Below are 288358 nucleotides of genomic sequence, written 5' to 3'. Positions count from 1 at the left end.
AAAAATATTACAAGTTTGAGAAATTATTTCTTAAAAACATTTTATATGATTAAAGAAAACAAAAATTTTTGATTTCATTTTCTAAGTAGAAAAATATTACAAGTTTGAAAAAATACTGTTTTGAATCAAAAATCTGTTTTTGAAAGAAATATTCTTACAAGCTGGAAATTTTTTTTTATAAGTTTGAAATGAAAAAGAAATTAATTCGAAACTACGAATTAAAATCTAAAATTTTGTTTGGAAAACCTGACATCAGACTATTGTCGATCTATGTGCTTGATATTTGAGAAACGTGAACTAATTTTAATTGGTCAGAAACAGTGACATCACTTACAAGACGTACTTGCTAAGGGGTGAATCATACTCGCACGTGGGGTTTGTTATCTGTTATCGGTAAAGGGTAGATAGAAATATTGATAAAGTCATTTCCTCAATTCGCACCGTTGTGTGTGGACCATCCGAAGTGCTGTAGGATTACGGTAGTTTTTTTCAACAGCCGAGTTGATTTGCGATTTTACGGCATGCCTTCTGCAAATCGACGATGGGCAAACAGCCGTATGCAGCGATTTCAAATAAAACATGCGTGTAGTTGTAATTTGTGAGATTGAGTTATAATTAACAATCCACTTATTACAATTTCATTCACTGTTTTTAAATAACTTCGCGATAGCTGGTACTTGAGAGATTTCACCCCAAAAAGGTTAGTCTTTTGTACTTAATTTTAGTCAGTATTTAGCTTTAACTTAATTTGTCAAATTTTAGATTAAGTTTCTTAATCTAACGTATAGCTGTCCATTTGAATGTATCGTTCGAAAAGGATAAAGACTAAAATAAATGATATCGATTTTGTTAAAGAAATTAGTTGTTAAAGTAAAATATTATTGGGAAAATGAAATATTCAAAGTGATTCTAATTCATGAAGGTTGAAAATTTTGTTTTATTCTAACAAGAGTGCTTGTATGAAAAAAAAAATAATAATAAAGTAAACCACTATGCGATAAAATGACTAAGTTAAATACTAATCAAAAAATAATTAATAGAGTTGATTAAATAAAATGTGATAAATTAAATGAAACTCTTGAAAAGCATATAAAGTGATGAAATGTAACTTGAGTGCGAAATTTGCTTACTGGAAAAAAATTAAATAAGTTGATTTTTTTAAAATCGTGAAAATTTGATAATGATAAGTGTTAATTACTACTAAGAGTAAATTGATTGCAAGTTTTTAAATTAACTTAGTTGGATGAAAATTGTAGACTTGATAATGTTTCGAAAAATTTGTGTGTTCGATTCCTGTTAATAATTGTGAAAAATTTCTAAGTTTAAAAATAACGGGGAAAAAAAACGATAAAGTAAAAACAAGCAAGAAAATGATTAAGTTAAATACTAAGCGATAAAATGACTAAGTTTAATACTAATCAAAAAATAATTAAATAAAATGTGATAAAATGTAACTTGAGTGCGAAATTTGCTTACTGGAAAAAAATTAAATAAGTTGATTTTTAAAATCCATGAAAATTTCTTAATGATAAGTGTTTATTAATGCTAAGAGTAAATTGATTCCAAGTTTTGAAATGAATTTCAGTAGAAGTTATTTTTCGGTAAGTCTATTTTTAAAATTTGCTGACATGAAGTTTTGATACTCGACTTATAATTTTAACATTTCTTGGGTACTTCATTGATGTTTAACATTTTTGTGTTATGTGTTTTATTTTACCGTAGGTAAAAATAATTAAATAAAAGTGAAATTTATAAATTGTAATGAAAATTCTGTTAATGAAATTGGTTGGTTGTAAAGTAATATTTTGGAAAAGCTGTAATGAATGATAAATAGTAAAACGCAGTAAGTAAAATAGTAAAGTATGGTAAAGTAAAATAAAATATTCAGAGGGGATTTAATTCATGAAAGTTGAAAATTTTGTTTTATTCCATCAAGAGTGTTTGCATGAAAAAAAAAATAATAAAGAAAGGAAAATATGATTAACTTAAATATCGATGATAAAAAAATAATTATTAGAGTTAATTAAATGAAATGCGATAAATTAAGTGAAACTCATGAAAAGCATATGTAGTGATAAAATATAACTTGAGTGGGAAATTTGGTTACAGTAAAAAATTATTTAAGAAGATAATTTTTAAAATTCATGAAAATATTTGATAGTGATAAGTGTTAATTAATACGAAAAGTAAATTGATTGTAGATTTTGGAAAATTAAATGGATAAATGTATAAAAATAATAACGTATGTGATAATTTAAAATATTAACAATGAAAAAGAATCAAAGACGATTAAATGAATCTAAATCGTAAATGAGTTGCTATTTTAGTAAACTCAAACTAGAGTGAAAAGCATTTTAGTAGGAACATGTTAAAATCTCTTGTGCTAAGAAAAATAAATAACTTTTAAGCATAATTTTGTAACTGGAATAAATGTATGATAAAATGATTAAGTTAAGTATTAATGAAAAAGTAATTATTAGAGTTAATTAAATGGAATGTGATAAATTCAATGAAACTCTTGAAACGTATATGCAGTGTTGGAATGTAACTTGAGTGCGCAATTTGCTTACTGGAAAAAATTAATTAAGTTGATTTTTTAAAATCTGAGAAAATTTGTTAATGATAAGTGTTAATTACTACTACGAGTAAATTGATTGCAAGTTTGACATGATTGCAAAAATTGAAGACATGATAACGTTTTGAAAAATTTGAAGGTTCGATTCCTGTCACTACTTGTGAAAAATTTCTAAGTTTAAAAATATCGGAAAAAAACGATAAAGTAAAAACAAGCGAGAAAATGATCAAACTCTAAAATATACTAAAAAAAATCGAAATCACGAAAAAATAATCTAAGTCTGAAATGCTTGAAATTAGTTAAAGACTAAAAAGTTAAGAAAATAGTTAAAGACTGAAAATAATTGAAAAACGCTAAAATAGTGAAAAAAAAAATCAAAGTGCTAAATGACAGGAAAAAACGTTAAAGTTCAAAATGTGTGAAAGAATATTTAAGTTAATTATTTCTTCGAAAATTTAACAAGTAAGAAAAAATATTTTGTTGTATGAAAGTCAAAAAAAAAAAAATTAGTTAAGAAAATTATTTCTTCGAAATTTTTACAAGTTAGAAAAAATATTTGTCAATTTGACAAAGAAAAAAGAAATTAGTTAAGAAAATTTAACAAGTTAGAAAAAATAAAAATGATAAAGTTTGAAATGCATGAAAAAGAAAATCAAAGTTTAAAATATATTTCAAGTCCACAAAGCATTGAACCAAATCTAAAATCTCGAATGGGTTGTATTTAAATAAATCTTTACTTAAGTGAAAACTTTGTTATTATGAAAAATAATAATAATGATGATAGTTTCAATTATGAGCTGAAATACAGTTAATGATATGCCATGATTAGTACTAAAGAGTGAATTAACTGATGGTTTTAAAATTAATTTAATTGTAATATTCGTTGTCATGGTACAGATTCACATTAAGACTGAAAGTGTAACGGGAAATATAGCATAGTGGTTAGCATACGTTTTTGCTAACTCAAAGTTTGGGTGTTCGATTCCCGACACTCTGTAAAATAAAAATAATTAAATTCGCGAAACTTTGGTTGTCTTGACAACCATTCGTCGAAATTATTCAAAGTCCGAAAAAAAAAAAAAAAGAATCACCGAAAGAATGATAAATATAACAGAGTTGGGATTTATTTTTACAAGTATAATAAATGCATGAAAATAATAAAATGACAGTGTAAACGATTAATAACGCGATTAAAACATAACTCATGAAAATGTATAAATCATATTGAATATTAAAGCTGATTGGTACTATGAAAAAAAAAAAAAGTTTTGTGAAAAATATTTAAAGTTTGAAAACGCTCGAAAATAATCAAAAGAACGAAAGACGTCGAATTAGTCTAAGACCTGAATGTAAAAAATATTCGAACTCTAAAATGAATAATCAAATTCATGAAAAATAATCCAAGTTCATAAAGCATTGAAATAATCAAATTCGCGAAAAATATTCAAAAAATAATTAAATTCGCGAAACTTTGGTTGTCTTGACAACCATTCGTCGAAATTATTCAAAGTCCGAAAAAAAAAAAAGAATCACCGAAAGAATGATAAATATAACAGAGTTGGGATTTATTTTTACAAGTATAATAAATGCATGAAAATAATAAAATGACAGTGTAAACGATTAATAACGCGATTAAAACATAACTCATGAAAATGTATAAATCATATTGAATATTAAAGCTGATTGATCTAACTTGTGAAAAATCTTCAAAATTGATCTGCATTTGTATGCAAATTGCATTGGCAGATGAAAAGAAGTTGATGGGGTGTATTTAATACACCGGGCTGGTTGGTGGGACCGTCAACTTAAAACATAAATTTATTTTGTAACAAAGTTCAGAAACGTAGGGAAAATCTTTCACGGTAAAAAAAAAAAAAACGACAAAGTCCAGTATGTTTGTAAAAAAAAAAAAAAAACACTGGAAATAGCTCTGTACAACTTCATGAGGATGGCATGACAAAAAGTATCACACATTCTTATGACAACAATTGTGACGTTTTGTCATACCCTAAACAGGTTGCCACTCGAAAACCATCGTATAAGGTTACGGAAAAATATTCTAAGTCCAAAAACGCGGGAAAAATCTTCAAAGTCTCAACAGATGGCACCATGTGCATTTACCTCATGTGAAAATTATATTGGGATGACAATTAGTGTACTCATATGTAGGTCTTCGTAGCCGAGTGGTTAGCGCGTGTGCTCAATATCCCTCGACTACGAAGACCTTTTGGTGGACGCGTGTTCGATTCCCAACTTCAACACTCTGTAAAAATAAAAATAATTAAATTCGTAGAAATAAAAAAAATAAAAATCAACCTCTCAATAGATGGCGCCATGAACGTTAAACACCGCATAAGTTAAAGCTTAGCAACAGGTGTTGCCAACCGAAAACTAAAAACTCTGGTTGTCATGACAACAAGTGTTGCCAACCGAAAACCGAAACTAAAAAAGCGCGTTAAAAAAATACCTTCATAACCTTTCACGGTGCGAAAACGCGAGCGGAAGCGAGGAAGAGCGAAAACGTAGCCGAGCAAAAGCGAGGAAGAGCGAAAACGAGGAAGAGCGAAATCACGGGAAAAAAAACCCTCGTCAACTTCTTCAAGTTCGAGGTGCAATCGTCAGGGGGTGGGAGGAAGTGTTAGGAGGAAGAGGAAGAGTGGGAGGGGGTGGGGAGGAAGTGGTTCCACTTCACACTTCCTCCTGGCGTTGAACTCTCATTTTTTACCTACTTATCTGAGTTAATAGCATTCATAAAGAGAGAAGTTGAGTGCAGAGAAAGCGCATTGAATGTGTTTGGAAGAGGCCCGAGCGAGGTGTCTGTTGTTGACAGGAAACAGAGCAGCTCAAACGATAAATTCAATCCTAAGAGGTATAACACTCCGTCCGCTGCTGCTTTAAACATAAGTTCCGCGTCAAATAAATTCTGTATATTCTGCCGCAGTAATCAACATTACGGATCGCAATGTAAGAATTTATCGGATGATAATAAACGCGCTAAGTTGAAGAAAGAAGGCAGATGCTATAAATGTTTCAGGCGTCATTTATCAAAAGACTGTAAGATTAAACTTAAATGCGATATTTGTAATAGTCAGTCACATATCCGATTATTTTGCAAGAAAGAAAAAGAAACCGAATTAAGAGCGGATCCACCTGAAATCGAAACTGTTGTAAGTACGTCTCACTCAGAACATACATCAGTTTTATTACAAACTTGTAGCGCTCAAGCTTCGTCTGAAGATAAAATAGTAGACATAAATATTCTTTTTGACACAGCATCACAAAGAAGTGTTTTGCTACGAGAAGTAGCTGAAGCACTTGATTTAAAGCCATTAAGAAGAGAAAAATTACTAATTTATTCATTTAGGAAAAGAATTCCCGAACCTTCAGAGTTTGATCTCGTTAAATTGAATGTTAAAAGCTTACGAAACCCAGATATGACCTTCCAGATAGAAGCTTTTGTTACTAATCACATTTCAGGGGCAAGTTTAGAAAATAAAAATATTCCATCCCTTAAAATAAAAGAAATTGTGAAATTACATAACCTTGACCTCGCGGAATGCTCACGAGGGAAAATCCAGCTACTCATAGGAATGGATTACATTTTCGACATTGTAAAGGGAGCCCCCATAAAATTATCTAAACATCTATTCGCTCAGAAGAGTGTATTTGGGGATATTATTTCGGGTAAGATACCAACAACCTTCAATAAATCATCGGCTTGCTTTAGCGTTTCCGTTGAAGATGATTTGAATCAGCAATTAAAAGCGTTATGGGAAATAGAAGCGATTGGATATGATACAGAAAAAGAATCCGTACATGATATAGAGTTTCTTAAAGAATTTGAAAATAACGTTTGATAACGGCAGATATGAAACAAAATTATTGTGGAAGTTACCGAAAACTCAACTGAATAATAATTATGAAGTCGCTAAGAAAAGTTTCAATCGTCTGTCAAAACAATTAATGAACGATAAATTTTTACTTGAAAGTTATAATCAAATTTTGCGGGAGCAATTGCGTGATAAGGTTATAGAAGAGTGCCAGGATCAGTCTATTTTAGAAAATTCATATTACATACCGCACAGACCGGTAATAAAAGAGGACTATGTAAAGACTAAAGTTCGGATTGTTTACAATGCTTCTTCGAAGGGAAAAAACTGTCTTTCGCTCAATGAGTGCTTATGTCAAGGACCGTCACTATTACCTTCCATTGCAGATTTAATTCTTAAGTTTCGTAGACATAAAATTGCGTTCTCCGCGAACTGTGAAAAAGCATTTTTACAGATAAAAATTCACGAATGTGACAGAGATTATCTGAGGTTCTTGTATTATAAAGATTGTGATTTTGAAAAGAATGTGGTTTCCTACCAAATAAATCGTCTGGCCTTCGGTCTAACATGTTCGCCATTTATTTTAAATTTTGTAATAAAGCATCATGTAGCCAAATATAGCGAGACAAATCCCTCGACATTTGAGATGTTGAATACGTCATTTTATGTTGATGACTTATTTTATGGATCTGACTCTGTCTCTGAAGCATATGAACTAACAGCAGAAGCTGTAACAATTATGAAAGAAGGCGGGTTAAATTTAAGGAAATTTGAAACGAATTCCCTCGAACTTAAAGAAAATTGGGAAACCAATAATGACATTTTCGGGGAGAATGCATACCCCACGGCTGCGTTAAAGGTTCTTGGACTAAAATGGTTCAATGTTGAGGACAATTTCGGAATTGAATTAAAATCATTACTTTCCTACATAGACGGGAATCTTCCTTGTACTAAACGATCAGTTCTTAAGACAGCAGCTCAAGTTTTTGATCCCATTGGATTTATTTCACCCTTTGTTATACGCATTAAGTGCCTTTTGCAACAACTATGGATTAAAGGGGTTGGATGGGATGAAGAACTACCAAATGAAGTGCAGCAAAAATGGTTGCAGTGGTGCAAAGAAATTCCAATATTATCTGATTTTAAGATCCCTAGGCATTACTTTTCAAACAAGGAACTAGATTTTGAATGTGTTCAACTTCATGTGTTTGGAGATGCAAATCAGGCTTGCTATGGAGCTGTAGCCTATTTTAGGTTCCAGAGTAACGCACAAGAACCAAACACCTCATTTATTATGTCCAAATCTAGAGTCGCACCTTTGAAACCATTGACTCTCCCTCGGTTAGAACTAATGGCAGCTTTTATTGCATCAAGACTAGCGAATTACATTAAACAACTTTTCCCGAAGATCAAAACAGTTTTCCTTTGGTCTGACTCTACCATTGTTCTGCATTGGATTAAAGGATCAGCTCGAAACTGGAAGCCTTTTGTAGCGAATCGAGTAACAGAAATTCAGAGCCATACTGATCCGCTGGACTGGAAACATTGTGAGAGCAAATTAAATCCTTCAGATATAATTACAAAAGGAAGCCATGCTGAAGATCTACTGCATTCAGAAAAATGGGTTCATGGTCCTGCGTTCCTTAAGTTACCTGAAGAAAATTGGCCAGTAGGGAAAATGCCATCTTCGAAGTTTGAAGAAATTAAAAATGAAAGAAGAACGAAAATTGAATTTTCCTTACATTGTGCAATCAGAAAGGATGAGAGCCAAAAGGAACCTTTGTTAAAACTTGAAAATTGTAACTCCTGGAAGAAATTAAAACGATTAACGGCATGGATCCAGAGATTTTGCAGCAATATCAGAAAAAGGAAGGAAGATCGCGATTTAGGAGAACTGAAAGCAGAAGAGATGGAAGAAGCAGAAATTTATTGGATTAAGAACGTTCAAGAAGAATGTTATCCGGAAGAAACCCACGCTCTCAGAGCAAATAACAAGCTTTCTACTCAGTCAAAATTACTGAAGTTGAATCCGTTTCTTTCGGAAAGTGGACTGCTTCTACTAGGTGGAAGACTGCAAAACGCAAATTTCTCTTCAACTCTCAAGCATCCAGTTGTGTTACCATCCAATCATAGCCTTGTGCAGATGATCATTTATGATGCTCATGAAAACGTGTTCCATTCGGGAGTGTCGGACACTCTAGTACAAGTCCGAGAAAAGTTTTGGATAATCAAGGGTCGCCAGGCCATCAAGTCCGCTTTGAGCAGGTGTATTGTCTGCAAAAGATTTAATGCTCTACCTGGAAAACAGGTAGTCGCGCCACTTCCATTATCGAGGATTGAACAGTCATGTCCTTTTCATGTTATAGGCATTGATTACGCTGGCCCTCTTTACGTCTAGGATAAGGAGGACAAACATTACATTTTGCTTATAACCTGTGCCACCACACGTGCAGTGCACTTGGAACTTGTGAATGATTTAACTGCAGAGACCTTTTTGTTGGCATTTAGAAAGTTTGTGTCTCGAAGAGGAATACCTTCTGTAATTTATTCAGACAATGTCAAAACTTTCAAACGATCAAATTTGGACTTGAAGACAATTTTTTCACTAATAAAACACCCAGAAGTTGAACGTTACTTTGCTGGGAAGAACATTAAATGGGTATTTAATGTGGAGAAGGCCCCTTGGTGGGGAGGTTTTTATGAGAGACTAGTGAGAAACGTAAAAACTTCTCTACGGAAAATTTTAGGTAAATCCTCCCTCACTACGGATCAACGTGAAACGACAATTGTAGAAATAGAAAGTGTTATAAACTCCAGACCGTTGACTTATTTGTACAACGAACAGAATGAACCATACCCGTTAACACCAGCTCATTTATTAGTAGGAAAGAGACTTCTAAGTTTACCATCAGTAAAATTACTTTGCAAGTCTCAAATCTCTACTAGGAGGCTGCTAATTAAACAATTTAACTATCGAGAGAAACTTATGGAATCATTTTGGAAAAGATGGTTAAGGGAATATTTGTTAGATTTAAATTCAGCACATTTTTCTCTAAACAAGGGAAAAGTAAAGGAATTTAAGGTAGATGATATAGTTTTGATTCGAGATGATTTTTTACCAAGAAATTTTTGGAAGCTAGGAAGAATTATTGCAACCTTCCCTGGTAGGGACGGGAAAATAAGAAGTTGTGAAGTAAAAACAGGCACGACAATTCTTAAAAGACCAGTGCAATTACTGTATAATATGGAACTGCAAGATTATGACTAGATATTTTTCAACGTATTTTTTAAAAGTATTTGTTGTATAGTTAAAATTTATTATATTTGCGTAAAAGTGTTCTAAATTATTGGTTTAAATATTAACTGTTTTGATTTTGGTTCAAATTTCAATCATGTATATATTGTAAATAAGAAGTATTTGTTAAAGTTATGTTTTCGTTATTGTATTTGTAAATATTGTATATTTATCTTATTCTTCAAACTGTTAGATTTTTGTATAGATTATTGATACATATTTTTTCTTTTTTAGTCCTCCAATTGAAACGGTACCTCTGGGGGTGCTAGTACCTGGTAGCTATTAGCTCCTGGACTAGTTCTAAATTCTCATTAACTGTTCGATCCGGTGATGGTGCTGCCATCTATCGGTATATAAAATAATGGAGGCAAGGCACTTAGTATGCAGTCCTCGACATAAATACAGTTGTAGTCAGTTGTGACTCTGAATAGGAATAGGAATAGGATGTTGAATTTACGAAGGGAGCCGCTGGCCCTATAATACCAGCAAGAACCATTCTGATGGTTATAATTCTATTTGTTTTATGTTAATAAATGTTAGTTTTGTTTAATTGATAGTTGTAGTGTTGTTACTTGTCTAAAATTGTGACCAAAGGAACATACTTACGAACCTGCAAAAATTGGAGCTGCTGAGTTCCTTTAGCAGGGTTTTTTTTAGCATGGGAGGGGCAATGACGGAAATCCCCTCCCCCGTAGCATGAAAGGGTGCTTTCTAAAGGCCACTAATGCTCATCCCCAGCCTCCCAAGCTTTTATTGACCTTTAACAATGAAGACATACATATTTTATGTTAAAAAAAAAAAAAAAATATGCTGATAGGATACTCTCGCAAGTATTTCAAACAACAAATTCTATGTTCATGCGTGGAGTCTGGAGAGACAATGGAAAATTGCGACTCCCCTGAGAGTCAAACATATATAATCAACGAACTAAAATTTTTAATTTTCCCCCTTTACAGCATTTTTTTAAAATTAAAATCACGAATGAACTGCTCGGTTTCATATCAGGTAGGAGGACAGGGCCCCTGCCCCGGGTTACAAATTTTAAGTGTGGCTCCAAAACGAAGATCCAAAGGGATGCCTTGACCTTTTTGACAAGACTAAAGAAGGCTTCAAACTGCGTTTTTAGGACTTCAATTTCGGAAAATTTTGCTGGTTGAACCACCGATCTTAACGATCCAATTAAGTCTCTTATTCACTCTTTCTAGGGACTTAAGTTGAGCCATTCCCTATCCATTAAAAAAAGAATCACCAAAATCAGTTCACTAGGTGAGACGCTATGAGTGGACAAACAAAAAAAAAAAAAAACTTACATAGGGTATGAACTGATAACCGCCTCCTTTTTGAAGTCGGTTAAAAATACTGTTTAAGTAACAATTGGTTACGTTACAGGGAGGGTCAAGAGTCAGCTCTCCCCAAAAACGCTTTTACAGAAAAAGTTAGAAACACAGCTTTGTGTGTTCGGACATGAGAAAGTTTACCTAGAGCTTTTTTTTACTTCAAGCCAAAAGGCAATGGAGACCGTGTCAAGCATATAAAACGGTAGTTGGGCCAAGAATTCCGAATAGTCTTTCAACCTAGGCGTTAATGATGGTGAAACATTTGGGGATGGGTGGGTGTTTTCCTTTGAAAGTTTTCCGAAATTGAAGGACTAAAATTCACTTTTAGGCTTATATTTAGTAAAGTAAGGGTAGGGAAAGGTTTGAGTTCCCCTGAAAATTTCAGACATCGAAGCTCTGAAAACGTAATTTTAAGCTATTTTTGGTCACGTTTGGAAAAGAGATGGGAGGTTCGGGAGTCCTCCCTCATAAAAACACATTGCAAAGCTATCTTTGTGATCTTTCTAAATAGACGGGGGGGGGGGGGGGAGGGGGATTCTCGGCAATTAATAGTTCGAAATTTAAGTCCCAAAAACGCCATCCCAGCATTGGATAGACTTGCCTAGTTATTATTTTAACTTCCTTCGAAAAGAAAAAAAGTCTTTAAATGGTTGTGTTTTCTCAAAAGAAAAGAAAATATTTCAAATATCCTGTCTACTTTTTTTTTCTTTCTGAAAATGATGTCTATTTACGAAACACGTTTTGTTTACTTAAAACTGTCGCAGCAACAAATTCAAAAGTTCTAAGACTAATAATAGGTAATGATCTCTCTTTCTAAAGAAGAGTTTGAGGAAAACCTCATATTTACTAGTAGAAATGATAAATAGCATGGGGATCACATTGAACGTTCCTTTTAGATGTTGTTCTTTTTCCTTAAGACCATAAACATATTATTTCGTTGAATAAATTCAAGTGAGCTCAAGTGTGAATACTCTGTAATATAAAGTTTGAATACTTGACTTTTTCATTTATTAAGCTCTTTTTAAGAATATGAAGAGCATTTACCGATTAGTATTAATCCTAATATTTTTCCTAATATTTTTCCTTCTCTTTTAACTTTTTTTTTTGTTATAAAGTATGGTGAAATGACGCAAAAGTTGAGAAAATAGATCTTAAATGACTAAGAAAAAAGTCAATTTCTATCCAAATAAGCATTTTTATAATAAATAACGCACGAACTTTTAAGATTTTATTTGACTTGAAACTTGCTTTAGTTATGTATAAACCGAGGATAAGAAACTAGAATCAAAAAGTCATCAAAGATAATATAATAATTCAGTTTTTTAGAAATGGCAAGCTGCTATGTTAGAATGAAACTGACACCACAAAGCAAATTTACCAGTTAACAGTCCGTGTTATTTTAAAGGCACCAGATAAAACCAATTTTTTCACTGAAGAGTAGAACACTTGGCATTACTATCACACAAAATCTTATGCAGATCAAAATAAAAGCAATTTAATGCAAAGGTGATCGATTTTTAATAGAGGACGCGAGAGCATCACCAGATGAGTGCAGTTGAAATTTAAGGTGTGTATAAAGAATATATATATAAAAATAACAACAAAAAGCTGTTGTGACTACATGTATCGTAATGGACAGAAAAGCACCGTTTATACACCTCCCTCTCCTAGAGACTGTCTAAATAAGACGTATTGCAATAATTAAGTCCAGCATAATAATGTTCAACATGTACCAACACAGGAATACTGAGGAGATTGCGTTCCAATAATTTGAAGCATTTATTAGTGGTAGACAGCATAGGTCAAATAACTTTCGTTTGTTTCTGACTGCAATGCTAATATCGATAATCTGCTCAATCAGTAGGGTAAAGTAATATCTCTATTTTAAACTGTCCCATTTAATGTTTTAGTGTGTTAGTTTTATTACACTATTGTTGTTTCATTGTATTATTGTTGTAGTTGATCTGCAGCACTAAGATCGGTAATCTGCTCAATCAGTTTAGTTCTTGAGGGTAACTTTTAGCAGAAATTTCTCCATTTAAAACTGCACCGCTTAATGTGTTAGTTTTATTACAGTAATGTTTTTTATTGTATTATTGTATTTGTTGATTCAAAACGGAAGAAATACTCCTAAACTATTGCACAAGTACACTTAAAAATTTAGGAAAATTTTCGGGTAGATATTATTGCAAAATGGAATATTTGCAGTACAGAAAAAAATTACGGTAAATTGAAAAGGAAAAAGTAAGCGCCAAATTTTAGAAAAAATGATGATTGGATGCATTTAAAGTGAAGGGGTAACTTTGAGCCCCGTCAGAAAAGGGTTGAAAAATAAATAATTTTAGTAAACGTGTTGCAACTTTAATACAGCAAAATAAAATTTCTAAACGTTTAAAAACTCCCCCATTATATTTCACAACGTCATAAGATTTCTAGCATTTATAATATTGTAAATAATGTTTCAATGTAGGAAATGCAGTTGCAACTACTTCAAAAATAACTTCAGAATTATTGAATGATGCAACGATCTGTGTACAATATTTACAAGGTTTTTTTTTTGTGTGTGTGTGTGTGCAATAAAGAGTAAAAAACGTATTTCGTATCCTTGATGGGAGAGTGCAGCACTGGTATAATTTAAGTACCTTATAAAATTTATTTTAAAGATTAGCTCGCTTCCTTTTTGGGAGCATTAAGCTTGCTTCCCACATTTAACCCTTAAATGGTGATTTGCATTTTTTTTGCAACATACATTATGAGATGGGGTGAGTGTAACCCACAAGTATTTCTTGTGCACTACACAAAATTTAGCAAATTAAAGGGGGAAATTTTCCAATGGTTTTTGAATTCTTTATTACAACTAAATCATTACCATAAGTTAAATGTACATACTATAGGAAACTAGAATGCTACTGCAGTATATATGTAAACATTACATAAAACTTTTGAATGAAGTCAAATTCATCTAGTGTATAATGTAAAACATCCCACCTCACCAGTTAAAGGTAAAGGATTTGTGTGGTATGGTAAATATTCTTCCGACAGCCTTTAGAAGTGTAGGCTCTAGTGGGGGAAAGTGGTCAAAGGGGTAAAGTGGTCATAAATCAAATAAAGAGCTGTATGGATGCCTTAGTTGCCAAATCGATTAACTCCACTTTTTTTTAAAAAAATCCTCATTTCTGCTTTAATAGGGCTAAATCAATGCTTAGAATGTGAATTTATATTAAACTTTCGATTCAGTACATTTCTGATCCTGCGATGGCAGAAAATGTAACACGAGGGCCTATTCACTCCTATGGATAACACTATAGTCTTCACCACTTTTCTCGACTTTTTCTTTTATGGAGTTAATCGATTTAGCAAGTGAAGCATTCATATATTGCAAATAAAAAAACGAATAAGGGTATTTTTTTAATTTTAGATTTTAACAAATAGGGTTTTAAATTAAAATTTTTGAAACTGACAGAATTTTATTTCGTGAAAAATAAATTATTTTTGTGTCTCATGAAACATTTTAAAATCTGAACACCTCTTTTAACTTCTTTGTAAAATTGTTTATTAAAATTTTTAGTAGTTTGGTTTTGCAGGAGCTTCCAGGATGTCTCTAGAACAGGTCTGCATAAACAGTTGAGCTGTATTCATTTCATATTATATTTTGGAACAACTTAAGTAAGATGGGGTAAAGTGGTCACAGGTTAAGCTTAACATATATCCTTCAACCAAAATGATTTAATCTTTACTTATAAGGCAAATATCAGTTAAATATTATGTTTACTAACCATTTACTGTTTTTAGGGTAAATTGAATTAAATACAACTGATTTAAAATTTGATATAGCATATCGAATGAGTTACAACAGGATTGTAATCCTATAATATTAATCCTATAATATAGATTTTTTTTTCTGCAACCATTACTTTTAATTCTTACCACCCTCTCCCCCCCCCTTCTCCTCTACAAAAAAGCCATCTGTTAAATATCAGTAAAAATTAGAAACTTAGAACTAAAATCATTTCTGATACATAGAATAAATAGATAAAACTTGATAATTTTTCCTCTTTTGTTTTTTAATTAAGTTTTTTTTTAATAACTCTATATTCAGCATAATATTTTTATTATGTAATTTATGTAGTTTATACATTATTCAGCCGCTATTTTTAATATATTCCTAAAGTAATAAAACATTGCAAATTATTACATCTTTACTGATAATATTGATGAAATCCAGGAGTGAAATATCATTAAAATTCTTGGTAAACCAACTTTTTACCATTGTTGACGATCAAAAACTTATTAAATAAAATTAATTTCTTTAAAAGAACTAGGTGTGTTGAGCAATAAAAAATATTGCAGTTATTTATGACGGTTTTTGATCAATTTTTCAACTATGACCCCTTTACCCCACCGCAAGGCATTAACACACTTGAAAAAGAAAATGCCATTAAGCTATTTAATAGACCGGGATCTGAAGGGGGTTGAGCTGAGCATGCATGAAAAGGCTGACGCAATATTATTTCTGATTATTGTTACAGGCACGATGGTGATTATGAAACCACATGTCGTCGCCCCCCTGGGTGGTCGACAACCCCAGGGGAGGGGGGAAAGCAGTGGGGGGGGGAAACCGTTTGCTAAAACACTCATAACTCGCGAACTATTTGAGATAAAACACTGGAAAAAGTGGCAATCGACGCAACAAAACAACGGCTTCATAAAAGCTAAATATGATTATGAACTTATCTTTGTTGGTTTCCTGAGTAAAATTCCATTTTTCGCAAACAAGCAAAATTTTTTAGTAAAATGCTCAAAACAAACTTTTTTTGATCAAAATAAATTCCAAATCAAAATTATTTGATTTTTTTTTCAAATAAAGTCCTGAATATCATTATTCAGTTTGTTGAAACTATTTAAGTACTGTTAACGCGTTGAAAAACAAAATGACAGTAGCAAGCTCGAACACGATTTGCAGTATAGTTCAGGATCTGAAGGGGGGTTTTGAGCATGCATGGAAGACCTGACGCAAAATTATTTCTGATTAATGTCACAGGCACTATAGTGATTATGAAACCACGTGTCGTCGCCTCCCTGGATGGTCGACAACCCCGGGGGAGGTGGGAAAGCAGTGGGGGGGGGGGGGGGGGGAGCCGTTTGCTAAAACACTCATAACTCGCGAACTGTTTGAAATAAAGCACTGAAAAAAGTGGCAATCGACGCAACAAAACAAGGGCTTCGTAAAAGCTATATATGATTATGGACCTATCTTTGTTGGTTTCTGAGTAAAATTCCTTTTTTCGCAAACAAGCAAAATTTTTGAATAAAATACGCATTTTTTTTTTCAAATTATCAAAATTATTTAACTGTTTAAGGAACCAATAAAATCTGAAATATCATTATCCAGTTCGGTTAAAATTGCTTAATTATTATCAAAGCGTTGAAAAGTGAAATAAAAGCAAGCTCAAAAAGCATTTGAGGTAATTCACAAAAAAAAAAAAAGTTTGCGGAATGTACCTTGAAGACTCGACATAAACCAAAGTAAATTTTGTGGCTCTCCTGTTTCGGCGGTTTTATTTCGTAATATTATCAAAACAATGTCCCAGTTAAGTAATTACTTAATTATTTAACCTTTAACGCATTATAGCTGCTTAGTATGGGTCACAATGGCACTTTTAAAAAAATTAAAATATGCAAGTTTGCAAGTACGAAGTAATTACGGAAAGGATAAGCTATCAGGATAACCCTTTTGCAGATTTTTACACCTGGGTTTTGAAACATAGTGAGCTCGGCTATTACCACATATGCAGCATCAAAATTTCAGTGGAACGTTAAAGAAAATGAATAGTCTCTTATCCAGAGAAGTCCTGCAATGGCAATGTCTTCAATAGCGACTGCAAAACAGCAAAAGAAAACCAAAAAAAAAAAAAACATTTAACCTGGGAAACGTTAGCTCAAAAGTGATGTTAGTACATCTAAAAATCATTCCCATACAATAAGCTCAATGCTAGGTTAGGTTCATCAGAATGGTTCACTGAAGCAAAGCGAGAGGTCGGATTTCGTGAATGTAATTGAAAATGATACTTCTTGCAGCAAAACTCTAGAAGAAGCACCCTATTTTAAGAACAAAGTTCAAGTTATCGATAAAATGACTCTGGTCCATAATGTCCCAAACACTACTTTCTAATGCAGCAAAGATTTTGAAGGTCTCCAAATAAAAAATAATAAAATTTTCTCTCCAATAGTCAAACTACACGAGTGGACCTTAAACACGATTGGTACATTTCACTGTCGTTTTCATTACTTGAAAACTAGAAGTTCAGGAAAGTCTCCTTCACTTAAAAAAATCACTAGGTACCAAACCTGTGGTTTCGTATCATAGCCATTAGTGAAAATAAAAAGAACCTTTAAAAGTACATTTCAGAGTATGTAATATGTAACATATCCGTTCCTGCATCCAATCAGCTTCTGGTGTCTGGTAACTCTGAAAACGAAAATGAATATTATTTAAAATCTGAGAGCCAAGTAATAAATTTCTCTTAAATGCCCGAGTCCAACCAGGACGAAGTACGCAACAGAATCTATCTTCCTGCATATGATTCAGTGCAAAATAGGGGAGAAAGTAACTAATAGTTTATAGATCAGAAACTAATTAATTCTTATTGGCAATCTTTGTTCAAGGACAGAGGTTGAAATTTCATGTGCTGGTGTTTTGGAAAGGAAAAGAGCTTTAGGATGGCATCTATCTTCAAGAACACTTAAGGAAAAAACATCTAAAATTTTACAAGCTTTTGATACATTTTCCAACTGCGATTCAACAAGTAAAATAGGAACAAAAAAGTATGCTTTCTCTTTACCAGAAAAGTCGGAAACTGTTTTTTGTACACTAGAGTTATCATTAAAACAATATCTGAGTGCTTCAGAATTTCAACTGTTAGAAGCTGTATTATAAAAAAAAATTGTCAAGAAAATAGGTATTTCTTGCGAATGCAACTATTACATACAACAATTTCTTGTCATTTCCATCAGAAATAAATATAATATCAGCTCTCTACCATGCTCCTACATTTCTTTCCAACATATGCTAAGAAGTATTGCTCAACTGTACTATTGAATCAATTCCCTTGTACCTTAGCAGTGCCTTTAGATATAACAAAGTTTGGGTTTTACTTGAATGAAAATAAAACAATAAAACCCCACATCTTATGATGCAGTCAGTGTTACCAGAGAGTTTAATTTTACACTGCGCAGGTAAGAACTGAAAATAATCTTGTAAATGTTTTATTAATAATTCATCTTGCTGTAAATACTGTGCTATTAAGACTAAAGCAAAACCCCATAAACTACAAAATACTCGGAAGAGAACGATTCAACAGAACAATTACAAGTCAACAAAAAAGTGTATGATCCAGCTTTCAGAATTCCTGAATGCTTTGTGTATGCATATTGATATTCTGCAATTACTTTTTAATACGCTTTATTTTACTAATTTTATTTAATTAGTTTTTTTTTTAGAACTCTAGTGTATAATTTTATATTTATATTCGTTTTCATAAAAGCTCAAAGATGCTTCTCATTTTTTATATTTATTTAGAACATACTATTTCTTGTATCATTGTTCTTTGTTGGGTAAATTATAAAAAACAATATCGCAAAACAATACCCGCAATATTCTTTTGTGCACATTGAAAATATAAATTAATAGAAATAAATAAAAATTATATTTGAATTGAAACTACTGTGTGCCTGGTTCTCTAATTCCTCTCAAATTTAAAGCAGTATATAACAGAATTAAAGCCATAATTGAATGCTTTGCAATTAGAATAAGTTTGTAAACGGAAGAGTGAATAGTTCGTCATAAGGATAATAAGGCTATTTTTTTCTCCTTAGCATACTGCCATTTTATTCAATGCGCTAATTTAGGCAGTGTTTGCATTTTCTATTTCGCTTTTTAACGCTCACGTTGGTAATAATTAAGTAGTTTTAAACAAACTGAATGATGAAGTTTCAGATTTTATTGATTCCCTAAAGGGTTAAATAATTTTTAAAAAGAACTTATATTTGGAAAATAAGCTTTTCGTATTTTATTCAAAATTTTTGCATGGCTGCTAAAAAAGGAATTTTACTTATAAACCAACAAAGATAGAACTATAAACATATTTAGGTTTTTCAAACCCTTGTTCTGTTGCATCTTTTGCCACATTTTTAGTGCTTTACCTCCTACGGTTCGCGAGTTATGAGTGTTTTAGTGAACGGCGTCCTCCCTACTGCTTTCCCCCTCCCCCGGGGATGTCGACCGCCGAGGAGGGGGGGGGGGAGATCGGCATGTGTTTTCATAATCACTATAGCGCCTGTAACAATAATCAAAAATAATTTTGCGTCAGGCATGCCCAAAACCTCCCTTTAGATCCTGAACTAGACTACGAATAGTGTTCGAGCTTGCTACTGTCATTTTGTTTTTCAATGCGTTAACAGTACTTAAATAGTTTTAACAAACTGAATAATGATATTTAGGACTTAATTTGAAAAAAAAATCAAACAATTTTGATTTGGAATTTATTTTGCTCAAAAAAAGTTTGTTTTGCGCATTTTATTCAAAAATTTTGCTTTTTTGCGAAAAATGGAATTTTACTCAGAAACCAACAAAGATAGACCCATAATCATATTTAGCTTTTATGAAGCCCTTGTTTTGTTGCGTCGTTTGCCACTTTTTTCAGTGTTTTATTTCAAATAGTTCGCGAGTTATGAGTATTTTAGCAAACGGCTCCCCCACTGCTTTCCCTCTCCCCCAGGGTTGTCGACCACCCAGGGGGGGCGACCACATGTGGTTTCATGATCACCATCGTGCCAGTAACAATAATCAGAAATAATAATGCGTCAGCCTTTCCATGCATGCTCAATCCCCTTCAGATCTTGGACTATAAATCAATTTCTTTCTTCGGAAAATTTAGTGCAGCGTGTTCTTTATTAATGTAATATAAAATAACGACAAAAAAAATTAAAGTTTAAAAATTTCTTGTATTTATCATTTACCTAAGTTGAAAAACCTGTATTTTATGACCACTTTACCCCACCAGACCCTATCAAATATTCATGCATGGTAAGGTAGTTCATTATGGGCAGTAACATTTGATGAATTTAGTGGTAACTAATTTTTCAGTCTTACAAGAGGTTGATAGACAATGAAAGAAAACGAAAAAGTAAGATTTTTTGAAGTTTTAAGATTTTTTTAAACTTCCATTCTATTGTTTCGGAGTAGATTAATCCAAATAAGAAAAACCATAGTTTCTTAAGTTTTGGGACAGAAAATGCTTATGATTGTTCTCTGAAAATCATAACGTTATTAGAAAACATATTGACTGCAGTCTTTACTTTAACTTGCGCTTGAAGATACTGTGCGAGAACTAATGTAATAGTTGATGATACAAACATACATTCCTATTAAAAAACAATGCTGCAACACGCAGCAGTTAGAAAATTCAAATGTTTCGTGTACAAAAATTATGCGAGAAAATATACAGAAGCAAAATTTTATAATTGGTATTCACAAGTTGTATATGCTTTTTTTTTTTTTTTTTTTAGCAATCACGATTGCTTACTGTTCTCACTTGACCGTCCTTGGCGTTGTGGTTTCTTTTTCAGCTTGGACCAAGAGCCTCTGCAGCTCCACCGCCACCGTCTTCTGCAGGTGTGACTCCTCTGGTCTTGAGCACTATCCCCCGGGACCCGCTTCTCCTGGTCGGCGGCGTCCATGTCCTACACACACGCACGCTTGCACTTGCACACACGCTTTCACGTACATACACACATGCCTTCACACACATACACACATGTCTACGCACACGCACAACTATACACAAGTAACCGCCCAAGAGAAGGAGCAGGCATGGACGCACAGGAGTCGTTTCTAGAAACAATAACTCCAATGAGTCCGGTCGCAACTCGTGATTGCGAAACACATAATATGAATTCAAAATTTCAGAATTCAAATTAATTTCTTTTTTTATTTATTTCAATAATACGAGTACACAATAAAAAAAAGTTGCAGTCTTTATTACCTATAGGTGACGGATATTAAAACATTTATTCAGTCATACTTTGCTATTAAACATTAGAAAACAGAAAGTACTCACTCACCCTGAAGTTTTTAATGTTCTGATGTCTTTTAGGTAAAAAGCAAAATTTAAGAAGAGCAAACGTCCACAATGGTTCGAAATACTGAGTAGGGACCCACGATTCATCCAGCGGCACAGCCAGGGGAGGAAGTTTAGGGATTAAAACCCTCCCCTGAATTCTTGATTTTAACTCATTATGCCAACTCTAATACAATAGTTTGTATACATACAAGAGTGGTTATAACAAAAATCTCCAACTAGAAGGTTCCTTCCGCGAAGGTTGCGCTACTGGACTCACCGTCTTCCTAATTTATTTAACGATTTGCTTGCAGTAGATATATTTTAAAAGCAATCAATAAACAATCATCAGAACATTTTTATTTTAGCCACTTTGAACGCTGGCATGCACAAATTACACCAAGTGCGCGAGTAATTCTCAAACAAATATTTCTCAAGAAAATTATAGTAATTCTCGTTTACTATTCCCGCACATCCTACCAAAGGTGCAAACAAACCGTACTTATGCGTATTATGTTTTCGAAGTTACAAGAGTTGTTTTTGTACGCATTCAGCTGAGTTCAAACCATTTGTTGTTCTTTTGATAGTTCTAACACTGTCGTGTTGGCGAAAAGTAAAGTGTTTGGTTTAGCTTTTTTTAGCAAAAGGAGCAAAAGTAACAATTGAAATATACCAAATGTTGGTTTAAGAATTTGGCGACAAAACTTTTCGCAATGTTGAGTGTTGTAGAAGTTTTAAAGATTTCCAAGAACTTGGTACAGACCATCAGTGGATTAGGTAAGCCATCAACAGATACTGTTTTTTAACAAACTTTATCACAGTTTGTGAATTCATACATGACAGATGATAAATTATCTACGCGTATATGAAGTTGTAGGAATGTCGTATGAGACTACGAACCATGCGCTTTATCTTCCCTATATAGGGTAGGTGGGGGTAAAGCCCCGCGTGGGGTAAAAACCCGCACCGATATTTTAACTTGATCACATTGGAGTAAGAAATTTACCTCTAGGTGGTGGGTTTGTCCTATGGAAACCTATTGATCAATGAAATTTTGTCCTGACTAGGCACTCCAGAGACGAGAAAGGGGGATGAGTCTGTTTCTTACTACTTTGATCTAACTTTTCTAATATATTATTCGAACATTGTAAAATGTAGAATTTGAAAAGAAGAATCAATGAATTACATGTTAATACTGGTACATTAAAGCTTCACCTTCGCGTGAAAACAGTTATTCTAGTGGTTGATTAAAAGCAACATGAGGCGTTTTTCAGAAAGTGACAAAATGGGGAAAATCCCTTCAGTTGTTTTGGGGTAAAACCCCGCATCTCCAAAAAGTCAAGGATTCTCTCCACTTGGCTTAAAATTGTCTCTTTTTTGAAATATTATTAATATCTTTGTTTAGCATGTGTTTTGTGCAGCTTATTCATCTTAAAAAATTAATTGTTGATGAACATTTACTCATGAAGTTTTAATTTGGATAAGATTTGTTAGGTAAAATCTTACATTCATTTCAATTCAAACGTGCTTTCTTTAATGTAATAATTTCTTCTTTTTTTTTTTTTTTTTTGAACATTTACGTACGTTTAATTTTTTGTTCTAGTACCTTCAGAAGAAAAACAATTCAGAACCATGATAAATGTCGAGCCTAATGAAACACGTACCTTAATTGCAGGCTTCTCTTCGTTCTGTATGATAGACATTAAAGTTAGGTAAAAAAAATATCGATTGAAGACATCTCTGAAAAATGGAACAAAAGCTTGGGACTTCAAAGAAGAAACAAATTTCCCTATAATTTCGAGTGAAACTGTAGAGAATAACTCGAAACTTATCCCTGCACAATGTGGCCAAGATAACTTCAACATGACTAGAAGGAGGAGGTTATGTAGAGGGTTTTTCTAACATAAAACACCTAGAAGCCTGCAAATGTACTGAGCACAGGAAGAGTCATTGGAAATGAAGACGTTATAAATAAATTGTCGTAACCTCAGCAAAACACGGTTCCATCCACGATGCAATAACATTTTTAAAAAACTCAACCTAGTGTACTGTTAACTTAAAGCACCGGGTACTAGATATTCAATTAAATTATAGCTTCAGGCATTTAAATTATTTTTTATAATGCGACTGTCCTTTTTCCCCGGGTAATTAATCCTCCTTTTGTGGAGAAGAAAATATTTTCGTGATAAAGTAAAAAAAAAGATAAAATGTGTGAGATAGTTAAGTTCGGTACTGCTGAATAACAATAAACCAATGGTTCAAGGAGGTTTTTCAAGTATTTTTATCAAACAGTCACCCTTTTCATTCACATTCATATTGAATGGGGTAAAGATCCGCATTGCGGGGTTTTACCCCATTTTGTGGGGCAAAACCCCGCAATTTTGTTTCCCCGCTAAATTGTAATTTTCTCAATTATTACTAATCAGACGTAGCTAAAATTTGGAAGGATTATAGGTAACAACTCACGCAATGACTCTAATTTGAAAAAATGGGAATATATGCCATTTATTGACCATGGTGGTATAAAAACTGAAAATCGCGGGGCTTTACCCTCACCTACCATATGATTTTTATAACATTTCTGATACAATTATACATGTTGCATAAGACAAATACAGATCGACAGGAAATACTACCAACACAAGAGGGAAACTACATCAATAGATGAAAAATACATGCCTGTTTTTTTCAGAATCAGCTACCCTTAACGACAAATCTTCAACAAGCGAGACTTAATTTCTAGTACTGAGTCTCAGATTTACGATTTTCAAAATCACCTATTCTAAATTATGTGTAGATTTCATTTTAATGATTGTAGATTATATTCGTAGTTTAAATGGGCACTGAAAGCTGTTTCTATGCATTGTTCTATTTTATTCTTTGTTTAATGCGTTGTGATGTATGTTATAGATACATATGAATATTGCTGAATCAATACAGAACATGTGTCAAATTTAAATTATTTTGAAAGACCTTTTTTAAGTCTCTGCAATAGAAGGACAAAAGCAATTGCATCAGAATATTAATTCATTTTAAATACGTTTTAGGTCATAGTTTAAAGCTTTTTTACTTTGTATGTTGCTACTTTAAAAAAAAATGTATTTTCAGGAATAATTTTCAAAAAAAAAAAAAGCTGCTCCTCGTTTCATTTTTCGTGACATTTTTACTGCTATTCAAAAACCTGAATTCGACGAATATTTTTGTTTCTAAATTTGACAGCTTCATGGCTAATATTTTTAAAAGAGTGCGTAATATTTTAAGATGCTTAAAATGTTTAACTATTTGCAAAACTTCATCTTCTTTATATAGGTACCTTAAATATGATATCAGTTAAGTGTTTAGCTGAACAACTAACTTACCTGAGAAATCGCGTCAGTCAAAAAAGGAAAGGAAAAAAAAAAAAAAAAAACGTAGCTGGTTAACTCTCAAGAAAGAACTACCACTCAAAATTAAGTTGCTCAGAAAATGCTAATACCTTATGCGTTACAGCATTTGCATCTTCGTACATTACGTGTACGAAAGCAAACGCCTTCATAGGAGGTTTGCGATCCCTTTCAATAACTTAGCGCCTACTCTTGTTTACATTCTTTTCTATTTCCTCGAATTCCCTTTTTGTTCTTTAGTTAATTACTAGCTTCGGAAATTATTTCCTAACTTTTTCCCCTGATGACCTTTGTCATTACTTTTCTTTTTTTCACTAGCTGCAGGCTGTTCGCATTCTCTTATGTTCTTTTTCACTCGGGTTCACTTTTTAATAACTGACAAACTCGTTTCCCTTCTGTTGGAAATCAGTAACATATGTAATGACTGAATAGGAAGCTCTATTATTCCAAAGATCTTTGTTTCATATAGGTTATACCATTAAGGTGTCCTAACACCAGAAGATGGAAAAACTTTACAAAGCCTGTCAAGAGGCTTCGAGAACCTTGATTAATAAACTTCACGTGTCATTTTTGGCATGAAAATAGTTTTTTCTAATGTTATCACAGTGCATCAATTAGGCAATTTTCGTTTGGGGAAACTTGGGGTACTTCCCAGTTTTGTGTAAGGATTTGTGAGTTGGCTAATCTAGGCACTAATAATTTAAATGCATGACCAATGTTTGCACATACAGGGTTAGCACAAAAGAATAAAAACTTTATATTTTTTAATCTATTAAGCGCATTAAAATAATTACTATACAAAATTAAAGGAAAATATACTACAGTCAAACCTGTGTAAGCTGCTCACTTGCGGTATACTAAAAATTTACTAAAGTTTACTAAAAATATGTCTTAATTATTAAAGAATGTCTGTACTTTAATATTACATATCGTTATTGTTTTTAAATTGCATTTAACGGATAATGTAAACTTCGGAATACTTTCATAAAAAAAGTTTCTGTTGTCACAATCAGACGATCATTTCTTGAGCTAAAACAAAATGGCTGAAAAAAAAAACCCAAAATGTTGCCAGTTTTTATGTACAAGTATAACTTTAATATAATTGTCAGGTTTCAAATCTCTACTTAATGATTTTGGTACATTTTTGGCTATGGGATCATGTATCCCTCGGGATCAAGTATCCCTAGTCTCCCCTATATAAATTATCAAAATTCTTTCACTGTTTTGTGAAACCCAGAACAATAATGTAGTGCTGCACATGAATAGTTCTTTGTCATTTAATTTCACTCTTTACTACATTGAAAACCTGTAATTTTGGAAATAACTTACATTTGTAGCAACGGAATCAGAAGCTATATAATTCCTCTGATAATGCTATCGTATAAGTTGTGCTAGTATTCTGTCCCAACGCTACAAACATAATGACACTGCTCTGCATGTCTGAAACGCAATTCAAGAATCTCGTTAAATAAATTTTACGAGTCATTTCTGGTATAAAAATACTTTCTGTTAATGTTATTCCCAAGCATTATTTGACCAATATTTGTTGGGGGAAAGCCCCCAAGTCGGAAGTTCAGACTTCGAGCATTTTTATTCATTTATTTTCTTGCACGTAGTCTTACGCCTATAAGTCAGTAATCTGACACTTAGACATTTTAAGTCTAGCATATGATCTTTCCATTATTTATATCACTATATTTTAAGGCGAAAAGTTTTATATTAATATTTCAAGTATGGTAAATGAGCTTTAGATGATCAAGAAATGTTTCTAGAAAAAAATTAAGAGAAGCCTTTGCTTAGTACACAAAACACCTTCCCCTAAGCTAAATCGAAAAATGTCGTGAAAGAAGTTACATTTTGAGTGTAGCCTGATAAAACCCAAGGGCTGTTAAACCAATCCAAAAAGCTATCAGCTTTTTTTTTTTTTTCGGAAATCCTTAATGTACGCAATTAAAAAAAAACTTCAAAATTACACAATTTGAAGATGGAAATGGTGTTTTTTTTTTCATTTAAGTAAATAAAGAAATAAAAATTAAAATTGTTAAGTCTAACCAACATCAAACTGCTGAGGCACTGTGTCTTACACCTCAGAAGATTAGGACTTTTGCATTTAAACTTTTTGTAATACATTTACATGAATGGTTTTTTATGTATATGTACATCACTTACGGAACCGTTTCAACTGCATTTATTTAAATAAACAATAGAGTCAAGTCACATGGGACAGTTTTGAACTTTTATCGTTAATTGCATATTAATCATACAGTGCCGGCAAAAAAATCTTCATATTTGCTTGGCAGTTAAAAACATAACATACAAATTTCTTTTCATGATTTTACTTGGCATGCTCCCTAGTGATTTGCCCGAATACCGAATATTCGGCTAAATAAAGTTTTTTTTTTTTTTTTTTTTTTGTGCTGCACTATATGTTTTCCATTCGAACGAAGTATTCTATTTTTAGGAATAGCCATAGTACTTCACTTGGAAACAAGGTATAGATGTCTAGATAGTATATTTTAAAAATAAAACAAAAGAATGTTCATCGTCTCTAGTTTGGGATCCTCCCTTACGAGCTAGGTGCACCAGCTCTCAAAACGAAATTCGGCAAAATGTCCCAAGTTGGGGTATTGTCCCAAGTATGGACACTTGACTGCACAAAAATTGTTAGAAATTTTCCTTTCATAATTTTACGAAACTTTCTAGAGAGCACGTGAAATATAATGTTATGGTTACATAAACCAAAAGTTACTACTCCCGTTGCAAACAAAATCCCCTCTCCAGTTAAGGTTTAAGAAAAATGTATTTTACATTGATCGTTAAAGGAAGAACAAATTATTATCAAAACATTAAAATTACCTTTTTGATTCATAGCGTTTTCAATCTTTTAAGTAAGCAAGGATGGCAAAAATAGGAAGGACACAATGCAGTTTCTTCAAACTAATGTGAAATTCACTGATTGATATACCTTTAAAACCTTATTTTTTCATTCAATCCATTTTATTTGCACAATCTATACATTATTAAAATTAGTTTTGTTTTCTTTGTACTCTTTGAACTGCAGTGCCTCTCCCTTTACAGGCATGCCTTCCATTAACTTTTGCACGTAACGCAATCAAACAGTCTCACGACTTCCGACTAGCAACTTTTTCTTCCAGGTAATATTTCATTACCTTGAAGATAAGTTCGAGTAGTCAAAAAAAAAAAAAGGATTCTGGCAGTATTTACATCTTAGTGGCAAAAATAAACAAATAAACTTGAACTGTGTTGGAATTTTAATTTTATTCTGTCGTAATGTATTAACTGTTTCATTTGTTTAACCGTATGCAAATTTCTGTAGCTTAAGAAGGTATTTAAGCAGTCGACTGTATCCATGTGGGGGTGATTCTATGTGTTGATTTTGTCTGTTTAACATGTTCTGTAAATACTTTTATTTTACGTTAATTCTTGAGTATAAGAATAAATATATTTTAACTTAATATGCTAGTTCTCAGTCTCTAACTGCACCAGGCAATGGCACTGCGTGCACAAACTCTGCTACTTATCGGAATATTGGTCATGGGCCTTCTTCATGCGTTAAAAGGTCCAATAGTTGCAAACTGGTGTAGTATTTGAAAACTATTGAACTGTTTGAAAAACTGAAATGGCTCAAGTGCAAGAACTTTCGTATACATTTCCAAAGCTGTCAGACTATAATTATGCGTCCTGGAAACTTGACATAAAGTGTGTTTTGATTGATAGAAATTGTTAAGAGTTTGTTACAAACGCTGAAGAAGTCAAATGTGATGACGCTGCGTCTGAACGAGATAAAAGAGACTTTGAATGGCGTAAACGAAGGGCTTATACCACCATTTATCAGTCCGTAGAAAGGAAATTTCAAATTCTCATCGCACAGACTGAAAGTGGAAAGGAAGCCTGGGAAATTCTGAAGTTAAATTTCGAACCGACATCCCGAGCACGTTTAGCTGGATTACTGGATGAATTCTTTGAACTGAAATTTAACCCGAGAGAAGAAACTGTTGGTTTGTTTTGCAAGAAAGTGGAAGAAAAAACGCTACAAATAAGAGATGCTGGTTTTGACATGCCAGAGTTGTTACTGTGTTTCCAACTTATACGCCGTTTACCCGAAGAATATGATAACTTAGTTCAAATACTGTACAGATTAGAAGATAAAGATTTTACGCTGGAAAATGTATCAAAGCAACTTATCACCGAGTATGGAAGAATTTGTTTGAAACGCAAAGATGAAGGAAAAATTATAGCTGATGCATACACGACAAAATTTAAGTCTCCTGACGAGAAACCTCCAATGCAAAAGAATTTCGGAAATAGAAAGCCATCGTCTTCAAGCAGTGGAAGCGACCTGGATCCTCGAAAAAATTGGAATTCTTCACGACTTAATCGTATGGGGCCGAAATTTAGCTGCAATTACTGCGGGAAACTAAATCATTTGGAAGAAAAAGGCTTCAAAAAAGCCAGAGATCTCGAGAGAAAACAAGCTTTATATTGCGAGTCTACAAAACAGACTGAATTAGCTTTCAACACTTCATCCATTGATAAAAAGATAGTAGAATTTCTGATACTCTACGTCGACTTCACATTTTGTAAATGACAAAGAACTCTTTAGTACTTACCGAGATATTCCTCATCAAAAAGTACTGATTGGTGACAAAGTCAGTTCCTCCGAAGTCCACGGAATTGGCGATATAGACTTTACTATCCAAGACACGAAAGGTAATATAGACATTATTTTGAAAAATGTACTTTATGCACCGAACATGAGAAATTTAATTGGTGGGGCTAATGTAGACATTGCAGGATGTAAAATTCTATGGGGAAATAATAGAATGGTTCTGTATGATAAATTTGACAAATATTGGGTTGTTCGGAAAGTCATTTCGTTTTTTTTGGGGGGAACATGAAAGACAGTTTTCGTATAATGAATAAATATTTTATTAAATTATATATTGGCCATTCTGGTCCAACACCTTTTGCCATCTTTCTGGCAGTAACATAATTCCCCTCTCATAAAAGTTTTGGTCCTTGCTGGCAAAAAACTGGTTCAGGTGGTTTTTGACATCTTCATTTGAGGTAAAGATTTTGCCATCCAAAAAATTTTGCAGGGACGGGAACAAATAGTAGTCGGAAGGCGCCAGATCTGGAGAATATGGTGGATGTTGCAGTACGTCCCATTCAAGCTGTAAAAGTTTTTGGCGAGTGACCAAACTTGTGTGAGGCTCCGTAAGGACATGGGGCACCCACACATCGAGCTTCGAGGTTAAGCCCATGCCTTTCAAATGGCCATAAACAGTCGAATTCGACAAATTTAATCTCTCACCGATCTCTCGTGTGGTTATTCGCCGATTTGCATCAACTAATGCCTTCATCGCATCTTTGTCAGCTTCGACCGGCCTTCCAGACCGTGGTGCATCTTCGACATCAAAATTGCCGGATCGAAATTTTGCAAACCAGTTCTGGCACTGGCGTACTGTTAACACGCCTTCTCCATACACATCCGTCAATTTTTTTCTCGCTTGGACAGCATTTTTACCTTTTCTGAAGTAAAAAAGTAAAATATGACGAAAATGCTGCTTATTGCTCTCCATATTTAAAAGGGCACCAACCAAAAACTACTGCGTAGAATTAATAGAACTTTTTCACACACAAGCCTTGCAATATCAGCTCTCAAGACATATAATGGTTATGCGGCTTAAGTGTGAAGTTGGTTTCGAAAAAACGTAATTAAGTCCTCTGACGGGAAAAAACGAAATTACTTTCCGAACAACCCAATATTTGTTTACTGTACCCCGCGTAGATAAATTGTATGTAGTTAAAGGTTACGCTACAAATTGTAAGAATTTTGCTTTTTCTACTAGCTTAAGTTCTGAAATTGTTCACCGTAGATTCTGTCATACTAATTTACCTTTATTAGTTAATATGAGTAAAAATAATTGTGTAAAAGGAATTGAAAATATTAATAGTAAAAACGTAAATAAGGTATGTGAAACTTGTGTAGTAGCAAAATCTGAAAGAATGTCGTTCAAGAGAGGTTACCAGTATAAACGTAAATCTAATCAAGTTCTCGAAAGAGTGTACATGGATTTATGGGGTGCTTCTCCAGTTGACTCTTTAGCAGGGGGGAGATATTTTTTGTCAATCGTCGATGATTATTCTAGGAAAACTGAAGTTTATATAATAAAAGACAAAACTGAAGTTTTTGAATGCTTTAAAAAGTATTTAGTAAAAGCTGAAAGGCAGACGGGTAAAAAACTAAAGTGCGTGCGAACAGATAACGGTCTTGAATTTACGCATAAACAATTCGAGAAATTTTTGACCGAGTTAGGAATAAAAATTGAAAGATCTTCAATTTATACCCCGGAGCAAGTAGGAGTTGCGGAAAATTTCAATAAAGTAGCTATGAATGCAGTTCGAGCAATGCTACAGGACAGTGGATTGAAACCTGAATTTTGGGGGGAAGCTCTTTTAATGTATGTTCACACAAAAAATGGAACTGAGCACAGTTTAACGGAAGGTTTAACGCCACAGGAAATATGGACGGGATTCAAACCTTCGGTAAGACATTTAAGAATTTTTGGATCTTTAGCATATGTTCACGTTCCTAAAGTTAAACGACATAAACTTCAACCTAAAGCTTTGATAGGAATTTTAGTTGGATATGCGAATAAAACTAAAGGGTATAGGATTTATGTTCCAAAAGAAAGGAGAGTTGTAGAAACTATACATGTGCGTATAAATGAAAGTAGAAATGGTGTAAATGCATTATTTGGGAAAAATAATTCTTATAAGTACACGAATTCAAACTTAAATCAATGCCCAATTGAAACTAACAATTTTAAAAACGCGACACTTGATCTCAATCATGAAATTGCGGGTAAAAACTTTAGTGACGAGGAAGACGAAAAACCTAATGAACGTAAAACTTTTAAGTTCCATAGATATTTCAGAATGTAATAGAGTTGAAAAGCCTAGAACAAAAAGTACAAGAATTGATGTTTATTATTATACCCCAATCACAAATGTAAGATTAAGGTCTTTAAATGACGTAAGAAAGTATTGTAGGAAAAATAAAATAGCTTATGAACCTGAGAAATTTAATTTTGTTCCAAAAACTATACACCCTAAAGCGGAAAATTTGAAAGAATCTTCTAGTGATTCTGACCTTGATTTAAATGAAATTTTTCAAAATGAAATTTATAACGTTGAAATTCCTAAATCGTTTGAGGATGTACAAATTAATCCAGACAGGGAGAAATGGAATGCCGCGATGCAGCAAGAATATGACATGATGCAAAAGAGGAAAGTTTGGCGGTTGGTTGATCCTCCAAAAGATGCTACAATATTAGGTTGTAGGTGGGTTTATAATATAAAAAATACTGAGAAAAATGGCAAGAAATATAAGGCAAGACTCTGTGCGAAAGGGTATGAAATGAAATATGGAATTCATTTTCATGATTATTTTTCGCCAGTTATCAATTTCTCTATTATAAAACTAATGTTGATTTTATTAGTATCAATGTTAAAATGGTATCATGTGCAATTAGATGTGAAATCTGCCTATTTATATGGTACGTTAAAAGAAACTATTTTCATGAAGCAGCCACCTGGGTTTGTTGTAAGTGGTGCTGAAAATAAGGTTTGTTTATTAGAAAAATCTATTTATGGTTTGAAACAAAGTGGAAGAGAATGGAATTCTGAATTGGACAGTATATTGCAAAATATTAGTTTTCACAAGTTAAAATGGTGTAACTGTTTGTATAAAATGAATGATAATGCTGTTTTAGTTGTCTATGTAGATGATTTTGTTCTATTCGCTAAAGATGAAAAAGTACTAAAATTAGTAACTGGAATGTTGGAAAAATAATTTAGAAATAACTGAAATAGGATTAACTAAATATTTGCTTGGTGTTAATTTTGAAAGTATTGATGGTATGTTATTCATTCATCAAAAAACCTACATTGAAAAACTAGAGTTAAAATTTAAAGATTTGCCTAAAAGTTACGTTAAACTACCATTCAAAACTGGTTATGTTTTACCAGGTAAAGTCAACGAAAGTGAGATAGTAGAAACTGAAATTATGAGGAAATTTCCGTACCGAACTTTAATCGGTTGTTTGTCATTTTTGGCTTCCAGATCAAGGCCAGTCTTTCTGTAAATGTAATGTCACAATTTTGTAATGGATATACATATCAACATTGGTTACTAGTAGTAGACATTTTAAATTATGTTTTAGCTACCAAAAGTTACAAGATAAATTTTTCAAATGTAGAATCCTTAAACTTATGTGCATATTCAGATGCCAATTGGGGGTGTCATCTGACTAAAAGACATTCAAGTAGTGGCTTTATAATTTATTTTTGTAACGTTCCGTTTGCATGGAAATCATCAAAGCAAAAATGCGTAGCACTCAGTTCAATGGAGTCTGAATTCATTTCCTTGACTGAAAGTGTAAAAGAGTTAACTTGGTATTCCAGAGTTTTAAATGAACTAAATTTATGTGGTGTAATTAAACCTATTCAGTATTGTGATAATGAATCTGCAATTTATTTTTCGAAAAATAGCCAGGAAAATTTTAAAACTAAACATATTGATATAAGGTGTCAATTTATTAGACAAATGATAGATGAAAATGGTTTTTGATTTGAAATTTGTGAACTCTAAAAGTAATAGAGCGGACTTTTTGACAAAACCTCTTTTGCTTGCAAAGTTTCAACTTGCTATTAGTAAGATTTTTGAATAATTGTTTTTGTATTGAAAAAAAAATCCACATTTACGACAGATGGGGCCGTTTGTTGGAATTTTAATTTTATTCTGTCGTAATGTATTAACTGTTTCATTTGTTTAACCGTATGCAAATTTCTGTAGCTTAAGAAGGTATTTAAGCAGTCGACTGTATCCATGTGGGGGTGATTCTATGTGTTGATTTTGTCTGTTTAACATGTTCTGTAAATACTTTTATTTTACGTTAATTCTTGAGTATAAGAATAAATATATTTTAACTTAATATGCTAGTTCTCAGTCTCTAACTGCACCAGGCAATGGCACTGCGTGCACAAACTCTGCTACTTATCGGAATAAACTGTACTTTTAATGTGTTTGACAAAGAGTTCGTTCACAGTCAATTTTTTCTCATGCAATAAAAAAAAAATCTGACAAAATTTTATTTCCCGCAAAGTCAACCCTGAGTCATTCCATGTCAAGTGATCCTAAGTTTTTTCATCACATTTTTGTATTTCTTTGAAATTTGACTCATAGATTTTACCCTTCAAAGTAATCAAAAGTCCATTTTTTTAAGATTTTTATCTCTTTTATTTTTTATTTATGAGACTTTGATTTTTGGAAAAACCCTCTTTTTTTTCATGGACCCTTGAAAATAAAATGGACGATAACTCGGCACCAAATATGGACAGAAAGATTTGGTAAAAAGAATTTTGAAGTACATTATTTGCTGTTTAATATGATATGCAATATGACTAATTTTGTAAAAAGTTTTATTTTAAAAAAATTTAATTTAAGATTTAAGTTTCTCAGAAAACATATACATAATGAATGATTTAAAAAAAATTCCAAAAAAATGTTGTGTGTTTTATGTTTGTATGTGCAAGATCTCAATGGGAACATATTTTTATGAATTTTTCTATAAAATTTGACATAAGAAATGATATTTTCCAGATTCTATTTAGTCAAATATGGGGTTCTCTTACTAGTAATGGTCTAGTGAGTAGTAAGTAAACATGGCTATGCTTGATATGAGCTGGGATGAACGTGTGGATTGGTAAGTCCCCCCCCCCCCCCACGGCAACACCACCACTTTTTATCTTTTTTTTTTTTCAAAACTGTTTTCAAAATTAAAAAAATATAAATAAATAAATAAAAAGGTGGTACGTAAGAGTAATAATCAAAACAAATGCTGCCAATCAGCAAGTGGCTGATGCTCATAAATGGGGGAGGGAGCTCATAAACATTAAAAATTGGGAAAACTTTAACAGACAAAAAGAACCAGGGGTATACTCTAGATACGCCGTATGCTCTCAAACATTTTTTAGACATATTATGTATATGATGCATATACATATTGTGCATAATGGATTACTGGGAGTATACCCTCAGAAAAATTGATGGGAACATCATTGAATAGAACAACACTCATTTGCACCTTTTTTTTCGGGAAGTGGGATGGTAGAGTGAGGGGGTGAGCAATCACACACATGGAAGGTTACACTCAAATAGGGGTGCGACATGAATGTCGATGTTTTGGAAACATCGATGTTTTTGTCAAAACATCGATGTTTTTGGACCATCGATGTTTTGGTTTCCATGTTGATGTTTTTGCATTTCAATAAAAATTATCATAAAATTTGCTCCAATTTTCTCGCTAGGTAATTAAATTTACTTATGGAGTATTAAAAAAAAATTTTTTTTTTTCTTTTGCACCCATTTTATAAGATCAATTTTTCTGTGCAGAGGATAATTTTTGGGAAGGCTACAAGATAGTAGAAGATTACTAGAGAGTGAGGAGAGGTCGAAGCTATTGGGAGAACCTGACACTGGTAGTCTGGTGCCAGAACTTGCAGTCTATTTCAAGGCTCCAATTCTTAAACTAAAGGAAAATCTTATACGTTACTACGGTGAAAATTATAATTTTAAAAATTCAGAGCTGGTAAAAGTTGCTTTAAAGTATTTGATAGTGATGGCTACTTCTGTTCCATCGGAAAGAGATGTTTCTCTGACTGACGGGATAGTCTGCGAAAAGAGAAATGCGCTTCTGGGAGCAAAGTAAACAAACTTCGTTTTCTCCAAACTGTCAACACCAATATTTGGGATTACTTATCGATTTCCCCCACCAAGCCGTCCCTCTATTACTTACAATTTGTGTTTAATTATTAACTAACAGTACAACACATATTTCTTGCTCTTAAAAATAATTGTTATAACTAATTTTTTCATTTTAAAATAATTAGCACAACTTTTTCTCATCACTCAACTGACGGTAAGTGCTATGATACATTTTTTCTTAGATTCTTTTTTGATGTAAATTTACTTTTAGTTTCATTCAGTTTGAAAATATTTCCTTATTACTATAACTAATTTGTATTAATCGGTGCTTGTCTTATCAATTTTTGTCCTACTATAATACGAAGACGTTGCGAAATTATTCTTATTACATTATGTTCATTATTTGAGGTTCAGTAATTTTAATATATTCGTCGGGTACGTATTTTTTTTGTATTGCTTAAATTAGTGTTCAAAAATGAATGTTATACATTGATAAAAAGATCGATGTTTTAAAACATCGATGTTTGGAACGTTAAAACGTCTATGATAACAATATCATAGACGTTTTAATTTCTAACATCGATGTTTTGCCATCGATGTCGCACCTCTACACTCAAAAGAGCAACATTGAAGGTCATATTCAAGAGAGCAAAGTTTGTTTGACCTATAACTGCTTTTAATATATGTATAGATAGATCTGGTTGCATTACTCTCCTTCACAACAGAAATCAAAAAGAAAACAAGCAATAAAGAAAAGAAAACACAGCTGCACTCCAGATGTTGTAGAAAGTTATGTGTAGACAGTTATATGATCTGATATTTTGATTTATTTGTAGTTTTGTGTGAAAAGAATGAGAAAATATTAAAACATCATGGGGAAAACACTATTTTGTTACGATCTTGGGGCAAACTTCCTTTCCTCCTTCAGAAATTGAGGGTTAGTGCTGGAGTAGGGAATGAAATGAATCATAACTTTCCTTATCAGATATTGAATTAATAAAGTACACTTTGTGAAGTAATGATCTAAAAAGAAACAATTGGTCTGAAAAAAAAAAGAAAACATATGGGATAAAAATAATTCTCAATTCTATCCCCAGGTAAGGCGTGATACCAGTATAGTGTTAATCGTATGTGTGGGTGTTGGGGGAGGGGGGATATACTTCGTCTTGTTTTAAAGAAGAACATTTACCACATTTAAATAAGTTTACTATTCATTTTGTTTTATTTTACTTTATTTTATTTTTTTACATTTTGAAAATTAAAAAAAAAAGATTAAAAGTGGTGGTGCCGGGGGGTGGGGGTGGGGGAGGGGCTTACCAATCTACAAGTTCATGTCAGTTCATTTCAAGCATAGTCATGTTTACTTACTACTCATTTGACCATCAGCAGTAAGAGAATCCCATATTTAACTAAATAAAACCTGAAAAATATCATTATTTCTTAAGTCAAATTTTACTCAAAAATTCATAAAAATATGATCCCATTGAGATCCCAACTTGAAATTTTTCACAAATAAAGATAAAATACACAAAAATTTTGGGAATTTTAAAAAAAAATCCATTACATGTTTTCTGAGAAATTTAAATTTTTAAAAATGAAAATTTTTACGAAATTAGTCATGTTGCATATTATATTAAACAACAACTAATGTATTTTAAAATCTTTTTACCAAATCTTAGTATCCATGTTGGGTGCCGAGTTATCGTCCATTTTATTTACAAGCATCCATGAAAAAAAGAGGGTTTTTCCAAAAATCAAAGTCTCATAAATAAAAAAACTAAAAGAGATAAAAATTTAAATTTCGATTTTTGATTACCTTGAAGGGTACAGTCGATGAGCCAAATTTCAAAGAAATACAAAAATGTGAGTGAAAAAATTTCTGAAATTTTGGATCACTTGACATTGAAGGACTCCTCTATAATTTAACAGAAGACTCAGCCTTTCAGAGTAAATTTCAGATACAATTTCTCTATTTTAAAATGCCCGATTCAAATTCTGATAATTTTGTTATACTTGACGGCATAAGACGGAAAAAATACCCCTAACGTGTTGTATACTATTCAAAAATAAGAAACAGTAATTATTAATTGCATTTGAAATGAATTATTTCTCTGGTTCAAAGCTATCCAGCCATTTAGAGTAACTTTGAGCCCGTCAAAAATTATTTTAATGAGAGTAGTGCAACTTTAATACCGCAAAATAAACTTTCTAGATGTTTAAACACATCGCATTTCTACTTCATAAGACAACAGGATTTCTATAATTTTTAATATTACATAGAATATTACAATGTAGAAAGAGCACTTTCAACAACTTCAAAACTAACTTCCAAACAGTAACTTCAGAATTTTTGAGTGATTTCAATTATTTGTATGCAATATTGACACTATTTTTTCATTTAGTTAAAAGAGTAGAAAACTTATTTCATATACTGGCTGGAAGAATACACCACTGAACCTTCAAGTCTTCAAAAAAAAAAAAAAAACTTTTAGCCAAATTTACTAAAAAAATCGACGAGATGCAAAGATTTTTTTTTTCTTTCTAATGTGACAACGTTAGAGGCACAACCTTTCGCAGACTTCGCGCGATCTCCCGACATAGCATCTATTCTTTCACATGGCACCACTATCAGCAGATACTTTTGCCGTGAGAATTTTAACGTTCAGTTTCCCTACCAGATGGAAGCAAATGGGCTCTATTCGATGCGAAACTGCATTAGAATTTCAATTAGTAGCGTAAAGAGACCAGCGTCTAGCACCGAGTGTGCTATCCGGCATGTTCAAAGTTACCTTGAATGACTGTACTCAATCGAGCTATTCGAAATACATAAGAACAACATTGTGTGGTTCCGTGATATACTGGTGAGCTACCAAACATTTTGTGAAAAATAAGCTCTACATATTCCAAAAATTTAAAGACCATGCGATTCTAATGTTCATGATATCGGACAAATATATAGGGCTCTCTGTAGTACTTAACGTAAAACATAGATTTTATCTTCACTATTAAATAAATCAGAATCTGAGCAAAAGGATTTTTTTTTAAAAACTTTTACACAACAAGTTTTTTTTTCTATTAATAATATGTTAAAAGTATTGGATGACGTAGATGCAATTCATCGTGTCATCATTTCTTCTTTTGAAGTTAAACATGATTTTTCAATTATAAATTTTTCAAAATCTGTTCAACCTGCTAATAAGTCTAAACGAAGGTAGCTAATAAAGGCTCTAAAATAAGATTAATTTAAATTTGACCTTATCCCGCCTTTACTACTAATTATTGCTTTTCCACGAAACTAAGTTCAAGATTCCTTGAACTTTATTGACCTAAAATATTCTATAAATTCAGGTGCTTCATGTAAACTCACAAAAATTCAAGTAATTTAAACTTATTTTCAACTCAGCTTCAATGGATTACTGTTTAAACTAAACTCCATCTTTTTAAAGATTTTAGCTGTTTCACCTATCGGATAGTCATAGTTGCAGTAGTTACTGTGTTTAGACCTGTATAGAGCTCATTCTAACATACGTATGTAATTGAAATTTAGTGATTATGTTTGATGACTTTAAATGTTTATGCCAATTTTGGTACGTATGTTATATCTACCTTCACATATACCCACACTGATATTTATGCCGTTTGTTAGCACAGCCCATCAGCAGTAGCACTCAGAACGAAAAAACTGTTAAAAACGAAAAAAAAAATCTTCTAAATAAAGCAGAATCTTTAGGTATTGAGAAAACTACTGGGTGATCAGAAAATGAGTACACATTTGAATATGTGACACTTAAACCTGTTTTTGTGCGATTTTTTTTTTTTTTTTTTTTAACGAAATATGAAAATTTCAATCAAATTGGAGCTCCATTACTAACTTATCTTTAAAACAAGTGGTTAATAGGATAAATTTGAGCGATTTTTTTTTTTTTTTTTTGCAGTTCCTATCGGCCGCACAAAAACAGGTTTGAATGTACTACACTAAATAATGTACGTAGGTAGGTAAAAATTGACATGCATGCTTGAAATGACACGGGGTTTTATTGTAAAAACGAGAAAAAAAAATATTATACTCAGTATTTTTATGCAGGATGGCGCCCCATCCCATACTCCTAGACGTGTGAAAGATCTCTTGCTAGCGTGGTTTGGTGATGATCGTGTGCTGCGCCGCCACTTTCGTCGTACTTGACTTCAGGTCCCCAGAACTCACTCCGTGTCATTGTTGGCTCTGGGGATACCTGAAGTCAACAGTCTACCGCTATTGACCGACTTCAATACGGATGCTAAAAGATACAGTCCAACGCCAATGTCTCAACATTTTTTTTCCCCGTGGTTACAATAAATTCCATGTGATTTCAAGAATATGTGTCATTTTTTACCTATCTACATACATTATTCCATGTATTATTAAATTTTCAAATGCATACACATTTTCTGATCACCCGGTACAGCAAATTCATTCCCTCAATTTTTGAAAGTTGCATATTTTAGTAATTTGAACTATATGAAAGTTCTTTAAGCATAAATTTAGTAGATATAGCACAATGATTCAGTTATTATACACTCATTTACGTTTTAGCCTTAGCTAACTAAATTTATTTATTTCAGATTTATAATTTTTATTTTCAATAATATTTTTAAGGTACGTTTGGTTTTCTTCTTATGCCTTTATTTATCTATGTAATTTTATTGCATAATATTTTTTTGTTTGTGTGTTTCTTTTATTTCCATTAGAAAGTGGAGTAAAAAATGAATAAAACTTGATCAAAATGATCGTTTTGTGCATTTAAAAAAGCATTTATATATGTCTCTTCCGTGATGAAATATTTTAGCATTCGTTCATAATTTTAATATGAAAAGCATTTAATGAAATATTTTAATCCAGCAATTGAAAAATTTCGATAACAATATTTCATAAAATTTAACTAATTTAAATGTTTTCACTAAACTCAAAGCCAGCTCTGAGAATGAGTTGCTTTAATCGGGTTAAAAAATCAATCATTTTTATTGCGAAACAAAGAACGATTTTTATTGCTGATGTTATGTATCAAGTCTGTGTAAAATTAAAACATTGTTAAGAGTTCAGAAATTAATTTTTAGATTTGATTGATTGCAGATCGGAAATAGCTTTTCGTGAAGTAATTGTTCTCAAAGAAGCTCCTTAGAATTAGTTGCTGCCCTTTTTTTACATTCAATGAGTTTTTCACGCTGGTAGCAGATAAACGATAAACTTGATATCTTCTTACAGCTTTATTTTATTCACGCTGAATAAATTGATAAAGGATTTGAATCAGGAAGTTCCTGAACAAAGTTCACAAAGGATTTAATAATTAATAAATGATGTATCGTAGGACCATTCATTTTTCAGGGGGTAAAATATTACGATAAATCATGATGTTTTTAACTTACTTTTTACAATAAACCGAACACCCTTTGTTATTTTTAAAAAAGAAAGCCCTGCAAATACGTTATTCAGGCATGCACGCATTAAATAAAATATTTGAGTTTAATTTATGACAAATAAAAACAGTTGAATTTCTTATGAATATAATATAAAATATTAAATATTTTTATGAATTATTTTCATAAATTATTAAGAACCCAGAGGGGTGATTCGAGAACATTCGCAAATAAACAGAACTTTCAGACAATATTTTCTTGAACTGAAAAAAAAAAAAAAAAAACCTTAAAATTAATATTAGGCACTAATTTAGATATTATATGGGGAAAAAAATCAAAAAATTCCTCAACATTTGGAGTGGACATTTTCTCAGTTATATTGTATAGAAACTGTTGAATCAAAGTACAGAAAAATGGGAACACAACGTTAAATTTCAGTGTTTTTTACCGATTTGTGATAAGAAAAGAGGATTGTCTTTGAAATTTTACAAATGATGTTCATTTTAATATGAAGACACCCCTAACAGAACTTAGCAACTGCCTCTCCGTACTGCATATTTCTGATACGTTGACAATATCTCAGGAATATCTAATGCAAATATTGCTTAAATTTAAACAAGTAGGGAAGAGTGGTAATGAATGGATCATTATATTTCTCCTTTAAGTTTTCCTGATAATCAGATCTTTTTTTAATGCTCGGGTTAATTTTATAACACATTTGACGCTATAAAAAATTACAAAACGTAAAAGAAAATTACCTGCAATAAGCAGTAATAAAGGAACTAAAGAAATTCTCTCATATCTTCCATTCGTTGGGTTGAATGGGTCACCGTTGGTAATGAATGGGACACTATTTTAAAGTGAAAAAAAAAAAGTCTTCGAAACAATTATTCTCATTTAAATGGTATATTCTGACATGAATAATCGCCAAATAACATTATGCTGATAGCTTGATGAGGAAAAGGTTAAAAGCATATAAAACAAAAAATTCTCTCAATGCAAAATTTGTTGACTGAAATGCCAAAGATGAAACTCATAACTGTCATTTTTAAGGAACAGTTTCGGTTCAGGGAGAACTTTCTCCACTTTGCAGTCATTAATATCAGCAGTGTCATCTACAACAGATCATTTATAAGTATAATCAGTAGTTTTTTGAGTACACTTAACCCTTAATTCTCCAGGTGTTTTCAACAGAACTTAAGAAACAAAACAAAAATTTGCATGTCGCAGCAAGCTCAAAAGAACTGGCTTTCATAGGAAATTAATATCCAGCTACTAAGATTTATTTTGATTTTTCTCTTTTTAAGACTTAAGGGAACTGAGCATTTTTGTTGATATTTGTCAGACGCTTCAATGTTTTTACTGTGTTTATTTCGTATTCGTTTCATGAAATTTGTTGTGTAAAACATTTTTTGCTTCTTGTACTTGCGTGGCTTTTCCCTCGAAATTGTTGCTGCATTTTCATTTCCATTTCGTCTTCAGGTGTGTACGTAAGTATTTTTGGTAATAGGCTTCAGTGTTAATATCGAATAAATACTAATAATCTTTAATCACTAATCTATTTTAATCACTAATAAATAAGGCTCCCATCCACAAAGCAAATAAAAAGCCAATAGATAAAGTAGTCTATGTTCATAACAAATTTCAAACGTTCTTTTGAAGTAATGTTTAAATCGACTACAATTTATTATTTTCTAATCATATTAAGTTTTATAAGTCAACCTAAAACATTTCTTAAAATGAAATCCAAACTTTTTGCTTTCTCCGAGAACTTATTCAATTATTTACAGTTGTAAAAAAAAGTAATTGAATATCGACAAAAAAAAAAAAAATAAATAAATAAATAAATAAAATAAAATTAAAAAAAAAAAAAAACTCATTATATAGTATTAGTGCTTGAAAAAAAGTGACTTAAAATACTTATATACAGAAACTTACTAAAAAAATTTGCTTTAAAGCAAATTTTAATTTAATCTCTTACATTGAAATCGATGTTAACTGCTTCAAAGAGCTTAAAATACACAACTCAAAATAACTAGATATCAAGACATAATTTTTGTACTCTAACAAGAACTCGTAATGTTAAATAAAAGTGCTACGAATTCCGGTAATTACTTTCATAATAAAAATTACTTGAGCAAGTATTTTAGAACAGATATATCAACTCTAACATTCAAATTTATAACATTTATAAACATAATGTGACTTTGTCATTTCATACGGCATATGAGGCAGTGAGAACCAAAGGGATGTCAGTGGCAAAATTAAAAATTTGGGGATAGCCAGTACACATGGTAGGTGAACCTCTCCGCTGTCTTTGGGCAAGACATGGTACTAGTAGCCCTGGTAGGTGCTGCTGTACAGCATGATTTAGAAAAAAATTTCAATGAAAGCCTGTCTAGGATGTTATCTTTAAACGCGTTTTACTCAAAACTTGAAAAGGTGCACTTACATCCCTTCGCTTCTCACTGCCTCATATGATGCAAAAATGCCGTAGAATAGGGGGGAAAATTGGCCTTCTATTTAAGTCTTTCATTGACTATTTTATGCTGGAAATGGTGAAACAGGCACTTTTTGAACCACGATTTAACCTCAAAAAGCTTTCTTTTTATGCACAAATAAAAGTTAATTCTTTCAGCCTTCTTTGACTTTCCTTCTAAACTAAACAAATTTCCTGGAGCTCTTGAAAAAAGAGACAAAAGTGTATCTTCCGTGGAGTGAAGAAATGACGAGGGGAGACTGGGGATACTTGATCCACACTTTAGTTTTAAATTTTTTTAACTGATGCAAATTATCAGTTTTTTTTTTTTTTTTAGTACGTGAACAAAGGTAATTTTTTCCTCTATCTGACAGTATTTTTTTAAGTTGAAATGAAACAGATAATTTTGGTAAAATAATTTTTTCAAAAATTTCATAAAGGGATCATGTATCCCAACATCCCAACTTCAAGGGATACATGATCCTTTCATGGGAGATACTTGATCCCACTGAGAAAATACATGGACTTTTCATTAGATGGGCACTTTATTTATGGATTTTAGTTTTCTACATAATATTTCTTTAAAAAAAAACACACAATTTCTAATTTTCTTTATTAAATAATAATAATGTGAACAAAAAATATCATAGTATCAAATTTAACTAGACGTTTGTAAAAAAAAAAGAAATGTACACAACTTTCAAGAAATCATGATGCTTTTGATCAGTTACTTATTATCCAATACAGCTGTGAACAAAATATACTATATTTTATTAAAAAAAACTAACAATTTTTTTAAAGTAACGTAATGAAGCTAAAATTACAATAAGTAAAAAAAAAAAATAAGATGACAAGCACGAAAATCATCTTATTTGCTTCTTGTCTTGCAATAATAAAATTAAGAGTTTCATCATTTGAATTAATTTTTAAAAAGAGAGAAGAAAAATGTAAGTATCAGTGTACTCATAAAAAGAAAAGCCTAGCTTATCCCAAGTAGCATCAACTCATCGGATTTTGCTCAGCCGATCATCGACTCCTCCTAAACTCATCGCGTAATGCACGCTGATATCGTTGCGATCAGAATCCGAGAACGGTTTTCGATGAGCTGTTTTTTATCGGAAAACTATATCCTTACGATCAAATTTTCCGATGAAAATTTGCCGAGCTGCATTTCATCGGAAAAAGAGATTGTAACGATCAAATTTTCCGATGAAAATTTGCCGAGCTGCATTTCATCGGAAAAAGAGATCGTAACGATCAAATTTTCCGATGAAAATTTGCCGAGCTGCATTTCATCGGAAAAAGAGATCGTAACGATCAAATTTTCCGATGAAAATTTGCCGAGCTACATTTCATCGGAAAAAGAGATCGTAACGATCAAATTTTCCGATGAAAATTTGCCGAGTTACATTTCATCGGAAAAAAAGTAGGTCGTTTAAATTTTCCCAATCTAAAATTTTTGGAAATCTCCTAACCTAAAATAGGATAAGTTTTATTATTCGAATAATCCGACTATTGATCAAACGTTAGGCTATACGAATCAACATTCAGGGTTGAGAATCGGAGGAAAAATGACTGACTGACTCCGATTCCGACTTCTGGATTTTGTAAGGGTTTACTCCGATTTGCTGCAAAATCAATTCAACTTTCTCCACGATTCCAACCCCGATTACCTCACTGGAATTGCGATCAAAATGAGACTCCCACTCTTGAATGATTTCTCTCTATCTCCAAAACAATTCCACTCCGTTCAATTTGACTTCCAAAATTACCGACTCCAACTCGGTTTGCGGGCAAAATGATCGACTCCGACTCTAGCTGGCGCCACAAGTATATTCACTGAATAAAATTCTCACTTTCCGTTCAGAAATCTGTCATGGCCGTGCCCCCAGATAGATGGCGCCACAAATGATTTTCCATTTAAGACATTACTTTCCTCCTTGGAACGAGCATTGCTTGTCTAGTGGTTAGCATATGAATCTCTTATTCCAGAGGTCCAGGGTTCGATTCCCGGCGAAATCGACTTAGATTGAACTCATTAATCACGTTCATCAAAAGTAAGAATTAGAAAATAAATAAACAAGGAATTGAAAAAAAATAAAAAATATATTAAATAATTGTTCCAAATGACTTCAACCGAAATTACCCCTCCTGAATGTTTTCAAGATGGCGGAAGGATCACGTGATCATCCAAGATGGCGAATCCCCCTTTCCACTGTTATTTTTTTTTTCCTCCTGCCTGTCCCTATATCGCGGTTGTTACTACTTCTCAACGTATTTTCATCCTAAATTCATCGCCTCGAAACAGCACTGCTCGTATATTGCTCCAAATCTCATCGTATTTTCATCCAAAATTCATCGCCTAGGAACAGCACTGCTCGTATATTGCTCCAAATCTCATCATATTTTCATCTAAAATTCATCGTCTCGGAACAGCACTGCTCGTATATTGCTCCAAATCTCATCGGTATAGGGAGCAAAATTCATCGGATTCTACTATTGCCGATGAGACATATTGGAGCAATTTCCGATGAAAACTCATCGGAATCCGATCATCGGCCGATCAAAGTTTGATCGGATTCCGATAAACGGCCGATGATCGACCGATGAGTTGATGCTACTCGGGATATGTTTTCAAAACCTGAAATGTCAAATGCAAACAATTCGTTTGTTGTAGTTCTTTAAGTTCCGCTCAACTCAACTGGATGCGTGCAGCTTAACACATTTTGTCATTTTTTTCAGGAAAAATAGATTGATTAAGCATATTGCCTTTTTATTTTAGAAAATTTATTTCAAACTCTAGAAATTCAACTTAGCATTCTTTCCGCTAATGGGTCTACATAATGGGCAACTCACTTTTTTATTGTAAATCAAACTATTGTAAAATCATTTATGTTTTCTTTCAAACAAAGATTTGGCATCTACTTCAACTTGTTCAAGCTCATTTGGCTGATCAGAACATAATTTATCAGTAGAGTTAGGTTACGTTTAGATGTTTGAAGTGTTATGTGGGTTACAAGTGTGAACTGATAATTCAATTGTTAGCATATTTACAGTAGTGATTGTTTAAATCTATCATTCAAACTATGATAAATTTTAATATGTTTAACATGGTTTTGAATGTTTAAAGTTAATGTGAACTAAGTAAACAACATTTATATTGTTTTCATTGTGTTTATATTGTCATGTGGATACTTGATCCGTGGGATCATGTATCCCTCTAAACGAAGGGATCAAGTATCCATAATATGCGATTTTTACAAACATACTTGTTCTATTATTAACAATCAGTGGCAATTTACTAAAAATATGTCTCAATTATTAAAAACTGTCCATACTTTAACATTATACTTCGGATTTTTTTAAAGTTGTATTTAACGGACAATGTAAACTTCCGAATGCTTTCCTAAAAAAAAGTTCCTCTTGTCACAATCAGACGAGAATTTCTGAAGCTAAAACAAAGTGGCTGAGAAAAACGAAATGTTGCCAGTTTTTATGTACAAGTATTACTTTAATATAATTGCCAGGTTTCAAATCTCTACTTAATGATTTTGGTACATTTTTTGCTATTGGATCATGTTTCCCTAGGGATCAAGTATCTCTAGTCTCCCCTATACGTCAGAAACAAAAACAATTTCTGGAATAAAATAAAAGTTTTGGAGTGCAAAATATTGGTACATATTACTTCTCAAAATTTCATCAAAATCAAAAATATTGCGGCACGAAAATTTCTGATTTTTTTTTTATTTTACATAAAAAATTACCCATATATACACTCCTGTTCGTGAAAATTGCAATACCACGAAGGAAGCATCGTAGTTGAATGAAATTTAATACACAGTTGAGTGGTAACAGTACAAATAAATGATTACATTTTCAAACCAAACAAACAATAAAAAGAGATAGAAATTAGTATTTTGTGGGGCCACCACAAACCGCAATAAGAGCTGCTACACAACTCGGCATAGAGTGAAACAAAGTTTGAGTATCTGATGCGGAATAGTATTCCATATTGTTTGTATGCGTAACCAAAGTTCGTCTGTCGAAGCAACAGGACAAGGATCACGAGCGAGACGCCGCCCAACGAAACCCAACACACATTCTCAATTGGTGACATATTAGGGGAATATGCAGGCCAAGGAAGAAGCTGGAACTTGCTGCGAATCAAGGTAGGATTTGACACTCCTGGCGACATGTGGACGGGCATTATATTGGTGGAATACAGCCCCTGGCAATCCTTGCAGGAAAGGAATAGCTTGGGGCTGTAAAACTTCGTTTATGTATCGGATACTGTTCAAATTGCCCACAATTCGTAGCAATTGTGATCGTCCATGATATACTGTGGCACCCCAGACCATAACTCCGGGTGTTCGTCCGGCATAGCGCCTGACACGAATTCGGCCATCATGGTACCACAAATTGAAGCGAAATTCGTCAAAAAAGACGATCTGCTGCTAATTAGCACGTCAGCTCCCATGCACATTGGCCCAATGTAGCCGCCGGCGACGATGGTTTTGCGTGAGAGAATCCTGTATAAAGGAATCCTTGTGCGCAGCCCACGCTGCAGCATACGTCTCCGTATTGATGAAGCACACAATGAAACACCTGTAGCTGTTGACCACTGTGCTACCAATTGTCTAGAAGAAGCTGTGCGGTACATCTGCACCATACGCAAGGTGTATGTCATCGCGAGCTGACGTCACATTTCGGGATCCACTCCCGGATTTCCGAGCTGTCAGACCCTCGTCCGTCCACTGCTTCCAAACACACATGATTGTGCTGCTGTTACGCTGCACACGAGCGGCTACTGCAAGATAAGACAATCCACAATCCAGCTTCACGAAGGCCGATGATTCTGCCCCTTTCAAACTCCGAAATTTGCTCAAATTTCGCTTTCTTTCGTTGAAGAGGCATAGTAAAGATTCAGTTAACGTTTACTCTAGCATATAACCACCGATAATCATACACGCCTCGCTACAGCCGTTTATTAATACAGTGAAACCTGTGTAAGTTGACCACTTGTGGTGCATTACTTTGGTGGTCAACTTAGACAGGTGGTCAACTTATAAAGGGGGTAATGTTTTTTTTTTTTTTTTTTTTGTAATTCTTGCACCATGTATTCATTTTTTTGACTAATTGACACTTACTCTTTTTGTTCAACTCACTTTCATTGTTTAATATTACTTGAAACAATAATTTAAAATGTTATTCAAATATTTTTAGAGATTATTTTCCCAGAATGACGTATAACGTGTCATGAAAATGTAAAATTTCAGTAAATTGATCAAAAAAAAAAGTTTTATTGTTTATGAAAAGTTACTCATTTTACATTAATAGTTCCTAAAAATTTATAGCTAATCAAAAATTACAAATTTTTCGCTTAAAAACAAAAGCAAAACAAGTTTGGAGAATAAAAGGGTTCTTAGTAGTTTTCCTATGTGTCAAAAGGAGGTTTCGTTATGCTGCTGTTTCATTTAGTTGGTAAAATGCTGGTCTCGCATCAAAAATATTCTTGGCAAGCTATAAAAAAATAATAATAATAAAAAAAAAAATTGCTAAATAAAATTTTAAAAAATAAACCCAGTGGTCAACTTACAAAGGGTTTTTTACGATACTCCAAACCAAATGTGGTGTACATTACTGGTCAAGATAGACAGGTGGTCAAGATAGAGAGGTGGTCAAGTTACAGAGGTTTTCCTTCATTATATAGGATAGGACTAATTCCGTTCCTGACAAAAGCGGTCAACATAGACAGGTGGTCAACTTACAAAGGTGGTCAACTTTACAGGTTTTACTGTATTTGGTTCGATCCGCCGTTCAGAGGGCGCTGCTGATCTGCTGATCAACGCATGCGCTACAATTCTAATCATTTGCATATCGTGCCCTACTTTACATTTCCTGCAATTTTCAGCTCACTAGCGTCAGTCCTTCGTGGTGCTGCAATTTTCACAAACAGGAGTGTATATTTTTTACTATCAAGACAATTTCTTGCGAAAATGTATCTTTAACCCCTTCAGTAGGAACTATGAAATAGTTGATTTTTTTTTTTTTTTTTTTTTTTTGTACACAGAATGCAATGGCAAAAAGTATCTTATGAACAAATTTCTAAGATTGTCGATGAAAAATTAAAAGAGTTATGATAAGCCCAATATACCGGACATACATTTAAAACAAATATCTCAGCTAGAAATCCATGAAATATTATACACACTTCATTGTAAATTGTTCTCCAAATAATAATCATATAAGCATTGAAATGATGAGTAAAAAGTTATATATATATATATATATATATATATATATATATATATATATATATATATATATATATATATATATATATATATATATATATATAATATATATAAAATCAGAAGAAAAAAAAACTCTCGCCTTTCCGGCGAGAATCCGGGCTGAAAAAAGTTCCAATCATAATCTTTCGATCTCTATTTGGGGGTATTGCCAATCCCAAAACGAAAAATTCTTGCATAGCCAATAATAAGCAGAGTGGAACGTGTGAACCACGAAAAAAATCAAGCAATTCAATTCAATCATTAAATGATTAGCTGCTCTTCAAAGCTCATGTCCGGTATACCGGAAACCAGGTCTGAAGGGGTTAAACTTTTTCAAACTTCTGTGAACCGTAATTAGCTATAATTTAGCACAATTTTTTTTAGTTCAAATTAGTTTTTAAGAATATTCTTCTTAACAACTTCATTGAAACCTAAATTGTATTTAAATGCACCTAGAGTTGTTCCTGAAGACAATTTACTCTTGTATTATTTTTGGATCTGGGGCAATTACTTTTACGTTAATGCTCTTATTCTGAAAACTGTTCAGATTCATTAAGACATTTTTATGTATTTATATATTGGGGGCTGTGGAGTTATATATATTCATTCTTTTTTAAACTGTTATTATTATTGTACTAGAAAATAACCCGTCAATGTATGACGGGGGCGAATTGTCTCTTTATAAGTGAGATGGACCGTCAAATTTGACGTGCTTCAAAAAAATATCTGTACTTTAAAGCCTGACAAACGTAAGTCATATTTTCACTACTTTTCAAGAGAGCGAAAAAGCGTTTGCTTACTGCATACCAAGGTTAGAACTCTCTCTCTCTCTCTTATAACACTAATAAAAAATATATATAAAGTTTTTACTTCCTTTTACAAAAAAGGAAGTATTGTATTCGCGAAAAAATTTTCACCCAAAAATCAGCCTTAATTGCCATTTTGCTCACCCCCAAATGAAAGTTGAGTTTTTTTTCAACCCGACCACACGTGGATATGTGCTTAGGAACGTACAGACACCCGAAACATCCATTTTGACCATCCCCGAGTTAATTACAGCGAGTTTTCTCGTGACGTCTGTATGTACGTATGTATGTGCGTATGTGTGTATGTGTGTATGTGTGCATGTATGTCGCATAACTCAAGAACGGAATGTCCTAGAAAGTTGAAATTTGGTACCTAGACTTCTAGTGGAGTCTAGTTGTGCACCTTCCTTTTTGGTTGCATTCGGATGCTTGAAAGGGGGTCTTTTGCCCCTTTTTGGGGGAAATCATTGTTAATTTCGATGTAATCTCAAGTGATGTTATAATTTGGCGGACACTTGGCGATATATCGCCAGTCTTTTGGTCGCCAAGTTTTGTCGCCAACTTGGCGACGAATTTGGCGATTTTTTTTTTTTTTTAATTTTTAAATCTGGTTTCAATTTGGCCATTGTTGGTGATATTTAGAGAGTAAACTGTTGAATCATATTAAAACTGCCAATAATGAGAAAATGACATTAAGTTGGAGTAAAAGGAAGTCATGTGATGCACACATCAGCTCGTTTTTTGACAAAATTACGTTGTTATGGCTTAATACGGAATAGGGATCTATTCATAAAACCATGAAATAAGCCACTCATCGAACGTTTTAAATTTCAAAGGATTCCTTTTTCGAAATGCTAATCTTAAGAGAGCGGCTGTTTTTTTTTTATTTTTTTTTTTTTTATTTTTTTTTTTTCACGAACTCTGGAATTCTGTCCAGCGACTCGATGACTTTGTCTCGCTATTCATCTTGATTTCCTTCGTCATCCATCGTCTTTTCACATGGGATCTTCGTTGGCACTCATGAGACAATATTGTAAAATGTAAACTATTTCCTGTTTGAGAAGTGAAAGTTGAATGAAATTACAGAAAAAAATGCAGAATTCTGTGTACGATGTAAAATAACCATTCTGTTCATAAGTCATAACCCATGAAATAAGCAACTCATCAAACGTTTTCAATTTCTAAGGATTTACTTTTCGAAATTATAATCAGCATAAAGCTGTTCTCAGCTCGTCAACGTTGCCAAAAATATTGCTTAAGTATATCATCGCAATTGCAATAAATAATCCAAGGCTGAGCTGTATCTTAACCGTTTCTGTTTCAGTAACAGGAAAGTTACTGGATCTACTTCAGCCCTGCGTAGTCAGATGTATCATATAGCGGGCAACTTATGTCTCGCGTGTGATATACAACTGATTTGATTTACTACTTTTTGTTAAAAACAGAAATGATTTTGAAATACATACGGTTAATAATGTTTAAAATTTCTCCGGAACTACTGATCCCAACAAGACTAATTTTGTACGAACCGATGGCAAATTTTATTTTTCCATTTTACAGCAATTGAAGTTGAAGAAAAGTCGTGAGACCACTACCATTTAAATGTAATTACCGAATATTTGGGGGCCTAAACAACGAAATAATGCCCGCGTGCATTGGCGCGAGTTTCACTGCTCGTGATGTCAGAGCGTTAGCGTTACTCGATAAGGGATTTTGACTATTATCCTATATGAGAATAAGGATAATTTTTAAGAGAATAATCTCAATATTCCACTTTATGAAAACATTATTCAAAAAGAATGTTACCGAGAACATCGCAACTCTAAAAAAAGTTTTAAAAAAAATAAAAATAAATAAATAATGAAAAAGTTGAATGAACAAAAAATAATCCTTAACTATAATGGCTTTTGCCAGTTTGTAATTTCAACGTTTCTTCTGGTTTAAATTTGCTGTAAAAATTGTATTTTCTGCGTCAGGAACAAACAAAGAGTATCCTTTCTTCTGCGCACGAATGCGAGCTAAACGAGAAAAGTGGCAAACCCGTTACATATATCCAAATTATCTAAATATAGTACTGATAAAAAATAAATAAATAAATAAATAAAAATAAAAAAACGAAAAAAAAAGCTGGTAGGATAGAGCAAGGACTGACCTAGCTTCTGGTTTTGGAGGGGATCATATCAGTAAGGCGGTAGGGGAAGGGTTGAAAGTGCAATTTTCGGAACCAAGGGGAGGGGGGGAGGCAAACCTTTGGACACAAAGATGTCCCCAAAATACAGTTTTAGGCTACATTTGGTGATCTACTGGGGGAGTCATGATCCCCCCCCCCCACCCCTCCTGGATCCGCGCATGCGGTAGAGCATGTTTGTAAGAGACAAGAGTAAATACTTTTTCATCCAGCAAAGAGAAATTGTTGATGTTTTTGATTATTATACTATAATATGCCTCAGTTAGAAAGATGAGATCTTACTGAATGCTGGAAAAATTCTGTAGCTAAAAAAATCACAAACGTACGAGTGAATTCTTAAGCAAAAAGTTGTTCATTACCTTTCAAAATTATTACTTTTTAATGAAATATATAAACTGTCACGTGTGGGACAAATTGGCAGTTTTTTCGTTTAATGGCCTTATACATAAGTTTTTTCGGTAGTTTAAATTGTTATTTCCCAACAAATGAGATATGTTTCCTTTACATTGTAACCCTAGCTTCCAAAACCTACAATTTGTTTCCTCATTGCTACATTAATCAAAAACATTAGCTAATTCATACAGAAAGTTACAAGAGATTGACATCAGATGTCCCGCACTTGACATATGCAAATAAATTAAAATTTAAATAACAAAATTATCAATTGAAAATATAACTGTGTCAGGATTATTCTTGTATCAAATGTAAAGATTAAAAATTATTCCTACTGCTGTTTGATTAAAAGATTAAGATCTATAGCAAAATGTTGGTGAAATTATAGAGGATTATCCGCACGTGCAGCAATATGTGCTTATTGAGGAAAATGTCTGCATTATTAAAACCTGTGCGCGACTGTGTGTGTGTGTCCGTGTGTTTGTAATACTATCGTCTCCGGACTGCCAGTGTCTATCAGGTCAATACTGGTACCGATAGGACAACCACAGGAAACCATTCCACCTTTTTTCAACCCTTAAAACCTTATGTTACCGGAGATATGGGGTTGGACATCCTGGAGTAAAAGCATTAAAATCATCAGTTGTCACCTATCGTGGGAAAAATTGAGTAACCACAGATGACGAACCGGGGGAGGGGGGGTTAACGAGTGTAATGAGTAGGGGGCAGAGCCCCCGAGCAGTTCATTAAAGACTAGACTTATAGCCAATAAAAAAAAATAATGTCACTTTTTTTTTGACAAATTAAGATAACACTAGTCGACCCGAGCGGAACTCCGCACTGTGCTTCGAAGCGTTTCATAACGCATTTCGCTCTTTAAAAATTTCAAAGAAAGAACATTATGAAGAAGAACCGAAAAAAGTAAGCGCACAAGAGAAGGCATGTAATTTGAAGACATCAGTAGCAAAACCTCATTAAATACAACGTTGCGATAATTTGATCATCGCTCACCTTTAGGTTGTACGTATTTTCAATGCAAACATAAATTTCATTAAAAGTGTGGCTGAGTGACTCGTGAAAAAGCAGTAATTTTGCATGTGAAAAAAACAGGTTTTGGCAAATACAGTCCTGGCCATGTGAGCATCTGACGGAAAAAAAAAGAAACATTAAAGAAATATTTATTGGCACGGACTCGAATCGGCGCCATTCTGATTAACAGCACGACATTCCACCAAACCTAGCAATTGCGCCTTCCTTTTCGAATGCTATTCATTGAAGGAATGCGCAATAAAAAACAGAAAAAAAAAGCTTTTTGCCGAAAAAAATCATGCGTCTATGTTTTGCCATTAGCCAGCATGGTACGATTTAAAATTATTCGTAAAACATGGAATTTGATTAAAGAATGAGGAAGATCTCACTTAGCGATTGAAACAGACATTCCAGAGAAGTAATAAATTCGATTGAAATTAAGTGTTTTTTTTGAATATTGAACAATTTCCTATAGCAGGCAGCTTTAACCGTTACGGCTTAAATGTCCACACATGTTTTTCTTTTAATCGAACACTTAAAATTCAAAACCAAAATCAGTTGAACTGAGTCCGTTTTTTAAAAGAAATTTTTCAAACGTGACAAAATGTATTTTTTTTTTCTTTCAGCCGAAAGCAGAGGAGTAGAGGAGTTTCTTACTAATGAAGTTGATAATAATTTTAATGTTTTATATCGTATTCGAATAAATAATTAAAGGTTTACCTGGGTGAAACTCGTAGCTTCAATTTGGCATAGTATTTTTTCTTTTGTACAAAAGGTCGAACACTGCTATTAGAAAAATCTACATTTCAGCAGACAATGAAAATGTTTTTTGCACAAAAAGGATTTCCTTGAGGTAAATCTAATACTTTTTTATGCTTACATTATGCTTAGTGATCTGGACGGAGAAAAAGCTTTTTTTAAAAAAAGGAAGAACACCCTTCGGTTAACAGTCAACTTATCTGAATGATAACTGTAGCCTGCATAAAGTATTCGAAACACCAAGTAGCATTCCCACTGCATTTATTTTATGACGTGTGTTATCTGTTGTATGTTATGAGTATATGTAATGCGTAATATTAATGTAAATTTACTATTATGTCGGACAGCCCGTGCTTGCCCGAAGTTCAGATAGTTTATAGCCGCACGCTCTACGGAAAAAAAATATCATTTTAACCGAACAACTAAGTCTAGTGCTTTTAAGCTTTATTAAAAAAAAAAAAATAAATAAACACACACACACACACACACACACACACAGCTTAATTTTATTTATTTTTCTTGCCGAAAGCGGCGCAAAAAAATGGAAAATTGTATTAAACTTTGCTTTAAAAAAATGCATAAGAACAGGCTGCATCAAGGTTTTGCAACAGCAAGGGGCGTTTCCGAAAACTTGATTTTTAGACCGTAAGTCTATTTTTTGTAATTAGTCGGCCTAATAAGTTTTAAAATGAGGGGGGGAATTTCTTCAAGAGATATGAAAGATCTCGCATACTGACAGAAAAATAATCCACAGAAATAATATATAAAATAAGATATTGTAGAGAAGTGTTTTTATTTTTGAAAATTTTTACAATTTGTTATCGCAGGCTGCTTGAACCCCGTTATGGCTTAGATGACAGCACGTGTTCATCATTTAACAGCACGGTTAAAATACAAAATAATCTGAACTAAGTTCTTTTTTAAGCGTAGCTTTTCAAATGTAGCAAAAATGTGATAGGCTATTTGTTTTGTTTTGTTTTTTTTTTTTTTTTTTGCAAAAAGAAGAAAGCACATATATATTACCCTTCAAATTGAGGTAGTATTTTTTTATTTGTACAAAGAGTCAAAAACTCATTTGAAGAATCTATATTTTAATATACGATTTAATATATTTTTCTGAACAAAAAACAATTCCATTGCAGTCTGAAATCTTAAACCTGATACTTATCTTTTCACTTACATTATGCTTGAATTTTCTTACCGGAGCCAAAGCTTTAAAAACAAAAAAAAAGCCTTACAATTTAGAATCAATTTAGCTCCATGTCGCATCAAGTTTTCATAACAGCAAGGAGCGTTTCCATCTCATTTGTTCTATTCCCTCATATTTGTTATTCATTGTTATTAAGTGTTCATGTATACGATATTTCTCTAATTTTTTGATGCAGATTGTCCGGACATGGGCCCGAACACGCAATCTCCTGATTACCAGTGGAACGCTCTGCCAATCGAGCTGTTCAGCTCTGTCGTTCACACTGCAAGTTAAAGTTATAAATTTAACCAAAAACCTCATTCTGGTTCTTTAAAACAGGTTTTTTTAACATAAAAAAACAATTTTTAGATCGTGGGTCTATTTTTCGTCAGTAGCCTGCACGATAAGCTTTAAAATAAGATGTAAATCAAAGAAATCGATCAAGAATTGAGGAAGATCTCGCGTAGAAACCAAAAACAGGCTACAGAAATAATATATAAGGATTTCGAAGAAAGTGATTACACATGTCGTAGAAGCTAGCCAAATCATAAAATCTATAGAGCATGCTTTCAGAAGTCACTTTTTGCTAGGCATTCATTCTTGCGTTCAAGTTTTAAAAAAAGATATCTTACCCGTAAATGATGAAGCAAAATGTTAATAACGGATTGATTCAAAGTAAAAATAAATCTGAAGCAATGAAGAATAAACCCGCTCGAATTTCCTTAATGAAAACTCTTGACTGCAGTGATAAATCAAAGGCAATAACTTATCTGAACTGAATGACAAAGAAGCAAAGCTAGGACGGTAGCGTTGTTTTCTGTAAATAATTGATTTGTTGTTTTGAGATTGATAAAGACTTTTAGTTTTGTTTCGCTGACATACATTCATACGCTTCTGACAACAGCTATTATATCAATGATGAATGCATGCTGTAGAAAATTACTTTATTTGTTTTTAATGTTTGAAAATAAGCTTTTTATTTTTAAACTTTCCAATGTAATTATTGTATTGCAGAAAAGCTACTGTTTCTCAGTTAAATATCACCCACTCGGCATCAGCCAAGCTTTTTTACAAATAGTGTTATGTCTTTCTCAAAAGAATTTAATTGTTTAAAATGCAGTCTGTTTTATCCTTGAGTAACAGTGAAAAATATTAATGACTAATTACTTCAAAACAAAAGTAAATCTAAAAGCACTTACTAAACGATGAGATCAAATTTCACTTATGAAAACGATTTACTTCATTGATAAACTGTCCCAATAAATCTATTCTGAATGACTAAGAAGTGAGCAAAGTAAGAAAAAACAACATCAAAAAAGCTCTACTTTACTGTTCAGCACAAAGGTATTTATTTATCTTAAGTGAGCCTCACAAATAGTGTTTTCTATGAATAATTAATTTGTTGCAAGTAACAATTGTTATGATTGATACAGATTTAGTGCTTGTCACGTTGATTTACATGCGTGTTAGAAACAAAAGGGATGTATTAATGTCAATATTTACTGTTTAAATATGGTTACTAATTGCTTTTTAAAAATAAATCAGTTATTTGTTTTATTTTCCCAGCTACACTGTCTAACACTGTTAGTGTCAGACGAAGCTGCTGCTCCAAACTTGAAAATCACTTATCAGCTGCAGAATTTTTTCTCCTTCAGGAATGCAATTGTCTGCCTAAAAATGCGCTTAATAGACATTTAGTTGTAGTATTTAGAAATAGAAAGGATTGTTGAAAATATTGAGCGTAAAAGCCGTGATAAAACTAGTTAAACTTATCCTCTATTTTCTTTATTTTCGAGACATTACATTCTAGACAAGACACTTACAATCGGAATTCTAGAAGAATTTGTTTGAAATGTCTCTGAGGATTTTTCGCAATGGTTACATAAAAATTCATCTCCTCTAGGGAGAGGGGAGTCATATACGAGTCTTTACGTGTATTTAAAACTACTATCTTAAATTTCGCAACATGGCTTAAAACCAAGGGATCTTTTCCCTTTACACCCCCCCCCCCTTGATTTTGTTTTTTGTTGTGGTTGTAATGCTTATTATACTTAATTCCTTTTTCTTCTTTTGGGAAGAGCAGGGTTTTCGTTTTGTTCCAATTGCAATGGGGATTTTAGTTAAATAATTTGTTTTTTTGTTTTTTTTTTTTTTTGAATGGGAAGGGATTTTAGAGGGACAGTTTTTGCTATTACAATAGGGATATTTTCTTACTACGCGGAAAACGCTTGGAACATAGGGTAAATTATGTATGCACATTTATGTCTGTAGCATTTTTCGAGGAGAGGGGGAGGAAAATCAATTTCTGGGACTTCTCTGAAACTCTTCGCATTGTCATAGCGGTGTGGGTACAGCTAATAAATAAGTAAATAAATATATAATGTCACATAAAATCAAACTTATCAGAAACAAAAAATGTATTCAGAGAATCGAAGAAAAATTGTTCAAGCCATCAAATTTTTCATATAATGACCACAGCTATCCCCAACGTTTTCGTAAGCTTAAACAATCCACAATGCATTTGAAAATGCTAAGCGTTGTAGCGATCTAGCTGTAAAGGAGGCCACAAACGATCATCAATCACATCTAGCTCAAGTTTTCTTGGTTTTCTTCTAACCTGGAGGGGGATTCAGAACTGTCATAATGGATGTTCTCTAGCTGACAACATATTTTCCTGGAATAAGGATAAAGTCGTGTTACAACTTTGGAGATCTTTCGTCACTTCCACAGCCGTCTGGACTTTCAACACACTCCTTCACTTTCTTCGCACACGTGTAACAGCTACAAATAATCCATTTATCAAGTAAAATTCAAAACAGAAGTCAACAGGTAAACATCACACAAAAACTGTTAAAAATTTTACAGTATGTATGTCTCTTTTAATTTAAATGCGATTGCCTTAGGAAACATCTAACAAAATTTGATGCATGCCCTAAAGTTGAAGATTCCACAGTATGGCTCCACCCTTAATGTAAACTCATCTGATTTGTGTTATACGCACTATAGAAATGTCTAATTACATTTAATACTTTCATATATGCGGTTTCTCCCTTATCATCAGTTGCGCTATCGTATCTTTCTTCCTCACTGATTGTCCCATCCGTCATTTTCCTCTGCAGATACAGCATCTCCTTTGGCATTGACGCTGTCTGGAAAGTAAAGTTTCACCCCCATTTATTTCTACGAAATCGGTGTGTTACTTATTTATTTTTTTACAGTCTTAAAAATATTCTGTCATTTTAATAATAAACCCAAGGCTCAAGTTTAGATGCATCAATTACGCGCTCATGAGGTTATCCCCGGGAAATACTTTCATCAATCGAAGCATCAGCACGTATATACTCTCCTCCAGAAATGCATTGCCCATACTTTTGATACATGCTACATCATATAGTTTGAATTATTCATACTTTTTCTCATGAAAACAAGAGAAATAAGCCACCAACTTTGACTCATAATATTAAAATATCTTTTTGTTCCGACTTATTGTGGAGCTTGAACTAGGTAGGTAACATTTGTATAAATATAGTCTAACTGAAAGGCTAATTTGAATCCTCCGTTACGATAATACTTAATTTTTTAAGGGAGGTTTGCAACCATGTGATTGCATTACATTTAGAAGAAGCAGGAAGAAAAATAGCTTTCTAATTTCAGTAAGCAGGGTGAAGATAATAATGAATTACTGTAGTTAAGGATTTTGTAGCTTTTCAATGCATAATTCAACGTACGAATTTGCCCATCGTTTAGCTCAGCAAACACATAACTTCTCAAACATATGTAAATAATTTACAGCTTATATAAAATTCATTCCTTCTATAAGTATATTATTACTGAATTATAAGTTATTAGCTTTTAGTTGGTAATAGCATAATGAGAAGAATTATGAGGGAAAAGAAGAGCAATTGCGCTCTCTCAAACAGATAGAATTGAAAACGCGCAATCGCGCTGAGGTTCAGTGAATAGTACATGCACTACACAGTTAAAAACCATGTTCTTAAAAATGAGAGCATGTAGCTACGACTTATTTTTTCCGAGAAATGTTGAATTAAAAATGAGTACACGAAGATTTCAAATCTGAGAATTTGGAACGGTTAAAATAATTACGTAGTTAGGAGAATAGGAGGAATTATAGAAAAGGCAAATATTTCTCGATTGTATTCGAAAATAAAGATCTTGCAGTAAAACAGAGTATATATATATATATATATATATATATATATATATATATATATATATATATATATATATATATATATATATATATATATATATATATATATATATATATATATATATATATATATATATATGCACTTGTGTGTGTGTGTGCTATCATAATTTATGTAAATTACAAAACAAGATTCCGTGTTCTACCGAAAAAATTCGCTTATTCCAAATAATCAAACACTGATAAATATAAACTAGTGCACAGAACTATCTGCGAAAAATTCCATTTCATCTAATAATAACTTCGTCTAGATTCTTCCCTCCTTTTTATTATTTCTTCAGCATTATCTTCTACCTTTTCCCCAGCATAAATATCTTGTCTGAGACGTACTTTAGTTTCAATAAACGAGGCTTTTATCTAACCGTCTAAATGAAATCGAAATAAAAAAAAAACGGAAGGCAAATAGCCCTCCTGTGTAAATGACGCAAGAATGGCAATTTCGTTGTTTTCCGAGCTTTGGGAATAAGTACTTCCCTGCAGCTTTCAGATGTATTTTAGAATTAGGTGCTTGTAGTTGTTTAGCAGTTTTAAGAGTGTAAGTAAGGAATGAAGGAAAACGGGAATATTATTCATTCATAAAAAAAAAAATTTCTCTTTAAATTTCTCTTTGCTTTTATAACCACGCAGTACATCTACAAGCGTTGAGTAAATTGTTTGAAATTATTTTAGTACGACAAAAATTACGGAAACAGAGAGTAAAGAAGGAGTCATACTTGAATGAATGAGTCTATTTCGTTATTACACTAGTTTTTTTTTTCTTTTGCGATAGGTCTTTGGATCTGAAGTTTAACTTTTTGTTGATGATTAATGTTACAGGTACTCCTGAGAAAATTAACTACGAAACTTGTTTTAGAATGAAATTTGTGAATGAAGTGTTTCTTAACAGCTTTTAAAAGCAGCTTTTGCGAAAAGATAGAATAATGGATTTTTTGCCGTCCTTCTTTATGAAAAAAAAAATAATAATAAGATTATGAAAGCAACTTCATGGCGTAATTAAATTTATAAAGCTACAGTTGAACGTGCAATTTATTCATCCCCTTTTCTTTTGAAAAGCGAAAGAATCTTGCGACACCTGCTTCTTAATATCCTTCATTCATGCTAATATCATAGTAAAATTTCCATTATATTTAAAGTTATTGCTGATGCAGGGCAACAGCGATAATTCCCTGAAGTTTCTAAAAGTTTATTTTGTTATTTTTTCATTAGCAAAGCATGAGCCTACGCCATTTCTTTACACCAGATGAAAACACATCATGATGTGCGTCTTCTTCTACTTCTTCCTCGTTAACTTTTTCTTATTTATTAATTATTATTATTATTATTTTGTCTTCTTAAGAACGTGAAATGTTATTTCAGCTTAGGGAATTTCTATAAATGATGTCGAACGTTTTCTCAACATTTATCCCCCCTCCCCCTTTGTCAAAAAGTGTCACACCTTACTTTACTTCCACCCTCTTTGTCATACGTCACACTATTCTTCCTAAGTACATTCTTACGTAAAATGTATGGTGTCACACTTCTTGTTACCCCATACCTCCCCCTTGTCACAAACTCACAATTTCAAGAGCGCCCCTCCCTCCCAAAGCGTGACATCATTTGTAGACAGCCCCTTCGAAAACTGATTAAATGTACAGGGTGGCGCAAAAGTAATGTCATTATTTGAATTGACCGCCATTTTCGCAGATAGCGCCAAATGTCACTATGCTTTGATATTTATGATGTAGATATTGTGAATTAGTTGCCAACAAGGCACATGGAGCGATACACTCCTCAAGAACGTGAATTTATTGTTACTGCTTATTTGACAAATTTTAAGTTTAGTGTTTTAACGCAACGTGAATTTCGTCGTTTTCAATGTCGTTGTGTTCCATGTGCTCGAGCTCGAACAATTAAGGGGTTTACCACAACAAACCACGAACCTTGGAAGTCTCGAAAGCTAACATTGAAGAAGAAATCGTCAATTTGGAGCTAGATGTTTTGCGAGCAACAATTAAAAATGCCGTAAAACGAGCGCAATTATGCATAAACTCGGGAGGTAGCCAATTGAGCGATATAATTTTTTCCAAGTAATGTCAACAATTTTACACTTTAAAATAAACTTTAGGTGAAAAAAGAACTCTTTTTTTTTAATTTATAACAAAATGGCATTCAATTCAAATTATGACATTACTTTTGAGCAACCTTGTATAAGGTCGCCAGTGAGCTGGCTATTTATTTTACGTTTTTTTTTTTTTTTTTTCAGTATTATAAAAACTGCCAATTGAAATTAAGGACTATAATACCAATACCAGTTCTTTTAGTTGTACGAAAAAAAAATCTATTGACCCTTATTTTGAACTTAACCATAAGCATTGTAAACTCGATCGCAAATTATGTCATCATGTATCAACTTTATGTCAGTAAAACTCGTTAATAATAAACAATTCCACTAGGAAAAACTATATCAATTTTAGTGTGGAGTTTTAAACTAAACTCGGAAACTACGCATACCAGCTCATGTTTGCATTAATTACTAGTAAGCAACGTGTAAAATAGAAAGTTATATAGAGAGAAGTAATAATCATATTTTAAAAAAATATATGCAAAAAAAAAGTAATAATAATAATAAGAAAAAGTAAATTGAATTTATTATTTAAAAAAATTATAAGAAAATTGCAAATAATTATTTTCGACCATTGCACATGACTCATGCACAAAACTACTTATAAATAAATTGTTGCGTTGATTAGAGAATGATTTGTTATACAATATATATAGAGATATAGATCACTTTCAAAAAAGCTCTAGTGTCAATAGCAATATATTATTATTCAATTCCCACAATAGTCTCATATTCAATGCACGTGGACGTATTCATTTAGTTCGAGAGTTAACTCCGAAAAAAAGACAAGGTAGAAACATTCAATTTTGTAGTAACATCTAAAAGCATCTAGCAATGGGTGTGTTAAAACTTACTGTATTTAATTTCTTAAAATGTGAAAGAAAAATCTTCTATCCAACCACTCAAAATTAAATGACTTACCAATACAGTGACTGTGCATATCAATTTAAAATAATTATTCAGGAAATAAGAAACAATTTTATCATCCTTTTGCATGTTATTCATTACCAAACTCAAATAAAACCTGTAAAGTCTTAGGCGCCAGGAAACGTTCTTTGGCTCCATATGGTGTAGTAGCGCAGCCAGGAGCTTCCTTCTTGGTGATCTTTTTGGTCACAACCGTCCCTATACACGCACAAACTACTGTATTAGGTTTAGCAATATATGTGACAACCAAAATTTCTTGAGGGGGGGGGGACCACAAAACCTTCCACCCGGTTGCGCCACTGCGCACATGACTTATTTTTCAGAACTTATCGCTTTTAAAGGAAATTTCGGTATGACGTCGTGACTGCTTTGCATCATTTTGCGCTAAACAGAAACAAACGATAGCTTTTCAGTAAAAAATATAATTAAATAAAATTAAAAACTAAAGCAGAAAATCTTTTGCTTGAAATATTCATAACATTCATTCCTTCTGAAATCTCAAAATCTCAAACACTAAAATAAAAGTACTGAATTAAAACTTGAAGGAATTTGTTTTTGTTCAACTTAGAATGCTTTGAAAGGTATTAGATATACTACAGCTGTATATGTGTTAAGACTTTCTTGTAAACTTAAACTTTGGAAATTAATTGTTGACTAAACGGCTAAAATTTTCCGTTTCAAATTAAATTTTGAAACACTAGGTTATTTAGCCTTCTTTCATTAGTTCATTTATAATGTATCTTCTGATATTTTTTTTTTACTCTCCAGAGGAATATTAAAATAGGATGATTCTTGAAAAATCTACGTTTTTTCAAGTGTAAATATTATTTGTCTTATATAATGTCACTTTGGAGTTTTAAAGATCAAAGAAATAGTGGAAATACGTTAGATTGGAAACTACTGTAATTTTCAGAAGAGACACTACGGCCGGCGTTTGCGTGTTTAAAATTAAAATTTCGGAAGTGCGGCCTTTCTGCTGATGCGGTGCTTATATGATCGAATTTCCTAGTCCCGAGTCCCGATTTTAGCGCAATTTTTTTAAATAAACAATAAATACATTGATGCTGGCACCTTCTGATATGATAATGTATTATCATATCAGAACTACGTGTTTTAATTACAGTAAAAAGTAGACTTCAAAAAATACGAAAAAATCCTTATTCACAAATTTTATTCAATTGATTGCGAGTAACTTGGTATTGTTTTTAAGAAAAGAATGTAATATGGAAACAAAACATGAAAAACCCGTATTTTATTGGTGTAAGTTCAGAAAAAAAGCAATAATCAATAAAAATCGTATTCGTGAAAACGGACCCTTTACAAAAATTTCGATTGCGAAAACGAACTTTCTTCTTGCACAAATATGAACATAGTACAACCTGGAGCGTAAACGTGCGAATAAAATTTCATTTTCTTTCTAGTAAAAGAGCTTATTTAGAAGAAAAAAAAAGCGGCACTCCCGATTTTTTTTTAAATATTGGGGATCGATTTGAACGCGGGTTTTCGTTTTTGTTTTTCCTTTAAGATTAGGGAGATTGACCCATACGGGAGTATATTCAGTGAAGTCCATCTAATTTTTCCTTTTAATGTGTCTTTGATACCCTGATATACGATGGTTGAGCTAATCATTGTTTTCAATCGTGGCGATGTGGCATTCCTGAGCATTTGTTTATGTATACATTTTTTACGAACTTTTTTGGGAGTGAGAAGATTGCACCGGATGCGGCGTTTCAACCGGTACATTCCTAATGGTTTTTTCCTCACTCGTTTGGAAAAAACAAACTAGTCGCCAAGGTATTTTTTAGTCACTTGGGTGACCTAGTGACCTGAATTCTTCGACTCTGCTAGTTACTTAAAATATAAAGTCTTTAACTTTTTAACGATCTTATTGTTTTCAAGAAAATGGGCATTAAAGTAAAGTGCTTTATTTTTTTCTATTCAAGAAAATTATATAAATAAAGATGTTTGTACAATATACGTGCTAATTTTTTATTTATTTATTTATTTATTTCTAGCTTGAATTTGACGTTCTAGCTCGGTGAAATCACTGGCACGAGAAATAGGAGATGAAATTTCAGCAGGGAGCTAGCGAGAAGGGGTAAAAAGGATAAATATATTCTGATTGATCTAAAGAGATTCGTGATTAATGAGAAAAGACTCGCAAAAATTTCAGATAACAAATTATATTGTGAATCAGATAGTTTTGTCAAACTTTCTGATTTCAACAAAGAATATTTTTGCTACATTTCATACATATCCATTACCTAGTTTGTGAATAAGAACTTGATGAAAAAAAAATATTTCTATATATATTTTTCCGCTGAGGCTGCATTAGATGATTTAAAAATTGGATAATGACGGTCTCAAGTTTCAAAACAGAATGATTGTATTCGGAAATGGATATCCCCAAATAATCATAGGATTTTCTCATGCAGAGTGTCATCATTGTTATTTTGCTTCTAAAAGCCTTAGCTGGAGACAAAATGTAAAGAGCCGTACGTTTTACACTGACACTTTCTTGTCATAAGTTCCTGAAACGAGAAGATAGATCGGAACTTAGGTTATTTGAAATGTCAACCCTATTGTTCTACTTTGTTTTTATGTTCAAGCAGACTGAAGAAAAAACCAGCTTCGACAAGGTTCGCAGAAGAAAATGATATGGCGACACACAGAATCTTCTCTATCTCGAAAAATGAGGGGAAAATGAAGTCATATTTTCTTCAGTCTTCAAAATGACTGAGATTTTTCTTTTTAATCCTCTTGACCTGAGTTGTTAAATTTCTTCCCCGGTGTTTAAAAAAGAGGTAGCTGGTTGACCTGAGCCAAAACTCCATAAAAAATTAATTAAATCTCATTCAGACGTCAGACTCATCGTTTCATTTCAACGCTAACAGAGTTCGATCTTTAGATCATTAGAAAAATTTTCCACAGAGCTTACATTTAGTATTTCTCTTCTCTTTTTAAGATCTTTTACTGCACGCATGCATTAGGTATATCACAAAAAAGGTGAACTTATGAACTGAGCTTAAGAAAATTAAAAATCAGCAAATATATTCATAGTTGCTTAAATACGATTACATATTTATCAAATGAAACAAAAAAGGTCTTATATTACAATTATAATAATAATTCTTAATGATAGTCAGTCTTTTGATGATATCGAAATGTGTTCGGGCAACTGGTGTACCAAGACCATAGTGCGTCTTGAAGCATTTGTAATAGTTTTGAGAAGTACAGTTATGCAAAGAAATCTTGAGAATTACACTGCATTCAAAAAGGGAGCACTGCGATGAGTTTAAAGCTGATGTGATTTAATATCTATCATTCTCATTTCGTTTTAGTTCCGACAAAATATTTATTTAAAGGGGTCCGGGACACATTTTGAAAAAAAAAAAAAAAAATTAAGCAGTTTAGAGTTTTTAAATTTTTTGCACTGATTCACCATTTTTTTAATAAGAAAAACCACAACATAAATATTTAAAAAAAATCTTTAAATTTCATTTGTTTAAAAAAATGGAGTTGCTTTAAATTGCTAAAACTCAAAATATTCTTGGTCAATTTTAAAATTTTTTTCAAAAAATTATGTAAATATCTAAGTTTTAATTTTTATTCGGCGATTTAAAAAATATTAATGCAATTCAAAAAGAAAATATTTGAAGGAAAAATTTCAAAAAATTCGAAGATACTTCTTTAAAAAAAATCATATTTTTTTTGCAGAACAGGATTTAAACGTCCTTTTAAGCGCGAAAAAACAGAGAAAGTTTTTAAATGATTTTTAAAAAAAATTCAAAATTTGACGATTTTTGTGTCCCGGACCCCCTTAATTATTTCTATATTTTTTCTATGATATTGTATGCAACTCAATGATTAATTTTAAGGCCCTTTTGAATTCAGAGCAACTAACCACAGCATTCATGTTTCTCTACTGTAGAATTTTACAGTAAAATTGAATTTCATAGTAAAACGTTCTGGTAACTTGGATGACAATACTTTTTACCGTAACATTTCAAGATTTTTTTTTTGTATATACCTACTCAATTGCAAAAAAATAATAAGCGATAATGATGGAATTACCACCATTCATTCGTCATGCAAGGCTCCCATGTATCTAAAACATTGTCGAACTTGTTCCTAGATATTGCCTTTTTCTTTTATAATTTTGAAAATTCTTAATTAATATTGATCTTCTCCGAAAAAAAAAAAGAGTCAGTGTTCTAATATTGTTTAACGTTCAGTTCATTTAGCATATTCCCCTTACTCTTTTAACAGAGTTTCAAGTTTGGTAAATTTCGTAGAATTTTGTGCCCTACTTATTACTCGTTGTTTCAAAAATATTTCCTGTGTGCTAAACTTAGGAACAAAAATGCAATAAATAGTAAACTCATTCTTCATTGTAGCTAATTAAAAAAAAAAAAAAAACTTTATATTTCAGGATATACGTGCACTCATCTAATCCACAAGGTACAGAATTTAGTTACTCTAAATACACTCAGGAACATTGAAAATAGCGCCCCAAGAAGGAAGCTTTAGATTGAAGTGAAATTTAATGAACAGAATAAAACAGGTGAGAGATTTAATTTTTGGTTTTGGAAGGACCATTATTATTGACATAATGAACACAAAAATCATAATAGGAAAAGAGAACGGTCATAAAAGTAATATTCAGCTACTAGGTACTTTTGAGCTTTTCCCCAGTAGTTTTTCGACATTGAAGTGTGAAAAATGTATTTTAAATCAATCTTTGGTCGCGCTAAGGAGGCGGTTGTTATGACGCATATGTCCCATCCGCTAAATTTGCTCTTACGAGAAAGAAGACAGATGGCTGACATCACACGATAGATATGCAATAGGAAGGAAACCATGAACATTTGACATTTATTTCACATTATAAAGTCCGAAAATGCTTAATATTTGTACTTGTAGTTACTGACAGGGCCTTATTAACATCTATTTACGCCCTAGGCTAAACTTAGAGATTACACCACACCTCAGATATCCGAACTCTATCGAAATCGTATTCCCCCCCTCCCCCCACTGCCATTACCAGAGGCGTAGTAACGTCCAGTCACAGTTGAAGATTTCGTGCTTTCCCTCTATTTGACACTTAGACCAATGAGCTAAATGATCGTCTCAATGATTTAAGGTTTGACAAAATGAGGGATGGGTTTCTTTCTTTGTTTTTCTTCAATGATGTTCAAAAGAAGGGGGTTTAGGGTGCTCCCCCGGGAATTTTGTAAAATTGAAGCGTTAGAAATGCAATTTTAGGTCATCTAAGGCTCTTTAACAGGAAGTAATGGCATTCGGAACTCGCCCAATAAAGTTTTCGTAATTGAAGTCTTATATACGTAATTGTATGTTATCTTTGATGATGTAAAGAAAGGGATGAGTTCGGGAACTCTCACCCCTTCCCCCCGTAGAAATTAGTTTTTAAAACGAAATTTTACTAATGATACTGAGAAATGGTGGGAGACGAGAGAACCCTCCTGAATTTTTTTTGAAATTGAGGTCCTGCATGCAACTTTTAAACATTTTTTTTTTTTTTTTTGATGCAGGGCGATTGGTGACTCTTGCGAGGAAACTTTCGAAAATGAAAAACAAAAAAATGTAGGACATCTTTTATTACGTCCGGACATAGATGAGTTCAACCGTTCTTCCCCAGAAATGTTTCGAAATTGAAAACTTAAATACGCAATTAGAAACCATTATTGCTTTAAAGCTAGGGGTTGAAAGTACACACTCTTGTACATACACCCTGACCAGCACTCGTGCGCATAGGTTCGAGGGCGAAAACAAACAGAAAAGTGAACTGCACAGAGAAGGCGACCAGGTTCAAAAATAATTAAAAAAAATGAAGTCACGCAGTTTTGAAGGTGCAAAAAAAAAAAAAAAAAAAAAAAAAAAAAAAAAAAAAAGAGAAGAAAAGAAACTAGTATGTTGTGGCTATCGCAAAGCTTTCTTCTATATTTTTCTTTTGATTCTATCAATCCCCATGCTTGACGGGGAAGCAATATTCCCAACAAAAACAAAAAAACAAAATTACACACGCCAAAACTTGACGACCATCCCTATTCCCGATTTACCTCAAAAGCAAAACAAAGAACGAAAATTGAAAATTATTCTAAAAGCCTTGCTTAAAATAATTACAAACATTTATTTGTTAACAAACACAAGGTGGCAACAGTTAAAAAGTTTATTTCATCGCGATTATTAGGTCATTTTACAAACAGTTAAAATCATGCGAAAAACGCAGACGACAGTCTATTACGATTTACCTTTCTTATTTGTTGCATTTATAAAGCTATTTTTGTTCACACAAAAAAAAAAAGTCACCCCCCCCCATTGAGCAATGAGCGCCAAAATAGAACCAACGCCTGTTTAGACCAAGTTTTGTTTGATTCCGTCTTTTTCGGGAATAGAAGTAATGCATAACTCAAAAAAACGTCCCATTGCTCGACCCCCCTTTGGAGGAATTCACGCTAAAAACCAATGGGCACAAGTTCACATTGGGGCACATAAGTGTACCAAATTTCGTTCGATTTCATGCGATTGCTGTAGAGCGGCCACAAAAAACTGGTCACACACATCATACGTGACACATAGACAACACACAGAGAGACAGACATTTTCCAAAAATGGTCGAAATGGACTCTGCACACCTCAAAACGTTCGAATCCCGTCAAAATTCGAAAATTTTGCACTTATCCAATACTTTTTTCTATATATTAGATGTAGAAGAAAGTAAAAAAATGAAGAGGCACAGGTTTGAAGGGACACATGTTCGAGGGCGCACAGGAGGGAGGGTGTTTAGGATGAACAGGGAAGGTCCAGCCCATGCACCCGCCCGCGGGCCAATGGCGCGCAGAGCTAGTCCACCACTGATCGTGATGTACGTTCTTACGTGATTGCAATTTGTCTTTTGCTTAACATGAATTGATTTCTTTTCTATTTTCTTAAAACATTATTTTAAATTTATTTTAAATGTGTTGAAAAGTTTTAAACAAAAATGTATTAAAGTAAAACCCCTCCCCCTCCTCCAAAACCAGGGGGAGCAAAGCCACACCCTTAAACCATGAAACGGGAAGATTGGGCGACGCAGATTGGGCACAGCTAGAGTCTAGGCACAGCGGGAACATTGGACGCCGTCGATTGGGCGACGCAGATTGTGCACCGGAAACATTGGGCGCCTATGGGTGCCCCACGCCCAAAATGCTCGGCGGCCAAAGTTCCCGGCACCCAAAATGCTCTGCGCCCAATCTTCCTAGACCGTCGGGAGTCAAGGTTGACCCAGTCCCTCTTGGAGGTCGTCGCACCCGGTGGAACCTAAGGCTTACAGCTCAGTGGTGGGGTGTGTGCGAAGAAGTCCCTCTTGGAGGACTCAGTCCGCCCCTGGGCAAAGCTATATTTTTACGAAATTATTGTTAAAATCAAAGACATTGAAAATTATTTGCTTTGCCAGAAAAGGAACTTGACTCAATCATTACGCCCCATCCCTATCCTCCAATTGCTTTTATTTCTGCCTAATGGGCTCGTTGCAATCTATTATAGTTGAACTTTGTTTCTTCATATATACGAGAGCGCCACATTTTTTTTTCAACAAACTGTTTATTATTATTTTTTTACAGTAATGTGCGTCCTTTTCGGCTGGCGCCTCTAGGGCTGCTTTCGGAAACGATCTACCGGTTACACCGCGTGGTTAGTCCGGTGTGGTTATGACGTATTTGGAATTTCTCTAGGAATTCCGGTAGAACAGCTGTGTTTCCGAACGCTCATGGTTAAACCGCGGTAGTTCTAGTTCAGCAGCAAACGACACTCCAATCAACGCGTAATTTTCATGATAGGCAAGTCACGTGCGTTCTGATCAAAACATGAAACACGACCGGATTGGCCAACACAGACTTTGTGACGTTTGTGATCTCGCTAACCGCTTCCAGACAGCGCTGCCACAGGTTGCTACCAAGTCGACCGCCAGAAAACAACCGCAGTGTTTCCGAACGCTTGCGGTTGCACCGAGGCGACCGATCCGCGTTTCCGAATGCACCCTAGGCCAGAGCCTAGGGTGGTCTATTGGTTAATTCGGGCCTGGTTACTGGGACTCCTAAGTTATCGGTTTGTTTTACTAAGCTCTACTTTTTTTCCCGAAAAAAAATATGGGCTCTATTTAAGTTTTTAATGTTTTATTTATAGCTAAATATTTGAAGGCAATAATAATTAACAAATTTTGTGGCCAATATTTTTGTGACTACAATATTTTGTGATTTTGTGACACTTTGGTTGTGTTCGATGAGTGACCGAGGCTCGCCAGTTGTAATAATGACGTCAAATAATGAAGTCATCTCCAATCTTTAGCATTACGTGACGTCACTAGCTGCACGTAATCAATCGACCGGTCGCTACTGGTTGAGCTCGTCAAACATAAGCTTTAAATGCATATATATGTCAATACTTTGTTTTTAACTGTAACTGATACAACAAACTGTGCATTCTGCTTGAAGAAGTAAAAGTCGTATATATATGGTATAAAATCGTGCCAGCGGTATGTTTTTATTAGCTAGTATAATTACGTAGTAATGCCGTTATGTCAAAGAGCAGCAAAACAGGTAATTAGAGATTTTATCACTTTTCATTAATAAACGATCTTCTCAAGTCAGTCTGCTCTTGTAAATTATGTGCTAGTTCTGATAGTCAAAGTTTCCGTATTAAGTAACATTGTATGATCTAGATTTTATAATTTATCTTGATTGCTACCTAGATGTGATCATACAAGACACTTATATCGAATGTATCTTCTCTTATTTTTTGTTTGCTATGGCCTTAAAATATTAAATAACTGTATAATTTTGTTCTCTGCTGTAAAATGTAACTTTACAAACAGTCAATTTATCAGTATTTTTATTTTGTAAGTCTTTGGTTGTCATTTTATATTTATTTGTTAACTGGAGTATTTTATACACAGTATGGTGCTGTTTACTTTGGTTTTGGTCATTCAAATTTAAATGCGGAAAACATAGTGGACTCCTAAGGGGGACAACTATCCCCTCTCTTCCAAAACTACAGCCCCTCCACTTTTTTAAATTCAAAACTACCAATCGATCACAAAATGATAGTGTGTACCGATTCATGTGTTTTAAAAAAGAAGCATTGGCTTTATAAGTGTTTTATCTTTGTTCATGTTATTATTATTTCATAACATTTTAAATGGAACTTTGAATTGGAAGAAATCCAGCCTTGCGTCCGGATTTTTGAGGCCACTTTCTGAAAATTTTCAAAAGTCACTTAATAATGACATTAAAATCCAATAATAGGCCCAGTTTTCTTTAAAAAATATCTGCTTCAGTGGTACTGCCCATCTACCCCTCTCCCCCCTGTGACTTTTATCCCCCCACTTTTATGTTTCACCAACCGCGTATATGACATTAAATGTTGATTATGCTCCGGTACCTGTTACACCTTGCATCTCTTATATTATTGCTTTTAAAAATATATTTATAAGTTTATAAATACATTTTCACTGATAATGTTTACACTATCAGTGCTAAAATTCTAAAATTAAAATGGATGTGTAAATAATATCAAAACAATTGGTTGTGCATTTTTGACAACATTGCTAAGTTTGTTCGGTGATGTTAAGGAAAGAAGAGATTCAGTGTCTGACTATGAACAATTTTCTAATTTGTACGGTTTTAAAAAGGCATTCTAGAGCGTAGACAATATTTGCTAATATTTCAGGGAAAAGAGGTTTGGGATCATTTTCCGGCCCCTTTTGGAAGATAAATCTGTAAGGTAACTGTAGATCATTTCGAGTTACGTTAGGAAATGGGGGTAATACGGGGAAGGGGAAGCAGAGAGAGAGAAACGCTCTCTCTCAATTTTTTTTCGACATTGTATCTGTAAAAACATAGATTCAGACCATTTTTTGTGAGGTTATAGGTATAAAAGATTCAGGAGCCAACTCCCTTAAACTTTTTGAAAATGAAATCTTAAAAACATGCTTGTAAGCCATCTTTGGTATCATTAAGGAGACCATCCATTGTGTTATCAGTGAGGTTGTGGGCTCTTATCGGCAATATTTTTGGAAGTGAAACCCTAAAAACAATTTTTGACATTCTGTAGTGATATTAATGGGAGGGTAGGTCTCAAGAACGGCAAACATTTTTCAAATTGAAGTCCTAAAAACCAAATTTTAGTTTTTGATGATCTTTTATGATAGAGGCATTTTTTCTGGATCTGGGTTGGGCAGGGGCATAGCTAAGGGGGGGGGGTTTGGGGACAAACCCCCCCCCCCGAAACATTAGTCTCAAAAAAAAAAAAAAGAGAGAAAAAGTGAGAGAAGAGAAAGAAAAAAAAAAGAAGAAAAGGAAAAAATTCCAAGCGATTATATATATATATATATATATATATATATATATATATATACACATATATTATATATATAAAAGAAGTAACCCCCCCCTGAAAGTCGGGTCTAGCTACGCCACTGGGGTTGGGGACGCTCTCCTGAAAGTTTTACAAATTGAAGTCCAAAATACTTAATCGTAGGCTATCCTTGATGACAATAAACAACAGAAAAAGGCGTAAGGAATGGGGTTTGACAACTTTTCCATAATCAAAGTTTAGAAATCGTACTTCTAGGCTAGATTTGGTAGCTTAAATTGAAATGGTAAGGTTGAGGGTTCTCCCTCTCTTCCCCTTTCTTGGCTACGTCCATATCTTTTATTTGAACACATTATTGACAAAAATGTTGTGGAAAACCCTCCCCTGATTTTTCTTTTCCAAAACTATTTTAATACTTTATGGTTTTTCCAATAATGAAATCTCATTTTCCAGCCTTATACTTTTATAAGTTTGAAATACAAGCTTTTGTGGACCGAGTCAGAAAGTTTTACATTTTGAACGGAAGTTGTATTTTTAGTGATACCTTAGTTTTTTTTTCATTTTTTTGAAAAATTTATATACATCATGCCTCCTGAATCTCATGATAAAGCTATGGTTTAATTTAAGTTTTGATCTTATCTTTTTTTCACTTTTATTCCAATTGTTCATTTATTGTTGTAACTTTTTCAGACAGTGAAGGTTTTCTCCCTTATTTTCCTCATCAATGAAGTGAAATTAGTGCCCCCCCCCATCCCATATTTTTTAAAAAACTTGGAAGGGGTGTAGCACCCCTTCCCCTTGCCTTGGTGATGGCCTTGCCCTCGAAGCTATAGTTTTCCATAAGGAGAGATAACTTTGGCAACAACATGATCTCCCCGTATAAACATGTTGGAAACAGTTGTTCACCCTCGCTTTGAAATTAGATATTGGATTTATGTATTTGCTATTTTAAACAAGGACAGTAATTTAAAAGCAAATCAATTATTTTCAGCTTTGAATTTTTTTCTGTACTTTTTTTATATTTTTTATTTTGTAATTGCTACAGCTGAAAATAAATAAAAGTTTAGTTCTGATCTGGAGGTGGCTGCAGTCTCACAGCCGCTCCCCTAGATTCCCCACTGACTTCATAACATATCAAATCTCATACACATATGAATGTAATTGCTTCTGAATTAACCAAATGTCATGGGATGCATAGGATAGTACCATAATAAGATGACCAGGTTATAGCCCTGTTAAGTATGCATTTTATCCTAAGTTTGTTTTGTATTAACCTTCCATACATTATTTCCCGACTTTTTCACTCTTACAGAATCGTTTTTACAACTACCAATTTCCAGAGATCGTTAATGTCTGTGAACTAATATTTCGTCAAAAAAGTCACCAATTTTTACTTGTGTAAGAGTTTTGAAGATAAAATGATGTTAAAGCTCAGGAAAATATTGAAGTTCAACTCTTTCCTGCAAAATCTAGTTACTTTGTAGAAAATTGCTTAAATAATTATCAGAACTCAATATGAATATAATATGGTATTAAAAATTAAACAGCACATTGATTGTTGCAAAATGGTCTTAAAATCTGAATAAATTGGGTCTCATTCCAAGGTCATTAGCAGTTGCCACTCCTCAGATGGAGTCTAAATAAAAAAAAGTGGCTATTAAAAATATTACTATTATTTGCATGGGCCCCCATATGCAAAATTTTAAGGGTGGGGGCGAGATATTTTCCCCATAGGAACCAATTTCAGTAGATTACGAATTATTAAAATTTGACATCTTTAATAACTTATTCATTAATGGCTGGAAAAAATAAATGTTTTGACATTTTTGCGAGGAAAAAAATACTATAGTCCACTCCGACATTTTTACATACTCATTGTATTTTACATACATAAATCGAAAACGGTTAATCACCAAAGCAGTGTCTGTGTACCCTGTGGTAACTGAGGCTTGAAGTTCAGAAATATTGTGTAATAGTTTTGCTTCTGGTGCATTACAGCTAACATGAAACCAGGAGGTGAGAAAATCAATTTGAACAAATCCCTAAGAGTTATATATCATTAGAAAGCTTATAACCCATAGAACAAGAATCTAGTGTTGCTTTTTTTTCCTCATATTAGGTTTATCTAATTCAAATTATGCTTCTAAATTTAAGTAGAGTAAATTTAATATTGGTATAAAAACTAAAAAAGTAAAATAAAACCATGTTTGGGCTTGTTTCGAGCATAAATAGTTTAATTAGGGGTATAATTACAACATGTATTATATGTAACGTCCGTTACAAAAAGGTAAATAAATTCTCTTCACATTGTTAAACATTTTTTAAAAAGTTTTGTTCTTAATTATTTTCTTTATTTTAAGGCTAAAGAAACTATAATTCCAAAAATTTATATGATTAATAAAAACCATGCAGAAATAGGCATGTAACGGACTTTACATAAGTTTGTAACGGACGTTTCAACTTGAATGTAACATCGGTTACACATTTTTAAATGCAATTATAAAAATGTATTCAACACATCAAATAATTCATCAAGTCCATGGTTAGCAACATGTAGCCAGGGTTGGACTGGGTCCTGAAAAAGGCACATGCCATTGGAAGGGAGGGGGGATTATAGACCATTAATTTCGGGTAGCGAATGGCTAATGGGCGTTATATAGAGAAGTGTCAAATTAAAATAAAACAAAATATATACATAGAAATGAGGTAGGCCTATTTTTAAATTGTTATTAAAGGAGTTTGAATTAAAAATATTTCAAGTATAAAGAATGGCAGGGGTGCCCCCCTCCCCAAGCTCAATGGCACAAATCCCCCCCCAAAAAAAATTCTCGCTTTCGAATTGGGTTAAACATAACAGATTCATGGGGGGGGGGGGGGGAGCGCTAACAAATACCATTTGAACTGAAATTCTGTTGGATTGTTGACCCGCCTTGCTTTCCCAAATTTTACAATGTGGAGCTTGAGTAAACAAGTTTTGGGTACCCCTGAGTTTTGCTACACCTTATTTTTTTTTTCAAACTTATGAATAATTACAGGGAGTGGGGATTCAACTTTCTGGCTTGGGATGGTGTCATTACTAGAATTATACAATATGAATTTATTTTATTGCCACTTAAATAGGGGGGCCAGGGGTTTCTCCCCGGAAAATTTTCGAAATTGTAGTTTTAAAACCACAGTTTTAGACGATCTCTGGTGATGTTTGGGGGATAAAAGGTTTGGTGACCCCTTAACGGTAATTTTCCAGTCTTGAAACTTTAAAAGCGCAGTTTCAAAGTTGTAGTTCCAAAAATGCAGTTTTAGACTATATGTGGTAATGTTAGGGAAAGAAGAGATCCTATAGGGCTCGCCCCAGGAAAATTTTCAAAATTAAAGTCTTAAAACCGTTATCTATGGTTGAGACAAAAGCAGTTTTCTAAAATTGAAGTTCTAAAATCGTAATTTGTTGACGTTGAGAAAAATAGTTTTCGGAAGCTCTCCCGAATTTTCTCGAAATTGAAGGCCTGAAAACCAAATTTAAGACGATTGTTTAATAATTTTGACGAGAGTGGGGGGGGGGGGGGAGGGGGTAGAGGGGCGCTCTATTTAAAATTTCAAACTTGTAGCTTTAAAAACGCAGTTTTAATAGATCTTGATAAATGATAATGTTAGTGAAAGGTGAATTTTGGTGCCTTTCCCCCGGCAATTTTTCGAAATTGATATTCCAAAAACGCAATTCTAGGCTTGTCTTTGATCGTCTTAAGGAAATGGGAATCAGGGGCTCTCTCCTATAAATTTTTCAAAATTGCTGTACTAGAAACGCAGTTTTAGATGACTCGTTGATAAAGAGGATGTTATTCTGGCGTTTCAGTGGGGGCGCTCTTCTGGAAGTTTGTCACATGCCAAAAAAGATGGATCACACACACCGTGACAGATATTTTTCGGAAATCCTCAAAAATGGATTCAGCTATTCAGCAACATCGAAAATCAGAACTCGAGAACTTTAGCAAATCAAATATAATTCTATATATATCAGACATAGAAGAAAGTAAATATGATTTACAAAAAATAATTTAAACACCTTAAGAACAGACTGTTCTACAGTGAAAACCAACATTGCTGAAAGTTTTAATAAAAACCATCTAATGATAAATAGAAACAATCAGTTTAAAAAAGGTAGAGAAGATGGGAATAAAGTGAAATAAAAAATTCTTCATAAGCTTGAGTTAGTTAATGGAGAAAATATATAAATTGTCGATTGGAGGGATAAAAAATATATAATTCACAAACTTCGAAACTAGTTCTTATCGATTGTCAATGTGCAAATGAATCAATGAAAGACTAGAGCATACCGGTCAGAATTGCTAAAATTTAGTGCACCGTCAGTTTCTTGAAATTAAAGCTCCGAGAAAGTAATTTAAGCAAACCTTTGATAGGGGGGGGGGGGGAGTTTTGAAGGGATTCGCGACCAGAAATGTTTTGTAATTGAAGCACTAAAAGCGAGATTTAAAACATTTTTGATGATGTTGGTGAGAGAGAGGGGGGAGGGGCATGGGGGGGGGGGGGGGGGGGGGGCTTTGGAAAAAAATTCGATCTGTTAAAACCACAGTTTTAGAAGATTTTTGGTAATGTTAAGGAGTGGAGAGATTTGGAGTCCTCCCCTAAAAAATTTTCAAAATTGAAATTCAATTAACGCAATTGTAGATGATTTTAAATAATGTTAGAGGAATAGAAGGTTTTGGAGATCTCCCCCGAAAAATTTTCTGAATTGAAGCCTTAACAATGAAATTTTTGAGGATCTTCGGTAATATTTGGAGGACGACAGTTTCTGGACATCTCGGAGCTGTTTTTTAAAGTACAAAAGACGAAATTTATTCGGCTTTGAATGATGATGAATGATTAATTGCGAAGGCTTTTCTCCGAGGTTACGTTGGGAGCACTCCCACGGTTTTTTGAAATTGCAGTCCTAAATACTCGGGTGTAAACCATCTTTAATGACGTTAGGGTGAGGGATGGGTTTGAGAATGTTTTCCCGGGCTTTTTTCAAAACCTAAGTTTTAAAAACTCCAGTTCAGCTTTGGGGATGTAAAAAGAAGGGTTTGGAGTTCCCTACTCTTCTTTTCAGTTTGGCTACGTCCCTCCTATTTTTATTGTAAATTTTAATTATTGATAAACATATTGTGGCCGTATTTTTTTCCAATTTTCCTTTGCCAAGCGTGATTACTTGCTTGGATTTTCCATAATACAGTTTTCAATTTTCAGCCTAATATTTTTGTTTTCTTGCAATACAAGGGTTTATGGCCTTAGAAAAAGGACTTTTAACATTTTGAACGGATGTGGTAATGTTCTGCGTTACCTTAGGTCTCTATTCCACTTCATTTTAATTTAAATATGCCAAATGCATCTCTTGATCAAGCTTTGATTTACTTACGATTTTTACATTCATTTAGAATTTTTGTTGTGAGTATTCATTACAATACTTTGTATCTCTCTTTTCATTTAACTGTTTTGTTTTTTTTTCTCCCTCTCTCTATTTCAAATTTATTTCGACGACCCATACATTTTTTTCCCCCTCTTAGCAATGATTTTCAGGACATTTTTCATCAAAAAAAAAAAAAAAAACATATGGGAATGTTTCGGCGACTCCTATCCTATGGGCTGTCCTATTTATTTATGTTTTTTTTTTACTGAAGAACCATGAAGCACGGTTTTGTATAAACCAGGGCCGCCGAGAGACAAGGCGTGCACCATGTTAGTTTGGGGCCAGTCCTCCCTCCCTTTATGCTGATTTTACTCTATGCACAATTTTTTGAGCCGAGCCCATAGTTTCCGACTACGCAGACATACCAACTCTGCGGCCTAGTGAAGAGTGCGCTGTACTGAATACTTTATTTTTTGCGTCAAAAAATGTTTGAAGCGTACATTTCTGCGGCCTTTATTTAGATGCTCTTAATAAAAGAGAATCACGGATGTTCCTAAATTATATTTTAATATTACATTTTCTATTAAAATTTTACAGAAAAAATACTTTTTGTCACTATTATTTCAATTGTTCATTTATAATTACTATTTTAATTTTTCAAAACAACAGAGCGTTTTCCCCTTTTCTTTGTTAGTTGCGTCGCCAAACTGATATTAGCGGCCCCATTTCTGAAAAACTGGGGGGAGGGGAGGGCTACGGCCCTGAGGGGTACGTGAAAAAAGTATTATTAATGCATCTATTTCTTGTTGAATGAGTTTAAATATTTTTTCTTTCCAAAATTCAAAAATTTCATGTTCCAAAGAAAAAAAAAACCTTCTGGAAAAAAAAATCCCCCCCAAAAATTTTGGTGGCGCAACTTGCGCCATAATCCCCCCTTGTGTGCACTCCTGAAGAATGGGGAAAAAAAGAATTTTTACCAGTATTTTGGTTCTACTCTAATTGTTCATTGATTGATTCCTTTGTGGACTCAAGAACTATTTCTAATAGTCATTTAGATTCTCAATGGTACTTTTTTTTCTTGTAAGAAAATATGCAATGTAGAGATGGCATCTCTTTTTACCAGTTTTTGTATCAAATGTGATGAAATAAGCAGAGAGAAAGATCATTACAAACGTTAAAATTGTAAATAGTTTGAAGATAAGTAGTGACGTACTCGTCATTTAATTAAGCGGTTTAATTTTCTTTCATAAATAGGGTGTTAAGGGGCTCTAAGCCTTAGCTAAATTTTGCAAAATGTTAATTCTGAAAACACAACTTGCGATGATCTTTGATGATATTAGGCCAGGAAAGGGAATAACGAAGGCTCTTATCCGAAATTTTTTTAAACTGTAGTCTTTCAAATCATGATTGTTGGCTATCTTTGGTAGTCATAGGCGGATTTCAGCTGTGAATTCTGGGGGTGCAACAATATAGCAGTGGCGTAGCTAGGGAGGGGCGGGGAGGGTGGTCCGCCCAGGCCGGCGTACTTTTCGGGGCGGCGATTCAGCACTTTTGGTGTGAAAAAAAATCAAATTAATGAATCATACTTTAAATCTAATACTGGAGGCAAAGGAAAAAAATATAACCTTTGAAATGTAAGGTTTTGGTATGACTGAACGGTCATTTCAGTGTTCAAAGTTGAAATATTTCCGTAGTGAGCCCTTGAACCTTCCTCATTCACTTAATGTCCTTAAATTGTAATTCAGCACTTAAATTGTATTTTTAAAACTTAAATTTCGGAAAATATTCAAATATGTAATATCAAATATATTTCTGAAATATAACATCTGTTAATGTATATAAATATCAAATATATTTCTGTAAAAGTTGTTTCTTTGCCAGTGCTGAATTAATGCAGGGAAAACGAGTTTATTGGAACCTAGTTACGGAATAAAAGCTCACTCTCCATCGTCCCTTAAACTGACTTCGTTTTGATAAAGATTCAGTAGAGAACCCCATTCCCCCAAAAGTTACTTTTAACTGCAATCTTTGATGTAAATTCAGAGTATTTCTCCGAGATAAGCGCCTGACCCCGCCCCCTTTATTTTTGTAGGAAGAATACGGATTAAATTAGTTTCCCTTTGCTACCTTAAATGAAGTTTTATATTTTGAGCAATAATTTTCAATGCTTTAATGTATTAGATATGTCTCAATGAAAAGGTGGCAAATACAGGAACCGCCCCGGGCGAGAGAAACTGTTGCTACGCCATTGCAATGCGGGGAGGGGGGATACAGCACTACAAATGGCGACTAAAGCTGCTATTTTGACGGCAAAGGCGACTATTTTGATGACAAAAGAGAGTATTTTGCAATCAGTTGTAAAATACTGCGACTATTTTAGTACGTGTAACTAAAATTCGTAAAAAAGTTAGTTTTTTTTCTCCTAGGAGAAAAATTAAAAAAAAAAAAAACATTAAAAAATCGCTTTTAAGTTACTCCCTAGTTACCACGGAAAAAAGGAAAATTTTTACCGCGTTTAATTTTGAAAACAATCGTTTTAAAAAGTGGGAAAATGAAATGTAATAAAACATTCATGACCAGAAAAAATGAAATTTATTTATTTTTTTTGTATAAAAAAAGCTTCGTAAGGTTTCGTCGCGATCGTAAAAGATCGCAATTTTCGTTACGGTATCATTTTCGTGTTAAAGGATTAGTTTTTGCATTCGCGATTTCTGTTTCTCAACTATGTACTTCTTTTTTTTTTTTTTTTACTGTTTTTTGGTTCTTAACTTCTTTTATTCGTACTATACATTCATTTTTTTTTATTTTAACGAAAGCTAATTTTCTTTCGATTGGAAATATGAATGTGACGCTTCGAGCTCTTTTTATACAGTCAGTCTTTTATTGTTGTCTTTAATATTAACAGTCAGACAGTGAGAAAAATATACTAGAATGTGCCAGTGCTGGTTTATCTAGTGTTTATTTAGGGTTGGGCTAAAATTTGGAAAATATTTTTTGAAGTTTTCTTTTTATAGGTTGTTTGGAGAAAATTTACCCCACGTAGGTCTGTCCCACTTCATGACATCAAAATGATATAAATGCTTTTCTTTTTTTAAATAGGAGACTATTCCAGAAATTATTTTCTGTACCTGGTAACTATTTTGGAAACTATTATACATATTAAAGGCAACAAAAGCAACTAATTTTAGTAGCGGAACTCAGTGATAGCACTGCCGTGCCCCGTTCAGAAAATTTTGAAATTTTACAGTGGAAATGTTGGTTTTTATTTTATTTCAGAGTGATTGTACTGTTCACTGGAATGATGTGTAAGGACTTTATATCGTTTTTGAGGAAGTACATCACAATAGCCATATTTTTTGGCTTTATTAGCCACGGTTGTTTCAAAGAAAAAGAAAATTTTAATGTTACACCAATAAATACCAAATTGCAGAGCATAAAATTATCATATAATACAGTACTGAAAAATAATTAAAGGAATGTTTTTATTTGATTAATGTAATTATTTATCATCTTTCTTTTCTTAATGGAGAAATACTTCTTTTTAATTCGTGTAGCACAATTTATCTCGCAATGGCGATGTGTGGTGACCGGGTCTCACAATAAGCTGCCTATTATTGTATTTTTGGGTTTGCTTTCAAGGAAATTAACTTGCATTTAGCTGTAGAAAAATATAAGTTGTTTCACAAAATTCCTGAGAAAAAATATATATTTTCTCCTGATAAAATATATTTCATTTAAATTTTCTTTGAAAATCCAACAAAAATTGTTGGGGGTGCGGCGCACCCCCTGGCACCCCCGTAAATCCGCCTATGTTGGTAGTGTCAAGGAGACGGATTCATGATCTCTTCCTTAAGCACTTCTTGATATTAAAACAACAAAAACAAGATTTTAGACAATTTTAAATATGATGCCATGGAAAGGGAGGTGTGAGAGCTCTCCCCAATCACATTTCCAGAATTGAAGCTTTAAAAATGCAATTGTAGAGACCATATTTGAGGTAGGAAAAGGACACATTCAAAATTCTCTCTCCCTGGAAATGTTTTTACATTGAAATTCTGACAACTTTAGACGATTTTTTTGTGATGTTGTTTGTTAATGCTTAAAAACTCTGGTGACAGGGCTTGAAGAGTAGTGAAGCTTTGTACTGTCTATGAATCTAATCACATTGACTCAAGTTTGAAGGTTAGGAGATTGTTCAGTCCCTTTTAAGGATGGAGAAACTCAAAACTACTTACCAACAGGGACAGATTAAAAGGGGGTCCATGCCCTCCTCCCTCCAAACCTTATGAGTTTTGGAATTTTTTTTCGGAGAGGTATAAAAAATATATTGCGAAAAATGACGAAAAGTAAAAAAAAAAAAAAAAGCGAATCTTAATCACATGTATTTTACTTTGAATAAATTTAACTCCTAGTCAGAGCAGAATTATTTCTTTTCCCTTGAAACAGAAAAAATTATCTTTATTTTTAAAATGTTCCTACATTTTTTCATGATATCAATTGAGAGGGTCATTCAACTCAATAGACTTCTGACCGGATGTAACTCGGGCCATGCATGGGGGATAGATCAATGGTGCAGATTGTGCCTTTGATTTTTTTGGGGGAGGGTATTAATTATAAATTTTGGTTTGGGCTCTCTTGGGAGGATGGACATCTGTGAGAATTGAGCTAATTTGAGAATGACCCCCCCCCCCCCTAAATGATCCGGCAGAATCCGCCACTGTCTGCCAAACATCGGAAACATTGATATTAGGAATTATATTAATAACAATTGTTTTTAATGGTGAGATACATCCTGACCAAGTCCAAGAAATAATTGAAGGTACAGTCCAGGAACTTTTCTACGCTGATCTGAAAAGAACTTCAAATGAGCAGGAAAAAACAGATGCAGAATGGTACAAGGTTAATTAAGGATTTAGTAAAATCAGCGCTCCAATGAGGCTAGTTTCAGCTCAAAAGTTATTTTCATTTAATGTGAATAAAATGCAAATGTTTTTAAATTCATCTCATGTAAACATTCTTTTTAGTGAAGTAAATGTCAGAAAAATATCATTGTGTTTGTTGAAGGTATTTTTTTTTAATATTAGAATTAAGTAATCTGGGTTTAACTTTTTACAATTATATGAAATGATTGACTATGACTTTGTGATTTCATTATATAGTCTATAAGAAGTTAAGGTATTACCTTTCAACTATTAATTTATCATTCAGTACATACAGACAACCTGTCTGTGTCATACAGTAACATCCGTTACAGAGATTTAAAAAATTTTTATTACAAAAGAGAATAACTGAAATTTAATACCAAGGTACCGATAAATTAGAGTCATGTCTTGTGATGTTAAATTAAAACAATTTGAACAAATTTACATAATAGATTCACAGACTTTTTAATCTTATCATGCCATAACACAAATGATGTTCCACTTTATGCAACGTCTATTACAGTTAAATATTATTTATTTTCTGCAGTTTAAATACAAAAATAAATTTTGAAGCCTGGTCAAAGGATCTTCATTGTCTTGGTTTTATCAAGAGAAAATAACTTCCTAATATTTGAAAGCATTTATATGCATATCATAATCTTTTTATAATTGATTTTGTGTGTGAATGTATGATTTTGTTGGCCCTTGCAGTTGAAACATTGATGATATACTGAAAACGTCTCTGCTTAACATTGAAGCAGAATGCATGTAATTTAAGCAGTAATATCACCCCATGACAAAGTAAACTTTTCTCTCATTAATAAGTGGGAAAAAAGGTGAAAATTTCCAACCTTTGTACATTCTAAATTAAATAGACATTTAATTTAGTCTAAACATAAACATAACCATAAAAAAAATAACTAAACATAAACATAACTAACATAACTAACATAACAAAACATAACTAAACATAAACATAAAATGTCTAATTAAATAGACATTTAATTTAGTCTTTGTACATTCTAAATTAAATAGACATTTAATTTAGAATGTACAAAGAGCCTCAGACATTTGAGGCTCTGATTTTTGAGTCTCCACTATTCAGTAAAGACAGTTAACAATGTCTTGTTAACTTAAGAGCTCTTCTGAACCCTTTTTGGTAGATACTGCATTAATGTGTTTTTTAATTTTAGATTCCAACCAAAGCCGGGGAGGACGACTGGCTCGTCGTGCTCGGTCTTTCAAGGATGACTTTTTGGGTCGGTTAAATCAGATGAGGAGTCCTGCTGGAACAAGGGCAGCTTCCCCATCTAAAACCACCAAAAGTAAAGTTAAAGTTCCACCAGAAACTCGAGAAGAATCTCCTTCAAATCGTCCAGGAAAAGTATTGCTGTTTTATCACTTTTAGTATAAGTTATTTAAAAAATCTAGGTTTATGACCAAAGCTGTTTGCAAGCGATGTAAAATACCTAGTTACAATTTATTTTTTAAGGTATGCATAGCTGGGATTGAAATTTAAGAAAATAAGCCATTGCTTCAAGAGACCAGTGAGCCCCTTTCCCCCAAAGCAAAGTACTTTGATGTTCTGCAACATCAAATTATTTGACCAAAATTATTCTGCAAGTACTTCAAGCACTCACACAGGGAAACAAGACCTTATCCAAAAACCGTGATTCCAAAATCAAAACCATTTCATACAGGAGTATGAAAGGAACACACTTATTATTTTACTTATTTGTTCAGTACTCAGTCTTACTGCAAAACAAATCATGAAAATTGAATTTTAGGTGCATGTTCTTGAAAGAAAAATTTAAAATCCTGCACTACGTCTCCATTCTCCGCATGTAAAAGTACCCCCTCTGTTCCTCCAAATATCAAAGAGTTCCGAGCACTTTGTCATCTTTCTAAGTATATCACTGCTTTGGTAGGGTGCTTTCCCTCAGAATAACAGCACATATTCAATAGTGTGATCAAGAGATGGCTACATAAATAAAGTGAAAATGTTTTGCCTTATATAGCCAATCGGTTACGTGTAGATCTTCCAGGCAGGAATGAGAGCAAGGCCGTCGTAGCGGGGGGGGGGGGGGATAAGACCCCGCCCCCCGAAACTTTTTAAACCTTACATGCTATAGGAAAGGCTACTCAGAAAGAAACAAAGAGCTTCCTGAACCCTCCATCCCCCTCATTTTCCTAAAGATCCTCTCCGCTTTCATTTTCAGGGCTGCAATTCCAAGAAAGATTCCGGGAGAGCGTCCCCGAAAATTGCCTTAAGAAGGGCCCCAAACCTCTCCTCCCACAAACATTACTGCAGATCTTCTAAAACCAACATTTTCAAAGCTATCATCCAATTTTTTTCGGGAAATTATCTCTCCGACAATCCCCCCCCCCCTCTTGTCAAGATCATTAAAGATTGTCTTAAATTTGGTGTTCAAGGCTTGAATTTCGAGAAGTTTTTGGGGGAGAGCTCCCGATAACTCCTTTTCCTAACATCATTGAAAGTCAACCAAAATTACCTTTTTGGAGCTTCAACTGGGAAAGATTGCCAGTAGCTTTAACGTTACCAAAGGTAGTCTACAATCGTGTTTCGTGTCTTGAAAATTTCAATTTCAAAAAATTTCCCAGGGATTGGCCCTGAATCTCTCTTTTTGGTAATATTGCCAAAAATCCTCTAAAACTGCGTTTTTGCAACTGTTTGAAATTGTTGGATATAATTTGAGGTTATAGAGCTAATAGCCTACAGCTAAGCTGAAAATTAGGCAACTCATTTCCAACTGAAAATTTGAGGGAGTGGTCTGCCCGAAGAAAATAAAACATGAATCATTCTTTACACTGAAAAACATTTATTTAACATATATTAAGAAAATGATTACAATACAATAATTTGGTTCTCCAAAGAAAAATTAAATTATATTAAAAGCTCTTACAATGAGTCCATGCAGGTATCAAAAGTCCTGTCGATGTTCCATAGTGAGTCCCCACAGGTAGATGGACGGCATCGCAATCTCCACCAGAATTGCAAGCTGGTCAGTTCACACCTTATGAGCCAAGTTCACTATATCAGGGAAAAATATCGAAGATGGACACGATCCTTTTTCCTCGGAGACCAAACGACCCACATAGATTTAATTATAACTTTTCACTTTTATATACGTCATGGCAGCACACGCTTTCAAAACTGAAGACATCAGCAGTGAATCATTCAGAAAAGATCAGACCTCACCTGAGAGGCCAGTAGCAAAAAACTTATGATGACATGGACGAACACATTTACAAACACAAACAACACAAGACGAGGAGACAAGTGAAAGAAAAGTAGCAGTGCGATCGAGCTATGGCCGGTCTGCGTATTTATAGCCAGATTCGAACTTGCTCGTAACAATGTGACGTTACATTACTTGCATATTGCAAGAACAACACAACTCGGAAAACACACAGCTTGCAGGTTGCACAATTCTTGTTTAATTTGACATTCAGCACTCAACACGGTTTCCTCATGTGATCGACATGTGCTCTGTCGGAAGTTTACCGACGTCTGCCGAATGACAGCAACCAATCATAGCATGCCACATATTTTTCCGAACACTTCCGATTCAAACTCGGACATTTGAGTGTCGGTGGCAGGTGGATGGGATTTCCCGCGTAAGGTTTTTCTCCGGAATGGCAAAAGGTAAGTTACAATTTTTTTTTAAAAACAATATTGGTGAAATCCTTCAAGAAACAAAAATAAAGGCATTTAGCCCAACAGAAATATTTCGGAGGAGAACCCCCGAACCCTCTCCATACTGTAACATGTAATAATCAACAAATGCATTTTGGAAGATTCAATTGAAAAAATGGAGTAGAGGAATGCCCATGACCTCTCCCCCCCCTTTACATTACCAAAAATTGTCTAAAAAGCATCTTTAAAATTACAAATTAAGAAAATTTCCGGCGTTGAGCCCTTAAATTTCTTTTCTCCTCAACATCACCAAAAATCTTCCGAAACTGCAATTTTAGGACTATAATATGAAAAAAATATGTTGGCGAGCTCTCGAACCGTCCTTAACAAATGCGGTTTTTTAATTGCAGTTTCAAAAAATGAACGGGTGAGCACCTTCAGACCTCTTAACCCTCTAACATTACCAAAGATCGTCAAGAATACATTTTCAGGACTACAAATCCTTAAACTTTCTGGGGGAGAAGCCCCCGTATTTAAGACACAAATGATAGAAAAAAGGAGGCTTTCAATTTTATGCAAATCCTATTAATTTTTTGACCTTGGAATGACCCTGAGAGTCAGATAATCCCGTTGCTGCAACTTCTGACTAAGGGCAGCCACTTTAATTGTTGCAATAAAAACCCTTACCAATGATCCAAAGGAGGGTTTTAACCCCTTTGACAAGACTAAAGAGGGTCCAAACTTTCCTTAAACCTTAACTTTGGAAAATGTTGGGATCAGAGTCCCCTATCCCTACCATCCTCCCTAGTATCACTAAAGGTAACTTTAAATTGCATTTTCAGAATTTTAATTGCAAAAATTAACGGGAGGACAGCAGCCGATAACCCACTCCTTATAATGTTGTACCAAACATAATCTTTAACCATGTTTCTTAAGACTTCGATTGCAAACAATTTTTCCTGGGGAACCTCTTTCATTGTGTAACGTTGCCGAACAGAACTTTGAAATGTTTTGCGGAGGGAAAGCGTAGGTCTTATAACTTCAAAAAAGTTCCAAGTTAGATCAACCATCTCCTCCCCTAATCTGTCAACATGTACCCCAAAATTGAGTTTTTAAAACTTCAATAACAAAATTTTCTGGTGAACAGTCCCAAATGCGTTTTTAGTGCTTCAAAAATTTCCAGTAGAGCATCCGCAAAATCAAACCCTTTCCTAAGTAATACTGCCAATTATGGCCTGAAATTGCATTAAAAAAAAAAAATTCTTTTGAAATTGAGTCTGAAATGAGATACCAAACCCAGTGTCAGTTTGGCATCCATTTCAAAATATTAAAAATGCTCCTATGTCTGCTCCTCCCTTACAAACAATCATTTGGCTCGCTCCTGACCCTCAGAGTTCAATAAAAGCAATTGGTGGTACACGTTACTATAGGTCCAACTTGAGGGCCAATTAAAAGTCCTTATGTCATTAGTATCTTTCGCAATTGCGACATTTTACGACACCACATATAATTTTCTGAACCAACAAAACTTGTACATTATTGAATTTTGATTAAATGATATTATAATAATAAATTTAAATTATCTGAGAAAACAGTTGCTCACATATTGATAAAGGAACTTTAACTTTTGGTAATTTAGTACAATTACTGTTCAAAAGAAAAAAATAAAGCAACCAATAGTACCCGCTTCTTCCTAAATTTTTTCTGTTTTGCCCCCCCCCTATTGCCATATGTCTACCAATGCTTCAAAAATCATAGCAACAGGCGACTTTTTCGTCTTTCTGTCGAAAATTTGTGAAGCCCCCCCCCCCTCCAGAGACAAAATCCTTGCTACAGCCTTGAACAAGAGTGATCAGAGAGGTTCGAGGACCTCTAGACCTTTTCCAAATATGGTGACCTTTAGTGCTGAGGTAGAAGCGTCTTTCCAGGATTTGGGTGGGGACACTCCCCTGGAAATTTTCCTATATTGAAGTTCAAAATACGAATTGTAGGCCGTTTTTAATGACAGTAGTCAATGAGGGAAGGGGTTCCACTTTGGGAACTCTTCCGTAGAAATCTTTCAAAGTAAAAATTTTAAAACTAGCTTCTGGGCCATATTAATGGTGTAAAATAAAGGGATAAGGTTCAAGGACCTGCTCCCCTTTCTTTTTCTTTCACAATTCCCCATCTTTTATTTGATTAAGTTATAGATAAAAATGTTATGGAAAATCCCCCCCCCCCTCCTCAGTTTTTCCTTTTGTGTTCTCTGGTTTTTCCATAGTGAAACTTTCAATTTCCAGCCTGATGTTTACATTTTCTTGAAATTAAAGCATTTGGAGTTCATTAATTTTTTTTAAACATTTTGAACTGATGCAGTACTTTCAGTGACCCCCCCCCCCCCTTCATGCTTCATATCATGCATCCAGAATCTCTTAATAAAGTTTTGGTTTATTTTCGTTTCTTCTTATTTAAGTTTCAGCCACTAAAAACTACTGGTGTAACTCTTAATTCTCGTTTACTTCATTTGACTTTTTTTCTATTTCAAACATACTTACATACCTAAGCAGCCAATATGTTTTTCTCCACTTAACTGACCCCTGTATTTTTCTCCTCCTGACTGTAATTTTCATGCTGATTATTACAAAAAACACTAGAAATGTAAGAATATTGGTGGCCCCTATGAAGCTATCATATTCAATTTTCTTATTATTATTTAACTGAAGCTTGTCATGAGTTTGTACAATCATGGGTGCAAGACCTTCCGTCTCAGGACGGATTTCCGTCTTGGACAAAATTTCCAAGACGGAGGGCGGGACGGAAAGAAATTCGATGAATTTTCTTTCAGTTTTTACTAAAAAAGAAAAATTGAGTGTTTGAGAAATATGCTTTAACCACTAGATCATTCCGTAACCACGAATTTACATCGACATTCTCTCGATTTTCCGCCATGAGCTTGTTTTGTTTGCAACGTGCTTTTGGAGGAGTGGCTTTTTAAACTCGCGCCGTTTGACTTTTTTTTTAATGTGTAAACTCTGTTATTTCTAACTCACTGCATTGCAGACAGCGGAGTTGCTCGCTATTCTCCCTGATTTTTCGAAGTAATCGTCTCTAATTGAAATTTTAGCCTTTTCTCTCGCTATTTTTGATTATCCTTTCGTTTTTTTTCATTAGTGGTTTTTTTTTGCAAACTTTACACGCATAAGTGATAATTATCTGCGCTCTTAAAATGTCTTCAAGTTGAATCTGAATCATCGATTTAGAGTGATTGCTGATGATACGAAATGTTTACACCACAACAAAGGGCATCCAGAGGGAATTTTAGAAAGAATCGGGGTGAAATTTCAAGCTGGTTTGAAACATCGATGGGCAACCGTTCCTGCAGTTTTAACAATAGACTTGAGGAATTACAAAATTCCAATGTCATTCAATACAACATTCGCTAGAATGGAAATAGGGTTGGGGAGGGGGGGAGAGAAAGAGAAAGGAAACGAGAAAAATAACGGCAGCACGAGTTTGCGAAAAACCGTGCTATTGCAAAGAGGGTAAGTTCGCAAATTAACGCACAATATTGAGGTCTTAAAACGTTTATATCTTGGACAATCTAAGAGAGGGGGGGGGGGGGCTGCTACTCAAGGGCTGCAGTATAAAATATTGAAAAACTGAATTGAAAGCCATTTTTGAAGCTAGGAGTGCTTTAGGATTTCTCCTCCGCAAACTCTTAAAAATTTAAAAGTCAAAATGGTTTGGGCTGTCTTTAATGATGTAAAGGTGGTGAGGGGGAGGTTTAAAAAAATATAAAACTGGAGTATTAAAAACACTAATTTAGGCAATTTTTGGTGAATTTATGAGAGATGGTTTTGGTGTTCTAACATGAAAATGTTGTAGCTGATGTATTAAAAACTCTTTGAGACTATACTTAAATGGACCTAAGAGAAAGGGAATTTGGGACCCTCTCCCGAAAAGTGTTTGTAATTGAAGTCATAAAACGTTTAGGTTGTCTTTAGTAATGTCAAGAGGGGGGGGGGGGGATCTCTTTAGGCAAAATTCTGAAAGTGGAGTCTTAAAAGTGCAACTTTAGACCGTCTTGGGGTTCGGGGTTCCCCTTCCCCGAAAATTATTCAAAGCTGAAGTATTCAGAACCATGGCGCCCATATGCAAAATTTAAAGGGGGCTCAGATATTTTATCCATGGTTTAGCAGGATATTTTCCCCGTAGAGACCGATTTCAGTGCAGATAAGAGTTATTTAAATTTGATATTTTTAACAACCTATTCAATATAGGCTAGAGAAAAAATGTTTTTCAGTTTTGCAAAGAAAAAAGTACTAAAAGCAAGGAAGTTCTAATTTTAAAGGGGGGGCTTGAGCCCCCACTTGCCCCCTGTTTGGGTGCCCTTGTTCGGAACTCAGCTTTAGATCATCTTTGGAAGCCTTAATGAGGGGGAATTCGAAGGCTTTCTCTCAATAAATTTTGGACCTTAAATTCTTAAAACTTCTGTGATGAAAAGGGGGAACCGCAAATTTAAGTCAAATTTAGTGAACTTAGGGGAAGGAGTTCGGGTGCTCTCTCCCCCGAAAATTTCTCCATGCCGAAGTATTGAAAGGCTATTTTTGAGTGGAATTCAGGGGGGGGGGGGGTCTTTCTCAAAATTGAAGTCTTAAAATTTTGGGGAGTTGCTCTTTCAATAGAAAAATAAATCTCAAACACAAACTTACATTGCCTTTATTAAACACAATGAGAGGAGGAGGGGCGGGGGGGGGGGGGGGGTATTCCGTCGCCTAACCCGAAATATTTCCGTTTCTAAAATTTTAAGAACTTTGTTTTGGGTTATCTTTGTATGATTTAAGGGGTAGGGTATAGGAAGCTTCTTTCAAAAAGTTTCAGAAATTTAAGTATTAAAACTTTCTCATAAGTCATGTTTTAGGTAAAGAAGGGTACTATTCCTAGAAAAAAATTTAGAAACTGCATCCTTAAAAATTCAAATTTAGGACACTAGTGGTGAACTCAGAGGAAGGGGTTCGGGAGTTCTCTTTCAAAAATTTTTTGATGCTGAAATATTTAGAATGCCACTTTAGGCTATATTTGAGTGCCTTAAGAGGGATGTGATTCGGGTGCCCTGCCTGGGATAAGGATTCAGTTACCCTATTTCTTTTTTTAATTAATGAATATGGGAAAGTGTACCTCGTTTAAAAAATATATCTACTTTACTGAAGCGGTTTTTTTATTGCTAATTTCACCACCTGCTATCTAAAAAAGAATTCTTTTTTCAAGTGAATACTGTATGGGGGAATGGTGCCAGTCCATTATCATTAGTCACCCATACCCTTCCCCCACATTTCCTTCTTTTCTGGCGCTACCTTGGGAAACTTTCCGATCAGAACTGATTTATGTTGCAAAAATGAAAATCTTTATGTCCCAAGCGATCTTATTGCTTGCAATAAAAATATTTACGATCGGCAAAAAACTAATGGTGGGGAGCTGCGAACGCTTTTACCCCTTCCTTTTAAAACATCGCCTAAAATTGCGTTTTTAGAACTTCAATTTCGAAATATTGCTGAAGTAGGGTTCCTGAACTCCAGCCCTTCGATAATGCATTCAAAAAGCATATAAACATATTAAAAAAGGAGTGCAATTTCGTTTTTAAAGCTTCAATTTCGGGAAGAGCCCAGAGCGCCCCCCCCCCCCCCCCCCCGTCTTTCTCTATTATTTTTGAGGGTCGCCCAATATTGATTTTGGGACTATCAGTTTGAAATAATTGATGTAAGAGTCCCTAAGCCTCCTTTCCCTGAACGTTACCAAAATGGTCTACCATTGCGTTTTTGGACTTCAATTTAAAAAAAATTCTGGGGGAGAGTTCCCAGACTCCCCGTTATTGGCGGTTTTTAGGTTTTTGAAATTACGATATCAAAACGCTTAAATATTACTATTTAAAGACTTAAAATTCAAATTAATTAGATTCAAAAACTGGCATTGTTAAAATCTACAACATTTATACACATAAATTTTTCCTTTAGCACGTATGCCGGAGGGGGGGGGGGGAGGGGCTGAAAATATTTTCCGTCTTGAGCACATTACCAAACTTGCACCCATGTGTACAATGCACTGAATTCTTTTCCTTAATAACTTTCAAAAATTACATTTTCTTTTAAAATTTTGCAGAGAAAATACTTTTTGTCACGTGAATTTCATTTGTTGCTTTATCATTACTATTTCAATTTTTTTTATTCTGAGAACATTTCCTTTACTTTTTTTTCATCTTAAATTGAAATTAGCTGACACAGCTCCGAGAAACTAAGGGAGAGGTTTTGTAGTCCCTCCTGGTGGCGACGGCCCTGCCTTCACATATTCAGTGCTTCTTGAAGTTATCTCATCAGCTGAAGGATTTACCAACACACAAAAAACATCTTATTACGAGTTTGCAAAGTTTTTTAAAAATCTTTTTAGCCATTACTTCTGCCTCAGTAAGTTTCTTAAGGCTCCATCCAGGACTTTACTGGATCGTTATAAAATTGCCATAAATATTTAAATAATAAAAAAAAGAAGAAAAAAAACCATGGATTAATTTTTTTCTATTTAATTGTAAAATTCAATGTGGCTGATGTAGAAGCGGTCCACCGGGCAAATGCCCAGCTGCATGCAGGCCCCTTCCGCAACTGGTTTTAACTCTCACAGTAATTTATTTCCTTGATTATTTATTTACGTCAAAGGTCCTTTTACTTGTAGTATTTTTTTAGTAATTATGCATTTGCAAACCATGTTTCCCTTGTAGAAAGCTCGATTCACCAGGAAATGCATTTACAAGATTTCACTCTTTATTATTAGGTTAACCAAGAAATTAGGTACAATTGTTAATATTAAACATTCTAAACAGTTAATTCATATAACTTTCATGACTTTCCCAAAATAAAATTGTTCTTATAAAATGTTTCAACCAAAAAAAAAAAAGGTGTAAATTGAAAAAAAAGTGATTTTCAAGATGATAGTATCACTGAAAAGTAAAAAACAAAAATGCGTCAAAGCCGGACTGTCTAGCTGTCATATTTATTTATGGTCATGTTTTTTTAAAAATGACTTGCCGTTAGTTTCTACAACATACTGAATGCTTTTTTGTTCCTTAAAAAATGTTGGAAACCAACATTTTGGTGGTCTTTGATTAGTTGTTTCAGCCATGGACCATTTGAAACAAAAAATAATTGGCCGTCTTTGAACAATCAACCAACAATTGACTTCGGCACATCGACTGAAATATGCCACCATACGAACCCTATTAAAGATTGATTTTGAAGCTTTTATAGTTGGGTTCAATAAGTTTTGTCTAATGCTAAAATTTTTGTTTGAACAAGAACGATATCAGTGTTTATTATTTTATTATTGTAAAAAAGTTCACGCTTTTAAACAGTCCTGATTAGTCCTTGAAAAAACTCATTTTATCCTCAAATAGTCCTTTAAAAAAATTTTGAATTTCGTGCACACACAAACCATGTGTCAGCTTGATGTCTTTGTTGTAAAAAAAATGTAATGTTTATAGTAAGCATTTTCATTGTATTTGTGTTTTCTGTAGTTTTTATTTCTGTTATTTCTACTTTTAGGAAATAGATACTATTTTACGATCAGTTCGTCTATTGTCAACAGATTTAAGATATTTTCAAGATGTCGTTGAAAAAAACATTCTTGAAATGCTTCCAGGTTCAGCTACTGTTGTTCTAGAAACAGTTTTAACTATTCATTCTGTTCTTAGAGAATCTTTGGTGAATGAGCAAAGGTAATAAAGTTTAGTTTTGTTTATTTCTTGACTTTAACACTAGAAAGGCGGATGGGCCTTTGTGGCCCCTCGCGTAGTTTGTTGTTTAATAACTCGGATAATATCTAACGAACTTAATGGAAATTTCTGACTTTTCATTATATGACACTAATTGAATGCTTGTTTAACCATTTAATCCTATTTGTCCCATGTTGCTTTATAGTACTTTTAATATTGATCCTTATACCTTGAAAGATGGGAGGGGCCACAGTGGCCCCTAAGCATTTTGACAATTAAAAAATTTATTTTTTCCTTTATCCTAAATGTTGTAGCATAAAAAAAAATGCCATTCACTCTAGTTTAAACTGTAACTTCCTCTTTATGCAGCCGATTGGATATCCAAGTGCTATAAACAGTACTGACTGCTTACCATCCTAACAGTGGCCATTACTCTTAGAAAGGAAAACTAATTCAACCTTTTAACCAGCATAGAGAGAAAAACTAAAAATAATTAAGTACTAAGTTTTTATTTAGTCATGAAAGAAGGTGTATCAGGCATGTGGACTCTCTCAGGAAGAATTTTTAAAAGAATTCACTCCAAAAATGGGTAGGGGTCACAATGGCCCCTTCAGTCTTTCTAGGTATACAGAAAATGTCAGTCGTTCTAGTGTTAAGGCAATGCTTTATTTGCATATTGAAACATTATTTCAACTTTCGTCTTTAAAGAAGGGCATAAAATAACATAGTAAGATGGCAGTACTAATGTTGCCTTGTGTACCTAGCCAATGTCACTCAGTTGCTAAAACTGCAAAAAAGAAAAGAGGGGGAGGAGAAAAAAAAAACGTTTATAGATAATAAGGATAAGAATTGTCCTAATTTTCCTAAAATACCTAATTTTTTAAGGATTGTCCTACAATATCTTAAATTCAGTAAGTTACCGCCCATTAGCCAGGGCTAAAGCAGAAATACATAAAATACACCGCCAGCTCAGTCATTTCCAGCCGAGAACTGCAGTTTCGTGCTTATTAGCACTAATACAAAATTTGTGTTAGTGCTAATAATATACAAAATTTGAGGTTTTACAAAATAAAAGCCATTTCTTAAAATTGCCTTAAAAATGAACCCATTTCGAACAGATATCGGTTCGGAGCCGTTTCTCCCTTCAAACTGAGCACCCCCTTATTTAATTTAGTACCCGATAACAAATTTTGACGCAAGTTTGGAGAGTACGTTACATCTTTTAAAACAATGATAGTATCATCAAACTTTAATTTCACTGTTCCCATCCCCAGTGTGGGGAAAGTTTCATTTCTAATGGCCACAGCCATTTCCTTATTTCGCAATGGTTTGAAGTCATCAAAAGCATGTTGAATATTTCAGAAATGATGGGTGGAACCAGTATCGAAAATAAATTCATCTGGGTCTTCAGATACTTCACTTGCATGTACTTTGGAAATGAGAAAGTTCTGGTACTTACATGCTTCCTTTGCCACTGATGGGGAACTGCATCTTGCAGTTTTCTTGCTCGCTTTCCTCCAGGGCCGTCGAGAAGGGGGGCAAGCCTATGCATTGCATAGGGGCCTGTGAGAGATTTGGGGGCCCGCGAAGTGGGCCTTTGAAAAAGAAAAAATCCCTCCCACCACTTTTTCCATTCTTTAAAAAAGAAAAAAAAGAAAAGAAAAGAAAAAACTTTTTAGTTTGAAGAAACTCTTTCTCCTAGAGATTACAAGTTTTCAAACTTGCAAGTTCGAAGTGAGAATTTTTTTTGGTCCTTACCTTCAGAGCCCACTATCGACTCTATCAACCAAAAATAAATATGATTTTTTTTTCTTTTGTGTAAATTACAAGGCTAAAAAAAACAAAAAAACCACTTATTTCTGAATGATTACCAGAATTGTAGTGAAATAGACAAGGGGTAAAAAATGAAAAAAAAAAAAAAAAAGCGCTTGCATTTTTAGCGTTCGAGACTTAAAACATTGGCAAACAACTCAGTTTGATGAAATATTTTAAAATAGTATTGATTTGAGTTTTAAATTCAGTGATACAAAATGAAACTAATTCTAGCGTTGTTTTAAAAGTAAAAATGGTTGCCTAATTTGGGAAAACATTTTGGACGAAGCACTTCTCATCAAATGTCTAAAAAGGAAAGGGGCACTGTTATGTCACTCAAGGGTGCCCACCTAGGGGGGGGGGGGGAGCAGGGCCATTAAATTTCTTTTGGGGAGGGGGTGCCCTTTCTCTTGGGGGGGGGGAAGGCTCACCTGTGTCACTGTATTAATTAGAATCAGTGTTGAATTTACCAATAAGCTAAACAAGCTATAGCTTTAGGTGAACTTTCTGAATGGTAAGAGGGTGCTACTTTCTCATTAATATCTTTTTTTTTTAAATATTTCCACCATTTCTTTTAAAGAATTTTATGCATTGTTTAATCTAGATAATTTTTCAATTGATTCAGCATTGTGTTTGTCGGTGGGTAAAAGGGATAATCAAAACTAACGGGGTCGAAACATAAAATATGTAACCGAAAGTCGATGTGAGCAAGTGATAGACTTTGTGTCATATCGTTCTCTCTCGCTTTTCCTCTCTGTCAATAAATATCGACGATTTGTTGAACCAAGGGCAATTTTTCTTTTGTATTGCCTTAATTTGCAAAAGAGTGCATAAGTTTAAAACATTTCTGTGTTTTGTTCTTCTATTTTTGCTGATGTTTTTGTAGTTCGAATTACCTCTTAAAAGACCTCAAAATGCAGAATTTTCTTAATGCATTTTTCAAAAACATTTATGGGGGAGAAACGACCAGACCCCCTCAAATTTGAGGTTTTCTACCTTCAACTCAAAGGAGGTCCCTGTATAACTGTCCTGAAAACCCTCCTCGTCCAAGGTAAAAAAAAAAAAATAATAATAATAAAAAGACAGTATAACAAAACATTTTTTAAAAACACATTCATGGCTATATCGCAATATGTGCCAGAGGAAAAGACACATAGTTGGGAAAAAAGCTTAAAAAATAGCCTGTTTTGCTACTAATATAATGTTGTCCGAGCTACGAAAAAGGTCCCCCATACTTAAACTACCCTAGGGCCCACTAAGTCAAAATCCAGCCCTGTATACAAGAATCTCTTTTTAATAACATTACAAAGTTTGATTAAGAAAAAGCACAGCAAAGCAATTTTAATTGAGAAAAAAAAACTTTCAGTTAAAAAAAAGAACAAAAAAACCTTTTTATTAGACCTAGACCCATTGACAATATTTAGGATATTTATGTAAAAGCAGAGCGAAGAAAGAGGAGATTCAAGTAAAAAGTTAGGGGCCCTGAAGAAAGTTGCATAGGGGCCCATAAATCCTGTCGACGGCCCTGCTTTCCTCTTATTCCAGATTGGAGATCTTAGCTTTCTGTCTTGTCTACCAGGAACCTCGTCATTTACTTTGTTTTTACAATAGTTTGCTTTATGGCCAAAGGCATTACACTTCAAACAAATTAGTTTCCCTTTTGCCCCTTTTTTGTGAAAATTACCCGGTTTTCTTGCAAAGTTAGCCCTGCCGATAATTTTATCATCTTCATCTTTTAGTCTAACTCACAATTCCTTTTCAATAAATTAAGACAACTTTATTGAATATGAATTCTTGTGCAGTAGTGCTAAGACTAACTTGACAAATATTATCAAATTCTGAGGGCAAATGACCCAAAATTTGAAAAATCAAATAATTTTCAGAAAAATTCATATCATAGCCTTTATTCTTTCGAAAATTTGCCCAGCACGAGCAGCGAAAAGATTTATCGACTTTCCTTCTTTTATACAACATTGGGACAACTCAAAAAAACAGGTCATATGCTGACAATGATTGTCAGGGAAAAAATTTTCTTTTAAAGCCTTCCAGGCATCAGTAGCATTGACATGATTTTCGATGATCTTTTTGAAATTTTTCTCCAATTTTAAATAAATTATGGATAAGACCACATTTTGTCAATTGTGAAAATTTCAAATCTCTTGCTCAGTTACTTTTTACTCATCATTAGGAAAAGGCCCCTTTTTGTTGCCGTTATCTATATTCCACAGACCTTGTTCCATTAGAACAAACTTTATGTCAGATGACCAACTGATATAGTTATCCGACCTTAATTTTTGTATTGAAACACTCTGGGATGCCATGATTGATAAGAAGATGAAAACCCCGCCAAAAAAAGAAAAAAAAAACCTAATTTCACAATTAAAAAAGACAACCAGCAAAATCTCAAAAAACCCCTAAATAGTGCAACTGTTACAGCACCCCCCTGGAACAAGTCCAGGTCTTCCGCTGAATTTAGCAGCCACTATTCTGCCTAACACAACACAACTATATCCCCCCCCATAAAATGCAAACGAAACTTTTAAGAAAAACTTCTATCTTCACTGTTTTTAATCATTGCCGATGCCGGGAAAATAATTTCGAAAGATTTACAAACCATGTCATCTACCAATTCAGCAAAAGGAAAAGTTTATTACGATGTTCCATTTCATCACAAAAACAGGAAGTTTAATACTCTGCTCTGCTGAAAATTCAAAAACATCTTGATGCATTTCTAATACTTATGTTACTGAGCTCGTAGTTATTATGATACAATTGGGTAGGGCTGTTCCCATAACCCTAATGATAACTTTAGTTGTTTAAACAGAAAGCCGAAAGGCTAAGTTCCGTAAGTCAGTCAGCAATAATATGTGCTTATACAAGCAGAGATGGTACCACGCAGTAGAACATACAGAGTCAATGTCATTGTGAATAAATGAACATTGGAAACTTGTTTAAAACCTTACCAAAAATTTATTGATCCATCAAAACTAAAATAAATAAATGCACAAAATAAATTAATAAAAATAAAAAATAAAACCCTGACCATAAGCGGAGGCGGAGTTCACAGCCCACCAACACCTACTGGATCTAATACCTAAGAGGCTGACAAAATAAAAAGAGAAAGAACGATTGGAATTCTTCACTATTTATACTTGCATTCCTCGTTTGCATATGATTGGGCATCAAAAGATGCCAATCTGAAATTGAAACTTTATACGAGCCGAAAGAGTTGAGAAGTTAATCTAATTTGAATAAAGACGATTTTACATTACATTAGGAATGAGAATGCGGTTGAATTTCGTTTACCTATGTCTATCAGATTTCTAAAATCCATCAAATCGTCAATTTTGAAGATATCTGGGTGAAAAAAAATTGTAAAATGTTCAGTCACAATGAAAATTTATTGAGGTAAACAAATTTTGTTCATTACGAAAGATAATGTTCTTTAAATCTCTTCCTTATCTTGGGAGTCAAGACGTCCAAAGCGCTTGAGCTCTACGTCTGGTTGAGCAATGAGGGCTTGCGATAACATCAACTCTGACACATTCCACGTTCTCTGGTGTTCTTGCTGTTCGTGGTTTGTTCCTGTTTCAAGTTGTAACACATGAACCCGTTGCACGGAAACAAGACACTCCAATATCGTGTCTTGTTTAGGAACAACACCATGAGGAGGAATGTTAAAATGACGGCAGAAGGCGCGTGACCGCAACAATAGACTCGTTATTTCAAAAAAACTGCAACTTCAAAAAACAAGATGCTCAACCGACCAGGTCGCCATGCTGACTAAAACTTCCAATCCTCTCCGCCAAAGGGATGAAGTTGGTGGCATTGCAGCCCCCTCCGTTTGGCCGTATTTTCCGTTTGAAAAACACCCCATCCTTGAGCGCCACCCTGTACATCCCACATCAGTAAACCAGATTGGAGTTTTTCTCTAAACCATTGCATCAATGCCGCACCAACTACGAAGAAAATTTTCTGGATTTCGGGATTCCGGAATTGGGGTCCCATGATGTATTTGGTACTTAAATAAAGTTCTCTCTGTTTTACAACAGCTGGCGTTGTCAGAGCTGATAGTTTATGGTAGTGATGCATCTGTAAACCACAGCTTGAAAAAAGTAGTGACACAACTCAAAATATAGCTACTTCTTTTGGGAGACAATTTTTTAAATTGTTGTGATTTATTTGTAATTTATTTTTGTTTCATTGATAACAATTCCTAGTTATTGTAATACCCCTTAAAAATGGTTAGTACTAATCCAGGGTAGCCACTTACTCTGGAAAACAGAGAACTGTCGGGAATTTTAAAATACCTATGGAAAACGGGGAAAACTCGGGGTAAATTTGGGATTGACTCTGGAAATTACAACAGGTAGTGTATCAACTTTTACTGTGAACGTGGTCACATGATTTTCCACCTATTGGCTTTTGTGTGCTGCACTTTGAAAGTTTGTTTTATACTTTAATATCAGTGTACTCGCCTGAAAGTTCAATCCTTTTATTTTCAGAGAAAAAAAAATTAAATTTGCGGAAATCCACTCCTTACTTGGAAATACCAAAAAAAATCGAAATGATTAGTTGCGTTTTTCTTGAAAATCACACAACTCAAAAAGATTTTTAATTGATAATACTTTTTAAAATATTGATCTTTTATGTGGAATAAAGACACAAGTCAAAGGTAGCAAAGTTGCCGGTAGATGGCAACTTTGATTAAAACATAGTTTGACCTAAATTTAATTAACATTTCTGGGAACAGAGCATAAAAACTGTATGAAATAAACAAAACATTGAATAACAATATTGACAGGGCAAAATTTCAACCAAAAAGGAAAAAAAAAAAAAACAATAATAGTGTAATCTCTCTAAAACTCTCTCTAAAAAATGGATCTTTCTCCAATTTTACTTTAAAAAAAACCATTAAATGCCGGACTCGTAAATGTTATGTATCATCAACCATATGGAAATTGGAGCTTGCTGAAAAATTAGTAACCACAGTAAGGCTAAAAAAAATGAAAAGCAAAATCTCCTTGATATCAAATAAGAGTAAAACTTGTAAATACAGGGTTGCCAACATTTCAAGAATGGCAAGAGGAGCACTAAAAAGATTTGAGAGGAGCATTTGGCCACTTTAGTGGAGCATTTTTAAATTGTCTTAAAAGGCATTCAAAATTGTACCAACAAAATATTTAACATAGTCGCTAACTAAGTTTTAACATACATACGCGTGAATTGTTGCACTTAACTGAAGAAAAAACTCAGAAATAACTAGAAAATAGTTGGTATGGTAATGATGAAATTTTTTATATTTTTAATAACAGATGGGTAGCCTTTTTGGCTTTTTTCAATTCCTCATCACCAAACATAGAATTGTAGCAAAACTTATCCCCTGCCGGAGAAGCACATTTTTCAAAAAGCAACGCTTGTAATGTGTCATGGCTTAGGTTGCAACGATAATCAGTAACATTTTGATGAACAATACTGAAGACACGCTCACAAGGCACATTACTATGATTATTTAACAGAACTTTCAACATTAAATTAGCTAGATTTTTATATTTAATGCAGCCATTGTGATCTTGTAATTCTTTAATTTTTGACCAAGCAACATCAGCTCTGTTTGAGATAATATCATCGCTAAATGTATCTACCTGATACAAGTTAAATTCAGCTTCTACAGCATCTTTTGTTTCATCTGTACATCCAAGCAAATCTAAAAAGAGAATGCGGAGAAAATGAAACACTTGGCGGAGCAGGCAAAGTTTTAAGATTTAGCGGAGCAACTCTGCTCAAAGAGGAGAGGTTAACAACCCTGTAAATAACAAAAATCATGACTGCAAACATGAGCCATTAACCAAAATGCTTCATTGAAAAACGAAACCTACAAAAGATGGAGGAGGAAACCCGCATTTTCTACTGTAAATGTTCATTACTTTTCCCTTTTATTAATTTTTGTAGCATTGATTTTCAAGAAAAACGCAACTAATCATTTCGATTTTTTGGTATTTCCAAGTATGGATTGGATTTCCGCAAATTTAATTTTTTTTCTCTGAAAATAAAAGGATTGAACTTTTATGCGAGTACACTGATATTAAAGTATAAAACAAACTTTCAAAGTGCAGCACACAAAAACCAATAGGTGGAAAATCATGTGACCACGTTCACGGTAAAAGCTGATACACTACCTGTTGTAATTTCCAGAGTTAATCCCGAATTTCCCCCGAGTTTTCCCTGTTTTCTAGGTTTCCATAGTAAGTGGTTATCCTGGATTAGTACTAACCATTTTTAAGCAACGATACAAGCACTATGAGGTATGATCAAAAATTACGGTGAATGAATTTTTATAGCAGCAACTGCTGAAGCTCCATCCATGTGATGTGATTTGTCCAGTAGCGTGATCATCTGAGACTAAGAGGGATAAGTTGTAACACATTCGAAGTTGTCAGTCAGCTGCCAGAGTGAGGTTGAGTTTATTGTGTTTGTTGCGCAACATGGATTTCGAACAATGCATTAACATTAAGCTTTGTTTTAAGTTGCAAAAGAGCTCAGGGAATGTTAAAATTTTGGTGCACAGCGATAATGTGGTAACTGTGAAAGGGTGTACAAGTGGTATGACCGATTTAAAAATGGAAATCGGTGCGGAAAAAAAATGCGCAAAAAGTGGAAACAATGATTTGCTGAAACAGACGATTGACTATTTAAGAACTACCAAAAAGACCTTAACATCTAATACGGTTGTGTTCAAAGCATTTTATCTGATGAGTTGTAAATGAGACGAGGGAGGGCAAAACTTGTTCCCAGATTTTTGAGCGAAGAACCGAAGGAAGATAGTTTCACAAGTTTTGGGCTGGAAAAAGTGTTCCTGTCTGTCCATAAGCACCATACTCACCGGATTTAGGACCATGCAACTTCTGACTCTTCCCACAAATTAAAGCTGTGCTTAAAAGAAAATGTTTTGACATTTCCTTGACATTAAGAGGTCACGACAGACCAGCCGATTGCCCTTCCGAAAGACGCCTTCCAGAAATGCTTCCAATCATGAAGACAGCGTTTGGATTAGTGTATTGCTCACTAAGCACACTACTTTCGAGAAGATTAAATCAAATTTTGTGTAAGCTTATTACTTTTTTTAATAAAAAAAAATATTTACCCTATTTTTTGATCACACCTCGTATAAGAGAGCTTGAAATGCAGCATATGTTATTTCACCAAATTGCAAACTTTATTTTTCACAGCTTAAATGTGTTGAATTTTGGGCCAAAAAATATTTGCAGGGAATTTCACTATTATTTCCATCAAAAAATAAATAAATAAATAAAATAAAATAATAATGCAGTTAAAGCTCATAGAATTCTTGTAGAGACTAACGGAGATTGTGCTCAGTTGAAACAATCTGCTGAGATTGGTTTAGATGCTTTAAAAATAATGATTTTGATTTTACAAGAAGACTTCAGTGGCTCTCTTTAGAGGTCTCACTGGACGTGACTGTTTACGAGATTGTCTCTATAGAATCAGAGTGGTGGATTCCTCAGAATGTCCTTTGTGTCACTCCAAACAACCAATGCCTTTTGAACATTTATAAAGTTGTATTGCATCATCTCAAAATGAGGACATTATCTAAAAATATTGGAGAGCTTTTCAACTAGTAGCTTAGGCGCCTATGATCGGCATTTTTAAAATAAAATGAAATCTTGTAAGAGAAAAAAAATGCTCTGACTCACCTAAAACATTTGAAGACGGATAATTGTCATCAAAAGTGAAGCTGTATGAAGACTCTGTCAGTCATTGGGAGTTGATCACACAACCGTTTCAAAATGTTTGAAATCAGGGGGGGGGGGGGATGATTCAAAAGCAAGATCATGGGGTGCCAAGCTAGTTGAAGCTGAGAGTTGTTAAACGGTATCTTTACACATACATCAACTGCTTTAATGGCAGAAATGGAAAGGATTTTCACACTGTATAATAACTGTCCATGCATCAGTAGATAATTAATCATGTACTATGCAAAGTGATGGAAAGAAAAGTTACTGATATCAAGGATTGCTCATCCGGAACAGTATTATTATTTTTCATCACCTAAAGAAATCTATGTTATAAGATTAGAAGTCATGAACCTTTTCAAATTATACCCTGTTGGCCACACAAAATGCAACACCTTGAAGTGAGCATGCAAACCATGTGAAATTTACATTTTGCATTTGGGGCAATGAAATATACAAAACACTAGCACAGACGCACATCACGGGTGACCGTAGCATCCCCAAGTGTTATATAAGGGGATAAGGGGAGAACAAACAGATTGGCAATTTGCTGCACAGCAAATATTTTTTTCGTGCATTATTTTTGCGTAAAGGTTGTTTACCTATACCCCCATGGAAGGCATCAAGTGTCTTCTGACCAAGTTTCTAAATCCGTAGTAGCCTATACAGACTGCAGATTATCCTTTAGAGAAATCAGTCAACATGTTGGATGAAACCAAGCAACTGTGATACGGATCAGTAATCTCTGGATGCAAAGGGGAACAACAGGCCAATTGAGCTAATTGTACCCACCACATTGCACCACTGCCCATAATGAAAAGCAGATTGTGTGCATGTCAGTAATGGATCGTGCAGCCACATCACCCACTATTAGGGCAACAGATTCAGCCTGTTTTGCATCATTCCATGTCCACTCTTACCATTTGACTCCTTTGCTGCAGAGTGGAATGTGTAAGACTTCTATTGCTTTGTTAACCATTGACAGGAAACCTCAGTTGTTTGCGCTGCCAATGGTGGGATGAACGGTGAACATGGAACAATGGAATGGATAGCCATTGTATCTTGCTGTCCAGGGATCTCCTTTCTGCCTGTAACATCAGGATGGTCAAATTCAAGTTTGGAGACACTGTGGTAAGAGGCTGCTGAACTGTTGCATTATGCGTTGTCACACTGGTTCTGCACTCGGTATTCGAGTTTGGAGCGGTGTTGAATTTGACTGCCGCACACTTCTAGTATGCATTGCCAGTACACTGAACAGCCAGCCCTGCATCTCCGAGTTGTTGGAGTCCGTGGTCCTCTCATATACATTTAGAGCTTGCCATCAGCCATATTACAGTAATATAATGTGCCACCACACATGGCAGAAGTTCTTTATTACCCATCAGATTGAATTACTTCCTCAGCCTGATTGTTCTCTCAATCAATCGCCAATCAAAAACTTGTGGTCTATGCTTGCACAATGACTGGCCCATGATACATCTGCTGCTACAAGAAATCAACTTTGGCAATATATGGAAGCTACATGAACTGCTATACCCCAAGGATACATCCAAAGCCTTTTTGATTCTATGCCAAGGCGTGTGGCAAACGTTGGGATAAATCTGCAACGGTCTACCACTAATGTCACAGCTACATTGACTTCTGATGTCATCGGAATGGGTGGAGCTACGTTTTTTTCTGTCTTCTCTGAATAGGTGGATTTACATTGCGTTTCATCTCGCTATTTTTTTTTATTCATTCTTTTCCTTCCTTTTCATTTACTTTTGTAAATCATACGACAATGATATGACACCTATAACTTCCACAGGAAATAAGAGCATGTGCACATGGGTGATGGCAGGGAGGTGGAAAGAGGTGTTCTTTTCTTATACCTCACAGCTTTTGAAAAAAAAAAAAAAATTTCAAATGACATTTTTTTACATTAATTTTTTTACTAGTTATTTACAAGAAATTTTTAAAGAATGAAAAAGTTTTCTTTTATATTTGGGTGTTTATATTATTTTTAGGGGCATTCTTACAACCCTTGACTTATAAAAATTAAATTAGATTAGTTAAAAATATTGAAAAATTGCAAAATACCTTAAAGAAACAGCAAAATACATCACGATAAGTATTATTCCCTCGCTTATGTCTACTCCAATCGTCAAGAAGGTGCACCACCTTCCCCTCCCCCCTCGATTAAAAAAAATAAAAGTACATCAATTTTAGAAACAAAAATTATTTAATACAGTAAAACCTGTAAAGTTGACCACCCTTGTAAGTTGACCACCTGTCTACGTTGACCACTTTTGTCGAGAACGGAATTTGTCCTATCTCATATAATGAAGGAAAACCTCTGTAACTTGACCACCTCTCTATCTTGACCACCTGTCTATGTTGACCACTAATGTAACGCAAATTTGGTTTGGAGTATTGTAAAAAACCCTTTGTAAGTTGACCACTTGGTTTATTTTTTAAAAACTTTCTTCAGAAAATTACTTTATTTTATTATTTATTTATTATTATTATTTGATAACTTCCTAAGAATGTTTTTAATGTTTTGATGACAGACTAGCATTTTACTAACTAAACCAGCAGCATAAAGCTTATGCTGCTCTTTATTCTCCAAACTTGTTTTTCATTTGTTGTTCTATTTGAGATAGCTTTTTGTATTCTGTTCAATGAAAGTAGATGTCAGTAGAAAAGTTCAAAATCTTTTCTTTCAGTTGCAATATGTTGTGGCAACACAGGAATTGTGCAAAAAGAGCTGACCCGGATCTATATATTTTGCCCTCCCCCCCTGCAACAAAATATGTAGGACCCCTCCCTAGTGGCCAGCAGTGTCTATTTGTAAAGTGCACAAGTCTTAGTGCTAGTTTTTTTCTATTTTTTCTTCAATTTCTAGGGCCGTTAGCCCCTTTAAGGACGCGGGTCCCTCGCACTGCGGGTACACAGATCTGGGCCTGCTAATGAGTAAAGTTACTTGTTTCTGGTGCAAAGGATTAAGAGATAGGACATTTTAATTTTGCCTTTGTGAACTGGGAGAGTCGAGCTTGTTACTCTTTGTGCTATACATAAAAAGGCTTCAAAAACAAAATTAGTTGAACTTGAGATTAATAAAAAGTATGAAATATTAAAATTAATTGAAAATGGAGAAAGCCAGAGAAAATTAGTTGGCATATATGGAAATTCTAAACTTACAGTGTCTAATATAGTTAAAAACAAGGAAAAAATAACAAAATTATTTGAATAGTATTTTTAATTATTGTTTCACTTTCAATAATGTTATACACTGAAAGTCAGTTGAACAGAAAGAGTAAGGGTGAATTCCTCAAAAAATGAATACATGGTGCAAGAAATGACAAAAAAAAAAAAAAAAATATACCGTCCTTTATAAGTTGACCACCTGTCTAAGTTGACCGCCAAAGTGCTGCACCGCGAGTGGTCAACTTACACAGGTTTCACTGTATGTTTAAACATATTTTAATGGTTATTAATACTATAAATAAGAAAGTAATTATAAATAAGTGCATTTTAAGCAAAGAGCAAATACATAAGTGCAAAAATACTGTGATCAGAAAAATGTAACTTATAAACTAAACAATGAAATAGAAATATGTCTTAGAAGTCACATTAAGGTAAAAATTAAATGAATAAATAATTAATCAAATAATTTTTGAAAATATGGAAAATCAATAAATAAATAAATAAAAATTAATTTGAATTTTGACAACTTGAATTCAAATTACGTTTTTCGCAATCACGAGTGTGTGTGTAGGCGTGTATGGTAGCCGTGTGTGTGTATGTGTGAGTATCTGCAGGCATGTGTGTATGTAGGTGTGTGAGTCTGTGGTTAGGATATGGATGCAACCGGGAGACGGTGCTCCCTGGAGGAGCAGCATGGGGAGGGGGTGCCCAAGTTGAAGTCCCTCCAAAAATCCACTGGTGGTGGCAGAAAAAAAATCAAAGGGCGGACGGACGCCGAAAATGGTCAAGTGAGAACAATAAAAGTAATTTGCAATTGCTTAATTAAATAAAATGTCAAATAAAAAAAGTTTATATATATATTTTTTATTTTGAGCAATCCCGGCTGTTTATTGCTTTTACTTGACAATAGTTCAAATAGGTCAAAGGAGATTCCCTTTGATTTTATTTTTCTATGCGTATAATGCAAACTTATCTGGTGCACGGGTCTCCGTCAACGTGTCCATTCTCCTCGTTGGTGGCGTCCATGTCGTCTGGTCCACCGACCTCCGCTAGCTCGTCCCTTCCCTTGGGTGGTAGCGTCCATGCATCTCGAAATCGAATTATTTATTAACGACCTGGATCTTTTCGATTTTACACAATCCTTTTTGCTCAAAAACAGCATTTAGCACATAACATCCAGTATTCAGCCCCTGGCGTTCATTTGAATTTTAACGTCTTGAATTCAAATTAGGTTGCGATAAAATCCATCAGTAAAAACAAGAAACCCTTCAAGTAGGGTCGTACCGAAATTCCTGATTGCGAAAAACCTGATTTGAATTGAAGATCTCAAAATTCAAACCAATTTTTTTTTTATTTTTGGGGAGGGAAAAGGGACACATTGGTCATATAATGGATTTATAGCTATTAGAATTGAATGATTTCACAATTGGCTACATTCCATGCCTGTATGGAAGCCCTATTATTTTTTGTTACGGATGGTTACACCCTCTTGCATTTAATTCTGCCGGCATCCATGCATGCATGCATTCTTTTGAAAATTTTCAAAGACAATTTATCTTTCACCACAAATTAAATATTATATCAACTATTTAACGAACACGAAAATCTTTGACCGGCTGGCATCGAACCCAAGATCCTTCGGTTACGAATCCGACAACACTTTGCCGATCAGGCCACCACGACCCTAGGTAAGTAATATAGGGAACTTTGCATGTTCTTAACATGTGGACTGATGGCCTGATCGGTAGGGCGTTGGACTCGCAACTGTTTCGCAGGTTCGATGCAGCTGGTAGGAGATCCTCCATGTACTCTAATGGTGACAGGTTCACATTTAATCAGTCGTGATCTCAAAGATCTCCAAGTTTCCCTTCCATATCGATATCTCCGAGGGTGCTGGATCAGGGATAGCCTGGCTCACGTTCTGGATCAAGAAACTAAACTTTCTTCAGGGTCCCATCCGACCAATTAAATCATCTGTAAGCTGTAGGTACGGGGACCCTGGAGTGTAGGCGTAAGCGGTAAGTACTGGGGACCCCGGAGTGTAGGCTAGTGTTATTTAACATGTTGATTAAGGAGTAACGCTGATTTTTTTTACAATTTTATTCATTTAAAAGACATATTCCTAGCTTTATATCCTCGAAATAAAAATCAACGAAACTTAGTATGTACTAATATTTGGCACTGGGGTGCAACAATCAGATGTTTTGGTCAGCCGAACGCGGAATGTTTAGATTTCAAGCACACTTGGTATTCATTTTATCGACCCATTGAAGAAATGAAAGGCCGAGTTGACTGCGCCCATCCTTAGCATTGAACACGGGTCTGCGACATAGCGAAACCAGCAGGGGGCTCTTATTCAAGCCATCCTAGTTTATTCCTTAAAATAATACCACAAAAAACTGAAACTTTGTCAAAAAGCAGTCAATTAAAGGAGTTAGGATACCTGAACACAAATGCATTCAACTTCACCAATGCATATTTTTCGTTTTAATATTTACCTCTGTTTACTCTTATTCCTCATCAGAAATAATTTGGATTTTGTATGATAATATTGTCCCCCCCCCCATCCTGCCCTTCAGTTTTCATTGTTTTTTTCATCAGCCATTTTTTTTTCATGGACTTTTAAAAACCTATTGTTCCCCGTAAACTTAGCAATTAAATTAACCTCATTTAGCTATTAAATTTTACATAATAGCTGTAATTACTTAATAGCTGTTTTACTTAAGAACTGTAATTGCTAAAAAAATGAACTCCCTTTCTGTTTTATAACAATAACAAAAAGGAAATTAAGAAAAAAAAATATATATAAAAATTAAGGTTGAAAAGCGAAAAAAAAAATAACGCGAAAATCAAACTAGCAAAAGAAACAACGACGTCAGAAGATTACGTAGCTCCACCCATTCTTGTGAGGTCAGAGGTAGACCATTGCAGATTTATTCGAATGTGTGTGGCAGCGGTTGTAGCCATCAATGGCCGTTACTCTTAACTACTGATTTTAGTGTCATCCATATGTCATGAAAGGTTATAATTTTAATTTTTTGATCTTTGTGCAGCATGTTATCTGCCAAATAAATTTCCCTATGATATCTCTTGTCATTCTGTTGCATTTTGTGTGGCCAGCAGTGTAATTTCCACATCAATTTCTTTATGTAAATCTGGTCTTTTTAACTCATTTAATTTCACATAAAAAGAAAAAGACAGTCTTAAATCTCACAATTTTGATTCGTCCTTTTCATTTATGATAGTTCATTCTCTGTATTTGCATAGTTGAAATGCAAGTGAACTTATACATACATGTATTTGGGTATGTATAATTCTTACCGAAATACTTTGTCTTCAGACTTGCACACCCACACTTAACTCTGTATGGCATAATGTGCTTTAAAATGATTCAGTAGACATTTGATACTTTTTAATGTTAAATTTTATTTGTATTGTTTTACAGTTCCTTGATGCTATCTGCTTCTAATCAAGTGTACCAAACGCTGGCAAATCTTATCCGTTGGTCTGATAACATTTTGCTTTATGGTGAAAAAGCGGCAGAAAAAGAAAATGTTGGAGAGATTGTTCAGTCTGTTCATGATGCTGTGAAGGTAATGTACAACTATATAAATATTTCATTAATGTTTGATTTTTCATTTAAATGCTCATTTAGTTGGGATTTTCATATCAGAATTAAAGTAAAATTGATAGTCTATTAGAATTTTTTTACCAGTTATTCTGGATTGTATCTTGGTATTAAATTCAGCATATGGTATTTTTTTTCCAAGCCCCGAAAGAATTTGAGGTATAAAAGAGGATTACAAGATTCACACACATTATTTATTCTCAGAAATTCTATGACAGATAACATACATACCTTACCATTAAGTGGTTAATGAATCATTATATTGTAGCTCATTTGTAAAGATGCTTTTAATGCTCAAATATGGTACATTATTCCTTGGTTATTGGAATCATGATAAAAGTTTTGTCCACGTACTTCAAAGTTTTACTGAACACCCTTGGGATGTAGTTGAATAAAAAGAAATGTCTTAGGAAATATTCCAAATATATTAATTTGCAATGTGTAAGAGCAGTGGATATAAGCCCTGTGCAAAAGCCTGAGCTGTTTGTGAAAAAGTAGTACATGCAGCTTTACAAACTTAAAAAATGTCTCTCCAAACATAGAAAAAAAAAGTGTATCACAAATAACTGAATTTGCTTCTAAAGTGTTGATTTCTTTTGAAAAATCTAAGTCTGTGAATTATTAACAGTTGTGTTCAATTTCATCAAAAGTAATATGAAATGTGTTCCAATAAAATCGAAGAATGCCAAACTTGTTAAATATAATTTTTGCTTTTGTTTTGCTTTCCTGAGAGCCTGTTTGGTTTATTTTACCTGAGCATTTGCTCATGTAAAATAAACCTATATTGGCATTTGATCTTGGATATGTAGAAGCAACTTTAATGTTTTATACTATTGATAAAAACAGAAAACTTAATTATTTTAATAGAAGAAAATGGCATGACAGTTCCACCTTTCAGAACTTTAAATAAGAAGTACAGTTTAAAAATTAGATAAAAGCGATAAAGTGTTCTAGAAAATAATCTATTTGTTGGTGGATCTTCAATTAATGAAATTTTTGTTCCATTTCCCTTGATTCTTATTGATACACTACAAATGAGCTACAAGCTATCTGAATAATAATGTAATTTTGTTTAAAAGAAAAAAACTCATCTGAAGAAAATGATTTATGTATTAATAAAAATATTAAATGAAAATTAACTTGCCTTTGTCTTTTAGAACCAAATACAAAAGTATTTCCTTTTCTGGGGGGGTGGGGGTGGGAGTGAAATATGCATCCACAGTTGTAACTCTAACGAATAGAAAACATTTCTGATTTATTTCATTGAGTAATAAAAGGACAAGGGAAATTTTCTGCATAAATATGGTATTTTTACAGCACTGTTTCAGGATTTTCAAGCTTTAAGTAAAGTTTTTTTACTTTCAATTTTTCAACTGGCAGAGGAAAAGCTGAATGTAATCAAATAGACAGTCTAAGAAGAAATTACTACACATAAAATCAATAATAGTGAACAGACTCTGTCAAAAATAACAGCTTTTTGTTACCACATTGCCCTCAAATTACCCTTCAGAGGCATTGTTAAAGTTTATTGTTGTACTTAGTGAACCTATAATGCGCAAAAAAGAATATACAGCATTGAAGAACATCCTGTTGCCATTGGCAGGTCATGTGCCTTTCCTCATCTTTGATTTTATTATGCTCAGTATTTTTTCACTTGTTCAGTCGCATGCCCAAGAGCTGAAAGCTTTTATTTATAAAAGTTCAGTGATAATTTTGAGATTAGAGTGATTCAGCAATTAATAAGCATTTATATCCCAATAAAAAATCTGTAGAAGCAGAATGCCAGAGTAGCAAGGACACACTTTATACAACAAAAAATATGCAATTCCATTACAGAAAATCTTTTTTGTTATTAGGTATGGTTTTTCTGATGAACAGCAGCGTTGCAGATTAACAAAGGGCTTAGGAATTTTATGTCATACTGCTTAGTCATCAAAGATTCATTTCTAATTAAGGTGAGTTGGGGTAAGTGCGGTCTTGGGGCAAGTGCGGCTTAGGTTAATAATCAGAAACCCGGAATATCTGCAAGGCTACTTGCCATCTGGGTAGCTTGGGAAACGTTATTACTTTGCACTGCGTGCGTTAGATCTCGCTACTTGAATGGTAACTCTACTCCCTCCCTCGTTTCCTAAATTTTCTCATTCCCACTACAGTGACATGTTGTTATGGTTTGAGAAATCATCGTTTCTTCTGTTGTTGTTCTCACTTTTTCGTGCTTCCACAACGTAATTACAACTATTTCATGTCTACTTTTCGTGATTTTAAAGCTGAGATTTATTATTTTTTACTTTAAAATCAATTAATTTTAGGGCTGCACTTGCCCCAGAAAATTATACGACTGGGAAAGTGCGGCCCGAAAAAAAAGGGGCAAGTGCAGCTTCGCATTTCTTGGGGCTGCATTTTCCCATTAATCTGGCAATGTTCTTTTATGACAGATATAATTTGCTTGCAATGATTTAATGAAGCAATGTAATTAATTTTTAATCCCTGCACCTTTGTCTAACTAACAATAAGTCACTAGTCTATATTGCTCCAATATAACTGCTTATATATACTGTTCCATAATATAAATTAAATTGTTAATTACTATACTAAGTGTACTTATACAAAAAAATATGTTCAAGTTCGTCAAAGACATGTTACCTTTTGTCAGTTGTATAGTTACCTTTGTATTATTAAGTTAATATTTTATAAGTTAGTTGATATTAAAGTTTAAAGATTATTCCTTGATATGCAAGGTTTTTTTATTTTTTTTAAAAGCTTATTAGCATAATAAGTTATCTTTCATGTTCTTTATTTAATTTAAAATAAAAACTTCATAATTTTGTTTAATAATCCATTGTTCCTTGAACGTTCTTCATTTTACATTGACAGGTTTTGTTAGGAAAAATCTAATAACTTCCCAATGAATAGGTGAAAATAAAAATAAATATTTTTAACCAGGAAAAAATACACTATTGATTGCATTTGCCCCTTATTTTATCAAACGGTTTTAAAAAAAAATTCAGATAGGTGATGCTCTTGCCCCACTTTTTATTGAGAAAGTGCAGCCCTAGAGCACAATAGTTTAAAACAATTTTTTTTAACTTTTTTACCTGCAATGATTTTAACAGGCTCATGTCTTGGGAAACACACTAAAACAGATAACATACAAAATAAAAATAAATTTTTTATCTAGTCTTGTAATGTCTAGGCCTTTAATAAAGTCGAACTGTACAATTTAAGGGCTGCACTTCCCCCAACTCACCTTATGTTAAGTTAATGCAACAAATAAAAGAGATGTGACACTTGACCAGCACTTCCACTTCTCACAATCTGATGCTTTCTGTGTGAAACCAGTATTATTTTGTGACTTCCACCTTTCCTCCAGATGAAAATATTCCTACTGTCTGTATGTACAATTAAAAGACAGTAATTTCAGAAGAAAACATTTCTTCTTTCTCCTCTTTTTCAATTGAAATGCTCTCTTGTATAGCTTATAATGGAAAACAATGGTGTGCCTTTAACAAAACATACCAATGGTCTACAAGACAGAGTATTTCATATTTAATGTTTGTGTAGTTTACATTTTACAAGTAATGTATTCAAACAAAAAGTATTCAGACTCTACAATCATACAAATTTTGTACAGTTTCAGTGTAAAATCTTCCAGTTATAAAATTACCGCTAGGGGCACTGTTAACTAAAATGGCTTCATCCTCTGAAGAAAGGGGAAATGACAAGCACCATTCAATATGAAACACCCTACACATTACATGAATATAGCCTGATGTTATTTTGAATGATTTACCTTACAACTATAGTGCCAGTAGCTGTTCTGAGATGATGTTGCACAAAAGTGATGCTCATCCCTGGTTTCTTCTGGTTATTAAGTACCAGTCCTCAATTCTCATTGTTGCCCATCTATGATCTGACCTAATTGTTGTCAGAGTTGGGCAAATTTTAATTGCATTGACAATTAAAGATTAACAATTGATTAATTGGTAAACGTAACCACAACTAACAATTGACTAATTGTGAAAAAATTACAATTAACAATTAATTAATTGTTAATTGTATTTTGCTACAGTTAACAATTAATTGTTAGCTGTAGTTTACCACAGTTAACAATTAATTAATTGTTACTTGTAGTTTACTACAATTAACAATTGTCAATTGTTCTGTGAATTTTATTTAGAACTAACTCTTAAAATAAATACTGGTTTTGCATAGTATATTCTACAGGCGACAGTCTACCTGGGACGTGGACGCCGGACGTGTACCATATTACTGTATAACTTTAAATACACATGTTAGCAACAAATAAAATATCAATGCACAACAGTAACTTTATTACGAGGAATAAATTATTTACTGCAGCATATGACTTTTCTCAAAAAATCTTATGGCTCCAGCAAAATTTCCCCACAGAAGGTATATTTCAATTAAAAATTCAAAAATGTATTTTTTTCCCACACTAGTAAAAGTCCAAAGAACATCCGAGGGAAATTACAGAAATGCATCTTAATTACACTATTAAAAAAAAAATTAAAACAGAGCAGTCTCTGAGATATTATGTCCCCTGTTATGTCCTTCTTTCTCACCTCCTCTTTTACGTGTTAAACTATATAAAACAATGATTTGCAAACTTAAAACACTTAATTAAAACACAAACATTTACGTGTGGAAAAAACTTGCCAAGACGAGAATATTTCATGCGGCGAGCGAGCAATCAGCACTGAACGAAAATATGAAATCGAATAATACTTTGAATTCTGTACCCTGCGCTGAACATATTGATATATTAAGTTAATTGTTAGTTTTAATTGTTTCATAAAATGATTAAAAAATTAATTGCAATTATTTTAATCACGAACAGCAATTAACGTACATTAATCCAATTAAATTAACTGCAAAGTACAATTAATAGTTTAATTGCAATTAGTTTAATTGCAATTACTTTAACTGCAATTACTTTTTCAATCAATTAACAAGGCAATTGAAAAAATAATTGATTAATGCCCAACACTGGTTATTGGTGTGCTTTTCAGTCTCTAAAATATAATCCAGTTCCTAAAAATCTTACTTGTGACATGTCAATTTAATTTCACATCTGCTATTTGGATTTTTCCTACTTCTAATTATTCAATATCTCACAATGTTACTCATTCAGAGAAATAATTTCATTCAAGCACTCACTGCCTTTTCTAGTACAAAACATAGCAGTCCAGAGGATCATTGGTTTTGCTTTTCCCTTTAATTATACTGATGCCCATCTGCATTTGTGATCGCTTACTTATCAATTTTGGCTCTTCATTTGTAAAAATTTCCAACATCACAGTGAAAATAACAAAAATTTAGTTTGAGAAATTCAATAGCTAACCTAATGCCTTCTAGCTAAACCTTTTGCCTTCAATTTTTGAGTTGAACTGCATTGTTGCTGTGGTCACTTATCTGGTGTGCTAATTCTACATTAGCTACCAGTTTTTTTGGCTCCCTTGGCTCCTTTAAAGGGTTTTCCGCCTCCAGCTCAGTTACTTCCTATTCCAGGCTGATGAGTGCTAAAAAGCATGAAACTGTGGTCCTCGGATGGAATAACTGAGCTGGTGGTGTATTTTATGTATTTCTGTCTTAGTTCTGGCTTAGGGGGATAACTTACAAAATAATCTAATAGCTGGACCAGTATTGTAAGCATGAGGCTTTTTTTTCCCTGTCTATTGTTTGCTCTTCTGCTGAAATACTTTCTCATCTAGGATTTAAGAAAGAAAAAAGTTAAAACTGAATGAATTGCATTAAATTTTCTTTTCTTTTCATCTTTTTCCCCCCTTTTCTATATTCAATTGGATTTTTGTGATATATATGAAGTAAGAAATTTTTTTAAATTACTGATATAATTTGTGGTTTATTATTTAACTTTTCTTCACTTTTTAAAATAATTTTGATAGGTATTGGTATGTTTTTAGGATTTTTTATGCACTGCAAAGTGAAAAAAGACAGATTTGCGTTATTAAATTTGCTGTACTACTGCATTCAGAAATCTAGATCACATTAACTACAAGGTACATCTGAATATGAGATTGTGTTTAGGTGTGTGTATGTGCGTGAATGTTATTAAAACCACTTTTATGTTAATGTGAACATTACTATTTGCGTATGCATGTTTGTAAGTGAATGTTTTTGTCATCTTTGTGCAAAGCAAATAAGAAAATCTCATTTTCTTTTAAAGCACTGTTGTCATAATGTACCAATGATTAAAGAAGCATTTAAAGGAAAAATAGTACTCTGTGGAAAGCTTTCCCTTGTTCACAAATCTCTCTCTTTTTTTAATATGTTATCTTAAATTCTGTGCCTGGGCCGTATAGGGCATTAAGCCTCAAACACAAAATTAGCCAGGAGATAGTTTTAAAGTTTTTCTTTTGTGATGATTATTTATATTACTGGATTGTCATCTGTGGGCTTATAAAATGAAAATTTTAAAATCACAATCTTAATGCTTTATACCTTTAAATAGAGGATAAAAAGTCGACCATGATGGTGCCTAAATCTGGATTTTTGAAAAAAAATGGACATATTAACCTTATGGATGGGATCCTCCGTAACAGATCCTTAACCTCCCAGATACAGAATTGATGTGCACATCCTTTTGTGTTGCAAATTAGCAAATATTTTTAATCATAATTTTGATTTAGTGTTGTATGTATAGATCGTTGAGAAGAAAAGACTTTTTTTGTATTTACAAAACTTCGAGGCGGATACAGACAGAATTTGCGGAGGCTACCATTTGAAAAAAAAAGGATGCTTTGGAAAATTTTTGAATTTTACAATTATCAGTGTAGCCGACCTTTAACTACAGCCTTTTTTAAGGAATTTTCACTAGGCGATGCAAATTTAACATAAAGGCTGTAACCATCCCAATAATTTTCCACTTTTCTTAATGAACTTGTGCATATATCGTCGCTTCAAAGTGGCATCCCTGTAATCAGTACTGTGTTCTGAGGCGACTGTATAGAACTTCTGATTTAAAAAGAAGCCGATATGAACCAACCGTAAGTATAATATTAATTCCGAAGTAAAGGTGGCCCGAGGGTTTCTCCCCCGGAAAATTTTCGAATTTGTCGTCTTCAAAACACATTTTAGAAGATCTTTTGTAATGTTAGGGGAGAAGAGGTTCGGTGGAGCTCCCCTGTCTATTTTACGAAATAGTAGCTCTGAGAATGCAGTTTTAAACGAGCTTCGATGATGTTAGAGGAAGGAGAGATTTGAGAGTCCATCTAAGGAAATTTTTCTGATTTGTAATCCTAGACAGTAGCAGATTTTAGGGGGAGCACAGTGGGCCCGTGCCCCCCCAAAAGGATAAATTAATTTTGTTATTTAATTTATTACTTTTTAATTGACCTTTTTGCATTTTTTTCATGTCATTTATTAAAAAGAGCACAAAACACACACAGCACATTTTGCATAAAAGCATTTTTGTCTGCTAAAGAAGTATTACTGGAGTTAGAGGCCCCGAGTTGCAGAATACATTTAACTCACTGGTTTCGAATTCAAGGGACCGTATTATTGCGATTTACATCGTATTAGTTTCATTATTTTGATTGCCAAAAAATTCCCCCCCCCCCCAGTAACTATGGGTCAATTTGTTTAAAAAAAATGTTTTTGTTCCTCTTTATTTGGTCCAAGTCGAGTATTATTCGAACTTACGCATGACTGTTTAAGTTGCAAAAAAAACCCCAAAGTTTGAACGTTTATTCGTTAAAAAAAACTTGTAGCAATCCCCCCCCCCACCTATGGAGGGGGTTGCTACGCGGTGCACAGTTTTACAACGTGGTGCCCCCCCAGGGGTGAATTATCGATTGATTAACTTAAAAATAAACGATCACTTTCGTGGAGGGAATTTTACAGAGCATACATTTAATTGTTTTAATTGAAAAAAAAAAATCTTCCTTCCCCTCCCCCTCCAGTAACTATGGATCAATTTGTCAAAAAAAAATTTTTTTTTCCTCTTTATTTGGTCTGAGTCGAGTACTATTCGCACTTTAGCCTGACCGCTTAAATTGCAAAAAAAAAGTTTGAATGTTTATTCGTTAAAAAAATTCGTAGCTAATTCCCCCCATCTATTTGTGTGTGGGGGGATTGCTACGCGGTTTTACACTGTGGTGCCCCCAGGGTGTGAACTATCGATTAAATAAAAAACAAATAACTGTCGTGAGGGAATTTTACAGAGTATACATTTAATTGTTTTAATTACAAAAAAAAAAAAAAAAAAATTCTCCCCTTACCCCAGTAATTATGAGTTTATTTCAAACAAAAGTGATTTTATGTTAAAATTGCAATAACGATTTTTTTACTTGTAAATGTTAATGCGTTAATCCGATGCGTTAAATGAATTTTTAAAATAATAATATGGAAATTCATATCGATTTATTTACCTTCAGCATATTGGTTGTGATAGTGTCTATCTAGTTTGATAAAAATGTTCCTGCAATCTTGATGATATAAATCTGCTTCTGTTAAGAACTCGGAAAAATCTAAATCACAGAATTTCAGTTTTCAGTGTTTTCGAATCTTTGAAACTTTTATTCTTTCAAATAAAATTTCTGTCAAAACATTATCTCTTATCTAGTGTCTGGCTACACTTAAAATTACCCTTTAAAACACTCATAATATAAAATCATCAAAATATATTTTTGTAAGATGGATTTTTTTACGTTTTCAATTTAAGGATGCGGTACAGCGTGCTCCGAAAAAAAAAAAAAAACCAACAGCTATAACGACTTCACTGTGTTGGCTACAGTTGATCACTGACGAAACTGCCCTCGAAACAGCAAGAAGAAATCATCACAGGCGTGTACTTTCCCCTTCCTTCTTTTCATGCTGAGCACACAATGGTAGAAGCAGATGTACGGACGCTAAATTGCTTCCTTTCATTTTGAAAAATATTTCAAAATTTCTAATTTAAATTAAAAACATTTTTTTTGGGGGGGGGAGGATTTTTTTTTCCTGCTACAATCAAATGTAAACTCTGAGAAAATCCCCCCTCTCTACAAAAGTAATCTTTTTTTTTTTATTTAATCAATCGATAATTCATTCCTGGGGGGCAACAAGTTCGCCCTAACATAGCTGGGGGGTTTCTACGTGTTTTTTTACCGAATAAATAATTGCAATTGTTTTTTTACAATTTAAGAGGTCATGGGAAAGTTCGAATAGTACTCGACTCAGACCAAATAAAGAGAAACAAAAAACTTTTTTGACAAATTGACCCATAGTTACTGGGGGGGGGGGGGGGGAGAGAGATTTTTTGGAAATCAAAGTAATGAAACAAATGCCCTGTAAAGTTCCCCATCCCCAACCCCACGAAAGTGATCTTTTTTTTTTAAATTTTAACCATCATATTCACTTCTGGGGGGGGGGGGGGGCTCCCACATTCGCCCCAACATAGCTGGAGGGGGGATTTACTACATGGTTTTTTTTATTATTTTAATGTTATTATATAATTTTTAGCCATTTCACTTATCATGTTAATATTTTTCTTTTATTTTGACCTTTCATCCACCCATGCAGCGTGTGACCCAAAAATAGTGGGCGGAGGGGGGGGGATTAGAACCAAAATTTTTAATTAAATTTTTTTATTATTTTAACCGGCCACACGCAATAAAACAGATAAACCGTGTTTTGGGGGCTCAGCTCTTGGTCTACAGGGACGACGGGTTCGAACTGAAAAATTCATTTTGTGTTGAATAGTCCATTTATTGAGAAGGCTATATAACATTGCGCTTTGACTAATAGGAGTGGAGCAGCAATAAGAAATATAATGAAAATGGGAAAATTTATATAATTGTATAAAATGCTTGGAACGCCGAATACACGTACCGTAAAATTCCGAAAGTAACCCCCCTATTTTCAAAACAAAACTTGTTGATTTCAGAAGGGGGGGTTATAATCGAGATTTTTCTGAAAAATTAGCCAAAATAATTGTTTTTAGTAGTATTAATTTTAGAGTACAGAAAAGAAATAATAAGTAAAAAAGAGTTAATATTAATGAAGAGAGAGAGAAATTAATTAATAAAAACATGTCATAATTTTCTAGTAGTAATAAATTGCATGAGGGCGCCATTTGTTTTCGAAAGAAAGGATTTTGCACCTTAAGTTGGCAAAATCCCTATAATTTAAAACTTGAAAATTCATTATGTACTGAATGTAATAAGGTTACAGTAAAAGAAACAAAATCTTAATGTTCTTGTTTCAGAATAGAAACAAAAATCGCAATCACGGCCGCAAAATCATTATGAAAATCATAATTTCGAAAACTGAGCTTTACAAAGTTCGTGAACGCAAACACAGACAAATCTCTTACTCGATTTAGTAAAATTTACATTTCTTGTGATCCTAAAACTCGTTCAATTACATTATTTCTCCTTTTAAAAGGTTAAGTTTCGCGCTACTTTTTAAGCAACACGTTTCCAAAATGGCGTCACGTTTTCAAAATGGCGCCGTGTTGAAGATCGTTCAGTTTCACAAGTCAGAACAAAAATGCTCCTTCCAAAAGGAAAAAAAATGCATTACAATTGTATAAATTTCTTTTGTAATACATATGAAAAAAAAAAGGCGCCCTTGCATCAAAAGGAGTCTAGACATTTTGGAAGGAATAAACCATGGAGACCATTTTTTTTTCTTTTTTTGTTTAAATCATTGTGTTTTCTTTCTTTCTTCTTCTTTTTTTTTTTTTTTTTTTTAGAAAAGCAAAACTGCACATGGAGGGGGAAACTAAACCTTTGTTAATGCTTTCCAAGTGAAGCAGAAAATGTTATCCTTCTTTTATTGGAGGGAGTGGCAAATGAAGATGATCAGAAAATTTTCAGGCGAAGGGAGGGGAGGGGGTATAATCAGGATTTTAATGAGATTTTACTTTCCACAAAAAAAGGGGGGGGGGGGGGGGTTATAATCGATAGGGGGGTTACTTTCAGGATTTTATGGTACATTTTTGAGGTAGACCGTGCAACATCTGGCAATGCAGCTTAGTAGACTCATAATTGCTGGGGAGGAGAGATTTTGTTTCGCAATTAAAACAATTAAATGTATACTCTGTAAAATTCCCTCCACGAAAGTGATAATTTTTTATTTCTCCAATCGACAATTCACTCCTGGGGGGGGGGTGTACCACGTTGTAAAACTGCGCACTGCGTAGCAACCCCCCCATTAGTGTGGGGGAAAGGAATTGCTACGAGTTTTTTTATCGAATAAACGTTCAAACTTTGGGGTTTTTTTTTTTTTTGAAATTTAAACAGTCATGCATAAGTTCGAATAATACTCGACGTGGACCAAATAAAGAGGAACAAAAAAAATTTTTTTTGACAAACTGAGCCATAGTTACTGGGGGGGGGGGATTTTTTTTTGACCATCAAAATAATGAAACTAATACCCTGTAAAATTCCCCCTCACGAAAGTGATCATTTTTTTTTTAAGTTTAATAATCGATACTTTACTCCTGGGGGGCACCACGTTTGCCCCAACATAGCTGGGGGAGAAATTCGCTACGTGTTTTTTCTTATTAATTTAATGTTATTATATAATTTTTAACCATTTAACTCATCACTTTAATATTTTTCTTTTTTTTTGACCTTTCATCCATCCATGCAGCCGTGTGACCCAAAATTAGTGGGGGGGGGGGGATTCGAGCCAAAGTTTTTAATTTCATTTTTTTATTGTTTTAACCGGCCACAAGCCATAAAAGAGATAAATCGCGTTTTGGGGGGTCAGCTCTTGGTCTACAATGGATAATGAGAGTTTTGTTGTACTGCCATCTGTTGTTAATTGAAGTAACAAAAAATAAAAAAAAATCAAGTGATTTGGATTTATTAAATTTGCAAAAAAGAAATTTTTTTAAAAATAAATTGGCGGTTTCACTGTGTAACCACGGCCCTTCAAAGTGGCATCTTTGAAGTTCAATGTTATCAACATTGTTATTACTACTGACCAGATATTATTTGGTTTTATCAAAATAATAAAAACGTTTCAAAAACAATTGCAGTAGTTGATCCACTGTTCTGCTTTTGAATTTTGTGATACTAGTGGTTTCATATTAGTTCTATGGAAAACATTGTTTAATGTTTATCAAAATTTCATTGTTTTGATTCTATCTCTCCAGAATTTATTATTTTTACTTTGTTTTAAATGTAATTGGCTGTTTAAATTTTTTTTTTTATAGTATCAGTTGTTTAGGGGTCATTCTTCAAAAAGTGTAACTTTTCTGTCACATACCTTTTACAGTAAAAACTTTAAGGAACAGTTCATTTAACAATAATTTTTAATTTCATCAAAAATATATCTATATAAACCTGACAACAGTTTTTTAATAATAATTTTTATTTTAGTATAATTTTGGTCCAGAACATGTGAATTCTCACCTCTGTGGCATGCCACACACCTTGTGTGGCTGTTTATATTGCTTAATAACTTGTTTAATTAGAAGTATATACTTATTTATTTGCCCTTCACAAGTTCTCAAATACTAATTGTTTAAGTATATTTAATTTTTTAATATTGTGTTTTAGTTCGTTTTAGAAGGACAGGGAGTCATGTCACACAATAAATTCTCACCTCCATTACACAAATACTCTATTACACAAATGTATCTATTTGGCCTATGTTAAGAGAAAGATCCTCATCTCTGTGAATCTCTCCTCTGTGACAAACCTTATCAATGTCATTATTTCTGAGGTGAAAATAACTGATGAAGGGGAAATACATCAAGAATAGGCATTCTACCAAAATTATAAATTGCCAGTATATCCTCAAATTTACTAAATACTATTTTTTAGCATATATTTGAAACTACTAAGTAATCCCTACTTTAATTAAGAGAACTTAATATTATATTCCTACTAATCATTAAAATAGCTGATTGTTTGCTCAATTTACAAAACTACTACTTTGATATTAAATTGGCCTTGATTTTTAAATATTGAATTTTTTTTTCTTTTTTTTAATTTCTGAGAACAAGGTATTTTTTAATTTTTTTTATTTATGAGTAAAATAATTTGAACTTAGCTGGGCCATTGTTTATGGGTTCTTCTAGTAGGTAACTTTCATGTAAGAATGAAAAAAATGAAAACAAAAGGTTTCATAATTGAAAAATATTTGCATTCAAAAGTTACGTTTTCTGGAGAATGACCCTTAGATGAAATAAAACAAATCCATAGAGAGAATAGTATTAGAATCTGTAGTTAAAATTCCTGCATTTTATTTCTTGAGACGACAAATGTATTGATTATGTGGGCTGTCATACATGAGATTTTGAAGATTTCACTGTCTTATTATCATTCATAAACATCCTGCTCTCAGCACTTTCTGAGAAATTTTGAAATCTGTCAATTAATTTTACTATAACTATTAGAGTATTATTTAAAAAATTTTTGGTGCTTGATGAACTCATTTCCAATCGCATTTTCAAAATAAATGTGTTGTATAAATATTCATTGAACTTTTAGTTTTATTTATGTGAGTAAAGTCTTAATATATAAATGAAGTGGTAAAAAAAAGGCTTAGTGATTATTAAAGTGATATGTGTTGTAAATTAATGTTTTTGGGCATTTAGTATTTATTTATTATATTTAAGGAAAGATAAACTTAATAAATGTGTACATATGTCTTATACACAATAGACATTTTTATAACTTTCAAAATCAACCTTTTATTAATTTTTTATTTTAAATTTTTATCATCCCCTCTTTCCTCAAAGCACTTAAATTTGCAAGTGCTGGTGTTCTTGGGACCTAGGTAGAGCCCAAGTTGAATGAGCATCAACAGCACAACCCTGTGTATTAATTAGAGACATACCGAGTAGCTGAGTACTAGGCCTTTAGCACTACTCGGCCGAGTGCCAAGTACCAATTATGTTTTAAGAAAAACCCTCAACACACAGGTGATGAATTTTGAACTCATTGGAGTAGTAGTATAGACCTCCATATCCATAAAATAGTTTTAAAACAAAATTCCAGCTGAAATTAAATTATTAAAAAAAATTTGCTTGCATAAAAATTTTTACAAAAAGGTTATTTTTAAAATTAAAAATAAACAAATAAAAGGTATGTTTAATCTTCTTCTTCTTCATCAGCACAACAGCCTGGTGCAGGCCAAGGCTTTCTCCGTCTGCTTCCTCCAGGCGGTACGACACGTTGCCAGGTTTCTCCACCTGTTCACTCCCAAAATTTTAAGGTCCTTCTCAACACTATCCAGCCACCTTGTTGCTGGTCTTCCCCTTCTAGTTAGGGGAGATGTTTAATCTAGTTAGAATTAAAACAAATTATATAAATATTATAGTTCTAGTCCCCCAAACATAAATAATTTTTAAAAGCAAATAAAACAATGTTAAAAGCACAAATGTGCAGGAACAGCTGCAGACTCGTGTCTCTGAGCTACAAAGAATGTCTATTTCAGTGCATAAAATGTGAGCTAATGAATGTAAAGACATCTGTCAAAAAAATCCTACTTTCGTCGTATGCCTTTAAATCTATAAGCTCGCATTTTGTGCAATAATTTCGATTATTAAAATATTTTGTTAGCATTTTTCTTCTTTTTTCCCCCAAGTATTTCTTTACCCAAAGCATATCCCTTTTCTTACTCTTAAAAAAATCCCTTAAGTTTAGTTCTCTGTATTATTATCATTATGCCAAAAATTTGAATCTGCAAAACCGTGTTTTTAAAAATTCGCAATCTTAGTTTTCAAGTGATTAGGAATACATTGGGATATGATTGAATGGGTTTTTTATTATGAGTCTATGAATATTCATCATAAGGATCATTTAGACTGTTCCTGACCAAAGTTAAGTTGTCCTACACTAATATCTGATGTAGGAGAAGTAATTGCTCCCAAATACACATCTATAGTTAACTTTTACTCTGATTAGATTTTATAACTTTTTTTTTAAAACTAATACATAGAACAGTCTTATCTTATGAATATAGCAATTATAAATGATTGCATAATATTATATGCTTGCAGGTTTTTCTTAATTGTAAAATCTGTCTTGAACAGTATTTAATTTTTTACAACTACTCGGTATCAGCTGACTATCTGATCAAAATCTGGCCGAGTACAGAGTAGTGTTGTTTGGTTTAAACCATGGTTTAAACCGTGGTTTAAACTGTGGTTTTTTTTAAACCATTTTAAGTGTTTTTTTTAAACCATTAGGTTTTTTCAAAAACATTTTTTTTTTTTTTTTTTGAAAACTTCATTGTTTTCCCCCAAATGTTTTCATGAATTTTACATATTATGGCAAAGAGTAAAATCTAATTGATGCAAAGTAACTAGCAAAGATTGATAGATAAATTACAGATTTAATAAAATTAGAAACTTATATTTCTTAAGGTAATGCAAGTTTGCTAAATAGTTTTTCTTTTCTTTTTTTTTTTCTTTTAAATCAATGCAGCTTTCCTGTTAGGTACATAACTATACAAGGGAGACCAATTAAGTTTTTCTAAAATTGCATGGAGAAAAAATCTAAGTAGCTCTTTTTTTATTTATTCAATTATTGGTATTTTTCAGTCTTTTGTGTTTTAAAATAGTCCGAAAAGCATATTTCAACCAAAACTTTATTTACTACCTAATTTGCTTGATTACTTAAGATTTATTGAGATAGAATATGTACCATTGAAGCGATTCATAGTGTATGTAAATTTTAACACTAGAATATTTAAATGACGAGAAAAAAAATTACTAAAGAAGTCTAAGAACACTTAGAGTAGGTATAAAATTCTGCTTATGCTTGCACACTTTTTGCATCACTGATAGACTATGCAGTCTTAGCAAGAAAATAAAATAAAAATTAAGAAAACAGAAAATATTCATATCTTATTGAAAAAAAAAAAATCCCAAATTTCACCTTTCAAAGAACATTTATTATCCTAATAGAATAAAAGAAGTCTCGTGTATGAATGGTGGAAGAATCAATAAACAATAATTATTATGACAGTCTTGATTATTAAAATATGTTAAAAGAGTATTTTCACACTGAGGTTTTTAATTTTTTTTTTTTTTTTTGGTTGGTAAAAAAAATATATTCCTAAATGCATTAAACCAGGAGAAATAATGTCTATAATGGAAAAAATAATGATTTTCTTAAAACCAGCTTGTCCTGTTTTTATAATTGTTGTCACTGCTACGTTAGGTAAATAAATTACATGATTTGTAGCTTTTTTTTTTAAATCTTTAAACAAAATATTCATTGATCTTTTGATTTTTAAAGTTCTGTAATGTACTTCAGACTTGTGATTAATTTGTAGATACTGCAAAATACTTTCCATGTTTAAGAATGTGTGATTTTAACTTTACTTTTTTTTATTTATCGTAGATAACTATGATTATGGGGAAATTAATTTACAAGAATTTATTCTTGGTTATTTGTAGTAGTTAATAATGTCTGAACTATCACAGTAAATTAATTCTGATTATTTATACCTAGGCCCACATTTATGTATTGTATTTTTTATACTAGTTAAAGTTTTGCAAACAAGATTCTCCTATAGAAATCTCTACGTATAAGGAAATGAAATTCCAAGATTTTACTCTAAATGATTTAATTAATTACGAAGAAATTAGGTACAAATATGAATTCCTAAACAATTCATTGATAAAATCTTCATGATTTTCTTAAAATAAAATTATTTTCCTGAAAGGAGTGAAAAAATCCAAATAAACCCAATTTAAACCAAAAAAAATCTGGTTTAAACCAAAAAAAGTTTTTTCGAAAAAAAACCTGTTTTTACCAACCCTACCCAGTACTCGGCAAACTGACCGAATAGGCCAAACACCGAGTAGTTACCGAGTACTGTATGCATCTCTAGTATTAATGCTTACTTGTCATTTGAAGATAAAAATTATTCTGACTTATAAGTCAAAAGTGGTGACAGAACTGAACTATAGTAAATGGAAATTGGCAGCAAATAATTATTACTAATGGAAGTAAAGAGAGTTGACAGCTAAGTCTAACTTTTTATTCTATTTTATGAGGTTTAAATGAAACTTGTAGTGACATTATAATATGCTCTGTAAAAACAATATTCCAAATTTTTTTAAATTAATTTCAGGAGTAACTTATAAAAACATGTTTTTGTTTGTAAATTTTCAATCCAGAAATTCTCATATCTCCTGAAAAGAGGAAATGCCAGGAATCTGGGTCCAATTTTTACAAAAACATATTTCACTAACTGAAGCATCAAATTAACATATTTAAAGTGAAAAATATGGGGTAGGAATAGTAAAAAGGTCTGTTATTTGATATTTATAGCAATACATAAAAGTTGCTGATAAATTTATAAGAACTAGTTTCTGATAGTAATGAATTTATGACTTGGATAGGAAAACTCTACAGCAGTATGTATCTTTTGCCAGTAAATTTGAAAACATCAATTACTTTGCTGTTAGCTGGAATAAGATTTTTTCTGTTAAAAGTAAAACAATGATAATGCTTCCTTCACATAATTTTTATGAAGGGTTACAGATGGTTAACCACGTGGAGTGAAAAGTGTTCTCTAGAGGAATAATTTTATTAAGGGTGTATTTATAAAAGGAAAAATACTGTGAATGCTCTTCAACCCTTAACAGGGGAGGTGTGGTCTCACAGACCGCTCAAAAGTCTCCGATCACCCCTATATCATTTTCAGTCCGATTGAATGGTTTTTCCCAATAGCTTTTTGTTTTGTGACCTTGAACACCCCCTTGCTTATCAGTATCTTTAGGCAAGTGCATCTGGTTTAAATTTCATTGCATTCTTTAGAAACAGTCTGTGAGACCAGTCCTCCCCTTCAGTGTTACAATTTCCGGCTATAGTAGACATGGCTCTTAACATTAGAACCGCAGATATAGGTTCATTTATCTTTTCCTCGTTATGCGGAAACGATGCAAAATATTCTAGATGAGGGTGAGATTTGTTTCAAATGTTTACAACGTTATGCAATGATGTTCTAGGGACAATGAGAGCTCAATTATTCCTTGAAATACGATGCAAAATTCTAATAGTTAAAGGGCTGTCAAAATTTTCCCGTAACGTGATATAATCAATTTTCTTGTACTAAAATGTTCTGTATACATTAAAGAACTAAAATGAAATCATTAATAAATAATCGATTCATTTTTATCAAGAGTAGTTAGTCATTTACTGCAGCATATGATTTTGTCGAAAAATCTTAAGACTTACGAAATTTCCTCGGAAAAGGTGTATTTCAATTCAAAATTCAAAAATATTTTCCCTCCATGCTAATAAGAAGTCAAAGAACATCTAAGGGAAGTTATAGAAATTTATTTTAATTACACGATTTTTGAAAAATATGTAAATAGAGCGGTCTCTGAGACCTCACGTCCCCTGTTACGTCCTACTTTTTCACCTCCCCGTTACAGGTTAAAAAAAAAGTTTTGTGTAAAAGGTCCATTTTTGTGATCAAATGTTTGGTGAAAGATCTGTTTATGGAACCAAATTTCTCATGAACATATGTTTGAATGTATATTATTTTGCATCTAAAATTGTTCATTTGCCTTGACTCTTCTTGGGTTTTTAAAGTTGGAAGTAAGAAACCCAAATTGGGCTAGTGCAAAAGTAAATAAATAACTAAGTAAATAAAATAACAAAGTTATTTCTATTTTGTGAAAAAAGCTAAATGAACCTTGCTGTTTCTTTTGTTTCAATGTAAGATCAAAAGAGAAAAAAGCTTATGGATTTTAAGTTTTTTTTCCCCTTGCTGTACTGTTCCCAGTTCTCTGCTAGAAAAGGTTTGTTTTTATTTCGTATTGTTTCTCTTGGATTGTTTCTTCATTTCATTGTTGTACATTTCAACAATTGAATATTTTTCTTATGTGTCAATCTTTCATATTGTAATTTTTAATATTAAATTTGTTTTAGAGTTTAGTTCAGTTGTCCCTTGATCGTCTTCAACATAAAGATTCAAGAAATTCTAATGAATTTACTGTACAACAGGGATTGTCTTCTTCAAAACCAGAAAGGTGATTTTTTTTTTTGCTCTTTCCTACTCCCAACCATTTTTGAATTCTTTATTGATACTGATTTCAAGTATGGTTTATTAACTTTTTTTTTAAAACCAATCAGTTTTTGCATCTGTAATCATAGAAAATATTTTGCCTGTTTTGAAGTCTGGAATTCCAAGGACATTTCTTGCTAGGATAAAATCTGAATCTTTCCTAAAGTGAATATTTTAAAAACTTTTTAGAACTGTATAATAAACTACATTATTTCAAAATACCCGAGCTGAAAAAAGTGCACGGTGAAAGGAAAGATGCCACAGTTAGTTACTTTTAAAATGTGTTTGGTACTCTGCCTTACTTTTTAAATTTCAATATTGTTTATTGTAACCAATAAACAATTAGTGACATGTATACAAAGTGTTGACACAACCAACAGCTAACAACTTCAGTATATCCAGTAATATTCTGTATATTCTCCTGAGCAAACTTGTGGAAAAAATAGAGGAGGTGCTTGTTTAGTATTTTGTAGTCCTGTGTGTGTCTTTAGAAAATGAACCCAGAATGCTTAAAGCATACAGTAATTTTAGCAAATATTTTCTGCAAGAAGAAAAAAAAATAATGCAAGCAAATAAATAAAATAAATAAGTGATGTGTGATGGACTGTAATTCTCTAATACTCAGACACTGAAATTATGTTGCCATAGAGTTATGATTAAACATTTATGGAGTCATTATTTTACAGCCCTCACAGAAGCTCTCTTCCTGACATACCACTAACACCTCGTGAGCGAGAAATTCTTGAACAGACAAAGATTACAGATTCATCTATAATGTCTCAACTACATCATTCTGCATCTTCAGACAGTATTTTAGGATCATCAAGTATTATTAGAGTTAGTGAAGTTGTCGAGCCACCTCCGAAACCTCCTCTTCCAGCATTCAGGGATAGAATTGCAGCTGATAAGTAACTATTTTTTGAATACATTTTAACTGTAAACTGCATTCTTATGTAATGTTTCCTTTAAATTATATACTGCTATTTTTTAGGCTAGGACCTTTTGATGAAAAATATTCAGAATGTAGTTTCTGATTTCACTGGTTTAGAAATAAAACTAATAAAGCTTTTGGAGTATAGTAAACTGGAACATTGTTTTCTGCCACATATAAACTACTGCCTCTTTCCTGACACATTTGGTAATATTACCACCATTTTATTTAGCTGAGATCTTTTAGCTGCTCACTTCCATCTGCTCTCAGTTCAAAGATAGCATACAGCTCAGAACTTGAAAGTTTTGTTTGTCTACTTAAGCCATGGTTTACAAATGATTTCTCCTTAGTTTTCTGTTTCAATAATCAATTTCCTTTCTCAAAATTGTTTTAAAATGTTTTGGTAACAACATTACAAGCATGTTCAGTACACCCTTTGTGCTTGGCTGTCTAGGCAGCCCAAACAGTGCAAATATCACTATATGTTTGCATGTTGGGTGTTCCTTGACCCAAACTTTGATGCATAGCTGAGCAGTACAGGTGCAAAGGCAGTGTGCAGTAAATGAAAATCTAGTAAAACAGGTTAAGTACTTAAGCAACTTGTTCAACTGTCAGATTTCTTGTAGCAGTGAAATAAATGTGTATGCCCATGAAATGTACTCGCTTTCTAAAACTACTTCTACAGAGATTATAACTTTACAATTACTGCATTGTTTATATTGTTGTTTTGAGCTTAAAAGTCTATTCAAAAGATGACAAAAGTATTTTTTCACAATGTTAGATTTAGTTAAATTATTCATTAATGATTTATTACATATCTCATCCTTTTTTTTTTAAATTTATTTCTTTGCTGAAGTCAGTAAATGATTAAGAAATAATTCATTTTCCTTTTTAAAATTGATGCACAAATGTAATGTTTTGTTGATACAAGTTTCTTTTGCAGTAATTCAAGCTTTGAAGATTCCTTGCTTAGTTGTAACTTTCATCTAGATTCTGCACCACCTTTGCCTCCAAAACGAAAAGTCAATGCAAATGTTATCAGTTCTGAACAGTCACGAATATTTCCTGTGAATGAATTTAGCACCTTATGTGGTAGTTGTGGATCTATCAATACAGAATTTAATTCTTTATGCACTATTGACTGGACTAGTCCTTGCAGCCAATCCCCAGAAAATTTAACACCAATCAGTAAATCATCTGCCTCAAGTTTAGATTCAAATCTGAATAATTCTGTTGATGATTTATCTTATACTAAATTCAAGTATCTGAAATGCTCTGAGGCTCAAGATTTTACATACACAAAGCAGCATTTCCTTCCCGGTTATTCTTCCCAAACATACAACTGTGAGTTGTCCTCATATTCTGCTACACTGACTACTACCACTACGTCCATTTCTTTGCAATCCAATGATGTACAGGAAAGTGCTCAAGATTTAGTAACATCAATGAATGAGATTAGTGTCACAAATAGTGAGGTAACATATCGGGTTTCAAGCACCCAAGGTGAACCTCCCGCATTACCTGTTAAGCTACGCAAGTTAAGAAATAATACACTGTCTCAATATGATAATATGCCTCAACTCTTAGTATCTGACCTAGATGTAAGTTTCCTTAAGTGGTTTATTTACTATTAAAATCTATTAATTTAGCTGAAAATGAAATAATGCGTTTTTTTCTATTCTAACAAATGCAACTGCTTTCATCAATTTAATTCTTTTATTGTCTTTTCATGTGTAATGTGATGTATCTTCATTATCAATTTTTTTGAGTGCTGTTATTTTTTCTGAGGAAGAAGCCAGTGAGTTAAAAATTTATTCTGTATTTATTTTTTTATGTATACAGGATGACCAAAAAAAAAAAAAAAAAGCGGGAACGTTTAAAAACAAATAAAACAAAGAGTGATAGAAGATAATTTTATTATTTATAGCAGTTGAAACCTTAAAACTTGCCAATTAAAAAACATGAATGGAATTTACAGTACTGTGCAAATTAATTGGGACAAGCTCAGAAATGTTCCCAAATGTTGTTTAGTTGGTACAGGTAAACTTCACCTGCATGGTATAGCAATCTAATACGAATGTCCTCCTTCAGCTTGAATAAGTTTCTGCAAGGTTTGGCATTAATCGACTACAATAGAACAAAAATTTTTGATCTTGTCATCACCAAAACCAAGTTTTATAACATTCTCAGTCTTTTTTTTTTTTGTTTAACAGCCCATTTCACTTACACATCTCTTTACAATACTCCACAAATTATCAATGTGCTTTACATCAAGAGATTTACCCGCCTCATCCAAAACCATTAATTTGTGTTCTTTAAAAACATTCTTTGTTAGCTTAGAAGTAGGGCATGGAGCAAGATCTTGATGAAAGGTAGTAACACCACTAGCAAATGTGTTTGCATCATAGGTACAATATTTCTCTTTGTTACAGAAATGTATTAGAGTTCACTCTCCCGTCTACCTGCCAGGTCCTCCATAAGTAAAATCATTCTAAAACATTTGTTTCTGAATGTGCTTAACTATTTGAATAAGATGTTGCTCCCTGGTGGATTTTCCATCACTTTGCCTGACAAATCTTGGTTGAAACCTTTGCACAATAAAATAGATTTCATCACTGAATACAACCGTCTTCCAGCATCCTGCAGTCTAGGATTTACATTTTTTGGCCCGGTCCAAAAGTTTTCTCTTCATTTTAGATGTTAATAAGAGATTTTTGATTGTTATTCTTGCTAATCTCCCAAATTCAGTAAGCCTTCATGGAATTGTTGATGAATCCAAATTCACACTAGTAACTGATAATTCTCTTTGAAGATGTGTACTTGTTTCGCGAGGATGCATTTTTTTTTATTTCCAGGGTTTGAAAATATCATGATATTTTCTAAAATATAAAAAAATACCGATCTTTTGACGTATATCGGATATTTTGATACATATCTGATATTTTCAATCACCACAAACTGAAGTCTTTAAATAATAACTACATCCTTAAATCACTGTTGTTTATTTTCTTATATTATTATTATAATATGCTGACTTTCAATAAATGTTTCTTTTGCTACATAAATTTATGTAAAAATTTACAGACTTTAAATGGTATTTAGGTATAAATGATATTTAGAATCATTTGTGAAACATTATACATTTTTTTAATATAAAAATATAACTGTTACTGATATATTGAATATTGATTATTAAGTTCATGTAGTTTGTAAAACTGATTGCATATTTTCATTTGCCCTTAGAAAAAATGTAATTGTATAATCATTTGATTATTGCAATATGTAATGCTTATAGGTATTTTAAAATTAATATTTTACTAAGGGTAATATGCTAAGATCCCACTAAACTTGATCTACCTTCATCGAGTTGCAAAAATGTTACTAAAGGTGAAGAGTAAAAGTTGTAAATAAAACGTGAAAGAAATTTTTTTTTACCTATTTCATGTGAACTAATCAGGGTTGCCTGGGGTTGAAAAGTGCCTAAAAGTGAGTAATTTACCCTCTTAGAGTTTCCAAAAATTCTTATCTCAAATGAAGAGTAAAAGATGGAAATAAAACTCTTAAGTAAGGTAGCCTACCTTTTTCAGGTCCCTAATCAAGGTTGTCAGGAGCTAAAAGGTTTCCCAAAGAGGGAGATAATTTACCCCTCACTGAGTTTCCAGAAATTCTTGTCATAAATGAAGAGTAAACGCTGCTAATAAAAGGCTTAAGTAAGGTTGTCTACCTTTTTCTGGTCTCTAAGTAGGGTTGCCAGAGGCTAAAAAGTGCCTGAAAATGAGTAATTTACCCTCATTGAGTTTCCAAAAACTGTCATCATAAATAAAGAGTAAAAGTTGTAAATGAAATGTTTAAGTAGGGTTGCCTACCTATTGGGAGAATGAAAAATGAGTAATTTACCCTCATCGAGTTTCCACATAAGTTATTAAAAAAATGTCAGTAAAAATATTGTCAAATGAATGCCATAGGGTTGCCCTAGCAAAAGTGCTTCAATCATAGGGTTACCGCTGTTCAAAGTTTCAATATAAAATCTGATTTTCAACCAGGAATCTGGTAAAAAAGGAACACAATTAAACAGACTTTTTTTTTCACAGTTCATAAGTATGACTTCCACTGTAAAAAGTCTAATTTTACTGTTTATCTACCTTAAATCTTCTTGCAACTCTACTTGGATTAAAAAACATTCAAAAATTGTTACTCTTGGGAATTTGAAGCAATATGCTTAAATGTATTTAATCTTTTCTTTGCCAGAGACAAACAGGAGTTTGATATCAATCATCCTATTCCAGATTTTTCTAAATGAGAAGTAGCCTTCTCCAGGGAGCTGTTGTTTCTTGCTTCTTGTTCCATCATAAAAAATGATCCTATTGAAAATCTCGGGTTTTGGCATTTCGGTCTGGAGCTTTTGCAGATGGTTTACTTATCTTTTCATTTGATCAAGACATTGGTATTTCGAGTTGAACTTTTTTAAGAGTCTGTCGTTACACTAGTTTCAGATCATGAAACTTTTCCCCTTTTTTTTTAAAACATGGCTAACAGTTCCAGAACGGCACCATAACTTGAATTCCTATCTGATATCCCTTGATGTTTGCTTTTTTGGAGTTATCATTAAGGGGGGGGGGGAGGTGTTTCACATGTACAGGATCAGAAAATTTTCTACTTGATCATCTTTGTGGTCCTTATATACCAGGATTTTTGAGACATATCTATAAATAACGAATCTATCCAGATTTTTGACGACTTGACATACAGTAAATCATAAAGTTTTTCAAGCAACCACTTTTCTTTTCTCAAATTCTTTAAGTTTAGTATCTAACGGCATGACTGTAAAAATAAGATGTGCTGTCCCCATCGACTTACTAAGCATTTATATCATTATGTAGGACATTGTGCAGAACAAAAAAAAAAAAAATGTCCTTATATATTTTCCATATTACAGGGATGTCTAAATTCAAATTTTATTCTATGATTACAAAATTCCTAGCTATTTCCAATAAATGTTATAAAAATTTTCTTTTATCATTAGTATATATTGTCATAAAATTTGCATAACTTTCCGACTAAATGCAGCCAAGATTTGGGGATTTTTTTTTCTGTCTTTATACTTTTGGCCACCACTGTATCTCTTATGCCGCTGCTTCTCTTCACACCCTACCTTTCAGCATTTTGCTTTAAGATTGCTTTATTGCTTTCATAAAATAAAACAATTATGTAACTACTAATAATTAAAAAAGTGGCTATTAAATTAAAAGCCGACTGTTTCAGATATGCATTACAACCAGTAAGTTGTATAAAAATAATTTATATATAAAAAAAGAAAATTATTGAACATGTTTCAAAATTTTAATCATTCTTACTAATGCTTTTCTTTTGAACATTCAGTAATCTTACTCATTTAACTGTTGTGGCTTGATTTAATTTTTCAATCTGTAGCTGGAGTCGGACGGCCATAGTCCTCAATGCCCACATGTACATAGTCCACAGAGTTGGATAGGTAGTAATCATGTTCCAATGTGTCGTTATCATCAGTTGAGTGGAGAAGAAAATGGAAAACCACCACCTTTGCCTCCAAAAGAAAAAACAAGTATTTAAATGTTTACATTGTAAAACATTTTACTCTTAGCAGTTTTTCTAAAATATATTTAATGTTTTTAAAATTATGAAATATCCTAAAACAAAAAAAGAAAAATGGTCAAACTGTTATGGAATGTAGGAAATCCTATGAAATAACTTAGTTGCCCTTTTACATTTAGCATTTGTGAATCTGTTTATTGTTTTTTAAATATTACATTTATATGCATGGTGTTAAATTTTATTATTTTTTTGATAGCCTTTATTTAAGAGCATGCAATTATCACTACAACTAGTGCCACTACCTTTGAATACCCCCTACCTACAGTTAATGAACGAAAATTTTGTCCAATGAAAATTATCAATTTGGTTGTTTTTAGCCTATCAGTAATTCAGTTTTCAGCCACATGATATGAGAAAGCTATAAGAACAGGATGAATTGCATACAAAATTGTATTATTTTGTACAGTACATGTGACTTTTTCTTTTGCTTTTAGTTAATCCCTCCTCCCCCCGCCAATGTTTACTTTAAATATTACAATAAAAAAACTATTACTCAATTCAGAAAAAAACTAGCCAAGAATCTAGTTTTTAAGGCACAATTTCTTTTTGTAAAGCTTCCGTTCAGAATTCATTGAAAGCTATAAAAACCATTGACTAGATATTTTTAAATCATGTGCTTCATAATCTAAATGTTTTAAGGTAGTGCTACTCTAATGCACTTTTACTGAAAATTTCTGAAATCCTACTATGATTTGCTACTTCTAATGGTCAGTTTGACTGTCAGCACAAAATTAATGCATAGCTCACAACTTATTTGTTTCTTGAGTGTTTTCTAGCTAAATAATATATATATATATATATATATATATATATATATATATATATATATATATATTGCATTAATTTTTTACTAATAATCAACTGCAAGGTTGGATGTTTATCTAGCTGTGCATTAATGATACTGTCCTTAAAAATATATATAAATAAATGCAGTAAGAGCTTTCATTATTATTATATAGTGCACAGTATTCATGTCATTTCAGCTAACATATGTTCTTTTGTATATCAGAAAATGATTTAAAAAAAAAAATGTTTCAAATCAACCTGAGTAGCATCAACTCATCGGCCGTTCATCGAAATCCGATCAAACTTTGATCGGTCGATGATCGTATTCCGATGAGTTTTCATCGGAAATTGCTCCAATATGTCTCATCGGAGATAGTAGAATCCGATCATCGGAATTCGATGAATTTTGCTCCCTATACCGATGAGATTTGGAGCAATATAGGAGCAGTGCTGTTCCGAGGCGATGAATTTTGGATGAAAATACGATGAGATTTGGAGCAATATACAAGCAGTGCTGTTCCGAGGCGATGAATTTTGGATGAAAATACGATGAGAAGTAGTAACTGCGATACAGGGAGAAGCAGGAGGAAAAAAAAATTAACAGTGGGAAGGGGGGGTCTGCCATCTTGGATGATCACGTGACCCTTCCGCCATCTTGAAAACTTTCAGGAGGGGTATTTTTGGATGATGTCATTTGGGACAATTATTTTATGTATTTTATTTTTTTAATAACTTGTTTATTTAATTTCTAATTTAACAACTTTTGATGAACGTGATTCATGAGCTCAAACGAAGTCGCTTTAGCCGGGAATCGAACCCTAGACCTCTGGAATGCGAGATTCATATGCTAACCACTGGACAAGTAATGCTCTTTCCTAGGAGGAAAATAATGTATTAAATGGAAAATCATTTGTGGCGCCATCTATCGGGTGGCAAGGCACTGACAGATTTCTGAACGAAAAAGTGAGAACTTTATTCAGTGAATATACTTGTGGCGCCAGCTAGTGAAGAGTTGGAGTCTATCATTTTGCCCGCAAACCGAGTCGGAGTCGGTAATTTTGGGAGTCAAATTGAACGGAGAGGAATTGTTTTGGAGATAGAGAGAAATCATTCAAGAGTCGGAGTCTCATTTTGTTCACAATTCCAGTGAGGTAATCGGCGTTGGAATCGTGGAGTTAAAGTTGAATTGATTTTGCAGCAAATCGGAGTAAACCCTTTCAAAATCCAGGAGTCGGATTTGGAGTCAAAGTCTCAGTCATTTTTCCTCCGATTTTCAACCCTGAATGTTGATCTGTATAGCCTTATGTTTGATCAATGACACTATCAATTGCCGGATATTCGAATAATAAAATTTATCCTATTTTAAGTTTTGAGATTTCCAAAAATTTTAGATTGGGAAAATTTTTATGGGAAAATTTAAACAACCTACTTTTTTAAGATGAAATGTAACTCGGCAAATTTTCATCGGAAAATTTGATTGTTGAGATCTCATTTCCGATGAAATGTAGCTCAGCAAATTTTCATCGGAAAATTTGATTGTTACGATCTCTTTTTCCGAGGAAATGCAGCTCGGCAAATTTTCATCAGAAAATTTGATCATTACGATCTCTCTTTCCGATGAAATGTAGCTCGGTAAATTTTCATCGGAAAATTTGATCGTTAAGATCTCTTTTTCCGATGAAATGCAGCTCGTCAAATTTTCATCGGAAAATTTGATCGTTACGATATCTTTTTCCGATGAAATGTAGCTCGGCAAATTTTCATCAGAAAATTTGATCGTAAGGATATAGTTTTCCGATAAAAAACAGCTCATCGAAAACCATTCTCGGATTCTGATCGCAACGATATCAGCGTGCATTACGCGATGAGTTTAGGAGGAGTCGATGATCGACCGAGCAAAATCCGATGAGTTGATGCTACCTGGGAAGTTGCTGAAATATTTCAGAAAATATATTAGCATTTTTTTTTTTAAATTTTTCTTACTAAACATTTTTCTTAACTTTTTTTATTTTTAACAAAAAGTTAAAAATTTTATGTGTTAAATAAAAACTATTTTCCAAGTTTTGTGCTCTTGTTTTCACTTTTCATTTATGGTGGATTTTAAGCTTTTACACTAAATATCCATCAAGGCATAAGTGGACTACTTTTAGGGTCCTTGTATAGCTATCAAATATTAATTTCATTTATTGCTTTTCTTTTCTACTGTTTTTTCTTGAATTATGCTGTGCCATAATAACCTATCTTTCTTGATTGGGCATACACTTAAGTTTCTTTAAATATTTTTTTTATAATTCTATTCTTGATAAATATTTGTTTACTTTATTGCTGGATTTTGGAAGTTAACAAAATTTCTGAGTAATAAAACAAATACTTCAAAAGTTTTTTGCTTAGAGGGGCTCATCATACAGTTAGTAGCATTTGTTGTCATTAGGGATAGTAATACCCGACCAGAAATGCAATACCAATATTTTTTTTTTTTTTGTAAAACATGTGTGGTACCTGGAATACCAGTATTAATACCTGTACAAAAAATTTCTCAAAAAATGATCAACGGTATATTTTTTGGTTGTCATGTTTCATAGTTTTGTGAAAAAAGTGCAATATTTATGCAAAAACTTGTTCTGAGCTAATATAAAATGAAGGAAGAAATGTCCCCAAGTAAAAATCATTAATAGTAAGATACATAATGCAACTATTGAATGTTCCTGAAACCTGAAACTAATTTTAGTGAACAAATTTCCTGCAATAGCTCTGAATTCACGCAGGTTAGTTGTACTGGTAATAATGCACAATAGACCTCCTCTAATTGCCTCAGAAGTCCTTTATTTTCAAATAATTTAGTCTCTTGCATGTTGATATTAGATACATCTTTTTTTGCTTGTAGTTTATTATTATTCATAGCTAGTTGTAATATATCTTCAAGAGACAATTCTTTTTCAATATTAAAATCATCTTCAATGATTTCTTCTTGATCAGGATAGGTTTGTATTTGGTTTTTATATAGCCTCTGGTTTGAAATTTATGATGAACATAACTAAATTTGACCCTACTTCAATTAAAAAAAAACCTACTTAAAAGTTTTCATCTTAACCCAATCAATTAATTATTAAGTGATTGTGAATTCATTGGACCAAACAAGTATTTCATTAAAGGGTCATTCCATGCGAGATGAGCAAAAACAGCTGTGGCTGACATGTCACATATTTCAATGAAAATTTTTATTTAGGTAAACCATGCATATCTAGGAGGAAATGCAAGTATGAAAGTTTAAAAACGGTTTGTTGCTTTGTTATTGAAATTAGAAGTTGATGCGCGCTAAGCCTATTTTTTCAGAGTTCATTGCTGCCAGTTTGTGACTCAATAACTCCATAAGTTATAAATGTACATTTAAAAAATAAACATTTCCGCATTCTTTAAACAAATCTCTATTGAGAAAGAGCAAACTAAAATTTACTCGGATCTTTTTTTGAATCTGAGATATTAACAAAGATTGAACTTTTGCCAATTTACTTCAGATTTTAAGTCACTCTTCTAGCTCTTTTAATGAAAAAGTAACAGTAAAAATGATTCAGATTGAAAAACTATCTATAAGTAAATATCTGCTCTAATTTAGTAACTGTTTATGAATTTCTTGATGACGAAATTGTACTTAAAAAAATCGAAAATTTCCAAAAATTTCATTTTTTCCTCTCTTTCAGATGTGTTTTTGAAGATGAGGGAATGCTCTAAATTTACTCAATTTTTTTTAACATAATATATTGAAGTGTCTTTTAGATGCTACTAAATTTTAATCATTGGTATCTGCGTATTTTTGTTACTAGAGTAACTTGAACTAAGGTAAAATTTCATTAGTTACTTCTTTTTATTTTGTAAGTTTAGCAAAACTAACCATTTCTTTTGTGTTTCATTTTCTCAAAAGCATGTTTATGAAGTACATGCTGAAATTTCTTTTTTTTTTTAAATTGAAATAAATGTCAATTTTACTTGCTTTTGTATCATTTAGTCGTTTATCTAGTTCTTTGAATTCTCGTAATTTTACATAAGGGTCAATCCATAAAGGTTCCGTACAGTATAAACTACTCATTCATGTCCAAATATTTCTAAATTATCAAATTAAAATAATTATTTTGAAAATTACAATATGTTTTTTCAGTATAATGTATTATATAGGGCACAATATATGTAATTTAAGAAGGTGCCATAAAGTTTTTACACTTTTTATTTCTGTTTTAGTGTGTGAATTGACTAGCAAAATTGCTTAATTTCAAAGATCTGTATCTTTTTTACAAACCAAATACAAAAAACAATGTGTATAACATGTATACTGCCATACTAAGCGCAAAAGTCGTATCTGCAGCTGAGGTCAAACCGAAAAAACGGCTATTTAAAGTTTTACGCCTCCATGTATTTTACCCAGATTTCACTTTTTTAGATTTTTTTAAAAAATAGTTCCAATTCACAAATAAAAATAAAACGTTGCATAGGGGTAAAACATGTTATAAAGAACCACCTCGTGACAATAACTCAATTTTGACAAAAAGTGTAGATATCACTTTTGTGCTTAGCACAGCAGTATAGTACTTGAATGGAATATTCAATTGGCCAGGAAATTTTATTTTTAATTCAATCCCCCTTTTGGTTTATAGGGGTCTAAACATGTACTTTTTGTCATTTTTCCGATTTTTGAGGGGCTGTAATCTGTAAAGGGTACACAAACATACAGCAATAGTTACATATTCTTTTTAGCATGGTTCCAGTGATTAGTTTTTGCCATATTTCATTTTGTGTTTCGGTCCCATACGTGAGTTATCCCCCTTTGAAATGAGTAAACTTTTTACATTTGGTCTTGAACTTTAACCTGTTGCCATTATTTTAATTATTAACTTACAGCTACGTAACTCAGCATGTAAGACTATCAACTTATGCACTTTAACATCAAAGCGTTAAATTAACTGTCATAAATGTAATTCAAATAGATTTTGGCGAAAATGCAAAACTCTAAAAGTCCCATTTTTGACTACGCAAATCACTTTTGATGACCTCTAAAAAATCAGAGGTCCAGTTGAGAGAAAAAATAAAAGTGGTTTTAAACATCTTTCATATGCAGCTTTTAGGGATATGAATTTCAAAAAAATTAAAAATGGTCGAACGCAACCATCCGTTGAACCTGTATGGATTGACCCATAAAACAAAAAGAAAATGCTATTTTTCTGAATTTTATTTTACGTTTGGAAATCAAAAACCAATTTCGAATTTCTTCAAGCAAATAGTAGAAACACAGCTCTCTATTCTTGAAAAATTTTAAAGTTGTTTGAATTTTCCCTCATTTGAATTTTTGTGTGTACGTGAAGAGGAAAATCACCATTTTACAAAATGTCTCTAAGTTTAAAACTGATTTTGAAGACAAATGAGTTAAAATACAACTTCAAAAGTAAGGTATTTCTTCTCATGATATCACACATTATTGGGTATTAATTTCATCAAAGCTAATGCAATCCTTATAAATTGAGATTTAAAAATAAAATGCTTAATTATGAGAAAATTGAAATATTTTCAGTTTTTGAAACTCGGTTAAAAGTTAACTATAATAACTCATATCAGATTAATTATCCTACTCCATAGATTGCAAAAACATATAACTTTTGTGTTTTCATTAAATAGTTAATACAATACAAGCCTTCAAAAGTGCAACATTTAGTATTTATGAGAATGCTGTTCAATTTGACCAATTTTCAATCGCATGCAACCATTTAAATAAAAAGTTTTAAGCAAAAATATTTTAGATATTTTTATATAGGCATAAAAGGAACCTGTATACCAAATTTCATAAAAATCTATTACCATGCTGCCACCACTTTTTTGCGAATTTTGCTCATTTCACATGGAATGACCCTAAAGCAATATCTATCTCGTTAAGAAGGTTTAATGATTTCTTTACAATGAAGTAAATGTTTTGCAGCTCTGTTATTTTGCTTGCACTGATCCTAAGTACTGAAGTCATCCTCTCTGTTCTTTAACCTGATTATGTCTTAAGTGTGTTTCTGAAAAGTATGTTATTCTATTGATGAATTCTTTAAAATGTTAACTATCTTTTACCAACAAATGTACTGTTTACATTGTTACTTTCTCACCCTTTTTAGTTAAGGCTTATATGCAGATGTTTGGCAGCTACTCTCAACCTTCAGAATCTGAATTTCTTCGGCACTCTGTTCACACTTATAAAGTTGTTCAAGCCAACTGGCAACAAATTGAGCTTTCTTTAATGCACCAGCAATCCTATAATAGCAGCTGTGTTGTTAACTCAGAAGAATCTTCATTATATGATGGTTATAATATGCATATCAATTCATCAAAAGGAATTAAGGAAGTCACATCCTCCCATCCCCCAAGTATACCTCCCAAAAAGAATAGGGTAAGCTATAACCTTTATCAATTGATTTTTGATGGTTATCACTAGTGGGATTTCATGTCATTTTGTTTGAATCATGCTTTAACTTATCTGTTACACAAAACTATTCTAAAAATATATGTAGGTGTGAATGCCCTTAGATTTATGAATGGAATCTTCAACAATGAAGTTGTATTGGTATCCATAGCACACACATTTCAATGTCATTTAGTTTTCAATATTGTTCCATAACTTTTAAAACCTGAAAAAGATTTTGAAGATACTACGAGCTTAACTACTTGCAAATTATGACAAGGCATTAGTTTTTTCCCCATGTAGAGAACAATAAAAGTAATGCATTTTTATCAACTTCTGAATTTTATTAAATTTCTTTCACTTATATAATATTTTCTACATTTCATGATTAAAAATTGTCCTTTTCACTGATATTGGAGTATTTGACTGTACAGTATGGGTTAATCATTTTAAAACTCTGTAAGCCAAAATTCTTTAATGTTTATTTTTATGTGGTTGGAGGCCACCTTGACACGTTATAATAGGAAGTTGGTTGTTTGCATCACTTTGCCTGTGAATGTCTGGCAAGCCTTTCTAACAATATTTCATTGATAATTACATGACTTGTCAATACAGAATATATGACAACTGCTGTTGAGTTCAACCGCAGTAAATACAGAATTCAGGAATACTACATGTTTGAGAACTTTTGAAATGTGTGTGAGAGTACAAGGAATATGTAGGTATGCCAAATACTGCGGACTCCCCATAGTTTCTCTTAGGAATGCGCCAATAAGCAAATTGACCAATTACCTATTACCAACCAATTGGCTGCTGATACTCAACAGCGCCGATTAATGATTATTTTTAATGCTACCAATATCCAGTCACTTTTTTTCTTTTATAATTTAGGCTTTAGAAACAGCCAATGGTTTATTTCTGATGGCTGGTTTATTTTCTCCTCTTTCGTAATTTACCAAAAACTAATTTCAAAATTTCATCAAATTTCTTTGAACCAATTTTCACATTAATTTTGATAATATTACATAATATTTACTGAACTTAAAAGCTTAAAAACATTAGGAACTGCCAACCACAGGCTAGATTAGCCTGTGGTCACAAGACTAATTTAGTTGTTCTTTTAATTTTTATTTATTCTTTACTTATTAGTAGCCAATTAATCCAAGACTTTTATTCTTTATTAAAAGTTTTAAGGTTATCTAGAAGCTATATTCTAAAGGAGAAAAGTATCAACAATAGAAAAAGGTTGCAACATTTGATATATGTGTATATTTATTCAAAATAGAAAAATTTAAATTAAAATGTAACATTACTTCAGCCATCAATTTGTAAAAAAAAATATAATCATAATAAAATATACACATTTAAAAAAAAATAATAATATTTCATGATAATAAATTTTTTGTTAAATAATAACAAATTTTTTTATTTTTTGTTTTAAAAATAAAAAAATTAATGATTTAAAGAATGAGTCGTATAATGTCTGATGTAATCCTATGCTTAGTTTCAAGGAACAAAATAACAGAAAAAAAAAGTTGTCATCATCAGAAGCTGGGGTGAGGGTATCATAGACTAAAATTAGGAAATTATCCTGATCTTTTTTAAGAAACAAAGCAGAAGCGTCTGGAATCTTTCTTTTTCATCAGAGAGAATTAAGGTTAGGTTGCAGTGGGATCATATACTAATACATTTGTTTATTCCTGTTGCATTTATGTCCTTCAAAAGATTTAGAAGTGCATAAAAACAATGAGTAGCTACAAGGCAGGTGATGTGAAACCAGTGGAAGGGGGATAAATATTGACTTCATATGGATATGAATTGAAAACTCTTTGCAAATATGTAGTTGGAGAGGCGGGAAGGGATTTTCTTACTCATGTTTTTCGCTAGGTTTCACTTTTCCAACCTGTAATTTTTTATTGTTATTTCAAGTTACCTGGCAACTGCAGGAATAAATTTTTTTTCTTTTTACTTTCAAGAAGGTGCAATAATCTCAAAAACATGTTCATCAGCTGATTAACTCTTTATGACCATTAGATTTCTTTGTTTATTAAGAAGACAAAAGGGAGCAGTGCTTTCCTTAAAAATATTTCATTCTACATAATATCACTTCTTTGTTATTTTTTGTTTTTTATTATTTTTATTAATTTCAGATATTTTGCTCATTAAAAAAGGACAATAACAGATGGAGTGATTCAGTGAGTAAATGTTTTGTAATGTGTGCTAATGTGTGTAATAATGATATCTTTGAAGGAGTTTATGAACGAAAAATTTTGGTACCTCTTAATATGTAAGGTAATCACACCAGTAGTGGCCAGTGCTTCAGTTGTGGCCATTTCAAGGTTTATATATAAAAGAATAAAATTCCAGTTCTCTTAATAGATTCAAAAGTGCATCAAACATGCAAGATGTATTACTTTCTGCATGTTTGAATCCACTGAGAAACCTTGAATCCTATATTTTCAAATATAAACCTTGAAGTAGCCACTGTTGAAGCATTACTAAACACTGGCCACATCTAGTGTATTTACCAAATATCTTTTAACTTTTGCTTGACTATTGTCAAGTAGGATAATAGTAGTGGGTATCATAATCTATAGTTTATTCAGGAAGCAGTGATAGAGAGATAAAATAAAAGGGGTTACTGCATTTACTTAAGAGGGTTTGGCACTAAAATTTGCCACTTTCATGTGTTATTCATTGGACTGGAGATTCCGTTCATGAGCATTTTGCTTTTCTGATTGACCCTGCTTTTAATCACCCTAGTGCCAAGCAGACAACAGCATTGCCAATTGACACAATGCTTTGTTACTTTCACTATGATTTCTTGCTGAATGCACAATAGAGGCTTCTCTCTTAATTTTTTTTCCATCCCTTTCTATTCCTTCCTCAAATATTGATAGAATGAAGTGCAAATTTAGTCTTGTGATAAAATTGTCCTAACTAAAATAAATTACATTATCTTAGTATCTAGCTTCTTTTTGTTTTTCAAATATTTTTTTATATTTTTAACATTTAAATAATAAAATACTTTATGCATAATGCTTTACTCCCTCCAAATCTGCAGCTCTTCCAGAATTTTTTTTTCTCCTAGTTTTGCCTGAAATTTATGAAAAATCAATTAAGCGTTTCAAACACAAGTTATTTACCTTTCACACTGTAATATTGAGGTGTATAGTTTGATTATGTGTAACTAAAAAATAATATTTAAATGATCATAGCTAGTGTTAAGGGATTCTAAATTTGAAAGATGTTAATGTAAGTGCTGCATCTGCATTGCTATTCTTGTTGCTACTATTCTTCTCTGTTAAAAACAAGTATTTGGACAATAGAATTACTAAGTCCGAGCTTCTGCATTATTTTTGTTCGGAATTAATGACATCCAAAAAAAAAAAAAGGAAAAAAATTCTCTGATGTGCTTTTTAAGGAGTTTTACATGCATGCTATGCAAAACTAATGAGCTGAAACTTGCATAAATACTACAAGTTTCTGACACCTAAAAGTACTTTAATTTCCCAAAATTTCCGACTTACAGTGTAATGAAAAAATGTCTGCAACCTTAGCTTTAACATGGCAATTCGTTACAGATAGAATTTTAAGCTTGTTTTTTCATTGTTGTCTTTAATAACCACTTTGAAAAAAACCACCTATTTTGATGGGGGAAAATCTTATTTCTAATAGAACTAATGAAATGAAGATGCAAGGTGACAAGCTTAAGCTGCAGTGCATTGAAAACAGACTGGTTTTCGTATGAAGGATAATGATGGCCACTTTGGATTGCAATTTCTTTTACAAAATCAATACATACACTCTGCAACTGTAACCCATTAAAAATCAGTTTTCTGACAATCGACCAAATAAGTAAGAGCTTTTGAATTTTTTTTTTTGTTCAGAATTTACATCAACCATTCTGGAAAAAAATATCCCCACCACGCTTATTTATGAGCTTACATGCATGCTACAAATCAAACTCACAAAAATGCTAAAACATATTGACCACCAAATATACTTTAATCTCCCAAAATTTAAGGCTTTCAGTGTGATAAAATTTTCGGCAACCTTTGCCTAAACTTGGCAATTCATTTCACAATTACAATTTCAAAAGCTGAAAATTTGCATAGGTTAGTTTCAAAGGTATTTCTGTACCTCTATAAAATTTCATCCAAATCAGAGATGGTTGATCTAGGACCACTAGGTAATTTTCCATGGAATGACTTATGTATAAATTACAAAATCATTCAAGTTTACCGTGATATACAAACTTTTAATTTGCATTTTTATTGCTTTTATAGGTAATCAATAATGCTCAGACATATTCCAAGCACAGTGAGAATTCCCTTTTATCACCATCTTCTCAACTAGCTGTAGGACTTCCTGAGGAAAATACCCCTGCTGTAGCTTATGGACAAAAAGTGTAAGTTTTATGAAAATATGAGCTTATTTAATCAAAACAGTCCCATAGATGGGCTTGTTTACCAGACACAGATTAAGTCTTGTTCCAGCTCATGTAATGATTCTGGAGGAGGACTAATAGCTGGCAATCTTTCGGTCAAAATAGTCCCAAAGACGTTCTATCATGTTTGGATTCAGAAGAATGACAAATAATGTTACAATTGATCTCTGGATAATGCAATGTTTAAGGCAACAACCAAGCAGGCATGTTGGCTGAGGTTCACTCTTATATCTCAACAACCATTTACTTGCAACTCTTTTCATTTCATAAAACTTTCTATCAAAAATCAAATGAGAACAAATTAAAAAGTTTTGCTTACTTCTCTTCTTCAAACAGTTAGAGGTATGGCTTGGATCAAAATACTGAAATGCTGTTAAAAAATGCCTTGTGAAATGCTGTGGCCAAATTTAAATTTAATGCAAGCCATGACTGTCTGGCAAATCATCTCTACCAAAATGGCATTTATGAAAGTCTTAACAGCCCACTTTGTGAGAAATATAAAATTATGGACAGGAGCCATTTGTTGGGATGCTCAACTCTCAGTGGAGATTCTGAGGTGCAGCGATATTAGAGCGCTCAACACCTGCTGATAGGACATTGAATTTTTTCTTTTAAAGTTTATATTCTTGTTACTGTTACCTCAAAAGATTGTCCCATTTTCCATTGCTATTGGGAATTTAGAAAAAATGTCCTATCCTATTCAAGTCTGGAGATTCTGCTGGCTATTCCATCGCTCCAAACGGGTACTCTCAAAATAGTGCTCAACAACTGCAGCATTATCATCCACCATAGGGAAATTCTAATCAATAGCCCAGCATATGGGCGGACGTATGGATAAAGGATCTCATACAGATATCTCAAACAACTCAAAGTTCTTCAATGGATCACAGACTGGTCAGTCAATTCAGCCCAAACCATAATTCCACCACCTACATAACTGTCTTTCAAAGTGTTGGATTTATGGTAGCTGGTGCGCTGCTCCCTACAGATCAGAAAAACCCACAAAACATGCTCCAGTGTGAATCTAAATTTGTCTGTGAAGAGTAAAGAAGCCCATTGCTGTTAGGTCTAAGAAATTTGTTTTCTTGCCCCCAATAAACCGATCAATATCCAATTTCTATACTTCTTTGTCATCCATTAAGGGAGACTTACAAAACTGGTCATCTTGTATAATGACATGTATTGTGCTGGTGTCTTCACACTGTAGTAAAGCAGAATCTTCTCCCTGATGCAACAAAGAGGTCTACAACTAACCGTGGTGCTTCTTTGGGCAGTAAGAAATAGGAAACATTCTTCTGCAGGTGGTGTAGCTTGTGTCTGGTCTAAAATATTTCTTCCACACACAGAATCTGCTAATTGATGTTAATCCCAAAATTGAAGGGCTGCACAGTAGGGTGGAACAAAAAAAAAAGTTTTTGATTTTCAATTTGCCGTAGTGCGGAAAAGTTGCCTTTTTATGCAAACAAGATGTAAAAAAAATATGACAAATATTGAAGCACGTCATGAGGTGCCGCAAAGAGCATAAAGTTTTGCAAAATTGCAATTTTTGTACATTTTAAATTTTTTAAAAAAAAATTTCAAATTTATCTTTACGCTTCAAATGCTGTCGGAAAGTAATTTTTATGCTCAACAGGTCGCACAATAACTTTTTTTTGTTGTTCGGACTATGTCTTGAGGTGCCGAAAGAGCAAAGTTTCGCAAAAACACACTTTTTGCCGAATGCACTGGCATCTGGGAGCTTGAGTCATTGCAGCAGCGGATGTTTAAATGGGGTGGGGCTGGTCAGCAGTGATTTGTGTGAGTGGGGCCAAGCTCAGATCAGGCAACTAAAAATCCGACTGAAAATCTCAAGACTCTGACTCAGTACATCGTTAAAGTGTAGTAAAATATAGTTTCCTTTATATGGGCGTGGAACTTCGCTAAAATTCTTTAAAACAAATAATAATACTGAAATATATTAATAGTAATCATTATTCATTCATACATTTTCAAGAAAAGATCCATTTCTTGTACGGATCAAGTGGGCAATGCGCATGTTCCTGTGTGGTTTAACATCAAGTTAAAACCTTCTCGTACTTATGGCTCTAAACATTTATTTGAATGTATCTTACATTCACGATATCTCTCTCATTATTTTAAGAATATTATAGACCAGGTTACATAAAGAAATGGGTATTTTGATGCAAAAGAAAATCTCCATTTGGCTATGTTATGCAAACAGCGTAGAAATGTAAGAGAACTTGGATTACGACGTGTGTTGAATGCAAGAACACAAAGTAGAGGCGGGGTTAAGAAGTTTAAAGTTCAACAAATAATTTTTGCTACCTAAGATTACATCGATTTGATCTCATGGGGTGAAAATAAAATAACCGAGCCTCTTGGTAAAACATTTGTCTAGTGAATCTCTCAAAGTGAAACTTGTAACCCTTAAGCGGCTCGTAAAGGTTCAGTTGCAGGAGACGAAAAATTGACTCAAGAGTTACTTGGAAGAAAGAGTTATTTGGTACAGAAAAAAAACCCACTTTAATGTGTCAAAGAAGTAGACACAAACATCATACAGGTTTAACTATTTATTTACAATCACTAAGAATACTTTGAATGGTAAAAATGGAATTGTTCATGTCTTTTATAGTATACTAGTGATACCCGCACGGCTTTGCCCGTTGTAGAAAAAATTAAAAGGTCATTTGGTTTGCTTGTATATTTACAAATAATGTAAGAAGAATTTCTCGCCAATTGGCTTGCCCATGGTACGGTTCCACGTTATGACAACTTGGTAATTTACTCGCCCATCTTATAATTTTGCTCGGGTAAATGTGATTAAAATTGGAATAAAGAAGAACAAAATCAAATTTTCGAAAAATCGCGTCGAGGTGCACTCCCCCATGCTAAAAATTGACTTTGTGCCAAATTTCATGAAAATCGACCGAACGGTCTAGGCGCTATGCGCGTCACAGAGATCCAGACAGCGATCTAGATCTCCAGACAGACTTTCGGCTTAATTATTAGTAAAGATTATGATTTTTTAAAACTATATTTTGTAATTAGTATTTTTTTCCTAATATAATGCTTAAAAAATGCACTTACTGCCATATTTTGTGCCGTTATATACAGTAGGAAAGCATAAAAAGGAATTTCATTGTTAAATGGAAATTTCGGTTACTATCAAACTTCAAGCTCGTTGCGGCACCTAAAGATATTGTAGTAAAACAATGAAATTTCTTCTGCTTCTTTTTAAACTTAAATGACAACTTTTCGCCACTACGGCAAACCAAAAAAATTGAAACCACCCTACTGCACAGTGAGAGGCATTGAGTTGTCTAGCAGCACTGGATTCTGACTACCCCATTTCTATCTGTTCGACTGCTTGTACACTACACTTAACCAATCAAAAATATGACTTCTCCTAGCCATTGCTAGATTCTACTGAGTATTTTCAACAAACCTGCTAACTTCAAAATAAGTTTCAACTGTAAAATCTGTTTAACAGTATACTGCTTTTGGACACCATTATTAAACTGATCTGGTAAACTTTGAATTTCGAACATACAACTACCTTATGAGATGACTTTCAGTACAACAACTTGCAGATTGCTTTACTTTTCTAATAAATATTTCAGTTTTTATTTTCGAAAATTGAGTTAATGTGAAAAATTTCATCTAAACTTAACCAATCTTGCTCCAGACTCATTTTCAAAATTGTTATTGAGAACTTTCAATGCTTAATTAAATTTTCAGTATCATCACTAAGTTCTTAATAGCTTTTTTCAGATTGCTATAAATCAAGGAATGCCTTTTCAGTCCAGTTGCTGATACTTGTTTATTTTCTTTATGCTTGAAGTCTCCAAATCTAGTTTTCAGGACATCTCTTTTGAGAATTTGCCTTCTACCTCCTCCTGTTAATGTTGCTCACCAATGTCTGTAATCTACACTATTAAATCTCTTCTGTTCCCATAGATTTTTGAGCAAATTTACTGTATCCTGTTATTTTATTTAATGAAAAAATGGCTAGTTAATTCATTGTAGATATTTTAACTGTTCTCACTCTACAATAATACCCCAGTTCAATTTTCTTGAAGGATGTAACTTACTGCACAGCACCAATTCATAACTGTTTATGATAGCAGAGTGTGAGCAACAACCCAGTTTACTAAAATTGTATATATTGATTAAAATGTAAAGCTGCAAATCTACTCTGTAAGTTCATAATAGAAACATGAGTAAAATAGCACATAGTTGTCATTTGACTATGCTCTCAGTCAATTTTAAACTCCACATATAACTGCAATAGAAAAACTACCCCACTGATGTTATTTCCATAATTTGCATATGCTTCTTACGACTCACAAAGCATCATTTAGTTCAACCACTTTCAGTCCATAAGAAATCTTGCATAATGTGAATTCTCTTAGTGGTCAATTGTTATTTAAAAACCTATGAAGCGTTATAATATTATGCATAAATCACTATTTTAATATTGATTTTTTTTCTCCTCTTGCTATTTAGTGAAGAAAAGACCTTTTTACCATTGTCTGACAGTAGCGCTGAAGCTGTAACTGATAACCAAGGAGCCCTAGATGAATTAGATCCGACAGAATATCTCATTATGAAAAAAAGTGTATGTATTTTTTCTAATATGATAACTCTAAAATTAATGTGGGACTCCCATGCCTTTCTGATAGTATATTATATTTTATGCATATATTTTTCTTATATTTTTCATACAGTGAAAATCTGGGTTATTACAACTATTATGAAAGAAAAGAGTTCTTTTCATGCCCTACTTATAAAGCTAACGAAACAAAAATAGGTTTATTTTTAAGTGCAATAGTTGTATTAGTATCATGACAACAGCAACTAAAAAAAAGCTATTGTAAACAGTATGTATGTATCTTTAGTTGGAGTATCCAGGTTATAATTTAAAAATGTGAGTGTTGTTTCCAGGTTTGTAACTTTGTACTTGGTTGGGATCCATGAATAAATCATGTTATCACCTTTTTTTTTTTTTTTTAAAATAAAGGAATTAAGCATCCCATGAATGCCAAAATAAAACCCTGAAGTACTTTTTCATTTTTCCATGCATTGAGGAAAATTTAATAAATAAATTTTGCTTTTTAGTCAGTTTAGGAAACAAGTTATTTTTATATTTTCTAAAATCTTTAACTAACCCCTTGCATTCAAAATTCTTTTCAAAACAATAACTTTTTTATTTGAAAACTTTTGTAATAATAAGTTATATTAATAAGTGAAAGAATAGTACTATTTTTCTTTTTTTTATAATATGAAGGAGAATGAGGTTAAGATAATGTTTTATGATCTCCATAAAGTTTAAAGCTGTTGCCCTTCAATATTGTTCTAAGCTAATGAAAAGAAGTTTAAAATGAGTTAAAGACGGATTCTTTTGACATTATCATTAACACATGAATAGGATCACATTCAATACGGCTTGATTCTCCCCTATCACTCAATATCTATAACCAAAGTAAAATTTTAGGATTTATTTGAAATTCTGAATTTCTAGTTAGGAGTTGTGAGGAAAAAAATGGAGTTGTTAATTCTGTTCAATAAGGTACACCTTATAAATAAAAAATTACTGAAATCTGCTGTCAAAATAAAGATCAATAATTGATTGGTTGATTTTATGTGGCTTTTTCTGGCTAGTACAAATATAGTATTATTTTTTCTAACCTTATCAGCTAAAATCAGGGGTGGCCTTTCAAAATTCACTTGTCCTCAACCAAGTTTGATTTTGCTTGACCACTGATTGTATACCATTCTAAGTTTAGCATGGATTTAAGAAATACTGATAAAGATTGATAGGTTTTGTTAGAAGTGGCTGGTTATAACTGAAAGTTTATCCCTGAAAAACAGAAAACCGAAGTGCTTTTATGAAATGTGTTAGGAAAATTGATAAGCCTGCCTGGTATGGATAAAAAAATATCAAAACAAATATTCTCATCAAAACAGATGAAATATGTCAAGTTCTGGTTAAGCAGTTATGCTCTAACTAGCTCTTTTTTTTTCAGTGATTCTATTGTTTCTACTTCGAGAACAGTGTATAGGTCAATTCTAGCATTACAGATAAAATGTAAAAATTTTTGCACTGCAACAATGTATTAAACCATATGTTCTTATACCTGTCAATATTTTAATAAGTCAGGTTATAGGGCTTGGTATGAATATAGGGATATACACTGGAGTGCCTTGTTTTTGCACTTTTTTCCCCTTAATGAAATGTGATACCTGCTACAAGTGGCCACTCCCGATGAACATTACAGATATGAAATCTTTTTTGAATCAAATAATATCTTTGAGAAGTATAACCTGAAAATTTCACATTTTTGGACAAAAACACTATATTGTTTTCCAATTTTAAATAGAGTATAAAGATCATATTTTTGCTTTCGTAGATGTCAACTACCATGAAATTTCATGTTCAAAGCTTAAAATGTCAGTTAAGTATACTTAGAGACAGTAGAAATGTCTCCTTTGATGCTTGAAATGCAGCATAAAGTCGGTGCAATAAGCAGATTTTTCAGATTTTTGATATAAAATTTTTTAAATTTGTTTCATGTTTGGATTATAAGTGTAATTGGATAACATTTCATTACAGTTGATCCTATCTATATCCCCCAATATCTATATTGAAGCAACTCGTTACCCCCTCTCCTCCCACATTTAGGCCAGAAGAGATGAGACGAAAATTTGCAGCTAAGGAGTCTCGTTTTGTAACTTAATTTCAGAGCAAAATGTATTACATGTCAAAAGATGCCTATCGGGGATAGTGGATCCCCTTTTGGGAGAACTTTTATTTTATTCAATGGAACTAAACAATCTCACCTTAAATACTTAAAACAACCTTTGCTACATCAAAATGCTATGCCATTTTTAAAAATTATATGTTAGAATAAAATATTCACAAGAAAAACCAAAAGATGGTTAAAGGATCAAGTATCATTTGTATAAGGAGACTTGATCCTGGGAGAAAAGTGTCCTTATAAGTGTTTTAATACAAGTGAAACATTTATTACTACAGTATGGTTGTTAACTCAAAAAAAAAAAAAAAAAAAAAAAATGTTCATGTCAAATTAAAAAAAAGAAATGAAAATGGAAAGAATAGTTATTTAGACTATTTAACAAACAAAATCAACTCTTTACTTAGAAATAAGTAGCATTACTATACAGGGAGTACTAAAAAAGGAACATTGTAAAGATATTCAACATTAATGTAATTCTGTTAATGAGAAGTAAAGTTACTGTTTTAACATCATAAACTATAAAATATTTTAAAATCAACACCTTAAAGGGTAAGTGATTTGATGAAGGTCATCTGAAAGATTTAAAAAATGTAATAAAATGCGTTTTTCTAAAAAGTGGATGTTACCTTTTGATAAGTTACTTCTCACTTGATGTTGGCAATTTTTTATAATTGTAATAACTGTTCTCCTAAGTCCCACCTTTTTAAAAACTCACTTTTTGTAGGGTTTTTGAAGTTATGTTCAAATCAAATAATATCTTCTGTGAGAAGTATGGCTTCAAAATTTTGTTCAAAACCACCCCATTTCGAGCACTAAAGAAGCATTTTCCCCCCTTCTTTAAGAATACTTGTCTGACCATTTTCAGTTTGAACGTCAAATTTCGTCATGGTTGATGCCTTCAAATGCAAACATATTATGTTTTTACTGTAAGTAAAATTAGCTAATATTTTAGTGCACATTTTCTCAATTTTGAAGGAGATATTCTTACTCTCTATTTTGGTCAAAATTTTGATGCCATACTTCTCACAGAAGAAATAATTTGATTTAAAAAATATTTTTATATTTGTAATGTCAGTTATGACTGGCCACTTTTGGCAAATATTTTATTTTGTTTCGGAAAACAAAGTGCAAAATGAGGCTCCCTAATATACTCTTACACCTTTTTTCTTTGTATGAAACCTAAGCTGTAGCCAGGATTTTGTTTCGGGGGGGGGGGGGGGCAGAGGTTTATAAATTTTCAAAAAAGGTCACCTGTTGTGGTTTTTGAAGCATATTGCACATTGGTAGACATATGGCAATGGGGGGGGGGCAACAGGGGATACTATTGGTGTTTTTATTTTTTCTTTTAAACTAATTCTACTGAATTGAATCACCAAGAGTTAAAGTTACTTTTTCAAAATGTGAGCAAATGTTTTCTCAGACAATTTAAATTTATTGCTATAATATCATTTAATCAAAATTCAATAATGTACAAGTTTTGTTCAGAGAAAAATGTCTGGTGTCGTTAATGTTGCAATTGCGAAAGATACCAATGACATGAGGACCTTTGATTGGCCCTCAAGTTGGACATGAAATAGCAATATGTGCACTTTTCATGATCTCTGAGGGTCAGGAGCTCCCAAATGATTGTTTGTAAGGGAGGAGCAGAACTAGGAGTGTTTTTTTATATTTTGAAATACAGTAAAATCTGTGAAGTTGACCACCCTTGTAAGTTGACTACCTGTCTAAGTTGAACACTTTTATCAGGCACGGAATTAGCCATTACAATATAAATCAAGCTCTGTAAGTCGACCACCTGTTTAAGTTGACCACTAAGGTAGTGCTCCGCAAGTGGTCAACTTACACGAGTTTCATTGTACATGCCAAACTGACACTGGGTTCAGTATCTTATTTTAGACACAATTTCAAAAAATGCAATTTCAGGCTATATTTGGTAGTAACACTAGGGAAAGGGTTTGATTTAGTGGACGCTTTTCTAGAAATTTTAGAAGTCTTAAAAACATATTTGGGACTCTCCTGGAAAATTTTGTTGTAGTTTTAAAACTGCAATTTTGGGTTATACGTTGATATGTTAGGGGAGGAGGTGGTTGCTGTAGCTCGGAAATGTTGCCAACGCAGACGCTGGGGGTGGAGAGAAGGCTCAGTGGGTTCTCAAATTTTTGACAGTAAGACTTTAAAAATGCCATAACGAATTTCTTTGGGAGTATTTACAGGAAGAGGAAATGGAAAATAACAAGCTTTCCCTTCGTAAAACACATTCTAAAGTTCTCTTTGGCAACGTTGGACAAAGAAAAGAGGTTCCCTAGAGAAAATTGCTTGTAACCAAAATCCAAGAAATATGATTTTCAATTATGTTTGGTACGATGGTATAAGAGGCGGGTAATCGGCTGCTGTCCTCCCATAAATTTTCGAAATTAAAATTCTGAAAATGCAATTTTAAGTTATCTTTAGTGATATTAAGAAAGATCGGGGACTCTGACCCAATAATTTTTCAAAATTAAGTGCCTAAAAACATAACTTTGGACTCTTTGGTCTTGTCAAAAGGATTAAAATCTTATTTTGGATCAGCAGTGTTTTTGTAGCAGGGCTATTCTGAAGTCAAAAAAGTAAGGAGGTGTATGAAATTGGAAGCTTGGTTTTTTTTTAATCATATGTGTCTTACATACAAGGGCTTCTCCCCCAGAAAGTTTAAGGATTTGTAGTTTTAAAAAGCCTATTTGACAATCTTTGGTAATGTTAGGGGAAGAAAAGGTTTGAGGGTGCTCCCCTGTCCATTTTTCGAAATTGCAATTGTAAAACATCAATAGTTATAACTTAAATTATGTTAATAGAAGGATGGTTCGGGAAACCATCAACGAAATTTTTTTAAATTGTAGCACTAAAAACAGTTTTAGAAGATGTTTGGTGATGAAAAAAAGAGTTTCAAAGGCCCAACCCCAAAAATTTTCTTAATTTGTAGTTTTAAAAATGCATTTTAGACAATTTTCGATAATGAATAAAGGGGGAGGGGGCATTCCCCTGGTCCTTAATTATGAAATTGAATCTATTAAAATACAATTGTTAATTATTACCTATTATGCTATGGAGAGGTGGCTTGGGGGGCCCTGCCCCAAAAGTTTTCGAAATTATTTTTGCAAAAATGCAGTTTTAGACTATCTTTAGTAATGTTAGGGAGAAGAGAAATTCGGGGCTAATCCCCGGGAATTTTTTGAAATTGAAATCTTCAAAACACAATTGTGGACCATGTTTGGTAACGTTAAGCGTACCGGCAATCTTTCCCAATTGAAGCTCCTAGAATATAATTTTGGTTGAATTTCAATGATTTAAGGGGGAGGAGTTTTCGGAAGCTCTCCTCCAGAAACTTTTCGAAATTCAAGCCCTAAAAACTGAGTTTAAGACAAACTTCAATAATGTTGACAAGAGGGGGGGGGGGGGAGAGGGCAGAGAGACATTCCCTTGAAATTTTTTTGGAGTAAGCTTTTAAGATGCAAGTTTTAGAATATCTTCGATAATGTTAGAGGGACGAGAGGTTTGGGGACCACTCATCGGAAATCTTCGAGGGCTACCCTGAACATTTTTCTGGAATTGAAGCCCTAAAAACGAAAGTTTAGACGATCTTCCAGGATATTGGGGGGGGGGGGATTCGGGGACAACTTGAATTTTTCAGAGTTGAAGTCCAAAAAACGAAATTTCTAGTAATTTTTTTATAGCATGTGAAAGTTGGAAAATTTAGGGAAGGGGGTGTAATTGGGTTCTATCCCCCTGACCCCACTGGCTATGGCCTTGTATGAAACTAGCTTTGTTTTGTCATTTTTTTTCTTATGACTTATGCTTTTTTAAAAAAATTCTATTATCTGATAGTTTTTTGTTTATAATATCAGTATGTTCATTGAGTTTATAAGGGTTACAGGGGGGGGGGGGTTGAGCTTACCCTGTTGCTCTGACTTTTCAGTAGATTTTTACCTCTATGAGTTACATGTTGTGTGTTTTCATTTCATGATTTGAATTACTGTTAATGTAAAATAACACTAAATAGTCAGATTTTTATCATATTATTCATAAATTTTATTTGAATAATTTTATCTAGGGGGAAGAAGGGCCAGATTTGAGAGGTGGTTCTGTTGATTCTTTAATTGTCCATGCAACTAGAGCATCTAAAAATGGTATTTCTTGCTTATGTTAAAACTTCAAAAACATTTTAACTGTACATAACTTATTTTAGAAAGTGATTAAAATGATTATTTTGTTTATTAGCATGATATATTAGTTTATTAGCCATCTCTCCTACACATAAATTATTTGCAGTTCAAGTTTGATAACGTGATTGCTACAAATGTTTTTATTCCATTGTTTTTCTTTTTTAGATTTTTTGTATCAAGAAGCATTTTTAACCACATATCGTACATTCATCTCACCTTTTGATCTCATTTGCAAGTTGTTGTACAGATATAATAAATTTATTCATGTTGCTGATATGAGGCAAAGAGCTGCTAGGAATGCGTTTGCTTTACTTGTTAGAGTAGTTGATGATTTGTGGTAAGTTTTTGGTTGTGCTTGCTTTCAAGTTACGTATTCTTATTTCCAGAAATAATTTAGACACTAGATTATTTAATATACTTTCAGAATATTCAATGCATTGTACAGTGTAGATGTGTACTTCCAATAGCAAAAATGTTCAAAAACAAATGCAGAGTCAAGATAATGAAAGTTTGAAGCAAAAATAAAAATGAGGCTAAAAATGCAAAATTTAACTTTTTATACGGAACCTAGGTTCCCTAGCTAATGTTTAGAGAAATACTCTCCTTTGAAAACTATTACTGACACAAAAACTTGACATTTGTGCAACCAAAACTCAAGAAGATATTCCAGTTCAAAGTTTTAAGAGACCATACAGAAGATGAGATTTGAACTTATCGTCATTCCAGAAGAATGACAGTTCGCCAAAGTAAGAAAACAAAATGTTTTTGTTTTTCATTGCTATTCAAAAATAAATGCAAATGTTATGCCATGATCTGCAAAAACACACCATAAAAGCTCGTACAATTTGAAAAACCACACTCTATTTACACATATAATTTTAAACACTTGTTAACTGCTAAATTTTCCCTCAAAAGGTGTTGTTGACTGCGAGTGAAAAGTGGTGTAAGTCAAAAAACTCTGCGTGTCATATCTGGGTGAATATTGGTCGTACTAATATTGATTTTTTTTTTTGTTAGAATTATTATTTAATGCAGATTATTTCCCTAAATATAAGTTAGAGGACTTGGGGCCTGTATAAAAAGTTAAGTTTTGTATTTTTTGACTCATTTCTATTTTTGCTTCAAACCTACAATATTTTAACTTTGCATCTGATTTTGAATATTTTTGCAATCGGAAGCATACACCTAAGACTAAGCATTGAGAAAATAAGTCGATCCATGAATATTAACACGTGCCCCTAGGGATCCCTTCTTTGAGTTTCGAAGTAAAAATTGCAGATTTTCTCATCTTTATGTAAAAATATTCTTACGTTTCATATTTGAAGTAAATTTGAACCTCAATAGATGTTGCTACTTCCAGACCAACCATTCTCTCACTTTCATTCTGTAAAAATTTACATGTTACAAAGGGTACATGTACACCAATGGCCTTTGGTCAGGCATACCGCTATTCTGCGCTCATTTCAAACCAAGCAACAGGAAAGCATTTTTTTCCACCAAGATGGAAACGAGGGATTCTAAAGGCCATTAATGAGTTCTCTTTGTCAACAACAAATTGCCTCATCCAGGCTTTGGGGGTGTTGATTTACAAAATTTCCTGTGTCTGTAATAGGTGTGGCAAATAGGGTCGCTATGTTTCAGTGCTATAAATATAAGTAATGGCAATTACATTTTAACAGGGTTCGTACGCTCTGGGAATTCCGGGAAAACCGGGAATTGTCCGGGAAAATGACACTGTCAAAAATGTCAGGGAAAAGTTAGGGAGTTTTCAAATTTTGTCCTCCAAAAATTTTTTTTTCCATTTTTTTCCCAAGGAATTAAGTACCATGAGATCTAGTCTTCGTTTTTATTGTGATTTCACAAAAAAAATTTAAATTTCTATCTAAACCGACGCTGGCACTTAAAAACTGCAATTAAAAAATGAATGGTTTTTTCACAACGAAAAATGCGCCCAAAGAGCGAAGATTTTCTTGCATGGAGTCAGTGAGGGGAGCACATTTCTTTCTACTGCCTAAAGTTTTAGATGGGTTGCCACAACATTCTGTTTGTTATGAGAAGCTTTCACCCACCAACAAGTCGTGCGAAATTGGAATTGAAAGTGCTTAAGACGATTTGGATGCTGGATGCCAGAAATTTCTAAAGCTTCGTGGTTTCCGGTAAGTTTATATTATTTTTATTATTTATTCCTTTGTACAAACTTCAAATAGAAATTTATAACTTTCAAAAAGATTTTTTTTTAAATCGATTAACGATATAAATTTTCAATCTTACTGTAAAGCGCATAGAAAAATGAAGGTCTTGTTCATTATCTCCCCCCTATATTTAAATGCATATAGATTCATTAACTAAGAGCAATTGTAATCATGTTCTTGAATGGAAAAACAGATTACTGACTGATTACAAATTTAATTTCCTCCATATTATCCTCGGTGGCGTATTATAATCCGCAAGTTCTAAAATCGCTCTGAAAAAAGAAAAAAAAAATCATATAAATCCGCGTATAATGCAAGAAACGTAGTTAATATTGAGTTATCATAAAATTTTAGCTGCTAAATTAAATCCGTGAAGAAGTAATAATTTTATGCTACATCGCATAAAAGAGAAATTCAGGCTTCATAAAATAAAACACTAATATGCTAAGTAGCTGAATTTTTACTGCTATTATGATTGGACAGATCGAATAGTTTCCTTTTCGCGATTTCGTGTTTTTAGTCAAAGGTTCCTTTTTACGATAACAATTTTTATTTTTCTCTTTTTCTGAATTAATCTTGCCGCCGAACTTTTGCTCAAAAATATGGAATATTATATATTTTATTGAAAATCTAAAATGTAGTAGGTTTGCTTTTTTGCATATTTTAATATAACTTTAAATACATTGGTTTTTTGAAAACTTAATGAAGTATTTTTAATTAATTGTCCTAATTGCAGAAAATACTAAATTTGTTTTAAAAAGTGCATATAATCTTTCTTTTATGCAATTTCTTTGCACTAAAATAAAATTCTATGTCCCATCTCGGTTTTAAAAATGAAATAAACGAATGTTGTTTTACAAATAATGTACTACCTAATGATTTATTTTTAACGTTATTACCGTTAACCAAACAAAAGGAAAGGACATTAGTACTCATACATACACAGTATGCAATATTTGGAACGTTGTTCGAAATTTCGCTATCGTTTGCGCCGAATTTCTTATTTTCCCATTTAATCTTAATGAAAGAATCTATGCTAGAGAAAAAAAAAATAGATATTTGGCATCCGCTTATGATTGGCGGAAGTTGATTTTTAATAGCATGCCAAACCTGCCAACACAGGAGACTCCCGTTTTTTACCCATTTTTCCTGTTGTTAAGTTTAAATATCAATTTTTCTTGTTTTTTTTTTTTTTTCAGATTTTTGTATTTTATCGTCATTTAACAAGATTTTCGTTTGTAGAAGGAAAATTGTCTAATCCTGATTAAAGGACACTACCATAACTTCTCGACCAAATCGAAGATCCGAATATTGGCACAAGAACTTACCTTGACAAAGGGATTTTAGTTTTATAAATTTTGATTTCAGACACTAAAGGGCAATTTTGGACTGATTTAGATTTTTGAATTATAAGCAGTTTAAAGTTAAGTTTATTATAAAAATAATATTAATACAAATGACTTTTTTATCACCTCAGAGCAACAGTAAGACATTTGCCCATTCCTACTGTTGCCCTGAGGCAATTATTTCTTCCTTTATTTTTTCAAAGCTAAAAGCACAGTGTATTTATTTATCTGGTTTAATTTGCAAATTTACACACGAAAATTAAATATTAATCTTTAGATAACAATTATTTGTCATATTTAGTTCCATTCAAAATATTTTATTTTAAGCATGCAGTCGAAAAATTGCAGTTTTGAAGCTTTTTGTTCTCTAAATTCATTTTGAAGTTTGAGATGAATAAATCGAAAACTGGCTTTTAAAAGCCTAAATGAATTAAGTTGTTATTTCAAACAAATACCAGCTCATTTATGAACAGAGAATGTTTGTTTAGTTTATGAAAAATTAAGTACTGAAGAAAAATAGTAGTATCATCAAAAGTATTTAAATAGTAGTTTATTATTAATCATCAATTGCTGATCAGCTTAGTTTGACTTTTACTCTTAAGAAAAAAGACCCTTCATAAATTGTAACGAAGGATTGTAAAATTGATAAAATTACTTGTAATGTATATTTCCAGCCATTAAAGAAAATATTCAAAACTGCTTTGAAAACTGAATTTAGCAGTTATTCATTACTATCTTTATTGCATAACAAATTTGAAGGAAAATTTATAAACTTAAAGAAACTCGATGTATGCAAAGTATAAACTATAGGTAATAGCTTTTGAGTCAGAGGAAATCTTGTATATTTATTAATGAGGTCAGTAATGATCATTTATTATTCACCATTTTGTTTGTTTCATTTCTTCTCATTCTGTGTAGTTTTAGAAATGTATTATAAATTAAATAATTCTTAATATTCAGATGAAAAATTTATGTTTATTTCCTCATTTTGTGACTTTTTTCTTACAGTTTACATATTTAACAAGTTATGAAGTTTTTTATTTCAGTACTTTTAATAATTTTTATTACATTTTTAAGATATTGCATTTTGAGCTTAATTTTAAATGAACCTGGAATTTTATTAAAAACAACCTGGAAAACATGGAAAAGTCAGTGAATTTTTTTTGACCACAAGTGTATGAACCCTGTTTAATTCGCTGTTCTTTAGTTATAAATATACTTAAATGTCTATGGAATTTTTAATTCTTAAAGTATCAAATATTTTCCATATCTAAAATATAAATTTAAAAAAAATCCAGATTGGAATAATGTAAAAATCTATACTTTAAATTTTCTTCTATTTCAGTACATAGTCCTTTATTATCATCAAATTCTTCTCGCAATTCACAGAGTTTAGAAACCAAAATGGGTATCTATACTAACCTGCTGAACCTTTCTTCTATGTCTGGTCTACCACAATGCAAAAAATGTTGATAACTACGGATATCTGCTCACTTTTCATCACTGTTAGACAAATGCCATACTAGGGACAAAGATGCTGTTCATTTATTAACGGTCTATGTAGATGCAGTAAATTTAAATCCAAATGACTTTGTGATCAATCGCACATCTCTTAAGAGATCAAAAGAAAATCTTCCAGAGGTTAAAATCAAATTTCATGAATTTAAATTTAGATTTTTTTAGTTATTCACTGCGACACAAAGCTACATCCAGATGTAACGGGAAAAAAATGCCAATAGGCTTACCATGATAGCTTCAGGTCCCAATGTTGAACAGCTACTCGGAATTCCTGAGATATTTCTTCAGTTGCAGATGATATCTTAGATGGTTGTTCTTCATTGCTAGCTGTTCAAGCTGTAGTGTTTGATACAACCGTTTGCAATATTGGCCGTATAAATTGTGCATGCAATTTTCTAGAGCAAAAACTGAACGGTGATACATTACATTTGGATTGCCATCATCATGCGCTTGAAATCGTATTGCAGAGTGTGTCTTTAAAGAAGTTCTTGCCTTTCTTAGTTCTAGACTCGATATTCCATTATTTAAGTGCTTCAAAATTTTGTGTAAAGACCTCCATCATTCAGAACTTATAACATTTCAATCAAGTACACATCACACTTAAATTCTAAAAGGGAAGGAATTGAGAAAGATTACAGATAATTCTCATAACTTTAATGATATTTCCTGGTGAAATCCCTCCTGCAGGGATATGTTTTCGGCAACCTAGAGCTTATACCTGAGCCAGATGGGTGGCAGAAGGAATTTATTGTTTGAAAATTTATATATTTAGGAAACAATTTAAATTGACTTCACATGAAGAGAATGACCGTAAATGCTGTTTTACAGTTAAATGGATGGAATTCGTATTGGATGAAGGAATTAACTTTGAAGACAGGAAAAGACTACTCCAAAAAATGTTTGCTGTTAAGGAAGACATATCTGATGACTGTTTAAAAAATTTCAGATAACAGTAGATGATTTGGAATACTTTCTTAGTAAAGATCTTCCTCTTTAAAGAATCAGTTACAAGTCAATAAAACTGTTTGATAAGTTACAAACACCAAAAGATGTTTTCCTATTTGATCCTAATTCATGGCAAAATGAAGGAAGCTATTTAAAGGGAAGAGATATTGTTAAAATGCAGAAAGTTGTTAAAGATACAACTGAAAGAGGAGCACAATTGATCGAAGAATTCCACAAACAATTTACCAAGTATGAGTCACAAGAGCAATTTATTTTACAGACAGTCCATGACTAATGGGTAAAAAATGCACACGATATTGAGATACATTGAGAAAAGCGTACGATTAAGGTAAAGTTTCTGAAGCACTATTTCATTCTTATTCAATGTACAGTAGTGTGCGAATTAATGTGAACACAAATGAAAACACGCATTTATCGTTTATGGCTTTCTTTAATCCAAAAAATATTACATATTTATTATTTTAATATGAAATATGTCCTCCCGTGACCTTAATAATATCTTGGAACACGTTTCAGCATGGAATCCACAAGTTTCTTACAATTTTCTGATCTCGAAACCATATCTGGATAATAGCTTCTATTTTGTTTGTGAGGTGCAATCAATTTTGCGAAGCCTAGCTTTCACTATAGCCCACAAACTTTTTATAGGAATCTGGCGAATTTCCTGGCCATTCTAGGCATGAAATTTTTTTCTTTGAAAAATTTCCGCATGATCTTGGACACGTGACACGGAGCCGAGTCTTGCTGAAAAATTGCTTCATCGCTTACATCAACTTTTTCGAGTTCCACTTTCAATCTCTGGTCTAACAAGTCGCTATATTTTTGGGAGTTCATCAAACCTTTGATTAGCACAAGGCATCTGGTGCCTTTATACGAAAAACAACCCCAAAACATCTTCTTTCACGGATGTTTAACTGTTTTGTCAACATGTGCCGCTGTGAGTTTTTTGTTGACACTTCTTCTGACGTAACGAGATCGTTGCCCTTGTACCAAAAAATGACTCTCGTCAGAAAATAAAACTTTCCTCCAGCTCTAACATATTTTTTTGCCCAAGCAAATTGCTTTTTTATCATAGCAGCTAATCGGTAACTGCTTCTTTTGAGGTCTAATTGATATTCTTCCACCTTCAATAACACCTTTTCTTACGGTTGAATCGTGAACAACAACTCCAGCGTGTGCTAAATCTTCTGAAGTTCCTGGCTGGTTTTCCCTAGGGTTTAATTTACTTTCCCTTATCAAAACATCTTCATCCCTTGCTGTTGTTTTTTTTTTTTCCCACATTTTCCTTTTCTGTTCACCTAAGTCATCCCAGTATTTCTTTTTTGCTTTGCAATTTTATTGACAGCTCCCAAACTCACATTACACTCCTTGGCAACGTCTCTTTGAATCATGGATGTGTGTTCATGCAAAGTAACGATCTTAGGTCGCTTTTTTGGAGTAATATCCATTTTCAAATGCAAATTATAATGCGTCTGTGCAGATTAACGTCAAAAAACCAATATTTTGCAAAAAAAAAAATAAATAAATAAAATGCACGCCATCCGTAGCGTGATATGTTGTAGCACTAACTGACTCACACATTGACAAAACAAAATGGCGGCTGTATTGACTTAAAAGTGTTGCCAATTACGAGACAATAACAAAATTGTGTAATTTTTCTCGTTTTCACATTAATTCGCACACTAGTGTAAAATCTTTGGATGATATGAAGTAGTTAAAAAGATTAATTTTTAGTGCTACCTCACTGCAAAAATATTTTGCAAACCTAGGAGAAACAATGTACGGGGGTCTGAAGTAAAAACTTGAAGATTTGTGGGAAAATTATCAAAAGTGAATGTTCAACGTCCTAGGGGCAGGTGTTATTATTGACCGATCGAATTCAAATTTTGAGATTACTTTTTATTATAGTGTCACAAAACTAGGGGGCATCACTTGTTGAATTCCGAAAAAAAAAATCACATATAAATAAGGTATATATATATATATATATATATATATATATATATATATATATATGCATATATACACAGTCCAGTCACATTAATGTGACCACCACATACTTTCCACGTCAGAGTTAAATAAACAATCACAGAAGGCAGGTGGCATTACAGTGCATTTGAGCATATGTAAAGTGTGTGTGAGGGCTTCGGAAAATATTTCAATCGTTGGCGTAATGCAGAAACGAAGTGATTTATCGGACGTCCAAAAGGGCATGATCACTGGCTTTCGGGCCAAGGGTGGAAGCATTTCCGAAACGGCTGAGTTTGTGAACTGTTCGCGTGCCGCCGTGGTAAAAGTGTACCCTGCATGGCAAAATGGGACTGTCCAAAATCAGCGACGTGGCAAATGTGGTGCACCATGGGCCATGGATGACAGAGGCGAACGACGGTCACGGAGATGCGTTCGGGCAGATAGACGGGCTACCGTTGAGCAACTGACCACCAGAATGAACCAAGGGGCTACCAAAAGTGTCTCCCAAACTACTATTCAGCGAACATTGCTGCGTCTGGGCCTCCGAAGCAGACGCTTGGTTCGTGCACCTATGCTGACTGCTGTTCATTGACGACGAAGGCTAGAATTTGCACGCCAGTACAGCAGCTGGACGTCCACTGAGTGACGACAGGTAGCGTTTTCAGATGAATCGCGTTTTATGCTCCATCGGACAGATGGACGTTGGCATATAAGGCGTGAAACCTCTGAAAGGAACCACCCTGCAACCATTGCCGGAACGGTCCAAGCTGGAGGCGGGAGCACTGATCATTGTGGAAGGCACGATGGATCAATACAAGTACGCATCTGTCCTTGCGGACCATGTCCACCCCTACATGCGCATTGTTTTTCCTCAGGATGATGGCATCTTCCAGCAGGACAATGTGAGGTGCCATACAGCTGCCAGTGTATGTGTGTGGTTCGAAGAGCACCAGGATGAGTTTACCATCCTCCCCTGGCCAGCAAACTCACCTGACTTAAACCCAATCGAGCATCTGTGGGACCATCTCGATCGAGTTGTTCATGCCATGGATCCTTTACCGCGTAATCTAGCGCAGCTGGCCACGCCTTTTAGAGTCGACATGGCTCAACATCCCAGAGAACACCTTCAGGGACCTAAGTGACTCTCTTCCTGCATGTCTCGCAGCAGTCCGCTCTGCGAAAGATGGTTATTCTGACTTTTGACAGATGGTCACATTAATATGACTGGACTGTATATATATATCTACATGTATATATGGGGCATTCCACGGTATTTTTGACATTTAATTAGTCCGTAACGTGACCTTTTTTGCCATAACTTTTTAATTTACTGTTTGATTAGCATATTATTTTATTTTGATCTTTTCCTACCAACACACCAGCTCAAATTAAAATAATTTACAAATCAAACGGTAAATTAAAAAGTTATGGCAAAAAAGGTCACATTACGGACTCTACATAAATGTCAAAAATACCTTGGAATGCCCCATATACATATCTATATATAGCCTAGCCTAAATTCACTTACTTCCTTTTTTTTAAGCTCATTTTACGTTTTTTCAAATTTAAGGGAGAGGGGGCTCAATTTTTTTTTAAAATCAGCTCTAAGACTCATAAAGTTAAAAAAATTTCACGTAAAAAAGGCGTTGTCATTTTATTTCTGGAATTAAAAAAAAAAATTACTCGGATGACATGGATGAACATTTTCCAGAAGAATTAACACACTTTCAAATTTTTGCAAACGGTAACCCTTCTTCTGGAGAATATTTAAAAAGGATAAGATCACTAAACATTACACATACATTTACATTTACGAATGTGGATTCAGCCCTGCAGCTTCTTCTTACCTTGCCTATCAGCAACTGTTCAACGTTCCTTTTCATTTTTGAAAAGAATTAAAAATCATTTGAAAAGCTGCGTTTCACAGGATAATTTCCTTATTAACCATTGGGGCGCTTTCCTTATTAACCATTGAAAATTGACATCAAACTTGGATTTCGATTATTTGATCGACACATTTGACTCTGTTAAAGCCTGAAAAAAGCCTTTTTAAAGCTTGATGTCAGAATTAGTAAGTTTTTTTTTTGCCAGTTTTAAATTGTTTTTAAGCTTTTTTTCGCCTTAAAGCAAGGTAATTATAACTGTGATTAGTATGGTGACTATCAAGTGTTTGGTATTCAAATCCCAGGTTTCCTTTTAAATGTAGTAATGTTCCTATAAAATGTAGTTTCTAGTCTATTAGGTTTCTAGTATGAAACATTGACTTTAAAATTGTGTGGATTTTCTCATGGGGGGGGGGCATCAACTTCTACTCGGGACCTAAGCACCAGTTTGGTTCGATCGGGCCCTGAGTATTAGACAATGATGTAGCCAAAAGAAGAGAGAAAAATGGAGGGGCAGGGGAAATGGTTACTTTGCTTACTATTAGGTTTTTTTTATGGTCAAAAAAGGAAAGCTTATTGGGTTTCGGAAAAGGATATATCCTCAAATATTTCCCTTTGGATACGCCTTTAGTAATTGCTGGATGAATTTGTCGTTTCACATATCAGAAGAATGCTTCTATGCAAAGCAGCAGTTGTTTGGTATCAAATTTATATTTTCATTAAATTCCTGTTAATATTATTTAAGGAAAAAGAAAAGAAAGTAACTAGTGTTTGCTGGCATAAAAGACTAGGCCACCAAACTATGTGTACAGTTTTTTCCACTTTTGCAGGTTGTTAAACTGTAAAAAAAAAATAAAAGATTTCATTAAAAAAAAAAAAACACAAAAGGTAAAAAAAAAGGGGGGGGGGGGTTATCGAACTAAAATGGTTTATTCAACATGCTTAGTTACTTTCCTTTGAGAATCTAAGTTTTAAGCAAAAAAAGTTTGAACCCCTCCCTTTTTGAAATCCTGGACACGGGCATGACATACACATACATATATATATATATATATATGTATATGTACATATACATACATATACATATATATTAGGGTGGTCCTTATTTATATGGGAAATTTTTTTTTTCGGAATTCAACAAGTGACGCCCTCTATTTTTGTGACACTATAATAAAAAGTAACATGTGCAAAATTTGAACTCGATCGGTCAATAATAACACGTGCCCCTAGGCCGTTGAACTTTAACACTTTTGATAATTTTCGCACAAATCTTCCAGTTTTTACTTCAGACCCAGTACATCGTTTTTCCTAGGTTTGCAAAATATTTTTACAGTGAGGTAGCACTAAAATTAATCTTTTTAATTACTTTATATCATATAAAGATATTACGTTGAATAAAAATGAAATAATATGCTTCAGAAACTTTCTTTAATCGTATGCTTTTCTCAATGTATCTCGAAACTGTGTATTTTTTTCCGATAGTTTTGGACGGTCTGTAAAATAAATTGTTTTTGCGACTAATATTTGGTCAATTATTTGTAAAATTCTTAAAATTAATTGTGCTCCTCTTTCAGTTGTATCATTCACAATTTTTAGTATTTTAACGATCACTCTTCCCTTTAAACAGCGTCCTTCATTTTGCCGTGAATCAAGATCAAGGAGGAAAAAATCTTTTAGTATTTGTAACTTATCAAACAGTTTTATTGCCTCGTAATTGGTTCTATAAAGAGGAATTATCTTCCTCTTTATAGAATCGATTTATAAAATATAAAAATTTTTATTTTATAGAATCGAATAGAATGGAAATTTTTTTACTAAAAAAGTATTCCAAATCATCTACTGTTATCTGAAATTTATTAAACAGTCATCAGACATGTCTTCCTTATCACAAACATTTTTTGGAATAGTCTTTTCCTATCTTCAAAGTTAACTCCTTCATCCAATACGGACAAAGCTACTAGTTTATCCCCTAAATACCATAAGTGATTTATGAATTTTTCAATCACTGCTTCTGCTGCATGTTTGTCGACATTTTGTACGCTGCTAGTTTTTCAGACATATATTATTTAAAGGAGCCTCGATTGGGTTGCTGCAAAAAACCATATCTTCATTTACAGCATTTAATTGCAAAACAGCTTTGTAAAACAGCATTGAAGGGCTTTCTTTTCATGTAAAGTCAATTTAAATTGTTTCCTAAATATAAAAATTTTCAAACAAAAATTCCTTTTGCCACCCATGTGGCTAAGGGATAAGCTCCTGGTTGCCGAAAACATATCCCTGTAGGAGGAAATTCAACAGAAAATATTATTACTAGTTATGAGAATTCTCAGTAATCTTTCTCAATGCCGCTTTTTACGAATAGTAATATGTCATCAGCTTATCAACTTCGTCTTTTAGAATTTAAGTGGTATGTGTACTTGATTGAAATGTTATAAGTTCTAAATGATAGAGATCTTTCCACAAAATTTTGAGGCGCTTAAGTAATTGAATATCTGATCTAGAACTAAGAAAGGCAAGAACTTCTTTAAGGACACACTCCGCAGTACGATTTCAAGTGTATGATGATAGCAATCCAATTGTAATATATCATCGTTCAGTTTTTGTTTTAAAAATTTGCATGCACAATTTTTACGGTTTGTATTGCAAGTCGTTGTATGAAACACTACAGCTAGAACAGTTAGCAATAAAGAGCTATCATCTAAGATATCATATACAACTGAAGAAGTATGTAAGGAATTCCGAGTAGCTATTCAATATTAGGACCTGAAGCTATCACAGTAATTCTGTCGGCGTTCTTTTTCCAGTTACATCTGGATGTAGCTTTGTATCCCAGTGAATAAATAACTACAAAATCTAAATTTAAATTCATGAAATTTAATTTTACCTCTCGAAAATTTTCTCTTGCTCTCTTAAGGAATATACGATTGATATGAAGGTTGTTTGGATTTAAATTTACTGCATCTACTGTTAATAAATGAACAACATCTTTATCTCTCATATGGCATTTGTCTGACAGTGATGAAAGGTGAGCAGATATCAATAGTTGACAAGCTTTTTTGCATTGTGGTAGACCAGCTGTAGAAAACAAAAGTTCAACAGGTTAGGATAGATGCCCATTTTGGTTTTTAAATGTCGTGAATTGCAAGAAGAATTAGATGATAATAAAGGACTATGTATTGAAATAGAAGAAAATTAATTTAAAGTATAGATTTCTACATTGTTCCGATCTGGATATTTTTTTTAAATTTATATTTTAGCTATGTAAAATGCAGTACATTTTCATGCTAGCAGGGCTCCCAAATGGTCCGCTTTTCCCGCCAAAGTCCGTTTTTTAGAATAAAGTCCGCTTTAGACCGCTTTTTAACATTTTGGTCCGTTTAGTCCGCTTTTGTATTGTTTTTACTCAAAAATCAGATTTTAGAAATTTTCATCACATTACAAGATACTGTGTACTGACGTTTGTTACGCCCGAACACGCGGCCGCAACGCCGTTTTTCTATTGAACTTCTTTTTCGCTTCAGATTAACGTCATTACTCCTCCTTCAACCGCTGTAACATGGAAATCTAGCAAATGGAGAGGTTTGGGGGAGGAGTTATGACGTCAAATCAAAGCATTTTACTATCGAAATTCCTCACAAGTTCGTACGCCCTTGAGAAAACTTGAAAAAAAATCAAGAATGTTTCATCACTGCAATTTTCTGAACTTGTGTTCGATATGTAGCATCGCGTAAAATTACTTCCTGCGTTTGCGAGTTCAATCTTTTTGCATCTTGTTAATATTTTGATGTTTTTGACAACCAGAAGTTATTTTAACATTCATTAACTTAGATTAGCTTATTTTATGTTTAATTCCGATAGATAATAACCTCCTTTTTTTTCGGAACCATGGTAACATTAAACTTTCTTGGACTCGCCGAAAATTGCTTGCAGGGTTTTGAGATTTCAATCTCTTTGCATCTTGTAATTATTTTGATATTTTTCGCAATCGGAGGTTATTTTGACATAACACCTCCTCAGATTAGCTTATTTTTTGGTTAATTTTAATAGACAATTAACTTTTTTATTTTTGGAACCATAGTAGCATTGAACTTTCTTGCACTTCGCGGAAAGTGCTTGTCGTGTGTGAGGTTTCAATCTTTTTGTATCTTGTAAATAATTTGATATTTTTGTCAATCAGAAGTTATTTTGACACACTCCATAATAGATTAGCTTATTTTTTGTTTCATTTTAATAGATAATACTCTACTTTTTTTTCGAAACCATGGCAACATTGAACTTACTAGCACCTCGCGGAAAATTGCTTTTCGTGTTTGAGATTTCAATCTTTTTGCATCTTCTTAATATTTTGATATTTTTTGCAGTCGGAAGTTATTTTGGCATACACCACCATAGATTAGCTTATTTTTTGTTTAATTTTAATAGATAATAAACTTTCTTATTTTTTGGAATATAGCAGCATTGCACAAACTCGAACTTCACGAAGAATTGCTTCTTGTATTTGAGATTTCAATCTTTTTGCATCTTGTACAAATTTTGATATTTTGCGCAATCGAATGTTATTTTCACATATGCTATCCTAGACTAGCGTATTTTATGTTCAATTTTAGTCATGTTTAGTTTTAGAGAATCTTTTTTTTTTTTTTTTTTTTGGAAATTATGCCAACAGTGAACATACTTCGCGAAAATTTGATTCTCGTGTTCAAGATTTCAATTCTTTTGTATCTTGTAATTATTTTAATATTTTTGAAAATTGGAAGCTGTTTTGACATGTGCTACCTCAAATTATATTATTTAATTTTATTTTTAAAAACTAAAACGTTGTATCCTTATTTTTTTTAAATACTCATAATGAGTATTTTCAATTTGAAAATATAGCTCTGTGAATCTGAAATTACACATTTATGTATTACATTAAGTTATCCAGTAAAAGCAGGCTCAAATTTACATTCAGTGTATTTATCGCTTGAGCAGCATTTGTATATTTTTGGGTGTGATGACTTTAATAAAAAATTTTCTTTCTCACTAATTTTTATATATACATGAAGATAGTTACAACATTTTTTGGTGTCTGAACAACTAACGCATACATATGAAGAAATGATTTGGATACTTAGCATACTAATGAATGATTTGGCAATCCTCTAATATTTTTGAACTTAGTCAGTCAGTAGCGTAGCCAGAAATTACCTCCTGTTTTGGTGTTTGGTCATAAACTCTCATGTGTATCTAAACTTACCATATTTAGACTGGAAATACAGTGGCTCCCAAAAGTGTTCGTACACCTTGAAATTTTGAAGTAAAACCAAAATAACGCAAAACTGAATTCGAATATGAAGTCCTTTTTTTTTTCACAGCATTCCTATGCCATTCTGAATAAAACCCAGTAGTTTTTTTAAAAATATTGCCAGATTTTCTTTTTGAAATTTGTTGAAAAACGAAGAGAAAGAGAAAAAATACGCCACAAAAGTCATCGTACACTGAAATATTTTCGAATAAAATCGTGATTAAAGTTATCACATGGCGTTTTTTTATTATCTTTGCATTGTGTTGACCCTTAAAGGTCATTTGGCTTTGATTTTTTGTGTATTTATTCCTTAATATTGTGCTTATTACTTTAAAATGGCTGGTATTCGAAAAGAACCACAAACACCATTCGAAAGTTGAATTTTTCCCCCACAGTAGTGGTAAATTGGTTTAAAATGTCTCTAAATTACTTAATTTATTCCATTCTATAGTAAAGTGCTTGATAAAATGCTTTAAAGAAAGGAATCGGATCGAAAACAAGGTAAGAAAAGGTCAACTGGCAAAGTCAACAATGCGTGATCAGAGGTTTACAATTAAAAAAATTATGAAAAATACACATTTGAGTGCTGAAAAAGTTTCTGCAGAATTGAATGAAACATTTTACGTTTAATTTTCACCTAAAATTGTTCGCCAAGTTCTGTATTTAGCTGGATTAAATGGGACCTCTTCCTGCAGAAATTTTCTTGTTCGTACGAAAAACAGTAAGCTTACGCTTTCCGTCGTAATATCAATGATAAATAAGCTCAAAATGTTTTGGAACAACGTCTTACTTATAGATAAAAATAAATTTAACACTTTGGGTTCAATTGTTGTATAATTGTAAATGGAAGAAAAAATGAGGAATTTCATCTTAGGAACTTAGTTGGATCAGTTAATCAGGACGGTGAAGGTGTTCTAGTGTGAGGGGGCATTACAGCATCAGAACTTGGAAATTTGGAATTTTTTGATGAAATAATGAATCATTCTGTTTATTTAAATATTTTAAAAAGCAATTTTAAACTATTAGCCCATAATTTGGTAACCGGAAACAACTTTGTTTTTTATCAAGATAACGACAAGAAGCAGGCTTTTGCGTTTGGTGCCTCAAAATTTGCTCTTACGTTTAGAAATATCTCCTCAATCGCCAGATTTAAACTTAATGGAACATATCTGGAGATATCTGGTAGCTGGATTACGAAAATACACCATTGAAACGAAAAGCGAACTAGAAACAGTAAGACTCGAAGAGCGGCTGAATACTTACCCAGAAATTGCATAAAAAAAGAAAGAAAAAACAATGAAATCTATTCCCATACGTTTAAAAGCTGTTGTTGATACTGCATGATATTCTACTAAATAATAACTTTGTAAAAAGTTAGATTATATACTAATTTTTTGACATTTTTTCAAAGTGTACGAAGACTTTTGTGAGATAAAATTTCCGGCAATTTTCGGTTTTTAATTTTTTAAAAATTATGTTTTAATGTTTTATTAAAAATTTTCATGTAGTTTTGTTAAAAATAGATCATAGATCTTATAATAAAATACCTATTCCGAAATATCAATTCTAACCAATGGATAATGGCCTATTCCATTGAAAGTCGTAGGTGTACGAACACTTTTGGGAGCCACTGTATGTAAAAACCAAGGGCTGTGGAAGGGGAGGGGACCTCCTGGCCTCTAAACTATATCTTCTTGTCTTAAGGTACCTTATATCAAAATGAATTCTCTTTAAACTGGTTATGTGAAAATTTTGTAAACTACTATGTGCTAAGGTGTTTAACTGAATCTAAAAAGTCTTTATTGGGTATGCACTTATTCATCGGTCACTTAGGTGATTATTTTTAATTAGATAGTTTTTACCTGTTAATTAATAGAAAATTTATTTTACAATTAAAGTTACTCTGTAAGATGGTTAGTTACATGCTTGCTTGTCACCCCCCCCCCCCCATCCAAATGTTTGTGTAAATAATATAATTCAATGGATAAAAAATTCAGTTGTGCAGTTGGTGATAAGGATTTAACATTAAAATTCATTATTATGGTTAATTAACGAATTATCTTCACATATTTAGTGCCAGGCAGTTAATTTACCTTTTGTTGCTTCCCTGGGTTTAACTATGAATGGTCCTCCCAAGGTCCTCTTTTTAATCCTAACAGGTCCTCTTTGGTCCCCTTTTTGATTCAAAGTGGACCTCTTTTACCCTTTTCTATGGCTAAAATGTGTTAGGAGCCCTGTGCTAGGAGTAATCGAGGATTTTTTGAAATTTATATTTTAAAAATTAAAAATCGCATAAGCATTTAGGTATGTTTATAACTAAAGAACAGCGACTTAAAATATAATCACAATTACTTTTATTTATAACATTGAAACCTTGTGACTCTACTTGCCACACCTATTACATACAGGGAATTTTGTAAATCAAAACCCCCAAAGCATGGAGGGTGCAATTTGTTGTTGTCAAAGATCATTCATTAATGGCCTAGGCCATTCATTAATGGCCTATAGAATCCCCTGTGTCTATCTTGGTGGGAAGAAACATTCCCCTGCCGCTTGGTTGGAACAAGAGCAGAAAAGCGGTACGCTTGACCCAAGGCCATTGGTGTACATGTACCCTCTGTAACATGTTAAATTTTACAGAATGAAGATGTGAGAATGGTCGGTCTGGAAGTAGCAGCCTCTATTGAGGTTCAAAATTGCTTTAAATATAAAACGTTAGAATATTTTTAAATAAAAATGAGAAAATCCGCAATTTTTTCTTCGAAATTCAAAGAAGGGGGCCTTAGGGGCACGTGTTAATATTCATGGATTGACTTAAAATTTTGCAAGGATCATTTATTTGTATAATGGAACAAATTGAGGGGGCGTCGTATAAAATATCTGCAAGTTCAAAAATAAGGACCACCCTAATATATATACATATACATATGACCTGAAGAGCCAAAAAAACTGGTACACCTGCTTAATATCGTGTAGGGCCTCCGCGAGCACGCAGAAGTGTCGCAACACGACGTGGCATGGACTCGATTAATGTCTGTAGTAGTGCTAGATCCAATTGACACCATGAATCCTGCAAGGCTGTCCATAATTCGCTAAGAGTACGAGGAGGGGGAGATCTCTTCTGAACATCACGTTGCAAAGCATCCCAAATATGCTCAATAATGTTCATGTCTGGAGATTTTGGTGGCCAGCGGAGCTGTTTAAAGTCAGAAGAATGTACCTGGAGCCACTCTACAGCAATTTTGGACGTGTGGGCTGTCGCATTGTCCTGCTGGAATAGCCCAAGTCCGTCGGAATGCACAATGGTCATGAATGGGTGCAAATGATTAGACAGGATGCTTACGTACGTGGCACCTGTCACAGACACATCAAGACGTATCAGTGGTCCCATATCAGCCCCACTGCACACATCCCATACCATCACAGAGCCTTCACCAGCTTGAACAGTCCCCTGTTGACATGCAGGGTCCATGGATTCATGGGGTTTTCTCCAAACCTGTACGCGTCCATCCGCTCGATACAGTTGAAAATGAGACTCATCAGACCAGGCAACGTGTTTCCAGTCTTCAACAGTCCAGTGCTGGTGTTCACCGGGCCCAGGCGAGGCGCAAAGCTTTGTGTCGAGCAGTCATCAAGGGTACACGAGTGGGTCTTCGGCTCCGAAATCCCATATTAATGATGTTTCGTTGAATTGTTCGCATGCTGACACTTGTTGATGGCCCAGCATTGAAATCTGCAGCAATTTGCGGAAGGGTTGCTTTTCTGTCACGTTTAATGATGTTTCGCAATCTTCGTTGGTCCCGTTCATTCACGATCATTTTTCGGCCGCAGCGATGTCGAAGACTGGATGTTTTACCGGAATCTTTATATTCACTGTACACTCGTGAAATTGTCGTACGGGAAAATCCAAATTTCTCCTCTACCTCGGAGATGCTATGTCCCATTTCTCGTGCGCCGACTATAACACCACGTTCAAACTCACTTAAATCGTGATAACCTGCCATTGTATCAGCAGTAACCGATCTAACAACTGTGTCAGACTCTTGTTGTCTTATATAGTCGTTGCCGACCGCAGCGCCGTATTCTGATTGGTTCCATATCAATTTATTTGCATACGCATGCCTATACCAGTTTTTTTGGCTCTTCAGTGTATATACATATACATATATATATATATATATATATATATATATATACATATATATATATACATATATATATATACATATATATATATATACATATATATATATATACATATATATATATACATATATATATATATACATATATATATATATATATATACATATATATATACATATATACATATATATCAATATATATATATATATATATATATATATATATATATATATATATATATATATATATATATATATATATATATATATATATATATTGCAGTGCTTTTTTATGTTTTCATGGTTTATTTATATATTTTTTTATTGTAGCATAATTTGGTTCTGTCTAAGTTTTACATTAACATTTTTTTTCTAGTCTCACTGATGTTAATGAAGAAGTTTTAAAAATTTTAATGGATTTTATATGCCCAACTTGTTAGTCGTGGAGATTTACTGCTTGCTCGAGCGCTGAGGAAAAAAGTTGTAGAAAAATGTGATTTGAAACAAAGAAGTCTCTTGAATGTTCCAGTACTTTTGTCTTCAATGGCTGTAACAACTCACAAAGCTTCTCTTCTGGATTTCAAATCTGAAAGTATTGCCGAACAAATGACTGTGTTAGACGCAGATCTCTTTCAGAAGATTGAAGTAAGTTTTTTTGCTCTTGTGTTACAGGCATTTCTTTATAATTTTCTTGGGAATTATCACTTGCTCTAAATTAACCGTTCAATGCAAGTGCTTTTTGGGGATAGAGTTATTAATTCTTGTAACTTTCAGGGATTATCTTTTTTGCATTAATAGAGTGTTTTTCTTCTTTCATTTAACCCTCACTTTTTGGCAAGGTCAGGTTCGCTGTGAGAAGGTAAAGTACAATATCTTCAGAAATGAGTTTTTGAGATAGTATTTGATAAATTTGTTTTGGTATTCCATCCTAAATGTAGGGAAGTATAGAATTTTACTTCTTTTTATGCTTTATTTTCAGCGGAAATGAAATAAGCTTGCTTGTACAATAAAGTTACAGTACATAGATTAAAAAAATGAAACATTTGCAGACACTGACTTTACCTTCCCACGGCAGATGTGTAGCTGAAATATAGATCACATACAGTTATGCTTTGTAATTTGATATGCTCATTTCAGATTATTAATTAGCAATTAATATACACCCCCATCTCTAATTCTTTTGTAAATAATTCATTCTGAATAAATAGATGAAGGAAGTTAAAAAATTAAATTTAGCTGTTGCTAAGAAAATAAGTTAACTTTTAATATTGAAAGGAGAACTAGATCACTAATAATTCCTCCAAAAGATTTTTTGTAATGTATTTTAATATTTAATCATTCCTTTTTTAGTGAATTCATTTGAAATACCCTTGTCATTTGTTATAAACTTATTTACTGCATTTTTTTCCCCTTAATTGTATTGTATTCCCATTTCTTTTTTCTTTCTTTTTTTGAACATGCATCTTTGTTTTGCATTATCATTACAGAAACGTATTTCTGCTATTTTAAACTGCATGGTTTTCAATACCTAAAATTTATATTTTTACGATTCATTTTTCTCCCTTTTTTATTTGTTATTTTTATTATTTCACTATCATACAATCTGCCATAGATATGCATCATCATTTTTAATGTTGGGTGATCGTTCAGTACATTTTTGGAATCGGCTCCATGCTGTAAAATGTTCCTTCTTTTAACTTATATATTATTAAGTAGGCAAAATAACCCCATTTTTGTTAGTTCTTTTTTTTCCTCTTTGTGTGATGCCATATGAAGCTGTTCTTATGTTGCTATTTCCCTTTTTTTTAACAGGTTGATAATAATATGGTAATTTTGAACAAACTTGATAGTGATATTTTAGATTTTATTGGTTTGCTAAATAGTTAAATAGTTTTGGTGAAGTACTTATTTAAAAAAAAATTGTTTTGAGTATTTTTGTCACATTTTTTGCTTGTGTACAAAAAAGGAATTTTACTTATTAACCAACAAAAATAGGACTATAAGCTTATGTAGTCTTTATAAACCCCTTGTTTTGTTGCGTCAATTGCACCTTTTTTGGGGTTTAACAATTTTCAGGTTAGGAGTGCTTTAGTAAACGGCGCCCCCCACTGCATTCTCCCCTCTTACCTGTCCACTGTGAGAGGCAACTACATGTTGCTTTCATAATCATTATATGGCTTGTATCAATAATCAGAAATAATGTAACCAAAGTTTAATAAGAACTTGTCGATTTCTATCAACTAATTTTAGCTACATGCAAGGACTTTTTTTAAGAATTAAAAAAAATGTATTTGAATTTAAAAAAAAAACAGAGTTGACGAAATAAGAAATTGTTTGCACAGATGGAGCACCTTGCATGTTTAGCAGCATAAAAGGATTTGTTCCGTTATTTCCAAATCGTTTGTGAAAAAAAGGTTTAAAAGTAAAACATTGCATAAAGTTTAGTAAAACATTGCACTATCCATCCAGAATTTCTTTGTGGCAAGGACTAATAACTTTTCTTCTATTACTGACACTTAGTGACCTATGTTAACAAAATGCAAGCTCTTGCTCTTGATTTAAGATTGTTATAGTTCTGAATCGAAGATGATATTATGAACTTTTCCTGAACAAAATGGAAGAGGCTAATGAGATTTTACTCCTTCAGTGTAGTGTGTGTCATCTTTCCAAAGCAAAAATACTCATAAGATATTTTAGTGTAATGGAGTTTGTTTTAAAATATTTTGATGAAAAAAGAAAGTTCTCATTGAGTTCTTGCTGTTAAAGAACGGTAATTCGCTATTCAATTTAGATTTTCGCACCATTTTGTAAAAACATATAAATAATTTAAATTTTAAATTACAGGAAAAAAATTTATGTTTCCCACCTTTATTGTTTGTGTATCTGTGCTTTAAAATAAACTTTTGCCTTTTTTCATCTTACTTTTGGAGAAGAAAGATAAGCACATTTCACAGTAATGCTGGACTTACCTATGTTAAATGAAAAAATTTTCCTAACTATGATAGAAATACAGTAGGTTCTCTGTTTAACATTGCTCTATTTAACGATGACTTTTCATGGTCCCAGATGTTCCACTATAGTGTTAAAAGCATTCTATTCAACGACACTTTCTACTTAGGGAGGTTTTTTGTGGTCCCTTGAAAGTTGTTAAACAGAGAGTCAACTGTATGTGCCAACATTTTTTTCAAATTTGTTAAATTTTGCCATTGGATATTGTTGTAGGTTTGGCTCAAGATGTGTTTGTGAGCAAATGTTTTAGTAAATATACAAAAAACAAAATCTCATTCAAGAAAACAAATAATTTTGTTAACATCTTCAAGAACTAATCCCAATACAATCCAGACTTGATAGAAATGCTTCAAGTTCATTTACTTCATTAAGTAGACTATTTAAGAATTATTTGAAATGAAATACAAAGCAGGGGGCTTAATTGAACTAAGCAATGTGACCAGAGATCTACTGTGCTAACATAATTGTTTACCAGTGTATCTTTCAAGTTATTCATTTTTTAAAAACAAGTAACCTAACTGATTGAGAGCCTTTAAAAATGTTTATTAACAATAAAACCTAAGTTTGAATTTATCATATCATTTTATATATTCTCTCCTCAGACTCAAAAAAACTCTAAAGTGTCATGTTTTTTCTCCAGACTGGCACTCACCTGAAAAAGGTTCACCACTCCCGATATAGCTAGTCTCCTTAATTTGCATTTACTACTATTTGTTTTATCTCACATCTGATTTGCCATTAGCTAATAACCGCACTTCTGAAGGGAAAAAGAAGAATTTAATTTTGTAATCTAAAGCTACTGCTGAGTGTTTTGTCAGTTATAATGTGTACCTCAACATTAAAATATAATTCAACCAATTATGCATTTCTTTTTGCTTCATGTGCATGCTTCCCAGAATTTATCAAATACTTTTGAAGTACCTGTGATTAGTTCGATACTTTACTCTATTTTGTTCTTAAGTTCACTCTCCTATTCAATATTCTGCTTTGGTAAAAACTATGTAATTAAGACAAAGAAAAATCGTTTTTTTTTATACAGATGAGCTAGTTATATGTCACACATCCTTTATACATATTAGCATGAATTTAATTACAAAATTTGATATATTTTTTGAAAGTAAGCAGTCTTAAAATCTAAATGTGTTTGAGAAGTTTGTATAATCTGTGAATATTCTTCAGATTCCAGAGGTGCTTCTTTGGGCAAAAGAACAAAAAGAAGAGCTTAGTCCAAATCTTACTACATTTACAGAGCATTTTAATAAAATGTCTTATTGGTAAGCTAACTTTTCATTGCGTTTTAAAAATAAGTAGTAGTGTACAAGGGCTGTTAGAAAAGTTTCAGATTATTTTTTGTGAAAATCTGATGAATATAAATCTAACATGCACGTATAAACTGATCTTGAACCTTTGTGCATGTTCATGAATTTTTACCGTTTGTCAATAGTGTCAGTCAATGGAAAACAGAGTTTGGCTGAGTTAGTGTGTAGGGCTAACAGTAGCTTTTTTTTTTTTTTTTTCAAGAAAAATGAAGGAAGGTATGATAGAAGGAATGATGGAAAAAATGTGTATCAGAGGAAGGAACCTATGTAAAAAAAGATGGTTTATGTAAAATGTATTTGGTTGATACAATTTTTTAAAAGAAATTCTGGTTTAGATTTGATTTACCCTCATATATTTCATACAAAATGGCATATATGGGCCTTTTAAAGAAAAACGAATTTCATTAATGCCTCGTGCACTGCTTTGCTTTATTCCAATTCAACATCTGACTGTTCTTATTGAAAGACCCTTTATTAACATATTGAAAGGCAATCACTAAATATTTAAGTTTTTGAGATTATTTGGTAAGAGCATCAATCCACACAGGTTCGACGAATGAGTGTGCTCGACCATTTTTAGTTTTTTTGAAACTCATGTCCCAAAAAGCTGCACATGAAAGATGTTCAAAACCACTTTTATTTTTTCTCTAAACTGGAACTTTGATTTTTCAGAGGTCATCAAAGTGATTTTCCTAGTCAAAAATGGGACTTTTAGGCCTTTACATTTTGGCCAAAATCTTTGAATTTCATTTATGGCAGTTAATTTTATGCTTTGATGTTAAAGTGCATAAGATGATAGTCTTACATGCTGAGTTATGTGGCTGTAGCTTAATAATTAAAATAATGGCAACAGTTTAAAGTTCATGGTCAAATGTAAAAATTTTACTCATTTCAAAGTGAGATAACTCGAGTATTGGACAGAAACACAAAATGAAAAACAGCAAAAACTAATCACTGAAACCGTGTTAATAAGAATATGTAACTGTTGCTGTGTGTTTTTTTTACCCCTTAAAGATTACAGCTCCTCAAAAATCGGAAAAATGACATTTGCATGTTATATATATTGTTTTGTGTATTTGGTTTGTGAAAAAGATACAGGTCTTTGAAATTGAGGAATTTTGCTATTTAATTCACACACTAAAACAGAAATTAAAAGTTTGAAAACTTCATTGCATCTTTTTAAATTACGTATATTGTGCTCTACGTAATATATTATACTGAAAAACCATATTGCAAGTATAAAAATAATTATTTTGATTTGATAACATAGAAATATTTGGACATGAATGAGTAGTTCATACTTGATTGACAGCTTTAGTTCATTTATAGACTATACTGATAATCTACAGACACAAATTTTAAATACATACAAACATACTCTCATTAACTTATATAACCTGCCTAAACACATGCAAAAGCATTATCTACATAGTTGAAGGGTGAAAAAAAGTGTTTTTCATTTCTTGCTTCACTGTAGTTTTAAGAAAATGAACTCATACAGTAGTATTATAGTTCTAGTGGTGACACAGTATGTGGCATACCGAAATACTTTACTGAAATACACAACAAAAATAGAAAGAACTTTGTTAATTTATGTAATTATGAAATGGATGTCAACTTGAGAGCTGAATGGCATGTCTATGCACTATCCCATGGTAATAGACAATGTACTGCATATGTATAGCCTGGAGCAAAGGAGAGTCAGAGGGGACATGATTCAGTTATTTAAATTTATCAAAATGAAAAATGTAAATGGATTAAATTTTTGCGGGGAAAGCAGGAGAAGGGGTCATTGTTTTAAGCTATTTAAATCTCAGGCTAACTTGGAAATCAGGAAAAACTACTACTTTAGCAGGGTCGTGGGCACTTGGAATAGCTTACCGGAAGAGGCGGTAATGAGCAAAGGAGTGGATAGCTTTAAGAGGGCCATTGATCTTCATTGGGGACTAATTAATTGACTAGGACCAGCCTAGCTGGGCCCAGAGCCTGTTGCTGGTCGTCACATTTGTATTTGTATTTGTATTTGTAACGGAACAGAGGAATCGTAAAAAGAATTGATGCTACTAAGAGAAGCTTACGAAGAACTACTGGAAGTCACGTTTTAATTCCTACAGAAATGTATACCTTCTGCTGCATTTTTGCTACTAAACTTTGCATGTATCCTTGTGAGCTTTCAGCATATTAAACTAGCTGAAAAAATGCTGCAAGAGAGGTTTCACTCTGTAAACAAAATACCCAATACAACATTTAATCACTCCATTATACCACCCTATTTAAATATTATCACAGTAAAAATATTGTCCCCTAGCAATAGGTATGAAGAATAGTGTGTTACTAAAAAGACTACCAAACAAAAAAAGCCCATTATTGCCAAAATGGCTGATCATTAAATTTAGAACCCCTGTCATTGTCTTGGTCCTGGTACAGTTTCAAAGTATCAAATTATGAATGTGCCTTGATAAAGCATTCTAAAACACCATATACTTGAGTCACCTATACAAGTATAGGACTACTAGATGATTTCATTTTTTTTCAAAACTACGCTCAAACAAGAAATAAAAAACTCACTTTTTGAAATTTAAATTTTGTATATATAATGTTTTTGCCTATGTTTAATGCAATTTAGATATGTTAATGTACTGAGAGTATGTTTGTATGTATTGAAAATTTGTGTGTGTAGATTATTAGTATAGTCTATAAATGAACTAAAGCTGTCAATCAAGTATTAACTACTCATTCATGTCCAAATATTTCTAAGTTATCAAATTAAAATAATTATTTTTATACTTACAATATGTTTTTTCAGTAAAATATACTATATAGAACACAATGTACGTAATTTAAGAAGGTGCAATGAAGTTTTCCCACTTTTCACTTCTCTTTTAGTGTGTGAATTAACTAGCAAAATTGCTCAATTTCAAAGACCTGTATCTTTTTTAAAAACCAAATACACAAAACAATATAGACAACATGTATAGTACTTGAATGGAATATTCAATTGGCCAAGAAGTTTTGTTTTTAATTCCATCCCCTTTTGGTTTACAGGGGTCTAAAAATGTCATTTTTCCAATTTTTGAGGAGCTGTAATCTATAAAGGGTAAAAAAAATACAGCAACAGTTAGATATTCTTATTAGCATGGTTCCAGTGATTAGTTTTTCCTTATTTCATTTTGTGTTTCCATCCGCTATGCGAGTTATCCCCCTTTGAAATGAGTAAAATTTTTACATTTGACCATGAACTTTAACCTGCTACCGTTACTTTAATTATTAAGCTACAGCCACGTAATTCAGCATGTAAGATTATCATCTTATGCACTTTAACATTAAAGTGTAAAATTAGCTGCCATAAATTTAATTCAAACAGAATTTGGCCAAAATGTAAAGGTCTAAAAGTCCCATTTTTGACTACAAAAATCACTTTTGATGACCTCTAAAAAATCAAAGTTCCCGTTTAGAAAAATAATAAAAGTGGTTTTAAGCATCTTTCATGTGCAGCTTTTAGGGATATGAGTTTCAAAAAAATTAAAAATGGTTGAGTGCACCCATCCATCGAACTCGTATGGGTTGACCCAGGATTGAAAAAACATTTTCATTTCATTTTATCTGTGGCATAAGAAGGGGAATGATGTTTAGGTTCGTACCCTTAGCTTGAATATTAATAGTAATTAATTAGTTCTTACAAAATATAAGTTCTTGTAAATTAACTCCAATTATGAAAAGTAATGAATTTCTCTTCTGTTCAAAATATCTTTTTCATCATGTAACCAATTTTATGTATATGAATATAAATGGGTCATTCTATGCAAAATGAGCAATTCAGCTGTGGCTGACATGTCACAGATTCCAATGAAAATTTTTATTTAGGTAAAACATGAATATATATGAGGGCATGCAAAGTATGAAAGTTTAAAAACTGTTTGTTGCTTTGTTATTCATATTAGAAGTTGTTGCTTACGCTAAGCCTAAATTTTCAGAGTTCATAGTTTGTGACTCAATAACTCCGTAAATTATGAATGTACACTCAAAAAATAAATATTTCCACATTCTATAAACAAAATTCTATTAGGAAAAAGGAAAGTAAAATTTTTTCGGAGCTTTTTTTGAATCTGAGATATTAACCAAGATTTAAAACTTGTCAATTCACTTCAGGTTTCAAATCACTCTTCTAGCTCTTTTAATAAAAAAATAACAGCAAAAAGGATTCAGATTGAAAAACTATCTATAACTAACTATCTGCTCTAATTTAGTAATTGTTTTTGAATTCTTTAATGATGAAATCGTACTTTAAAAAATCAAAATTTTCCGAAATTTTCATTTTTTTCCTCAATTTCAGATGTCTATTTGAACATGAGGGAATGCCCTTAACTGACTCATATTTTTATGTAACATATTGAAGTGTCGTTTAGATAATACTAAATTTTAATAATTGGAATCAGCATATTTTTGTTAATAGAGTAACTTGAACTAAAGCAAAATTCCATTAGTTGATGCTATTTATTGTAAGTTGATCAAGACTTCACATTTCTTTCAAATTTCATTTTCTCAAAAGTATGTTTATGAAGTACTTGCTGAAATGTTTCCCTAAGTATTGTGAAGTAAAGACTAGTTCAGTATGCATAATTAACTATAATTGTGCCACTGAAAGTTGAATTTTCCTCTCCACCTGTGGTATAGGAAAAAATAATTAAAGTTTCTAGAAAACTTATCATGTCATCATGATTAAAAAAATATACTGAGTTTAAAGATTAAGAGTGAGGACAATCTTGTCTAATTCTCAATAGCATTTGAGATTGGGCTATGAGTTTGAGGAAATTTGTTTTATCCATGTATAAGTATATTTGACGAAATGCACCCATTTATTTCAACTGACCTGCTGCAACGTTCTTTGAAACAAAAAGATTCCTTTGGTAGCCAAACTCGTGTATTTTAGTTATAGCTTTTTTTTTCCAGAATAAAAATTGCCAGTTAAACAACATTTGCCACACAATAAATCTAATTTTTAATGGAAAGCAAATCACTTTTCTTTCTACTATCAATGGCAAAACTGCATATTATGGCATATTGATAACACTATCAAACTATTATCCATCAGAACATGTATGCATACGACATACAATAATCCAGTTTATAACTGCAAGATATTTTCAACTTCTGCCTGCTACAATAATTAAAAAAAAAAAATCACGTATGAAATTATCATATCATCTCAATTAACACTTGAACACCTAAATTCCTTGTCTCAGATTTATCTCAATCATCAGTGAAAAGAGCATATGTTTAAAGATGAGTTTAGAGATCAGGCTTAAATCTAACATCAATGATTTCATTTGTTTGTTTCATAGTTTCATATATATAGTCACTATTTGTGACTAGATAATGTTTTTATACTCATTGATTTTATACATCGATATCTTTTCAGATAAGTGATTTTCTTATTAAGTTACTGAATCCACATGGACCGTCACCATAGTACACATGACCTATTAAAGATGAGTTTTGTCTGAAACTACTTGAAATATATTAATGAAAGTACTATTAATGTCTTCAACTGGATTTTCCTTAAAAAAATAGCCACAAATTTTTAACCAGATTGAAAGATTTTTTTTTTTTGTGGACAGCAACGAAAGAAAAAAGAGAGATAAATTTTATCTGCAAATTTTTTTTTTATAAAACTCACATTATAGCAGTACATTTTTAAAAATTAAAATAAATGTTCGTAAAACTTACTTTTGCATCATTTAGTCGTTTATCTAGCTATTTGAATTCTTGAAATTTCACATAAAAAGCAAAGAAATTGCTATTGTTTTAAATTTTATTATCAGCTTAGAAATCGAAAACCAATTCCGAGTTTCTTCAAGCAAGCAGTAGAAATACTGCTCTACATTCTTGCAAAATTTAAAGTTGTCTGAATTTTCCCTCATTCAAAATTTTGTGTCTATGTGAAGGGGAAAATCATCATTTTACAAAATGTTACTAAGTTTAAAATTAATTTTGAAGACAAAGGAGTTAAAATACAACTTCAAAAGTAAGGTATTTCTTTTATGATACTTAGCATTTTATTTGGTATTAATTTCAGCAAAGCTAATACATTCCTTAAAAAATGAGAGTAATAAATAAAATGCTTAATTATGAGAAAACTGAAATATTTTCAGTTTTTAAAACTCAGTTAAAAGTTTACTATAATAATTTTAAAAATTTTACTCATATCAAATGAATTGCCCTACGCCATAAATTACAACAATATAGAATTTTTATGTTTTGATTATGTTCGACGAGCTCAACTGGTAGCTACCGGTTAATCGATCACGTGACATCTAATGATCACGTGCTTCAATCAACTAATCAACATATTAATACGTTAACCGGTTGATGATAGAACGCAGCGGTTAGCAACCGGTTACTCAGTGGTCGACCGGTTAGGATCGCCGAACAAACCCAATTACAGTACATTGGCGAAATGAGAAATAAAAACGAGCGCGTTCTATTAAACAGCATGGTAACCTGGATACATTAAAGCAACCCCGAGTAAAATGTAAACAGAGCCGCCCCTTTAAATTGTGAGGTAGAATCTGCAATGCGAAATATTGCTGTTTAAAGTTTTAGTTCGTTTTAATTTCACGATTTACTGTTTTTGTGTTGTGAAATATTTCCGTTTTCGTAGGGTTTCTTCTGAATCTTAATTTACCTCTGTATTGGTAATATGTTTTTTCGATTATTTTATGCTCCGAGCTTGTGTCACTCCTTAACTGTACTAAATCATTATAGTCTAATAGGTGTGAGTTCATTTGTATGCTAATGATAATAATATATTCAGAGCTCTAAAAAAAATTTTTTTTTTTTGGCCTTGTTAATTTTGCCTGAATGAACTGATAATTGATAACAATTTGCAGATTGCACCAAAATCTTAATTATATTAAAATGTTCCCTATCAAAGGAGTTTACAGCAAATATTGTATAATTGACTTTGAATTCATAGCACCTGTGATAGTTAAGTTAGAGTGGGGAAGGGAGCCAAAGTGAGTGCCCTTGGCTAGTGCATTTTTGCACCCTTTGAACTGGTTCGTTTCTGTTTTTTTCCCTTACATTCATGGCATTTGAAGCAATCCGGGAAACTTGCAGAAGGGGTTGCTATTCATATTGTATTGTAATTAACTCTGAATTTGGAGCATTTCAGAAGTGATTGGTATTCGGGGGAAAGGGGGGGGGGAGGCTCTTGAGCCAAAGTAAGCACCCTACAACATGTGAGCCACCCATGCTTTTCTTTTTTAGGTTCAAACAATCCATATAAGTTTGCAGAAGGAGCTTGCAGTTAATTATTCTTGCATTATAATTCATTTTGAATTCATGGCACTGTGGAAGTGGAAGGAAAATTGGGGGAAGGGCCAGATCTGAAGCCTAAGTGAGCGCAAAATATGGCACGCTTCTCCATGACATTCAATCGTCTTCTCAACTTCATACTTTGTGCAGAATAGGGAGCTGAATAAGATTCAGTGCAAAGGGTTGTGAAAGCCCATGGTGCCCCTACCAATCCTTACGCCCTTATGAATGAAGAACCTTTCAACAGAAGACATTTTGACAAAACTTTATTCTTTTCAGCCCTCCATAAATATATCACTTAGATTCCAAGCTAGGCCCACTATAGTTGGGGCAAACTTAACCTGGGAATATTTGAAGGCTACGCAAATCCTAATCACAGAATTACAGAGCTGCCGGTTAGGTTTACACCAGGCAGACATGGCCTCTTGTTGACCCCATCGAAATTTAAACTTCCTATAAGCAGGCCTGTCATTTAGGAGGGTCAATTACCTCACTCCTAGCTTTGAGAAATTAATGTTACATATAAGGAGTTGTAGTTTATGCAATAAAATTTGCATTGAGTAAACACCCTCTCCCACCCCTCAAACCCTGGAAAATTTTGAAATGACAAGCCTGCTTATAAGAAGTATTAGCAGTTCAGGAATACTAAGAAATTAAGAATTTCTGTACTTATTCATGTCTTGAGCAAACCAATGTGATTTTAGCCAATTGTAATAATAACTGTCAATAAGAAACAATTACCTTTTCACAGATTATAGGTAGTTCAAGTATTTGGTAAATATTCACTTCAAATTACTTCAGAGTTACCAGAAGATTAGTTTTCAGTGGCTGATTTATGGGTTTAAGAGGCCCATTGAAATATATTTTTGGGGACCCCTTTGTCTGTAATTGTCGTCATAATTGGCTGGATAGCCCATTGCGAGCCTTGGCCTTTTTCAGGAGATCCCGCCAGGCTGTCCTCCTCTTTGTCGTTGACCTCCAGTTTTTGATTTTGATGAAATCAAAATCAGAGTCCACACAGTCGACCTATCTTGTTTTTGGTCTACCCATTGGTCGCTGTCCAAATGGGACCGCACTAAAGACCGTCAACACAGCACTGTCATTTTCCATTCTTGAGAAATGACCAGCCCATCTCATTGTTTAGTTTGGTAAATTTCAAAATATTGATATTTCTAAAAAGTTTATTAAGTCTTTGTCTATCATAGAACTAAGTAAAAAAAATTAAAAAAAAGGCTGCAATTTTGAATCATCTTTATAGCCTTATGGTCCTGGGAGCCCCTTACAATTGCAACATGTTAGATCTGCCATTCTATCTTTAGAATTTTTTTTTGAGCAATCACGATTGCTTATTGTTCTCATTTGACCGTCTTTGATGTTCCGTGCCTTTTTCAACCACCACCGCCACCTGCAGGCGCGGCTCCGTCCTCCGGTAGCCGATCCTGGTCGGTAGCGTCCGTCCTAGACACACGCACGCTCATACACATACGCACTCACACACATACACACACGCCAACGTGCATACACACAGGTCTACGCTCACACAAAAGCCTACATATACACAACTAATACACATATGCCTCCGTTCAACAGGAGGGTAGACTTGGAGGGACAAGAGCCGTGTCTAGAAACAAGTGAGTAGAGTAGTAACCAATGAGTAGGGTCCTGTCGCAACTCGTGATTGTGAAAAACATATTTTGAATTCAAAATTTGAGTATTCAAATTAATATTTTAAATTTTTTTTTTTTACTTGTCTTGATGCTGTCCTAGATATTTTGGTCTAAACTCGGATTTTTTTAATGCAAAACCAAAATACATCATAGCTTCAGAACAACAGTAACATACCTAATCACAGATATAACACTAAGATATCTTACTGTTGCTTTGAGGGGACAATATAGGTTTTTTTTTTAAAGAAACACAACCGAGATTTTATTAGTATTTAAAATAAATTGATATGATATTCGGTTATCATTCTTTATTTTCAACTTTAACTTTTTAATCACCAGTTGGATTGCAGGAAAGGTAGGAAAAATTCTTAATATTTTTTGACTGTTCCACAACCCAACTAGTTTTTAACTCATAAGTAAAATGCACTTTAATATTTTTCGGAAAATATAAAAGGAATATAGTCTGCAATTTGAATTACGCGTAACTTCAACACACAGAAGAATCAAACTGAAGTATATTTACGAATTAAAATACATTGAATCAATACTGAATTAAAAGAAATGTCAAATATATCCTAAAAAATTCATATGTTTTTTACATTATATTAATCAACAATATAACAACTTTTTAGTAACGCTAACAAAATTCGTAATTGTTTCACAAAATAAGATTGTATGTGACAAAACATAAGTTTCAAAGATTTTAAATATAATACGAGTTAAAATATGAAAGCCATAACGTATGAAGATGAAACCAAGCTTTCACGACTGCACAAGGAGCATTTGTAAACAAAATTTATAAGTCTCAATACAAAATTTAACTAGCGTAATATCCATACACGACTTGCAACATTTAAAAACTTAATACATATTGTGTTCAAATAATTGTTTAATTAGACCAAGAATATCGTTCAGAGTTTAAAAAATACAGAACTTTATGACAATCGCGACTATTACAATGAACTTTGTTTTCAAACACAGGTTGCAAGCAGAGACGCTTGAGCAGAGCATAAGCAGCATTGCGCTCCGCAAAGAGCAGCACTGCGAAATTCTCGCCAACCATTTTGGCAGCTTCCGAATTTCGCTAATGCACTGTAATTGAGAGGGTTTCAAAATTCGCTTGCCGGCGCCCAAAGTTCCCGGTGCCTAAAATGCTCAGTTGTTGACTTAACAAATTGTGTCTAACTCACCAAGTTTAGCAGATGCCTTTCTATTTGTTGGGGAGAATTTCTAATCTAATAATATCTCCCCAATGTTTCTTTGATACTAGCAGAGTGAGTTCGGAAATAAGAACTTGACAAACTATTTCTAACTTTCATGAAGTTTATTTAAACGATAATATAAATAGATAAAAACACGCTGTAAATGATAAAAATAAATACTAACAACATAGTCTCTCTACATGCTACTTCTGCATGAGAAAACTAACAGTGCAACGCAAACTGCATGACTATTGACTAAAAACTTCGATGAAATAGACCCATTGGAAAATAAGCTAAGTCCAGCTAATCATTTCTAATAAAGTGCAAACGGCACGAACAAGCAAGTTCGAATGCCGAACGAGCGACCGCCTACATCGACGAGAGATGATCAAAGAGAGAGCGAACTAAAGCCGCGAGCAGTTTAAATATCCCCCCGGGTCATTAGCATATCCGAGTCACGTGAACGGACACATCACTGCTATCGTCGAGCACACGTGCCATCAGATTTCTTCTAGAAGCTTTCTATGACGTCTCCCGCGAAGGGTGAACGAAAGTGAAACAAACATTCGGTCGATTCGATCAATGTGAATGAGTGCTGATAAGAATCTTTTACCCCAGTCATGCAGAATGATTGGTAATACATTATAAGTAAGGAAAAACATTCTTTTACTATTGGTGTTGTGAGGTGATGAGATAGGATTATTTACTGTTGTCATTAACAGGCATTTATGCCTAACAAGGCCCCCCCCTCTCATCATCTCACAATGAAAACATTCAAAAAAATTCGACTTCATTTAGACATTAACACAATTTCCACATATTAATAACTATATGAGAAAAACAATGAACAAATTTTTAAAATATAAACTTGACTCTATATTACGAACTTCCAATATAGATCTAGAATCTCAAAATTTGAGAAAAACACAACATACAATGCACTTTGCTGAAAAAATTTAAAAGTTCAAAGAACAATCATCTTGAAATGTCCTTTTTTTTCTTTCGTACACTCTCGTACGTCGTAACTCATAGTACGTTTTCCACGAATTTTCACCAAAAGTTCTAAAACAAATTCTTGATCAAAGTCCTTTATAATTTTTTTTCAATCATTTTTCCGGTTTTATTTATAACAATGACAGTAGGTTAATCTGAAATATAAAATAAAAACCCACAGTAACTGTTCGAATCAGCATATAAAATATCACAGTCTTGAAAATAGTATAGTATAAGCATATATTGAGAAATATTTATGACGAAATGTAAACAAGCTCTTTTACTAACTATCTATTTCTCATTAAATAATTTCATTTACAAATAGATCACTAAAGATCTTCATAAAAAAAATGCCCCCTTCTATACTTAAAGACTGTCTGATAATTTTAACTGATTAAAATTTCATTTTTACCAATTCAAATTTTTTTTTTTTTTTTTTTTTTTTTTAATAACATTTTTGCACCATTATTTATTCAATGAAGGAAAATTACAAATTCTAACGGGAACTAGTGGCGTTTCCAATATTCCAAAATAGGGTCTCACAAAATGAAAAACAAATACACCCGCGATAGACCTTCATGCAACAATAAACTCACTCTATCCTAACTCCCGGGAAGACTCTGACAATTACATTTTCACTTTTAACGAGACGTAACAAAAAGCTGTTCGCAACCCGGTTGATAGGGAGAAAAAGCCACCGAAACATTCAGGTGGACAATTAAATTGTTAGAACTTGCAAAAACATTTCACAAAACATGATGCAAAGAAGAAAAATTTAAAGTACATTAAACAATTTTCAAAAATTTCTAAAAAATGTTTCTAAATTATATTATATTTGTACAAAAAAATTTTTCAATAAATCTTTGAATTTCCAATCGGGTGAGAGGTTTCGTGAATATGTCCGACATGTTATCTTTGCTTTTGACATATCTCACGTTAAAAATATTTTTATGAACTAAATCCCGAATGAAAAACAATTTGATATCAATGTGTTTACTACGATGATTTTCGATAGGCGATTTAACAAAATCTAAAGTAGCCTGATTATCTACATACAAAATAGATTTAATTTTACAACTTGTAACAATTTTTATTTTGATGCATTCGTCAATTATACGATCAAACCACATGAGTTCTTTTGCACATTCTGTCATGGCAATAAATTCAGCTTCCATCGTTGAAAGGCTAACGCTTCGTTCTTTGAACGTGCGCCATTCAATTGGAGCTTTATCAAGTAAAACAAGTTGACCGCCTAATGAGGTTCTATCATCCTTATTTGTGGCGAAATCAGCATCCGAAAAAGTTATAAGTTGAACATTTTCACATTTTAAGTTTAATTTTAAATCTTTAGTATGGAAAACATATCCTAGTAATTTCAACAATCCATCCCAGTGTACAATTCCTGGGTTGCTTTGAAATTGGCTGAAAATGTTAACAGCATATGATATATCAGGACGTGTTCTACTAGAAATAAATGATAAACACCCTAATAAACTCTTGTATGGATATTTTGACATTTCGTCAATCTCAGCTGGAGTACTAGGACAATTTAACTTTGAATAAACACATCCTTTACTAATAGGTAAAGAAGAAATAGGAATTTTAAATTTACTAAATCTTTCATAAACTACACGAATGTATTCAGTTTGATGTAAATTTAAGTCATTTCCTTCATTTTCAAATTCTACACCTAGTAGCTTTTTAGTTTTACCTAAAATTTTAATTTCAACATGTTTTTGAAGTAAATTCAAAGCATCTTTAATATCCCTGTCCTTCTTACTGAATAACACAATGTCATCCACATATAAGAGTAAAATCACATTATCAGTATAATAAACACAATTACATGATAAAAATTTATGAAAACCAATTTTAAGCAATATATTTTCAATTTCATAAAACCACAGACGACCGCTTTGGTGCAAGCCGTATATAGCTTTATTCAATTTGCACACATAATTTTCTTTTCCCTTCTCAATAAAACCTGGGGGTTGCTTCATATATATTATTTCATCAATAGGAGCATATAGGTACGCACTTTTAACGTCACATTGGATATGTAGCCAATTTTCTCTTGATACCAACAAAGAAAAGAAAAAGCGAATGGTACTAAAGCAGACTACTGGGCAGAAGGTTAGATCAAAATCTAGTCCCCTCACTTGATTAGTCCCCTGTGCGACTAGTCTACTTTTATAAACTTCACCATTTTCCCCTTTCTTTAAATTATAAACCCATCTACATCCGATAGGATTAACATTTTCCGGTAATTTGACTAAATTCCAAACATTTCTTTTACGCATAGTGCCTATTTCAATTTCCATTGATTTTTGCCATTCCCCCCTTTCATTAGATTTTAATGACTGTTTATATGTTCTAGGGATTTGAATTTCCGTGTCTAGTCAGGAAACATGAGTTAAAATTTTAGATTGATTTGAAACTTCACCCTGAAAATCATCATTGCCTTTAAAATTAAATAATTCCGGATCATACGCTATGTTTTCACGAAGACAATATTTTTGAACATCATTCAACGATCTTAATCTTTTGCTATTCCCCTTTTCAAAATAATATACGTCGTTTCTTGAACCATCAGGTCTAGGGACAAATTTCCGAATCCACCTAGCCTCCCGCATTGTTTTGCGACTGGAATCATCCCCCTCACTGTCTGAACTTTTCGCCCCCCCTTCAGAGCTACTTTCAACATCTAATTCTCTGAAGCGATTCGAATCTCCGCTTTCTTCCGAAGAATTCTTATCTTCTGCCTGAGGCGAAAGAGGCCAGAAAAGGGTATTTTCTTTTCCGTGTGATTCCTGCTCGGAAGTAAATTCGTCCTTGAAAAAGGAATTCTCTTTGAAAGATACGTTGATTGTTTCAATGACTTTATCTTTGTCTGGAAGATAAATGCGAAATCCTTTACGATTGAACGCGTATCCGATTAAAACGCCTTTTTCGGCTTTTAGGTCTAGTTTCTTTCTTAATTGTCGTGGGATACCGGCAAAACAAGTAGTTCCGAATGCTTTTAAATGTCTTACAGACGGTTTTCTTCCCCCGTAAAGTTCAAAAGGAGTCTTTTCTTGACTTGAATGACAAATTCTATTCCATGTGTATACAAAATATAACATCGCGTCAGGCCAAAAACTGTTTGGCAAACCACTTTCTTTTAACAAAACGCGTGCACTATTTGTTACTGTGCGGTTAAAATTTTCAATTAATCCATTTTGCTCTGGTGTGTACACATTTGTGAGTTCATGATGTATACCCATATTTTGACAAAACCCGTCTAGTTCCTGATTTACAAATTCCGTCCCGTTATCAGATCTGATACTGACAACCTTTTTGCCGATAAATCTTTCGGCTCTCAGAATATGTTGTTTTACAATTCCCGGAACTTGACTTTTTGACTTAATAGGATACAATGAACACCTTTTAGAATAGTCATCAATAATAGAAAGAAAATAATTTTCTCCATTTCTACCCTCTACTTCACATTTTCCCCAAACATCCATATGCAATAATTGCAATGGCTGGGTACTTCTTACTCTATCAATTGACTGGAAACTAACACGCTTAAATTTTCCTAATTTACAAACATCACAGTTTAACTTAACGTGTTTAAACTTAGGTAGGCCACGAACAGCTGAAAGATTACTAGTTTTACGAATACTTTCAGTGTTGACGTGTCCACAGCGTTTATGCCAAGTTTCAATGTCACTTTGACAGCATTCTATCGAAGGTTCTCTATTTACATGACTAGAACTAGGAGAATTTTAAAACTTTTTACAATTAACATTATAAACTCCATTATTGAGTTCAGCTTTAAAAATTAATCCCTGTTTGTCGGATACCTCCACGAAACCTCTCCCACCTTTAAATTTTGCACCACCCTGGTCAAACTTGGTGCCAGACAAAATATTTCGTCTCAAACGGGGAGAGTACATTACATCTTTGAGAATTACAGTTCTTTTACCGAACTTAACTTTGATTTCCCCTTTTCCCTCAATCGGGAAAGTTTGCTTTTTCACGGCAACAGCCATGTTTACATCATTTAGGGGTTCAAATGTCCTAAACCAGTTCTTATTTGAGCAACAGTGATTTGATGCGGCAGTGTCAAAAATAAATGTATTCCCTTTATCTTGGGTCTGACTAAGATTTGCCTCTGACAAGAAATACAAAGGATACTCACATCTATTATTTGAAGGTGATCGGCGACGCTCCTGCAACTTCCTTCTAGAACTCCATCGGCGATTTCTACTCCTTGGGCTCGTACCTTCATCCCTCCATTCTTTCCGGGGTTGGTGCTGGTTTCCCCTTTTATTTCTTTCTTGTGAAGTCATTCTTTGACGGTCTTCATTTTTGACATAAGGGCATCTGCTTCTTATATGCCCATCTTCATGACACTTGTAACATCGAATTTTAGATTTAACTTGGAAAACCTGCATCTCATTTGTCTTCTCTTCTTTCATTTCTTGACGGTTTTCTTCAATAATTAGGTCAACCAGGATTTTCTCGAATGTAAAATCTTCATTTTTCCTCATCAAAATCTGTTGAATCAGATGATCATACGTTTCTGGTAAACTTTGCAGTAATTTAAAAGAAATACAGTCCTCCGGGAAATTCGGATAAGCAACTTTGATTTTGTCGAAAATTCTCTGCAGACGCGCCGCGAATAAATTTAGCTTTTCTCCATTCTCTTTCTTGCATTGATTCAGCTCAATGAAGAGTTGCATACTTATACATCTATTCTCCGGAAAAAAATGTAATTTTAGCTTCTTCCAAGATTCGCATGGATCTTCTATAGTTTCAACTATTTTTCTTAGATTTTGTTCAATATTCAAGAAGATTAGAGAGACTGCAGTTCGCTTCCTCACAATAAATTCTTTCACATCTTTTTCTGTTACATTCGTCTTCTCATTAATGACTGGTTCTTTCTCTTTTCCGTTAGTAATGTCCCATACATTCCGTTCCATGAGAAGGAACTTCATATTCGTCGACCATTCGAGGTAATTCTTGTTGTTCAGCTTTTCAATCTGAATCGCGAAATTTGCCATTTTCTTTTTTTCAAACTTTAGTATTCTTGAATTTTGGTAAAATCTTTTAAGTCTCTTCTATCTTGGTCGCCCCCCCATCTCAAACATTCCAATAACTTCATCTTCAGATGGGTCATCAAATTTGCAGCTTCCAAAAAAAAATTTTCAAAATTTCTGAAAAATATCGAAATGTACACCATCCAACGGTACATGTACTTTTGGCAGCAGTACAACCCCGCCTTTTTACAGATGCATGTACACTCTTTATCATTTCCTAGTCTTATCCAAAAATATTTTCACTAGGTCTGCACAGGAAAGGGACTGGACCCATAACCCGTGTTGGGGAGAATTTCTAATCTAATAATATCTCCCCAATGTTTCTTTGATACTAGCAGAGTGAGTTCGGAAATAAGAACTTGACAAACTATTTCTAACTTTCATGAAGTTTATTTAAACGATAATATAAATAGATAAAAACACGCTGTAAATGATAAAAATAAATACTAACAACATAGTCTCTCTACATGCTACTTCTGCATGAGAAAACTAACAGTGCAACGCAAACTGCATGACTATTGACTAAAAACTTCGATGAAATAGACCCATTGGAAAATAAGCTAAGTCCAGCTAATCATTTCTAATAAAGTGCAAACGGCACGAACAAGCAAGTTCGAATGCCGAACGAGCGACCGCCTACATCGACGAGAGATGATCAAAGAGAGAGCGAACTAAAGCCGCGAGCAGTTTAAATATCCCCCCGGGTCATTAGCATATCCGAGTCACGTGAACGGACACATCACTGCTATCGTCGAGCACACGTGCCATCAGATTTCTTCTAGAAGCTTTCTATGACGTCTCCCGCGAAGGGTGAACGAAAGTGAAACAAACATTCGGTCGATTCGATCAATGTGAATGAGTGCTGATAAGAATCTTTTACCCCAGTCATGCAGAATGATTGGTAATACATTATAAGTAAGGAAAAACATTCTTTTACTATTGGTGTTGTGAGGTGATGAGATAGGATTATTTACTGTTGTCATTAACAGGCATTTATGCCTAACACTATTTCACATTTCTGTAGCTATCAAGTGAAATGAATGAAGTCGGAATTCAAGTTGAAAGGCTAAATCATTTTATTAATAAATCCAATAATTTAACAACTGTAAATAATCTTTAACATTGATAAATGATATAAACAAGTATGAGGGATTTCAACACTACTCAAAACATCCTTCATGTTCCAAAAGAACATCTTTTCAAAAAAAAAACATTTGACACCCTAACATAAATTACCCTAAAATGTTTCAAAAAATTTTAAGTCCCTAACTCTCATGGCGAAATTCTAAAAGACATCTCCTACGTGCAGGACATCACCTCAACAGCGAACAATCCTCTTAAAAATACGACTATCGTCCGTCGAAAATGAGAAACGCGAGCAGAAGAAGTGATTTCCTTCTCATTTCCCCCTGCTTATATAATACAGCGCACTCAATGCACGTCACGCCGGGTATGCCTACGTAAGAGCTCAGTCTGGATGCTTCCAGAACATTCGATTTGCCGCGGAGCTATCGGGAGATTACATCATCTCCCCTCGTGCTCTGACGTCACATCCTCCTTCCTGACGAAACACGTCGTTCGAAGTCGTTCTGATGTTTACACATTGATTCTCCCGATACGCGATTTGAAACAAGCGTCCTTTAAGGGACAAGATTAACTGCCTTTTCATTATTAAGGAAATACAAGTGAGTAAAAACATTTACACTTAGTCTACACTTAGCTTTCAAAATGAATTGTTGAGAATATTTCTCAAATAGACATTTTTGGCTATCATCGGTGCCCAAAGTTCCCGGCGCCCAAAACTCTCGCCGCCCAAAGTTCCCACCGCCCAAAGTGCTCGGCGCCCAAAGTTCCCGCCGCCCAAAATGCTCGGCGCCCAAAGTTCTCGCTGCCCAATCTTCCCATTTCGTTGTATGGAATGACCCAAATGTAAAATTTAAATCAAATTATGACTGCATCCACTTAAATTTTCATGTAAGGTATTATCAGAGTTGCACTTCTTGAATTGAATATTCACTGTCAAGAAAGAATTAAAAATTTGAAGGTTCATTTATTTTAACTTCTTAAATCTTCTTGTAGGGAATGATCACAAAAATCATAAAAAATGGTTTAGTATGACAAATTAGCTCAAAATAAATAAATAAATAACTGAAATAGATAATTCTTAGTAATATTCCCTGCTTAGATGAGCTAATTTATTAATTTAAACCACTTTTTGAATTTTTCATTCTATCCTCATTTGGTATATGTGTGTGTGCTTTTTATTTATTCATTTCTCAAAAAGTAGTGACAACATTTCAAAAGTAGTTTGTAGGCCTTACATTTGAAAAAAAAAAAGAAGTTGTATTGCAGTTAACTACTTTGTAATAAAGTAGTTGTGGTTTTCTACAAAAAATATTTTTTTTTTTCGACCAATGCTTTGGTTTCCATGCTTTACAGTGATGAATTTTTAGAATTCGGAGGGAAAAAATTGTTAAGAAATGTCATTTGAGAAATTAATAAAAATTAATTATTGTTTTCTACAGTAACCCACTTAAGTTGTGAAACTGAAAAAAAGTGTCTGAAGTGGTCCAGTCAAAAATGACTTTTTTTTTCTTTTACTTTTTTTTGCATATATGTGTGTACATTTTGATAGCTAAAAGTGATTTTTTTTAATTGCTTGGAATGTGTCTTATTTATTCATCAAAACGCTGGTCCTACGTTTTCCTATTTTTTATATTGTAACGGATCCGGTGCAACTTCCAACTTTCTTGAAAGGACGACACAGTTCTTGAGAAAAACACAGGAAATTTATTTACACTATGTACAGGAAAGATCATTAACAACTGCTAAATTAATCATCAGCAATTAAGCAAATATCACTCAACACCGTAAACTCAACGGTTACACACGTATTTACTTCCAAGTACGAAAAACAACACAGCGAAATGCCTCGCAATAAACAGAGCTAATACACTCTCAGTGCTAATTCTCAATCGAAACTGACTTTTTATCATACGTAACAGCTTTTTATAGGCATCGAAAGATACCTCTCAAATATTCCAGAAAATCTTAGACGGTTCTACCTCTACCTTATTTCTTTCCATTCACAAATTTTATCATTCAGAAATGAGGGGACAGTGTACTTCAGCCGAATGTACAGGGGCTGTATATTCATTACAGGAAACTATTTACAGGTTACGATACTACAATAATTTTAGAAAAAAGATAATTTGATGAACGCCAAATTTAGCTAGATTATGACAAATTAATCATAAAAATAATTACTATTTACAGAATTTAACATTTCCCCCTTCCCAAGGACTGCACGTCCCGCGCAGTACAATCCCCAGAAAGGCTGCCAAACTTAATATTACAAGTTCACAAATACACACATTAAATAATAACCAATAATACACAGAAAATACAATAATAAGGGCCAGCAGGAACAAAGGTAGCTTCTTGTCCCAATCCTATTGATTTCTGGAGACCATAAGCAAGAGATTATTCAGGATTGTGCGGTTAAATCTTTCCACCATGCCATCCGATTGTAGGTGTAGTGATGTTGTCCTAGTTTTCTCAATTCCGAGAATTTGACATAGACCCTTAAAAACAGCAGAGATAAAATTCCTCCCTTGATCAGAATAAATCTGCAAAGGTGTTCCATATCGGTCTCCTTGATAGAGCGTCTGCATTACCGTGAGACAACCCTTTTCGGTGCTTGATCTCCATGTCATATTCCTGGAGCCGCTGTATCCACCTGGCTATCTGGCCTTCCGGATTTTTGAAGTTCAAAAGCCAAGTTAATGAGGCATGATCTGTCCGAAGCAGAAATTTTCGGCCGTAGAGGTAATGATGGAAGTGTTCTACAGCTTTCACTATGGCTAGTAACTCCTTTCTGGTGACGCAGTAATTTTGCTCCTTCTTTGATAAGCATTTGCTCCAGTAAGCGATGACATGTTCGTTGCCCTCTATTTCTTGGGATAAAACAGCTCTGATGCCCTCGTGGCTCGCATCAGTGTAGAGGATGAAGGATTTTCCAGATTGAGGATATGAGAGAATAGGTGTTGATGTTAAAGCCTCCTTCAATTGTAGAAATGCATCTTCGCATTCTTTGGATCATTCAAACTTTTGCTTGCTCTCCGTCAGCTTATGCAAAGGTCGTGCAATGTTGAAAAAACCCTTCACAAACTTCCTGTAGTTAGACCTCAAGGTTCAGAAAATATTCAAGTGGCCAATGGCCGCTAGGCTCAAAAAGCTTGGTGGCCACCAGTTTTACCGGGTTTCGAAAACAGTGCTGTAGTACAAGAATGGGGGTGGGGGAAGGGGGGATTTTGACTTGTATTTTTTGAAACAAATATTATGAAAGTGATGCTAAAGGAATGCTAACAAGAAATATAAATTATATTAATCATGGAAACATAAGAGGCATAGGGCGAAGGTTGGGAGCTCCTGAAGCAAATGGTTCATTCCACCCATTTTAAAGTTTCATAAGAAAAAAAAAATCATTAAGCCAAAAATAAAGTAGTGTACACAGTACCATGGTCCCACAGTGAAAAAAAAAATTTTTAGCATAAAAATATTTAACTACAGACCTTCTCCAGTAATGTACAATTTGGCATTTACCAAGAATATATTTCCAAAAAAAAAAATCATTCTTTTTGCATTATTTGAACTAAGAGTATGACCAAACATGGCGACTACGTTCAATACGCAGCGTCGCCATGTTAGGATGACTATGAAGGGAAAACAATCAAAGGACTGGCTATTTGGCTTATATTTTAATTTGATGCAATTGAAGATTAAAAAATTACAACTGTTATTCGAATAAAAAGAAACTAGCCCCCGTTGTTTAAACGATTTTCAATGGAACGTATTCCTAATCGATCGCGAGTATTACTGTCCACATCACAGCAGAAATATAAGATATGGTTTATAGAAATATATTTTTTGATTTCTTTTTTTAATGATGTTGGATTTATAATGAAATATACAGGATTTATGGGAAAACATGGAACTTTGACTGTGGCAAAGGAATGATAAAACGGGGTGCGGGGGGCTTTGTGCAGTCAAAAACAAGTTACCTTTTTAAGTTTTAAATTAATTAATTTTTTCCTATTTTGACGATTTTCAGAATAAAGACTGTTTGAGTTAATTGGGAATCAAATAGGATCGGAACGACCTTCGAGGATTTATGTAAAAAAACATACATAATGGTGTGTTTCTTTAAAGAGCCAAAATTTGCATAATATTTTCATACTTTCAGAACAAGATTTAAAGCAAAACATAAAACTGTTTTAGAAAAGGAATTTGAAAAAAAGTACAGGGTTCATACACTTGTGGTTAAAAAAAATTCCCTTACTTTTCCAGGTTAATTTTTTAGAAAATTCCAGGTTACTCGCTTCACTCAAAATTAAATTTAAGTAACAATATTTTCAAAATAGTCAAAATTGTTCAAAGTAGCAATGTGTAAGAACTGAAACTTTTCCACTTGTAAAAAAAAAAAAAAAAAAAAAAAAAAAAAAAAAAAACCCTTGGTTTTTAAAAAAAAAAAATTCTGTCTCAAGTTAAAAAAAAAAAAAAAAAAAAACATTTCGTTAAAAATTGTTTTCATTTGTTAACTATTTGTTAAAAACAATGTACTTTCAACTTATTTTAACGTTTCTCTGATGCCACATGTCATGCATATTAGCGTTTTGCTGTAATCAGCAGCAATCTTTCTCCGCTTTTGGTTTACGATTCTTTTTATTTTCCTATTAGTATGTAACACAAAACATATTAAGCAAAGTACAAAGCTATTTTTCAGTATAAATATGATTAACTTGTTGCATCGATGGGCATACCATACAATGCATTCTATCAAAAGTCAACATCCGTCAATCATAAGCCAATGCCAATAATCAGATTTTTTTTTTCCTTTTGCATATAAATGATGCTTGCATTAAAATTAAAAATTTTCTTTTTTGCGCATTTACTTTCAATAAACATTGCTTTCAATAGACATTGAGATAAACATCTAATTATGTTTTTGTAAATTTTTGTCTATTTCCATCTCGCAAATGACCAAATATGGCGACTAAGTAAAAAATTTAAGATAATGAGTAGATTTTTGAATTTGTAGCATAAAAGTAGTTACAAATAATAATTTATCCTTAAAAAACTACAATTATAAGACAAAATAGTCAGTTTTTAGCACATAAGCGTCTAAATCAATTAGAATAAAAATAAAATTCTGGAGATAAAATTTTGCATTTTTCCAGAAAATAACCCGGAAAAAAGGGCACATTTTGCGTTGTTATCAATAGTTTGCATTGCAATAAATATCCAATGCTATTTTCGGAAACTTAGGCACTTAAAAGGTTTTGTGTACTGCCATCTTTGGAATGACCAAATATGGCGGCTACGACAAAAATTAAGAAATAATTTTTTGAATTTGTAGCATGAAAACAATTTAAAAATAATAAATCTTCATGAAACTACACTTCAGTTGAAAAGTTTTTAGCACATTTGCGTCCAAGGCAATGAGGATAAGATTAAGTTTTAAGAACAAAAATTTTCATTTCTCAAGAAAATTACATATTTAAAATAAAAAATTAAAATAAAAATAAACAACTTGCAGCACATTTTGCGTTGTTTTCATTAGTTTACAGTTAAAGAAAACATCCAATTCTGCTTTGTTTTTGGAATATTAGGCATTTAAGCATCGTGTCTACTTCCATCTTATGAATGACCGAACATGGCGACTACGTTTCATTCGTAGCTGAAAAGACTTTTCGATTAAAAAACGATTTTCTCAATTGACCCTACCATCCGCAGGCTTGTGCTTTAGAAGAAGGAAAATGTTCTTCTCCCGTTAAATTTGTGCATAATTCCTGTTCACCCTAGGAAATTTTTTCTTTGGAACTATTGAGGGGCAAAAATGGCGTCCGCGGAAGTTTTTTTTTTAGTTCGCCTTTTTTATTTTATTGCCAGCGTCATTTTGCCTCAAAACTTTTTACATTTTTTTTTTCAGGAAACATCGATAAAAACGAAGAATAGAACTCAAGGTTCAAAATTCCCTGGAAAAAATTTTTTTGGGGGCAAAATTTGAAATTTTCCTGACTTCCCAGACAATTCCAGGTTTTCCTGTAGCGTACGAACCCTGTAATTTAATAACCATATTTTCCTGTGTATTATCGGCGGGCGGCCTATAATCTGCAGGTTCTAAAATGGGCCTGAAGAAAAAAAAAGATTTGTATAATCCCAGGTGTATAATACGATGTAAAAAAATAAAGTTTGAATTTAATATACCATTTGAGCAACTAAACAGAAAACATTAAAAGGTAATTACTTTGAAGGCATAATCAAAATTTATCTAAAATATAATCTAAAATATAATGATTTCTTCTTGAAATCATGATTATAGTACACTAATTACTTGAAAAACTGAGTCAAGACAAAGGAGCAAACGCTCTGATCTTGTGCAAATGGCTTCCTAATTCACTGTATTTTTGCTTATTTTACATTGCCTGAATCGCTTTAGAGGAACATTCAAGCAACATAAAATAACCAACATTCAGGCAGTCAGTGAGAAAGGACATGCAAGCTTTGTAAAATAAACGACATTCAGTCGGAGTATGGTCTCTATCGGTGAATCCTTATTGTACTGAGGCATCTGTGGTGTGGAATTCTTTTCTTGGGATCTAAAATAAAAATAACCCCCCAAAAAAGTTGGCGACTGTAGAGATTTTTTGGGGTCGCCAATTTTGAAAACTGAGTCGCCACGTGGCGAGTGGCGACCGTAAATCTTGACCTTTACCTGTAGTACGTGCAGAGCCCCAGGAAACTTCGCAGCTGATAGATGTTTTCGGGACAACTCTAACTCTTGACCGCAGATACCTTTTCTGGATCGGTTTGTACACCTTCAGAAGAGATGATGTGACCAAGGTAGTTCACTTCCCAGTGGAACAAATTACATTTGGACGGGCTTAACTTCAGATTGGTTTCCTTAAGCTTTTGCAGCACTTACCGAAGATTAGCCAGATGCTCTTCGAAGTTGCGTCCCACGATGATGATATCGTCTAAATAGACCAGACTGGATCATAGGAGAGTCCTCTTAATACTGTCTCCATAAGATGCTCGAACGTAGCTGGTGCATTGCAGAGGCTGAAGGGCATCACATTAAACTGCCATAAGCCTTGTCCAGTTGTAAATGTTGTAGATGCTGTCTTCACTCGGTCATCAGGGTGTATCTCAACCTGCCAGTAGCCGCTCTTCAAGTCGAGGGTCGAAAACCACTTGTGTCCGGAAAGAGTGTCCAAGGTGTCGTCTATCCGTGGAAGAGGGTAACTGTCTTTCTTGGTGATTTCATTCAGCCGTCGGTAATCAACACAAAATCTGGTGGAGCCATCTATCTTTCGAACCAAGACGATGGGAGAGGCCCAAGAACTGGATGAGGGTTTGATGACATTATTCTCCTGCATCTCTTTCAGGAGGGTCTCAACCTCTTCCTTCTTGGCGTACGGTAGTTGTCTTGGATGCTGCTTAATAGGGGGGTGTTCTCCAGTGTAGATCCTATGCTGCGTTAAATTCGTACGGCCAACATCCTCTGATGTAGACAAAACAGATGCTTGAAGTCGTCCACCAATTGTTCAGCAGCAGTTCTTTGATCTTTCGATAAGGGCGCACTCCCAATTACCTTCCATGTCAAGGACTCAGAAGGCACAGTCTCGGGGGAATTGATTCTTCTAATGATGCAGTTTACTGGAGTACAAGTTGCCAACACTTCACCTTTCCGGATATTCCTTGGCCTTTCACTCACGCTGGCGACTCTCACAGGAATTACATCCTTAGAAAGGTCCACAAGCGTAGATGCTACCAGCACTCCTTTTGGGTTATTGCTTAGGTTAGGGTATTCAATGAGTCCACATCGAAAACTATTGCTTTCTTCAATAGAGCCAGGTATTAATGATTCTGACCTTGAAGGAATCAATAAATCTGTTTGGGCTATTATTTGATGAGCGGATTTTACATCATTTTCTGCGTTGAAGATGGCTATGTCTTCTCTCATTGAGTGCAGTTCATTAGTCTTGAAGTCCAGGGTGAAGTCACATTTCTTTAAAAAGTCCAATCCGAGAATGAAGGGGTCCGTGATATCAGCGACGAATGCGGTATGATGGTAGGTGGCATGCCCAAACACTATTTCTAAGTTTACTTTACCTTCAATCTCGATCTTGTCACCTGTCACAGTTTGGAGGGTAACTCAGGGCGGCGTCCATAGAATGTTGAGTCCAAATTGACAAGCCACATCTGTTCTAATGATTGTAACATTGTCTCTAGTGTCAATAATCAGTTGGTAGGGAAACCCGTTTACATGTGCGTAAACAAACAGTCCATTACTGCCGCCACTCGTCGATGAAATCTGGAAAACTTTAAGATGGGGCTCATTCCAATTTGGCGACCTCCGCCCCGCAAGATTGCCATGGCTTAGTTTTCCTGAACCTGAGAGGGAGAGGTGCTCTTCCCTCTGGTTTCTTGGCGAGCTTCACAGTTTCTTCGTAAGTGACCCTCGGCGCCACATTTCCAGCACTTAAGTGGTTGTTGATTTTGGTCCTTGGGAGCCGAAATCCTTTTGAGGGTTCCTGCAATTTCTTTTATTTGCTTTTCAAGTTCTGCAAAATATGACGAAACCGGATCAGACTCATCAGTTTTCACGCCGCGGATTGAATGGCGATCCTTGCGGGTTGCTTGCTGGGCGACCTCCAACTTCATCGCATACACAACAGCAGAATTCAGGTCTTTGACATCCGCCATCCGTAGAGCTTTCTGGATTTCTGAATCTCGAACCCCGTCCATGTAGTAGTTGAGTGCCAGGTTGTCTCGAACATCCGCAGGACAATCGCAAAAAGCAAGATGAGACAGTCTCTCGACGTCAGCCGCAAGCTCTTGCAGGGTTTCCCCGGATTTCTGGAAACGGGACTTCAACTGGAGTCGGTTGAAATCTTTCTTGCACTTCTCACCGAAGCGAAGCTCCAACGCAGATGTGAGGGCAGCGAAATCCAGGCACTGGCTGTCTGGAAGGGTCTGAAAAATGTCCGCTGCGTCACCTCTCAGGGATGCTGCAAGATGGCAGGCTTTGGATGGGTTGAGTCCCATCCATTTGCTTCGGAAATTATCAGGAACTGGGTTTTATACACTTGCCATGAAGACTTGCCGTCAAATGTGGCGAGCTTAATTGAAGGTCGTGTAGCTGAATGTACAAAGTCAGCAGAACTGCTTCCAGACATCGCCAATTTCCTTTCTAGGTCTTTTATTTTCTCCTCCATGGTATTTTCAACAATACAGTTGGCATAACAATGGCAATACAGTTTCCTACGGAATCGAATCTTTTGTCAAATATTACTTCGATTTTGTTTTCCACTGCGATAAATCGGCCTTCAACAGCCTCAAATTTTCCTTCAATAGCATCAACTCGATGCTCTATGTCATTAAATTTATTTTCCATCACAGTCTTTACTGAAGTAAGGTGTTTTTTAATTTCTTCTTGGTTAGAAGCTAAGTCATTTTTCCGCACCGTTAAATCACTTTTTAATTGTTCCTGATTAGCCGCCAATTCATTTTTCAGTTCTTGATTTGCAGTCAATTCATTTTTTAATTTGTCTTGATTAGCCGCCATATCATTTTTTAATTGTTCTTGATTAGCTGCCATATCACTCTTCACAGAGTTGATTGCGTCAAGAAGTTGTTTTAATTGTTCATCCATTGCGCGAGTAATCACCATAAAAATAAAGTCCAAATGCAAAAAGTCTTTATGAAAAAATGTCCAAAGTCACACTTACTCCAAGAAAGTCCTAAAGAAGCTCCACGTTGGGTGCCAAAATTGTAACGGATCCGGTGCAACTTCCAACTTTCTTGAAAGGACGACACAGTTCTTGAGAAAAACACAGGAAATTTATTTACACTATGTACAGGAAAGATCGTTAACAACTGCTAAATTAATCATCAGCAATTAAGCAAATATCACTCAACACCGTAAACTCAACGGTTACACACGTATTTACTTCCAAATACGAAAAACAATACAGCGAAATGCCTCGCAATAAACAGAGCTAATACACTCTCAGTACTAATTCTCAATCGAAACTGACTTTTTATCATGCGTAACGGCTTTTTATAGGCATCGAAAGATACCTCTCAAATATTCCAGAAAATCGTAGGCGGTTCTACCTCTACCTTATTTCTTTCCATTCACAAATTTTATCATTCGGAAATGAGGGGCCCGTATACTTCAGCCGAATGTACAGGGGCTGTATATTCATTACAAGAAACTATTTACAGGTTACGTTACTACAATAATTTTAGATGAAAGATAATTTAATAAATGCCAAATTTAGCTAGATTACGACAAATTAATCACAAAAATAATTACTATTTACAGAATTTGTAACAATATTCTTTTAAAATGTTGAATTTTTAAAGGTATGCTATTTTTCCTATTTTTACTTTCTTTTACAAAAAAGGAAGTATTGTACTTGCAAAAAAATTTTCACTCAAAAATTGGCCTTAAATTCCATTTTGCTTGCCCCCGAATGAATATTGAATTTTTTTTTTCAACCCAACCACACGTGGATATATGCCTAAGACAGGCCCGTGTCCAGAATTTCATAAAGGGGGGGGGGGGGTTTGGTTTCAATGTTTTTTCGTTCTTACCTGCACTGTCAGAAAAACACAACAGTGGCTCAAATAATTCATTTCTGTTTAACGGCTACAATGAGGGGCATAGCGGTGTGTGTGAGAAGTGGGAGGGGGGGGGTCAAAAATCTCAGAAGATGTGTTTTTAAGTGATATTACCAATTCTATTATTGTATATTTTATATACAGTAGACATGCCTAGTTTTTATTCGGCTCATGTTTATCCGGATCAAACTTGTATAGGGTCAGGTGGGGTAAAATGGGTATAAAATAGCCTACTTTTGGATTTTCACTCAAGTATTTTTGTCAAAATATTTCGTTTCTAATTTTTTTTTGTTTTATGTATACATTACATATGTTGAGAGTAGAATTAAATGATTTTCACACATAATTTGATACAAATTTATTTTTGAGAGGAGTGTTAATGACTATATGTTTTGTATACCCATTTTACCCCATGCAGGTGAAAATGGGTAGCCTATGGAGTAAAATGGGTATTAAAGTCTAAGAAGTGATGAAAAAGCATATATTTGTTCAATGCAGTGTGATAGTAAAGGCATAAGAGTCAGTTATGAAAATGTAACTATTTAATTAAAAAAAATAGTGCAAAGAGTAAATTTGACAAAATATTAATAAGGTTTCTTTGAACGCATGATATCCATACTTGTCTTTCTTTAAAAAAAGTAATGGCCTGTTGTTAATTTGTGGCGCATTAAAATTTTTTATTATTTGATGTTCTTCAATGAAATCCATGTCTACATCAGGAAAAATAAAATAAAATCCCCCATCTCGGATTTTTTAAAAGTATTTCACCTCATAAAATTTTCCTCAACAGCTATATATTTGCCAATAAATTCTTTCTTGCTTATTTCCTCAAAGTATGATACTTATATCTTTGCACCTGTGGTTAAACTTTGCTTCATAAGCATATTTTTAGCAGTTTCTATTCCAGATACTTCCTCTGAATGGAGACTTTCTTTTTCATCTATTTTTTATTTTCTTGTTTTTAAATTCCATACGTTTTTCATTTTCAACTCTTAGCCTTTCTAAAACATCTTTGTCATTTATTTCCTGTATTTTCCAGCACCTGTTTAAGTTGTTTTAAATAAATCATGCAGGTAGTTGTCAAATCTGAAGCACTTGTTAAAATTGCTGACAATATTGCACTTTTCAAATCTTTATAAGGTGACGAAATTGTGCTTTGTGACGCATACTTTTCGGATTGAAACGAGGATGTGTTCCGAGAAATTAAAGGTACATTAGAGAAATTGATAGAATCTGATTGCAATCAAATAAAAATATGACGAGCAGCAGGCTGGGCCCAGGATATTCTGAGGAAATTGTTGTTTTATGCGCAAGTGGCACATAAACACTAGAATAAGTATACTTGTGGCTTATTTTTATTTATTATGATGGAGTGAAGTTTATTTTATAAAATCATAGCATTGTGCATATTTTTATGTTTCAATCATTTTGAATCAACCACAAATGAATTAATATTCATTTAAAGGAAAATATGCTGTACCTTTTAAAACAACTTGCTGGAATGATAAGCCTAACCATATATACCCATTTTACCCCATTTTCAAAATATGAGATTAAAAATAGAAAAAATTATTTTTTTTTCTTCCCTGTAAGTTGAAGCAGCAATTAAAATGTCCAACTAAAGATATTATGACACAGTAATAAAAATTCCTCAAAAATCAGGAGCTGGAGATAGAAGTTTAAGCAGACAACATGCGGCTTGAATTTATCGACTTCAATTTAAAGTGTTACCACTCACTAAAAAATAATCTATTGAAAAAATATATCTTGTGATATAGAATTCAGAACAGCCAAGTATAATAACCAACTCAAAAAAATGCAAATTTAATTTAAAAAAACTGACTTTTTAAACCATATATTTTGACTACCCATTTTATCCCACTACCCATTTTACCCCACCTGACCCTAGTTAAAAAATATATTTTTACTTAAATAATAATTTAAAACTGTGAGTGCAAAACAGTGCTGCAACTAGAAAATAAGTTTTAAGGGAGACATGTTGAAAAATAATCTAATCTGATAAGGGTGCCGGGGTAACTTCCCCGGAAATTTTAAGCAGTATTCTAAGATATTAGGAGGAGGGGTTCAGAGGTTATTCTACTTAAATTTTTAGTTAGTTTTGTTTGAAGAAACTAATTTTTGATGATATTAAAGGAAAGCGATTCGAGGACTCTTGCTCGTATTTTTTCTGAAACTGGAATCTCAAAAATGCAAGTCAGTTGTACGACCATATTTGGTAAAATTAGGGTCCTTTTAAAACTGAAACAAAACAAAACCCAAGTTTGGGCGACGCAATTTTAAGCAATGTTGATATAATAAGCGATGTTGTTCGGGGGCTTTTTCTGGAAATTTTGCGAAACTGAAGATCTGGAAACCAAAGTTTGAAATGCTCCGTAATGCTATTGGAACGAGGGGGGGGGGGGGGGGGGGGGGGTTGGTAGGAGTAGCATTTTGAAGATTTTATTATTTTCAGACAAACTAGAAAAGAGGGAAAAAAAATGCTGGGAAACTTCAATGAGAATGTTTTGTTTTTTTAAATACCATAAACAAACTTCAACATTAAAGTTAATTTTAAGTCAAATTTACACATTTCTTTGGTTTTTATTATGTTTCCACTATGGGAGGGGTTTAACCCCTAAAACCCTCCCCTTGGACACGGCTCTGTCCCTGTCCCTAAGTTTTTTTTTTGGGGGGGGGGGCTACTTCATTGTCTAATATTCTTTTAAATAATTTTCCCCTGCGTGCTTACAGCATTGCCGGACTATTCAGTCATTCCTCCGTCGTTAATTTTTTCAAGTACTTAGAAGCGAAGGGGCTTGGGAATCCTACAATTGAGGAAAATGCTAATTGTTAAACATGGGGAAATATTAAAGAGGGTGAATACTGTATCAGAGTTTAACTCTAAAATTAATTAAAACTTAAAATACATTTTGGAAAACCGTTTCATGATTCATTGATTTTTTTTTCTTTCAATGGGAGGGGTTTAACCCCTAAAACCCTCGCCTTGGACAAGGCTCTGGCCTAAGAATATATAGACACCTGAAGTATCCATTTTGATGATCCCCAAGTTACTTACGACAAGTTTTCTCGTGATGTCCGTATGTATGTTCATATGTGTGTATGTGCGTGTTTCGCATAACTCAAAAATGTTATGTCCTAGAAAGTTGAAAATTTGTACGTAGACTCCCAGTGGGGTCTAGTTGTACACCTTCCATTTTGGTTGCATTCAGATGTTACAAAGGCGGTCTTTTACACCCTTTTGGGGTAAAATAATTGCTAATTTCAATTTAAACTCAATTGCTGATATAATTTGTCAAATACTTGGCAATATATCTCCAAGCTCCAAGGCAATATGTCGCCAAGTTTTGTCGCCCTCTTTTTGACAAATTTGGTGGTTAAAAAAAAATCTGGTTCCAATTTGGCCATGTTTCAAGAGTTAACCATTGAATCACATTAAAACTGCCAACATTGGGAAAATTTATCTGTATAAAACGTTTTATTCGCTTCGATTCAGAACAAACTTGTGTTGAAAATATTTAAAATGTTTCTTTGCTTACTCCGAGGCACTATTATTAAATTGGAGTAAAAGGAAGTCATGTGATGCACACATATGCTCGTTTTATATTCTTTCAGAATGTTTAATTTTTAAAAGTATGCTACTTATCCTATTTTTTGACAGTCAAGATGCACCATGACCCCTTCTGTGGTAGTCAGAAAAAAATAATTTTGTACATGATTAATTTTTTAGGAATTAGATTCATAAGAGAAATTATTGCTTTATTTATTTTACAAGTTAAAATTACTTGTCCAAATCTTGTCAAATGATTTTTACATGTTTATTTATTTCATTTTTAGGGCCCGATCTCGAATTTTAGAGCAGGAGGAAGCAAAGGACCGAGAAAGATACGTCGTGAAATTTATTAAAGTTATGAAATACTTAAGAAAATTAAATAATTTCAATTCATACTTGGCTATACTTTCTGCCTTAGATTCAGCACCTATTAGGCGTTTAGAGTGGCAAAGAAATATTACAGAGGTATAGTTAAACTATGTATGTCTTAAGTGCTGAGCAATTTATTTTTACTTAACATTTTCATTGTAATCTAAATATTGAAAATTGACATGATACATACTTTTCTTTTATTGTGCTTGAAGTAAAAATGTTAATAATTGTTGGTTGAACTATGCGTAACTGTCTCATCAATTATTTTATTTATTTATTCATTTTGTATAAGTACAGCATTTTCTTGTATAATTTGTATTTCAAGATAAGTTCAACTTTTCTCTTTTACTTATTTATATAATTATTATTATTTTTATCTAAAAATTTTAAAACTGAATTGTAGGGATATAAATAGCATAGTTGTATTTGTTACAAAATAAAAATCAAAAGTAAATATTTGAATGTGATTATGAGCATGTCAATGATCTTATTTTGAAATCATTTCTGAAAAGAAAACAAAAAGCATCAAGAAGTAAAAGCATAAAGTATTTCAATAGAAAATGATTTTTGTCAATTGAAGAGTAATTTCTTGTACAGGCTTCATACCAAAGTGATTACAATTCAGGAAAACAATTTTGGTCTTTTTACCTATTTTGGGAACCTGTTTTTAGAAAAATGATTTCTAGTCTTTAAAGATCCTTACTTTTTTCTGAAGTGAAAGTGCTCTGATGATTTTCTAAAGGTCTTGAGTTCTTTTCACCAAGAAGAATCTCAAAAATTCCATCTGACTTGCAAAGTTTAAAAACTCTTTCTAGCAAAGTATTCTCAAATCAAGAAATTTAATGGAAGTTGAGAAGACTAAAGCTCTGTTTATTTTCTGGTAACACATCAAATCACAGATAAGAAAATCCACATACCTAAAGCTATTCAATGCTTGTATTTTCCCCCAGCTTTTTTGAAGTGATGGAAACATTTTTCGTACAAATTATTTCACTTTAAAAATGCTTTATTATGTTTACTTCATGTGAAATTAATACTCATTTGAAATTTCCAATTTTTATAAACCTTTTCTGCACAATTGTTATAAAATAAATAATAATAATATAAAAAACAAACAATTACAAAAAATTCTAAAAAACAAGTTTGCTCTTTGAAGCCACTAGAATTGCTGACAGTATTTTGTTCTCTTTAATATTCGTGAAGATCAGCACTAGAAAAATGGCTTTTTCTGCTGGTTTAATTTCATTTTCCAATCCCTCCAGTTTTTGAGCTCAAAAGTAGGAATTTTTGTAAAATTTAAAAAAATTTAATTTGTGTTGAAGCATTTTGTGATTTTTCTATGTGTCTCTGAGATATTCAATCAATTTTTTGTAAAAGATTAAGCTTCATTTTGGTATATATTCACATGTTTCTTTCCTGCCCTAGATGGACAGTGTAAACAAATGGGGTTATCACCCCGTGCAAAAGACATTCATTAAAAAAGAATAAAAATGCCGGTAAAATCTCTATCTCTAGATGATAATAGTATTTTTTTCGTAATATCTCAAAAACTTTAATGACTCACACCAGAAAAGGTGAACTCTTATTTTTGTATGCTTACAAAAATGAGTAAATTTTGACAGCAAATACAATATCAACTATCATTCTTTCACAAATGTGAACTGACTAGATACAATTCTATATTTTGAACATGAACAAATTTCATGCGTAACCAGAGAACTAGATTCATATAATCATGAACATCAGTACTTTATTTATTCATTAGTGAATCTAACATTTCTTTTTAAGTTTTTTGGTAGTTATCTATTATTTTATTTACATACAGTCAAACTCGCTTATAAAAGCCCTGGTTTAACGAGAACTCGGGATTTTGTGAGGAAATCCTACTTAAAGCAAGCAATATTTCTGTGATTCATAAAATTTCTGTTGACTTCCAGCTAAATTTATCCTGTTTTAGGAAAATTTTCTTTTCGGAGCCATCCGAAGATTAGTGATAAATCATGAATCCTGAGAACAAGCAATGACAGCACTTTTCTTAATTTGTATTCTATAGATTATATACATTATATTTATACTACATTGCATTTATGTATAGCATTTAAAAATTATATATGTATGTGCATGTGTATTCCTCAAAAACAATGGCATGAAAAACAGACAGACAGCTCAAAGCAAATTAACCAATTTCTTTGGTACTGCACAGAGATTAAAAAGAAGAAGAAAAAAAGTGACTATGATGAATTTTTATGATTTTTTTTTTCAGGAACTCATTTTTTTTTTACGAGCACTCGGTTATGACGAGCAAATATCGTAGTCCCATTGCGCACGTTATAAGCAAGTTCGACTGTATTTTGAAAGAAAAAACGTTTTGATAAAATGTTTTTGAAAAAAACAAAACAAAAGGTTTTATGCTATCTCCTACATGTTTTATCTAAAAATAAAATATTACTTTTAAAGTTATTATTTTAAAAATTAGTGTTGAAATATTTTTGTTTTCAAACTTATGTATGAGCAGGGTAGCTGCTTGTTATAAAATTCATAATAAAAACTAAGAATTAAAAAATAGATAATGCTTGTGCTTGAAAAGTCATGACCATTTTGAAACCTTTTGTATTAAACTCTTTGACAATTCAATTAATGTTCCCCTCATTACACCTTGTTTTGAATAAGTGGGAGCAACATGCCAGAATTTTTCCTTTGAACAATATTCTAAGCACATCCATTTTGGAAAGTTATTTCTTAACTAGCTTCCTGTCCCGACCTTGTTCCAATTAAAAAGCGATCTATCTTTAAAAAATATTATGTAGGTACTTCTAATTTAAGATTTAATAGTAAACAGCATTTTTTGCTTTGTGTTTATGAGATGTGAAACAAATTGGTTTACCTCATTTCCTGATCAAGAGAGACTAACACATAATTCCCACTGAGCAATATAATCTTCCCATGTGTAACATTCATAAGAACCTTTCATTGGGAGTTATAATCACTTTAACTGGAAAAGAAATATCCAAGGACCATACAGATGCAAGGAATATGAGCCAACTGTTCTGCTGCATGTGATGTAAGAACAACACTCTAAGTCTAATTCATATTGTTCCGTAGTGATTTTAATTACGGTTGAACTCCCCTCATTGCATAGGTTAGGCAAATTAAAGCTGCACAGTAAAATTATTGGAATATTGCCTTCAGTTTTAGAAGCATAAAGAGAAGTCCCGGGGAGTTAACCCATTCCTTGCCCCGGCCGATACAGGATCGGCCGCGCAGTTTATGTTAAAACTGCCCCGGCCGATTCAGGCTCGTCGCAAGAAAATGGTTCCTAACTGCCTTCGACAAACCTGTGTCATCACGGCGTTTCTAGCAGTTTTTGCTTCGGCCGAATATGTGTCGGCGATCCTTCCAGGGGCAGAATCCTGTTATTGCGCTTCTCTGTTGGGTTCTGGTGCTTTTAGGGGAGCGGTAATCAAGCTCTTTTCCTTAGTCAAAAGGGATATAACTTATAGTATTTCAAGAAACTGTTGTTGTAATGTATTTTATTTTACTAAGATATTAACCTTTCAAGTACTCTTGGATGGGACACGTATAATGCTTTAAATATTCAGGCAATACATTTTTATCTTTTCGTGGAAGCTTTGTTTCTTAGCATTCTGGCATTTGAGCTCATAATGAACAAGTGTGAAAATGTTTCCTTACTCATTTTACCAATATTTCTAAGCTTGAATAAAGCAAAGAAACGGAAATATTTTTTTCTTGTTATCAAAGATCCACCGTCTTACACAAGCATCCTTAACTAAATGTTTCATAATCCTCAAATTTTATAATTTATTTTATGTATAATATTTTTTTAAATTCTCTTACATATCTTAATTTTGTACAAGTATGTTTTTTTTAAATTATAATGTATTTACTACGCTTTTTATTTATTTGTATACTATTATTATTATTTTTGTTTATTTATTTTTAAATGATGATATTTTCAAATTTAAACTATAACTTTTTATATTCGCGGCATCCTTTGATGGATTTTTAGTGATACGGTTTTGAATATTTTTAATTTCTCAAACAAAAATTCTGATGACCGCATCGACTATACGTAATAGTTGGCCATGAAAAAAAATATATATATATACTACAGTACAAATGAAATGATAATACAGTGAAACCTGCGTAAGTTGACCACTTGCGGTGCGCAACTTTAGTGGTCAACTTATAAAGGGTAGTAATGAAAACTTTTTTTTTGTTGTCATTTCTTGTCCCATGCATTCATTTTTTAACTAATTGGAACACTTTAAACTCACTGTCATTGTTTGACATTACTTTAAAGCAATAAGAAAAAAATGTTATTTAAATATTTTTAGAGATTATTTATCAGAATGACGCATAAAGTATCTATCATACAAATTTAAAATTTCTGTGAATCGATCAAAAAAAAAAAAAAAATCCTCATTGCCCATCCTAAAAATTCATAGCAAGTCAAAAGGGACTCAAATTCTTTATTTGATTTTTTCTTGTACATTTTTAACCATGGTAATCTATTTTTCAACAAAATACCTCCTTATTGAATTTTGGTGCATTTTCTGGGACTTAACATGAGCCCAATATGTTTCGATGGAAACATAAATATTTATAGGCTTTTCTAAAATGTCTGGTTACTTATTTGAGGCGCAACTGATGAAACTTTTAGTACAATCTAATGCTTTTGCCTAGTGGTCAACTTACAAAGGGTTTTTTACAATACTTCAAACCAAAGCTGGTGTATATTAGTGGTCAAGATAGACAGGTGGTCAAGATAGAGAGGTGGTCAAGTTACAGAGGTTTTCCTTCGTTATATAAGACAGGACTAATTCCGTTCCTGACTAAAGCGGTCAACTTAGACAGGTGGTCAACTTACAAAGGTGGTCAACTTTACAGGTTTTACTGTATCTTGAGTTCTTTTCACTTTACTCATACAAAACGAAACATTCCTTTTATCCCTTTCTTTTTCAGATTTTATTTATTGTTTTAAAATGACTCCAGTGTTTTAATTGCACCTTCTTTTATGAGATTTTAAAAATAGAAATAAAATATTTGGTTTCTTTTCAATAATACAAATACAAATACAAATACAAATGTGACGACCAGCAACAGGCTCTGGGCCCAGCTAGGCTGGTCCTAGTCAATTAATTAGTCCCCAATGAAGATCAATGGCCCTCTTAAAGCTATCCACTCCCTTGCTCATTACCGCCTCTTCCGGTAAGCTATTCCAAGTGCCCACGACCCGGCTAAAGTAATAGTTTTTCCTGATTTCCAAGTTAGCCTGAGATTTAAATAGCTTAAAACAATGGCCCCTCGTCCTGCTTTCCCCGCAAAAATTTAATCCATTTACATCTTTCATTTTGATAAATTTAAATAACTGAATCATGTCCCCTCTGACTCTCCTTTGCTCCAGGCTATACATGTTAAGCCTATTAAGTCTGGTAAATTTATTTCTTTAATTATTATTATCTTTAAAGCATATTTTAATCTTGATCATTTATCAGTTAATTCAGTGTTCCGTTTGTTGGTGAGTTGATAAGAGATGATAGAAAACTAATTATACCGATAGTCGATGTGAGCAAGTGACAATGCGTCATCGTTTCTCCCTCGTCGCTCTTCCGCTCTGTCGATTAATATCAACGATTTGTCGAACCACGAGCAGTTTGTGTTTTGTAATGTCCTAGTTTGCAAAAGAGTAAAGTTTAAGAAATTTTTTGTTTTCCTTTTTCCTTTCCTCATGTTTTTGTAGTTCTTATTATCCCGTATAAGGCCTCAAAATGCAGAAATTTTTAGTGTTTTTTTCAAAAAATTTCCTGGAGGGAGAAACCCCCGGCCCTAAAGTTGGAGATATTCTACCCTCAACCCAAAGGAGATCCCTGCATCACTCTCCTGATATCCCTCCTCCTCCAAAAAGGTAAAAAATCGCAAATAAATTTTAAATATTTATGTGAAAACGGTGCCTAAAAATAGGAGGTTAAAAATTTAGTAAAAAGTTAGGGGCCCTGAAGAAAGTTGCATAGGGGCCCATAAATCCTGTCGGCGGCCCTGGAGATGAATTTATTAAGTTTTTCCTTTTCCACTGGGAGTGCCAATAAACATTAAATTTTGTTTCTGATTTTCATGTACCAATTGTTTTTCTTTTTTTTTTTTTATTGTTTTCGTTGATTCCCTGCGGTGGGGACAAACAAAAGTCTCCTATTGAGTTTCTACTTCATTGATAAATTTTGCTTTTTATTTAAACTAGGCTTTGGTTTATATCGTTTGACATTAAACAAAAAATCAAAATATTTCTGCTGACACTCTCCTTGCAGTTATGCTATCTTAGAGATATTTTTCAAATGTTTTCCATGATGTAATCGAATCTAAAAGTATATATGAAAGTTTAAATAGTTATAAACAATTATCTGTGTTTAGGAGGGAAGTCAGAAAGTTACATGTATCAGATAAGGTTAGTTTCCTAGGTTTGTCTTCCTCTATAAGTGCGAATTCTATACATGCTGCTTGATAGGTTAGCAGGACCTTTAAATGTCAAAAGACTTTGGAAATATGTTAGACCAGGAAAATTTTCTAAATAAATTCTTAACTGACAAAATTCCAATGGGCTAGTAGGAAGAATATTGTATATTCTAGTAAGAGATCAGTCCTTCTCAATCCAGGGATGCCTTACAACCTCTTGTGCTCATTTTCTTTGGCCTCTACTTCACATACCTCTATTTTTTTTCCATGGTAATTTCTTTCTGATAGAATGTTTGTGACCTATATTGTTAACTATGCCATTTTAAATGCTTAAATGTGGTCATCGTGAAGAATATTTCTCCAAATAATTTTTATATATTTTTTTCTCTTTTTGTTCAATCTCTTTCTTATTGAATGTTCTTTGTTCGTTATTAATTGAACTCATAACTTTGAATGTGCAGTAATTATGTGCAATTACTCTTTGAAATGATCATTTTTTAAACTAAATGTACTTAAATGTATTAGCAGATGTTTCTCATTTCAATTTTAGAATGAATATAAAAACCTTAAAGAATAGCCCAAAATGCATGCAAAATTAAAACTTTTAGAGACACGGATTACTATTGTTTATCTGCACTACAAAAATTCAAGAACTAATTTGTCCAAAGAGAATCTCAGTTATTATTTGTTTGAATAAATTTAGAAGTATAAACATTCTTTGACTCTAAATGGTTTGCAATGTCCAAGGCTAATAGAATGCTATACACCATATCCTCTGCAGCCTCAAATACATGTAAAAGTTTTAGCTGTTCTTATGCTGACATTGTGATTTTTTTTTCTATTCACGTGTTTCAATCCCTCTGTATTTAGTTCAAAGAGAACCTTCAACTACTCTTTCGTTGGCTATGCTGGATAATCAATAGTTGTTTTTACGTGAATAAGAATAAAGCAGTTCAAAACATAAACTGGTAACAAAGACAAACTATTGGTTTAAAAAATTAGTATGAATGCATACATGCATAATTTATAGCCTATGTCACTCAGAATGCACCTCTCATATAGTGAAAGAATTTTCACAATAGATGCAATGGTTCTGGAGATTACGTGAACATATAAACACACAAAAACACTCTCTCTTTTATAATATTGGTATAAATGTAAAAATATCATCAAAATGTCTTTTATCGAACTTTCAATCTTAAAATTATTACTTTTTCTTGATGTTTCAGTGGTAATGCAGTCAACGCTCTATAGAGCGATCTCCTATTACTGCGACCCTTCCATTATAGCGACTTAGGCATGAAGCCCCGTTTCCTATGCCATAGATGAAATGTTATTTTACTGTCCATTAAACCGCCCGAACTGAACTGTTCATTCCAATACAACATCCAAAATTAAGTTTCAATTTTGTATTATCCTCAGGACTAACCATTCGAAAAATAATGTTTAAACATTTTATGTTTCTAAAGGTAAAATACGTATTTCAACTAAAAAGAACTATTTGTTGGTTTTGTGTCAAAAAAAGTGAGGAAAACCGCACACAAATGATAGATATTACAAATTATTATCATTATTTATTTTTTTATTTTTTCAAATCAAAACAGCAGAAATCTTCTACAATTATTGCACCATATATTTTTTAAAAAGAAAAGAAATGAACAAGAAATTTTAAACTTATTTTGTTATTTGTTAGTTGTTCTTTTTATAAGAGAATCAAGAAACTATGAGAAATTATTCATGCATAAAAAAAATGTCTAAATGACATGCAGTATGTTATAACGACCTTTCGTTAGAGTGACCGGTTTGTTTGGACAACAGGGGTCATTATAACGAGCCTCGACTGTATTTCAAATGAAATTAATTACATCATTTTTATTAATTAGAATTTATTGATAAATTGAATGTTTCATTCAAACTTAAATTTTTTTCTTTAGACTTTGAAATTGCATTAATTTTTTGAAAATATGTTTGTCTGCAATTTTAAAGCATCAGTACATTGTTTATACTTCTTGCAACTGTTTTATTGTTTAATCCCTCTGCTAAAGTGCATTGTATATAATAATGCTTTAAATGAATACCAATAATTTTTGTTTAGTAATAAAAATACTTCATAATTGGAACTAAATTCTAATACTTTTTGTCGGTAAGTAATTTAATCTTAAATTATATTTTTAGTTTAGTGACTGTTGCTGTTGTACATCTGCATAAACATTGCTTTGTACTTTTATATTCTGTTTGCATGCATTGGGATGGAAATTGATTTTCTTAGTCTGTACTTGCTTTTGTTATGTTAAAATATAATGCCTATTTTTCAGGGCCTAAAGGAATATTGTGCATTAATTGATAGTTCATCATCATTTCGTGCATACAGGCAAGCCTTAGCTGAAACAGGCCCACCATGCATCCCATATATGTAAGTTTCACTTCCGTTTTCTTTTCTAAAATTTAAATATGTTTCTTTAGACCAAATTTTTATATTCTTCATTTCATAATTTAAAAAAAAAATGGTTTTGCTTGTGAGCAAGTCTTTCTTTTATTTCTCCTCTTTACATAGTTATTTGTTTATCAATCTCTGTTGAGAACAATGTTTTTTGAATTTAACTACAGTATCTGTTATTTAAGCTCTTTGGAAGTTATACAGGGTCCATTATGAAAATAATGAGCATAATGTTATTATGCCTTTCAATGCATTCTGTCGTCAGTTGAGTTCGAGCAGTGTGAGTGAAGATACGTGCCTCCGCTTGAAGTGTGTTTTCAACTTTTGTAAGATAACATGATGGAGCTTTCGCTTGAACAACGATACGCCATAAAGTTTTGCATGAGGCTTGGAAAAAATGCAACCGAAACATTCCAAATGCTGCAAGAAGCCTTCAAAGACGATTGCATTTCAAGATCAGTCTGGGAAGTGGCACAAGGTGTTCAGCCACACAGCCTTCATCATTACCAATTTCTTTGCCCGGAGCAACACCCGGGTGATCTCTCACCCCCCTTACAGTCCCGACTTAGCTCCATGTGACTTCCTTTTGTTTCCGCAACTCAAGAGAGAGAGGAAAGGAGAACATTGGGAAACAGTGGAAAACATCCAACACCATGTTACAACGTTCCTGAGAGGCATTCCCGTCGAGGAGTTTCAGGGTGCCTTCCAGGCATGGCAAACATGTCTCTGCATGTGTATTGATGCAGGAGGAATGTATTTTGAAGAATATTGAGCATTTGTACAAATTACGATCAATAAATATATTTTGCCAGTAAATGCTAATTACTTTCATAATAGACCCTGTAAATGGAATTCTTAGAGTGAATATCTGTTTCCTTAAGTATAATAAATTAAGAATATTATCTGATGTTTTCCAAAAGTATTGTCATGCTTTTTGAAAATTTTATATGATAAACTCTTAACTTACTTATATGCAACTATTTACCTTTAAAATTTGAGAATAAATTAAATTCCTCGATTTCCTTGATTCTACTATATGCATAATAGTGTAGACTAGTGCATAATATTATATGCATAGTAGTATTATATGCATAATAGTGTAGAATAGTGTTTACGCGGATTTTTTTCAATGAATTTTCAGTTGGATTTATTTTGGGACATCAAAATCTTATTTTCATGAGCATTTAAAATGTGTTTTAAATATATTTAAATAGATCATACTGCCTCAAAATTTTAGTTGGCTGTAATAACCTGTTTTTAGTTCTTAGAACTTCAGTTACTTAATTTTAATTTGCCTACAGTCTCAAAGAAAAGCCCAGAGGAGCTAACCTCTGGGGAAAATCCCTGAGATAAAAGACTATTTGACCCCCTCCATAGCCACACTCTCTTATTATCTCGCTCCCATCCTCCTCTATTCATATACTTTTCTGAAAAAAGAATGCAAATGTAAAGTGGTTGTCTTAGAAACTGGTTCTACTGCAAAAAATACCAAAAAAAAGCAAGTAAAACTTGCTTCTGAGTGGAAATTGCAACTTATCAGAGATGTTGGAAATTCGAAATAACTATGTAAAATACATAAGAGTGTCTATGAAAAATGCCGGGATTTTTTATATTTTTTATTTTGAGACTTCAGAGATAAGGAGGTTCGAGATATTGGCTGTATTTCAATAACAGGTTTGACAGTATTTCAATAACAGGGTTACTAAGGTCAAATAATTTGTGCATCCAGAAACATCTTTTAGTATGCTCTTTCAAATGCTACTGATTTATTTATTTATTTTTTTTTTTTTTTAATATATTTCACTATCGTTGATTTCCTGGTTCAGATTACTCAGGAACTTTGCAATATGATAGAGATTTTGCAATACTGTTTTAGTACCCTATTTATTTTAATTTTCTTGATCATTAAATATGTGTCTTAAATTTTGCTTTGATTTAAAGTATTTGAATGAATCTGTTTTGTTTCATGTTTAGTGGCCTTATTCTCCAGGATCTAACCTTTGTACACATTGGAAACAGTGATATATTAACAGAAGATACTGTGAATTTTTCAAAAAGATGGCAGCAGTTTAATATATTGGAGAACATGCGGCGCTTTAAAAACTGGTATTTTTTCTTTTTTTCTGAGGATGATTATGAATTTATTTTTTACCTAGTTACACTGTAACTCAAAAATAAGCAACTATCAGAAAAATAGTTATAAAGTGAAAATGATTTCACAATTCATTAAACTTTTTACAGGTTCTTGAAAAGAAGAAAAAACAATCCCACCTAAAAATAAAGGAAAACACCAATTAGTTTTCAAATAAAGCAATATAAACAGTACTATTCCTAAGTTGTGCTAAAAATAGTTTTAAATTGCTAACGTTTTCCAGTTAGGTGTGTAAACACTGCTACTCGAGATGGAGCACTTTTTCTTGTCCAAGTATTGAACCTTAACTAATAAACCAGGATTCACTTGCGGAAGACTGCTTCTGTGCCTGTGGGGTTGTATATTTTACATGGCATAAATTTTTCTTTTCACGCTTTCCATGCTACTTAAAATAAAAAACCTTACAGACCAGTGGTTGGACGTAGCCCGCTGCAAGTAGCGATGCTACTGTAGTAGCTAGGGTGCATCATACGCCCCATCAATTTTTTTCTCGTTTACAAATGCTTTGTCCCTAAGCTACTTTTGTTCTACATACAAAATTAATAATTTGTGTGAAATATTTCCCACTTTGAACAATATCTATGTGTGCCACCTGACAATTGAAAGTTATGAAAACTCAGAAAAATAACACATTAAGCAATTTTTTGTATTTATTTAATTATTGAAAGAAATATTTGATTTATTGAAGCCAATTTATTGTATATTTCATAATATTACTTTGAATTCTAAATCTAACTTCAAAATTAAAAATAAAAACCAGGAATCAATGCCAACAAAATCAGACAGTGTTGGTGAAAAATGGATTTCTGTTGGAAACTGGTTTTCCAAATCCCATACGAAATCTGTGTTTTGGATTAGAAAGGTTAGCTGGTCTAATGGCTAATATACTTTCAGCAAGAGCACGTCGGTCTGCTTCAGGCACTTTGTCACTCCATAGTGCTAGAGGTACAATTTCTTCTGTCAGATACCAAAGGTGATTTTTAAAAGCATTAATTGCACTTCCAGAAATTTCTGAATTAATAATACTATATTTTATAAGTAAGTGAAAGAATTGCGAGTCATTCCATGGTGCATCGAAGACAGTAGTGCACATCATCCACCATGAACTATATACCAAAGTGACAAAATTTCTAAATTTTAAAACTTGTTGATGCATAGCTATTGTTCCAGTTTGTAGTTCTTGGATTTGATGTTGAAATAAGCAAATTTTGATTGAATAAATTAACTTTGCCATCTGCTTTATATAAAGCTGCTTGACATTTAAAGTCTGCTGCAGTTCTCATTTGGATTGTTTACTGAGAATAAAAAACAAAGTTGAACAAATTCTAAGTAGTCACCTCTGCAAAACATAACATTTGATTTAGCTAATTTGATAACAAATTTTTTGCACTCGTCAATTAATCTTCTTGCGGACTCACTAAATGAACTGTCATCAAATTTGGATAAATTTATAGGTATAGCAGCGTCACTCTCTTCCATAAACTGCAGTAATGTATAATGTTTGCGAAATCTTTTAAACAAATATGTATGGTGACTTCGATGCTTCAATTTTTAAATCGTCAAACACATGTGACAATATAATTTATCCAATGTGGTGACGGCCACATTGGATTGACGGCCTAGCTGACCACAAGAGAGCTTTACCCAAACGCTCTTGAATAGCTACACATGTTGCAATTATATGTCCTGTATTAGAAGCAGTAATGACAAACGACATATTAACTATTGAGTCAGAACAGTTCCATGAATTTAGCAAATTAGTTGTTAAATTAGCAATGAAAACTCCGTTCTTTTTTCTTTTTTTTTGTCTGTTCCTATTGGATATACTGGTACACCAAGAAGCTTAACTTCATATGAATTACCCACTATAACTGCAAGCCTTTCTTCTGCAATATTTTGATTTGTTAAAGTTGGTAAGAGTTAAGAATCCCAGTGTAAAGTTGCAAAATTAAAACCATTCCATTGCTCCTTACAAGCTTTGACAATGTCTCTGACACTTGATTGTCTTGCTCTGTCTGTTGTTGCATATGATGCTGAAATTTTGGATGATTCACCACCAGCTTCTGCTATTAAAATTTTAGTGTATGAAGCTTGCTGTGCTGGTGTCATTTTAAACGTGTTGCTAATGATATAACATCAGGTCGTTTTATAGTATCATGTGGAATAAAAGCATATGAACCAGTTCGTGTTGTACGATGATGATTTCTGGTATTATGCGCATTATAAATCTGTCTCATCACTTGTATCACTATTTTCATCTCTTTCAATTTCATCAATAATAACTGAATTAAAACTTATATTTAAGTTCCTTATTTCCTTGGCTATTTTTTCACAAAATGCTGCTTTTGATATTTCACGCATTTCCTGACTCTTAATGTTTTGGTGTAATATTTTATCGTGTGAGCCAAAGGTTGTTAGATGATCACTTTTCATAGATTGAAGAAGAGCTAAATCTTCTGGATTTTTCATAAGGCATTCTGCATTTTTAGGCATAATGAAAATGTTTTAGCTAATTCTTCTTCCATTTTCTTTACTTCATTAATTGAATTTGTTGTATTTCTTCTTTGAAGAGGAATTGCTTTTAATTTTGTGTTGCCTTCATGAAGTTTCAGTATTTTCTCACAGGATTTACGTTCAGTAATCATTGGAATGTTTGCTTTTGCATAGAAATCAAATATTTTTGACGACAAGTTTTGAAGAATCCCATTTGATAAGATTCTGATCGGCACCTTTCTCAGATACATCAAGCAGCCAAGCACTTGCAAGCTAGTGGATAAACGTGAGCCCTTAAATTCCGAGTCCTCTTGAGTAATTCCAAGTCCAAATACCATTGAAGATTGTACAAAAGGTAAAAGTCAAAACCAGACAGATAAACAAGGCTTTGTTTGGGGAGAAAATGTCACTGATTCAACAACAGCTGATTTACTCATGTTTATTGAAAGATTTCAAAATATGATATTTTCAAAAATTCATGGATCTTATGAATTAAAACAGAATAGATCAACTTATTTAAGTGCTTTATAACACATATGCATAGAATAACAAGAAGAAAACGTAAAGAACCAGCATTAGCAGTTGTATGATAGAAGAAAATGGTAGAAAGTTGAAAACAAATAGTGAACCTAAACTTACAATTACAAAAGATGTTATAGAAAGTTACTGAAAAAATGGTAACAGTTGAAGTTAACACAGGTACAATGTAAACTAAGTAATTTAAAAATTATTTCTCAGTACTACACTTTGAGTCAATTTTGATGTTATAATTGTTCATTTACTTTAAAAAAGAAACTTCTTGCTTGAGGTGGGATACCTAAATCAATTTTGATTTTCATAAAAATTCACAGGAATACTATCTAGTGGTATAAGAACATTTTTAAACTAGGGACAAAGCAATTTTAGACTAGTTGGGCAAATGATGCACCCTAGTAGTAGCAACATTTTTTAGTAGTTTGTAGTGTAACCCACTACTATTTCAAAAAAGTAGACTAGCGAGTTGTTCGCTACAAAAAAAAAGGAGTTTGTTGGCAATTTCTGGAAACTACTTTTGAATAAAGTTTTTAAAAAAATGTTTTTAAACAAATCTGGTGCAAGTCTTACGCGAGTAAAACTTGCACCAATCAGATTCGTAAGACTGATAAATACAAGCTGACCTCTGACATATTACTACTCGACATTGAAAATGCAACACCAAGAAGGAGTGGTCAGAAAGTGATGAAATTTGGAAAAAAGACAGAGACAGCAAGGAATAATAAATGATCTTAGTTTCAAAATGATAGGCAGAATATAGAGATGGGAACGGCGTCAGCTCAGTGGGATGTAGGACCACCATGGACAGCGATACACGAAGAAACACTTCTAGGCATAAAATCAGTAAGGGTGCGGATGGTGTCCAGAGGGATAGCTCTCCATTCTCTTTCAACCATTTGCCACAGTTCGTCTTCTGAAGGAGGCAGGGACAGAGTCTGCAAATGACGTTCAATCACATCCCTTACATGTTCGATTGATGACAGGTCAGGAGAGTATGGTGACCAGGGAAGCATCTGTGTGCCTTGGAGATCATGTTGGCAGTGCGAGCACTGTGTGGTTGGGCGTTATCCTGCTGAAAAATTGCATTAGGTAGCCCTTGAAGGTAAAGGATTGCCACCGGCTGCAGCACGTTATCCAAGTATCCTTGGGCCGTCATAGTGCCCAGGTGATATGGAACTAGAGGTGATATGGAATCGTACGCAATTGCACCCCTAACTATTATGCCACATTGTCGTGCGGTGGGACGTTACACAGTTACAGCTGGATTAGATCTGTCTCCTGGTTGACGCCACACACGTATGCAGCGACTCACTGGATAAACAGAAGCAGGATTCATCTGAGAACAGGACATTTCGCCATTCTGTCATCCACATCGCTCTAGTTCGGCACCATACTAAACATTGGTGTGTATGTTGTAGGGTCAATGGCAGTCTTCTTAGCGGACATCGTGATTGCAGACCACGTGCAACCAAACAACTGGAAATTGTTCTGGTTGACACGGAAACATTCAGGGTATCTTGCCCCTGCTGCAGAATCTAGGAACAAGTGACTTGTGGGTCTGCTACAGCTTGTTGGTGGATCCGCCGATCCACACGTTCTAACGTCATTCTGGCTGCCCCTGCACCCTTCAATCTTGCCACAGCCGATGCACCGTGCTCGCATTCATGTGGGTGTCGGCTGCGATTTGACGTAAGGACCAACCTCCCCTTCTCAGTCCGATCACCATACCCCTCGTAAAATCATCTATCTGCTGGAAGTGCCTTCATTGACAGAGGCCTGGCATTCTCTCGTGTTACACGTATCCTCCAAGACAAAAACAAAATTTCTTCGATAATTCTGCAGTCAGAAATAAAGACACAAATATTGCCCATTCTGCAAGTTCCTTCCCTTATATCTTACTTCACGTGCGTCGGAGAATTATGCATTCACATCATTTACTTAACTCAGTGATGTACGTCTACTTTAAAATTTGCATAAATTTCTGAACACTCCTTCTTAGTGTTGCATTTTCAATGTCAAGCAGTGTATTTTGACGCTATGTGTTCTATCGGTTTGACGCCATTAGTTTGTTTAGCATAGAAACTTTCACATTTTTCCAATATTCGCCTTGAATGGAGCATGGCTTTGAAAGAAAGAAACTAATTTTTTCCGTTTAATTTAAACTTTGCCGGATAAGCAAAAATCTTTCAGTATCAATTCCATATGCACTAGGGTATGTCATAAAAAAAATATATTTTTAATATTGACTTGCGCAACTAGGATGCACTGTATTTGCCCCCTAGAAATTCATTTCTAATGTTATTTTTGAAAAAGTATTATGGTTTAGCTACCAGAAAACTAGCTACAAAGTTTGAAAAAGAGTTAAAAAATGGCCTGTTTTTTATTTTCATTTTCCCTCGGGAAACTAGGAGGTGAATTTGTAACCAAATTTTCAATTCTTTTGCTCTAAGGGAAAAAGAGAAGAGTTTTTATGTACTTTAGTCGCTTTTTCACTATAGAAATTGCTGTGTTTTACAACTGATTGCAAAATAGTGGTTTTTGGCAAAATTTTGGGTAAAATAGTTGCCATAGTCACCTTTGCTTCAAAATAGTAGCTTTAGTCACTAGTGGCAGACCTGTATTGCAAATTTAATCTTAAATCGTTCACTGCATCTGTTACGTTTGTTATTAAATATTCCGCCCCTCCTCCCCTGTGGTAGCGCAAAACTAATGCTACAATAAAAGTTGGCAGCTGCATATAGCAAACCACTTTTTCTTAAAATTATTTTTTGGAACTCTAAGAAAACATTTTCCGGGATGGATTTCTCCTTGAAATTGAAGTGCATTGGAGTGCAAAACAATATTTGAAAGTACCGGTGCTTGCTATATTTAATCATAGAAAGAACGCCAACTTGAAGTCAAAAATTACAGACAAAGAAAACCGCTCCTCCTTAGGGTCGCTATTGTTAAAGGGCTCTTGCATTACCGTCGGCTCTTGCTGCGCTTTCTGTAGATTATCGGCAAACTGCCAAGTGCGTTTCAGACAAATCCAACTGCATTTTTGTCAAACGTTATATTTGCTTGAACTTTAAAAATTATTTTTAAAAAAACTACTTATCATACCGCAAAATGTTTTTCACAGATGTTCATACATGTTATTCTATCATATAAAAATAAAATTGAAAAATCAAAAACTTCCCTATTGTCTTTTTTTTTTTTTGTTTCAAAGTTGTTTGTTACAAATGTAACCTAAGATTTTTTCCCCATAAATAATGAAATCATTTGAAACTGAGTTACATTTGTGTGCCTAAGTAAATAATTTAATTATTTTTAATAATTGCTATACCTATTCATTAAATCCTAAGTCCTTGAATAGCTCCATATGAATGGATATCAAAAGGCTACTGTTTGTTTTACAAAACCTGTATACTACTATTTACCTAAGTATAATTAGAGTACTACTATACTTTCGCTGCTAATTGTTGTTCTTGCAGCAATTGTTATACTGCTTGAAAATTTAGTTCAGAAATAATTCAAAATTAACTTTTTAGTTTTATCTTGTCTACACTTATGTCATTAAGAATGATTTTGATAATTTCTTGTAATTCTTATGCTAAGTGGTGGCTGGAAGTATAAAGAGTATTTTTTTTAAATTTCCTAAAATATTTCCATGTGGATAATTTAACATATTATTTCAGTTTTTTTTTTCAATGAAGTTCACTTGGTAAGTTTTCTAAAATTATCTCTAATTAAAAAAAATAATAATAATAAAATTTTAAAAAAACAATATTTTTTAAATTTATTTTTAATTAACAGCTTAAAGTGTTTTAAATACTGCATTTTATATAAGCACACAATGGTTTTCAAGTAGGTTAAAGAGAGGAAACTATTATCATTGGCAGCACAAATTAGGGAAATTTGGTGAACTTAATCAGGGAAAAAAATTTCACAGTTCCTGTTGCTATCTTGAAACAAACAAGAAAAACTTAGCAACTAAGAAACAGCCCTATTAAAGAAATAGCAATTGCTGACATGAGCCTATTTTAATATTGTTCGTACTGCACAGCCATCTGTAGTTATGCGAATATTTTATTGCAAAACTGCTTTTGCATTTTACTGTTGTTGTTTCTTATCCCACGCGGTAGACAAAAACATTTAGATCAAGTCCATAAATCTGTGCATTTTCAGTCCCTCCAAAACAGCAGAAGGGTTGAAGTATGTCTGGCTCGTATCACAACCGATGCTGGAAAAAATATGGCAGCGGCTTGATTCTTTTTGCAGTTTGGACATAGAGGATAAACTTTAAGTCCAGCCACATGTCGTTGAGCTCGTGTGTGCATTTTACTTAAAATTGAGCGTGCAAATTTTGTTCATGTACCCTCCTTCTTCTTGGACTATGTTAATTTTTCTGTTTATTGCTTATTTTTTTGGATAGTGTACTTTTCTACAGTTTGAGGAAAATATTACAATATTCAAATTAATTACTACATTATTTAAAACAATAAACTCACTTCTAAGTAAGAGTAGGAATCTTAATGTTATTTCTGGGCTTAGATGTATTACTGTTGCCCTGAGGCAACGATATGATGGTTATTCAAAAGTAAGGTTCGTTTTTTTTTTTTTTTTAAAGATTAATTTTTTGTTTTCAAAACAATTGTCATATTTGCATCTCTTCCATCTTTCTCTATTTTTCAATGCAATTTTCATGCTTTTTAAAACATTTTTTGCATCATTCAACAATCTTTTGAATGTCTAAGTAATAGAAATCAGTCGCCTGTCAGGATAATCAATCTTAAACAACTTCTTTTACTTCATTATGTGTGGTGAAGCTCTTGCCACCAAGAAACTTCTTTAGGTAGCGGAACAAGTGGAATTTTTCTCGGCACCAAGTCTGGACAATGCTATGGAGGGTCCATCAGCACCAATGCAAAGAACTTGATCAGAGTTTGGGTTTCTTTTGTAGTATGGCTGTTGTCCTGCGACAGTAACACTTTGGATTTTAAAAGCTTTATCTGCAATCAGTTTCTGCCGCTGAAATCTTTCTTGCTGACAAAAATTGAATCACTAACTTTGCTTCACAATCAACAAGCTAATCATTTATCTTAAACATTTCAGACTGACACTAAAAAGTACACAACAATAGTAACAATGCTTATGCCAGCGTTTGACCATCAAGGCAAGCTATGAGTTGGGAGGCATGCATGTTTTAATATTTACATGAAATTCAAATAGATACTGTGAATCAGAACTTACTTTTGGAATAGCTCTCGTATAATGGTTAGAAACATTTTATAAATTTTCATTTTACACAATTCTTGTAAACCATTGCAACAGTAAGTAGACACAGCTAAGCAATTTCTTTCATCCAAAAGTATTTCATAGCATGTTAAGATGTTGCAAATTTCTTCTTACTTTGTGATTAACAAGCAACAATAAACAAGTAACTGTATAAAAGTTAAAAACTATAAGCTCCTTATAAATGTCATTCATAGTGCAGTGATTCCCTGTTTATTTACATTATTAAAGCAGGGGTGGCTGTTAGTATTATCTCCTCCCATTAAGAAGCATTCTAATAAATTATTTCAGTCACCTTTTAAATTATCTTCATTAAAATGAATATTTTATAAAATTTACAATTTTGACGCTTATCACCAGCGGCATCAAAGACCTTATCTTTGCTTTTCATACAAGCTACCCCCTACCCTTAAGCATACTCGTAGGGGAATAGACTGCTGCCTTCTATGGAGTTGAAGAACTTAAGTAAAAGTTGTTTTGGAGCCCAAAATCATTTGAAATGATCAGGTGATAACTCAGAATCATTTATTCGAATATAAAATGGTTCAATTGAATCACTCAAGAAGCGAAATAAAACTTCAAGAAATCAACCTGATTCAAAAATTAAGGGTTAAAATCATTTTGAGATTCCTGTGGGGCGAGGGGATGTTGCACACCACTTCAAATGCTATGGAGCATCCCCCAAGATTCAAGACGATCCCATTGTAAGTTTGGTCACTGTCTACCTCCTTCCCCCTCCTAAACTTAAAAAAAAAACCCTAACTTAAACTACTCTGATTCCAAACCGGGCCTCCCAAAGGCTTGGCTCTTAGCTTTTGATATGCTGAAAGGCCTCTCGCCGGCCCTGAGCTCCCCAAGAGGCTAAAATTTATCAAATCGATCCCTCCTTAAACAGACTTGTATTTCAAAGTTTTCCATGGGGAAGAATATTCATCGTAAATTTTATCGGAAAACAACAAATATTATGCCTACTTAAATGTATATAACAATAAAAATTTTCGAAGAGGGGGAGGGCGAATTTATTTTCCCTACACTCGGTAAATTATGCGCCTACCCTGTTAGATTTAGCGGCTATGTATTCATCATGACACTCAGGCCCGTTATTTCAAATTTTCCAAGATAGGGGAAAAGGGTTAATGGGTTTATACTCAATTCCAACTATACCAAATAACAACAAAAAATATGTCCACATATATATGTAAATACAATAAATTCTAAAAATTAGGAGGGATACTCAATACGCACCTCTGCAAAAAACACTCGACATTTCTACTGTTTCCAAAGTCAGGTTGTGCCCCTCCCCAAGCCGCTGATGCACTCTCTTAAATGTTACACAGCCTTCAACAAGAGCCCCCCCTCTCCCAAAAATGAGATTAAAAAAACCCTCTGAACTAAACTTAAACATCTCAAGCTTTCGATTTGAAAGATCTTGAGTATTTAACCACTCTAGATCTTGATTCAAATATCTCGAGAATCCAATTCTTCGAGTTTAGGATTTGAAAGATCTCGATTTTTGATCATTGGATTATCAGAACTACTTGCTTCCTGCAATCTCAACTATCAAAAGTTCTCGATTGTGCCCATCACTTATTCGAACATAATTCTCTCATATAAATTTTTTTTTATCCAAGCTGTTGACAATGATTTAGATGAACATTTGTAGTTTCATGAAATCTAGTTTTTACAGTTAAACTAGCTTAGAATTGGCCAGATCTAACAAGGTAATCAGACACATTTGGTTGGTGCAATGTTAACTCTATGAGAGCATAACTCGCCTTTAAATATTTTTTTTATTTGTAAAATTTTCACTGACTTCTTCCCTTTGAATAAAGCTAATTCTTTCTTGCAAAAGTTCTTTAACATTGTTAAGTCAGCAGATAGCAAGTAGTGAGTTATAAATCCTGTGAACAAAAGTGATGACAATGTTTTTTTCTTTTCAAATTAAGTAGTGCACAACATGCGCAAATGTTGAATCTGAAATTCAAATAAGAGGAAAAACACAATGGAAGCAACAAAGATAACAATGATTGTGAAGAATTTCAAGCTAAAATATGTGTTAAAAAACTTCAAACTTTTTTTGAACTGGAGCTGCAAATGATGAAATTTCTGTACTCATTAATAGTCTCCAAAAAACAATAACGTAAGAAAGAGGCAGTAAGAAGACTGTTCAAAGTAAATGATCCAAGTCTTGAGTTATTTTTTCTGTGCAGTACCAAAGCATGTGTGCATTTTTATGATTTTTCTCATGAACTCGTTTTTTTGCTAACGCTTGGCTATAACAAGTGAATCTCAAGGTCCCTTCATGCTCATCATAAGCAAGTTTGACTGTACTTTATTCATATTTTGCCATACCCATCTGTTTTGTCCCCTGCTTATTGTAAGTTGTATGCCTGCAACATATTAAAAAGAGATGTTATTCATGTCCTTCATTTTTTTCACACGGACTTCCTTTTTCCACTTATAATGATACTTTTTACCAAGTGCTTTATATTTTTTTCTTAATAATTACAAAAATATTTGAAAATAAGAGACTGAAATAAAAATTCATGGTAAATAAGAGCAGTACTCTGTTTTTCCAATAATGCATAGTAATTTTATGATGATAGTAAATTTGGCATTTCTTAGTGCTTTGAAAAATCTTAATCTCAATCTTATGGCTATTCAGGGTCTTCTTGTCTACTTTTGGTGTGCCCCAGGGACTTTTGTGACATGCTACCCATAGCGATGTGATCTATGAAAACCAGAGTTTGAAACGTTAAGGGTTACAGTACCTCAAAAATGATCAAACGATCAAAGAAGTTTTTATTGCTTATTTCAAAGCTAAAAATTATTCCAAACACAGGGGAAAAGTTTCAACGCTTGTATTAAATATTTAAAAAGTTATGAGAGGTTTTAGGTCATGCTCCCTATGTGTTCTCATGCAAAAGAACAACTTTAAATTGCTTTTTCTTGATGATAGTTTTTTTTTTTTTTTTTTCATGTTATTGGAATCCCTAAGGATATTTTCTATTAAAGATACTGCTTTAAAGTAATGCTTTTTGCAGTCCAGATAAAATATTTTAACAAAAATATGAATTGGATAAGCATTTTATAAATTACTAAAATGTTTAGAGAATGTTATACTTTTAAAAACGATTTTTTTTATAATTATGATTTTTTACATATTTAATCCTGGAAAATTGTCTAATGAATAAAGGCAAATGATGTACAGATTTTTAGAGATGATTCTTGTGATCCTTTATCAAAAAAAAAGTTTTTTAAGTAAGTGAAAAAACAAAAAAGACTTACAAATTTTTAAAAAGTGAAAATTTCGTAAATTTTTTGAATTTTTTAAAAAAGCATGCAATATTTTAAAATTTTGAAAACAAATTATTGATTGCTAAATAAGTATGTATGTTAAAGTTTTAAAAAATAAAATACTTTACTTAAATTTAAAAAAATATATTTTGAAGGTATGTAATGTGACCCCATAGCACATTTATGTGTTAATTTGATAAATGCATGAAAATAAAATGTTCATTTTAAGCGCAACTTTTTGCTAAAAATGTTGGTTTGGATACATTTTTTTAGTGATATTTTATGTACTGAATAATTAACTCATTGTTTCTACTAATTTTATGCATTATTTTTATAGCCAATATCCAATTAAAAGAAATGAACAAATCATATCATTTTTCAACAATTTTGATGATTATTTGTGTGAAGAAGCTATGTGGCAAATTTCAGAAACTATAAAACCCAGAGGTGGAAAGAAAAAAAGTTGTGATCAATCTTAGGTGATCTAATAGCATTTTCTTCTTCATAAAACAAAGTGCCTGTGTAGCATTTGGTATCTTAATTTATAGTCATATCATATGTAATATATTTTTACTGTAGTACATATGAATGCATCAGTGCATTTTTTCATGTATTAATTTTTATTCTGTTATTTTTATTTCTTCTACATCTTGTGCAACATACTAAACTGCATCATTGTATGCAGCTCTTTGTGTCATAGGAGAAAAATATGTATAGAAAATTATTTATTTTATGAAAATGTAGAAGATTATATCATTTAAAATGTTATGCTTGCCATAAATTAAGTGTGTATACAGTAAATGAATTCTTACTGCTTGGTCCATGTTTGTTATCGTTTGATGTACTAAAGTGTATAGTCTAACTATAAATGTATTTTACCTTCAAATGTGTTAGAAGCAAAAAATTTTAATGAGTATGTTATTGCATAATGCACCATTGCATTTCTCATTAATTTAGCAATAATTAAGACTTCAGTCAAAATAGAGGTCTTATTTTTTTATTCTTTTTATAGGAACATATTTTTAAATGCTATAATTTTTAATAAAATGTTTGCATAGTTTTCGCTTTGATGCTGTTTGTCAGACATAACATTTCACACTTGACTAAATAAAGTGATGATACCGTATTTTATTCATTTTTACCTGATGTAACAGAACTTTTTCAGCAGCTATTTTTTATTATAATTCTTTGTTAGTCAATTGATTGTTTTTCAAATTGTTTTATTCATATTGGTAGCTATTTCATATTTTTTATAGCATTTACTGTGTTTTGTAACTTTCCCAAGAGCTTATTCTGCTTCATAAAGTGGCAATGTTAAAACACTTTTCTTCTTAAAGCACTGTTCATTTAATATAAGCTGCTGCCATGATTTTCTTTCAAAAAAATTCTGAAAGTGTATTTGAATTTTTTTGTGTTGGTTGCTTTTTGAGTTCAATCATATTCGTCATGACTTATGAATTTCATATTTTATTCATAAATCATTTTTTTCATGTTATATTGCATTAATTTTATATCTGTCCATTTAGATTACATAAGGGCTTTCAGTGTTGCACTTTCATTATCAGCACTATTTATTTTCTCTCAGTGCAGTGTGGTCATACTCTCTTTTACTGATTATGACTTTATTGTTCAAAAACTGATAAGCTATATACTTTTTCATATATATTAAAGAAGTCTGTGTAAAGTTATCAATAAAGTTCAATGTAAGCATCTTAAGGGGTTCAAAGAATGTCAAGAAAGCATTTCTCTTCTCACCATTCTTCAACACTTGGACAGTCGCACTTGATGCAGTTTCTGATTCTGTGCTTGAATGTTTCAATATTTTCAACTAATGTTGAAATCACTCTGTTCTTTATCTGCATTCATTTAAAAAAAATTTTGAAAAGTAAAATTTAGTGTGTGACAACTCAAATATTGAGCAGTACCTTTGGAAAATTGGACTGTTTGCTTGACATTCCCAGAATCGGATCCTCAGTCCAAGGAGCTCTCATTTAAATTTACTGAGGTAAAGTTTTACTAAAAGTTTTACGAATGCTTTTACAATATCGAAACAAGCCGTTGCTTAATCCTATTAGTTTTTGTTTTATGAATTTTTATAATTAATGAAAGGCCTTATGACCACTCTGTTTTCAGTAAGACTGCTGTATGTTTTTAATTTATAAATTGAAATCTTCCTTTTAAAAAGTAAACTTTGTATGACATATCTTATGTTGTTAAATCTTGCAAGCCCTGAAATGAGCTTGTCTGAGCTTGCTAAATGAACATGTCCATCTACATGTTCCTTTTATAATGAAAGTTTGGAGAATATATTGAATACTAAGTCAAGTAAATATAATGAGCTTTTTTCTTTATTTTATTGTGCTTGTGTTACTTATATAATGCAGAAAAGTAATACTTCTCTGTATGTTAATTGGTGCTCTGTTTTGTAATTTATCTGGTACTTTACTCTACTAAACTTGAAAATTCTGTTTCAAAGGAGAAATTTAAGAATTAGGAACAGTATCCGCCTCTTATTAAAATTACAATCGTTCTCAGGACGTTTGATTTTATAAACCGGCACACTCAATTAAAAAAATGAAAGGTTTTGAAGCTTAAATGCTCTGAAAATGAAATGAATTAGTTCGTTTATCTTTGTTTAAAGTTTTTCCAAATACAGTCAACATTTTAAACATGAGGTAATTCTTTTTATTGGAACAAGGGTACCTATTATTTTTGCAACAATAAGCCAATATCTTAACAGAATTGGAGAGTCAAGATCCATTATGGTTTGAAAGTTTACAAAATGCATTGTGACTTTCAACATTATAGTTTTATCTTTGCTCTAAAGTGCGTTGTATAACATCAAGTGCTTTTCTGACATCTATTGAAGAAGGAAAATTTGGCAATGAGATTTCCTCATCTTCTGAGACCACTTCTGCTTCTTTATCAATGTTTTACGCAAAATGTCCAAAAGTGATTTTACAAAACAGTGATAGTGATTTTATTAAAGGATGGTTTCAATATATTTTGATATTGCAATGATTCTGTTCCTCCAGATTTGATTTTACTAAGTGGCTGATTTTATAATCCAGGGATTTTATTAGTGGCGGGTACTGTATTTATTTTCTATTTAACAACTCAGGTCATAATATGTACCTGGACAGCTATAACCAGAGCTGCCAACTGCTACAAAAAAAATTGTAGTTTGTATGAACAAAAGTCTTGAGTTAAGAGTCTTTTCATCCATAAGCTCACTTATTTTGCATTGAAAATGGAGTTTTTTGTTACCCCAATGCACGTAAATGTAGTTATTTGCAATTTTACTTTGTTATTTCTTATTTTTACTAATTTAGATCTTCAAAAGTTGGTAGCTCTCTCTATAACTACAAAAATCAAGTATACAATATGTTCCTCATTGCACCCTTTAGGAGTTCATTTGAAATTGTCGAAATTTCACCAGTATTATTTTTACTGTATTGAAGAACTACGTGATAAGCAATTCATAATCAAAATATTTAAAGCACTTCTTGGAAATATCTCTTTAGATTTCCTCCCCCCCCATTAAAATTTCAATGATATTTTTCTTAATTTTCTTTGAACTTTTTGCAATATGTTAGAAAAAAAAATCTATCTTTTTTACATTTTATTGAGACATTCTTAGCTGCTTTTTTCCCCCATGAACTGAAGATTTTCTTTTCCAGTCTAAAAACTATAAAAAAATTTTGAGACCAACATTTATTTTCAGCTTTGTAATTTTAAAGTTAGAATTTTTCAGTTGCTTGTTCTTATTGTATGCTTTTATTAAACTTCAAGATTATTTCTTCATTTTATGACGATATTTATGGAAGAAAATAGCCATATTATAGCATTTTACTTTCCTAATTATATTGTCAAAGTAATATTCTTTTCAAAAGCAGTATCCCAATTGGCAGAATTATATCTTCTGTTAACGTTGTATTTACTGCCTTGCAGATATTCTGCAACAAACTAAAAAAGATCTGATAAAACCTATAAAAGTAATGCAAGTGTGCATAACTGTAAATGAATATAAATAATATTAAGATATGTATAAAAATGTAAATCTTGTGAATAAATTTTATAAAGAGCTTATATATTTTGTTCTGTTTTGTTTTTCTTTTCTTTTTTTTTTCAAATTATATGAGTAAAGTGAGTGTCTGATCAGCACTTTCAAGTTTTTCCTCTTCCCTTATTTTTATTTCGCTAAAGTATAAAAAAAATCATTACATTGATTGAGAGTATAGATAAAATTAAGAAATTTTCTCTCTTATAAATCATAATGGGTTAAATAATTTGAAAGTCTTGCATTACATATGTTTTCTTCATTGTACAACTTTTGAGTATTTTCACTGAAAAGTTATTCATTCTTGTTATGAGTAAAAATCTTTTTTTTATGTCTCTTCATTGTATTTAGACAAATATATACAGTTTACTTTTTCTTCTATAATAAAATGTAGTTCCATACATTTTGTCTTTTTTTTAAACATTGTTTAAAATTATTTTAGTTTATTTTCTAATTCAGCTTTAAATGCTTTTACAAACAATAATACTCTTGTACATACAAATAACTATTAAATACTCTTCAAAGTATATATTTTCACTATGAGACACAGTATTCCAGATGAGAAATGTGAAGAAAGTATTTATGTATAAATTGATCTCCATGTGAGTAGATCAATGAATTAAATTATGAATTGACAGATTTTTTTTCATTTTGAGCTTGACACAGCAAGTTATACAGTGTAGTCCGAAAGATATTTCTTCTGCAGATGAAGCTCTAGCTGACTATGCTGAACCAATTGAACCAAAATTTCGTGAATTGTTGTTCAAAGGTATAAGTTCCGGATTGATGATTTTAATCGATGCAGCTCTCACGGCTGCAGTTACATTGAGATAATGAGATAATTTTCTTCTTCAAATTGATCAGCATATTGACAACCACAAGACTCAAGATTGCTTCCATCCAGATTGTGGTGTGCCTTTAGTAAAGCGTGGAGAAGGCAGTGAATGTTAGGATGTTTTGCCGGTACTCAAGTCATTGAGTTAGAATCAACAGAATTAATGGAACAAAAAAGTGTGTCACAACACAAAATGTGACATGCTGTTCCACCAGGAATGGGAATTTAGAAAAAAAGAATGTGTTGAAAACAAAGAAAAATGAATGAAACAGCCTAAGTAAATTATTGCCCGCTAAAATATTTATGTATACTGTTCAGCAGTAATGGCTCAATCTTGAGTTTAAAAAAAAAAAAAAATCCTATCCATTTCCATCAACATTTTAAAATAATTTTTGATTTAAATTGATTTTTTTATTTATTTATTTTTATTTATTTATTTATTTTTTTTGTAGGTTTTTTTTTTTTTAATTTTATGTCAGGTGTAATTGTATGTTTCTTTTCAATGCGTTTTTTTTTTCTCCCCCCCCCTTTTTTTGGAAAGAAGTTGTTGTAGCTCTAGTACATTGCTAGTGTTCTTTTTTCTTCGGTAGTGGGGATATTTTTATTTTGTTCTAAATGTCATGCATACTTTAATTACATTATGTTTCTGTTTAATTGTAGTGCATAATACATGTTACAATTAAATCATTTTTTGGAAGAAAAGGGGGATTTTGTGTTAAATATATAATGCATATTGTGATAGGATTTTTTTTCTTCATTTAGAATGGGAATTGACCTTTATTTTCAACGTAATGCATGTTTCAATTTTTTTTTTTTTTAATAGGAGTGTTTTTTTTTTTTTTTCAAATTCTTTTGACAATGTGTTCTTCAATCAAATTATTTTCTGCAGGATGGAAGGATTTTCATTTTTTTCTAACTGTGTTATACCTACTTTATTTACTTTCCTTTTCCTCTTCTTTGGGGTGGGGGTGGGGAGCAAGATTTTTAGTTTTGTTTTTGGTTGAATATACAATGTGTTCCATTTTAACCTGCAAGACCTTTATTTTTGTAACCGTTAGTCCTAGATGTATACTTCCAATTGCAAAAATGTTCAAAATCAGATGCAGAGTTAAGATTTTGAAAGTTTGAAGCAAAAATAAAAACGAGTCAAAAAATACACTATCTTTTTATATGGGCCTTAGGTCCTCTAACTTATGTTCTAGGATTAACTCTTACTGACACAAAAAAAAACTTGACATTTTTGCGACCAAAACTCAAGGAGATATTCCAGTTCATAGTTTTAAGAGATCATACTGAAGATGAGATTGGAACTTATTGCCCTCTCAGAAGAATGACAGGTCGTCAAAGTAAGAAAAACAAGGTAAGTCAAACCTCGTTATCGCGACACCCGGATTTCACAACACTCCGGATGTCATGTCACTTTTTCAAAGTCCTGAACTTATGCATTTTAATTTTAATGTTAAGTGGCTCCGGATTTTGCAACAGTTTTTTTTTTTTTTTTTTGGTGCAACTCCAGTTACGACGACACTTTGAGCTGCGAAGACTGGATCAAATATCTTTGCAATTGAAAAATTAATATGTATATATATATATATATATATATATATATATATATATATATATTGCAAAGAAATATTTGATCCAGTCTTCGCAGCTCAAATATATATTAAGTTATCCAGTACTTTGGCTGAGCTACCGATATATTTGTTGTTACTTTTATCGCTATACACGGTCTATTGATAATACTACACTATATGAAAAGTATTGGGACACTTTCAAAAATTCACATTTTTACTGATTTCTCAAGAAATAAGAGTCCAATTACTTTGTAACTTCTGTCACAAGAAAGGTATGCTCCAGCTGCTATTTTCCAATAAAAGTTAAAGCACCCTTCCGTTTAGGGGGTCAGTAACAAATTGAGGAAAACAAAAACGTTTTTTGATCATCATTCATCGTAAATAGCTCAGAAAAAGCTGCAATTTTCAGATATTAGTTAGCTTACTATGCACAAATATTTTCCATACTTTCGAGAAATTATCACTTTTATTCAGGAAGATATAAGCTTTTTTTTTTTTTAATACGAATTTTATTTGACAGATTTTGGTTCATAACACGCAAAGTTTTCTCTCAAAGCTTACCAAACTGTTAGAAAACTTCACAGCATGCAGGAGAAGTATAACACCAAAATTTGAAATTAAAATATTGAAAATTTGATAAAATATGGGCATTTTAAAAGCAATTAATTTTTCACTGCACATGGGCGAAAGATAGCAATTTTTAACTTCCATAATCTAAAACCCAATTAGATTCCTCAACTCATGATAAGATTCCAGTATCTTTAAAATTCGGAAAGTTATCAGCGATTACAAGGAGCAGAATTTCAATAATTCTTGGATAGGCGACGCATCGTGAGAGATCGTTGGCAAATAATCTGTTTTTATCATGAATCACACTGAACGATTGAAAGCAAATGTTGCTAACTTGCCAAAATTCGTTATTTTGATGCATATATTTTCGTGAATATCAGTTCTCGAAAGTATGTAAAATAATTGTACAAGGTAAATTAACTAGTTTCTGAAATTTACCGCCTATTCTCGGCTATTACGATAAATGATGCTCAAAAAAACTTTTTGTTTTCCTCTATTTGTTACTGATCCTCGAAACGCAAGGGTGATATAACTTTTATTGTAAAATGACAGCTGAAGTATACCTTTTATGTGACAAAAATTACAAAGCAATTGGTCTCTTATTTCTTGAGAAATCCTTAAAAATGTGAATTTTTGAAAGTGTCCTAATAGTTTTGCTCATATAGTGTATATGATATATATTTCAATATTGTATATGATATATAAAAAAATATTACAAGGAACGCACCTCTTTCTTTTGGGTAGATGTCATGGTTAACAGACATTTGTTTTGGCGTAAAAAAAAGTCATATTCGACAACTTACGCCATTTTTTATTTAAAAAGCAGATGTTTAGTTTAAAAAAAAAATTAAAAGAAAGAAAGAAATGTTCGTCACGGGACGCTCGGCAGAAGGGATAACTTTAATAAGATTAAATTGTTATCATTATTTAATCCTATGAAAGTAACAATTGGCTTATGGTAGCTATAATAAGCAACGAAATTTTTGCATTGTATGTTATCTAAAAATCTTGCAAAGACTGCATCAAGTACAGTTCCGTGACTTGTAGTGGCTTCTTCTGGCTTATTAATAATTTGTAATTGTAATTTGGATTGTAGAAACTATAGTAAATTTTTAGCTCGATCAGAAGCAAAATTAATGTTAAAATCTGCGGTTAAAATTAAAGGAACTGTATAATAATATTCATTAACTGAAGCAGAAGCTTCTTGTGTATAATTTAAAAGCTGTTTATGAATAAATTGAATAATACTTGAAATACTTTTGTTTGGAGTGCTTCATTGAGACATTCCACTGTACTCATTTGACCAATATCGTTTTGTGTAGCCGTATTAAAGCTTGTAGCGTTATTAACATGCAATCTTATATTTGGAGTGACAATAATTATGCTATCATGATCATTCTGATAAACTGCTATGCCTTCTGCTCTTATATTTCGACGCTTTAATTGCACAATACCTTTAAGAGATGGAATAATTTTAGTATCATCATTTTTGCCCCCCCCCCCCCACTGCAAAAATAACCAGGGACCCTAACCACACACTTTATTGGTCCCCCCCCAAAAAAAAAAACTATTTAACGAGTGATTGTTTGAAAATTAAAGTCAGTTTAGATTTTATTCTGTGATGCACAAATTAAATGTTTATTTATTATTTTTGTTTTCTCGGCAGTCCCCAATTTCCGCGTTGCGGAGTCTGCGGGGACGAAGTTCGTTTAAAATATGTGCACCTTATCACAGTTTAAAACCCTAAATGAAGCGAGATACTTTTAGTATAACTAATCGCAAAAATGTTTTTTTTTTTTGAAAATAAATTTAAAGACTAAATGCTGTTTTGAAAATATATTGTTTACAATGTTATTGGTGTTATATTGTATAATTAAACTCACCTTGCGTTAGGAGATTGCGTTATGTTGCGACGATCATCCATCTTCTGTTAGTTTCATTACTTTTTGTACTATCACTTAACGCTTAAAGTTGACCCAAACAGTAAAGAAACAAAATCTCCCCGACTATCCGCGATTCTGTCGTATGCGCGAATTAAAGGAATGCCAGACGAGATTTGCGCCGTTACGCGCGTTATGTCACAAATCGGTTTACCCTCCCATAAGAAGTTATCACTCAAGAAATAGCCTATAGCTTTCCCGAATAAATGAACTATTCAACACAAAAGAATTTTTCAATTCGAACCAGTAGTTCCTGAAATCAGCGCGTTCAAACAAACAAACTTTTCAGCCTTATATTATTAGTTAATTATTAAGAAAAATAAGACAGTGATACATATATAATATTTTTTTACGAACCATTTTCAGCAACGTTTAGGATTTTCTCTGAAAAGTACTCTCGAGATTTGCCTCATGGCTGACTCGAACCTACAACCACTGGATCGCAAAGCCTACACTTTCAGGTCAAGCCACCATGACTACTCATATTCTGCTTTCCAAACATTTTATATTATAATGTAAATTTTCCCGTTTTCATAACATTGTTTATTGCTGCTCCACTCCTATTAATCATAGCGTGATGTTATATAGCCTATAGCCTTCCTTAATGAATGGACTATTCAACAGAAAAAGAATATTTCAATTCGAACCAGTAGTTCCCGAGATTAGCGCATTCAAACAAACAAACTCTACTGCTTTATATTGTTAGTATAGATAGCCTTCCTCAATGAATGGACTATTCAACACAAAAAGAATTTTTTAATTCGAACCAGTAGTTCCCAAAATTAGCGCATTCAATCAAACAAACTCTACTGCTTTATATTATAAGCATAGATCGATTATGCTTAGTTATCTGAACGGAGTCAAAACTTTAAAAAAGAAAGAACACCCTTCGATGAAGGTTTTGCAGCATCAAGGGGCGTTTCCGAAAAATTGGTTTTTAGACCGACGGTCTATTTTCTGTCATTAGCCGGCCGGGTAAGCTTTAATATGAGGGGGGGGGGGATTTCTTCCAGAAAGAAGAAAGATCTCGCATATCGACGGATAAATTATCCACAGAAATAATATCTAAGATAAAATACTGAAGATAAGTGTTTTTATTTTTGAAAATATGTATAATTTGTTATCGCAGTCTAATTGAACTGTTATGGTTTAGATGGCAGCACATGTTTATCATTTAACCGCATGGTTAAATATAAATTTAGTTGAACTAAGTTCGTTTTTTAAGCGTAGCTTTTCGAATGTAGTAAAAATGTGACGGGCTATTTGTTTTTCCCGAAAGAGAAAAAAAAAAAAATATTTTACCCATCGAGTTATTTCGAGTTATTTGTAATTTTAATGTTTTGCTTCGTATTCTAATAAATATTCATAGGTTAACTAAATGAAAAGCGTAATTTCAATTTGAGGTAGTAATTATTTTATTTGTACAAAGGGTCAAAAACTGTCATCAGAAGAATCTACATTTCAGTATACGATTTTTTTTCTGAGCAAAAATTGTTCTATTGTAGTCTGAAATCTTAAACCTGATACTTATATTTTCGCTTATATTATGTTTTAGTTTTTAGATCGGAGCCCTAAGTTTCAAAAACAGAAGAGAAAAAATATCCTTACAATTAAGAAACAATTTAGCTACAGGTTGCATCAAGTTTTCGTAACAGCAAAGAGCATTCCAATCTCATTTATTTTATTGCCCAACTTCTGTTTTTTATTGTATTTTAAGAGTTCATGTAATGCATGATTAGTCTGATTTTTCGGTACAGATAGTCGGGACTGGGCCAGGACACTCTTCTTCTCATGCTTTTCATTCTTCTTCGACTCATTCTTCTGGTTACCAGTCGAACGCTCTGTCAGTCACAGCGCAAGTTAAACTTATAAAATTAACCGAAAACCTCAGTCCGGTGCTTTAAAACAGGTCTTTCTAACAAAAAAAAAAAAAAAATAGAACGTAGGTGTATTTTTCGTCATTAGCCTGCACAATAAGCTTTAAAATGAGGGGTAAATCAAAGAAATCGATCAAGAAATAAGATCTCGCGTAGGAACAAAAAACAGGCTTCAGAAATAATATATAAGGATTATTGGTTAATTTATAAAAAAAATTACAATGATACGTATTGTTTTTTACAAATCAATTTTAGCAACGTTTAGGATTTTCTCCGAAAAGTACCCTCGAGATTTGCCTCATGACTGACTCGAACTTACGCCCACTGGATCGCGATGCCCGCGTCTTCATGTCGAGCCACCGTTGCTACGTATATGATGCGTTCCCAGCATTCTATGTTATAATTAAATTTACCACGTTACGCGCGTTATGTCACAAATCGGTTTACCCTGCCATAAGAAGTCATCATTTCAAAAACTTGGTTTCGAAACCTGTTTTTGAAAAATGTAAATTGACTTTAACTGTTAATTTTTAAAAATTAATGTCATCTTGTCTTTTTTCAAATTGTATTCTGAATTGCTTTAAAGAACATTAGTTCTGTGCTATTTATTTCAACATTTGCTTCGTGAAATATCAAGAAATGCTTTAGCCTGGTTTACTTGCTGACTCGCGACGCGTTCCGAAAGCTGTGATGCTCCTTTCAGGGTATGCTGCTCCCGCCCCCAACGAAAGAGTAACTTAATTATGATTATCTGAATATTCTACATCTGACCCCAAATCAAATATTTTTTTATTAATTTTTCAAGGCATATTTTCTTACGTTTAGATAAATTCAGTTATTTTTCCTAGCAATAATATTACTGATCTAAATGAAACATTTTGAGTGTACTTGAGTATTTCGTGCAGAGAGATCACCTGCAACTTTTTTTAAATGAACGAAGTAGTTCAAATGAACGAGTTGAATGAGCGGATCAAAAAATGAACAATCCTCTGATGAACGGATCATTAAAAAGAACGACATTGCCCATCTCTATTACAAAGCCTATAACAATTTGAAAAACCACACTCTATGCACACATATACACTGGTGTGCAAAAATTAAGGACGAAGTCGAAAAATTAGCATATCAGTTGAACGAAGAGGCAGAGCGGACAGAAAGACCAATCAGGAGATTAAGTAAGGTGATGTACGGTAGCACATGCGCAGATATGCAGACAGACGTAATGGGGGAGTGTCTGAGTAGTATAAAGCATGTTGTCTGTGTAAGATCAGTATTTCTGGCAAAGAGATTGCACGCCGTATAGCAGTTAAAATCACACCGAGTTGCTGCCTCAGCGAGAAATGGCGAATAATCGGTCTGTTAGACGACATCTGGATGCTTTTACCCGAGGTTGAATCATTGGGAAGTTGGAGGAAGGCCGCAGTGTGACAAGTGTGGCTGCAGAGTTCGGAATTGCTCACAGCATCGTTTCACGACTTTGGAGACAATTTCAAACTACAGGAACAGCTATCCGGGGGTTCAATAGTTATCGTCCACGAGGAACCACATCCGCAGATGACCGGTATATTGTCTTACAGGCCAGAAGAAACAGGCGGCAGACAGCGGGAGAAATCGCTAGACACACGACACAGGTGACTGGACGACCGATATCGCGTTTTACCGTGGGCAGAAGACTGCACGGTGGTGGTCTGCTGTTTGCACGACGCCCTATACGGTGTGTACCTCTTATGTCTGCCCATCGGAGAAGGCGTTCTCTGTGGTGCCGGGAACACCGGAATTGGAGAGACAATGAATGGGGTCGAGTACTCTTTACAGATGAGAGCAGATTCAGTCTGAGTAGCGATTCTCATTGCATACTCATCTGGAGAGAGCGGGGAAGCAGCAATCATCCCTCGAACATCATTGAAAGGGACAGATATGGATGTCGCGGTGTTCTCGTTTGGGGAAGCATCATGCTTGGTAGTTGCACAGACGTTCACATCTTCTACGCAGGTTCAGTCAACGGGACCCGTTATTGTAACGAGATTCTTCTTCCATATGTGCGTCTTTTTAGAGGCGCTATGGGTCCGCAGTTCCTTTTCATGGACGACAATGCACCATGTCATCGCACAGTAGCTGCCGAACAGCTCTTAGAGAGTGAGGATATTGAACGTATGGATTGACCGGCACGATCTCCGGATCTCAATCCCATCGAGCATATATGGGATTATCTAGGCAGACGCTTGGCAGCTCGTACCTTACCACCAGTAACGATTCGGGAGCTTCGATTGGCTCTGCAAGACGAATGGGCAGCAATGCCTCAACAACTCATTGACACCCTCATTCTCAGCATGGGCAGACGCTGTGAAACCTGCCTAGCAGTCGGGGGAGATCATATCCCCTACTAAAGACCGGATGTTTCTTGCTGGACACCCATCACAGGGATGTTTGGGCCTTCAGTCGCATTGCGCTCCATGCTACTTTTTCAATAAAGCTTCTTTTTTATCCCTCTGATTTTTCTTTTTAGTAATTGCGCTTACATTACACATGTCCTTACGTATTGGGGATCTTACGGCATTAAATGTGTTGATTTGGAAAGCTTTTGTACAAAGTTATATTGAAAAAACCGTCTCGTCCTTAATTTTTGCACACCAGTGTAATTTTTAACACTTGTTAACCACTATATTTTCCCTCAAAAGGTGCTATCGACAGCGAGTGAAAAGTGGTGTAAGTCACGAAAACGCTGCGTTTCATATCTCGGTGAATATTGGTGGTATTAATTTCAAACGTTTTATGTCGGAATTTGTTTTTCAATGAAAATTATTTCCCAAAATATAAGTTAGGGGACTGGGGCCCGTATGAAAAGTTAAAATTTGTATTTTTGGGCTCCTTTCTATTTTCACTACAAACTTTCAATATTTTAACTCTGCATCTGATTTTGAACATTTTGGCAATTGGAAGTATACATCGAGGACTAACGGTTGCGAAAATAAATGTTTTTGCAGGTTAAAACGGAACACCCTGTACATACAGGGTGGACATATGCACGTGAGACGAGAGGTGCGAACACTAAAAAAATTGTGTAAGGTTACACTAAATCTGAAGTGTGTAATATAATTGTTTGAAAAACTCAAAGGAAACTTGCATCATGGTTTCAGTAGAGCTCAAAGCGCGTCCATAAAGATCAGCATCGGTGCAGAGCTGGTAAACTCTTATTTAGCATTACGAAAACCAGCGTTTGTGGCGCCGAGCAGTAAAAGCTCTTGCTTTGCCACTTGTACGTGAGACTCGTGTTGTGGGTTCGGACACCACTCGCATTATTTACTCTCTTAGTGCAATAAAACTGTCTTTTTTGTGTATTAAAATAAATATATAAATGGTAAATATTGGTTGGGGGGGGGGGGGTGAAAAAGCATGAACTTCATAAATATTGATTAAGCGAATGATTGAAAGCAAAAGCTGTGAAGAAGACAAAAAATAAGGGGTTTCTAGCATGGTTTTTCTTTTTCTTTTTTTTTTTTTTTTGTACTGTTATAACAGAATTTCGGGAATTGTAACCTACAAATTTATTTTTGTACTTTCAAATTAAAACGTATTGAAAGAAATTATTACTTGATCATTTGATATATCTGGATAATTTAAACCATTGAACTTGAAGTATAAGTCTACTTACAAATAAAAATGAGTACCCGTTCAAGAATATTAGATGAAAGCTTAATTTCTGCCGATGTGTAACATTTCAAGCGATTTATATGTAAGTATACAGAAAATTCTGGAGTAACCTTACGCAGAAATTAGTGAGACGTTACGCTATAGTTTCATTACCATATGGTGTAACCTTCCACAAACGGTGTATAAGTTTACACCAGTTACATCAGTTAAGTTACTCCAGACTAGTGAAGGCAGCCATGCTGCCACCAATTTTATGGAGTAACGTTGCACATAATTTTTTACAGTGAAGAAAGTCCAAATAGGATTTGACAATTCATAAACTGCCGAAAATAACAAATTTTTTGCATTTGCAGGTTGGCATTGCTATGTGAAGGGAGCTTATCTAAAAATTAAAAATAAAAATAATCTGTACAAATAATATAAAGCTGAAGAGTTTTTATTTCAACAAGCTAATCTCAGGAACTATTGGTTCGAGTTGAAAAATTACTTTTGTGTTGAATAGTCCATTTATTGAGGAATGCTATAGGCCATATAATATCACGCTATGACTAATACGAGTGGAACAGCAATAAATTGAAATTAAATCAATAATAATCATGATAAATTTTTTGTTGCATCAATGGCTCAAACTGTTGTTGCCCGAATAGCTCAGTCGGTTAAGCGCTCTGCCAGCAATCCTAGGGTCTCGGGTTTGAACCAAGTTGGGGGCGGAAAGATTTTGAGCATTTATTACCCGGCTCATTTAAAAATTAATTAATTTATAAAGCAAGGGTTTTCAATATTTTTTATTGATTTTTTTTCCGATTTTCTTCTTTATCGATGTGGATAAGTTTGTGTAATATTTTACTATATATATATATATATATATATATATATATATATATAATATATATATATATATATTATATATATATATATATATATATATATATATATCATACCGTGATGTACTTTAAACAGTTTTTTAATACATTGTTGTCTTATTATTGCTGGTGAAACCGCGGGGCACAGTTAAAAATAAATTAAGTAAAGCATAAATTGTTTCTCAATATACAGTCTGAGTAAAAACTTTAAGTCCAGTGCACTTTTTTGAGAAATTGGACACACCTTAATCTTAGGATCAAAAAGTCATATGAGTGATATAATTATTAACCTTAAATACAAGTAAAAAATACAAAAAAATTTAATTGTAAATGTTTCATTATCAGAAAATATTACAGATCAATATTTGAACCTGAGTAAAATCTTTAAGGCCAACATAGAAAAAAGCATATGAGGACAAAAATTCAAATATTTATAAGCTTGTGTTTGAACCATTCCTTCAAATTACTTCAAATATTCTTGTTTTCATGAATAAAACTAGTTTCTGATAAAATTCGGGATGTATTTTTTACCATTCATCTTCGATGGTAGATTTCAGCTCTATTGATGAAGTAAAATGTCTCTCCTTTGCATAAACTCTTTTTGCTAAGTCACCCAATAAATTATCTATTGGGTTAAGATCTGGAGACTTGGTTGGTCATTTCAAAGTTTCCACACAGTTTACTTGGAGGCTCACTGTTACTCGGATGGATAGATGCATTGTTTTGCTGATATTTTCAATTTTCTCCAGCAATAAATTCAGCATTTGGTAAAAGATGACTTGAGAGGACATTTTGATATGCTTGTGAGTTCATTTTACCTGAAACAAACGCAACTGAGCACACACCATTGTAAGCAAAAGCACTCTCAAGTTCTTACAGAGCCTCCATCTAATTGGCGCTTGTAGAATTTTTTTTTTTTTCTTTTCGTAAATCATGCCAATAGTACTTCCGTCCATTTGGTCCATTCAAATTCAACTTCTTTTCGTTAGAAAAAATTATTTGTATTTATTGGTTATCCCAGGTCAAGATTTCCTAGCTAAAGTTGAAACACTCTATATTGTGCATTTTCAATAAATGAGGTTTAAGCAATTTTGCAGCATTAATAAAACTTCCACACCTTCTAATTGTGTTATATATCGTTTTTGACAAGCATTTAAACCGATCGTCTGAATAAGTTTCCTGGTTGAATACTTTTCAGGCAATGTAATAATTTCCAAACTCTTCTTCCATGACGCGAGGACAAAGCTTTAAGTTTTCCCGGGTTTTCTTTTTACCCTAATTGTGTTTTAAACCGAACAAAAATGTTGACTTCAATCTTCGATCTTCCTATTTTTTCGCAATAGTATGCCTACTTATCCTTGTTGAAGAAAAAGCTTCAATCTGCCCTCTTTCTTGAACAGTTAACTTTTTACCTTACGATATCGTCACAAGTAGGACAAAAACTTTTAAGAAATTAATCACAAAACTGCAAGTTGAAGGGTTTCCACAATCTTGTTAACTGAGCTGACATTTATTACAGTACTAGTGGTACCCGCACGGCATTGCCCGAAATAGAAAATTAAAAGGTCTTTTGGTTCACCTGTATATTTTACAAATCATGTATGGTAAATTTTACGGTTCCACGTTATGATAACTTCGTAATTTACTCGTCCATCTTATGATAATTTTGTTCTTAAAATTGTAATAGTGAAAGAACCACGTCGAATTTTCAAAAAATCGCTTCGAGGTGCACACCCCCATGCTACAAACTAACTTTGTGCCTAATTTCATGAAAATCGGCCGAACGGTCTATGCACTATGCGCGTCAGAGAGATCCGGACAGACAGAGAGAGAGAGAGAGAGAGAGATCCGGACAGAGAGACTTTTAGCTTTATTATTAGTAAAGATAAGTACTTGCAGTTTTTTTAAAAAATACTAGTAGCCTTAAAGTTTTTACTCAAGCTGAAATGCTAACTTTGAATAAACCACTGCTTTTCTGGTTATTGCATGCTTTACAAATCCTGTCTGTTGCGTTATTTCTTACCAATGAACATTAATAATTAATAATACAATAATATTAAAATCCCTTTAATTTTATTTTCCCTTTTTCAAAGAAAATTATACTGGCCTTAAAGTTTTTACTCAGGCTGAAAATACTGACCCAGGCAACGCAGGGTATGTTTGCTAGTAATGTATACAAACAGTGAATAAGCTACGTTTAGGCCAGACCATTTGATGGAAACATGCAAATAAGTCGGGTGCAGAACTTGGAGTGATAATCCAGAGCCAACTAGTTAGTGTAGAATCCTTTGAATTAATCGAAAATTGAAGTTATTTGCAAATTTTAACGATTCATTTAACCGATAAACGCAGCTGTAGTAAAAGCGGTTAGTAAATGTTTCACTGCTTCGAATTAAAAAAGTTCGAACATCGTATAAGCTTGTCATTCCTATTAAGAATGTTCTATCCTGGCTAGGGGACGAAAAATTCAGATGGGAATAGTATATCACTCATCACCTTTCAGCGTGTGAGAACAAACGGTTGCGACTCGGATCTCTTAACTGGGGCCTTGTTTGGGGGGGACTGGAATTTCTGCGAAAAAGTTTGAGATGAGACCTTGCCTAACTCCTACGTCTTTTTCACAGGCAAGAAGTGCAGTTCAGGAGGGTTTCTCAACCTTAATACTTGTTTTTCAGTAAGTAATAAAAAGTTTAATTTTTGAATTGCAAGTAATCTGCTGTTTTTTATTTTTTAGTGTTAGATATATATTGTTCCAAACGCTGTGTTACTCAGGATTTGGAACCGTTACTTTCATACGCATACAGACTTTTAAAAACCAACGGCACAAATTTAGTGTATCTATATAACTCGGTACTTCCTGGCAGAATCCTGCGGCAAACCAACACCTTACTGAGCTAGTGCATCCAAGGCCTGATTACTGCCAACTAGGTCACCACCTAAGGCTTCATCTTCCTAAGGGTGCCCATATTATTATATTTTTTAATATGGGTGTTTTTGAAGAATCATACATTTTCAAGAAAATAATCAATGATTAATGATTTATAAACTACGAAAACTCTATTGATAATTTATTAGTATTTCTCTCATTTAAATGGTTTTTATATGAGTGCGAAAGCTTTATTTCTTGAGAGGTTCAAGCAAAACTAAGTAGTTACTAGGTTCCCCCCCCCCCCCAATAAATAAACTCTGACTAAATAAAGCTAAAAAGACTCTAAAAAAGGAATTATTTGGTAAATGGCCGCTTTGTTCTTTAGAATGTATATCTGCGAGAAGGGGGTGGGGGCAATACACTCTTCCCTATTTAACTGTGTTATAAAAGTATTTAGTTGTGACAAAGACATAAAAAATACATCGGCGGTGCAAACAGTGCAACGGCACTGGGACTCGTGGAAAGGTATATAAGGGCCCCGCAAGGGCTAGTACCAACACTGCGAGAAATTTAAACATTATTTTGCGTAGACTTAAAGTAGTAGAATAGAGAGTGGGGGCTCCAAATTATTTTGGGCTTTGTTCCTCTCTTTTACGGGCCCTGAGTGCATCATTAGCTGAACTTATATCTGTAGTACTGCCACCTGTGTTCTTGTATGTGTTGCATTTCTAGGAATAAACTTTCGTCATGTGATCAGCAGAACAGTTTTTCTGAAGACAATTTTTTACCGTGCATTTAACCCTCTGGAAATTGCGTGTAAGTTTACCTTTCGATAATTTAAATTTTTCATTTTTTAAAATTACTTTTCCACTACTTCTTTTTATAAATTCAATGATTATAAGATTACTTGACATTCTTGGTTCGGTAAAATACTAGATTAAAACGAAAGTTGATCATTAATATGTGATTAAAAGAACGTTTAATGTCATTGATTACAGTAAGAAAGCAATTAATCCTAGATCATTTGGAAGCGATTTATCTGATTAATTGCTTACTGTTCTTTTTAAAGAACATTAAACATAAATCCTATATAATGTACATTCTGAGCTTGAAACATTTTGTTTTTTTCTAATATTACGTTATTCTACTATCCTATTATATTCTACTATGTGTCACATGTGTTGTACTATCGCATTATGAAAATACATTTTTCCCGAATATTTAAACTGAATCGAGCTATAAGACTTATTATATAAAATACACCACCAGCTCAGTTATTTCATCCAAGGACCGTAGTTTCGTGCATTTTAGCACTCATCAGCCCGGAATAGGAAGTAACTAAGCAGGAGGCGGAAAACCTCCAGCTCAGCCACAGTTTGTTTGGCTCTCTTGGCTCCTTTAGGAGGTTTTCCGCCTCCAGCTCAATTTCTTCCTATTCCGGGCTGATGAGTGCTAAAAAGCACGAAACTGCAGTCCTCGGATGGAATAACTGAGCTGGCGATATATTTTATGTATTTCTGCCTTAGCTCTGGCTTAGCGTATAACTTACTGCAAAATATAAGACTCATTTTTCAAAGGAAAAAATATCTTCCTATTTATTTTGATATGTAAGCATTGGGGTATAAAAGGTAATGGCTGTTAAGGAGGGGGGGGGGGTATTTTAGAATCTTATTATTTACAGTTTCATAGATACGAAAATGAAGAGTTAGAAAAAGTAGATTTGAGTTTTATTTCTACTTGTAGCGGTAGTATCTATATTTCTTTGCGCAGTAACTATTCGGTCTTCTATAAGTAACGATAGTTTATTGCGATTCTCATTTTTTATGCTGAGACTGAGATAACAGAGACAAATCGAAGTTATTCCTATTTTTTTTAAAAATTCAATGAAGAAAAAAAAAACACACACACACACAAAGCACTGAAGTACAAGTTAATTTTAATCTTCTTCTATCTATACATATAATAAAACAAGATGTTTGTGTGTGTGTGTGTGTGTGTTTGTGGCGCGCATCCTGGGAAAACGGTAAGGCCTAGAAAGATGAAATTTGGTACACAGGTGCAGTTTTTGCCGAAAATGTGCACCTCGGGCTTCGATTTTTGATATTTTAAATAGAAAAAAAAGTTACTTAATGTTTTATGTGTTTTTTTGCACTTTTTAGTACTTTTTACCTCACAGACCCCGAACCAATCGTACACACAAGTATTTTTTGTACTATAGTGTAGGAAATTTAATTTTAAATATGATGAATGAAAAAATTTTAAAGATAGAGCAATTTTTGTATTTTTTATAAATTTTTGAAAAAACCTTTATTTTGCATTTTTTTCTGGGTTTAATTTTTTTCGAAACCCATCCTGGAAAAAGTATTGAACCCTCAATTCTAAAATTTTAGTTGGTAATAGTAAAAACATTCTGCCCTCTTCAGAAGAAAAAAGCGAGCTGTTCGCTTGCCGGTTGAGTTCCGAGCTTACCTCATCGCGTGATACAACTGAAATCGTTTGCCTTCTCTTCACCTTTTTTTTTAGTTTTTTTTTTTTTCTTCACGCGCTACTTTTTGAACAATACGGGGAACATAGAGCCTTTTTTTTTTTGCCGGCTATTTTTGATTAAATAAATAAAGCCCGCGGTTTTTTGCATGATCTTTGTTTTTGTTACGGATTGGCGGTTAGGTTAGGTAGATACAGAGATAGATAGAGGTTGAGTGGAAAAAAAAATGTTTTTGTTTTCGAATTAATACTTATATAAATAAAAAAAGATTGTACAGTCAGGAGGTAGATATGCACAGATCGTATAGATTGATAGATAGACAAATATAGAGGTCGATATAGTAGATGGACAGCAAGAAAGAGGCATGCCCGTCATTTAAGGGATTTCAACGGGGTGTCAGTGCCCCCCCCCCACACACCATGACTTTGAAAAAACAATGCTTTCACATAAAAGTGCAAGTGCTTTTTGTTATTTTTTGACAAGATTTGCATGAAGAGTACGCCGTTTGTGTCTCCCCCCCCCCTTAAAAATATTCCAAACGACGGAACTGGAGATAGATATAGAAAATATTTTATTCAAACTACTAATGATATAGATAGATATAGATTGATTGATACTGCGTAGAAATTTGTTTAAGCAGCCGCCGAAGGCGGCAACATCGGCGTAAAAAGGTGAATGATAATATTGAGAAAAAAAGAGAAAAACATTGATTAATACCGTCGCTAAATTGTCTAAGCAGCCGCCGAAGATGGCAACTCTGGCGCAAAAAGGCGAATGGCGTAAAAAGGCGGACCAGCTGGTCGCCGCAGGCGGATAGTCATAAATAAAACTGTAGCCTAAAAAACGTCATTGACTTCTTTAAAGCTGAAACTAAGGCCATGATTTGGGATCTTTAATCGTAATCAGTTCCGAATGTACGACTTTTCCAAGTCGGGACATATCTTAAAATTGCAGTCCCTACCCTTCTTCTTTCACGTTTTTAGATTGAGTTTTAACGAAAGAAGAAAAAAAAAAGAAATAGGGGGCATAAGTAGGGCCCTAGAAGTTGCCAGTGCAACCCGTGTCAAGGGCTGGCTCAAGCCTTGATCCGTTACTTCTCGTAGTGTATTTTGGCGCAATATGCGTTTTAGTACCACGTCTTGAAAAAGTTTACATTGATCACGCTCATCTTGGTCGTTTGAGAATTAGTTCCTCAGAGTTAACTTACTTTTCAAAGCATTGATCAAAATAAATAGACACTGTACAATCATTTAACTCAAACTTAAGATTAAATTTTATCAAAAAATCTAGTAAAGTCTCATCAAGACACCTATTACAAAAAGTCATTTGGGGCTTATTATACATTAGAAAAGATCCTCGTACATTTTATTTTGAATACACGAATATTTTACACGAAATTTAGAGATTTTAATAGTTTTCGCTGGAATTCGAAAAACAAAAAATTTTTTTTTTCCTTCGGAAAAGGTTTTGTTCGCATAGAGAAAATGATTTGGTGAGTCGCGGTGAATGTCCTGAGGATGTTTTTATTCGGTTTCACTTACCGGTCGCTCTATTAGAACGCGCCTAGTTAGGTCGCGGTCGACCGGTTGCTCTATACGAACATAGCTCAAAATACCAAAACTCGCGGAGAAGAAGGTGCACAGAGAAATTGCCACGTTGTAGCGTTATTACGTTACACGAAAATTCGCTGCAGACCAACGCCATTGCTCTTTCGTATGTGAATTTTCTCTTTTCGATGGCTGTTCGAAATCTAACTGTGCTGTTCGCAATTTTTCTGCTGACTGCAATCCCTTTCAGTAAGTTTTGTTTATTTAAAACAATTTTTTTCCAGTGATTTTATGGTCATGATATGGATTGATAAAGGCTTGTTGATCGTTGGAAATGGAAATATCATTTTACGTCTTTGTTATCTCACTGACAATTTATTAGTTACACAACTATAATAATCACTTTTGCATTCAGCATAAAAATATTTTTGTTAGTAAAATTATTTCAATGCATTATTTCTTAGATTTCTTACGTTAAGCTATGATAAGTAACAAACTTGAAATAATTCGGTAACTAAGATTTCTTAAAAAATTTAAAATGATGTCAAAATATTGCATATTATTCCAGCTCAAAATAAGTGCTAAGAGGGGAAATTAAAAGAGAGATACGTACATTTTGCAGATTTTTTTAAAAGAAAAATTGTATTTGTCATGAGCTCCCTCCATTAGCGCAATTGTAATATTTTATGTATTTATTGTCACTATATTCTCAGAATTTAAAATTTGGCTTGTGATTTTCATACATTTGATTTTAAGGAACCATTATGTATCATAATATTAAGTATCAGTTTTCGAAAGAAAAAATGTGCTTAAAAGTAATGATGTGTACGTGTTGAAGACGATACGGGTGTGGCTGTAAATTCCCACCCGCAACGCGTACAAATCATCTTTTGTAACAAATTTTTAAAAAATTTTTACAAACTTTTTTAGAAAGTTTATAAGGGCAGGTGGGGCACGTGTTGGTCCACTTTTTACTTCCTTTTACAAAAAGACAGTATTGTATTCGCGAAAAAATTTTCACTCAAAAATCGACCTTAATTTCCATTTTGCTCACCCCCGAATGAATGCTGAGTTTTTTTTTTTCGATCCGACCACACGTGCATATATACCTAAGAACGTATAGACGCCCGAAATATCCATTTTGGCGATTCCCGAGTTGATTACAACGAGTTTTCTCGTGACGTCTGTATGTACTTATGTATGTGCGTATGTACGTATGTGCGTATGTATATCACGTAACTCAAGAACGGTATGTCCTAGAAAGTTGAAATTTGGTACGTAGACTCCTAGGGTCTAGTTGTGCACCTCTCCTTTTGGTTGCATTCAAGTGTTTCTAAATGGTTTTTTTGCACCTTTTTGGGGGGAAATCATTGTTAATTTCGATGCAAACTCAAGTGGTGTTCTAGTTTGGCGGACACTTGGCGATATGTCGCCAGTCTTTTGGTTGCCAAGCTTTTTCGCCAACTTGGCGACAAATTTGCGATTTTTTTTTTTTTTTAAATCTGGTTTCAATTTGGCCACTGTTGGTGATATTTGGAGAGTTAACTATTGACTCTCATTAAAATTGCAATAATGGGGAAATAACATTAAATTGAAGTAAAAGGAAGTCACGTGATGCATCAGCTCGTTTACCTATCATTTTTTATCTCATCAAAAAATTCAATGAACAGTTCGATTTTCTACAATAAGTTTCTCTAAACACTTCTCGACACCACAGAGTTTTTTGGAAGCGTTGAACTGATAAACTTTTTTAAAATTAAATTTATAACGGACCTCGTAAAGTGGACCAACGTGCCCCACGGGTGGGATACGTTGGTCCTCCTGGTGGGGCACGTTGGACCGCATAACTGAAAAACATTTGTTATAATTTTAGTGATGAATAGTATGAAACCTTGTAACTACCTTATTCTCTGTTGTGTGTAGAGTGAAAAATATAAACTTTAAAGATCAGTATAACATATTAATATAATTTTAATTGATTTGTCATCTTTTTTTAAAAACAGCAATGAACATTCCCAATTAGTACTCAATTATTTTTCCAAAATCAAAAGAAAAATCATTTATTGAATACTCATGAGACAATGCAGATTCAAGTTAACTAAAGATGCGTTAAATGATGTCTGTGATTATGAAAGTGCTACTTCTTGAGCTTTGGAAGTAGCACTTTTATTGGACTGGGTTTTGGAACGATAAGTCATAAGTTACTTTTGTGCAAAGTTACGTCAATATTCGCTAGGGGGGGGGGGGAAAGCTCTTATTTTCTTCATTGCATTGCATGAAAGAACTCCAAAAAGAAAAGAATCCTGTTATACCATATATTTCAAAGAAAAAGTACAATAAAATTGAAAGCTTTAAGTTAGCATATCTTTGTGCTCTCAGGGTTCGTACGGGTCATGGAAATCCTGGAAAGTCATGGAAAAAGTATTAACAAATTTCAGACCTGGAAAAGTCATGGAAAATTAATAATTTTTATTAAAAGTCATGGAAATTTATTTTAAGTCATGGAAAATGTTTTGGGTAGTAAGAAAGTAACAATAACTAAAAGAGCGCTAGAAATATTGAGTGATTTAGTAATATTGCATATAAATTGAGCGATCTCAAAAACAAATCTGAGTTTTGGAATCCAATTTCATCCACTTCTGTAACAGCTGCTCGCCTTTTTTTGTAATGGGATTGTATTACTTGGACGTCGCTAATTTTGAATTAACCATTATTTTCAGCATTTATATTTTGTCTTCTGCATAGTAGTGGACTTGCATATTCTTGATTTTGTCACTCCCCTTCAAAAAATGTAATTCAATTGCAACCGAGTTTGTTTCAACTACTTGGTAAAAAATTCATTATTAAATTTACCAGAGTTTATCTTAATATGTTGAAGGCTTTAGAAAATGAAGAGTTTAGTCAGGCAATAGGACATAGAAATAGGGGAATTCTAATACTCTAAAACAGTGGTGCCCAACATACAGCTCGCAAAACTGATCCTTGTGACCAGCTGAAATATCTGGTTTAGAAAAATGAATTTACTGAAAAACGTGACTTTATTTTAATGAACGCATACACTGTCAAGTTACATGGGTGATTAGATGCACTAATGACACCAAAGGATAATGTTTTTATGAAGAATATTTATTATTGGAAACTAAGTAATGATTCATTTAATTTTGCCCTATTTATTGAATATTTATTTGATATTTAAACATCAGTTGTATTGCATTCACTATATTTTCATTTTGCTTGAATTTATATAATGAAGACAAATACGAATAATTTATTAGTATCTGCAGTCTGTGCTGATATTTTTTCAGTCACTAGTAAGTGTTTCAATGAGGCAGTGGCACTCACGTAGCAGTTTTTCTACTGTCCATTTCCAGAAACGTTGTCAAGTTTTACTTTAAATAGTACTATTCTCTTCGTGTAACGAGGTCATGAAAAATTTTATGAAGTCATGAAAAAGTCTTGGAAAAGTCATGGAATTTTTTTATCCAAATTGAGTGTGAACCCTGTGCTCTAAAATCAAAATTAAATAATCTTAAGTAAAAGTATATTTTTGTATTCCTTTCATCAATTATTTGTTTTATTTTGCTTCTATGTAGAATAATTGTCTATAGCAAAACAAATTTGTTTAATATAGCAACTTTATTATAGCATGTATTGCACATTTTACTCTTAGAAAACAATTGTGTGCAAAAATTTATAAGTATATTTGAAAATATAAATAGTAAAAAAGTGCAGAGATATGAAATAAATCTTTTAGTAAAGTTAATTTAGTATAACATTTGTTAAATAATTACTAAATATACCGTTGCTTTTTTTGCTCAAAGTTTTTATTCTTATTATTTCAAAACGTGTATAACATGAAATGAAATGAATGCATAGTTCACAAACCCTTGCTGTAATTATTGAGATTTAAGAGGAAAAAAAAGTTTTTAAATTATGTGCGGTAGGTTGGTCCGGTCCAATGTGCCCCACAAAGAGTGGACCAACTTACCCCACCTTCTTGGTCTGGAAAAGTGCTGTCATAATTTTTTTCTTTTTGACAAAAAATGAAAAAATTGCCTATTATTATGAACTAAAGGAACTTACATTAAGAAAGGAGTTCAATTCCCCCCCCCCCCGCAATCTTGATGAAAATCATTGAAAAAATAAAGTTACAGTTTTCTGAAAATTACTCAGGGCTACTGAAATAACACTTTCTGGAATAAAATTTGTTCAGTATAACTCTACCATGTGATTTCATTACAGGATTTGTAGGACCATAGGTGCTATTTGTTGGTCATAAAATAAAATAAAAAATATTAATAGTATTAAAATAATTGAGACCGGTCCAACATTTTTTACCCCATCTTCCTTTATTTTATCCTGGGATACATAAAGGTTCCTTATATTGAAATATATAAAAAATGAAAAACCAAAACTTGAAATTTCGGCAATAAAGCGCAAAGACATACGTAAATATATCACACCTGTTCAAATGGATTGAGAAATGAGAATACATATATTTTTTTCAATGCAGCGTATGCTCAATCTGATTTTAGCATATTTACCTGTAACTTCAGCAGAAAGGTATTTCGTAAGAGAATTATTTTTACATGAGTTTTGTAAACGAATATCTAATATCGTGTAAAATAATATTCATTAGTAATTGCATTCGTTAAAATGGAACTAAATTGGAATTGTTAAGTCCGAAAACTAGTTATCTCCACTTTTCACTGAATTGAGATTTTTTTTTTTTGTTTCCATTTCTAGTTCAAATGATGTAGAAGCAACTTTTTGACAGTAAAAAAGTCATCTAATCCCAAAAATTATAAGAAATATTTAGAATTGAAATCTGCATTTAGTTCGAAAATGTGCCTTAGCCTGAAGATGATTTATTTTTCTAACCAAATTTGGCAATTTCAGGTTTCTAATTAGTAAAGCTTTACTTTTAGAAGCTAGACACCTGGCTATGTAAAAAGTATCTGAATTCTTTGGTGATTTAAACAAAGTTAATGGTTGATTTTTTTCTAAGTACCTTAAAAGTCCTCACATTACCAGCAAAGGAAGCATATTCAGAAAAAGTTGCAAGAAGGAAAAAAAGAAAAAGAGGGATCTATTTGTGTCCAAGTAGAATGTAATGATCCGGAAGGAGATTTCCGAATCTTAAAGTTCAGTTCTGCTATTAAATTTCGTTCACTCACTGCAAATATACTAAAAGGACAGAAATATTTATATCCGTTTAATTTGTAGTACATAAAATAGATTTTATTTCAAGTTCTCAATAAAAAATTATAATAATTTTCGTGCATTTAATTGAGTAGTTCGTGCAGAACAAGATTTTTTAAGAAGCCATGTTAGACTAAATTTTCCCCCAAATCCGGGAAAACTCAGTGTAGGATAGCTGTTGCTTGTACTCACGGTGTTCATATTTCACGTAGGACATACAACAAGTACAAGCGCCGACTATGAACCTGACGATTTAGAAGATGAAGTTGATGGCATTTCAGATGAGTATGAAAATGTTGATCAAGATAATCATGCACCTGAGCTTTCTAACGAACATGAACCGGGTGATTCAGGTGAGTAGTTCGTGCAAAATAAGAATTTTTCAGAAGCCACATTAAAAAGAAAAAAAAAACATGTTACCAATATTAATGGGTATAACGTTACACGAATTCTAAAGTGTGTACTATTATTGTTTTAAAAACTCAAGTTGTTGGAGAAACCTTGCACTATGGTTTCAGTGGAATTCAAAACGCATGCGTAAAGATCAGAATCGGCACAGAGCAGATAAACTTTTATTACCGAAACGAAAACCGACCTTTGTGGCCAAGCGGTAAAAGCTCTTGCTTTGCAACCGGACTGTAAGCTTCGCATTGTGAATTCAGAACCTACTGAGGATATTTACTCTTAGTGCGATAAAAATGTATTGTTTGAATATTAAAACAAAAAAATAATTGTTTGTGAAAAAGAATGAACTTTATAAATATTGAATAAACGAATAATTAAAAGCAAGAACTGTAAAGAAGAGGGTTCTAGGGGGAGTTTTTTTTAGTACTGTTATAACGAAATTTCAAGTATTTTAACTTACTGATTTATTTTTGTACTTTCAATTTGAAACGTATAGAAAGAAGTTATTACTTGATCATTTAATATATCTGGATAATTTGATCCGTCGAATAGTTTTTTGAAGTACAGGTCTACTTACAACTAAAAATGAGTACCCGTTCAATAAAGTCAGATGAAAGCTTAATTTTTGCTAATGTGCAACCTTTCAAGCAATTTCTCTGTAAGCATACCGAAAATTCTGGTGTTATCTCTTACGCGGAAATTAGTGAGACGTTACGCTATAATTACATTACCATGGTGTAACCTTTCACATGTGATTTGTAATTACGCCACTTATATCAGTTAATTTACTCCAGAGCAGTGGAAGCAGCTGAGCTGATACCGATTTTATGGAGTAAGGTTAAACAAAATGTTTTACAGTGCATGTTACAATATGTTTTCTTCCGAAATCGGGAAAATTCAGTGTAGTTTGTCTTTTGCATACACTAATGGTAATCATATTTCACCTAGGCGTCACAAGAATTCAAAGAGATGAATATAAACATGATTCAGACAGTGATGTTTCGGATGCTTTTACTGACTCTGAACCAGCGGATTCAGGTGAGTAGTTCGTGCAGAACAAGATTTTTTTAAGAAGCCATGTTACACTAAATTTTCCCCCAAATCCGGGAAAACTCAGTGTAGGATAGCTGTTGCTTGTACTCACGGTGTTCATATTTCACGTAGGATATACAACAAGTACAAGCGCCGACTATGAACCTGACGATTTAGAAGATGAAGTTGATGGCATTTCAGATGATAATGAAAATGTTGATCAAGATAATCATGCACCTGAGCTTTCTAACGAACATGAACCGGGTGATTCAGGTGAGTAGTTCGTGCAAAATAAGAATTTTTCAGAAGCCACATTAAAAAGAAAAAAAAAAACATGTTACCAATATTAATGGGTATAACGTTACACGAATTCTAAAGTGTGTGCTATTATTGTTTTAAAAACTCAAGTTGTTGGAGAAACCTTGCACTATGGTTTCAGTGGAATTCAAAACGCATGCGTAAAGATCAGAATCGGCACAGAGCAGATAAACTTTTATTACCGAAACGAAAACCGACCTTTGTGGCCAAGCGGTAAAAGCTCTTGCTTTGCAAACGGACTGTAAGATTCGCATTGTGAATTCAGAACTTACTGAGGATATTTACTCTTAGTGCGATAAAAATGTATTGTTTGAATATTAAAACAAAAAAATAATTGGTTGTGAAAAAGAATGAACTTTATAAATATTGAATAAACGAATAATTAAAAGCAAGAACTGTAAAGAAGAGGGTTCTAGGGGGAGTTTTTTTTAGTACTGTTATAACGAAATTTCAAGTATTTTAACTTACTGATTTATTTTTGTACTTTCAATTTGAAACGTATAGAAAGAAGTTATTACTTGATCATTTAATATATCTGGATAATTTGATCCGTCGAATAGTTTTTTGAAGTACAGGTCTACTTACAACTAAAAATGAGTACCCGTTCAATAAAGTCAGATGAAAGCTTAATTTTTGCTAATGTGCAACCTTTCAAGCAATTTCTCTGTAAGCATACCGAAAATTCTGGTGTTATCTCTTACGCGGAAATTAGTGAGACGTTACGCTATAATTACATTACCATGGTGTAACCTTTCACATGTGATTTGTAATTACGCCACTTATATCAGTTAATTTACTCCAGAGCAGTGGAAGCAGCTGAGCTGATACCGATTTTATGGAGTAAGGTTAAACAAAATGTTTTACAGTGCATGTTACAATATGTTTTCTTCCGAAATCGGGAAAATTCAGTGTAGTTTGTCTTTTGCATACACTAATGGTAATCATATTTCACCTAGGCGTCACAAGAATTCCAACAGATGAATATAAACATGATTCAGACAGTGATGTTTCGAATGCTTTTACTGACTCTGAACCAGCGGATTCAGGTGAGTAGTTCGTGAAGAACAAGATTTTTTAAGAAGCCATGTTACACTAAATTTTCCCCCAAATCCGGGAAAACTCAGTGTAGGATGGCTGTTGCTTGTACTCACGGTGTTCATATTTCACGTAGGATATACAACAAGTACAAGCGCCGACTATGAACCTGACGATTTAGAAGATGAAGTTGATGGCATTTCAGATGATTATGAAAATGTTGATCAAGATAATCATGCACCTGAGCTTTCTAACGAACATGAACCGGGTGATTCAGGTGAGTAGTTCGTGTAAAATAAGAAATTTGCAGAAACCATGTTACACTAAATTTTCCTCCAAAAACGGGAAAATTCAGTGTAGTATATCTTTTGCATATACATTTACGGGTATCATATTTCACATAGGAACCTCAAGAAGTCAAGCAGATTACCCTTTGAATAAAACTTACTTTGGAAATCTCACTATCGATGGCGTAAGTTTTCTTTTTTTGCTATTTGCAATATGCTTGTACATATGTTTCGATACACTTATAGAATGCAATGATTTACTTAAGTATATGTTGTTACTAATTTCCTATTTGATGTTGGACCAAATGAAATGTGGTAACAAAGTGAGTGATAAGTGTAAATTTCACTCCAGACCAGACAGTTCTAGGTAGTCTGTCTGGATTGTTTTTCCTTTGGATTGTTTGTCCACGACTGTATTTTCTGTCCTAAGACTCAATTGACTCCACTATGTAATTCAGTTAAAAAATTTATGAGCAAAAGTCATCAAAAACTTATAGCTTGAATGTGAAAAATTGTTTTATTTATTTTAGACTTTACTAATAGCTTTTTTTTGCTCTTAATTCTTTTTACTGCGATTCTGTGCCTTAGATACATTGGATAACTACAATACAATGTCAACTCGTTTGGCACTGAACCAGAGATAGCTTTAAAAAAAGAACCCTTCCGCAGCTACCTGATGTTCACTACTACAAACCTCAAACTCATTTTTCAACAATATAAAATATGTGTAAACAAAAATTGATCTTTCTGTAACCAGAAAGGGGAAATCAACGACGCGATATTTTCACTTCATTTCGGAATAACTAACATGCTTATTTTATGCTATTTTCTCAGCTCAGAATGCATAGGGTTTTAAAGTGTTATCGATGAAAATATATCATTTTTTGAGGCATAGTTCAAAAATGTTCTATTTTCGTATTTTTGGACAATGTTTAAATGTTTAGTGTAATAACTTTCAAACCTTTAATCGAACAGAACAATTTTAGCCAAAATAGTTTATATAAAAAAGGTCTTCAAAATTTGAATTGCTTAAGTGATAAAAATTTCATTTTATTAGGCCTCAAAAATAAATTTCAAACTCAAATTCCTTACTGCGATTTGCTGTATCAGATGCATTGTATAAGGGGCGGAGGGATATGCAATGTACAATATGTCGGCATTGCACCAGAGAGGGTTTCAAGGATCAGAATCATTTCACACATGCCTGGTTTTCATTACGAAGTTTTGTGGCATGTACTTCTCTAAGAATTTTAAATTTTAATCTTTTTTTCATTTGTTCAATTATTAAAAATTCCCGCTCATAACTTTATGTATGAAGAGGATGATGGGTAGGTACTACGCATTTTTTTACAGAACATTTTTTTTCAAGTAAAAGATTAAAATTAAAAAAAAAAATAAATATTTGGTTTGAAAAAAAAATTGGTCAGGTAAAGTATGTTATACATAATTAAAGAAATTGTTCTAACTTTACAAAACTTTTGCGAAATTTTTAGCTCCATGTATAAATAAATTTTGTAGGCATTAAATATTCAGATTAATATTGCCAAAGGAAGGCGGTTTAACGCTTCGTTTTGTTGTTTATAATTTTAAAGATTTTTAACCGTACGTATTTTTTTAAACCCTAATAATATTATGTCTTGGAGCCTAACACAAAAATTGTTCAACCTAGATTTTTTTCTCTATTTATTTATATTTAGAAAAAAACATTACCGATGTTATTCCTTTCTTATTAAAACGAAAACTCATTAATTTTTTTCCCTTCAAAAAGTTTTTAATAACCAGAAAGTTATTCTTCTGGCGTGTCTCAAATCGTTTCAAAAATGTACTTAAATTTTATTTAAAAAAATTACATCAACATACAAAATATTTAATTTGAAGTGCTAAATTATGCATACTTAAAGGTGTAAAATAACATACTTTAAAGAAGTTTAATTATGAAAATAATCAAAGTGCATCATTTTAAAGTTTCTCTCTCTGGCCTAGAAATGAGTAAAATTATTATAGGTACAAAAAATTATGATTGAAAAAAGAGGCTGCATTTGGCAAACGATAAATAAAAAAAAAATGTTGTAGTAGACACCCACACAAATGAGTTTTATTTCATTTTCTTTCCTCTTTTTCCTTGTTCAGAAGAATCTTTCAAAAAGAGATTTGTCTATTATACATTTTTTAATTTTGATGTCGCTCGAATAGGTGAATGAAGTTGCTTTTAATTTCTGACTTAGATAAATTAGAGCACAACTTTCTAGAACTAGGTAAATACTTTTCTAAATCAGAGAAGTAGAAGTAAAAAGCTAAAGAACTTAATGTAAAAATTGTTATTAATTTGCTAGCTTAGAATTTTTAGGATAGTTAATTTAAAAAAAAATTGTTACAATAGCTCCGTTATTCGGTAGTGAATGATAGGGAAAACCCTAAATAAAGAGACTAGGACTCTAAGAGATGTTCACTATATGGGAGTGTCCGTTAAAGGAGATTGTACAGAATTTTTTCTTTGTCATGCTATAACATACTTTTCGATTTAGGTTAGAGTTATTTCTTTATTACTATAGTAAACTTTTTGATAACATTTGATGAAACTCATTTTGTCACTCTCCTGGTGTGTGAAAATTTGATCTCCTGTTTTCAGGGGTGGAACATAGTTAAAGTGAGTTCCCTCTATTTTTCTCTTAATAATTTCCTGACAAAGAGTTAGAATAATTTTTTTCAGAATTTTTAAAGAATTTTTATTAAAAAAAATGCGATTGTAAAATGTTAGATTTTTGGAGAATCACCCGCATTCTTAAGGGGTCACATTACCTTCCAAACATTTTTTTTAAAAATTTTAGTAAATTTTAATTTTCTTTGAAACCAAAATATGCATATTTATTTCGTAATCAATAATTTATTTTGAAAATTTTAAAATATTGCCTACTTTTTTTTAAAATGCAAAAAATGTAGAAAACTTTCAATTTTTTAAAATCCCTAAGACTTTTTTGTTTCTGCACTATTTAAAACAAGTTGTAAAAATTGTTTGCTAAACGATCACAATAAATATCTCTAAAAATCTGTGCATTCGTTTGCTTATGTGTTAATTAGAAAATTTTCTATGATTAATTATGTAAAAAATAGTAATTTTTTAAAAATAAATTTGGTTTTTAAAGGTATAACATGCTCTAAACAAAAGAGTAATTTATAAAATGCTTATTCAATGCACAGTTTTGTTAAATATATTATCCTAATTGCAAAAAGTATAAGTATTATATCTTTAATAGAAAAACATCCTTAGTGATTCTAATGACATGAAAACACACACACACACACACACACACAAAAAAAAAAAAAAAAATCGTGAAAAAGCAATTTAAAGTTTTTCTTTTGATAAGAACACATAGCGAGTATGACCTAAAACCATTCATAACGTTTTAAATATTTAAACTAAAGCAATGAAATTTTTTCCCCTGTGTTTGGAATAGTGTTTGGTTTTGAAATAAGCAATTTTTTTTTTTTGATCGTTTGATCACTTTTGAGGTACTGTAATCCCTTAAGTGAATTTAACTTAATCTCTCTTGCTAATTTGCAGCAAATCAGCAGTTATAACGCTTTTGACTACAAAACTTTATGTGAAAATTATTTTCCCCCTTTCTCCTATGAAGTTTTGCAAGTTAGATTTGGACTGTTTTACAACTAAAACAACGATGTGCTGACTGTTAATTGTATCACAAATTTAAATATTGGATAGACTAATGTCGAAGTAGTAATAAGAAATTTGAACGTGTTTTCTGCCTTATGCTTTAAATTAAGATATGGAATTCTTAATAAACAAAGTGACTGGTTCATGTATCAAAACCAAAACAGTCAATCATGTGCCATTTTTGTTGAAGACCCACTTTCCATACGAGAAATGTACTCAGATTTCAATGTCAGGCAGTCTTTTTTTCTGATTCTGAGAGCTTAATTTCCCACTCTTCGTAGTGAGACTTTTAGTTTGTGGGCCAGTAAAAATCTATTTTTTTTACTTTTTCCTCACTTCAATGTTTGAATTTGTTCCTGAGATGCAAAAAAGCCACTTTCTCTGTCCAGAGCTGTCAAATATTTTTGCTATCCGAGTTTAATGTGCAATTAACGAAAAAAAAATCAGATTGCGGGCTTACATGCGGTATAAGCGAAATGTTAAAGCAAAGTTCTTTTTGAAGTCCACTGTTTGAAGGCAGCTAGAAATTCATCCAAAAAATAAGTGAAATGCAATTCTTTGGGAAAATGGAGCGTTTTCAACAAAAAATAATAACAAATTCTTTATTTTCATCCAAATTTATGAAAGAAATAAATATTTTCATCTAATATACTCTTTTTTTTATGTTGGTGCAGTATTACCAAGAACCAAATTTGACATTTTATAACTCTTCATACATTGTGATAAAAAGTTTCCAGAGCTTAGGGAGAGAATAATTGGCCACTAATTCAAATGGAATACTAAGAAAATACACAAAAAAAAAAAAGCCAAATGTTTCACATAAATAACAAGGAGAAAAATAGCACATAAGACAAATGTTAACAGTTTTAGATTATCAAAATAATTTAAAAATTAATTGATCAGAATTTTCCAAATAATAATAATAGAGGAAAAGTTATAAATACGGGCGCACATTTTTGTTTTTGAATTAGTCACTTTCAATTCGAAAAATTCCAGATTTTTGTCTTTCATTCAACTATAAAAAGTATCCTAAATGCGAGAAGGCAAAACAGTGATCATTATCTATTATATTATTTAAAAAACGGCTATTTACAAAAAGTTAAAAAAAAAAAAAAAGCACGAGAACAAATTAACTATGGGCACTGTTCAAAAACGTTACCAGCTATAGTTTAAAAACAGGATAAAACGGTACAAAATGGTAGGGAATTTATTTATTACAGGGGAAAAAATATTTACAGAAATAGGAAACATAACTGGCTCTTTCAGCCCCACCACACAGTAAGTATGCCTACCATTTGGTACATAACACATTTCACTCACACCTCTACCCCAGTATCTCCAGGGAACTTCCCATCACAATTGGGCTCCCTGGTAGGGCAAAGCGGGTTTGTAAAATGTTTGTAAAAATTGATAATACATAAATATTAGGTTTGAAGTAATGCACTTTTTATTTTGAAGTTTAATAACCCTGCTAGGAAACAAAACCATATTTGTTGCGATAAAAATCCAAAAACTAATTTTCGAGCGTTCTTCGAAAACCTACCCGCTTTGGGCCACCCTCCCGTATCTAGTAACACTTTAAAGTAAAAAAAAAAAAAAAACAAAAAAAAAAAAAAAACACCAATTTGCACAATAACTCACGATTTATTGAAATTACGCTGTATATAGCTCACGCTACTTGAAAGAACTTCTCTCAACTGCTTTCCAACTGCTCTCTGCTATCTTATAATAGTAAATGGCACCATCTGCTGTCCTCGTCGCCAGCACCTCCCAAAGAAACTAGCGAGGGGTGCTCATATTTACACCATTGCCCATTTCGACACCTTTTCCTTTACTATTAATAAAAAAAGTGGAGATATGACTGGTGAAGAAGATTAACTCAAATGTTATTTTAGCGGTTTCTGATTTTGTTAATGATTCTATTTTTGGTTATTCATTTATTTATCCATACTTCTTTCTCGTGTTCTCTGAAGTAAATAACGCATGAAAATAGGAAATTGAATTTCATTACTTTTTGTTACATTTACTGGACGTATTACCAGCTTTGTTGTTAAAAGAAAGCGTTTATTATATAATGAATTTTATTTCTGCAAAAGAATTAGATGCCGAGCAAATTTTCGAGTAAGAAAATCGTCGAAGTTCTGCTCTAAGTTAACTATAATGTGTGGCAGTATAGAAACGAATTTTACATACTGAAATTTCCTTGAACTCAATTTTAATGTTGATTACTGATTTTACTCTTAAAAGTAGTAAAATATGTATTCTCATAACTCTATTTTTTTGTTTTTATTTCAGGGGATCATCGAAGATTCGTTAATTTCAAAATTCTTCATGTGACAGTCCAAGAAAGGATGACAATTTTCCTGGTGTGGTAAAATATTTAAGAGGCATTTTGTTTTTAAATGCCAAGTAGAATTTTAGGGAAATTGCCATATGCATCAACGTCAGTGACTGAAATGTTTCGGATAAAGTTAAACAAATGTCTTTTTAAAAATGTATAATTAAAATTGAATAAATGTATTGGAGCTTTATTCTGTCTTCATTGGAACGGTTTTCTGGCATTTTTCAGGTATGCATTAAAAAATGCTTCTTGGACAGTTTTTTTGCTTTATAATTACTAGTGAATTTTCGTGAAATAAAATGTGGAGAGGTAACCTTCTGAAAATTTTACATCTTGTAAATAGCTCACTAAAGGTTCGCTGAAAAATTAAAGTTAAGGGGGTGGGTGGAGAGGAACTCGTTGAAAATAAGCTATAAAAATGAATCTTTGAAAAAAAAATAAAGAAAATGCACATCTAGAATACTTATAAAAAGTATTGTGTTTTGTACGAAATGTACTAGTGGTGCTCAACCTTTTCCTACTCGAGGGCCGTGCTTAATATTTATGTTATTCTCGCAGGGTAGTACAAATATGAAATTTCAAAATATTTAAAATTTGCTAAATTGCATGAGAAACTATAAAAACAATAACGTTTCATATCAATTACTATTATATGCTTCTTTTTCAAAACCCATTTCTTAAAATTCGGCTCCAAATTTGTAACATTGTCATTAATTGCTTTTCGATATGTAGCATGAGATAAAGTGACGGATCACATGGTTCAAGCTTTGTGGCAGGATTAAGCCCGCGGTCCGTAGGTTGGGTATCACTGAAATATACGAAAAAACGCCTTTGAAAAATAGACACTATTACTTGTTGCAATTCATGGGAAATCTGAACACGATTTTGATTGCGATTGTTATTCACTTAAAACTAGATTGGAAGGATCCACTACTGGACTTAAAGGAGCTGTGTTTTATTGATGGTGTGGACGGAGTATTCTGCTCAGTGCCAAGCCTTGCTGCTACTTTGACACTTTCAGCAGTCTCTTTAGCAAATTCAGCAAAATCTAAACGTTACCGAGATTGAGGGGCAACATTTGCTAGTTGCATCTGCACTTCCATCTGCTGTGACAAAATCGAGAACTGATTCTTCTGATTTACAGAACTGGCAACAACAGAATTCGGTACTTGATTAAGGCACGGACTAAATTGTTTCAGTATTTTTTTAAAGTATTATTAATGACGCAACCAGATTGAACGAGTTGTTGCAAAGTTCGGTTTTGCCTGCCATTGGGTGTCCAGGTTCTGTGAGTAAGAAATGATTGGGTGGGTCCCTAGTGGCATCAGAGGGATAGACGTGTATCTATCTCAGCCCCTGACAAAATAGCGATCTCTGATATATCATAGAAAGTGGGATGAGCCATTTGAATCCCTTTCAAGTAATACCATGAATGTGCCCTCAAACGGACGTTGGTGAGGTTAAGTTACTTTATTGACTGCGAAGGCATTCACGTTTGGAAATTTCTTGGAGAAATGTGCTGAGAATTCCAATGTGGTAGAATGGAGAGAAGTTCCCAGCTATAAAATCATTAATCTCTTTTAGTTGATGCGATGTATTTTAAAAATTTAACCGCAAGCGTTCTGCACATTTTCAAACAGTTTAAGAATTTCACGATGCATGGATAATCAGTAATTTACATTGAATTACCTGTCCCGAACTACCCTTCGCAATAATGAATGCTGTCGAAAAAAGAACACGCATTGAGTTTTGTCCCGCATTACTCGACATTGCAGAAGTCAAAAAATGTAGGTTCTTGAGCTACAGTATACCTATGTAATAAATTGCGATGGTTCAAAGCGCAGGATGTACACATGTATAAAAGTTTTTATTCTCATTAACTATGATTACTTCAAAAACAATATTTGCACAGTTTATAAGTTTGCACGACACCCCATCTGTCATTAAGTGTTATATTGTTGAATTTTTGACATTTGAATAACTTATGATTTCGTTCGCACACAAGAGACAGTTTTGTTTCCTCTACATCTCTACTAATTGCAACAGGCTTGCGAAATTGATTTTTAACACCCATAAAATTTCCTGATTATCTATATGTTTACGAGTTGAAATGTTAAAATCATTTTGACTTCCTTTTGTGTTTTCCTAACTTCGTGCCTCTTCTTCTATAATGGATTTGAAACTCTGTAGACTTGGTATACTGTGATTATTTAATATCAATTCCCATCGCTTTCTTATCAAATCATCCAATTTGGGAAGCACAATCGAATGATCCTTAAGTCGCTTTGAGCGTTAGATTCCAAACCCAATGTATTTAAATTTTCCACTGCTTCTAGTTAACAACTCCAGTAGACCTTTTTAAATATCCGCCTTCGTGGTTTTTGACGAAAACAAGGTTTTTTTTTTATTACACTAGAGTCTAAAATGCATTTATTTTCATAATTTCGACATTATATCCCAAGTAAAAAGCCAGATATTAATTTGACTGCGATTCCACGAATCAATGTCTGGCGATTTTGTACTTTTTTCTGAGTCTGACAACAGATTGCTGTTAAAAACAGCCGCTTTAAATATTTCTCTAAAACTAGTCCAATTCTGTATATTTTCACAGAAATGTGTCAGAATAATTTTTGGAAGTCTTAAAGTTCGTGTTTCTGGATCAGTTTTTGGCTTTCTGATTTGCATATCCCGAATTCTGAGAAAGAAAGATTAAAATTTTAGCTAATGAATCAAACACTTTATCTGAAGTTTGAGTGCATTCATCATAAAATTCTTCATTTTCTTCAATTAAAAGAAAGGTAGATTCCATTCCCACAGCTAAATCATCCAGTTTCGTCCCCCCCCCGTCAACTCTCGATAGCTCGAAGTCCCAAAGGACCGGCTATAACGTTCGAAATATTGGTAGTTCGAGTTATGGGAAGTTTCCACAACAGTCTCTCTCTCTCTCTCTCTCTCTCTCTCTCTCTATATATATATTTATATATATATATATATATATATATATATATATATTAGGGCTCGACCGATGGCATTTTTTGGCCGATGGGCCGATGCCGATTGTTGGCCGATGGCCGATTGCCGATGGCCGATGGCCGATGCCGTCGGCCGATGGCAAAAAAAAAAAAAAAAAAAAATCAAACACAAATAAATTGATAAGATTATTAGGGATTTAAAGGATCGCTGATTCATTTCATTTTACTTTCTTTCTACGAATAAGGAATCGTATAATAACAAAAAAAAAAAAAAAAACAGATTTCGAACTAAACTTCTAGTTTACGGTTTAAAGTTCACAAGTTTTTCCGGCACATTTGTACATGCATATGTATTTAAGAACATATAAATGACCGAAATATCCATTTTGAACGCCTCCTCAGTTAATTATCGTAAATTCTCTTGTGATGTCTTCATGCGCGTAAACTTGCGTCACTCAAAAACGTTATGAAATAGTAAGTTGAAAACACATACGTACGTAGTATGATCTAAAGGTTCAGGACAAATTGTATACACCTTACCCTGCATAGTTCACATTACCGAAGCACATCTATCTACAAAATAGTCACCTTGGACGACTATGCACTTCTGCCAACGTTCGTATAGCTTTTCGAAGCACTCCTGGAAGACATTTTACGCAACCTCCTGTAAGGCCTCTTGCGCTGCTGCTTTTATTTTCATTGTGGGGAAGAAGGCGACTTTCATGCTGAGGATGCACGGTTCGATTGGTCAATACTCTGACATGACAAACAAGTAAAATAACGTTTCGTTGAAGTTAGCTCCGTGTGACTTTTACCTGTTCCCAGCAAAAAAACATTTGCATGGACGCCGCTTTCTTCCGTCAGGTGAAGATAAAGCTGCATCACAGAAGATAGCGAAAAATGGCTTCCAGGAGTGATTCCAAAAGTTTTAAGAACACTAGCAGAAGTGCATAGTCCCTCAAGGTGACCTTTTAAAGGTGGATGTGTTTCGGTAATGTGAACTATTCTGGGTAAGGTTCTATACAGCTTGTCCCCGAACTTTTGGATCGTACTACGTACAATATGTATAGGGTGTAGTTATGCTTCTCTTTTTTTGGCTGCTGTATGATGAAAGAGCAAGAACAACAGCCAAAAAAAAAAAAAGGAAGAAAAACAAAGAGACTGTTTAATAACCAATTGATTTTTTTTCTTTTTTTTAAATTGAACATGTAACTAAGATTTCAGTAATATTGTAATAATGTATGGATTTAGGTACACTAAAATAGTTAAAAAACATTAAATTATGTTGTTTAATCATTCAAAAAAAAAGAATAAAACTATGAAACCGTCAACAAATTACGCAATTAAAGTGAAAAGATTGCACGTAGACATTTTTTAGTCATCAAATTAAACAAAAAAGGTAACAGGTAAATTAGAATATTAAATCATAATAGGAATATTTTTGCACTTATTTAAAATTTATGAAAAGAAAAGTTTGCATTTTTCATAAAAGCTATAACAGTGACATACATTTTGCTGAAAAAAGAAATAGTCATAAAAAGAGCGAGGTTCTTTAAAACGCAGCTACAATAAACAAACTCAATATTTACATCAAGTTAATAACTGAATAAATATACTACTTGATCTGATCACGATCTGATCTGCACACAGAATATTGAAAAATGTGATTGTTTAATCTTTTATGAAGCTTTACAAACACGTTCAAATTAAATTTTTAAATTTAAGAATAATTTTCTGAAAAGTAAAAAATTGCATAATAGAAAATCCTTGAAACGTTTCTATAAAAACGAAAATAACTTAATCATTGATTTTATATAAATACATAAAAATATTTACTTACAACAGAAAAAACATCGATCACTATTAATGATGCAAAAAAGATGGCGCATTACGAAATATAGGTGAAACAAGTATGACAAGTACGCAAAATGGCATTTCTTGACCAAAATAAATAATCGCTATAAATATTTAAGAAATGCTTGAAACGACGAGGGAGGGTTAAGGGGGAGGGGTCACCCTCTGATTTTTAAGTAACTCACACTTCGGTCCCAACCTCGGCCTCATTTTTTTAGTACAGAACCGCTACCACCAACGCCTCGGAAGAGTTTCTGAATCTACTTCAGCACTTCTGAAGAAAAAATTCAAAAGTCCCTTTGATTTTCGAATTATGTCACCATTCAAAACGTCTTTAATTAATTTCTTACATTAATGCTCTAAATTATTTCTAAACAATAAATTAAGTTTGAAAAAAAATCTCTAATTTTATGAATGGTGTTAATTTAAAGAGCTCAGAAGTATAACTAGAATTTAATTTCAGAAATTGAGGGAGTGGGAGGAGGGGCACGCAAGTGTTCTCGGAAATTCAAAAAATAGTCGTAAAAAATAGAGTTCAAAATAATCATAAACATGGAGCAGAAAAAAATTTTAAAACTTGCACCCGAGTTTGTTTTGACGTGCAGTGGCGGATTTAAAATATAGCAAATGTTGCAATTGCACGAGAGGCCCCATAACCATCGGGGCACCATAGGAGTTACAAAAATGCTTATGATAAATGTTTCACAACTTCTGCGATAGAGAAATAGGGCCCCAAAATGTATTTCGACGGGCCCTAAACTTGTAACTCTTCCGAAGCGATACAGAAAAGACTGCATTACTGTGATTCATATTACAAGTATTGAAAAATTAAAAATTACCGTCGGTTCAACAGGAATCTACCAAAATGACACAAAAACCGGTTTCACCATCTCATATTTGTTTCCATGATCTCCAATTCGGCAATATATCACCAAATGATTGTCAGTCTGAGACGCTAGATTAGTTTTGCATTGAAATAAGTAATTAATAGCTACAAAAGTGAGTAAACCGGCTTTCAGAACACCCGATCGAAAACAAAAAAGGAAGTGCACAACTGGCACGTACGCACACCCCACATGCGAAAACTTAACCTTCTACAGCTTACCATCTTAGAGTTATGACTTATGAGAGATATATACGTACATCCAGCTGCAAGAAACAACGCAATAATTAACTTGTTTGGTATCTGAATGCAGTATTAAAAACTCTTTCAGGGGTGACTAAAATAGAAATTCATACTGAAATTTAAGTAAACAATTTTATATGAAAACAATAACTCTCTTTACTTTGTATTGAAAAGTAGAACAGCAAAGGTCCTTTTTTTTTTTCAAAAACATCGGCTAATTCCATCGGCTTTTCGATGTATTTTAAGGCCGATGGGCCGATGTTTCCTGCAAGTTAGCATCGGCCGCCGATGCCGATGGCTAAATTGTTGATGCATCGGTCGAGTCCTAATATATATATATATATATATATATATATATATATATATATATATATATATATATATATATATATATATATATACATATATATATATATATATATATACACGTTTCATTGTCTTTTTTTTTCTTATTAATTAATTAACTAATAATATAAAGCTGAAGAGTTTGTTCGTTTAAACGCGCTAATCTTAGGAACTACTGGTTTGAATTGAAAAATTCTTTTTGTGTTGAATAGTTTATTTATTGAAGAAGGTTGAACGCTTTTTTTTTTAAGTTCAGATTGACCTAAATATTTGTAATTGCGAATTAATTAAATGTTTAATTAATTGTTTAGTTCTTTGAATTCCTAATAAGGGTAAGTTAAATCTTCAAGAGGGTGCTGGCCAACAGTGTCGATAGCTGCGAGGAACCAAGCCCATGCTACGTTGTTGTGATCAGCGAACAGAATTTTGAATGCGTTTTTTTTTCGATGTTCAGGTACATAATTTGATTTTGTAGCATTTTTCTATTGGGTTTTGTTTTCCTTATTTCTTCAACGTTTGTTTTTGTTCCTATAGTTGAAGATAGTTACTTATCTAAGTAAATCATTTGATTTGTCGTATTATTCAATTATGATTGTTCTTTATAACGTTTTTATCGTAGCATTGTTTAATGGGCGGAACACTTGAAAGTGCAAGGAAAAAAACCGTTTCATTCACTGAAGGGCAGGGTTACGGTAGAGTGGTTGCTTGGCGCATTAAGTGATAAACTATGTAGTTGAAGGATTATTTTGAGTTTTAAAGTGACTGTTAATATTTTTATGTGTTTCGGTGAATAGTTTCAAATCCCAAAGATATTTTAATAGGTCTTTAAAAAAGGTATGTAGGGTAGACCAGGGCACATTTGTGAGGATTTTTTTCAATGAATTTTCTAATTTTTATGTTTGAACTTAGGAAATTTTAGACATTGTGGTTTTATAAAGCAGTTAATGAAGTCCAAATTTGTATATTCAGTTGTTGCTCAGCTTGTGTTTCTAACCGTAAAAAAATGTTTTTTAGTCCAAGTCGGTTGGGTAAACTTGCCCCGAACACGGGGCAAGTTTACGCATCGAGTGGGGTACGTTTACACATAATAAAAACGATACCAAGTGATACAGATATTTAACCATATTGAAATGTTTTATTTCTCTTAAAACTCTTCAAAAATAAGAAAATCACAAATAATTAAGTAAAAAACATTTTATAGGCTAAACTAAAATCATAGGGCTTATTGCTAATTAAAAACAAACTATTTAGTCATCTTCTTCATCGCTGTTTGATTTAACTAACAAAAATAAACTTTAATAAAGTAACTTTATTAAAGTATTCCTTTTCGCATACTTGTCATGGGACTGCGTTTTGACTTCTAAGACATCGAACCATGTCTTGTTCTTTTTTCGATTGGTTGTGTGCTTTCAAACAATAGATGAAAGCACAATTTTCTACTTCGCAAACAGAATCGTTCATTAATTTCCTTTTTACAGAGTGTACTAACTGTTTCCCTGTCACAGGTTTTGGTTTCATACTTTTTTCTTTGATGCCTTCTATTTCTGCTTAATTAGAAACTTGTAAATTTTAAAGTAATTTTTTTTTTGTTCTGCCCATTTTGTTTTTTCTTTGTAGCTTCTAACTGCTTTCGTCTGAGGGCTTCTTTATTTCGAGGATCAGTTTGGAAGAAAAAAAGAAGATGCACACAATCCCTTCCTGATTCCTAAGCTTTGGTCCTACTTTTTCAAATGGTTTCAGTTGGAGTAGTCCATATGTGACGATGTGGAAAGCCTAGTGGGAGAAATACTTGGATTATTTCCCCCTCACCTTACTAGGATGCCCCTTTAGATGTCAAAATAATGATAAGCCTTTTCATTATTTTGATATCTTACGTGATTCTGTTAGTGTTTTGAATGTAATGTCTTACCATCTTTAAAATAAAATTCTGTTATTTTTTTATATATTTATTTGTTTTTAACACAGTATTATTTATTCACAATAAGCTTCAAAACGTTCAACCCAAAATTTATTCGGCTCGGTTGAAAACAGATTTTTCTATCTGCATGCTAAAATAAAGCTCGACTGATGCTCAAAAACTCGTGAGAATATTTGCTAGGGAGTAGCATCAATCTGGTATGACTGTTGGCTCTTCATTTATAACTCGTTTTGAAGAAAGGTCACTGCGCAAACGTACCCAATGCGTAAACGTGCCCCGGTCTACCCTCCGCATTTTAGTTAATGAAAAAGGATCCTTTCACATAAGAAGGGGGGCGGGGGGCGTAGACTTTTTTTATTAAACAGTCTTCCTTTAACCTGTTAGCACGGGCATCGCCCTGCGGGTACTGCTAGTTGCTTATAAACTTGAAAATTTGAAATATGCTATTAGAAAACTTAGTACAGCTTGTTCAAAATTAAGATTAAAAAGCACAGAACTCAACAACGAGCTGAAGAAAGGGTGAATGTACAGAAAATTGCTGCTAACACTTCCAACAGAGTGCTTTATCTGCACTGTTTTAGGGAGTAAAAGTTTTTTCAAGATGAATTTCTGTACTTCAGCTCTATTACTTCTATTACAGTTTTACTACCATGTGAAAGCATCTCTTCCTTCATCGCCATTTGCAGCTTTTCTGCAATTTTAGCATTCTCTTTTTTCAGTTTATACCTGGCGTACGACTCGTAGAACAAACTTGAAATTCTAAACTTGTTTCGGATACTATGTTTATTTCAGTTTCTTTTGACGAAATGCTTTTCGAATTAGTATTCCATTGATCTGAATTTTAATTTTGCAGCCTAAAACTCTCAAACTTATTGATCTTCATTTCTTTTTTCAATTGCAGCATAATGTTTCAATTAATATTCATAACAATGTTTTGATACCTTGGTTTTTGTCGGTTGCTGTTGATGTGGCTGCATTGTTGTGAATTGTCGGGATTGTAATACCTTTTACGTTTTTAACTTCTTTAACCTACTCTGGTTGGCGTTTCTTTCGGTGAATCAGACGAGAAAAATCAATTTATATTACGAACAGTTCAAGACATCGTAAGGCTACTCTGGGTTTCGAGGTATTAAAATGCAAGCAAAGAGTCCTGTAGGCAGCTGTGAGCCAGCTAGACTACGTAATAGACCCTGGTTGGCTCCCTTGAAACTCTGGAGAGCACAGTTCAGTTGATACAATTGCACCACTATAAAGTAGGGGAGACCGGAGCTAGTATGAGAAGGGGTAAGTGTGCGAATGTTAAACAATTTTCTTGTTTTTGGTTTTACTGCTCTGAGTGATCTGTAATGTAACCACGTAGCTGCCACACTACTGTCAGTGTATTTTCAGTGAAATCTGCCAAACTGAACTCTCTCGTGCAACAACTGTTGCACGAGAGAAAGTTATTTTTTTGCAGTGTTAAGTATTTTTTTCAATCCTTAGTTATCTATATATATAAAAATGGATGTATGTTTGTGGGTGGGTGGGTATGTGTGTATGTTCCTTATACAAATCCAGTTTTCGTCGGATTTCTTCTAAATTTGGCACAAAGGTAAATTGTTGCTCAGGAATTCATATAGGCGGGTTTTGGAATTTTAAAAACACCCAAAGAGGTCTAATTTCATATTTTTAGTCATAAAATTGCTCTTTTCTGCACGATCTAATTTTTGTATAGTTATGAATTTAGTCTAAATGAAAAGCCCGTAAAAAACTGCCCTAGATGAAGTTTCTTCAAAGATTGACTTTAATGGTTAAATTTGTGAACCTCAGTTCAAAGCAAATGAAAATGGTTATCATCATATAACCACCAGGAGCTATTTTAAATGGAATGAACACAAAACGTATCCTAAACGATGGCCGTCAATGCCGTTTAGCGATGAGCCTTTAAGCATGTTTAGCGAGAACGCCGTAGATATAATAAATGATGCTATACGTCGTTTCTTAAACTGCGACCTGGGGTCCATTGATGCTACTCATGGTGCTACTTAATTTGATGTTACCGTTTAATTATAATTTTTAAATATTGTTTAATTATAAAATCCACAACAGTAAGGCTTTGTGTAATTTTTGATCAGTGTTTATCCCGTTAATAGCAAGAAAATACAAACATGAGTAAGGTAATAGTATTGAATTCAATATTGACGTACAATCTTCGACTGTTTCAACATTAGACTACTTTTATTAAAACCACATCTATTTCATCCTTGCAACAGAAATTTTATTTAGTGTTCTATGATCCTTATCAAACCAATTTGCAATTTGTAAATTTTCTTTATACTATGGCTTGATTTACGTTGAATCTTTAAGTAATTCGGTTCAACTATATCGGTATTTGTGAAATTTGGTTCAAAGCAAATGAAAATGGTTAACAACATATAACCACCAGGAGATATTTTGAATGCAATCAACACAAAAAGTATCCTCAACAATGGCTGTTAATGTCGATTAGCGACAAACGTATAGCATGTTTGGCAAAAAAGCCGAACGAAAAAGAAATGCTATCTTTCAGTAGTTCTTAAATTGCACCTTGCAAAGACCCAGGGATGCATGGAAATCACCATCGGTGTTTCTTCTTAAATTTGCTTGCACATTTCGTTAATAAGTTTTCAAGCAATAATACCGTAACAGTAAACGAAATTTTGATCTGTATTTTCTATACATTAACAGCACAGAAAATAACAAAATGAGATAGGTATTATCGAAATACAATCTTCAACAGTTTTACAATTAGAATACTAAATTTATATTAAAACGACATGATTGCATCGGAAATATAATTTAGTATTGTATTATCTTTAAACAAATCAATATGTATATGTTATTTATACTATTCCATGATTTACTTAATTCAGTTCAACTAAGTTTCACAGAAATCGCTCCATGTTATCAGAGACCAGGGGTAAAAATACTAATATGGCTAATGAATTGCAAAATAATCATTTTTGTGCATAGTAGCGTAGATTTAATTTATCTTTCAAGGGGAAGGGGGATAGCCATGGGGTTCATCACATGTACATAAACTATCATACTAGGATTGCTAATGTGTGGTAGAGTAAAAGGCTGTGCACCTTTAGACTCGAAACCACACGAAAATTTAATACGGCGGAATTCATAGTTTTAGAAGGGTAAAAGTTTAAAGTTTGAAAAATGTAAAGAAATATTAATTTACATTTAAACTTTTAAAATTCATAAAATGTCTCAATTTTTTACGTAAACAAATTTTTTAATCGTTTAAAATTTATATTACTTTAATGCTCGAAGCAATAGTACACCTGAAGGAGCATCATCGCTGACTAGCAATAATTTTAAACCAGTTAGCGGGCATGAGGCAACTTTTGACACGAAGAGATTGCTACTGAAATGGGCATGATGAAATATCACGCCACATTATAAAGTTCGTTCGTTTTAGTCTTCATCGGGAATTTAGTTGAGCGAAGCTCCATTTCCAGTTACAAGACTCTCAGTTCGATAACTTTTATTGTTAACAATCGAAAAATATTACTGTTTGTAACTACCACTAAGTAATTCAACCGTCATTGAAAAAATGCTGTTAGATAAAATTGGATACGTATCAGTGTTATAGAAGCAACTCTGTTCACAGTGGAGGGATAAAGTGAAACAATTTGTATCTCACGTATATACACTAATCGCAATACATCATTCTTTAAACTTCAAGAAATTAAAATCTCCAGTGAGACTTTAGTTCTGTATCATGATCAATAAGTCAGAAGGGCAGGCGATTAAGTACTTTAAATGCATGTGAAATTTACTTATTTCCCATATAGATAGTTTTATGTTGCATGCTTAAGGTCAGGGCCGGATTTGGAAGTGTGGAGGCCCCGGGGCAACGAAGGAGTGGAGGCCCCTAATCAGCGTTCGAAAGGATCATTATATTTTCGAAAATATCCGATACTTAGATATATATCCGATTTTTTTTGATATATATGTATATATCCGATATTTTCGACCTGTAAAAGTTGAGATATTTTGTAAAAAATTTATTGTGGGGGCCCCTTTGTTGTGGAGGCCCCGGGGCAGCAGCCCCGCCTGCTCTCCCCTAAATCCGGCCCTGCTTAAGGTTGGGTTCATTCAAAAATGTATTTAATTTTGCTGCTGGAAAGGGGACTAAGAATTGTATTTAGGAGCAAGATTTGAGTTAAATTTAAGAATTAGAAAATTTTGAATAATTTAACTTTTAATACTTGGATAACGTTTCTAAACGTGAAAATTCATTTCCTTCGTTTTGAAGCTGCGGATATGGGGAACAGAATGTGCAACACGTTTTTGTAAAACATAAACAAAAGAATTGTCTGTTATACAGTTGTAAGCAGAAACAAGACGGTTTTTTTCTTTCTTTTAATTTCTTGGCCTGCAAATAATTTAAAAAAAAAAAAAAAAAAACGACGCGGATAGTGACCAACATGTGTACGCCTATTTCTTCCTATTTCTTTTTCTATAAGGCAGTTCAATTGACGGGTTTTATATAGTTCGTTTCATAAGTTCGCGTCCACGTACTCCATTTTTAATGCTTTATGTATCTTAAAGTAACAACTGTAACTGTTTCTATGGCAACTATTATTCAGTGGAACCATTCCTACCCCTTATGACGACTGTGCCTCTGCAAATTAAAATTTCGGTATTCTCAAAGGAATACTTCATTTGCTGCAAACCTAAATAAGTGATCTTACTACCTGCATCAGTTTGAGTTATCATGTACAACATTTACGGCAAGTGTGAGGTTTTAAAAATTTTAAATAAAATTTTAATCTACAAAAATTTTGAATCGTTGCAAGACACCAATATTAATATCTAACTGTCATTTTTACCTACGAAAATAGAAATGTGACATAAATATAGGAAATAAAATGTAGTTGGCGTACGTCTTTTTATGCAATTTACACTTATCTAATATTACTCCATGGCATGCTACTAAATCGCCACGGAAAGGGAAAACAGACACATTTTGTGAAGTTATTTATATTAAGTGAACGTTTTCTACGGAATGTGCTTACATTCCTGAACACTTACAAAAAATTATAAAATGAGTCTACCTAACACGTGAAACCTTTAAAGTAAAAACACCGCCAATTATCCGTAAAACGAAATGTTAACGGCTATTAATTACAATGACCGAATTCCTTATTTTCTGTACAGTGGACTATCTGTTTAGCTTTTGGGCCATTGAGGATGATTTTCATATCTGAAAATATTGTAACGGTGGCATATTTTGCATATATTTGTAACTGATAAAAGGCATTGAATTTATTAACGACTCTTTCTAGGAAAACACTCCAAGATTTTTTTTTCCAGAATAAAATGTATGTGAAGAGTACTATAGCATGCTTTAATGTCTTGAGGTATACAAAACCGTCAAAGGCAGCCCAATGGTTTTCGTATTCGAAGCACCACGCAAAAGGTTGTCCCACAAGATATGCAAGACAATCATTTGTCTCTGTATTAAGACATTGGATGTATCGCCCGTCTGATTCAACCGCAGATAACGTGCCAGTGGACACGGCAGAACCAAAGAATATTGTTGACAGAACCCTGACAACATGTCTCATTGCTTTTTCGTTTTTACT

General features: G+C 33.1%; 1 protein-coding gene across 1 annotated transcript; it reads left to right on the top strand.

The window, feature by feature from the left end:
* The first annotated feature begins 71647 nt into the window (after nt 1-71647).
* LOC129218738 (rap guanine nucleotide exchange factor 1-like) lies at nt 71648-238555 on the top strand. The gene is given in 20 exon segments (XM_054853062.1): nt 71648-71713; nt 85001-85191; nt 95031-95203; nt 111398-111545; nt 130453-130553; nt 131275-131496; nt 132463-133120; nt 136950-137100; nt 144077-144348; nt 148650-148771; nt 153317-153428; nt 159656-159731; nt 159933-160104; nt 179449-179497; nt 179499-179717; nt 183261-183355; nt 215213-215393; nt 224084-224181; nt 226180-226311; nt 238293-238555. Coding segments are annotated over 20 exon segments (3336 nt in total). The 5' UTR covers nt 71648-71691; the 3' UTR covers nt 238435-238555.
* Nucleotides 238556-288358: the final 49803 nt, after the last annotated feature.

This window comes from Uloborus diversus, chromosome 3 (assembly GCF_026930045.1).
Source record: "Uloborus diversus isolate 005 chromosome 3, Udiv.v.3.1, whole genome shotgun sequence".
Lineage (NCBI taxonomy): Eukaryota > Metazoa > Arthropoda > Arachnida > Araneae > Uloboridae > Uloborus > Uloborus diversus.
This window is presented reverse-complemented; position numbering and strand designations above follow the sequence as displayed.